Below are 288,358 nucleotides of genomic sequence, written 5' to 3'. Positions count from 1 at the left end.
CACAGCACCTCAGGTTATGCAGAATGTCTCTGCTCAGGGGTTATTTTCATTTCTTTAGGCTGCCAATATCCTGTAATATTCCAACAACAAAAGAACTATTTGTTCTTGGGCACCGTTTCCCAAACAAGGAGCCTGTCAAGTACATTTGCATGGTTTAATTTCAATGGCTCTTTGTTTGTTTAAGCCCTGATCTCCTCCAGGTTTTGAAAAGTCACTTTTTCCCTGTGTTTGGTAAAGGCTGATTTGTTCCATCCCTCAAAATAACCTGATGAAGCTTAAAATGAACCTTCCTTTTCAATCCAGAGCAAACAAACAAAGTTTGTGTCCTTCTGTACTCAGCTGCCTGCTGCGTTCTTGGAAGCAGGTTTGTTGGTTAGCTTGCACTCTTGGACTGGCTTTCTCTCTTCCTCCAGCAAACGGTGAGTGCAGGCACAGTATTTTCAGGGCTGGCACAAACAGGCTTCCTGGCAGTGCTTCTTGGTGGTAGGTGAAGGGGGAAAAACACACATGAATTTATGGAACCTCTTTCCTGCCATTTTGTGTCTGCTGTTTGGATTATCCTGGGTTTAATAGTCTGAGTTGCAGCTGAACATGAGCCAGCAGTGTGCCCAGGCAATTGAGGCATCCAACAGCATCTTGGCTTGTATCAGAAATAGCGTGGACAGCAGGACTAGTGCAATGATTGTCCCCTTGTACTCAGCAATGATGAGGCTGCACCTGGAATCCTGTGTTCCGTTCCCAGCTACTTAGTAGAAGACAGACATTGAGGTGCTGGAGGGGGTCCAGAGAAGGGCAATGAAGGTGATGAAGGGCCTGGAACACAAATGTGATGGGGAACAGCTGAGGAACCTGGGGTGGTTTAGCCTGGAGAAAAGGAGGCTCAGGTGGGACCTTATTACTCCCTACAACTACCTCAAAGGAGGTTGTAGCGAGGTGGGTGTCAGTCTCTTCTCCCAAGTAACAAGTGGTGGAACAATTGGAAATGGCCTCAAGCTGCACCAGGGAAGGTTTCAACCAGATACAAGGGAACATTTCTTCACCAGAAGGTTTGCCAGGCATTGGAACAGGCTGCCCAGGGAAGTGGTGGAGTCACTGTCTCTGGAGGTATTTAAAAGACACGCAGATGTAGTGCTTAGGAACATGGTTTAGTGGTAGACTTGGAAGCACTGAGTTAATAGTTGGACTCACTGATCTTAAAGGTCCTTTCCAATCTAAATGATTCTATGATTTTCCCATCACTGATGTGCTAATAATAGCTCTGTCTTACACTGATTCTCTAGTGTCTAATAAGGAATTCTGGTTCAACCCTAGTATCAGTCTGAAAATAAAAACAGATGCTTTCTGCTTGCTGGCCTATTTCCTTCTGGGACCTTAATATGTCTCAGAGTATTCACGTCTGGTACAAATCAGCCAGTGGACATTATAATATTTAGGGAGCCATAGGCAAAGAGACAGTCGCATACATGGTGTGGATCACAGAAACCTCATTTTCTCAGGTATGATCTCTAGAAACCATGTTCATTTGCTTGGCTGCAGATCCATCCAGGCCTCCAAGAGTTCTGTTAATCAAGACTTTGTCTTCCCCATTACATTTGGTGACATCTTCTGCTCTCTTAGCTATAAACTACAGTAGCTTATCAGTCACTGCTCTTTTCTACCACAGCTCTGGTTAGAAAGGGCTGTGGTTAAACCATCTTGCTTCTGTCTGTCTGGATCTAGATGTTCCAACCCATTGTCTTCAAAAGAAAAGAGAGAATCCCTGGCTCCCTTTTCCTTTGGTCTGTGTTTCTAATTCATTCTTAAACCAGCAGCAAATCCCACCCTCCTCAGCCCACTGGGCCCCAGAGGAGCAGAACACTCTTAATTAATTCTAATGAACGTCAGCCAGCCAGCTCCCCTCTCTCTGCACTGGGACAGGGGTTACTTTTATCTCCATCATTTTCCTCCCTTGATCTGATTTCCCCCCAGCTAAATTAAATCTCCATCCTCTGTTTCATTGATTTTTTTTCTTTTCTTGCTCTTTTTAACTGAAATAAGTTTACATAAATGTAAAAGTAACAAGGTAGGGGCTCAGAACAGACACGTCAGCTGTCTAATGTGGCCCAGGCTGTTGTAAATCAATAGTAGCATAGTTTAATTTGTATTTTCATAACTCATTCGCTCCCCCCTCCCCTCCTAACCCTGAGTGCTGAGTTTTATTTAATGTCACAAGGTCCTGGGAGACTTGGATAGAGCGGCCTGGCCCATTGGACCATTCATTTGATGCAAGAGCCATGAAAGGCTCAGATTTATGTCACAGAAGCAGTACTTCTTCCATTAGCTATTTATGGATTTATGCATCTTTGCATTTCTCAACTGTAAATAAAATAAATAACAGGCACTGAAAGCCTGGCAGCATGACAGGGACCTTTACAGGATGCAGAACAAGGACAAAATTAAAAGCAGAGAGAGTATATAAATCTGTGACAGGGCTTCTGACACTTGCGTGGGTAATTGCTGCACTCTGTGCTTTACAGTCCTCATTACATGTGTGTGGGGTCAGAGAGAGTATACATCCTCCAGAGAGGATGAGGTTCTTGCTGTAACGTTAGACCAGACTTTCATAGGAAAACCTTGGAGAGACTTGGCCTTGTGTAGGCAAATGTGATGGCTGCCACCAGCAAACTGGCTTAATTATTTGTAAGAAAGCTTTGGGGGTTAGGGATGATGAAAGGCAATATTCAAATTCATTTGGATGAAAGCAGAATTCAACAAGCTCCTTGGATTGTGGACAAAATTCAGTCAGAGATGGCCAAGGAAAACCTCACTGACTTGTGAGACCCCTTGAAGGGCACAGCAAAACTACTCGGCTCGACTTGGTCCTATTTGCATGCAGCGCCGGCACTGGGTTGGAAACTACAATGGAGGGGCAGTGATTTGCACTACTTTGCCTTTCATCATCTGACTGCTCCTGGCTTGCTGGCTGTGCCTGAGCTCCCAGATTTACTAGGATAATAAGGTTCCCATCAAAAAGCAACTTTAAGCATGTGCTTAACTTTCACCACATTCAGCCTAACTCCATGGTCTTCTTGCAACTTAAGGGTGCATTCTATTGCCTTGCTGAATTTAGGCTTGAAGTTAGAACAGATGTGTACACACAAACAAATATGTATGTGTGCATATATACCGACATATAAAATGCATATAATACTTGCTGTCATTGTAGCAACAGAATGTCTGTGTGCTGCTGATGCCTTGGTAACAGCGTCTGTATATGTCTACATATGTGTATAAGGGCTGCCATGGGGTTGGGTGTAGCATATACTTAAATAAAGCTGTAAAAAGCATAGCAATAGGAAAACCTAATGAGACATCTATCTGCCAAATCATTATCCCTTTTACACATGTCCTTACAACCCCTGCCTCCAGTTCTGCTCTTTGTTATAAGTAAGGGTGAAAAGTCTCTGGAGCATCCTTTTTTTTTCCTGTGTTTCTCCCCAAAGCCCAACATGTACTAGACAAAGGATGGATAAAATTTGGAGAAAAATAACAGTATTACAACACATTGACATGTGGACAGGAGTGAAACCCGTTTTCTTTGGTGAATCCTTTACCCCTGAAGAGTGAGTGCAACAGATCGTCAGTAATAACGCACCAGGGAGAAGGAAAGCAGCATGAAGTCAAATGTATCTACCTTGGTCTAGTCCAAATGGCAAGAAATAGCTGTTACTCCACAGCAACCTTAACAATTAGACATAGTTCTGAATCCCTGATTTTCTCATCTAATAGTTAACACCAAAAAGCACCTATGCCATCATTGATATCTAAACTGTTGCAGTAAAATTAGTGAATTTGTTGGGTACCTTCTGAACAGAAATAAGTTGGCATGCTCATGTTCATAGCCAGAATTTGAGGCATGCATTGCTATACTGGCCCCTTTCTAAAAGCCACCTTGAATAATTAGATTTAGGTGTAGCCATAAACTATCTTGAAATTAAGTAGTTTTCCAGATTTCAGGATAAAAATCCCAAATCTCAGACAATAAATCATTATAAAGAAGCACTATAGGACAACTGTGTGAAGATCATGAGAACACTGTTCATATAAAAATAAATCAAAGCTATTATTTCCATCCTATGTAGTCATGCCCATGAACTCGGGAATCCTTGAAATTCCCCTCCTGCATTTTCCTGCATTCGCACTGATTTTATTAAACTGGAAGTCTAAATCCTGACCTGACTGCTATTGCATCTCAGTCAGTAAGAAATCATATTTAGCAGGGATGGAATTAATACCTGAAGGGGCACAATAAACCACGAGGAGTGAAAGACAAAAAATATCAGGGAAGAAAAGAATAGCAACAGAAAAAAACCCAAGGAGCAGAGCTGCATTAGCCTGTGTTTGATTGCAAATACGACTCTGATGTCAGCGCTCTGCATATTGTTGTTCCAAGCTTTCACGCAATCAAAATGTGGGAAGTGTCCCTTTGGAACAGTGATGAACTCCTCTGCAAGGCTGTCTTCAGCCTTGCTGCATATGAAATGCTTTTTTTTCATGTTTCAGAAAGCCTGATTAATAGTGCCTGTCTCCACATCCCTGCTGGTACCAGTGACAGTGTTTTACAGGCGGACTCATTTGCTGGCAAATTTGGCTGACAAGCACTGCACTTGCTCCATATGGGCCGATAAGCACCCAGTCCCTGATCACCGTTTTATTTACCAGTCCAGTTATTGTAAAACACCAGCTTTCCATAGAGAACCATGTGTGATACCAACTCCTGGAAGCTTTATCTAGCAGCTTATACCAGTAATGCACAGGGCTGGAGTTTAACCAAAGCCTGCTAACAAAGGGCTCTGTAATGTAATCCATTGAGCTTTGCAAGACCTCGCTCTAATGTGATTGCATATGTAAAAGGAATCTAATTTTAAAAGTAAAGAACAGTTATACGAGTGTGAGGAAATTCTTATGAGAATGGCTGGTTTCTGTAGACTCCTTCAGCTCTTATGGAAAAATTCTGTAGGAATCCATAGGAAAAAAATAATAAACGCCTCTGAAGAAGTTTGCGGTGAGGAGGTTAATAGAAAAATCATATCTCTGGTGTGGAATTCATTTTCTTCCAGTCACCTCAGTATAGCATTCTGTAGGGCAGCTAAAAGGGGAAAAAAATCTATCAAAAAGTCATATTTTCTAATCTAGTTGACTGCGGTTCTGGCGCACAAAGAAACGAAGACTCTCTCATCCCATGAATCTAGCAACTGTGAAAAGCAGATAGGAAATAATTTGTCAATAGATTTGAAGATATCAAATGGATGCGAGAGGTCAGGACAGGCACAAGCCTCTGCACGGAGCCATAGCTCATCTAACATTTTCTTTAGCAGTTCAGGGAAAGCAAATAGTTTTCCATGAACCTTTTCAGTGGAGGGCAATAAAGAAACAGGCTCTCAGCAGCTGCTGCCTTTAATTGCTCTTCAGGTGATCTCAACACTAGCACCTTCTGCTGTTGCAAGGACCACAAACCAAAGGAAGATTTCCAGTAAAGTTGCAAGGAAAAAAACAGTTCCACCAGTTAAGAAGGCTGTTCAGCAGGTTTTCTGTTGAAAACAGGGTGTACTTACCCAAAGTTTGCATTTGTAAGGTAAACCTAGGCAGCCCAATAGCTAAAGTAAGTCAGTGTGAGCACCTAATTCCTTTGGCCTCTTGCACATCTGCTCTAGGATCATTCATCCAACAACCAAGGCAGTGCCGGAAGCTGGTTCAATCAAAGCTGTGATTTAAGCTACTATACAAAATTCTACACTTCAATGATTTCATCTGCTCTGAAAAGAAAGTCCTGAGCACCAGTAAATTCAACAGGCATTAGCTTTCCCTGGCAGTAAAATGTTGTGGGTTTATTTATAGCCTATTAGTGCTCATGAAAAGAACAATAATCTAAAACAGAGTCAGGGACCGTGCTGCCAGTTAGAAAGTGTGCCACTATGACGTTCCAGCTTGCTCCTGAACCAAAACCCCTTGCCTTTTTCTGCTCTTTACCTGTCCATTCTCATGCACTTTACAACCTCACATATCCAGCTGGGCTAAAGGGTCCAAGCTCAGGAAATTATAGATTGCTGTTGAGCAATTTAAACCCAAACACAGGGACTACAGAAGTACTGAGAAGATCCAGGGGGTGATCGTTCTTTCTCAGAAATATTCTGGTAGAAGAATATTCTAAATAAATAGAAATAGAAGTATTCTGCTGCAACAGGCAGCACCAGCCTTCTTTTAGGACAGGATGAAAGAAGAGTGAGTCATTCTTAATTATTAATTGAATAACTGAATACAGGCTCACCAGAAACCCCAAGCCTGGGTGAAATGATGCCCAGATAGTGCTGTCTGCTATGGAGGAGCTTCCCTCCTCTCTGTTCCCACCTCCAGGAGAGCAGAAATTAGCCTGACTGCCAGCAGCTGCTGTCCATCCACATTAGGCAGTGAAAAGTCAAGGGAGGGAGAAGTTCACTTTTGCTCTGGAAGAGATGCTGCTGCCTATTTAGAGTCAGTGTCTCTGGGTGGCTGTTTCCTCTCCTGCAGCAGAGGCTGGATGCAGTTTGTGAACCATGCTAGGCTTGGCCATGTACCAGATGACTTTCCTAGGGGTGGCAGATGACTCTAGACTCAGCTGAAACTTGCTGGTGGGCTTCAGGAGGAGAGGAGCAGCAGGGAAGAGCTGGGCAGCTTATACATCTGCTTGATTAAGGTTCAGGTAATTGCTATGCATATCTTTACTCCTGATTTTCTAGTGATACTTAAAGTTTTAAATAATACTAATGATGGTAATATTCAAGACTTTCCTATTTCTAATATCCATCTCGCCTGTCTTGGATTGGAATTGCCACCCTTGGCTGGCCCAAGCCTGTGTTACAGCAGTCAGTTAGACCAGCAGCAGACAAAAGAGCAAGAAAATGAGTCCCCCTTCCCTGTGGACTAGAGTAAAGCTAAATGCTTGGAGTCTGTGTGCTTTTGGCTTAGAAAGAGGACGGAGCAGCAGAGGCAGGAGGAGACATCATATCCTACTTTTATTGAGCTACAGCCCAAAGGCTCATCTGTGTGCCAGAAGACATCTATACCTCATCCCAAGGCCTCCAGAGTCTTGTTCTTCACTTCAAACTAACCCCTTCCCTCTCCCACTAGTGGGAATAAGCCTGGTTAAGTTCTCTTCTGTACACATTTGATAGAAAGCATGGATTTGAATTGTCCTGGAGCTCAGAGTTGTCTGGCACCTTTAATTGTGATCTAGGCCCTATAGGAGATGTTGAGCTTGTGGAGAAATAATCTAAAATGAGCAGCTGGGACCCAAATTCTGGTGACTGGTGTGTTATCTGTGTGGTCCACAGGAGAGAATGGTTTGACTGCCCCCATTTAAGCAGCAGTGAGCAACAGAGCATGAGGAAAGGAAATACAAGGTCTTAAATGAATCCAATTACTCATGCCATTAATTTAGATTTACTTGAGTAGCTGGAGCATGCTAAATAAACAACAATTGATTAGTTAAATCATGTTCATTTGAAATTTAACCATGAGTGGGTGAATATTTATCTTGCAGTCTAATTGTAAAGGTTTGCCAATGTGTTTCAGTTGATTTTAAAAGGTCACTCAAGAGTTTTTCATCTTGGATTTGCAACTATTCCCAAGACCAGTTCTGTCTGCAAGCTTTTTCCCTGGGTGATAGCGCTGTAATGATGACAGTTGTAGGTGGCACTTTCTTGCATGTTACAATCAAACTAGACACACACATAAGAGTATGTGTGGAATTAACCCCAAGGTTTGCTTTTAGCTCTCACAGAAGGAACTGACTCTAATTTTTACATTTAAGAGTATTGCAAGTATATTATTACATCCAACTATAATGCTTTGCACTATATTTGAAACTTCTATCAGTTACAGCAGCTGTAGCACAGAGAGAGAGCAGAATCTTCATGGCTTTGCAATGAAACCAAGCCAAGAAAGAACCGATGTAGTTCTGCTGAATAGTAGTTCAGTACCAGCTGAAGAATAGTAACTTGTTTCTCATTGACTACATGACATCCATTAGGCTGTGGGGGAAAAAAAAGGGGTGTTTTTATTTAGCAACAATGAAAATTCCCCTTCTTCCCATGTCCTTTGATAAAATCAGTGTATTTCCTGTAACAAACACATCTGGCGGTAGGGTCCTTTCTCTCCCTCCAACATACATAAAAAAAAAAGGATGCAACTTTATTCAACACTTCACCCTGACCTGTTCTACCTCAACCTTTTTCCTATGTAAAATACAGCAAGGATTATCTCCCCTCTCAATTGCTCCTAAGTACTCAATTCCTGACAAAGAAAAGAGTGAGAAATCAATCCTTTTGGAACTTACAATGTTAATCTGAACCCAGGTAAAATGATTATAAAGTAATGTGCTTTTTAACCACATTACTAGCAGCCAACATTTCCTGTCTGTTAATAAGTTTCTGAGATTGCTGCATGGATGGAAATGGAATTTAAAAACTAATGTATTATTTCCTCCAGTGGGAACAGAGTTAGGAAGTAGGTACATGTAAAAACAGAACATTCTCTTATGGCTGGGGGGGGTTTACACAATACTCTCTCTCACAGGTACATCTTGACTTTCATCAGGTGTTCATGTACCTTTGTGTTTTACTCTCTCCCTGTATTCAGTTCCAGTATGATTTCTGTATGCTGGTTTTATGATGGAAATGCTTTGACAATATTGAGATAAAGCCCAGTTTTCCCAACCGTGGAATATGTGTGTAAAGAGGTCAGGATATTAAAATAAGCTCTGCCTTGTGAAACACGGCAGCGTTCTGCCCATGGCTTATAGAAAAGTAACAAAGGTTTAGATGGCAAAACTGGGCTGTTTCTTTGCAGATTTTATTTGCTCCTTTCATTTGATGGTCTTCACTGTTTATTTATTCAGTTGTTTTTATCTTTGATGTTTTCCGTGTCCCTGGGTACCTAAGTCAGTCTTCCTCAAAGAATGCCCTTGGAAATGCAATATTAGCTTCTCCAATGCATTCTTTAAAGCAGATTAAGTGCTCTCAAGCTGGCAAAACAATCAGATCTGGCAAGTTTGGAATATTTCAGTTGTGTCAAGTTGTATTTCAAGTAGACAGCTGTATGTGCAGTCTTCTAATTAAAATGAGCAGATATTATCAACTTATTAAATTAGCTTCCTTTCTGGTAATTTTAGTTTTTAAAATAAAACTTTTTCTGCTAAGAAACAAGATCTGAAACCAACATAAGTGCTAAACTGATCTTGATACTGCCAATGCAACAAAGTTTTGTGAATGATGAGGGTGACATTGGTGTAGGGAAAAGGGAAGTTGATAATCCTTATACTAAGTCTAGTAGTAGAGGATAAGGACTATTTGGTGAGGAAGGGGGTCACAATGATTCTGAATGTTTTACTTGCTGCAGATCAGTGTTTACTGTAAGAGTTTTTCCTGATACTCCCAGCATCCCTCTTCCATTGTTGTGTGAGTCTTATGATTCCTGCTCTTATTCTAAATAGGGCAAGTAGATTTAGAAATAGATGTATCTTATTAATGTATATCACATATTAATAATTTATATGCCAAAAAGGAGGGAAAGTTCATTTAAATAGTCACTTTATTAAAAGACATTTTCAAATTCCTTAGCTCACTTTTGGTACCTTCTAGCATTGGCAGCAGTGGCCATTTGGTAGGTAAGGTGTGGGTTCAGGTTTTTAGGCTTGGTCTTAACTTCATCACCATGTGTCCCCCTCAGACAGGGATGTCAGGAACGTAGCTTCCTTGCAAGGTGTGATGCTACAAGCTGCCAGTACTGAGCCTGTGGTCATGCTTGCCCCTGCCAGGGACAGCAGCAGTAACACATGCTCCAGACCAGTCCATGTGATTCTCCTCTGCTTCATCCCAGCACTAAGGGCTGTGCTGAAAGCCACTTTGCTGCTCTCTTCAGCTGCACAGGGACAAGTGCCCGCCCTGGAGTACTACTCCCAAGGGAGAAGAGGACTTTTTCTCTGCTCTTATTCCATAGTGCCCTGAGCTTTTTAACAGAGGGATTGTCTAATATTGAAAAAGTAAATACAAAGAAACAAATCCCAGGGACTCTGGGGTGAAGTTTAACTGCATGAGTTTTCACTTACAAAAGCCTAAAATAAGGCTGAACTTTGAATGCTCTTTAATTGGATTAATTCTTCTCAGTTTTGTTTGCTTGCATCTGTGGGAATTTGTGTGCACAGCTTAAAGCATCTTTTTTTCTTATTTCTTTCTTCCCCTCATCTGGAAAATCACTTCCTGATGCTTTGAAGGCTCCCCAGGACTGGAGGCTCAAGGTTTACCCAATACTGCTCTGGCCAACCAAGATATTGGAGACGACTGGTTCTGCAGTCATTTGCTGTATGTTTCCATTGCCAAAACTTACACTGCAAGGGAGAGAGAGTGGACAAAATAGGGGTCCTCAATCCTGAGTATTTTTTGAATCACGAATTTCTGTGAAAGCAAAATCTAATAGATAGCATCTGCTGTACCTGGCAGCAGTAGTCTAGAACAGATTCAAGTTCTTACAAGCTTATTGCATATGACTCAAAGCCACCCTTCTGAAGATGCAGAGGCTGTAGGGTTTGTGGGAAAAAGGACTGGAACCAAACATACCAGTTCTGGGCAAGTAGTGTGACAAGGACAGATCCATCATGTCAATGGTCTTCATTTTTTTTTGCTTCCCACTGCCTGGAGACAGTAAATAAGGAGCAAAATGACACAGGAATAGCTACGGCAAAGCATCTGCTGAAGGAGAAAGGAATGTAACAGGAAGAATTACTCAGATGGTCAAAGGTCCTCAGAAAAATACTGCATTCAATTCTGAGAATGGAGGTGCCTCAGTTGAGACCAGGCAGGGGGCCATAGTGTAATGGGCAAGAGCAATCTCACCCTGGCAGCACAGCCAGCACCATTGCATAGTGCTCACTGCAGTCATGTTCCTGCGCTAAACTGTCAGCAAGGGGCAACAGCACAGGCTGCGCCCTGACTTGGTAGGTTTCTGACTACACTGATCCTTGTGATAGCAGCTAAAACCAATGTAGTTTATACTGCTGATAATTTTGCCCCATTTTTGCTGTGAGGACAACCCACTGAGATTACTATAGCAGCTTAATTCTGAGTGGCCCCTAACAAAGCTTTCCACTATGTCAGAAGAGCTGTTGTGCTGTGCTAAGAGAGGAGTGATTTTTAATTCCGCTTGCTGTTACACTTGTAATGCACATAAGAAATAATTAAACGTTTTCTTTTTCCCCTTTCTGTGAGTGCATCCATTCAGTCTTGGAGTGGGTGCAGATTCAGAGGAATGTGTCTCCTTCCAGTTATGGGTCTGGGATAAAGACCGCATTGCTCCTGGCTCAACAGGATGAGGCAGTAACGTTACTGTTGAATACCAAAGCAAAAAAGAGAATTTTAGCCCTTAAATTATTGTGTTCAGCTCCCTCCCCAGCAGCTCTGCCTCCACAGAAGTGGTAAAAAAATTGGAGAGGAGCATTCTGTTGGCAGATGAGGCAAGAAATTCAATACAGATGACATTTGCTTTGCAAAGCAATAAAATAAGCTCAATCTGTTTAACTGTTAGGTACTTTAAGATAGGTTTTAGCACAGAACATTTTCAGAACCCCATAGCAATGTTAAACAATCAGCCCCTAGGACAGATGTGTGGTGGAGGTAAGGAAATGGAGGCAGAGAAGTTGAGAGAGATACCTGTAAGTTAAGCTGTGGCAGAATTGTAATTAGGACTTTGGGGGGTTAGCCCAGGAGCCGGCTATGTCTAATCCTGCCTTGCTGGGTGAGGAAACCAGCATGGCAAAGACTAATCAGCATTTCAGCAGCAAGCTGGGCATCTTGGACTTGTGTTCTCCAATACAAGACGAGTGAGACCTCAGGCTGGTGCTCCTGAGTAAGCCATAATGGCTCACACCTACCCAACTGATGTGGCGTCTGGCATCGTGTTCTCCTGTCTCAGCAGTACTGTGTTAATGACTAATGTTCACAGCCCTAACAAAGACATTCCTGCACATGACACCGATGTTCCTGTCTTTGCTGCTTGTTCTTTCAAGACAAAAGCACCAGAAATCTGTTTTCAAAAGGCAGCTCTTTCCTTACTTCAGCACCATGTGCCAATGTTTAACATGTCAGGGCAAGTCATCTCCACAAAAATGCACATCTGCTTTGTGCTGAGATAACATGAGATCCCCAACTCACGCCTGTGTCAGGAAATAATTCAACTCTTTGTAACTGGATTCAAAGGGCAACACTGACTGTGTAGGTCAATGAGGTCCAACGAAAAGCTACCACGAAACCAGCCAGAGCAATTAGCATGTGAGCATCCAATAAGTTGCTGCAAAATGGCCTAAAATACAAAGCAGACTAAAGCTTTGGCATATGTTATTTCTGATACAAACAAAATCTTCCAATTAATATTGGAATATGCAAAATGCCTATCACAGCTTCAAGGATATTCAGAAACAACAGCTGGTCTTTTCATGAATGCTTGTGGTTGAGACCTAGCACAGGTTAAAAGTTCTTTGTTTCCATTATACTATATGTTTATGTATATATACACAGCATGGATGTTTGGTGAGGGTGGGCACATCTATTAGCATTCACTTCCTAGAAGGGGTCCCTGCCTGTATGTATCTGCTTGATGGAAAGGTCTTGTTCATTAGCTCAGGATGTTCATATTATGTATATTCTATTAAGCACATATTGAATATGCATCTCATTTTCATTTCAATTAGGATCTGAGGGCTGATTTCATTCATGACTATTGATTCCTTCCAGGTCATTTGCATTTTATTCTGTTCATTAGTATTTATATGCTCTGTGCTGAGTAATTTAAATATCCCTCTCCTGATTGCCCTCAAGTGATGAATTATATACCCTCCTCTAAAAACCAACACAAGCCCTGCATTAACCCTCTGATTTTTCTCTGTGTATTTATGGGGCTTTGTGTACTTGGGCTTTAGTGCCTTCTGTTGGGTTAGGAGCAAGTGATGCATTGCACAGTGAAGACGATTTACTGCATGACAAGCTATCGTACTGCCTGTGGTTTTCCAATAGAAAGACACATTTTGCCCCCAGCTCTGGTGGCTCATATCTCCCTGCCCTGTCAGCATGCAGGGTCTCCAGGAGCGGTTGACAACATGACAGCTGAATCACAGATACCAGCCCTCCTCAGAAACAGTTTTGTCTCTAACTCGGGAATGAGAACAACCAACCCTTCACTTCCAAACCCTCTCCCTCCCCAAGGACACCCTTTTGCCTGACATTTCATAGTGTCATAGGATTAATGAAGTGTTCTCCTCCTGTTTCTCTATGAAGGCTGTGTCCTTTTAGATGAGATACTGTGGGTTAAGGGTTTTTTAAGAGAGAGGTTTTAGTTCAGTGGTTTTCATTCACAGATGTGTGTGGCTGAATTTGCCTGGTCCCTGAACCCCACAGGGATGAGCGAGGAACTGGAGATTCTTCCTGACAAATGGAAGGCTCCCCAGTGCCTTTTGATGATTTAACAAGTACTGCTTGAGATCAAATTTGCACAATCCTTAGCTTGGAAATGAGCAGACAGGAAACTTCAAAAGAGCTGAAATTGCAATTTAAATTGCAAACAAATTGTGTTCTCATTGGAGGAGTTATGCAATAATTGCTTACTTAAATGTAGGTCTACATCTGAAAAAGCTTTTGGGGGCTTTAAGAAGGTCTTCACATTCATTCTGACAGGAGCATATGCTCTTATGTTATTTTGATCTACCTTAACAGAGCTGGAAGGACACAAAAGTGCAATAAAGATAAAATTCAAACTGAATGTTTCTAAGTGTAGAATAAAGTTGTTTGCTTGATAAGGTTTGGATACAAACAGATAAAAAACTCAGGGGAAAAAAGCCAAAGGAAATTATGTTTTCTGTTAACAAATTATCTCCTATGTCCACAGTTCAGGCTTTCATCCACCCATCAGACAAGGCAATGGCATCACAGCTCATGTGCAGTTTCTTTTCAGAATGGAAAGAATAAAACCTTGGCTATCAGGTCTGCTGTTGCTTTGCTTCACTCGCTTGGGGAGCCCTGTGCTGTGATATTAAGGTGTAACAGAAGGCAGAGAATCCCAAGGCACTTCTCCAACACGTACATATTAAGGACAAGTTTAAGCTGGACAGATGTTATCTAGAGATCATATTTTTGGCGCTCTCATCACCAAGTTAACTGAGTAATAAGTAGTGTCCTGGCTACTCCTAGGGGGGATGAACATGGAAGGAAAGAACTCACAGTATGAGTGCAGTTTAAGTGCTGAGGATTCCTTTATAGACCACAGTTGTGGGGGCAATAACAGCTCTTCAGCCCATCGGACAAAGAGTAAAGAGAGAAGAGTAACAAAGCTTTCAAAAACTGTGCTAGGCATCCTTAAACAGAATAGGGAAGATGAGATGTTGGCCAAACTTTTAGTTTCTTATGGCAAAAGGTGCATAAAAATATATATGTATTTGCATTTCTCCCAGTAAAATTATCCCAAGGAAAACCAGTAACACCTGTAGTAAAATATGTTAAGGTTGATGTTCAAAGCAAGCCATTTCACAGTTTTCTGTCCCTAACTAGGTGGAGTTTTGGCTATTTATTTTTATTTAGAAAGCCTCACCTGTCTTATGATTTGGACCTATGACTGACAGACGCTTTTCCTCACCAGGCTGCTGAGTGATTACAGAGCCTTCTAAGCTAAGCTTTGTTTAGCTCTTTTCCTTAAAAAGACTGTTTAAAATCCATCCTGTATCTCATTGGAAAGGCAGCACAATCTGCACCACTGGCCCTGCCCTGCAGTTATTTGCAGCTATTGACTTTACCTTATCTGTACTTCAAAAGACTGATTTGAATACATGGGAAAGCTGAAGTATCCTGGCTGTAAAGGCAGGCAGAAAAGTGAAGCTTTTGTCTTTAACCAGCAGATGACAATGTGGACTCAGCTGACAGAGCGAGACAGACCTGTAAAACTGTTATCTCTTAAAGGGAAATTTGCTAAAGGTTATTTTCAGGACCAAAGACCTGATCCCATGGGTGATTGTGGACAGGCAGGTTTTGCCCTGATTGGGATTCCTGGTGTAAATCAGAATTGGATCCCAGCCTCTATCTGTATCTCAAGACAGAACCCCATCCCAAACACCTGGCTATAAGGATGTCTGTAAATTACCAATGACATTATCAGGGCTGCTTAACTAATTCCCCTACTGCAACAGAAGCAGAATGTATGTGATGTACAACACGCAGTCTCACCCTTGTCTCATTGCCTGCTGCTTGCTTACCTCAAATTAAGACACTTTCACATCAGTGCACCGAGATGCCCAAAACCCTGTCGTGAGCTCAGAGAACTTCTAATATGGGAAAAGGAGGGAGCAAGGGTTTGATAAGATGCCCCTGGAATTTGCTTTCGCTGCATCAAGCCAAAGAGTTAGTTTCTAGAATTCTTGTTGCCGGTTGTCAGACACATCCGGCTCAGAAACTCAAGCCAGTTTCCAGGGCATGTTAGTGAAGAAATCCATCATCTTGTTTGGATTATCAGGGCCTTGTAAGCCAGGGCAGACTGTCTTAATTACAAACTCCTCTCATAAAAGTCGCCTATTCCCAAAGCCATGGGAGGGCAGGGTTTATTTCCACGTAAGTCATCAACTTTGCCTGTACAGAGCTGCAGCTGAGAAGCTCCCCTCTTTTCTGCCAGCTTCTGCGATGTGCCCAATGAGTCTCTGGGAAGATAAGTTTCCCTATATCATTGCTGTAGAAAAAAAGCCTATTTAGCTTAATGAACACCAGAGACTACTCTTGATAGAAGTCAATTATGTTGTACATACCCCTTAAAAAAAAAAAAAGGTTTGTGCTTCTTTTGTATGTTAACTGCGTATTCCCTAATTTAGCTTGGAATAAATGCTATTAAGCAGCCTGTAATGCAGCAAGGCAGATAAAAGGGCTCTGGTCCTTCCCTCTCTGCGACAGCCACTGCAGATGGCAGAGAGGTGCACCCTCCCCAAAACCCACACTGCTCAGTTCTTTCACTCCTTGAGTCTAAGCTACCACCACCATCTGCAAAGGTGAAACTGTGGGCTGCACGATGGAGATAAGACCCAGAACTGAAGCACTCGCAGATGACAGTCGCTGTAGAGCAGCACCAAGGATTCTTTAATTAAGTCTTCCCTTCCCCTTATTAAAATTCAGGAAAGATTACCAAGGAATTTGTACTGTATCTGGAAAACAAATCATAACAATTACAGCAGCCTGCCCCAGGCTGGCTAGATTGTAGCTTATTATTCCACAAAGGCTTGATAAATGTGTAAATTTATATAGAAGGCTTCTGCATGCCATCATTGCTGTGCAAAGACTCCCTGCTTTCCATATCCAGTTTTAGAAGGAAGACCAGCTGGCTAGAGTCCCTTGAATTATTTGCTGTTGTTGCTGAATTTTTAAAATACATATAAATTATGTCTCCCATCTACAGTTTATCTACAAGCTGTCAAATCCGGACTCATTCATGCTCTTTTTGATGCCTACTGAAAAGCCGCCTAGCAGCTCAGTTCCCCCCTGGCCCCACATCCATTTGAACATCACAAACCCCCCAAAACAATGGCTTTTGGATTTTAAACATGCATTTTTAAATGCCAGAGGCCTCTCTTTAAGGAAAGAAGCATACTTTAAAGCGTAATTGTTTTATACCTACGATTGCCTTATAGGCATAAACCAGGGTGATTTGTATATGTGCACATCTGTAATGTCAGCCTGTGCTCCACCCCCTAAGTGATTAAATGGAGGGTCAAGGAGGGGGGGCTGGGTGAATCAACAATTATATGCATTTACACTTTAAAGGGGAGCTTTGAACAAACAACATCGGGGCTAGATTTGTTCCTCTTCATCACATCCTTTGCGTCTATGATTCCATGGTGAAGTCTGGAGTGATGGCATGAATTATTGACGAGGCTTATGGATTATAATGCCAGGAGGGACTGCCGAGATCATCTAAGCCAACTCCTCTGTGTAAAAACAGAGCAGAAAATGTCTCTGAATTAACATCTGGATGAAGATCAGAGCTTTGGAAAACATGTCCACTCTTAATTAAAATATATCCATCACTGGATAACCTACTAACAACCCTGGAGAAATTTTGCAGGTGGCCACACTGTGTAACAACCTTCTCTTAGTCACAGGACAGACAGAACCAACTTCATCTCTTAGCTACTGGATTTTATTCTCCTCTAGCAACAGAACACTCACTTCCGAGTTTTTCTTCCACCTGCAGCTATTGGAGATGATGATGTGTTGCTCTTTAGGCTCATCAGAAATACACTAAATGGATTAGATGTTTTTTGTTTATAAACCATTATCAGATTGTTCAATCTTCACATCTTTTCTATCTCTAATTTTTCAGTGTCCTTGAAGCAGGAATATCATACTGGGACATGGCACCCACTTGAGCCAACGTCTATGACTGATACAGCCTTTCTAATTTTACTATTCTCCTGATTTTATACCCAAGACTTCAGGCTACAGGGTTGCATAGGGAGCCCCTTCACTAGGCTCCCGCACATATGACTATTTTTACAAGTTGAGAGTCATTTATCTGAAGGTGGTTCCATGTGCAAGATACCTTATGTTCGCTCTAAAAAGAGGAAAATGTAGATATTTGAAAGATAGTGCTTACACATTCTATTTCCCAATTAAAGCAAAATAATGTGAGGTCAGCTCTCCAATCGATATGTTACCAGGCACCTCCAGCTACTGCTCAGAGGTTTCACTGGAGATGTCTTCATGGATATAGGGATCTCAATTCTGCGTTTCAGCAGTCCTTCCTATTCTAGGCAAACTTGTACCTCCTAATTCTCTTTTCTTTCTCATGAGGCTGTGGTTTTGCCAAGACCTCAGCGTGTTTTGTCACTGCCAGATAGGCCACCAAGATCTTTCCTGGGGCTATCACGTATGAGACGCTCTGATGATGGTGTCAAACTACAAAGATTAGAATTAAATGCTAAAAATTCTTACTCTAGTGTTTTCCAGGAAAACGGGGAGATTACTTAAGTGCATGATTTGTTGCATCAGTGGTAGACGGCAGTTTTTTTAGCCATGATGTGTAAATACTGTGTAAAAAAAATGGGGTTTCAAATCCCAGTAAGACTAAGGATGTTTTTGTGGAAGTTACTAAACGTAATGTAGGAGACATTTGGTTTTGGCACAGCAGTCAGTTGCTATAGTCAGTCCTCTGCTCTGGTTTTGGTGACCTTTTCTTGCATGATACTAAGCACTCAAATGCACACAAACCCATTTGCAAAAAACATAGTAGGGACTTCCACAGTGCCTGAGAGCTCAAAGCACTATGTGAGCACTTCGCAAGTGTTTTAAATTCTGGTCATTTAACTTCAGTGATACCTTGAAGACAGGACCCCAGAGTCTCAACCCACCATGCTGGCAGACAAGCTTAGCTAAATCAGAAAATTCAAGCTACAGCACTCCACAATCTGCAGGTAGAGGGGTGGGCTGTAATGTGATGTGACCAAGGCACTTGCAGAGAAAAAGGGAGAGCCCTTCAAACTTCCCACAGGAGAGAAAAGGACATAAGGACTTCTCATTTTGCAGTGGTTTTATTTCCTTTTTGATTTTAAACTACATTTGTCATTGCATGTCTGCGTAAGGAGATACTCAGCAACCTACTCCAGATCTAGTCCTTATTGTTCCTTTTATTCAAAACCTCTCCGCCTGGGTTTGTCCTATGAATCAAAGTCACCAGTTGATCATGAAATTAATAAATTAATAAATAAGGTGACATTAATAAATAAGGTGACACGTTTGCTCTCCACTGCGGATGAGATTTCCCATTTCATGCTTCGGTTGCCTGAAGTAAGAATGCAAGAGAGAAGTATTTTTTCTTGTGGTGGTAAGGAAAGCTGATGAGAGATCACCTTAAAATCCCTCATAAGGGATGAACAAGCAAAAGAGGGCTTTTTTTCCCTTCCCTTAAGCAAGATAAAGGCAAATAAATAAATAAACCAGAAGGGGGAACACTTTGTATTGATTTTCCTGGTTCTGCATTAAGGCATCATTCTCCTGGGGGCTGCGGGGAGAGACAAGCTCAGATGAAGGGATGAACAGATGCCACCGGCGTGTGGGCTGGCTACCAACATGAAGTGCGGATGCGGTGACGCTCGCCTTGCTGCCCACCTACGCCTGTCAGGGCTTCTGTTTGGCAGTCCTGCCCAGTCAGGTTTCTTCAGTGAGCACTCACAATCCTGTCCCTAAATATGTGTTAATTTAGGAAGAAGGGAGGCCTCCTGTACTGAAATAAGGAGGAAAAAAACCTTGTTGCCAGTTTGGAGGGGTTTTGCGTACTCTTGCAAAATGTGGAGGGTTAGAAGCACATTGTGAATTTCAGTGGGGTAAAGTGGCCTCCGGTTCCTGAGCTAAAACTGTTCTGCAAAGTTGTGGAGTGCCATTAAAAGGCTGATGCACTTCAATGGTTGGAGAATGAAATTCTAGCCCAGGCACACATTCATGTGTATACAGACACATGCATGACCCAGCCATGCATTCCTTAGTAAAATTATCTCATTGATAAAGATGTACTAAATGAAATTAGTATCTCAATCAATCAGTATCTCATCAAAGTAACCTAGGCTTCTTTCTTTAAAGAAAAGGGAGGCAAAAACACGTTCTTTGCAGGGATGAAAGCATCTGAGAATATACAAGCGATCACTACTGTCGTGGTTCAAACCCAAGACAATTACTATCCCTTAGAAAATGGCTTAGTCGTATTTTTGACTGAATACATTCAGCATTCTTCAGCAGCTCATAGATTAGAGTTTCTCCTTTGACTTGGTGGATTTGGGATGTCTGTCCTATTAGTGGAAGGAGGGAAATGCTGCATTATTCTGTAAAGTGTTTTTAAGTCAATGGGAGCTTCAGAAATTATCTCTTTAACCTGCAGGGCAAAAGGAAAATTGAATATGGTCAGTGTTTCTTTGTTCAGAGTACCAGATTGTTCACTGGCATACAAATCTGTATCAGATATCTATAGATATATATATATGTGTATAATTAAGAAATAGTGTTTTCCTTCCAAGAACAAATGGAAGCAGTGGTGGGAGATCATAGGGACCAGAAAAGCCGTCTCTAAAGGAATAGATACACATTTCCTTTGAAAAATGAGAAGGGAGAGAGATGTGTGGCCACATGAAGGATTTTGGTCTAGAAAAGAAAAGGTGCTGCTGAGAGGCTGACTCTCTAGAGACTATTTCTGCCTCCCTCTGTACAAAACAACAGTTACTTCTGGCACACAAAAAAGCAAATTTATTCATCAGAAATGAATGCTTGTTAAATGTTAATTTGTTGATTAGAATGTGCACTGAGTGTGAGGGTTCTGGTAAGCTATTTCTGAGACACTTTGACACAGAGGATATGGATAAGGTATCAGTAAAGTCACTGAAAATCAGTGATTTTGAGAAAATATTTGGAAGATCACTGTGACCTGAATCGTGCTAAGAATAAGGAAATGACGTTACTACAAATGAATTAGCCAACCAGTGGAATAATGTATCCCGAAAGTACTGTGAAATAACGGTAAATGAAGATGTAAAATCTATGATACCTTTCTAGAAGAGATTGGAATATTTCCCCAAGATTTTGTTGCTCTGTTCTCCCAGACCAAAGAGACTGTATGAAAGGTCTAACAAAATGTTGGAAAAGCTTTCATTTGTACTAGTTCTTCTTTGATGAAAAGTAAAAAAGTACTTCAGCTCCGCATTTTGGCCTCTGCTTAAAATGCTTTTACCTTTCTAATTTTAGCGTGGTTCATTATAGGCATCATTAGCAAAAATGACAAGGGTTAACTTACTTTTCCCATTCTCGGCCTAACCTTTATATCAGGAAGAGCATGGATTTCTAGTCTCTCCTTCACCAGCAGCTGCATCCTACAGCACAAGGTTCATTATCACTCACTGCGGTGACGAATTCGTGAGCTGAACAGAAATTTCTCAGCTGTTGAAGAATGTATTAAATGCTCCCAATATACATTTTAGCAAGTTAATGAGTATATATATGCATGTGTGTATAAAAAAATGTTAACCTATAAATATATCTTTCTCCTCTCTGTAAGTCTTTATGCCACAGTAAGTTAACCACCTAAGCCCTGGCTTATATTACTTCATAGAGTTTGGGGTCTCTTTTCCTGTTTATGCCAAAGGAATTACCCTGGGCTGGGTGAAATTGGGGGATATTGTGTGTATAGTTCATGTGAGCCTCTCGGAGGCTGAATGTAAAAGACAAAACTGAAGTTAACAACAAGCTGCAACATAAAAAGAGACCAGGGTGAGCCATGGAAAATCCCTGAGCTAGACTTGGCCTCCTTTTTATGTAGCCCACTGTTCATAAACCAGATTTCAGCTACCTGGCTTGGGGTGGGATCCTAGTGAAAATAAGACAGACTGTACTTTAGATGTAAAGCTCCTTCCTCAGACTTAACCCTGCCTTAGAGCTTCATGTGTCTCACAGACACCTGAAGTCAGCTCTCTCCTCTCTAATAACAGATGAAGTAGAACAGAATTCTTAGGTTTGGTTTTTTTTTCCTTTCCCTGGGTTTTATTGAAGCCTCAGGGTTTTTTCTTCACAAAGTGGAGCATAAACCAATGAGCCTTTTCCCTGTAATTGTCACCAATAGCTGTACACTGCAATTGACAGAGCAGAAAGCAGACGCTGTCTTTCCTGTAGTTTGATCCCATCCCCTGCATGCTGCTGCCTGCAGGAGATTCAGAGGGCAGCAAGGCTGCGAAAACTGTGTGGGATGAAACCCTAAACAGGAAAGAATCTGTTGTGAAAAAAAGCCTTTTGTCAGCTGAAAATTGCACTTGTAAAAAACCCAGAAACCCCAAAGCTTGTGGTTAAAGAGTAACATCTTTAGCTCTAATTTATACTGGCAGCACAATAGAGCTATTGCTCACCTTCTGTCTCCTCTTGCCCCATCACAGCAAGGGTGTTATTAAGTGATAAATCAATTTCTACAAGGCAAACTGGAGATTAAGTCCCTATACAACATTCATTTGCAATTGAAAGCAAATAGAAATACCCTGGGACAGGGGCTCAGTGACCCCTTTTCAAGGGCTAAGCTTGAATAAACACCCCACATGGCATCACAAGCAGTGTTACAAGTCCAGAATGAATGCTGTTTCTCAGAATCTGGTCCATTGATGGACTCTTTAAATTAATGAAGCCTTTAAATAACTTGGCTTTAAATGGTCACTGCGGGCAAAAATGTCATTCTTTGGATATGATATTAGATCTCAGCTGTTGGAAAGCAATGCTCAAATAGCCAGGCCAGCTTAGACCAGGACCTGTCTCATCTCAGATCCTGTGGCAGGTGAGGGGCAGAGTCTGATAACTCAGAAGATGATGCAGGGAAGCCTGGGAAGGAGTCAATCCAGAAGAGATCCATGGACTCCTTCTCCAGGTATAGCACAATGTCTGCCATGTGAGATCTCCCTTTAGGCTTTTGCTGCAGTGATTTCATACTCTCCTGCATTCAGGTAAAGCTGAAGTGGAAAACTCACTACAGCTATTTAGAATCATATATCATAGACTCACTATTGACAGTGCTGTTAATTAAAACTTAAAGGAAACAAGCCCCCACCCCAGCTGCTGCTCACCAGTTTAACTAGTGGGGCTGAACACTGAAGGGAGGTGGGAAGAAGAAATGGGGAATAAAAGGCTCCTTGCATTCAGCTTAGCAAGAGACTTTTGGAGGGGCCTCCATAACAACTCACTTTGTGGGGGAGGATTCAGGCGCTCAGGCAGCAAGCAGAGATGGGAGCACCTGTGAGCCATGGGATGGCAAGATGCATGCTTAATGGAAACGCAATTACTCAAGATCAAGGTGAGCTTTCAGGCTTTCTGCTTTCTTCTCCCTGCCAGTACCCCTCCAGCAGTGCTGGAGGAGGTGGCAACACCTATCATCTTTTCCCTTGGAGTGAAGCCAGCTGCTCAAAAGATGTGATTAGCCTTCTCTTTTGGCTCCTCTTTGCTTTGAGGAAGGATTTTGTTAGCATTTTTCTCCGTACCAGTTGTGCTTTCCTCTGGTTATGTGACCTCTGTAGCATCTCCCCTACTTAGAAATGAATGATGAACATCTTCAGCCTTTGCAGGAGTTCAGAGATGACCTCTGGGTCAGCTTTAGCTCCAGGTTTAATCTCGGCATCTTTCATTAAACCAGGTGAGTTTTTCTTTCTTTTGTTTTTTTTTTGTTTGTTTGCAAGGAAGCCTATAACTGATCTTTCTTTGGTTTTGGAAGCTGTGCAATAGTGAGAGAGCAGGGAAAAAAAAGCTCTCAAAGTTTAGGAGAATGAAACTGTTTAGTTGCAAAGGGATTAGAGGTTTAGAGGCAAAGTCATTTAGGAAGGCATCAGAGAGGACATCCTCGCTTTTCACCTCTCCCTGGGTATGCTGCTTGCAAAAGTACCAGTCATTTTGTGATCCCGGTCATTGCACACTGCAATGGGTTAGACGGGGGTCCCATGAGCTTTTCATCGGGGCCATGTGAAGGGGTGGCAATCCCCGTGTGTTGGAGGCTGAGTGGAAACTTCTACATCTGGTGCAGAGGATGTGAGTTGATGGCCTCTGGAAACCGCGGGTGCTCAGCTCCCTGCAGGCTCTTCCCTGTCATTAACAGGCTCTGTGTGCTTGAGTGGTGTCATTAACAATGTGGCAGCAACACGCAGTGAGTAATTCAGTGCCATTGCTGCAAATGGCACAGCTTCAGATTGTTACTATAGATTGCCGTTGCGTTACTCCTCTCCGAGCCACAGTTTCGTTTGAGTTCAACCAGATTCCACCCAATATTCAAACACAAGTAGATACTCAGCTGCAGTGGAAAGGGGTTGGCTGGTGGTAAGTCAAGGCTTTCAAAGGTTTTCATGGTTTTTCAACCATTCCCTCCATCCCTGAGGTGTTAGTTTATCACTATCTACCAGCAGGGAAGACACGACTTAGTAAGGAATGGGGGAAGGAAAAGGGAGCAAACCTCTAAACCACAGATGAGCAATATGCAATGCACTGTGTCCCCAGAAAACTGTTTTTAGTGATTCTTCCTCCCTTAAAGCTGAGTATATTGTGATTTGAAATGGAAAACAAAGCCATACCCCCAAGTTCTGTGGTTGGTGCATTTGATCTCTTTTCAGTACATGTCACACAGACTAACTATAGATTAAAATAGTTCTTATTGGTCCTCAGCATTTCAAGCACTTCAACCTTGAGAAAAATATTTTTCTTTTCTCCAAATACTTGTTGTTTGTATGTTTCACTGTTGGTGCAAATGCCAGGTTACTGCAAACCAGCCGATAAACCTCCTGGATAGATTGGCACAAAGGGGACAGTGAGAGACTGGGACGCGATAGCATGCTGGGAGCCAGCTGAGGTTGGGTCCTACAAGAGGAGCTGGGAGATGGGGCTGCTGCTGCCCTAGAAGCCCATAGCCCCTGGCAGAAGAAGCAGTAGCAACCCTGCTGCTTACCCAGGAATGGCAACACAGCAAAACTGAGGGCCACCTTCAGGCCATCTTCCGCAATAGTTAGACTGCGCTCAAGATGTGTCCAACTTAGACACCACAGCTTCTTCACTGTGAGAACAGGGGTGGGTGGTCTCAGAAAGTAGGTGACCTGAAACCACCAAATTCTTGCTTCTGGGTTCAGGGCATGGTTATTCACACCTCCAATTCAGCAGCAAAACCAAGGTGAGAAGTTGTACCACGGTTGCTGGTCTCACACTGCCATCTACCACCCCCACCACTGGGCCACCAGGGCAGAGTGGTGATGCGCCTCCTAAACTGCATTCACCTTCAAACCGTGCTTCACATAGCCACCAACCCAGGCACCTTACAACAGCAACGTCTAAGCCTTGGAAAGGCTGGCAATGTTGTGGCACAAATTGTCTAGGGAGTACCTTGTAGGACAAAGCACCAGCATCACCTCTGCTCATAGCAAGTCCTTTATCAGAGATCCGGTCTTCCCCATTCATGTAATTCTGTGATGTGTTAACCAACAAGTAGAGGACTGTAAATAAAAAGCACAAAAAGAGGTGGAGATATGGAGAACAAAGGCATCTGAAGACGCTGCTGCTGCTGGAAATAGTAATGTGATAGCATTCTAGAATGCACGAGTTTGAAGTTTTATATCTTTGTGTTAAGAAATTCATTGCACAAAAGGCAACAAAGAGACTCAAAGCAGTTTTGTCCCCGTTCTCTTCATGATAGGAATCTGTTTCTTTTTGCAAATAAACCATGCTCTTCCCAGCTCATCCCTCCCTGGATGGGGGGAACAAGCAGAGAAAATTTCGTCATGTTTACGCTGCCTATTTGGTTTCTGCTCGTTGCTCGAAGCTCTTTTGTGACCTCTCTCAGAATATTTTCTTCCGCTTGTTTAGGGAGAAACTTTCTTCCAGGCAGGAATGGAGGGATACAGCACATTACAGCAAATTTCTTCTTGTTCAATAAAAATAATCCAAGGTCTCCTATTTGGATTGCCAACTGTTTACCTACAGAATGATGCTGTTATCTCCTCTGTGAAAGGAAAGCCAATACCTTGCACATAATATTGTTTTTCTGTGGTCTGTCTATCCTCTGCATTCTAATTTCCACTGTTAACTTCCAGACACTTCTAATGTTTCATAAAAGGCAATGATCCATCTCAAATTCCTTGGGACATGTCTCATTTTCTGAAAGATGTGTGTTGTTTACTGCTGACTGAGGGAAGGAAATATAATCTTCCTTGCTGCTGGCCTTTATATCCCAGAGTTTATGTCTTTTTAAATCCTGATGGAGAAAATAGGAAAGGTGCTGACCCCCATTTTATGGAATTTCTATCCAATCAGTTTTTCTGTCACTGATTTCTTAGGGTTGATCTTACATCCTGCAAATGATGGTCTCAAATTAAGGGCAATATTTCTGTAATTGTAGCTTTCAAAATGATGCTTGTGGTCCTGGCTGTGTTTAGTGACTGTGTTTATCTAGTTTGGCATCTTGGTCTCAGCCCTGCAGAAGGGCTCAGAGAGTCTTTTATCTGTTCTTCTGTTGTACTGCCACAGGTCTGCTTGGCTAATTTAATGTAAGGTACCACTTCTCCCTCTGCATCTTCCCTTGCTCCTTTCCTGGGCAACGTTTCAGATTCCTGGTTATTATTCAAGGAATGCACTTGAGCTTCTGGGCAACTTTTCCCTGATAAGGTTTTGCATGGATATAAAAGCATCCCTTTTCCCTGGGACAGATCTTGACCTTCCCTGAAGGAGGTGGAAGTAGAGTTTACAGATAATATATTCCCTGCATTTTGGTGGAAATGTCCTGATATCACCTCACTCGTCCCAGTGGAGCCTGCACAGCCTTTTCCACTTATTCTCAGGGAATACATGCTGGATCTGCCCAGCAGTGGAGAAAACAACATCCTATAAAACCCTGCCAATATTCCAGGGAATGCTGATGCCAGAAGGGCCTGAGCTCTCCTGTTTCATTCAGTGCAGTAATCAGAGCAGTACAAAGGGGCAGGAAGGACTCCCTTTCCCATAGCAGGCACACAGTAGGACTTCTCTGGGAATTATTGATGGAAATATTGCAATCAAGTTGTCTGATAGAACAGGGCAACTAAATGTCAGGAGCGTTCAGACAGGCGAGGAAAGTCTCAGGAGGTCCCTGAATCACAGATGATGCATATCCACGTGGAATTCCCAGCATGGCGTGCCCTCCACAGCCCTTGACCTTGATGAAATCACATGGCTTGCACTGGCACAAGCATGCATATAGAAATACAGAAAGCCAATACCAGCTTTGCTGTTCTGTGCCATTACACCTCGCAAAAAACAACTCTTTACACCTGCAGTAATGCTCAGGCATCAGTCAAATAAGTACCAGCTTTATGGAGGATTTTATGTATTGATTTGTAAATAGACAAACCAATTTTGCCTGACTCCCTTAAGACATTATTGATATTTTCTGCTGTAAAATCTTCCTTTCTTTTGTGTGTATTTATCAAGGACAAGGCAAATAAATGACAAGACTCATGTTTTGTAAGAGTAGCTCTGGAATGAACTGTCAAGGATTTTGTTTCCTTATTCATTTGATTGAGTTAATACTTAAACTGATATTATATAGCAGTGAGTAGAATTCTGTCACCCATTCTTTATTAGTTTGGTTAAATTTGGGATTGATCCAAAGCTTTGGTAGTTACTCAGCCTCCCAAAAGAGTCTCTTGGATTTACAGGTTCTTACTTATTCATACAGAACCTGTGACCCAGCATAAGAAAACAGATATAAGAGTTTGGATCTTTAATGACCACAGGTTGACAACCCTTTGGTGTGGGGAGGCACATTACAGTGCAGGAGACCTGAGGTCTAATGATCCAGCTCTCAGCACCTTTGTGTGATTCCTCTATAAACAGGGAACAAAGTTAACCAAATGCAATAGTGCTGATTATGGAGGGTGCTCATTTGCTCAACCCCCTCCAAAACCTCATGACCTATGTATATTAAATCCTAGCCCTCTGTGATCCTGGCACAAAAGATATTCCAACTGAGAATCTCCCAAGTTTTTGCTAATGAACCATTGCCAGAATTTACAATCTCCAAAGTATGAGTGCGATTCAAAAAAAAAAGCATTGTATTTTAGTTCATTTTAATGCACCTTCTTCTTAAGCCCTAACACTGAATTCAAGCTTTTCTGTGCAATCCTGCTGGCTAAAAACATGCTCCTTCCTCTTACCAGTAGCTGAGATTTCTATCTAATCGTGCATCTGCAGGAGTTTCAGTGCTAAGAAAAACATGAAATATCATAACAGCCAGAGAGTTTCACTCTTTTTGGCAGTGAAGAAACAAATTATATTTCTATCAATTTTCTCCAAGATGAGGGTTTTGCTTTATGATTCCAGGGTATTTTGATTTATAAAAAAAATGGGAAAGGTCTTTATTGAAAGGCCTTTAGTGAAAGAGATTCTTACAGGTTATTCCCAACTGATTTGAGATCATACACAATTCAAGTTAATAGAAATCATCCCATCGAATAAGCAGGACAGCACCAAGCCCTGTGCGGGCAGCATCCCCCCTGCAGAGGTCTGGGTAGGATCACAGACTGTTTGATTGGTTCCCCATCACCTGAAACAGCAAAGTGACTTCTTTTATCTTGCTCTTGCCTCTTGTGAGCCAGAATTAAATGCAGTTACAAGAAACTTCAGCAGCCAAACTCCTCAAATCAGAGAGAACACCAGAGTTTGCAAGATTCAGGTGCTCCTTGCTGCCAACAGCTCACAGACAATAAAAGAAGGCATAATATTTTATCTGCCTTTGGACAATTAACTAAGGATTTCAAGGGGATGGAGAAGTTAAAACCTGAATGTTGATATTCAGCATGGCATGGTCTGTGCTTTCCTGTTTCATTATCAGCTGCTTTCTGGTGGGGACAAAATGCCTTTTCATCTCTTGAAGATCTCTGTGCCTTTGCACACCACCGCTTTAGTTAGCAAGGTGTTAAGGACTGATATGTTTATGTCGGTAGGGGTGACAGGTTCAGTATTCATTATCTCCTATTTATGGAGCAGTCGACCTGGGCTGCTGGAATGAGATCACCCATTACACCTCTGTTGGGTGACAGTGAAGTACCTGTGCCTAAAATCAGGCTGGATCCATCTCCTTGTCCTGGCCTGATTGTGTGAGCTGTTTTTTACTGAAATCAGAAGCAAATAGAGACCACAGAAAATCAAATTCATTTTCGGGAGAGATTCGCAAGCTGAAAAACTTTACATTAGACATTTTTCATCCAGAAAGGACAGCACTCGAGGCCACCCTGAGCCACCTTTCCATATCAAACATGCTGTTGGTTTTATCTTTCCCGAGCTTGAAGGGTCTTTTAGATCATTAAAACTGAGGTGAAAGCAATCTGAAGGAGGGGAAGGTGTGGTGGAGCCAAACTCCTTTCCGCAAGGCAGCCGCATCAGAGCACTACATAATTGACACTTGGAAGTGATTTCTTCAGAATCCCCAGAGCAGCTTAAAAAATAATGATGACCTTCAGTCCTTCTGCTCCATTACCCTCCACACGCTTTTTCTTTCACATGGATACATGCCATAACACGGACAAATAGCAGGCAGAGTTAGTCTGCAGAAGAAGTGCAGTTTAAGCCCAGTGTTAAGCCATTTGCACATGAGCAGACTACGAGGTACAGAGGAATCGCAGATGAGGAGGAAGTTAGTTATCCTGCAACATTCATCAGCATTGCCAGCACTGCTGTTTGACTCAGAAATAATTTGTGGGGTCACTGCTCTTGGCTGCCAGTTTGGAGCTCATCAGGTGGAGGTAAAGGTGCTGTGTGCAAAGCAGTACACAATGCATCAGCTGGATTTCGCTCCCTCTGATGATGGTCACAGAGAGGTGGAAGCAGATTTGGGGTCCTGCTGATTGCTGGGATGTGCTTCCAGGGGAAAATGGAGACTAAGATGGATAGCTGCTGTTAGCAATGTCTGCTTTGTTTTCAAAGACTGCTCTTTGCTGTTGATGTTTTTGGTCACCTGTCTCCTAAGTTCAGAACAGCCACCAAAGTCATTACATTCAACAGGAAGTGTGTTTGGGCCATGGCAAGATGGGGCTGTTTAGGAACTGGCAAATGAAAAAGAAATCTCTGTATGCTGTTTACCAGCCCTCAGCACCTCCCATTCCCTCCCTCTCCTTCCTCCCCACATTGCCCTTTTTCACACAGTGTTGTGAATTGTCATTGATGGATGGTATCCAAACCCAGGTCCTCTCCCCACCATGGGATGTGAATGTCAGGTAGATCATGACTGCTGCACAGAAAGTGGCCTCAATTTTAAAATGTTTGACCAAAGCAATTTGTCATCCATGACTGAAAAGAGAAGAAAAATGATGGTTTATTACTGTGTTTTTGACTTCATGCTTTAGTGGTTCCCCATGCTGGCTTAGTCACTATCCTGCCCTGGAGGTTATTGCCAGCTTTCGGGAGCGCGGGGCTGATAGTACAACCACCCTCTACACAGTCCTTCATCAGGCTCTCCATTTTCTTCATACAGGACATTTCATCAGCTGTCATGAAAGGAAAAAATGCTCTCACCAAATGTAGAGGGTCTTCTCTGCAGCCAGAGGCTTTCCTAGCACCAGCCTGAGATGGGGATGGGTGCTAACAGGGTGCCAGGAGCTCTGTGCAACAGGGTGAATGTCCATGTTCTAGTGCTGTATGGGGAGACTCGTTGTCTTATATTCAAAATCAGGTGGTGGAGAAAGAGAGGACCTAAAAATTGGTAGAAAGAAGAATGGAAGAATGGGGAGGGAATGGTGCCTGGAGACAGCAGAAAGGAGTAATGAGGGATTAATGCCTGGAAATAGCAAGGGAGGGAGAACAGTGGCATGATGATGGTGGAGAATGAGGGGACTGTGCCCAGAGCCAGGCGGGAAGCAAATGGACTGTTCAGAGTACACTTGCTCTTTTTGGCTCGTAACACAATAGATAATCTTTTTTTAATTGGCTTTTATTCTTCTTCTCATCGTTTGCCCATACCTTCAGCCCTGCTTTTAATCCTCAGAAAGGTAACATTTGGGAATAGTTTGCCAGCCAGAATACTGGGGGTGAGAAATTTAACAGGTTTCAGGATGGAGCTTGCTAAATTCATCAAAGATATTAAGCAGAGGATGTGCCTATGAGATTTGGTACCCTTGGAGTCCCCTCTGGGCCTGTTTCCTAGGTTCCTATCACAAAGCACTCTGCAAATGTTTAGCCTGTAAGCCTCAACAACTGGCAAGCCAATATTATCGCTTCTATTTTTTATCTAGGGAACATTAGACACGGAAAAGAGTTGGTCAAAAATATTGTTGCCAATGAATTTATTTGTAACTAAATTACTAACTGCTTAAAGAGAAGTACATGATTCAGTGCTCAGGGTCATAGCCTCCCTTGTGCTCGCTTAGACCCGTTTATGCCTTACAAATGACACCCTCTTAGGATACCAGCTGGTCCCTTGGCTTCCTCAATGCTTAATGTGACCTGTGTTCCCACCGCTGCCTTGCACATTCCCAGTCAGATGGCGTTGGGCATTTTAATACCTTTGACGGCTAGAGAGGTATAGGAATGCATCACGTGTTATTCTTGATAGTTAATGGAAAACTAATGAGACAACAGCTGCCGAACGCCACCACTTCTCCTTTCTATGTCTGTAACAGCAGCACGTCAGCGGCAGAGCTGGCAGCTATGGCAGTATGTGTTAGGATATAAAGCAAGTACCTGGCTTTGGAGCAGAGCAGACCTTCATCAGAAAGGCTCTGCTCTGCAGCCATATCATTTCATACAAGTGGATTTATCCAGCTGCCTTGCAGGGCTTGTGCAGCACCTATCAAGGACAGCGTGAGCGAAAGCAGAGAGGGAGAAACCCGCAGAGCTCACAGCTACTTTTACACTAGTCAGGAGAAGCAAGTGTTTTGTATGGCCACAATAACAAACAGTGATTAAGGAGAACCAGAAAAAACACCCGAATTTTCCCCCTTCCTGCTTGTTCTATGATTTTTTTCTTTGTGGTTGTCATTCCTATCACCCAATGGGGAAAATACAGTCTGGAGCTCCATAAACGTCCAAAGCTCTTCACCTCCCAGGATAGTTACAGCATGTTTTTTAGGATGGACACAGACCTTCATTTCCACCTCGTAGAGTAAAAAATGCTTGTTCAATAAATTTTACTGCTGTAGCAGTAACTGTGATAGTAACTAAACTGGTACAGGAGCTGACAGAATGGCTGGATTGGTGTTCTGTCAGGAGGAGAACGTATTGCCATATAGGAAACTCTTTTAGATGTTCATGAGCAATCAGCCATTAGATATTTTTTAAGGACAATAAATTAGCAGCATTGAAATATTTGTTGCTCAGAGCACCTGACCTGAATCCTATTAAGTAGATGTATTTCAGCTTCCCAAATCTCATTTCTTTCCTTTTGAAAGTGGCACTGGGCATTTCCAGAACCAGATTTGCCCAGGTAGCTGGGGCTGGACAATCTGCCTACTTGCCAGGGCTGTTTGTTCAGGTTTACTGCTAAAAACAGTGAATAGATGGTGGAGGATTATTTCTGCCAAATTTAACAGGCAGCTGAACTCAGAAAGCTTGAAGATAAAGTTCCATGTATTTGTTGCAAATATTGGTTCAGTCTCATGGCTGCTGCTCGTCCTCTGTGGCACCAAAGCAGAGAAGAATTACATTGTCTGCATTGCACAGAATTCCATTCTGGGTGAAAACTGGAAACTTTTGGAGGTGAAAAATCAGGAGATGAAATTTCACTGCAGCACAGACTTCTCAGAATCAGATTTTGGCAAGTTCTGAGAAAAGAAAACGACTCCTTGCCTGTAGCTATTTATGCAGGTATGTCTCTTCAGTCATCTTCTGCAACCTCATCATTATTTAGTTCTTCAGTTAAAATAATGCATGACCATTTTGCATCGATCCACTGGCATGTCCAGGGTAAGTCATAAGCAGCATGTTCAATTTCCATCATTGAATTCTCAAGCACAATTTATGTCTTGATCTTATGTAGGCAGCCCTGTAAAGCCTCCATTAATGAAAATTGGCTACTTGCCCTCAGATTAAGCAAAAGGGTAACAATTTATTTAACACCCTCTCAATCTGTCTGCTCAAAGGCCTTTTCTTTTTGTATTTACTGTAGATAGAAGGCTCTGGGATAATCAAACAAACTGTTGGTACTTATCCAAATGGAACGAAATCTTAGAAACTTTCTTTTCTTGCGAGCAAAATCCTGGCCACACTGAACCGAAAGGCAAATTCCTGTCACTTAAATGGGGCCTTGGTCATTCAGTCCTCATGTTCCCAAGAATTACTCCTGGCCTTCCTTTTTCACATGGTAAACTGTTCCTTGTTCAAGACACAGAGGAGCCCACGTCCAAGTGTTTGGGGTGAGCATGGGCAAGAGTGAGTGAGGTGGGCTGTGCTGAGCCAGCTCTTTTGTGTCCAGATACCCTGCGTTGTGCCTGAGCAAGCAATAAGGTTTGTTGTTTGAGAGGGGCTTTTCTTCGGAAACTCCTGAGCCTGAACACAGTTATTTGCAGGCTGTAAACTCTCAGGGCTGGCAAAAAAAAAGAGCAGGTCTGCAGAACACTACTGGTGGTTGGCATCCTGCCCCTTCTAATGATGCTCTAGTGCATCGTTATCTGCATAGGGCAGCAGAAACAAACTCAGAGCAGCCTGTGGAAAAGCACCTTCCTTTATCATGTAAATTCTAGTCCTTGTCACCAAATTAAGTGAAACAACCTATAATAACGATCTAATAAATAGTGGTACCCTATCTTCATAGTGCTTCATGAGCAGTAATTATTGATTCATTAAAATAATGTGCATCTCTTGTTTTTCCACACAGTGCAGCTTGCGAAAGCAGCATCTACCTTGAATATTAATGGATGAATCATTTAAACAGTTTACAGCTTCAGTTCAGAGAAACAATTAAGTGCAATCCATATCTTGTTAAAGTAAATGGAATACTTGGATGGGTGAAGACAACATTTTGAGTCATGACTAGGATAAAATCAGGGAATATGGGAATAAGATGGGGGGGTGGGGAGGAAGGGGAAGGAAAGGGAAGAGGGAAGGGAAAGGGAAAGGGAAAGGGAAGGAAAGGAAAGGAAAGGAAGTGTTTTGGGAGCTTTCTGAGTCAATCTATGTCCTCAGCATCCAAATCTGTTGGGTGCATAGAAAGGTGTGTATATCACAGAGGATAAGTCTTTTCCTGAAGCTGTGTAAAGGCAGAAAAAGTCAGCTGGTGGTTTTCCCACAGTGAAGTATTTGCCCATCTGTCTGGACACAATCTTCTTTCTTATCCAAACAAGGTTGTGGAGTGTCTTCCACTAAAAATGTAGCTGCCTTTAGTAGCTGTCTTTAGAGCTGGGTAAAGAATGAACATTTATGGACACACAGAGAGATTTGGCCAAGAAGTCCTTTTTCAGAGACAATAAAACTTAAGAAGATTTAACATGTTACCTTTTCATTGTCCATGGCATTCAGCTGTGTGCAACATTGCAGAGTTCCTTTGAGCAAAAGCCTCTAGTATGGTTATTAAACACCATTCCTTAATTTGATACAGTTTTTATGTATAGGTCTTCAGTCTTCTCTGTAAATGGTCCCCACCTGTTACGATGAACACTGGGACACCTGTGTCCTCATCCATAGGCTGCATTGTGCCACTCCCTAACAACAGTCTCAATGCACCCACATGAGGAGATGAGAACCAATACAAAGAAAGATTCTGCTTTAGTGGCTAATGGGATGTGTGGTTTTGTGACTGTAAGCAGTTTGTAAAAGGCAGAGATCATGAGTTGTAAGTATTAGTAAATCTTAAGTAAATAATGTTATTTAGTAAGTTTTTTACTTAGTAAATCTTTATTTTACTTAGGAATCATTTTATAGGCAAGAAATATTCACCAATGTGAGCAGTTTGATCAAACTCGGAGCATAATATTCACATTTCATGTGACCATTTCTAAGAGAAGCATAAGGCAAAACACAGAAATCCCTTGATTCAGGTGCTACTGGATCAAGATTTCTCCATGGGGTCCAAGATTTCCTGAACACGTGGAAGATCAGGCTTGTGCACTTTAGTGAGTGCACTGGATTTGTTGTGACATGAACATGTCTGAAATGCCCATGTGCTCTGGACAGATATTGGACAAACAGAGATTTCAGCTGTCTCCAGCCCACACTAATGCCAAAACCCAGCATTTTCAGTTGAAAAAAACATACCCATAAATTGAATTTTCACCAGCTTTTAGGGATTACATAAAAGAAAACAACCTCTTTTCTCTCCCATCCTGAGGGATGCCACTCAACCTCTCTGGAGAATACACATGGCTAATCAGCTTGATGAAGACCAATGAAATCATCTGCTCTGAGAAGCAATTACAAACTGCTCTCAGGTGTTGTCCCCAGCCTTCTTCAATTAAGGAGGGAGGAAACCAGTTCACACCACAGTGCTTTTAAAGGCCAGTAAGGCCACCTGTAATCACTTGAGAGCTGTGATCCATGAAGCATTAGCAGAGGAGGAAAGTGCTGAAGCCAGGAGTTGGGAGGGCTGCTGTGGTTCAGCTCTGGTGAGTTGTTCCCACTTATTTTACAGAGCTTTATCTAACAAGTGGTGCTAAGTCAGTACCTTTTTCTCTTCTTGATATCAGTTGGGGAACTACTTATTGCCTTTCTGGATCTGTGCCTTGTATCTGTACTGAGTAAAGAGGTAAAAGAGTGAAAGGGCTGTTCTTAGGTTGGGGTAGTGCCTGTTAAGAGTCTAATCTTTATATGCTGTTGCTGCTGGAGGACCCTGCCCTACAGCAGTGCATCTCACTGTGATGTGCCTGTGCTCCCGAGTGCCACAGTCTATGAGCAGAGTATTAGCAGCAGCTGAAATGAGAAGTGGTTTTTTTGTATTCTGGCTGGTGTAAGCTACAACTGCTCCAGCAGAGGCAGATGGCTGCTGCGCCCTTCCCAGCTGTGTCTGACTACAAACATTCTTCAACTGAAACAGCAGTAAAAACTTCATGGTGTTAAGGGATGAAATTGGTTTAGCATCTCATGCTCAGCCCTAGGGACTTGGATGCAGTGTGCAAGGTAGGCTGTGGGGGATGCTTACATATGGGTGACTTGAACTTTGAACTGGAAGACCCTTGGGTGTCAAAAGGGGGAAAGAAAAGCACAGCTCTGACTCCAGTTTAATGTAAGGGGATGCAGCAGTAGCATGGAAAATAGGGTGGGTAAAAGCCCCTGCCCTCTTCTGAAGCTGCAAATAGGGGCTTGCATAACTTATTTTTCCTGCCCACACCTCAAAAGGGATGGGGGAAGTGGGATATGGATGGGAGTGATGCCAGTGTTCTAACAGCGCCAGCTTAGGAGCTTTATCCTTATTTTCAAGCTATTTTATTTCTTAAGCCTATTTTGTTGTGTTTTGATATTTCCCTTGGAAAGCACCCTTCCTCCTGCCGAGAACTAAATCAGTGTTTAATGTGTGCTCTAATGAAATTACTCACTTACTCTGGATATTTCTCCTCTGTAACCCATTGGTCACAGCTAGAGTGAAAAACATGTTTCCCTCAACTTCTGTTGTCACTAGTAATAAACCATAGAAGTTGTCTGAACAGATCCAATAATGACCTGCTGTGAAACTTAAGACCCTGGAAGGGACTATTGATTTGAGTGTGCTGCCTGCAAGTGTTAACAAGCCTAGGACTAATGCAGTGATGTTCTTGGCCTTACCCTGTGCTGCTGTGTGCAATTTACTCCTTGAAAATCGGAATATCCATTCTCTGACCTGGTGTCAGGGCCAGGTTTTTCCTATTTCTCCATGTACCATGATGCTCTAAAGAGCTGGGATCAGATCTCATGTCCATAGTGAATGCCTGGGGCTACAAGGTATGCAGAAATTCCCTTTTCCACTTGCTTCTGGTTTTCCCTGCTTTTCCTAGCACCAAAGCCTGCAGGCCTGCTGAACTTCACCTGTTTTCTTCCGTGAGAGGAAGCTCACAGCTCTTATAACTTGTCAGGAATAATTAAGAAAAATGAGAATGTGAATCTGAGCAAAAGGGATAAATCAGTGTAATGGAAAGTACTTAATTTGAGGGAAAAACAAAAACCTTTGCCAAGGTTATTTATATGCTGTGTATCTTAAGCATCAATATCTTTTTTTCTCTTAAGAGGTCACACATGCTTCCCTGAGGACAGAGACAGGAAGACATCACCCTCTTGGGACTGGTCAGTAGCTATTGTGCTGGCTGTTTGCTTTCCCAATAGCTCTGTTTCCCAGTAGCTCCTACATATGGGATTGGCACATAACAGTGCTGAATAATTGGATGTGTTACACGTCAGGAAAGTGACCCCACTATCCATGCTGAATCGTAAAGTCCAGGGGAAGAAGGGTGCAACACAGGCTTACCCTTTCCAACCCAACCTCTGTGTCTGGTCACAGGAGGCCATCCTGGGTGATATTTTAGGGTTTGGACCGATAGCCTGGTTTAACCCAGCCCTCATTTTGGACACCTGCAACTAGTACCTCTTCTATGGGAAAAGGCTGAGAGAATTGGGGTTGTTCAGCCTGGAGAAGAGAAGACTGAGGAGACCTTATTGCAGCCCTTCAGTTCTTAAAAGGGGCCCATAAGAAACATGGGAGAGGATATTTTAGCTGCTCCTGTTGTGATAGGATTGATGCTTAAATCCACTATAGCTGTTCATGCCTTAGCCCTGTCTCCATCCTTTTCCTAGATCTGTCTTGCTGCACATTTTGTTGTTGTTCTTCCTTTAACAATTGCCCGCACAGCTAAGTTTGCAATGTTTTGGTTTGCTGCTAAGTTGCAGAAAGATAAAACAAAAGCACTCTAGTGAGCCACTGAGAAACCCGGCTGTGAGCAAGGGTCTGCTCTGTGTTTGCAGTGTATCTATCAGTCATGCTTGGCAGACCGAGCAAATCGGTCTCTGGCCCGTATAAGCATGAATGATGCAAAAGGAGGATTAGATGCAGTAAAATACCCTGATTGTTTCTCCTGCTGCCTTGTTTACTCCCTTTTATTGGTATTAATAAGTGTCCTGTGGAGAGGACAGAGGTGTTGATACTGCTCTGTAGAAGTCCATAAACAGGTTTGGAAAGAATAAATGAAATTTATCCTAAATGCCAATTTATCATACCTTTGGTTAAAGGCACATATTTATGATGCGGTGGTACTGTGAGTATGCATTGGTTATGCTATCCAGATGTAGGGAGAGATTTAGGGTGTGATTTGATGTTGCATCTAACTAGGATCCTGCCACTGAAAAGTGCAGCCATCATCCTTCCCTACCAGCTCTCAGCTTCACCCTCTCCTGCTTCCCTTTCACCCTCTCAAGGCAAATTAGGTCAAGAAACTGATCTCCTGGAAGACGTTTTTCATCTTTCTTTCCCATCCTGTTAGATCAGCTCAGTGAACTGACTCGCCCCGGCTCAGCAGCTGAACGCCCCGCAATGCTGAAGAGCCCTTGCACAAGTAATTCTGTCATTCCCCTGCCTGTTGCCGTGAGAGGTGTGCTGAGAAGGTTGCTCCTCAGTAAGCACCAGCCAAGGCAAGGAGCAAGGTGGCTTCTATGGAGTTAATGGGAGCAGGGTGGTGAGACTGGGCTAAGGTGTAGCTTGAAGGGAAGCACAGACCTGCACCATGCTCCCAGCTGTTAACACTTGCCTTCACCCTAGGAATATGATATCCCAAGTATGGGATTTATTCATATACAGTTCTTTGATAGCATTGATGCATCTCCTCGGGAGCCTCATTCTGCAGTGGGGGAGCCCACAAAGGCGCTAGAATAGCATGGATTCAGAACCTCCCCATGCTGTCATGAGTGGAAGCTGACAGTGCGATGGAAAGGGAAAAGCAGGACAGGGTGGTTGCAAAACTATCCCTGGCCACAAGAGGGTGGCCTAAGGTGGTGCTGACTCTGGTCTCATATTTTGAGGTTAAAAAGCAATGTTTATGTGTGTTAATTCCAGCCAGAAGCTCAAGTGCTGGAATACAAGAAAAAACTGATTTAGCTGTTATTTTCCTGCTGTGATTTGCAGCTCAAAGGGGTTTTAGATAGTTTATAGGGACAAGTTCTGCATAAGCTTTCAAACTTTCTGGGTGCTTATCAGCGTGGTTTTAACTCCAGCAGGAATGAAGGATGCCCAAAATCCTAAACAATTGGTGAATTGTTCATAATCTCCAGCTGAGCAACAGTGCCTAAGAAGCTCCATTTGAGCTGCAGGAAGTGGGATGTTTTACTACTTCTACATCTGGGAGGGAGGGAAATGTAATAGCCTAGTTTAATACAATGGAGAGAAACAAGGGGAGAAGTAAACTCCCCCAAACACTTCTGTTTTCTCCCCACCTTTATTTGGTTACTAGCTTTGTAACCTTAGTTTTCAGACCTATGAGAGATTATTTTCATGTGAGTTTTTTCACGCTTCTCATAGCTGGTACAGGCATAACTGCAATTAGAGAGGATTCGTTTTTGCATTGAACCAACAACTGAAAGAAACCCTGTTGATGGGTGCTCTCACCAAGGTAACTGTTGTCAATCACATCATTACCATGGGCTCTGTTACTTGTTCCACAGCATGGAGCTGCAGAGAACATCCTATTGTCCTAAGGTTTTTTGTAAAGGAATCATGAAGCCGAAACAGGGGGTGTGTTGCATTTTGTGTTGAACTCATACTTTTTAGTTTATATTTATCCTAGATTCCTTATGAGGAACAGCTATTCCATAAATTTCCATTATAGCTGATGGAAAAAGCAGGCAGCCTGTAGTTAAATGAAGGTGGGGTGTGTTTTCAGGGAAGGGGGATATTGGTACCTGAAACCTCTTGTTTCAAAAAGGCTACTACAACAGACAGTTAATATGAGAGCTCTGTCTAAGGATGCCTCGGGTGGGAGGCAATAGTCCTGGGGAGAAGCATGAATCAGGTGGCCTCTGTGCACTGAGCCCTAAGTAAAAAGAGATTTACCTTTTCCCTGGTGCTTATGAAGCAAGATGTGCAGAGACAGCTGCCTTTCTGCACCAAAGGGTAGCAGTTCAAACGCGAGCTGTGATCTCAGATCCTCCGTGGAGCGCTAGAGTCAGAACCCACAATGCTTCTGAGAGCTCGTAGTAGCACTTAACTGTTTCATGAAGCACCTAAAGCAGATGTTCAGGCCCAGGAACACAGACTTTCTGCAGGGGGTTAATTTACCTTTTTACTGCTTTGTTTTTTCCTTTGCTGGAAAGGTGTTTCAATTTGCAAAGTGGAGAAGCCTTCACACGCTTTTGAAGAGGACAGTCTCACAGTGTGGGTTTTGAGAAACTGCTCCCCAAATAGCATCCTCCTCCCTGGGATTTCCATGCCTGTGTGGAGATTAGTGGAGTACTGATGAAAAGAAGCTGGGTAGCCATTGTACCAATGAATCTGGCTAAGACTGCTAAAGCAGAATGGGTTCTGTTTTTAATTTCTCCCTTCAGTGCTTAATGATTACTAATAGAGAGGTATTCCCATAGAGCTTGGACTCTGAGCATCTTCCCTTCAGCTTTCTATTTGAGTTGAGCTTTGTGTTAATTGAGCTACAATGCCAGTCAAGCTTTGAATGCTAAACACTCATTAGTATGGGTAATGGTATTGAGGAAGATGCCTCCATCTTCATTGGCTGATGGCCTTCTCCTCTGGGAAACAGAGAGAGGGATGTTACTGAGCTTGCATCCCCATCTTACCAGTCTTATCTTGTGTTTTGGAGTGGAATGGCTGAGCGATGTAATTTGGGGGGATGCTGCATTGTCCCAGCATCACAGTAAGGGAAAGCTACTAGTGGGTTGGCTTTTCTTTAGGGAGGAAGGATGTTTGCTTTAACCAAGTGTCATGGCTGGATCCCCTGGCCTGCAGGAAGGAACTGCAGCCATGTGCAAGGAAAGGAGGAGCAGGAAGGTCAGTCAGAAAGGCAGTAGCAGAACAGTTTGGATTTGTACTGCAGCAACCATGTGAAGAGGGCTTATTCTTAATGCTCCCTTTATGCTGGCTGTAGGACCAGACCTCATGGTAGCGCTGCGCAAGCAAAGCAGGGAGGTCAGAGCAGAGGGGTGAGCAGGCAGCTTTCCTCCTACATATGGGTGCAAAACTCTTCCTTTGCAGTGACAATTATGTATGGGTGAGTGGACTCTTGAGGCCCTTGGAATGAAGCTTCAGGTCCATTCTTGTAGGCTTAATGTATCGTAGAATCTGTAGCAGATTGCATTTTTAGAAGGCAAGTGAGACTATGACATAAGAAGAAAGAAATCCTGGCAAAGTGAGTGTTATGTGCCCCAAAACTGCTGAAATGAAACACCTTTTCCATTTTGCTTTTTTGTCCAAGTGTCCATCACTGTTGCTGTTCTCATATTAAATATATGTTCACACCCTACATTTCTATTTTAAAGAAACAAATCAAACCCAGTGTAAATGTGGTGATCGCGCTGAAGTTGACTCATCTCCTTGTGCTTGCATGAACTGTGAATTCATGCTGGAAGAAGTAGAGTTATTACTCAGATGATCATTAAATACCTCTCTGCTGCAAATGCTGGGGTTTAGGCATTTTTTAAAGCCAGTATTGCCATTATTGCATTAATTTTAATAAAAATTTTACATAATTGGCTTTTTTTTGTCCCATCAATGAAGCTGTAACAGCAAGAAAAATCATGAGAAAGCAAAACATGCCAGTGCCCAGCTGTCTGTACTTCTCCAGTGCAAAAGGTCCTGCCTCTTGTAAGTAAAACTTTTGCTTGTCTGTAAGTGAGCCTGCTACAGGATTACAATAATGGACTCTTTCAAGGGAAAACAATAAATATGGTATCGGCTGACAGATGCTGCCCTTCCTGGCTGCAGTGTTATATCCATTATTTAATAAGGTAGACGTGATGTTCAGGAGAGCTGGAGCAATGAGGTGTAACTGTATCTACACCGCAGAGGAAACTCCAAAGAGAATATCTGAGGAGGAAGGAGGGGAAACTTTTCCTTTAGGCTCCTGTGTCTTATGACTGCAGCTTTTGGCTTGCAGAAAGGACCCCGAAGGATTCCTATTGGAGGAACCCTGAAAGGCACAAAGCTGTTAACAAGTTTTCCCACCACTTTTGCAGCAAATGTGTTGTTAAGTCAGGTCCAGCTCAGCTATTCCTAATACTATGGATTAGAAGGGGGGCACAGGGATAAATGCATTGTTACTAATCGATAGTGTTAAAATAACCATGGAGCGGCTCTATGCTGGAGGCCTGGGCTAAGAAGATAGATCAGCAAGTGTGGCTTGCTCAAACATTCTCTTCTGAAGCTGCTAGCAGAAGGTACAATAGGGTGTTCTTAGGACTGGGTGGAAAGTCTTGGAGAAAATGAATTTTTGACCCCAGTATGCATATGAATTGTGTTCTGAAATTAGCTTTAATAGTCAATGAGTGGTATAGTGACTATTAGGGCAACAAGCAGGGGTTTTGGCCAAAAAGGTGTGTTTTTCAGCTGTGCTATTTTCAGCTAGATGAAACCTGGGAGTTTTCTAGGTTCTGGGAAAGAGATCAAAGTCTCATCTCTAGGAATTGGTCTGATAACAGCAGTCTGCTCCAAATAGTCTTCCAAAGTAGCTGCTAATAAATACCATGAACAGGTGTGAACTAGCTCTTAGATCTGAAAGACAAAGATGCTCAGATATGAGATCAAACATAACAGGTAGTCCATATGTCTAGACTGGAACAGAAAAATATATGCCAAATCCCTTGGGTCATGCAGGTCAGATCTATTTCAGAAGCAGCTTTTGTGCCTGTCTACTGGGATATAAGGTTGGTGTGGCTCCCTGCCAACAGAAAACAATCCACAACCACCCTTGGCTTGGCTATCACAAGACAACATACTCCAGGCATGCTGACTTCCTTTGATCTGGCCTTAGGTGTTCAACTGCAAGCAATTAGTCTGCCTAAATCTAATTTCTTGGGTATTATAGTTCTAAGGAAAGGGTCAGGGCCTGATTCTTGAGGGGGCAAGGGGTTAACATGTTTAATAAAAATATCCTGGCACTATAAAAAGATGCTTCCTTATCTCTGGATGCGACATATTCTATTACCCTGGAAATGACTGATTGGCCCTAATGAAGCTCCATGGGGAGAACATATAGCAATATGGCTGGCTCTGGTTACCTTAGCAACTCTCTCCTTGAGAATTCAGAGGCTAAATTTATATAAAATCGGAGATCTAAAAACATCTGACAATATTCCAACAGAGAAAAATGTTACCCACTGAAATTAACCTTGATTAAGAAGGATGATGTTGTTGTAATTGATTTGGTGTGTGCCTCTAACAGGAGGGCTTTGAATGCTTATTGTTGTTGGGAGTCAGGGAAAGCAACAGGCAGCTCCAAAGGGGTCCAAAGAAGCATCTGGTGAAAATCAGTGGGAGGCTTGTGGAGTAAGGAAAGCCATTGAGAAATGGGGGAGAAACTTCCTTCATGTAACTTGGAGCTGTCCAGCTGAGCACAGCGGTAGCTCTTGCAAGCATACAGCCACATTACTATGCTTTTATCCTACTTAAAGTATTATTCTTTAGGTTAGAGACTCTTCAACCATCAGGCTAGGTCTACTGCTTAGCTTACTTGGGTTTTCACCTAGACTAGGAGAACTGAAGTCTGTCGGTAATGAATACAAATAATGGACTGGGTACTCTGGTAATACAAGTAGTCATATGTATGCTGACTTATCTATTACATAGTAATGTACTTCCCTGGATGTCAGTGCAGATAAAATCTCTTACAGTTGCTGAGCACCGTCAGCCACAACAATGCTGCGTAAGTTTGAGAGAAATTTCAGAGAACAGTACTTTAAAGTGTTCAATCTCCAGCTTTTAAACACTTGGAGCTAGTCAAACACTTTCAAACGTGTATACAGTGATGCTGCTTGATGTCATCACTTTTAAAGATGGACTGACTCAGTTTTTGAGGACTGAAATGGAGACATGGCTGTGGACTCAATAGGGGAAGGTCAGGTGGCAGGAGAAACTCTGAGCTCCTGTAGACGAAGCTCAAAGAGCTGCTGCTGGCTGGGATCAGGGACTGAACTGCGCCGGACTGTGGAAAGCTGTGGTTAATTTTACTTGTGGGATTTGTTGCTGAGGAAGGTCAGCAGGCCAAATACTCCAGTTGGGTTTTAAACAGGGCTGGATAATTTCGTGATGTCTAACAACATTTGCAGCTCTGCGAGGCAAGCTAACAAGGTTAATCAAATCTCATGCTTCGGGGAACTGCCTGGCTATGCAGGCCTGCTTCTGTGTAAATACTGCAAGATGGTGCATTATGGGTGTTTGACCAAAAATATCAGGAGGCTGCATCAGTGAGCCAGTTTTGTCCTAAGCTAGAATGATCAAGGGTTTGATCTGAGATGGAGAAATGGAATAACCCTCATTACTTCTCAGTTTATCGCTCCCTGAAATGCAGCTGCATTGGCCTATATTATATGAAATCAGAGCACATGTGCAGCCACAGAACCTTGAGGAATTAGCAGTTACACTCTGCTGATTTGTGACGAGTGAGGATCTTGGTGGTTGTAGTCCCTGTTGTACTTAATGCTAATACTATTAGGACAGTGCTTTCCCACCTTGGTGTGTCTTGCCTTCTATTGGGTCATAAATGGTTTAGGAAGCGGTGTCAAAAGATGACAGGTTTTCACAGGTGAAGCAGGATACGGCTGCACAAAGAGTCTGCCCCTTTCCTCCTTCCTCAGTGAAACCAGTATAACTTCATTTAAATGCTTTCCCTGGGAGGCCCAAGTAACCTTGGCCCAAGGAGGCTGAGCTCAGCACAGGCAGTGGGGGCTCTGAGGATGCCACAGAGCTGGGGGCCTTCTGAGTTTACTGCAAAGTAGAGTAGATCCTGTGCTGTGTTAATGTGGAGCATCATTTTGACGAGCACCTGACTTATTTCTGATCTAGTGAAGTAATGGAGGGAAGATCTCAGCCTTTTGTTCCTATTCCACTTGGCTCCTTGGTGTGATGCTTCTAATGGCATTTGCTTTAAGCTCTTGGAGCTTGGCCACTGAACAGCTTCACTTTTGGTCTCCCTGTTTGTACAGAGTTTACACTTCCTTGAAAGGAATCTGGTAGGAAAATATTCCTGGCTTGAATATGGCATTAATCCAGGCTGAACCAGGTGGGCTCAGGCTATGTTTGGTTCTTCAGCTATACCCGAAATCCATGGGAGATGGGGGAGAGCAGAGCTGGAAGGCAGCACTCATTTCTACATACTCATTTAACTGTGTCTTTCTTTTGCCCTTGTTTGTTAATGTCTCTTTAGCTATAACTGAGCATAGGCTGAAGTGTGTGTTAGTGATGGGTGGAGAAAAGCTCAGGGTTTTCTTCAGCTTTTCAACACTCTGGCCGAAATATTCGAAGACATGAAAATCTTGAGCAATCTTCTGGACTTCTCTAAACCATCATGTCAGTAAAATACACATTAAGTTGAAGTATGTTCAAAGTAGGAAATAAAAGGAATTAAGAAAACAAGTGATGAATAGGGAAGGCCAAGCATCTCTGAATGAAGACAAAAGATTGTAAGTTTTGGGCTGCAGATGTTTTCAGTATATCACATTAACTAGTTCTTCTCATTCAGTTATCATTTAAATGTAACATAACAGGTGTAATGTGTCTTCCATCCATGGAAACGTGATTTCAGGTTCATTTTTTAACAAATAATTACATGATGACCAGGCAACACTATATTTTACAGCTTTAATTATGAAGGGAGATGACCAAGAATTCCCCTCTGCATGTTTTGGGGGGTTTCTAGAAATAGTACCTGAGGCTGACTTCTGGCTAATGCAAGCATAGAAATGCAATAATCACTGTAAAATTAAACTTCTGTATGCTTATATATATGTACATATGTTTGTGTATAATGTATAATTGCACGATTGGACTACCTGGTCCACTCAAATCAATACTCTCTCTGGTGCTGGTTCTTAAGTGGTTCTTCCCCAAGAGTCATGCTTCATAAGTGTCTCACTAGGGTATTGTCTGGTAGCCAAGGGTTTTTAATGCTGTTGTGACACTTCAAGATACCCCTGAGAAATCATTCTCTTGAATGCTATAAATGACAAAGGTCTCCGAGATATTGAGGAGGTGGGGGGGGGACCTCTAAATATGAGGTTAGCTGCTGGTTAACCCACTTGATAGGGAAACTTGTTGTTGATCGCACTGACATAGGAAGGTGATGGTGTCTATGTGTGACATCTTATGGCACTGCAGTAGATAATAGTCTTCTGTCAGCACTTCAGCTCAGAGCCAGCAGTCTGTCACAGTTTAGAGCGAAGTTTTCTGGTTGTCTTTGAGTGAAACACCATATCATCAGGCATGGCCTGCCTGGCCATTATTGAATGTAAGGAAAAGTAAGGTGTACTAAATGTTATGTGTGGTACTAATGTTATGGTTGTTTTCCTTTTATGTAAGTTATAAGTTACTTCCTATGGTAAGGAAGGAAGTTGGTCCCTACTGAAATTGCCTCTTGTAAAGGTCTGAGGAGTATTAGCCAGACTGTAACAGGAGCTAATGTAATATATACTTGGGGGTAATGTATACTTTGAAATGATGGATGGTTAGAAAAGAAAAATCTTGTGTGGAAAGGCAGCCAAGGACTGAATCCTGCGTCCCTATGATATACTTCCTTTGCCCTGCCCTATTATGTCCAAGTGGTGGAAGTAGCGAGGGGGGTCATAAATCCCATAAAACCTAACAGTCAGATAACCACTAGCTCTGTTTTCTGCTTAATAAAAACTGGTTACAAGGTATTGATAACCCCCATCTGGTCTTTTGGAACTCCTGATATTTTTAATCACACTTGACAGTGAGATCCCAGCTGTATGGCTCCGTAAGGAGACAAACCTTATCAGACAATCCAGGAACTCATCAAGATCTTTCAAAACCTGCTTTGCAAACCAAGATGTTTGGGTTTGATACTGGCCACATACATGGTGTTTGTCTGTCACCTTCCAGCGCACACTTGTCACTCAGTAAAGGGTGTAAAGGAGCAACCTGAGCATAATGAAGAACCCTGGATAAAAGGAAATTGAAAATGAAAGTCCCTGGCCTTTGGAATTAAAGGATGAAGCAATCACTGGTTAGCTCACACTCCCTAGGGAAGTCCTCCAGCCTCTTGCAGCCTGCGCTGTAAAGAAGCTTACAGTAAAATATGCATTTAATTTTATTTTGTTGAGAGGAAAAAGGGCAAATGAAATGACCAGAGGAGAGGAGGGTGGAGAATGGAGCAGTTGGCACTTTCCATAATGTTTCATTTGTCAAGCCAGTTAGTCTTGCTGCAGAAATAATCTCGGGTTCTCTGGCCTGTTTTCCTCCAGACACCTGCTGCCTTTCTGTAGAGACTTATCTCCTTGGCCCATTCATCCTTGCTGGGAAGGAGAGAAGATGCCTTAGGGAGTGTAGCTGGACTCTCAGCAAACCCTGCCCCTCTTTTGATTTTGGTTAGAGGTACTTGCTTCTTCTGTAGGAAACTGACATTCCTTTTTTAATAGAGCTCTTGGTCACCATCTAAGAAATAACCTATCCACAAGTGCTTTGAATTGACATGTTCTCTGAGAAGTCCAAATACTGGATGTATCTCCATCAGAAACTGGCAGATTTGACATGCTCTTGCTTTCTTAAACTACCATGTGCTTCTTTTATGCAATGGGGCTTGTGAAATAATTGAGCTAAAACTCTTCCTTTCTCATCACTAATGGCATTTCCCTACACACACACGTGGTGTCCTCAAGGTTTGCTCATGGTGAGTACACTACCGTTAGGTATTCACAGGTAGCAGGACCCATATGTCCAGCTGAAGCTATAGGCATTCCCTACCTGAAACTTAATGCAGCTCAATACTCGGCAGTGCTGAGCTGCTGTGCTGCTGGGAGAGGTTAGATGTTGCTTGCACAAAAGCTGACAATTAGCAATTTTTGGTAGGGATGTGAAGTATACACTTGTACCTGTGCTCAGCTCCCTGCAGGGGCCGGTTTACAGCCCAATTAAACAATTACATATCATTAAACTGAATCTTCAGATTCCTCTGGGCTCTCTAAATTGCTATTTACATAATTCTACAACTAAAAATAATGAAGATAAAGCAATCAGGTGGCTGTGGAATATCCTTTTCAAGTATATGAAAAATTAATTGACTTCACTTTTATTCCCAAGTGTGCAAACACTGTCTTATTGATAGTCACAAATGTAATTTAGGGGGTATTTTACCCTCCTGGCATTTTGAAGAGGGACTAGGCTGTACTTTGTTGGAGAGGTATCATATTGGATAAAGTATTATTATTCTACAAAGGTCCATCACCCTGTTGTGTGTTCATTAGGGCAATATGAGGTTGCTGAAAGATGCAACTTGCTAGCACCAGGAGGAGGTAAAGCTGGGCTAAACTTCCCAGGTCTAAGGCCTGGTAAAAGGGATTTTTGCCTTTCCTTTTACTTTCCGCTTTATCTACAAGCTCACACTGCTATTTGGATCAGGAAAATCCCTTTGTGTTCTCATGGATACTTTCTACAGCTTCATTTCAGGGTTGCTTTTTTTTGACCCCAACTTGGATGGTGTTCCCCCTTGTCCCCAAACTTTGGACTAGGAAAACCCCACTGAGCTTGCCATGCTTTCACTCGTTCACTTCACTAAAATGGAAATACAAGGCTGGAAATGAAATGATCAAATTTATCTTAAAGGCCACATTTTATTTCAACTGGAGCTCTGAAGTGCTCAGTGCTTTGGAAAATACATTCTTCAGCTGACAATTTGATGGCTTATCCCATATAGGACATGCTTAAATGCTTTATGAAACAGAGAATAGCTTAAGCATCTCATTAAATGCCTCACTGAATACAGAGCTAAATAATGATTACTTTTCATGACTCAGTTTCTCTATCCACCCAGAAGGAAGAATAAGAGTTTTGAGCCCTCTCTACAACATAACCAAGAGATGCAGTGTTATCATGCAAGCGAACTATGGCACAGATAAAACACTATAATCAGCATTAGATTTGCCTCTCTGTGGAACGCTCAGTTAACTGTCCATATTTCTTCAGTGTAACACCAGTGCAACAACAAAACAGGAGTGCCTGTGTTCCAGCTGGCCAAAAATTGCTCTCAACTAAAAAAGGAATGTTTATTTAAATACTTATGTTCCAAAGCCCCAGGCATGGTTCATCAAGTCTTATAAAGATGAAGCCAAATCAGTTCTAAATAACAGGGTTGAAGGTGGGCACCTCAGCTGTGAGAACTTTGCAATGTATTCCTAGGAAGGAAAAATGCTGATTAGAATATCAATGTGGAGAGGACAAATCTCACTTCCTGCTCTTCCTTGGTTTGCCTGTTCAGTACCTCAGCAATGCCATAATGCCATAATTTGGTCTTTGGACCAAAGCTTTAATTCTTCCAAACTCAGAGTTGTTCTTGGAGCCCCTGTGCTGCTGATTCTGGCTGGTTTATTCTGCTCCACAGCAAGCAGAAATGATCCACCACAGGGATCAAATCCAGAAGCCCCAGTTTCAAGGCAGAAATAAGCCTCTTCTCCTGATGGAGAGCTAGGGAAGGACTGACATGCATTGTTGTGATCTCTCCTCGTTGCCCTGATTTCTGCCATAAACTACATCCTTGATACTACAGATACATTTCAGAGTTGATTGCAGCCCTGGTCTTTCTGAAGGCTTTTTGTTCCTTTAGTCTGTATGCGAACTGATTTCTCACAGCACCCAAACTCACCAGGGCAGAAGAGACCAAGGACTAAAGACCCTGTTTAAGTTTGTGTTCTTGAAGCTGATATCCAGTTTTGGATATGCAGAGAAGGCATGTGGTAGAGGACTTGAAGGAAAACCACTACAGGACTAGATCTGACTCTTTAATTTCCAACTCTGCTTCAACTGAGGGGAAACAAAGAGGCAGAGATGTTATCTCGAAGGAAAGTGGGAGTTCTGGAGATTTGGGAGCCTCTGGAGATTTGGCACTGCACAGCATCTGTTCAGTCTTCAAAGTGACACCAAGTGTATGTGCCTCTGGGACACTGAGTATCCACAAGCTGCAAGCGATGCAGCTATCTCTGTGCATCCATCAAGCGCCCACACCTTGATGCTGGTGGAAGTGGATAACTGCAGGGCAGGAGTGTTGGGTGCACCCAGCTCTGCTGACAGACAGATGTCTCTCTAAGAGGAGGACATCTCAGTGACGCTTTGCTACCCTGAGCTCACTTGTGTTGCTCCTCAACAAGTGACAAACTGCTGCCATTAGCAGCACGCTATTAATCCAAAGTGGCCTTGCCCTGTTACAGCCTGTGATTTATAGGGTATCCCACTCTAATTATCAGCATTAGGTAAAGAATTCAGAGTTGTTCTGGGGAACAACATCACTGCAGATCCTCTTTGAGACTCCTCAGCTCTGGAGAAGCAAGACTCAAGGTTGCCTTTGGCATCTTTCCCTAAGCCTTTTATTGTATCATTTGGGTATATCTTATTAAGGATCCAGCTTCCCCCAGAGCTTGCCATGACCATTGTGGGCTGGTAATGGCATCAAGAGGCTTTTCAAACTTGAGCAGTATGATATTACTTTAAGCATCATTATGCTTGGCTATGATCTTAAGTAGGGGGAGGGGACACAAGCTGGAGTGAGATCTATGGTTTCAATAATGTGATTTCTTTCCTGATTTTTGCACCCTGTCAGGAAGGTTTTCTTGGCTTTCAAGGTTAAGTTCAGTTGGCACCATGTAGCTTTTGTAAGCATAGCATAACTAAAGAAGCAGTGCCTGTTGCCATTTGGTAGGGTTGAGAAGCCCTCAAGAATGGAGATGAAATGAGAAAAGGACCAATATTGCCTTGCAAAATGGGAAACAACACTTTTTAACTGGTGTGATACTTTTTGGCCTCAATTCCAGATGGATTAGAGCCCCTGAAACATTATATTCCTCGTTTTTTTAGCTTGTGGAGAATTTAACCTGCCTGTGGAAATTAACATGTGCTCAGTCTCAGATGTGATTCCCTGTGCTGGGATTCCCAGAGCAGATCTGCGTCTGCCACTACCCCAGCTGCCTGCTCTCCAGAGCAGCTCCAGCTCCCCTGTGACTTGCTTTCTGGCCTGACTAGGAGGGTGAATTGGCACCACAAGTAATAGAGTTGTCTGGAGGAAGAATGGCAAACCCTTGTAATCGCTGTTGAAACCCTGTATGCCTGCTGAAATGCTGCCTGTGTCTGCATCTGAGCTCTATTGAGACCCTGTTTGAGGGCTTTCAACATTTCTCCCAGAATCTGTCAAAGTCTAGGCTTTCAGCACAAAAATGCCATCTTTAGTTATGGAAAACATTGTAGTAATGATTCAAAAATGGCTTTAATAAGCTTTTCTGCTAAAAAAAAAAATCCATACCCCAAAAGAGGTCCATTAAGAACCCTCAAAGAACTGACGCAACTTTGAAATCTCCAGATTCTGTTCCAAAATCCTCTTCTTGGTTTTTCCTACAGTGGATTTCTCTGAAGCTGTTTATACATGCTGGGGAGGATGTTACTCTCTAGCTGTGAACATCAGCATCCTGCAGCTCCTGCCTTGCACATCACATGGAGCCTGGTTGAGCTGCCACTGGGCAGCCAACACTCAGCAAAGATGAGGCCAGGTTGTCTGGCAGGCCATATAATACAGGTTGTGTGAGTGACATGAATCATGTCAGTGGAAGATACCTGCTAATATGGCTAAACTTTGCTCCTGTGCTAGAACATTGTCTTGCAGAGTCCCTGGCTCTTGTTTAAAAGGCCAGGGTAAATCTCACATCCTGCTTTCTTGGATAAAATAGAATCCTAAACCAACAAGAGCCTGTACTCAATGAGTGACCTGCCTGACCCAGGATGTCTGCTGTAGAGGCCATGGGCTTTTTTGGTGGGGTTTTCCCACAATAGGAGAACTTCAAATCAAAGCCCCTGCTCATAGAGATACAGAGCTGAAATTTCTCCCAACTGTTCAAGGAAGGAAGCTGGGTTGTAAGAGGAAAAGTGTGCCTTTGAGTCATGTTTCTTCTACTTCCTATAGCTATTTTTGAAGTTTACAGAAAGAAAAGAGAAAGAAAAAGTAAAACTTTAGGGTTGGTTTGTTTTTTTTTTTTTTTTTAAATCCAGCATAGCTAACTTCACCAGGAGCGTTGCCATTCATTTCAGTGGGAGCCCTTATCACAGTGTTTCATTTCTTCAGTTTGCCTCTAGCACTGCAAAGCCAACTGTGGTGTGTTTTGGCTTCACTGGAAGGTGTTGAACCCCACATCCTCTCTCGCTGTTGTTCCTCTCCCCAGGAGCTGAACAGTGACTTTCCACCTAGTTATAATCTTAGTCAGCTATAAGCTGACTTCATAGTTTATCAGTGAACAGGGCATGTTCCCTGCAGTTTCTGGACTGCGTCAGCTTGTATATTCCCTATCTTGTATAACCACATATGTTCATGTAGTGACAAAATGTCACTGTCTAAATGCAAAATATGCTCTGCATGGATGTAAAGGACCTCAAGATACAATGTGCTATAGTCATGCCTGTGGTGGTGTGGTTGTTTTGCTGTAGTAATCCAAAATCTGTGGGAGTGTTACTAGTACAGGAAACCTGCAGTGGGATGTATGAGGTCTGTGTTTGAAGAAAAGAAAACTTGTAGTTGTAAATGTCAAGCTTGTTGTTCTTTCGTGCCAAATGCTTCTTTATCTTCCAAAACCAACCCCTGTCTGCTCCGCATTGGACCTTCTCTGGGATTAGGTTAGCAGAGTGGAAATCTGCGTCATTTTCATCCTGAGAATTGAGATGCTCAGTGAGATCCAGCTCATGGGGTTATATGATACATGAAAAATGCCATACCCTTAAATTCAGAGAAGGAAAGGATATTTTGAACCCTCATGGCTGAGAAAGAAAGCTCATAATAAAGAACTAGAAATAAAAAAAGAACTGGAAAAAACCCAGTTCCTGGTTTCTGAAATTCAGGCCCACATAAACCCCTTTCTGTGCATATCACAAACTACTCCCCCGAGCAGTGTTTGCTGGAGGGAAAGCATCTTCCTCCCATACTGGGATCAGCACCCACCTCCCACATCTCACCTCGCCTGCAATGGGAGTGGAGTCATCGCTGCCTGAAACCACTTGGAAATACAGGATAGATAAGAGCTGTTGTACCCAGGCAGCACCCTGGTCCCATCTGTTCAGGGGTGGTAGAGCCACCTTTGTTTGCTTGACTGTGGGTAATTTCTCTCCCCCTCCATAACTTGCTGACTGCTGAGGACATGCAGAGAAACCCACAGGAGCCAGCTCATCCCCATGTATCACCCGATGCTTATTTTTACCCAGTTGTAATATTTCTTACCTGTCCCATGCAGCAGATTCAAGGAAGTCGTGCAGGGGCCAGGCCTGCAATTCCATTTGTCATGTCAGACAATGTAGAAAATTGCATTGCAACACAGCAAACTACTAAATCACACGTAATTGCTCTGATAAGGGTTTAGGGAAGGTGACAACAACGAGGGATTTCTTTCATTTCCCAAGGTTAAACATCTTGGAGGTATTTGATTGCCTTCTCTTCACGTGCAAATAGGTGTTTTCTTCCCAGCTCTCTTCTGTGTAAAACAACTCACAGAAAAAGGTTTTAAAAGAAGTTTGCTTGTTTTCCTGCATGTAACTAAAGGAGGCTTGACAGTCTCATGATGTGCATGACACCGAGGCCAGCTCCTGTTGTGCTGGTCTTGCAGGAAGAGATGATCCTGCAAAGCAGGTCCCACCTCACTGCAGAAGGCAGATGCAGAACAGTGGCTGTCCTGTGCTACACTGCAGCACAATGAAACACAGAGGAGGAAGGTGAGGCACTGGAATGGGTTGCCCAGGGAGGTTGTGAATGCTCCATCCCTGGTGGTGTTCAAGGCAGGTTGGACGAAGCCTTGGGTGAGATGGTTTAGTGTGAGGTGTCCCTGCCCGTGGCAGGGAGTTGGAACTAGGTGATCTTAAGGTCCTTTCCAACCCAACTATTCTATGATTCTGTTCTATTCTATGATTCTAGGAAAGAAGCCTTGGGTAGATGTCAGGCCTGGGTTCAGGTTGGTCCCAAACCCTTGCTCCTAGGAGAAGTACCCTCATCCCTAAGGCTGGCTGCCTCCCGTTTTGGTTCACTGATTTCAAAGCCAATGTTTTCAGTCATTGAAATCCATTTGTTTCCTCATGTGTGGAAAGCTACAAGTGTTTTGTCTGTGCAGGACTGTAAGAAAAGGCTATTGAAGCTGTTGGCTGCCCCCCCAACCATCCTCCAAAATAGCTTTTTTATTGCTGTGCAATATTTAAACTTCAACTAAAAACAACAAATTAAGAGCACTGGAAGGATCTCATTGCTTGAGCTTTAACGAGCATTTCTTGGTTTTCCTGTGGCACTCTGGCTTCTAGCAGCCAAAAATAGGGCTGGCACATCAGAAGTGTGCAAGTAACTTGTCTTAAGGCTCACTTCCATTTCCCTCAGGCAATGGGTGCGGGGTGATGGCAGCCACCCATTTCCACGGGCTGCTGCAGTGATTTTTCTCCCCGTGGACGCTTCAAATGTTGTGCAACTTCCTCTGAGCAAGTGTGAGCAGTTGCACTGAAACAGGTCACGGCACTTGGATGCTCCGTGCGCTGGTGGCTGGCTGGGCTCTAGGATAACACACTCCAGTGCACCAGGGGTGTCTCCGAGCATAGGAAAGCGGGGCACCAAAGCCAGACAGGGTCTCCCAGCCTTTGGAAATGCTGTTGCCAAAGGTCAGAGCTGGAGGGAAGCTGGAAATCCCACCCCACCCAGGCTGCTTTCCTTCATTGTCTCCGGCTTTATGTCCAGCTGTGGGGCTTATCTCAGAGGAAGGGTGGAGGTTTTCTAAAGAGCCGATTCATTTCTGACTTTCTCACCATTGGGAAGAAGTGACCAAGTGGCCTCCTCGCAGCTCCAGCTGCTCCAGGTACTTCCTAATTGCCTGTGAGAAAGTCCTCAGGAGGCTGACCTGGGGGATTAGTGAGCAGGGCTTCCAGGCAGGAAGGGGGATCTGGCTCCTGTTTCTCCCAGAGAGGCACAGCCCAGAAGTCATTTTTCTGATGTATATATCTCAGATATTGATATATGTATAACTTATAATTATAAAATATATATATTATATAATTGTCTCGTAAGACCTCACTTGGAGCATTGTGTGCAGTTCTGGTGTCCTCAACATAAAAAGGACATGGAACTGTTGGAACAAGTCCAGAGAAGGGCCACGAGGATGATCAGGGGACTGGAGCACCTCCTGTATGAAGACAGGCTGAGAAAGTTGATGCTGTTCAGCCTGGAGAAGAGAAGGCTGCGTGGAGACCTCAGAGCAGCCTTCCAGTATCTGAAGGGGGCCTATAGGGATGCTGTGGAGGGACTCTTCATTAGGGACTGTAGTGACAGGACAAGGGGTAACGGGTTAAAACTTAAACAGGGGAAGTTTAGATTGGATATAAGGAGGAAATTCTTTCCTGTTAGGGTGGTGAGGCACTGGAATGGGTTGCCCAGGGAGGTTGTGAATGCTCCATCCCTGGCAGTGTTCAAGACCAGGTTGGACAGAGCCTTGGGTGACATGGTTTAGTGTGAGGTGTCCCTGCCCATGGCAGGAGCGTTGGAACTTGATGATCTTAAAGTCCTTTCCAACCCTAAATATTCTATGATTCTGTATAATTTGATATATATAATATGTAATAAAATTATATATAATCACATATATATGAAAAATAAAGTGAAAGAAAACAAGTGGCTTAAGAAAATAAAAAGTCTGCAAGAAAGAGATAGGAAGGGAGAACATTAAGAAAAAAAGCTATTGTAAATCATGTCACTGGCCGTAATTCACAGTTCAGCTGCAATGTCCTTATTTGAGTTGTTACATTATTCTGCTTTATGTTCTGGTATTTTCAGTTCTTTGTACTGTGCTCTTTGGGCCCTCCTGAATAATAGGTGTCTGTGATAAAATAATTTCCAGTGGTTATTTATCTGACCCTCTGCATTGTCATAGCTTTTCTATGGGTAGGGATTATTTCTCAATCTTCTTTTACTCTGGGCTTCAAAGATAGGAACTGTCGATTTTCCAAGGCTTTGCTTGCTAAGTGTTAGTATGAAGTCCTGCTTCACCCCTGGAGGCTGGGCACAGCAGGTTACTTCAGTATGGGATATTTCATGAATAGTTTACAAAAAGTAGGTGGTGAAGGATTGTTTCCCACTTAAACTAAGAATTCCACTAAATAAATGAAAGCAGTCTTAAAAGTAATCTTAGGTTTGCAAGACTGAAAGCAGTCTTCCAAGTCATTGAGTCAGACATGGTATTTCCTAAAGCCTTTCATCCATTTATCAAATTTCATTAAATATATAGAGAAGGGTGTTTTTTTGTTTGATCAGTGGCTTCTCTGTGTGATATATGCTCATTTTTTAATTTCTTTTCACTACCTGAGTTTCTTTTAGGAGATCTTTAGTAAGAAAGAATTTGGTCCAAGACCTGGCAGTTGTTTTCCCTTTTGCCAGTCAGCATCATGCTAGTATTTCACTATGTGTATGTTCAGTGGGGTAGAGAGGTGCAAAACAGGAGAGATACCTTTTCTTCCTGGAGCTTTTGAGAAAAGCAGGCCAAATTTATACTAATAATGGTGGTGTTTAAAATCCTATGCAATTTGTAAATGTGCATTTCCATGGTAACACGTAGGTAGTGAAGTAATCCTCAATTCATCATCTTCCATGAAATTCCAGCAAATATTCCTAAACATTCATCCTTTTCTAATCCCAGAGCTGTTGCCATGGAAATGATCAGATAAGATACAGGCCTGTAGGCAGATGGGTCTATAAAGGATGCTAAATCTTGGCCCATTGAAATCTACAGAATTATTTAGTATTTCTTATTTAAAAGCAACATAGCTGGCAGTGATTTTTCTCTTTTGATTGTTTCAAGATTAATTAAATTAACTCCCCAAAAGGCTTCTTTTTAAGTGACCCTTGTGAACTAAAAGTGGTTTTGGGCACAGTGTCACTCAGGTCTCTCATCTTCTCTAAGCTGAGCTGTTGTGCAGCGGAAGGGGCTTTAACTGATCCTGCTTGCTGCTCCAGTGCTCCTGATCCTCTCTGCACACGTGTATAACTCAAATTCCCACTGGCATTGCTTGCAGCATGGGTTTTAGGCCTGCTTTTCAGATATCTTATTCTGCAAAGGAGCTTATTTTTATTTTTCACCATTTATCAGAGCAAAGGACAGGATCCAGGAGATTACATCCAACACCCAGAGGTTCGTTGCTTTCCAGTGCATTACATTTTCAATTCCAAAAGCCGTGCAGGATGAGAGGTTTACATGTGCAGAAGCACTTTTTCAAGCTGGGCCATCTAGATGACTGTTAAAATAGGATTTGGTTTCCAAGTCTTTAAGTTGAATGTTCTTAAGTCACAAAGGTGTGTTGAAAGCTCTATTTCTTCTGTTTTCACTGAGAAATTTCTATGCAAGAGGAGCCATTCATTTTTGTTTTGCCTTCTGAAATCGAATGGGAGAGTATTTCAAAGACACAAACCACTCTTAGGCACCAATTTTGCTGCCTTTCAATAAGGGCTGGCGATCCAATTCCCATAGACACCTTAGGCATTTTTCTGCAATGTTTCTTTATCTCTGTGCACACAAATACCCATAAATTAATCTGAGCAGAGAGCACCTGAATGCGAAGTTGTTCTTTTATTGTATTGGCTTTTAAACAAGTGTCTGGTAAGAGGCACCCATTTAGACAATTGCTATGGAAATAACAGCGGTTAAAGAGCCCACTCAAACAGCCTGTTTGTTATCAGGTTTTGGTGGAGGTTATCACCTTGTGTAAGATTGTGAACTTAAATTGTACGAGGCCACCTGGTGTAATGCATGAGCTGCTGAAGAGGTTGTGTTTCATCTCCTGTGCAATGTCCACCAGGGTAGCTGTGGTGGATTTCCTCCTTAAGGAAGGTCAAATGGACATTCTCAGTCCTGAAGGACTAATGAGAAGTGGAGATAGACACCCACTTTCTCTCTGTATATACACCTTATAAACTTCATGCCAACAGGGATGGTTTAACTTGAGGACAGGCAGAAAAGAGGAGAGTTCTGCAACTAAAAAGCAGGCGGAGGAGGAAGGACTCTGACAGAAGCTGTTCAGCACGTGAAACTCCAGGGAGAAGGGCAGAAAATATTACCAGCATCCATCAGTGTCTGCACAGTCTGTTCCTGCACCCCCTCTGCGGACTTTGCTCTCTGCTCTTCCCAGCATGGTGGCACTTTTGTTCTCATTATAGGGTGGAAATGACAGAAATTGTACCCTCAGAGCCAATGCCTTGTGCCTACCAGAGCTGCTGGCAGGGGCAGCCCAGGACATGAGGCCTCAAAAAAGCCTCTGCAAATCAAAAGCTTCACTATTTGTATTCTTGCGGAGTGGTATTTTGAAGATTCCCCATAGATGACCTAGTAATGCCGATTAAAAAAAACTATGCAGCTCTTTACAGAGCTTAAAAAAATCAATATCAGCAGCTCTGCCTGGGTTTTAGTCATTCACTGGCACTGTTTATTGCCTAATAATACTGCATGGATTGCAGCTCCTGTGCCAAGCACACCACAGCCTGGGAGGGAAAAGGGGAGGGGGGGAATAAATGTAGTAAAATCTCACATGAGAATGGCATGTGTGACAGCCAAGTGGCCTCCACAAGCAAATCTGGTCAGTCCAACCTCCCCTCACAAGGAGGTTAATGGCAATTATACTCTGTGTTTATTACATGGTGCCCTAAATTGAAGGGACACATGGCTCCCACTTATACTTTTCCAGCTTTAGCTTATGGATGGGGAAGGAGGGTCAGGAACAGCTGAGTCACAAAAGCTCGTGACCATTGGCAGGAATTGGGCCCAGGTGTCCTGGGCTCTGGCCTGAAGCTGTAGTTCAATATATGATATTTATCTAGAGACAACCAAGAGAGTTTGAGATGGGGAGTGTTGATGAAGATGGAGGGCAGGGAAAGGGCAGGGGGTGATGAACATGGTGGGAAGAAAGGAGGGAGAAAAGAAAGAGGCAGCAGAGTAGTATGCAATTGGAAGGAAAGTTTCTCGTGTCTTTAGATTAGAGGTCAGAGGAAGAAAGGAGCTTGGATTAGCAGGGGAAAAGATACAGACTAGAATACAGAAGGAAAGATTGAGATGCTTCTTAGCAATGGTGCTATAGAGCAGACGCAGCATAGATTTCCTACTGCTGTATCCAAAGGAGAGCTCCAGTCCCTGTACCTTCGTAACTGCTCCTGGAGCTCACTAAGATGTGAGTGGGACACCATCAGAGACTCCCAAGTTACTGCAGGAATGCTGAATCCCCTGTGGAAAAGGGAGACAGTTTGGTTAAAGACTCAGACAACAACTGAGTCTCTGCCATTATACTCTAAGTAGCAAACTGCTGTGATTTCAGCAAGACTGAAGTTCCCAAAAATATCCCCTTGGCTAGGCCTGGCCATAATTGCGTTGATTTGTACATGTGCAAAAAAAATAAATAGATGAAAAGACAAGTATGAAACAGGTGCCCTCATGCAAATGAAAGGATGGGGAAGCAGTGAAATTTGTCTGGCTCCTTTCCCTTCCTTTCCCTTCAAAGATACTTACCTGCTTGCAGCAGTCCTCTCCAAATGCCACTTGGTGATCTGCTAGGACTTTCAAAGTAGCTGGAGCTGCTGCAGACTGAAATGTGCCTTTGTCCCTGCAGTGCCTGACCCCTTTCTTTCCCAGGGCTTGGAGAAAAAGGCAACGTTTCTTATTCTCACCTTTCTCTTCTTGCAGACACTGAATTTTATCATCAGCTTTCAGAAAAGCTTGTGGTTTTGTCTCTAATTGTTGCTAGTGATAATCTGTTGCTTTCTGTCTCCTTCTCTGTATGTTTTGGGGAGAGCTGCTGCTTCCTTAAAGCCTCTGACACAAAGAGATGAAGGTGTCATTACATCATGTTGAATTAGGGGCTGGGAGAAGCATTGAACCACAAATGCCATCACTGCCCATGGATGGACAGGTACCTGTCCCCCACCTGCCACCAAGACATGGTTCTTCCACCATACGCTCAGTGTCAAGCTTCATTCTGAAGCGAGGATGTTCAGTCAGATGAAGTTAATAACCAGGGCTGATAACTCCCCCAAAACCACAAGGACTTGCTGGAGGGTCCTGATTTTCCTTCTCTTTAACCCAAGAGACAGAGGAGAGGGCGCGAGTGCAGCCGTTCCCGAGGGAAATAGAGGAGCTCATTATTACAAATTCGGTTCCTTCCTACCGGGAAGACATTGAAACAATTGTGATTTTTGCCATTCTTCTTTTGTCAGAGCTTGGCACTATTGAGAGTGCTGAAGAAATGCCTGGAAATACAGTCAGGGTAACAAACAGCTGTCTCGAAGGTGTCCCTTGGCTGGGGGTTATGGCAGCTTCACCACTCAAACTTCTTCCTACAATGAGTCCTTATTCTGACACAGAAGCACCTGCACTGGGAGGGAGAAGTCTCCTTCTCTCATCTGGCAGCTAACTCTGAAAGAGAGCAGCTGAGAGAAGCTCCCAATATCTACTGCCCATCCATTAGAAACCCATTGCTCTGCAAGATCCTTGTGTCATGCTCCACACCAGCCGTGTACAGACCAGAGATCTTCCTTGGGTATTACTGGGTGAACTTCAGATAATGAAGATGCTTGAAAAGATGCTGTAAACAGTTTACAGGAATAAAAGAAAGGAACTGAGCTCTTCAAATAAAATAGCCACTGAAGGGAATAAAATTGTTCATTAATTTATTTCAGGTTGAACCCTTATACAAGTTTGTGCACTTATATTGCCTCACAGGATCTTTTCAAGCATCATCAGTTCTCATCTAACAGGAAGCACATTTCTACCAGTGCTGGAAAGCCTGTCCCAGCTGCACCAAAGCATTCACGGACCACAGCTGATCTTACATTGCAGTCTCCATCCACATCCAGTACTTCTGCTGCTCCTCAGCTCCTGATCATTTTCTGTTTCTGCTGCTGTTGTGTTCAGACCTCTTCTCTAAAGGTAGCAGAGCATCCGTGGACAGCTTGTACTGGTCAGAGCTGAATTGCTCTGGAAGAAGGTCTGAAGGACCAGTCTGGCTCCACTCAGGTGCTGCAGATAACTGGCAGCAGTGAGGGTATGAGCTTCCCAACCTAAAGGAGGCTCACCCGAAAGTGTCCTCTCTGCCTACTCACCATGAGCATCCTGCAGATGCATTTGCTTCCTGCTGATGAGTAAAAACTACTGACAGCAGTTCTCAGGTTCTCCAAGCACAACCTTCCTTCTCCCTGAGAAAGTCACCTCCTAGTTCTTACAATACTTTCCAGGAGTTCAACATCCTGACGCATCCCTTCTAGCAAAGAAAAATGCTTAATATACAAAACCCCTACACCAGCATTTTGAGAATATTTTCCAATACAATAAATAAAAATAGAAGGAAATATCCAATATCTGATAAAATGGGCCCAGCCTGTCAGTGTTTCTGCCCTAAAACAATCAGTCATACCTGGAAGCTAAGCTCCCATGAAAGGCAATTGCATCTTTGTGTTGGTAATGCTTTTTGTCATTGCAGTATGTCTTTAAGGTACCTCTGGCCCACGTATGGCTGGTTTAACATAATCTCTTCTGATAGCAAGTAGGAATTTTAGCTGTAGTCAGAAAGGTTTGACAGTGTTGCTTTCATCTTTGTATCATCCATGTTAAAGATATAAGCAGAATAATATCATGAACAATACATCAGCTGGGTTATATTGTCACAAGGAATTCAAAGAAGACACTATCACTTTCTGATGACACTGTCATTAAATCCAGCTACCCTGCAGCATGATTAGTGCAAACACAGACAAAGGCAACACCGAAGATAACAAAATGAACTAGCAATATCTACTCTTTGAGTAATTCTGAGTCATCACTGATTATCAGGGAAGGAAACAAGGAAGACCAAATTGATTTATGCTCCAGATGCAACATACTCTGCCAAAATCAGGCTAGTATAACGTTGCTGTCCTCTGAAATGTCTGCAGTGGCTGTACATCAAGGAAGACTGGATTAGAGTGTTTTGAGAAATTGGTGCTTGCCAAAAGGCAGCAAGATAGAAACTGGGAAAGGCACTATTTTGATTTGTGGTGTGATGTTTTATAAGTTCCCTTGGAAACAGTTTGGTGTTTGACATCTGATGCTCTCTAAATACGTCACTGTGTTTGTGGCATTTTGAGAGAAAACCTGTAATCATCATGATCTCTTTAATGCACCACAATGAGATCTGACTGTAGCAATAAATCATAACTCATCCTATTCTATTTTCATTGATTTAGGTGGAATAAGGGCTTTGCCCAAAGGAATAAAACCACACAAATAGTTTGTCAGCTTCCAATCACCTCTTTCTCTATTCATTGCTACTTTTCTTTTTCCTTTCATGACTGGTCATGGAAGGTAATTGAGTAATTCTGGTGCAGGATTCATGTTCTTCGTCTTACACGTGAGAAAACTATTTGTGTTTTATTTGAAAGGAGATTAGCAGGAGTTACTTCTTACCAAATATGTAGACAATGTGATACTGTCTTTGTCTCCTGATTGACAGAGAATAAGGTATAATTTTTGACTTTCAGAAACAAGTATTTCCAGCTGTGTCAAAATCTACTTGCTGGGAGGCTCAGTGTGCATGTTGTGCTCCAGGGAGAGAGACCATGAAATGACATAGCTTCTCCCCTCACCCAGCCTTACCTGGGTGTCTAAGTTTGTCCCTGCCGTCCATGTCACAGCTCTGTACTTGCAGACATTTCGGAGAGCTGTTGGGGAAATACCAGGGTGCAATAACAGAATTTTGCTTCCAAACTCATTTTCCCAGCAACGGGGAGTGATGCAGCTGAGCTGAAAGTGATGGGTGCCACAATGGACTAACTTTAATTTCCTACACAGTTTCTTTTTCCCATTGAATGGACTTGATATTTCAGCACAGGAAGGCGGATTATTGGAAAATGGGCTCCAGCAACCAATGAGGGTGCTGAATGATTAGATTTCTGTTCAAGGAGAGATATTCTTTAGGTAATCGAGTCTTGCTCCTAGTTAGGTGCTGTGATACAAACTTGTCACCTGAGGAGAGGTTTAAGTAATGTTTCAACTAAAGAAATGCTAGTGGTGCAATGACCCCCAATTTTATAGGAATAATAGCTAAATCCTGCCTAGACTTAAAAATAAAGAAAACCAGACCCACAGGGCACAGAAAAGAAAATCTCATTTCTGTTTTAATTGAGAAGCAGCAAGGAGAAAACATCTTGTCCCATGGCTGTCAGTGGGATCTCAATACCTGAATTAGAAAGACTTCAAACTGGCATAAAGAAGCAACAACAGCAGCAGTTCTGTGCAACTCCTGGATGGGAAAGGGGAGAGGAGGTATTTGGTACTTCCCTCACGCCCATTTCCTTCTGCCTGCCGCAATCCCTGTTCTCTTCTGGTCAAGATAAAAACCATTTAGTTCAAATGAAAATGAAGCTTTAAGGGGTGAGCATAGCATCTCTGTTTATCAGTTATCATCCAAGATCTGCACAATGGGAAAGTCTCCATCAAGGTGAAATCTGCCTTATGGAGCCTATGACTCATCAGGGGCTAAACTGACATGAGGAGTACCTTAAAAGCATTTAGCTCATGTGTTAAGCAGCAGGCAAGAGGTTAAGAGGAACATTTTTAAAGCAGAGCAGATTTAGTGATGGAACTTCTGTTGACATTAAATCCCAGACATTGCTTTGAAAATTTACCACCTAAGTGCTACCTTAAATCTGTAATGCAATAATGGTATTAAACAAGGCAGGGACATTAAAGCACTGGCTTATATCTTGGATTGCCATAATGCTATTAAATAGGACGATAGCGAATCTAATGCTTGGTCTTGATTAATTATGTGAGAGGGATATGCTGGACTGACCAGCACTGTCATAGGCAAATCACTTACTGAAAAGGTTATGCTCTTTTCTTCTCCTTCCTAATTACCTCTTAAATGCTCCATCAGCTCCATCTGAATGGAACAAGGGTACATGCTTAGGTCACCTGCAAGTGAGTATTCCCCTAGGGCAACCCACAGGCTTTCCTCTCCTGCTGGCCATGCCAGGAAAGAAGGACCAATATTCCTTATACCCAGAGGCGCTGCAAAGTAAAAGGAATTCCCTTTCCCATGAACAATGCTTTATATTCTTACATGGCATCTGTTTCTAAGGTGAGGAGCAGACATCCACTCTGTTTTTGTTATGGCTTTTGCTAGTGGCTCTCCATCAGTAAATCCTTTTGGTGTATAATGGAGAGATGAAAGGACAATGTTTACTCGTCAAAGGTCATAAATCAAGGGTCAGAGGTCAATATTCGATGGCAAAGGGCTGAAGGTAAAGGTTTAGGGTGGTCAGCTTGCTGAGGTCACTGGGATCAGAATCCTGTCCTGGTTTTCCTGCAGCTCTTTCCTCTTTCTTTGTTATGTGTCCCCAAATCAGGAGGTATTGCTGAGATGGTGAGGGCGTCTAGAAAAGGAGGAATAGCATCAGAAAATGAGGGTTTGAGTAGTTCTTGACAGACAGGGGCACCCAAACCCCACAGGCACACTGGTGTGGTCATTGCCACTCTGGATGAGAGGTTGAAGGCAGAGTACTTCTCTTCTTCCAGCTCTGGGCTGGGACCCTACATAGATTGGACACAGTCCTGAGGATGCCATCCCAGCAATGTTCACATCTACTTGCTGGGACTGAGCCTATTTCCCTGTTGATTCACTGTATTTAAAACTAAGGCAGCATTTGTTCCTGGGGTTGAAAGAAGGCTGCGAAACAGAGGAGCAGCAAGATTTTATCTTAAGGGACTGCTTCCCTGATGTTAGAGGCAGGTGTTCAGTCTGTGTTCCTCAAAGCAAGAGCTAAGCTGCCCAAAGTATTGGGCATAGACTTGCTTGCTGTCCTCTTCAGATCAAACACTTTGACTCTTTGATGTGCTTATGCAGTGTCTCCAGTACATGGCTGAGTATTTTCCACCATTATTAGGGAATAGCTACTGGTATTTGGAAGGACAGATCCCCTTTGTGGTCTTTTGAAGAGACCTAATGTTCAGTTGACTTAACTTCATGCTTCCTAAGCAAAGAAAATATATATAATGCTTGAATAACACAGCGCAAGAAAAGTTCAGAGATCTGCAGTTGCATGAGGAAAGAACAGAGGCAGAGTGAGAAGAATTTTACTCATGCATTTAAATATCTGAGTCAGCCTAAATAAATTGGTCTTCCTGGAAGACGGCTGGGATCCAGGATCACAAGCATCTTCGGATGCCCAAGAGCAAACGTTTTTCATCTCCCCATTAGTGCTGCTCTGTTGGCTTAGTCTCTGTCTTGGCCTGAAAAGGAGCTCTCCCTGGAGATGCAGTGATATATGCACTAATACATGCACTGTCTGTCTTTGCAGTAATGACAGCTCATATCTGACACTTCACAAAGGTACCACAGCGTTTTATCAGGAGAACAATGATACTCTCATTAGAGGCAGAACTAGAGGTGATGTTCACGGTGAAGCTGCTGAATGCTTTTCCTAATAAGATATCCTCCAGATCAGATTTATAGGGGAAAAAAATGTGGGTTTTACTTATTCAAGGTTCATCTATATGAAGAGACTGAATGAAGATTGGTTAGGCAAACTGAACTCGGGGCTTATCTTACACATGCAGCACTTGACTATACAATCTTAATATCCTCTTAATGCTGCTTTTTATAAGACAATTTCACGGATGAAGAATGAGGAGCATGAAGAGTTGTGTTCATAGAAGAACAAAGAATAAGTCAGTACCAGGTAGGAAAAAAAGGAGACAGGCAGAGGTAAAGTTTCTTAGTGAGAGACGTCTCAGGTTAAGCTTGATATGGCTCAGCTGCAAAAGATCTGCCCCGCTGTATTTCCATCTGGGAAGAGAGAATAAACTTCTATAAAAAATGAGGTGTAAACGTATTGAGGTTCATCTGTTAAACACGGTACCAAGTTGAGGTCAGACTATGGAGAAATGCCCTTAGATCCTTAAAAAAACCCGCACAAATCCTGCTTTTAATAGGCAGATTAATTTTGAGAAGTAATAGAAAGACACAGGCACAACATTTTAAGAGAAGAGATGGAGTTTGGTTTTCCTGAAAGCAGTATCTCCTCAGGTCCTTTCTTTATCCATTAAGAATAACAATCAATGAGGCTGAGATTACTTGTGGTTTGTAGCTCTTGAATACCAGACAGCAAGGAAAGATTGACTTTGCTGCAGGATGATAGTTCTGAGACTTGGTTAGATGTCAGTGAATTAATGATTTTATTCTAAATTAAATGAACCATTACATGTTCAATATTGTGCACTTAGAAAGCCATAAAACCCTGAAATAAAATTAACAATAAAAAAGAGAAATTATCTAATGAATATGGGAACATAACAGGGGTGCACCGCTTCCCTGTCCTTGCTGGTTTGTTTCATAAGTAATTGCTTTCTTTTTCCTTCTACCATGCTTAGTTATCTTAGGCTCTGATGACAGTGTGATTGCCACGTTACAGCCTTCAGCAAATCCATGCAGGGTCCCATGTAAGAATTCAGATGATGATAGCCAGCTGAATTTCCTGCTGCTTTCATTATAATCAACTAAACAGAAACTACTGGGGGGTGTGGGCTCCTGCTGGGCTGTAACGTAGATACAGTCTCTGTGCAAGGTATCTTCTGCTGGTGAGATGCTTTGGATCAACCTGATGTCAAGACCTTTCTTTGCAGCTAGAGATCAAATGCAGCAGTTGAGCTCAAGATTAGTGTTGGCTTTCTACAGACTTCTGGATGGAAAATGGTATTTTAACTTACTCCTATTAGCAGCGGACTAACCACAAAAAAAGACTTGCCAGTGGCCAATGTACTAATCTGTGGCTTGGTGCTAAAACTTTCTGTGTCTCCGTGTGTGATTCTAGGGGCGTGTCATTTAATTTCTCTGTACCTCAGGTCTCCATCACTAAGGAACAGTTTATGTTCCTTTTGGTTCTCTGATAGAAATGCTGTTCGGTTTTAGGCTGACATCCTAAAGATTAAGGACCTTAAGAATTGCATGTGTCCAAAGGCAACATTAAATTCCCATGTTCTCTCTACGCTTTTCACAAGCTCAAATCTGTCATTCTGATTGTCTCTTTTTGTCTTTTTTTGCAGACACTTCCAACAATGGAAAATTTCACAAGAGGTACACCCACAAGAGAGCTAGAAGGAAGAAGAATGCTCTAAATACATCTTTTGCCAGTGAAAAAAAAAAAGAGGAGGATGAAGTAAGCATATCTTAAACTGTATTACAAGTTTTCTTCTTGATCCTACTGAAAAAATCTTATTCATTTCAATGGAATTACCAAAGTGTAACAACTTCAAGGAGAGTTTGGCTTATGTGGGATCAGAGCAGGAGGCTCAGGAGTAGAGGCTGGCAGGATGCCAGAGGTGTTTCATTCCTTTACGGCTCCTTTTTCTGGGAAGGAGGCTGAAAGGGGAAAAACCCAACAGCTTATGTACTGAAAACATTTCATCAAACAGATCGCTCGTGCAAGCCACAGTCAGAACGTCTATTCCTGGCTCCTACGGTGAAATACATAGAGCTCTGACCTAACGGATACTCTCTGTGCTGGAAAACTGGGGCATCAGTATGTGTGGTACAAATTAAGTCTAGTAGAGACAAGAAGTGACATTTCAAGGAAGGAGATTTCTATTTGAGTACCAGGGGGGTTACTGAGCTGCTTGATGACACACAAAGCATTGAACCAGTGCTGCTTTCCAGCCTCCAGTGCAAACCACAGTCTGAGCTGTTGAGCCAGTTCTGCTCAAGAGTGACTGCAATAAAGTCCTGATCTCTGTACCATATATCAACCAGCAGATTAAATATTCACCACTAGTACTTAATCTATAGCTAGAAGTTATCACAGCTTGGTTGCACATCTCGTTGAGTAAACCTCTCAGGTGGTTTTGTCCAAAATTCCCACTGACATAATCCAGATACAGGCTGGATGTGAGGTTATCTGAATCGCCATGAGGATGAAAGATTACAACAACCCAGAGGATTAAATCTAAACCTGTGGTGCTTATGGTGCTGCCTCCATGGAAAGATTTATGAAGGTTTGGCAATTCCAGCCTGCCAGTGAAAATAGATGCTTTAGCAGTACAGTAACTAAAACTAATGTTGTATTTCTGCTGGCTGCTGCCCATGCATTTCCTGATGTATTTAGTTCCTAGGTTCAGGGCTAGAAGACCTTACTCATCACACCCCTTAATACTGCAATCCTACTGCAAAGCCTGGCACCTGGCTTGATGAATAGTTACTGGTATTAATCATTGGAGAGAACCAGTTTCTTCTTTGTACATTTGTCTGAAAAATTGCTCTTTTTGTGAAAGCTTTTAATGGATTTCTCAAGTCTTTCTCAACTATGACACATAATGCCTGAAATTCAATGGCAGCAACAAATGAAAGGGACAAAAAAAGAGATGGAAGCATAATTATCATGTATCAGAATACAGTGCTTTGGTAACTGAAATTCACAGGTGATGTAGCAAGTTTATCATTGCCAGGCACTGGGGTTGACAGTTCCCTTCCTCACAGCCACCCATACTGCTCTTCCTTCTCCAAATTTAATTGCTTGGCAGTTATTGGTTAGGAGAAAAGCAGTAATCACTAGAGATTAATTGCATCTCTCTGAAAGACCCATCCCTGGAACTGACAGCAAGAATGGCTTCAGTGCTTCTGTCCATAGCCTCATTTAGCAGTGAAAATACAGCAAGGGTTTTTTGGACAATGTCAGTGGGAGGTTGCCAGCTCTGCTCTTGGGCTTGGACGGCTACTGGAGCACCATGAGCACTCTGCTATTTCCATTACAATGGGGCACAAATCATCTGATTTTCACAGGAAATAATGAGAAACCATCTCTGGGCCTGCAAGAGCTGCTATATTGCATATAGCCCCTGTGGAGAAGCAGATCTTATCTTGCTGGAAGCAATAGATGAGGAAAATGATGCAGAGCATTGACTGGGGTGGGATTCCTGCCTTTTCTAGAGAAGGTTGGGGTGGGATTTTACTGAACTTGCCTTAGATTTTCTCCCTTTTGGCTTTTACACACCATGGACTCCACCAAAACCAATGCACCCTCATGATCACAAGTCAGATCCACCCTTCTGTTCAAAACCTGCTTTGGTCCAAACTAAGATATCAGGCTCTCTCTGACCTCTCTCTGAATGACGGGCTGTAACCACAAGCTCAGTTTGGCAGGAGCAAAGCACTGAGTGTTTCCCAGCCACCTTTTAAAATACTATAAAGGACAACACTATTTTCTTTGTCATACAGACTTCCTTCCAGATCACAATTCCCAGGTTATTTCTAATTCCATCTTAAAGGCGCAGACCATATGTCTTTGCTGTATTTCCATCCCCTCTCGATACAACATACAGTTTAATTTCACACCTTACAAGCTCTTCTGTCTTGCTGTATGTGGATCAGCATACAGCATATTGTCAGCTATAATTAAGCAATTAGTATTACAAGAGATGATGTAGGAAAATCATATATCTGGTCTTGAAATCTCCAAGCAACTGGGGAAGAACTTTACCAGCGACATGTACCAGGTTCACATTAAGGGAGTTACAGAAGCACAGCCACTACATTGGTGCAGTACCATAGTTTAGAAGCTGAAATTCTCATTCTGGGGTATGTGCCATAATTTTTAATAAAAACAATTCTAAAATAGAGCTGCTGCCAAGCAAAGCCTTGCTAGGGCTGCCAGAAGGCTTTCTGAGGTGCTAGCCCAGCAGAAAACCAGGCAGGGTTTAAATGTGGCTGGTAAGGAAGTTTCTTTAGATACCTGCTGGATTTACACAGGAATTCCAGCAGACTGGGGTGCTTTTTCACTGAATTGGCAAATTTCTAATGGTGGAAAGTAGTCTGTTTGAGAATTTCCAGCCTGCATTCCTGTGTTTCACATAGCAGCTGAGAACAGCTCTTCCAGATGGTTTGAGGTAGGAAAGGAAAAGCACATTTGCTGTATGACACTGGAAAGTTCACAGAGCCAGAGGATAGGGATGAACCTGGTTTGGGGACAGGACTCAGCAGTGACACATGGAAATCGTGGCTTTTTCCCACAGTGCTTTCTGGCTTCTGTTCTAATAGCATCTCACTGTCACTCCTGAGACGAGTAAAAATTTCCCATGGGAGACTCTTGTACTAGAAGATATCCAGACAATTAAAACGGGCTACTACAGCGCAGGAAATACGTAAGCATTTGAAATAAAATGCAACAAGCGCATTGTAAAATGCTTAAATCCTGCAGCTTTTGTTCATGCCAAGCCCTCAAGTAATGGCAACTGGATACTGAACGGCCCAAAGTCTTGCCAAAAAATCTTTTGTCTGGTACACTTGCTGCTTGTATTAAACACAAAGTCTCTTCTGGACAAGGTCAAGCAGAGTTGGTGACAACAAAACCTGGCATCAGTTTCTGAGATATTAGTGGCCTCGCTGATTGCCCTGTGTGCTGGCTCTTTTATCTGACTTGCTAGAGCACCACTGAAGCTGTGTTGTGAAATGACTGATGGAGTCCGAAACACTTATGTGATAAGCTACTGGGCCCCTCTTGTGTCTTGATAGTTTATGTTACATGACATGATTTTTCTTTCTGCCCTGCATCTTGAAAAGGAAGATCGATGTTGTGGAGAATTGCGAATTGGCTCACACCGCAGAGCAGATTTCATTACCTGCATACCAGTCCTTGAGGTATGTAGTAATTCTCTGCTTTACATTACTGGAATTTTTCATCTTTTCTAGGAACTAGGTATTGATCCCTGGAAAATGAGTAACACTTGAAATAAAATACAGACAACTGCTATCCCAGTTGTCCCACTAAAGAATGAAATACTTCATTAACATCTCATAAGAGCACTGGGAACATGAATGGAGGCCAACGTTCCTCCTTTGTCACTGGTGTGCAATATCCAAAGAGGAATGACTTAGAATTCCCAGGATTAGTTACACACTGATTCATCTAGTGTAACTAAGCCAGCTGTAAGTTGGAATGGTCTTTTCTACCACCTCAAGATGTTTTTTCTACTTTTAAATTGTTTTATTGCATTCCAGCCTAAATCAGTTACTTGCAGTTTAATCTTAAATGAAGTAAAGGAAATTCAAACCATCACAGAAGCCATAATTAGCTTGATAAAACTAGGTCACGCTGTAAATTAAACCAACAGAACTTCATACATCCATATGCCCTTAAACTTCTTGACTGTGAAGAGCTTACATCAAATTGGTAGATGCAATCTTCCTCAAAACTTCAGCTTTGAGGTTTTGCCTGGGGAAAAAAGCCCTTCAGTCTAGCAGAGGTAGCAAATCTGACTGACATCTGAACATTGTCGAAATGCTGAGTCTCTACCTATGACTGCATAGTTTTCTTACATGTATTTAAGAAATGATGGGAAGACAAAACAGCGATATGCTGTGTTCCTGATGATTTCCATGCAGCAAAGGTACCACTGAAGAGTAAGCCCCTAGGAATTATCCAAATCACAGCTTGCATGTTAAATGGTGGCTACATGGAAACACACATCAAATTAGCATGATTCAGGGAAGTGCAATTCACTGGCAGTGAGGAACCCAAGACCATATATCTCCCATACTACTTTAGGTGCAAAATAAAGTGTAAATCAAGCTCAAGAGGTAACCGTTCAGTACAGAAATGGGATCTAACTAAGATGAAGTCTCTCATGATTGTGAGAGGTTGGAGAGACTGTCCTAATTCCTCTTTATCCACCTACACAGGGTGTAAATGATGCTTGGATCACATCTCTCCTCCTGAACGAGAGAATGCTCCCCTTGGAAAGCCTGTCTCAGCCCAGTAAGACAGAAGATGGATCTAGGTATAGATTTGGCTTCTTCATGCCCAAAACAATCTCATTCTGCATTTTGTGCCAAGTTTCTTATTGATTATTTCGTCGAGCTAGAGACTGATGACACCTAAAACATCAATGGTGTTATGTAAATATCTATCCTATAGACTCAGGGTTATCCACCTAAGGCTTCTGAGGTTTCCAGTTTACTTCTGAGGGGTCCATGAAGAGTAACTCTGACTAATGCTCCTTGTCAGTTAGCTTAAATTCCTCAGCTGAAAAATGCTTAGGGGGGCTGCAAATCCAAAAAGGTTGAAAAGCAAGGCAGTCAATAGACAGATAATGTCAGTCAGTCAGATACTGTTAGTGTCTGACAGAAGAAATATCAATAGCTGGCATGATTGATGGGGAATAAAGGAAATACCACCCACAAGTGAAAAGTATACAAACAGGATTTGAAAGCTCCGTGTTGGATTCATTTTGGGGCTTCTTATTTTCCCCCTTTTTAAGCTGATTTGATTTCACTCCTCAGTGTAATCCTCTGGTCCAGGCATTCTTTATAATACATATATAAATAAATACAAAGTGGCCCTTAGAGCAGCACCATCAAAAAGGGTCACTGTGCCCACCTGAATGGAGCTTCTGTGTGCCGCTATGGGGGGAAATGGAGATAGATCTTCCTATATTGAGCAACCTTTGTATAATCAACGGTGTGTTGCTTAATGCCTTATAAGCATGCAAGGAAAAAATAAAGGAGAAAAGGCTTTTTTCTTTTTTTAACTGGAGCACAGGAGGAAATGATGGGTAATTCAGTTGTTTTGGGTTTTTTCATAAAAAAAAGTCCTTTTGTACATGTTCATCTCCTGGTGTTTTTGATTCTGAAGTGTTAAGCCACTTGAAATAATAGATAACACAGAGGTTTTGGCTGAAATCTAGGTCTTTGAGTTCTGCCAGGCTATAAATAAACATGGATTGATTTACATATTTATTAAATTCATTCTTACTAGGTTGCAAGCATTTCAGGTTTTTCACATGCTGTGGTCAAAATGCCAGCAAGGTCATTCTAAGAAATACAAAAATTCACAAAATCATTTCCCAGTGCTGGAAATGCATCAGTTTAGGAGCAAAGAAACAGAGAAGAGAGAAGGCAACACCTGGGGTCTGTTGTGGGTAAAGGTGGGGAGGACCTGAAGGAACTTCGTGGATGTGTTATATCATTAATAGGCAAGATATTGATGGATACCTCTCAGTTGCCATCATTGGAACGATGTGACTTACGTTTGCTTGTGGAATAGCAGATCAGATTATACTGAAGGGCATGCCTGCTGCCTCAAGGAAGCATAAAGAAACTTATGGTGGAGAAGAAAGAAAAGTATGAGTCCAAACATACACCACTGTTGGTTAAGATGTGTCCCTTCCAGGCACCTTTGAGAAAACAAACCCATCTGAATCATGAGCTCAGTTCTTGCTGGCAGCTACATATCCATTGCACAAAACTGAGCATTTCATCAGGGGGTTTTAAGCAGGGACTCAAGGTCCTATTTCCAAAGAGAGTGAAGTATATAAAGGTACCTTGTGGCTTTTTTTTTCAAAGCCCTGTGCTCTCCTCATGTGGAATGAAGTGTTCTTGTTCAAAAAATCCAACTAGAGACTACTTGCATCTTTAGCTGCCTTCCATCCAATCAGGATTTTTAAGGGCTGTAAAGACAGCTCCATTGCAGCTAGAGCTTCATCTCACGTTTGAGCAGGTCTTCAGCATTAATCACACTGTCTCCTCAGCGCCTGCTGTCTGTCTCAAGCTGGAGCAAACTGGCTGGCTGCGTGAAGACGCTTGGGTATCATGAGAGGAGAAAAAGACTGGTTTATCCTTGGCAGCACAGCTGTGAGCAGATTGTGCCACACGGCGCGACAAACTCAAGTGCTCACTGGCATGTACAACAAGGACAATATAAACAGTGCCAACACGAGTTATGTTTGGAACGAGTGATGCAACTTTTTGTTGCTACTTTTCTTTCACACCTTCAAGCCTTTTGACCAAGCTGCGCCACAAAAATGTGAGAAGCGTGTCATTCACTGGAGGGGTGAGGAAATACTGCTATTCTGAGCAGCAAAGAACAAAGTCAGTCCCCGAGCCAATATGTAGATCACTGAAGAGTTTACATATTGTCATCAAGTATGGATGCCAGAATCTGATGTCTTTGGTGGCACATCAGCAACATGAAGCTGTCTCAGAATGGAAATTATTTGTCACGCTCTATAAGACTGACACTTGACATCTGGTTTGACAGGTTATGAGGCATCATGAAAACAGCCTTATAAATGAAGAAATACAGTTCATCCATCAGAGCCTACAAATAAGCCTGCTGTAATCTGGAGGTGCTGGGATTCTCAGGAACAACTGAAGGCTCTGCCACTGCAGCAAAGATGAGTTTGGCCTGTTGGGATAAAGTTAATTATCTTCCTAGTAGTTGGTGCAGTGCTGTGTTTGGGCTTTAGTCTGAGAATAATGTTCATAACACATTGATGTTTTAGTTGTTGCTCAGTAGTGCTTATCCTGAGTCAAGGACTTCTCAGTATCTCATCTTCTGCCAGTGAAAAGGAGCACAAGAAGCTAAGAGGGAGCACAGCCAAGACAGCTGATCCAGACAGACTAGCCAATGGGATATTCTATATCATAGAACGTCATGCTCTGTATATAAACTGGGGAAGTTGGCTGGATGGTGCCAATCACTGCTCAGGGACAAGCTGGCATCAGTCAGCAGGTGCTGAGCAACTGTATTGTGCATCACTGTTGGGGTTTTTTGTGTTTTACCTTTTTTCGCCTGATTTTCCTCCCCATTCCTCTGGGAGGGTGGTGGGAATGAGCGAGCAGCTGTGTGGTCCTTAGTTGCCACTGGGGTTAAACCACGACAGCTAGTCCTCCTCCAAGGCCATTTGGCATACTGTCACCCCAACCCCCACATCAAGAAATAGGGTTTCTTATGTCTTCTTAACTAACAACTCTGAGAAGACCCTTAAGCCAAAGGACCAACGGGCATGAGGAAATGGAAGAGTAGGCAGAAATTGACTGAAATGTGCTGTGATTAAAATCCCAAACACAATGGTAATGTGTTACTACAGTGGGACATAATCAGTCATTTATTAGCATAATGTTCACTGCAGGGCACTTTTAAATACTGACCCGTGTAGAAGCAAATGCCCTTCCTGTAGCAGTCCTGGTGTGACTCAGTTTCTGAGGGATGTAGGGACTGAGACATAGTTTAATATCTGGTGCTACTGAGGAATGCAGTAACATGCAAAGGAGCGAAGCACTCTACGACACAGAAAGATAAGATACTCTGCTTAGCAATAAGGTCATGACAGCAAGCACCAGTACACCCTAATCGAATTATCTTTTTTCTTTGAAAGCATAAAGCGCTCATGCTAGTCTCCTGTTTCAGTGCACAGCTGGTTTCACATCACTGCAGTATACAGAAAAGTCTCCATCCTCAAGGTCACTGCTGATTTTGTGCCCAGCGACGTTCAGGATAGTTTTGATGGGTCAAAGACCTCAGATTTTTTGCCTCAAATCAATTGCCCTGCTAAGAACTTGCACAAATGGCTGCATGGGATGAGAGCAGAGGTATGTCTAACCCTGTATCCCCTTCTCATCACAGCCACATCAAAAGATAGGCTGGACACCACCTGATCTCCATCTGAAGCAGAGCTGAACTCAAATACATTTGCTTTTCACTTGTGCATCAGCAGACTCAGTTTCTGGAAAAATGACAGGGGACATGTATTAAAAGCTGGGGGCTTTCCAGTAATAACTCTAATAAACCAATCACACCCATTGAAACCAACCAGGCATGCCATTTATTTGGTGTTCTGATAAATTATAGCTCTGGGGTGCATCAGGGGGCCAGATTTTTAAAGCTATTCAGCTGTTTAACTCTCATTGATTTCAGTGTAATTGATTTCAGTGGGAGTTAGGTGCCTGTATTGCTTCGTGCTTTGGGCCAGTCCCTTCTCTAGTAACTGTACCAATTAGGCAGGAGAGCTATTTATCAGGAGCCCCATTAAATAAAATCAGTGGTGCCCAATTACATCTAAATTACCAGTTCAGCCACGCTGATGGCTGAACGGGAGGGGTGGCTGTTGCTGTAACACTGGCACCACCATTGACAGGGTGAATTTCTTCCATTGTACCCCACTTATAGCAACACTGATCCAGGAAAAACATCCTGCTTCCTCCATTGACCCCAATTTTTTTTACCCTCCCACGAGGTCATTCTGACATTGCAACAGCCTAATGGTGTAATGGATACTAGGAAGAAAAGCAGGCTGAATCCAAACCTAAATAAGTGGGGCTTACATAATTAGAGGGTGAAAGAGAAACTAGAAACACAGACATGGTCTTTTCAAGGTTTCCAAGGCAGCAAGTGGCTGCTTCTCACACAGCGTGTACCATAATCGTGTTTTCAGCTCTACAGCATCAGTTTCCCTACTGTTGAGGAGGAAAAAGATCTACCTTCTTTTGAAATGGGAGTGCTTTTGAAATAATAAGAGAGAGGGCCTGGGACATTGAGCTCCACATGAGTAGGTGTGGTGACATCTTCATTTATTTGATATAATCTTCTGATATTTGGTTCCATTTGCAGGTGAGCCATTTGTAATGTTAGGTACAAAGGATTCTGGTGGCATGATCTCTAACTTTTGCCCTGCATCTAATACTGAAGATCATTCAACCATGATGAAACCAGCTGGAGGAAATTCCTCTCTTGCAAGATATGAAGGCCAATGACGGTATGAAAGATGTGGGGTTGCTTTGTCATTTATTTCTCCATTTTCCATATGTTTCTCTGACTGGTGCAGGGAAAGGCCCATTCATTAATACAGCAATTCATGTGAACTGCAGGCAGCTGAAGGAAAAAAGGAAGGCAAGAAAAAAACCCAGCCAGCAAGGCAATGCAATGAGCAGGACAGCCTTAAGGGAACTCTGGGAATGCTGCTGAAAACAACATGAGGATGGTAGGTCTGGATGGCTAAGCCTCCCCTAGCACCACACTTTGGGCAACAGTCTTGGGAGAAAGGGGTTCTAGAAGGGGAAAAGAAGATCCTTTTGACAAAAGCACAGAGCATTTCCGCAGAGCTGTCAGAGCACCAGCAGGTGAAGTGGGTGAGGAAGCTGACCCTAGGAAGTATAGGAATATTTCCCTGGACAGATGGATCTTTCTATATAGGTCAAACCCTTGTTTTCTGCCAGCCTCTTTTCTCACTCCTAGGATGACACCAGCTGCACCACACAGTACTGCTGGTTCCTCATTCTTGAAAGGAATCTTTTCCAGGTGCTAAATCCAATCAGAACAATGTAGCTCAGGTGTTGACAGGAACTTAGAGCTAATGTGTTGGAAGAACAAAATGCACAGACAGCATCCTTATACTCTACACCACCAGCAGGCAGACGTCTTGGCTTGTCTGTACCACCAGGCTTCCCAGGGTATCCCTCCCAGTTCAAGCAAGCTTCATGTCTTACTAGGAGTGCCTGAAAAAGGTAAGTGCTGACTAAACCCACTTCCTTTTGAGATCAGCCTTTAATGAAAGCTCCTTGTTACCCACAACCTTGCTTTAGTATGAATGAGCCAGCTAACACACTGATGGTATGCGAGCACATCATTGTATTGCAATTCAGTATATCATGCTTACTACTGTTAGGGGGAAGATATGAATAACTCATTTAGCTAGATTTCATTTTCTTACTCTCTGGAAGGTCTGCAAATTAATTCCTCAGTGGGCTTTCGTTCCAGTACTTAACTTGATCTTTTCAGCTGTACCAGTGATGATTTCTCAGTCTCTGCCCTCTTGTGCAAGAAAATAGCTCCATAATACCCTACCTTCTCTTATCTATCCTCGGAAGAGCTCTCACATAGCCATGCCAGACAGGTCAGAAAACAATTTCATGTATTTAGGTGGAGTTTTTAATACTACAGTGGTTGGTTTGTATCAGAAAATATTCCTTATTCTTCACAGGACCAAGAGCAAGCACCACCACTATGGACTTTCCCTCAGCAGGCATCCAAATTCTTGCCTCGCTTCAGTTAAGGCCAGAGAAAATAAATGTGACTCATTTCTGTTAAAAGAAAGAGAGAAAATAAAAACCCCCTATTATTTTGTTTTCCTCCACCATCCCCAATCTTTTTCCTCCACTATCCTGATCTTTTTCTTCTCTGTTCTTTACCCAGCTAAATTGTGCATTCAGTGCTGAGCCCAACTAACCTTATTTATAACGTGCCGTTCTTCATAGGTGTGGGAAGGAGGGCATGGAAACTAACGAAGTAATTACTCCCGGCCTCTTACTTGCAGAATCTGGCACATAGCAAAAGCTTCAATGGTATTTTTTTCTTGTGATGGCGAGAAAAGAAAGAAGTAAAAACCAAATAAAAAGTGATGCTGCTTGGCCAAAGCTCAGTGACTGAGGAACTTGGCTCCATGCATCCATACCTCAGGGTGAAAGCTGGCTTTCTCCTTCATGATTAGCTAATGTTTTCACACCTTAGGTTGTAAAAATTTTAAAGTGGAGTATTAGGGCTTCTGGTTTCTCACTGTGAATGGCACATAAAGGCACCTTCTTGCCACGGTAACAAGCAAAAGACAGTTTTGTAGCTAGAAAAGATACAAAAGAAAAGCTACAGAAATAGTAAAGGTAGATAGGAAATGGTTTGCTCTTCAGGGAATGTTATCGTTATACTGTGTTGGAGGAATGGGAAAAAAAGACAAAGTTATCAATACAGCCTGTTCTCACTGAAGTAAAATGTGTCAGGGTCTGGTGTTTCTGTAGATATGGGAATAGAGGCAAAATGAGGCTGGGATTGCCAGTGTGCTGAGTCCTGCCACCAAGGCCGTCTCAACCAGGAATCTCCTGGTCTTCTTTCTTCAGATACTTTTTAATATACTGTCTTTTACAGCTGTAAAACCTCCCATCTATTACCTTCCTGAATTTCTCCATTTATCAAGCAGTTGCTTCTACCAGATCTTCCTTAAGACAACACTTTCTTGAGCCATAAATATCCCTGTTTAGTTCTTCCTGAGATCAAATTCCTATTGCACTTCACGAGCACTTGGCCCCAAACAAGAATAACGCCATGTCCAGGAGAACTCTAAGCAAGTCTTCAGCCCAGGTTAATGCTTTTATTTTTGCTATTAAGTATGAATCATCTCCAGTGCCGCCAACAGAGGAGTGAGTGTCCTAGCCAAGAGTTTTAATACTTCCCAGAGGCCTTTTGCAGTTGATCCAGGCTGGCTAATAAGCCTATAGCTTGTGCACAAGCCTTTAAACATCTGCTCTAAGTGCACCATTTTAGCCCTTTGAGTCTGGCCTTACATATGCTATTTTTGGCTTGTGCTAGTGACTGACATGTTCTCCTGCTGACTGTGTTATTTCACATCCTGGAAACACTGCAGGCTGTGAGCTACAGGACTCTTGGTTTGGGAAAAACACACGTTTCTTCCGTAAATCCGTGTAGTCCAACTGTGTTCTAGTAAGAGTCACCTGGCAATGACAAGAAGGGCAAGAAAAGACATCGGTACTGAAAAACATTAATACCTAATAAATAAAACAGTGCATTAACAGAGATAATTTGATCAGCTGGAATCTCAAATATTGGTGTGGAAGAGGAGTATTTATAGATATGGGTTGCTCCAGCCCTGTTTAAAAATACTGGCAGAATTTAGAGGGAGAACTTGGATTACTGCGTAGGGTGGAAGTGGCCAACCTAACATTTGCAGTTCTCTTGGAAATCTTTGGGATTTCAAGCAGCTTGGGGCAAAGTATACTTCACACACAGTGCCTGCCATGTGTTCAGCCCTCTCCACTCAGGAGGCCAACTGCCAGGATTCATGTAGCATGTGTGAGTATGTGTTTGGATAAAGCATTAATGGAAGGGGAACTTATGCAAACTTCCCTCTGCTGAGGTCACCTGAAAAACTTCCGCATGCAGCTTTAACGCTGTAGCTGGTTTATAACTCGAGCCCAGACAGTGCCACTGTAGAGTTTTTAAGCTTTGTGACTGTCCTTTCATTTCCAGAAAGGGAGTATTTCCCCTCACTTTATTAGCTCAAAACTTACGCATCAACAACTACAAATACCTACTGTGTCTATTTCAGGTTCCCATGTAGGTAACTCCAAACTAGAGCGTACAACACCTGCAGCAATAGCGCATAGGTTGTGCCTCAGTATTTAATACCAAACAGTTCCCATTCCCTCAGACACATGCAGCAATAAAGTGCTCAGAGTATTGGAAGGACAGTTGAGTTTGACACAGGTTTCATTGATTCAGCGGATAATAATCCTTCCTCTGGCAATGCGAATAGTCTTGGCAGTGCCCAAAATCTCTCTGAGAGTGCTGAGGAGGTGCCAGCTGCTGACATGGTGGGAGATTGAATTCACCCTGGGGAAGGGGGGAGGCTCATTTCTGGTTGTGGCTGCAAAACAATAAGGGGTGAAAGGAGAAGGGCAGGAACATCCATCCAGTTATGTAGGTTTTCCTGAGATGACCCCTATGCGTGTAGTGTATGGGTATATTCATCCTGATTTCTCTGAATTTAGCATTTTTTTGTTTGCTGTATTTTTACTGTTTGTTTCTTGCTGAGCTGCTGAAAGTTCCTGAGATCATTCTGTGTATTTGTATGTCTGCCTCTAACCTGCCCCCAAACTGTGAAACCTGTGGGTCAAATTCTGCCGGCTTTCAGCTGAGCCAAATTTCAGCTGAAGGAAAGGGTTTAATCTTTATTAGACCATTAGGCAATGTGCTCAGAAAAGAGACACCAATAGGTTGTGCCAGAGTTTAAACCTCTCAAAATACAACAGAATCCCACCACTGAGCACATCACTGTAGAAAGCCAAGCTTCTCTTCATTGTGTTTTGACTTCATTTAAAAATGCAAATGATTGCACCCCGTTCATCCAGCCTGGCAGGGAAGATGAGTTTGAGGAGGTACAGCAGGCAGCACACAGCAGTGCTTTCGATATATCTTGCTATGCTTCAGCAGAAGAGTTCAGAATGAAGCCTGAGCGTTTAATGTATCAATGAACATTGATACTGCTTTTCACTGGTAGTACAGAAGAAGCTATAAACAATTCTGTAAACTCAGAGGAGAGTCCTTGCACAATTATGTTTGAAGACACTGTCTCCAAAATGATTAACGAACAGCAGTAATGGGTCTGTATTTGAACATGATGCTGCTGGAGTTAATATCCAGACCCTTCCCCGTTTGGAAAAGCCATTTTCTAGGTGTTTGAAAATGGGCTGGTTAATCATCAAAATGGGAATCATTGAAGCGAGAGGTGCTTCAGAGATGGGCAAATGAAAGAAAAAAAGGCTGTTACGTTTCCTGAAGGTGACAGATCTGACAACATTCTGTTTCTTCTGGAAGACAGAGATGCTTCATCTGGGTTGACATCAGGGAGTATGGTCAGGATGTGGGATTGTGCAGACTTTATTTTATTGATACTGCATACAGGCAAAAAGTGGTTTTGTTTTGTTTTAATTATATATTTTTAATGGTTACGTTTTGCAAGATACTATCTGTGCAGAATAGGAAACATTGCATGAGGAACAGCGGCTCGTGTCTTTAAATATTAACTGGAGTTCTTGCACTGACAGTATGAGCAAAGGTGATCTTTACCTCTCATTATACCCGCTTGGATTTTCCACAGTTGATTTGGCTTTCTGCCTGTGAGAGGATTGTGCCAACACTTTTTCCTCTCAACCTTTCATACTAAAACTACAAGAACCAAATTTATGTCAAGGAGCACTGACTGGCTGGAGAGCTGATGCAAGTTAACGCTTGTGTAATGCTGCGAAGATGCTGAACGCTTCAGAAATGCTGCTTGTTCTGAATGGTGATCAGAACAGGTTGGAGATACACAAACAGCATGCCTGTACTGCTCAGGGAGTAGGGAAGGTCTATTTGGATTACACATGAGACAGCAGGCAGCGCTGAAGGTATGGTGAATTGAAGAGAAGGCTTAAGGGCAGCATGGTTAGGCATTTGGGAGAGCAGAATTGCTGTCATCTTCCCCTCCAGATTTGAATGCATTTATCACAGCTACGAGGCTAACAGGTTTGGGGGATAAATATGCATTGTTACTTATCCCTAGAGCACTGGAGCTTTCCTCCAGGACTGGGTTGCACAGCATTGCTGTAATGGAATGTGACTTACAGTGAGAACAGTGACACTGCCAATTCTGGCATGGAAGGGTGCCTAAAGGAGCAGAGAAGCTTAAGCTGTACCCATGCAGTGAGGCCAGCTCAGGAAACCATAACCCACTCTTGTTTGCTGACGTGCTACAGCACATTAACATGGCTTTGCTGTCACTGGATCCACATTAGTATCTCCGTAAGGAGATATATGCCTTTTAAATTCCTTTCAGGACCTGCTTTGGTACCCATGCTACAGGTTTTCTCTGTTGGTGTAGGCGCTTAGCTTTAGTTTAGTGATAACAATAGGGTTTCTGTCCTGTACATCATTGCATGGCTTGTACTTGTCATGGTCTATACGTACCACCTGCAGACAGGTTTGGATAGTTGGCATGTTAGTGAATCCTGTTCTAAAAGCAAAGGTTCAGAGATTGCAGGTAAAATCTCTTAACCAGAAAATTCTCACTACATTAAATCTAAATTAAATCCTTCTTGGTCCTTCCTAAGAGCTAAGCAGCCCCTACTGAAGCTTTTCCTTTTGAGCTTAACACTTACAATGTTTTACACATCCTTTACCCAGGGAATATCTACTCAGGTCTGAGCATACTCTTGCAGTTTCTTTTAAAGCTAACAAACCTATCCCTAAAGTGTTGCTGTTGCTTCAGGATTCCACCTTAATTACTATAACTTTATTCATACTCCTGCCTCATATATTATTGACCTGCCTTCTAGATTGATGGCTTCTTTCCAGATGCAGCAGGTTTTGGGGATGTAGGAGAGTGGAGATCACCTGTGAGGGAGGGAGAGAAGAAAAGAGAAAGAACAAGAAATAGTCAAACAAGTTAGCAAATTTCTCCATTTAGTCTGTCAGCCTCCAGATTTGAAAGAAGGGGGTAAAAAAGAAGACAAAATGGGACTAGAACTGAAGGATTTGGGGGCTCCAGGGAACGATCCAGCTGAAGTAATTTCAGCAAGAGAATGTCTCTGAAAAATAGCAGTTCAGATGCACTGAGACAATGCAATTGAGCTGACCGGCTCACAGTGAAGGCTGGAAAAAGTGAAGGGAGCAATTTTTATGCCCTAACTTTCATGCTCACATTTTTTTAGAACAAAATGCCTCACTGCAAGTATGCCAGGTTCAGGGGTATGTTTTTAAGCTGAAAAGATTTGTCTCTTCATGCTGAGACAGGAATTTTTACTGAAAAATAGAGCTAGAAGTGTATTTTTTGAAAAGGGAGAAAAGTTTATAACGGTAAATAAGCCAAAGCTAAAGAAAACTATTTTTTAGAAATATCCATTTTTACTTGCTTTAAACTGATTTTCTCCAACACTCTTATTTTCTATTTCTGCCATGAAATCTAAAGTCAGGTTTTTACTGTGCCTCAGCCCTTCAGGCGGCACCGTTCTGACTCCTCAGCACTCCTAGGGCCTTTGCAGGAATTAAATGCATCTCAGAAAAGGACACATTTTGAGGGTGAAGGTTTAATTTGATTTTGGACTCTGTGGCTGTGAGTGGGTGAAAAAGCAAACAAGAACTTTCTCGTGCCTCAATATGGGTTCTGCTAATCGGAGCCCTAAGAGTAAATGAGTTTATTCGCTCGGTTACGGGTAGGAAATGAACTGAAGCAATCCTCCACCCACCAAACATCCAGCCAAAAGTAACTTAGCCAGCTAGGAAATAAGGGAAATGTGATGTCTTGCTGGTCCAGGCAGCCATATACAATTATATACTAGCAGGTAGGATGTCAGTGCCATGGAAGTTCAGAGCAGCAGGTACTCTATGGCACCACACTTCTGTTAGAAGACCTTAATGGTGAGCACAAGAGTGTTTCTGGGTTTAGGCAGAAGGGTTGGCCATGGGTTTCTGGTGTAGCATATTCAATTTATCATTATTTGAACATACACAGAATTGCAGTGAGCTACTTCAGCAACTCAGATATCCCACAGTCTTCCCCTTCTTCCGAGGAATCCTTCAGGGGTCCTTCCATATTGAACCTCCCCAGTGGTAAGACAGGATACCTTTCTGGATCACAGCAAAAGCTCCACATAGCCTCTATTCTGCAGTCCCAGGCATAGGTAATGCATACGCTGAGGCGCTCTTTCCTAAAGGAGGGAGGGACAGTTTTGACATCCCAGTCAGCTTCTTCATAAAACCCACCTCAAACAGGTTAATACTTTTTTGTTTGAGTACAGCTGGGTCAACTGGGTTGAGGTGGTCATCTCAGGCACATCCAGAGCAGGCTGTCCTGCTGCAGAGAATGCATGCTCTGTGCAGAGCACAGAGGCAGAGGTGTGACTCCCAAAGCAGTGCAGTCACATCGATGTTTGCTGTGCCCCAGCCCACCTTAGGAACCAGCACTTCCTTGGTGATCCCCACTGATGCACCAATGTCTGGTGCACACATTCCCTTAGAAAGTGAGCAGCACAGCTAGAAGCACTGTCCAAATTTCCTGATATCTTTTAGTCATCTTTGTCAGCTGAACTGTACTTCTGTCCTGGGAACACCCCAGTGATGCACAGCTTCAGCTGATGAGCTCGGATTAGAAGGACTTTATATAAGGGCTGTTTGATTAAGTGGCTATTATCAGCTAAAAATTTGGTGCTTCCCATTAAGTGCTCTCAAATGCGTGTCCTCATTTTACTTATTCTGTGCTTGCATTATGCTTTGGAAGAGGCAGCCTGGCCTTTTTGTCTCAGCCAGGCCTTTCTGCCAACACTAATATGATGCTCTGTCTTGTCAAGCGCTAGTGTAAGAGATGCAGTGCCCTGATGGAGCCTTTCCTTCAAGGTGGTTCTCTAAAATCACATCGCCTTGTATTTTACCACACAAATCAGCCCAGCCCCTGTGAACTTTCTGCTCCTGACCAGATCCTTCAGTGCCCTCCCCCAAGGCAGCTCTCTCCTTCCAGCCTGCATCACTCACAAAAGACTAAAACAATAAAACTCTCACCTTTTGTCTTTGTTTCTATTGCTGTGCCAGTGCAGTTTGATTTGCTGTCTTTTGCAGCATCTGTGCTCAGGCTTCAGTGATTTCCCATAATAGCCCAATATACTTTTCATGATCCATGTTCAATTTATACACACACCCCAGTTTAATCCTTCTGTCCAGATCAGTTATTTCATACTTTGGTACATCAAATTGCATTCACCATCTGTTGGCCCAGTTGCCCTACATAAGCCAAACCCTCTGAAGGTATAATTGCAATATTGTTCAGTATTTGCTCACTCCCTCTCCTCCCAATATACATAATGAGAGCAAAATCGAAGAAATAATTTAAATATGATTTAAATTCCCTTCAGGTTTTTTACACTGTGCTGATCAAAATAGTAGCTAGGGTCTTCAAAAGAAGAAGCCATCCATCTCGGATGAGCCTCGATGCCCTCAGATAGCTATCTGCGAAAACGAAGGAATTTTTGTAGGACTGGAGCATGGTGTACCAGCATTCACTAAGCTGACGGCAAATGCTATCAGCACATCAGCATGCTGTTAAATCATTGCACAGAAGAATTCCAATCTGGTTAAGCAGGATCCAATTTTATACTGCCACTTCCATGAAATAAATGTACCCAAAACATTATTTTCTTCTTGTCTTATCTGTTCTGATCTCTATTCCAGCCAAAGCTCGCTGTTTGAAGACCTTGCACTATACATTCCACTGGGGCAGTTTTGCAAGCATCTGCAAAGAAAGCTTATAAGCACCAGCTCTCTTCCCCAGGGATAACTATTCCTTCAGCTTTGATTTACTTTTCCTACAGTCAGGAGGCCACCCACAGATCTCCAGTTCTTCCAGACCTGCTTCATTTCTGCCTCAGCATTAATAGCAAGGGAGGCAGGGGGAATAAGTCTCTGCTAAGACTCATAGGTTAGTCCAGCTCTGGGTTTGCATTTACCTTTAGGACTTACAGAGGTGAGGAAATTGCTGCAGAGCCGCAGGGAAGTACCTCTGACAAACATCAGAGGCACACGCTCCAATGCAATACATGTCACCAGTGTGTGCCTCCTGAAGGAGCGACTTCAGTGGAGATAAATAAGACATGTAGTTTCTTGTCAGGCTGCTGCATTTCCCACTGCTTGTTTTAACAATTACATTCGGTGACTTTTTTGTTAAACAACTGAAAAGTTTCTTGTAACAGAGGAAGAAAACTTGCACAAAGAAATAAAACATACTCAGACTAAATTTTCTCCCTTGCGCTTTTTGAGGTGTGTGCAATGAACGTGTTTTCAGCACAGCAGCCAATAACAAGAACTGTGGCTTCGGCACCTCTTTGCCACACTCGCCTTTTCAACAGCTGTACAACCAAAACCAGGCAGGACTGAAGCCATCCAAGCCGTGGCTTTGATTTTTGTGCTAGAAGAGAGGGCATAACTTTCCCCCTCTGAAGTCAGTGGAAACACTGCCAGAGATACAACAGGAATCATTAGAGTCCTATAATAATAAGATTCTGCAAATCTTATTTTTAAAGCAATTAATAAAGGAAGTGATTGCCCTTTAGCGAGCAACGTCCCAGTGTGAATTGTTATCAATGCTGCTTCTGAGTGCTTCTTTGCCCCAGTACCTGTGCCAATTAGAGGCTTTTTCTATAGAAAGGTTACACAAATACAATTTTATTTCTTATTATTAATTATTTTCAGGCAGGGCCAAGCTTTAAGGTCATGTCTGGACTTACAGTATTGTATATATTGTATACAGTATTGTACATACTATTCTTCTAAGGAAGAAGCTGCCTTTAAGACTGACCTGGTAAATCAATACTCAAGGAGCACAGATGCTAAATGCTTCAGCACTTCTCTTTGCTTTCAAGACCACTCCACTATTCATGACTACAACTTCAATGCTTTTTTAAACAGTGATGCTTCCGAACTCACGATCAACCTGCTGTAAACAGATAAGATCAATCTGAAATCCTATTTGTTTGCTCAACTGAGGCACCTTTGAAACTGAAATAAAATGCAGAAGAAAAAATCGAACTGCCTTTGAAGACCAAATAGAGAAGGATACAACTGAGAAATAGATGCTGCAACAGACATTAACCTGCTCTCTATAAACATCTATGTTTAATTCTGATTCAACAAGATGTAACATGGTATCACAGTAACTGAGATTATTGAAATTGCCTGCTATAGATTTGTCTGTTTTGGTGCAAGGTACGTGTTCAAAATGGGGAAGATTGGGAAAGGAGAAAGGGTGGGGAGGGGGGATAAATGCCTTTGTTCCATACGATGTGCAAGTCAATAAAAATGCATCTAGCTGTACCTGAATATTTCTCTCATGAAGGATAGAAACACAATCCCCTTGAAACAGCTACAACAGTTTTGTTGGTGGTATTTATTCCAGGCAGAGCACCACAAATCTCCTCCAGTACTGTTGTTATACTGATGCTGGAATCGGTGCCCGGGCAGAGCAGGCTCCTCATGGCAGCGGCAGGATGGCTCAAGACCTCCAAGGAGGATACTGCTGCTTCGTAAATCAAGTATGTTGATGAACTCAAAGACTTGCAGGAATAAGTGTTCAGCATTGCCGCTGCTACTGAGTTTGAGGGTTATTTTTTTAAGGCAACATCTAGGTTATGGACATGAAGATATGGCACTCCAGACTCTCAGCCATCCGAACACAGCCAACAATGAATACTCATTTCTCACCAGGGTGAGTGAATTGATTTCATTTCTCACACTACACTAGTCACTTAACCAAGCCGCAATCCAATGTTTAATGTGTTAGTCACACTGGCTTGTGGAGACCTGTGGTCTGTAGTCTATCATATGGTGACCTTTATGACTGGCACAGTCTTAATCATGACAGAAAAGGCTGACATAGAGTTATTCACATCATTATTTCTAGTACTAAGCCATGGGATAGTTGAAGGAGCAGTAAGGTATGAGTCGAGTGGCATTTACTGTCCCCTGCAGACAAAGGTAGTGATTTGTTGTACAGTTTAAATTTATTGTTCTTAAGGACAAGGACAAAGCGTTGGCTGGATAGGCAGCTGAGAGGAGGCAAATGCTGCTTCAGGTGAAGGAGTGCCCAGAATAGAGGTATCAAGGCTGAAATTCCTCACATTAACTGCTCATACAGCTTTTCCCAGCATCCTCATTCCCCTCCAAAAGCACTGAGGAGAGAATTTGTACCGCAAAATGAGGGATGAGCCAGTGACAACCTCAAGTCTTGTAAAAGCTTCATATTTGTTAAGCTCAGCATGGAAGATGCTCGAATACTCTAGCAGCATACAGACATAAAAAATGACCAGGAGACTCCAGCCCACAGGGAGTTTGCAATATAAGATGCTGCCTTATGAGCAGGACGGTCTCTGCTCCCATGAGAAGCTCTAATAGCACAGACAGTATTTTTCATCGAGACCAATCTCACCTCTCAATGCCCTCCCCCTGTAGAGAAATAAATGAGAGAGATCAATATTTCTTCATTCTAATTTTGCCATTGCTAGCTTTCCTTGTAATTTTTTAACTCTTTCCACCTTCCAATCTGTCCTTCCTTTCTATAAACGTTTTCATCTGTTCAAAGCATTTTCTAGTTATTACATGAGCTCTATCAACATCCCCCAGAAGAATAAGAAGCTGTGATTTATGGTGGGATCCTCCCCACTGTGAACGTTTAACCTGAACCTTACATGCTACTCGCACTCCCAGGCTGACCCTCAGGTTGAAATTAATAGCTTGTATCTGTTTAATATTTCTTTCCAGTGCACTGACAAATCGTTTCATCTGTGTTTAAATGGATCAGTGGTTTCCATCTTCGGTGTTTCCTCATTCCTGTTTTGTTTTTTATGAATCCTTTGCTGTTTGCAGGTCGTTTAAAAGTCCTTTGTTCACTGATTTTATTTCATAATATTCTTATGAAGCTGGAGGTAAAGGACATGTGCCATATTAACAGATCTATGTTGTCTTGCTCCAATTAAAAGAGTAGATCGCATCTATACATTTAATGAGTTACATTATGGATGTGACAGTGTCATCATTGGCAGCTAACCAAAACATGCCAGTTGGGCACAGATTTCCTAAACACATGTATCAGTATTATTTATCATGCAAGCCATTAATTTAAAAACTGATGCATCTGTTACAATCATTGGTGCTCAAGATGGAGAAGATCCATAGGGAGGCTTTCAGCTTTCCATTTAGTGCTAAAGCGGAACTGAACTCTATCAGATGTATCATTATTGTCATTATTATTTAATATCCCCCTCTGCCTCCCCTGCGCACTAGCCACTTAACAGAAAACATGAGTAAAGACCTCATCTCGTATTGCTTGCTAGCTGAGTGATGGACTAGACATCACATACCACAAAGAGAATGGCCAGGATCCCCTTGGCATGGCTATATAGGTGCTCAGAGGAGGCAGGCCAGCTCAGTGGGGGACACAGAAGGATTTTGGGGTTGTTTTTTCTTTTGAAGCATAAATAGTACAGTTGTGAGTTGTTAAGAATGGCAGGATAGTGAATGAATTCAAGTATATCTGAGCACTGATACTTTATTAGCACGGACACCAAAGCATGCTAGAAAGAGCTATAATGTAATGTATTGCAGATGCTAAATAACAGAATGGTGACGGACTGACCAAACTGCTGCTGTAAATTTCCTCTTTCAGACTGGGTTCAGATGCTCTGCAAACATTGGGCAGTATCTAAGTCTTGCCCAGCGATTTTCACATTCATCCCCCAGTGAGTTTTCCTCAGGAAAGCATATTTTGAACTTGTTCAGATCTTAATGAGTCACTTGTGAACTATCAAATATTTCTTACTCTATTCGGAGCATTTGAGATTCCTCAAATGACACCATCAGCTGGGGTGACTGCAAACATCATAAATAATCTCCTCAGTTTAATGAGTTACCATATGAGGAAAGCTCGCCTACCAGTCAAGCCTTACTTTGCTGCACACCAGCTGAGACTTTTGATATACTGTGAGGGCTACCTGTATTAAAACTAATCAGAGGTTATCGAGGAAACCCAAAGAGATCCAACCCACCACAATTTAATCTCCCCTCCAATAAAATGCACTCATAAATCAGGACAAGCTTATAAGTGCGGCCCTCTAACGCTTCTATTAGGAAACCTAAAACCACAAAAGCTCAGTAGGACATGAAAAACGTGGTAATGTCGGCAGTATTACACTAATTCAGAACACACAAGGAGCTGTAAGAGACATTCTGCTCTTACAGCTGGCTAATTAGACAAGATAGAGAAAGCAATTTGACAAAAATGGTGATGTCTCAGTTTCCATTTTGAACCTTAAAATGGACATATTTTTACATTTGTACTGAGCTTCCCAGATAAACAGAGAGATAAAAAAAGATAAAAGGTATTAAAATCTTCATCAGAGTTTTTACTTACTGAAAGAAGAATTCTGACAGAAAGTCAAGGAAGCAAAATGCAGTGCTTTTAGTAAAAGGTTACATAAAAAGCTGAGTTTCACAGAAATATGAGTATTTATTACGGGGAAAGCATCTCCCATGTAAAAAAAAAAAACAACAGTAGGAAAATATGTTAGAAATACTTTGATCAGATCTGGTAACGAGCAAACAACAGCATTAGTGCATTCAACTTGATCAAGAAAAGGCATGCTGATACAGCTGAATGACTGCAGTGAAAATCAGCCTCCTGAATTATCATTACTGTATCATGTTGTCCAGGTGGTAAATGAATATTCACTAAGAGGAGAGCAGAGACTCAGACTTTGTATTCAGGAGGGTGTTATCTCTAGAACTTTGGTCTACAGTGGATCAGTTCAGCGCTGCTGCAATCTGTGTAAGTCCACAAAGCTGAATATTATCAAAGCCAAGTTTTTTTAAAGACCTTGATTCTCACCTCCTTTGCATATGTACAATATCAATGCTCTGTTCCAGAATTGCATTTCCATTTAGTGCTAAGAGAGGGACGAATCAAGATCCTTCTCCTTGTCAAAAGATTAATAATATATGTCCACATGGAGGAAGTTATGCAAGAAAGTTTTGAATAAGTACACTGGTTGTCTTAAGGAGTTGTGCTCCATTTTGCTTCAGTGTGATGTGCGCAGACTATTAATAATAGTAAATGCTTGTATTTAGGACAAAATTCAAGGAAGTAATTTGCAACAAAATCTGCATTCAAACCCATCTCTCAGTTTCTTTATACTGGTCATAAATCACTGACAGGACATTTATGATTGATTTACAAGGAAGTTTTATCTTACAATATATATACAAAAATAACAGTCGCCTTCTGAACAACTGTCCTTCATCCTAATTATGCAGCCAAGCATATCCTTGGTAATTGATAGTTAGGAAGTTTTCAGAAAAGAGACTTTGAAAGTTAGAAAGGAAGCCAAGGTTGATACTGGATGATATTTACAGGTTGTTATCGTTATTCACAGAGCCCCCAGTCACATCAGTAGAAGAAATTACATTGCAGGATCATATGAGAGCTAGAGTAGGCAATCGGACATAGTCCCCATCCTTGTGGTGGCAATATTGGTTATGGTGCCTTTATAGCACCAAATCCCACTAAACTCCAGGTATTACCTCTGAAAACAATGTCTCAGGGTCACTTCTTTCTTTGGGTTAGGTGCTGTCTATAACTTTCTTATCTAAGTGCATATGGTTTCCTCATGGTGGAAATTAGATTTTAGTGGGGGATTGAATCCCATCTCTTGATGTTCTACCATACATATAAGAAGCTGGGACTGGTTTCTTAATCTACAGGAGAGATATATTTAAATGCACAGTGAGAAATTAGTTATCTTTTAAACCATTTGAACTCTCCATCCCATTTTCTGCTGTGAGATAACAATTAACATCCAAACCTCCACTGCTTCACCCTCAACATTAGCAGAGTGTCATTGCTGGATTGTGGACAACTTTTCATACTACAGAAATGTAGGAGATAGAAACTGTGGCTCTTTCTCAATGAAAAATAACTACTGAGGGCTCACCTGCAGGTCCACCTAAACAGCAAACATTCATGAAGAGCTTTCAGGATATTTCCTGTAACCCAATTATTTTCTTTTTAAAATAGCAATGAAAAGTGGAGCAGGGATAGAACGTTAAGAACCTGTCAGGCTTTTCCTTTCCTCGTTGCTGCTCTGCATTTTGCTCCATTTCCTCCATGCTCATTAAACGCTCTAGAATTAGCATCAGATGAGGCTGTGTTTGAGAAGCCTCAAGATAACAAGCTCACAAAGCTCCTTTAATAACACCTTCCTCTCCCACATCCTGCCTTTTCTGTGAGGGGTTCATAGGAGAGTTGCTCTGTTACAGCAACTAAAAATGTGGGCTCTGTTAGCTTTACAGTAAGTGAACTGGGCATTATTTACCCTGATGGCCTTGCTCGTTCCAAGGTGAAGTAAAGCAACACTTTGCTGCCTTATGAGGTGCTATCAAATGTCTTGTTTATATTCGCTGACCTTCCATTGCGTTGCCCTGTTCTCATACTGGAGGTCAGTCAGAGAGCAAGTGCATTCTCTATCTTCCACTGACTTATTTAAGTTCCAGTGAGGTCAACGATTCCGCTCTCCCCTGCATTCCTCCATCCTGCATTTTTATCATTACTTCAGAGATACTAGACTCCTTCATACCAAACACTGTAAGGATCCTTTGTAAGGGGAAGTTCCTGCCTCTAAGACCTTAATCATGCAAAAGATGCATCAAGACACAGATGCTTTTTGGCTGCAGCTTGCCTACAGATCTATGGGAAATCTGCAGCAAGGTCTTCAGCCAGTCTGTTGTAGTGACTTTAGTAAAGGTTCCCCTCACACTTGATTTAAGTGTTTATACCAGATGATCATTGCCTTAAGTATCAATTAGTATACTCGGGCATTATTTGTTACAAAAGGCTGTTATAGACAGGGTAGTTTCACGTGGTTTCACAGACCTAGAGCAATTTAGGGATCCTGTTAATTCTAAAAGCTGAACCAATAAAACACAGTAAGGGCTAATCAGTGTTCTCCAGAAGAAAATTATTTAAATCCAACTCCTTTCTTGGAGTTTCTAGTTGCTTCCTATAGCCTCTGTGCAGACCTTTTGAGGATCAAAGGCTGCCAAGAATGCTGAAAGTTACTACAGGCTTTTACAGTCCAGAGTACAAAACAGAAGAAAACCATGTATTTTTGCCAAAATACTGTATACTCAGATTGCTGTTGTTTCTCAAAGGCACATTGTGGCTTATTAATATGAACCCCAAAGATATCTATTCAACTCACGGATATGTGTCCAGTCCAAAAGATCATGACTAACCTTATGGTACCTGAAGGCATTGGTGACAAAAGGGTGTTCTTTTACACCAAGGTTGCTCAACTGAAATTACATAAGTATATAAGGTAACACCCAACAGTACTGTTAGCTGCTGTGAAGCAGAAGCTATTGAATTGAACTGCATCATGCGCCAGTTGAAGGGGCAAGAGAATTCAGTTCTGGCTAAAAAAAAAAAGAGGCAATACAAACAGGCTGTTTTGTGGGAGCTGTTTGTGTTTTGAGAAGCTATTGCACCACATCACACTACCGTCAATGCAGTTCCCCTTCTGTCTGTACTGGTCCCACTTTGTCTTTGCAGATTGTCTTGATTCTCTTACTGACAGCATAGGCCACTATTGTAATTGTCACCTGATCAGTATTTAACTTCAAACTGTTCAACCCTTACCTTAGCTTGGCAGAAGTAACATCCTCCACAGTGGCATATGGCAGGTCTTTCTTCTGCAACTGCAGTGCGTATTATAGAGACTTTAGTACTGCAAATTCACCACAAAATCACACAAGAAAATCACTTCCACTGGGAAGATCCAACTAATCCAGCAAAGCCTAAAGCCAGGTTTTTACCAGCTTGGAGAAGTTAATAGAATCTATTCTGCAAAGAGGTACACCTGTAATTTCAATAAACTCAGGAACTAGTATCATGAGACAGATACATGCTGCACACAATGTCCAGAGAAAAAAAATATGACTGCATTGAATAAAGCAAGCATGAATGGTAGAGTGAAAGTGCTCACGCAGAAGTGCAAGATCCACAGAGAATATAGCCTGGACAGCAAATAGAAGGCTCCCTGCCTGGGATGTCTGTGCACTCATGGACAGATTTCAAGATGCCATTGGGTACCTCTGTAAACTGTTTCTTTATTAAGGAGACAGTTTGATTTACAGGCATTGGGTCTGTCAAGTTATTATCTAGCAAGAAGCATCAGGGCAAAACTATGCAGTGTCTGGCTGGAATTCCACTTGCTTACACAGTGCTTATAACCCCCTTGATCAAAAGTACTTCACAAACTGCCATATAAAAGCTCTGCTGCATTTTGCTCTTAAAGGAGGTTACGAGGTTGAAGCACATAGAAGGAACTAAACTGTGTGCAGCTAACACAAAAAAAGAACAAAAGTAAGGGGTCAAAATTAAATCCCAGAAATGAACTTTGGGCTTGACTCACCACAACTAATGCTCAGAGTTGGTCCATGTGTCACTAGCAATAGCAACTGTGAGAGCTTGGTGTGACTTCCTACACAAAAGATGTCACCATCAATCCTTGTACTACCCCACCACCTGGAAGACAGATTCTTATTGACTACAGAGAACATTGCCTTCTGCTGCATCATCAGCCACAGATGAGTCTGGCCAAGAATACTTTCCAGAGTGTGACAGTGACAGGAAAGCAGAACATTTGTAATAAGTTGTTCCTACCACGGCTACCTTAATTGTTTCAGAAATGCACATTGGTTTGTAAAATACAAACAGATAACATTCCCTTTTCTATTTTTTATTGACTAAATAGAATTATAGTCTAGATTTAGACCTTCAAGGTCTCATCCTTACAATAAAGAAATTAAATATGTTCACTGTATATTGACTTACAGTTTGGACAAACATCACTTTATGAGACGCTGATTAACAGTCAGGAAAGTGATAGTCTATTGTCCAGCAATTTGCTTTTCATTTTCTCATTCTGCAAATTAACTTTCCTACTGGATGAGGTGTGAGGCTGATGTCAATATTTGCAGGTACTCCACAATTATACTGTGTTTGCTAAATCACATTGCTTTAATTCAAAAGTCATCCTGAATTCCATTTAGACCATGATCCTGCTGGGTGCTTAGTTCTCCTGTAAGAGTGTCTCGTGCCTTCATGTCTTGTGGACTCAATGGCATTAGAGATTACCCAGCTGCCTTCAGATAGGAGTCTCGTTTATTTGGGAGAACCATAATTAGAAGTTAGGAACCAGGTTTATGAAATGTAGATTGAGGACATTTGAGACTCTCCTCTCTTTTTCAGCTGTTTTCATAGTGTTAGATTTCAAGGTGAACTTGCACCTCTTGTTACACTAATGTGTCTTAATTTTCTCCAATTTTTAGCTTCAGTGAGGTGTTCTCCAGCCTTTCATCATCTGGGGGAAGGAACAGCTATCTAATCAGCTTGTCTGAAGGAAATGCCTTTTTAATGAGTCCAAGTCTCCAGCAGGACTCAAAATAGCAAGGCAGTAAAATCAGGAGTGTTTATAGAAAGAAATTGCATTAAAATTGTTAACATCATGGTATCTTGGAAATGACAGCTGCTGATACATCCACAAGCTGTTCCAGTCTCAGCCCTCCTTACTTCTGCATACCCTGGTTCATGTACACTCTTACGCCCTCATTCTACACCGGTAGGTGGTTAAACCCCTTTCCTGTCGCCTCCCTCCTGTACCAACTGATCCATAGGGTTTTGCACAAGAGAGTCACCAAACAGAATTTCAAAGCCATCCTGAGGAAAACCCTCTTGGCTACAGTCCTGGGATTTCTTACTTATTTATGTTTTCTTCCTTGCTCTTTGAACATATCTGAAGTTATTCCTCATTTTCTTAATACATAAGCCTTCCCTCAGACTAATGCAACAGCCAGGGGTGTGTTGGTGCCGAGGGGACAAGATTTATGCTACGTGCAAATCTATTTTGGCAGCACATGAGCTTTTCTTTCATCCAAGTGGCTTAAAGCAAATGAAAGCTGGCCTCAACATGGCCGCATTGTCCTGGAAAGAAACCCAAACGGGTGTAGTCTGATAGTGGTATCACAGAAAGCTGTGCCTGATTTTTAACTTCATGAACACAGCAGAATGCAAAGCTCAGGAATATTATTTTCCAGCACCTAATGTAACACCAGGACATCCATACAGCCACATGAAAGCAGCTACTCTGCCAGACCAAGGGGCAGAACAAGTGTCAACCCAGCACACTGAAGCAAGCATGCCCCCAAGCTGGCTCCTGAGATGATGTTCCTCAGTCATTCTTGCAATTATACCAAATTAAGTGTGATTTGTAGCTAGGCTGGCACCCAGGGCCACAGGGCAGGAGAGAAACCCTAACACTTCATTCATAACCACCTGCCATAAAACCATAGCCATGGGGAAGGGTGAGGACACAGACATTTGGGTGAGTGTCAAACTCTAATAGCTGCTCCTAACCTACAGCAGTGTAGAGGAGAGCAGTGAACTACACAATCACCCTGTAGAAAATATCCAGAGCAGTGAGAAGATAATAGTTACATTTGCAGCACTGCTTTTGTTGTTTTTAATATACACCACAGGACCAATATGTCTCCTGTGAGAACATCATCTTCTCTTAGCACATGTCCTTGTTTTTCTCTGCTGCATCCTTAGTAAGAGCAGGTACCACTGCTCCAGTGAAGTTGTGCTGGATGAGGCAGGCATTAGCTCCCTAGACTGTAAAATACGTCCGGAGGGTTTGGGAATCTGATTCCAATGGCAATTACAGAGATGCCTAATGACATAGATCAGCTGCTTGCTTTAGCACATTTCACGGAAAAGGTTTCCACCAGCTCTGCTTAAGGAAAATCACCCTCTGCTGTCCCTCCTCCTGTAGCCAACACTGATGATGGTTAAGCTTAGATCTTCTTTTGAAGTTTATACTTTTGCCCCTTGATACATAAGAGATCAGTCAAGTGCTTCACTAAGGTCCTCATCCTTCATAGCTCTCCCTTAGTTCTGTGCTAGCCATGAGCCCTATCTACCATAGGCACTGATTCTAGATGTGGATGAAGAAAGTTATTCCTGTATCAAAACACCTGACTATATAGCTGATTCTCAACCAGATTAGCCACGAACAGAATTAAAAAATGAATTCAAGCAGAAAAATGTTTTGGGATGGAGACAGATGGATAAAACTCCAGCTGCTGAGGTGGCCCAAAGGTTAATGTTGACACAAGCCCACAGGTACTAAGCAAGGAGATGTCCAGCAGACAAGATATTGAGGAAACTGTCTCAGAGGAGCTGACTTGTTAAAGATTATTGTGTCCAACCTTATCGATGGCAGCACATTGCCTCCCAGCTATGAATGCTCAAGTGCTTATAAAACTCTGAGAAGGCATCTGCAAGAAATTTAACACAAGTTTCTGTGGGGGAAAAAGCAATGCTTAGAAGGGGTGGAATTAACTGAGAATTGCATTGGCAGAACTACGGAGCCCTGAGGAAAAGGGACTGTTCTAACTGCGAAGTCTCTTTTCATTCTGGACTAATGATAATCCATGAACATCAGTATCCCACACATTAGTAGTTAAAGCTGGGTCAATTTAGACCAGAAAAACTGTTTGGGTATAACAGTAACTAAGTCTGAACAGGTCACTTGCCCATCCCTGAAGCACTCTACTGAGATCTCTCAGGGATGCAGTATGCTGAGAGGTGGCAGAAAGCAAACTCAGGTCTACCGACATACTTGAGTGGAGATGCACAACCCTCCTTCTTTCTTTCAGCAGAGCAATCCAGGAGAAATTTTACTAAAGGCAGTTAAGGTCAAGTATGTAACATAAAGTAGTGGAAAATACCCAGGCGTTCTGGACAGACACGTGACTGATAATTGTATTCTGCTGCAATAAACCAACCAGCCAGATGTTTCAGATAATTAGTATTAGAGTCAAATTTTTCTAGCAGCTGTTTTCCTTGTGACAGACAAGCATTATATCTGCTTCCTCAGCCTTGACAAACTCTTCCAACAGGATGTCTAAAACATGATCAAGATGCATGATGGTATTCAAATATATTATATATATATTCAAGCATCAACTGGAATACTGCTAACTGGAATAGCATGTGCTATTGGGTCTCCAGATACATACTTGGTGATTTGCATGAGTTTTCAGAGCTTTGCTGCCTTTAGTACCTAATCTAGAGCAGGCAAAAGCTGCCTATATATTTATATATAAAATATACATATATTTAAGGGAATTTTAAGACTACTCCTGCCATAATTCTACATACTCAGGTATTTTGAGAGACACACTCTTTTCTCCTAGTGAAAATTCTCTTAGATTATTCATCCTGTTTATAACGTGCTACAGCATCCACCTGGAGCAAAGCATCTGTCTAGCCACGCTAATTGAATTAGCCTGTGAATTTATTCATCTAGGGGTAGAGATCTTTCTAGCTTTCTACCTTCAGAACTTGTATAGCAGAGGTCCCTAAATAAACATGTTAGGAAGGAGATGAGCACTTTCATAGTCCAAAAGAGATTTCAAGAAAATGAGCTTTTTTAGGGTTTCTTTAGGTGGAAGAACCAGTTTTTCCTGGATGGGAAACAAACACCTCAGGAACTGGCAGAACCCTGTAGGGATGAGCCAGTTTTTCACGACCTCATGCAAAAACTTTGGCATTTGAGGCCTCAGAGTGCTTCTTGAGAGGCACACAATGTCTGGGATACCGATACATATCTCATTAAAAACAAGACCATTCAGCTACAAACACCAGACTGTTCGCCTAAGTGTCTCATGATGCTGCCTTGGGCCATTAGTGTTGGAGACTGTGGCCCTGGGGTAGATGGGACTATTGATATCTGTTGATATGGCCCAGACCTGCTAGAAAAGCCAAAGTTCAGCATGGGAGGTAGCTGTTGGCAGCTGATGAACAAAGGGCAACAGCTGAGTGTGCCAGGTCTCTGATGTTTCTTTCCCTCAATGGTCTGCAGTTCTGCTGGGGCAGACCTTAGTAAAGACCCATCAACCTGCGTGGAGACTCTGCTTGAGATTAATTTCCAGCTTATTTATAAAAGGTACTCATATAAAAAAGGCCAAAATAAAAAGCCCCCAAATAATGACAGTATCTGGGGAGAAGAAACTCAAAGAGAGTGCTGGGAGAAAAAAAAAAGGTCATTTAAAATGTCAGTTCTCTTGACTTGCTGATGTTAGTGGTGATGACTGGCTCATGCCTTGAGTGTGCTGAGATTTCACTTCAAAGGTACCTTGCAAGGTGCTCAGGAGTTTCAAAACCGCCTTGGAAAATTAAATTCAGGATCCAAATATTGAGGTATTTTTGAGGAATGTAACCTGCGTTTCCACAGAAAACTGTTCTTGAAGGCCACTGGTGTCCCCATACCAAATGGATCAAGTGCTTAAACTTCCACTTCACTAGACGTTTAATAACACAAGGAAGTAAGACAGCAGCCCCCAGTGCAGATAGTGAAATGAGCTGGAAAAGTGCTCTTGAAGAGCAAAGCGGATCAGGTTTTGCTGTTAGGGCCGTAAGGAACGTGATCTGTAATAGTAGAAGTGATGTTTAGTGCTTTTTAACAGAAGATATCTCTTGAAATTAGAACTCGAGGTGGGGTGACAACAGCAGGCACCATCAGAAAGACACGTGGCTGAGGACACGAAGCAAGGGCCTGAGAGCAAAAGGTCGCCTGTGTGGCAGTGGTTACCCAGGGTACTACTACTGTTAATTCCCTTTGAACGTGTGATTCCTACACAGCTGCCTCTCACCCTTTCAGAGGAGCGTTTGTGGGAGGGTGACTTCAAGAGATACTGAGTTGCTAGAGTGGGACCAGAGAAGGGCAGCAGAGCTGGTGATGGGTCTGGAGAACAAGTCTGATGAGGAGCAGCTGAGGGAATTGGGTGTTTAGTCTGGAGAAGGACCTTATCCCTCTCTACAACTACTTGAAAGGAGGATGGAGTCAGGAGGTGGCTGGTCTCTTCTCTTAAGCAGCAAGTGATAGGACAAGAGGAAACAGCCTCAAGCTGTGCTAGGAGAGGAGTAGATTGGATATTAGGAACAATTTCTTTGCTGCAACGGTGGGTAGGTATCAGAAGAGGTTGTGAGGGGCAGTGGTGGAATCACCGCCCATGGAAGTGTTAAAAACCCCTGTAAATAAGACCCTTAGTGACATGGTTTAGCGGTGGATTTGGCAGTGTTCAAGTAAAGGCTGGACCTGATGATCTTAAAGGTCTTTTCCAGCCTGGCTGATTCTGTGACGCTCGGGCTGGGGGACACCCGGGGGGGCGATGCGGGCCCTCTACCTGCGTTCAGAACTTCCAGCCCCGTGCGGGTCCCTCCGAGCGGCTGCGGGAGGGATGCGGCGGCAGAACCGCGGCCGCCCCGCCCGCCGCAGCGGAGCCTCCGCCGGCGCCAGCCCCGCTCTTTCCTCCGCCCCTCGGCAGCGGGGGCGCGGATCCGGCCTGCGCGGGGCCGGTGGAGAGACGGAGCGCAGCGGGGCGAGGGGAGGAGACGAGAGGAGGAGGCGGAGTGGGAGGAGGTGGCGAGCTGGCCATGGCAGCAGCCCGCGGGCGGAAAGGCAGCCGCCGCGGGCTGCCGCTGTGATTGGCACCCCGGGCAGCAGCAGCAGCAGGAGGAGGAGGAGGAGGAAGGCGCGGAGCAGCCCCGGGGCCGCCATCCCGCGGTGGCGGCGGTGGTGCCCGGGAGGATGCCGGGGAAGCAGGGCTCGGCGGGCGGCGGTGGCGGTGAGCTCCCGGGGGCCGGCACGGCGAAGCAGCGGAGGCGGCGGAGGAAGGTCTCCTGCTTCTCCAGCATCCAGCTCTTCCTGGTGTCCGAGTGCGCCCTGATGCTAGCCCAGGGCACGGTGGGAGCCTACCTGGTGAGTGGGTACCGGCCGTGGGGGGGGGGCCGCGCCGCGGGGTCCGCCGGCACTAGCGGAGGGGAAGTTCCCTCGCAGCCGGGGCAGCGCGGCGGGCAGCACCCCCCGGGCGGGATTTACAACAGTTTCAGGGCTTAAATGACTCAGCAGTGCTGGGGGGTCAGCCCCGGGCCCCCTCCCTCCCCCGTTTGCAGCTGGTCGGTCCCCCGGTCCCCAAGCCGCGGTGCCGGCGGTTGCTTGAGGAGTGGCTTGTCACCGCCTTTGGCTTCGGAGCTGGTCGGTAACTCGGGTCGGATGCCAGCGTTTCTGGTTTGTACTGAATAAAACCCCAGGAAATCCAGCGGGGTATTCACTTCGTGCATCCCGCGTTACTACTTTTCCCTGTCCTCCTCAAGCGATGCAGAGGTGTTATGCACAGCAGCCCTGTAAGTCTTGGTGTTAGGTACAGAACAGCCAAAATAAGACTTTGCGCTGAATCTGCAGAGTGAGATCTGGTGTCAGGGGCAGAACTGTAGTAGAAGAGTTGGAAAGATCTCCAGACGGCAACGCTTGTGCCTTTGAGTGTGCACTAGGAGAGGCAGCTTGTGAAAATGTTCTTCTCTCAGCAGATGTAAGTGTATAGTTGATTTAAATTTCTCAAAATAGCTTGCTGGATTTGAGAATTATAGTTTCCATGGAAAAGAAATGTATTCATAATCTCCGAGGCTTTTTGAGGCCATACACGTAACATATTATACTGTAAGATCTCCGCATTTGGTACTCGTATTCAGTATTTAGCACTGCTCCTCTCTCACATGCTCAAACTACTTATGCAAATTTGTACTGAACGCGATCTATAATTTTTCAAGGTATGTGGCTAATCTAACCGTGGTTAATATTCCCCCTTAATATGAAATGGAAATTAGCAGTCATCTCCATATAATAAAGCAAGCAAGTTTAGTTTGGAACATGTTTGTAATTCCAAAGCAAACTGCATCACATCTGTTGAGATATATTCAGCAGTTCTGTACCCTATGTGAGGAAAGGTGGGCATCGATTCGTATGAGCCAGACAGGGACATGCTGCTTCTATGTAACACCTTAGTAAGTAAATGTATTGTTTCCGATGAGCTACTGGCAAAATGAACTGTCAGCATGAATGAGTGTGGGATAATCCTTCATCACAGTAATGGCCAAGGAAGAGCCCACGGAGGTGATGTCACCAGTGGGCACCAGTATGCTGGAAATGTATGGATGTGCTGGAGGACTGTATGTTGGCACACTGCGCTACTGTGTCTGAGCGTAGGATCAGCACTGGTAGTCCCTACTATGGGATTTTCCTCCCAACTCCTTTCCGTTGTTCTCTCCTCACCAGTTTAGCATTTCTTTTCCTGCTTTTCCCAACTCTTGTGCTGTGTTTTGTGCTGGAGTAGCTGGTTCACTCCTTCTCACTCCTTTGGAGTTTCTCATGCACCCCAGTTCCAGCAGCTGGAAAACACAGCTGCTTTGGGAATCCTGGAGTTGTACCTGCCTCCTCCAAGAGGTTACCCTGATTGAGGTGCTGCTGTCTCTACCCTCTATCCTTCTTCAGGGCTATGTCCTGACCAGTATGTCATCATGGCCCCATGGATCCACAACCAGTAACAGACAACTGGTCAGTGGGAACGAAGCTCAAACCAATCCCCGGCATGCATGAGCACTGGCCCAGCTGCACCGGGCAAATGTTCCTCTGTTCCCTGCATAATTTATTTGCTGTCATTGCAAATACCATGCAGCCCTTCATACAATGAACAGATGCAAATGTGGAATTATCTTTGGAGGGTAAATCTGTGCTTAGAACGGGTATGGACGAGCGCTGTGCTTACAGGTGTCACTGGGGAGCCAGGGCAGGAGGAGGAAAGGTGCGCAGTGGGAAGCACAGAGGACCCTAATTGGTTCTGGAGTGTCCCGTGGGGACAAGTGCTGCTCTCAGGTGCTGTCTTGGGGTGAAATCAGTGGAGGCACTGCAGAGTTGCCCAGGTGTAGCTGCAAGTGGATATTCATTTACTCAGGCTCCTGGGACGAGCAGGGGCTGTTGTGTTCGCGTGGTGTGCCTGGCTGCTCCCCGATGGACAAATTAGCCCGTGAGACAAAGCCGAGAGCAAGTGGGAAGAGAGACAAATAGGGAGATGTTGCGGAGGACAGGCACAGCGCGTAGTGCTGGGCAGTTGAATAAAGTACTAATTTTAGCCTGTCGGCAGTGAGCAAGTGCTGTATTCGTACTTCTGCTTTGCGTGGCCACATGTGTGACTTTCCCTCGTTACTTGGAGCTCAGGAAGAGAAACCTTTTTTTACCTTATACGGCAGCAAGTTGGTTTCCTCTGTTTTTGTCTGCCTTGTTCTGCACAGGGAGACCATGAGGGCAAAAACTCAGCTTGTTAAGGAAACAAGGCAGGGGCTTGGCTTCTTAGGAGCGATTGCAGAGCTCATTTTTGATTGGGCTCGGCTTTCATGTCAGTACACCTCGAAGGGGATATTGTTATTCCTTTTTAGAGATGTAAAAACTCCTTTTTTTTTTCCCGTGTTCACCATACAATAAACTAGCAGCACCCACTTGAATGTATGTACAAAGCATACATTCATTCATTATGTGGTTTTGAAGCAACGATCATTCACTTTTATTTGTTCATAAAACACGGTGCTTGCCAACAGGCCTTTATAAATAATAAATGCTGATAAAAATCTATAAAGTCCTATTCTTTTCCCACAGAACTCAGCAGCAAAAATACCCCAGGATGCCAGCAGTAGATGTCTATGGCTAATTAGGCCGGTGTCTCTGAGGTTCTGAATGTGAAGTTTTAGGGAGTATTTGATCAATGTCACATTCCAAAATATTTGTCAATTACTGCGCTTGCTGTTTGCAAAGTGCCTGTGTTCCAAAATGACTCGGTGCCATATCCTGCATAGTTTATGCAAATGCAAGCCCGCGCTGCTGCCTTAATTTCTGGGGCTGCTGAATACACCCTATTATTTGCATATTCTTGTAAGGTTTTGTGTATGCGTTTATTTGGCTCCATCTAATTACTCCGGCATGCTTTTGGAAACTTGAATTTCCCAGCAACTGCAGTGGCAGAGGGGAGAATGCTGCTTGTAGTCTGCAGGCATTCCTGCTGCAGAAGTTACTCAGGGCTTTCGCAGCAACTTTTTAAAGCCCAGATGATTTCCACCCCCAGTTGCTCTCCTGCAGCGTAGGCTCCGTGGGTTAAAGAGCCAAGCGTTACTGGTGCAGTTGGCACCAGGAGGGAGAGGCTGGAAAACGGAGGTTCCAGCTGGAGCCTTGTGCCTTTCAGGCAAATGCAGCAGTGTGATCAGTCATGCCGGCCGTGCAGCGATGAGGGTTTCGATAAGGCTGATTCACATACCTTGGCAACACTTCCCTCCCTGTCCCCCCACCTCCACCCCTGAATTCCTACGTGCATTATATTTGGGAGTATTTTAACCGGTCGTAATGTTCCAAGAGCTCCTGATGGTTTATCACCGAGGCATTTCATCACACTGCCAGTCAAAGCCTTTGCTTAGCCAGTGGTGAAATCATTGTTTCAGCAGAAGGAGAGGAGCTCTCGGTTTGACAGCCACAGTTTTTGGAGCAGGAGTGCAATTTAATTCTCTCTCCCGAGCCTTTTAGCCTCGACTCGCTCCGGTTCAACCTGACCTAGTTGCAAGCATCCAACATCTGCCAAAGTCATGGCTTCTTTAGATAAAGGGCATGCATATGGGAAGCGCGTTGTGAAGCAGTTATCTGGGGTGCTCTGGATAGCTGTTTTTACAGAGCTTTACTGAGATGTCTCTGTTTGCTGCAGCTTTGAATGCAGCTATTCATGTGTTTTATCAAGTGATAGAGGATGACTGGCCTGAGCAGGAGATGGAAAGGAAAATAATTGGTCCCTCCCAGGGAGGGTGCATTGGTGTTTGCGTGGGAAATGAATGCCAAATTGTTTCTTGTTTTGCTGAATGAAAACTCTTGAGCCACACTTAACTTCCCGGCTAGAGCTTTGCCTGTGCAGCAGTGTTTAGAATGCAGCTTGCAAAAGCCCTCAACCTATCTGCAGTAAACATAGTACTGTGTGAGTCCAGGTGAGACTATGTGTGAGCGTGTGATCTCTGAGACAAGCTCCTTCTATTCAGTTTTATTGCTACTGGGTTTGGGATATTAATGAAATTCCATATTCAGGGAAAAAGTTAGTATCAAAGATAAATGCAGAAGTTAATCATCAAAGGGCTCCTGCTGGAACAAACAGAAATAGGGGTCCTGTGAGGTAGGCACCAGGGAACTGGGGGATTAAGAGCAGAATCTGGCTCCTGGAGTTTTAAGTTGCTTTAGTGCATGAGTTCTTCCTAACCTGTGTTCAATGTGGCACATACGACACTGTTCTCTTGTCGCAGAAAGCAGTTGTAGAGACCTGGTCAAACCCTCCTTGAGGTCACTGGAGAGGTTCACCTGGAGGATGTCATTAAAGACAATGTTAATATAGGCATACTGCAACGCCTCAAAGCTTTCTGTTGTGCTTGGAGCTGCGTGATAGCATTTGCCCTGAGTATTTGCAATCTGAGTAGACTGGATGGGAGAAGTTTGTAGGTGGGGAAACTGAGGCAAAGATGAAGAACTTGATTCTGTTCCTGAAGCTATTGATAAAGCTGTTGCATGGTTAACAGCAGCAGAGCCCAAATGGTTTGGGTATGGGCAGAGTAGAGACTGGCAGAGCAAGGAATTCCGGTTTCAGATGCTTCAGTCCATGACTTAACTGCAAGAGCAGTTTTTCCCATTGAATGTAGTATTGTTTTTATTAAGGTATTTATTTTCCTAGAATAAGGATCAGCTTTAAAATACTCATTTTTTTTCCCTTCCTTCTTCAGCGATGCTGAGTAATAAATTAGCTGTAATGCTCATAATTTATCTGTCACTTGGGTATTTAAGGGGATGAAAAAACAGAGTGAAAATAAATGTTTTAGTAGGGATGAAGATTGCCAAGCATTGGCTGGGTATTGCTTACTGTTACTTTTCCCTTAATATATCTTTGCTGGCAATGTTATTTCTGGAAAGTTTTTTCTGGTATGCCTTTCGCATTAGAGAATATTGTCTGCTTTGCAGCTGAGTTGTGCTGAAAGTTATTCTAAACTAGCTCTTTTGACTACATTCATATTTCTTCTCTAAGAAGTCTTTTGATGCTTTTCTGGTCTCTGACTGCAGTGTGGAGGAGAAACCAGATCCAGGTCCATGTTCTGATGCCTCCAGACTCCTGTGGGGCTTGGGTTAGAGTGTGGCATTGACATAAAAAACTTGATATCCATTAGTAGAAACAAATCCTGATCCGGGTGTAGGTTGGAGTTTTGAGTACCGCAAAGGCTTGTAAGTAACTGGCATTTATACTTTGGTGCAAAGTTGCCTTTTATCTACTACAAATAGATGAAATGGTGTAGAGATAAGTGCAAGTTTATCTCTGACATTATGTGCTATGTGGCATTTGCAGAGTAAGTCCAAACTTACGATCTGATGCCTTCAGTGTTAAATGCATTTAAAGGCAAAATGATGTGTACGAGTGTGGACTAATTGATGTTAGTGTTTAATATCTTTATTATCTTCTAGCAGAAAGTTTGGCAGTCCTTCCTTTCCTTTGTAATGGCCAAGTGATATTTGTAAGTCCTGAAAGAAAGAGCAGCCTGTTATAAATGTTATGATCCATCATAAAACCAATGTCTCATTTCTTTTTGGCCAGCCTTTGCTTCCAAAATCCCTTTAGCATTTACTGTGTGCCTTTGTGACAACTAGCTCTCGGAGTTTTAATGGCCTGCAGTATTAGTGCAGCTGAGGTTTAAGGGGATCTTGAGTTAGATCAGAGAATACGTTGCTCTGAAGGTCCATGTTGTTCTTGTGACACTTTATGCAGTGTGATTCTTTAAAGCTTAATGTAGACCCTGTCCCAGAGAGGGCTCAGTTAAACTGTGATCCCTCCCCTTCTCTGCAAGGGAGAGCAGATACTCCCTGTTTCCCAGAAAGCGGTGTCTCAGATTGCGTATGCTTTCTTTTCCCATACTTTAGGATATTGTAGAGGACCAAAAGCCAGCTTCTGTTCTGCTACAGCACTGTAAATTTATTGCTTCAAAAGAGTTATTCTGCAATTTATCAAGAAGAATTTTTCCTCTGTGTATAATAATCCTTACTTGTACTCTCCTTCATCTCTAGTTATTCCTTCACGGTAGCAAGATTAAACAATGGTATACTATATAGTGGGTAAGGTTGCAGCTTGGATGCATTAGTGTAGTTTTGTCTTCTGATCAACACCAGATGAAGCTGCAAAGTGAGTATTTTAAGCATCATCCAAGGAAGTTTAAATAAACACGTGATAACATTTGTGTAGTGACTCCTTTAAGTGCTCCAGTGAAGTTCAGAAGATGTAATTTTTTTTCTATTGCATAGAAAAATGGGCCACTGATTTTGATTTACAAGGTTTCATTATAACTGCAGCAAAACCAGGACTAGAACCCCAAGAGCCCTGTCTCCAGGTCACCTTGGAGCAACCACTGGACTCTTTGTCTCTTTGTAGATACATACTGCAATGCAAATAGCCTGCTCCACTCAGTAGAGATTTCACAGTGCCACGCTTTATACACTATCAATACAATCAATAGCAATAGCAAGCTGTTCAGGGACTTCCAGGAGTGTCTGGCACTTCTTCCCGTTGGTGGTGGGAGGGCTCTGCCCTGTTATGGGAAGCATGCTGTAATGTTTAGAGAGATGGTCCCTGCATCCAGGATGTTTCAGTTTCGGTGGATGGATCAAAGCGTGGAGGAAAGGAACTGTTCCTTTTCTCCAATTTTAAGTGGGGATGCAGTTGTAATCACATAGAGATGACAGGATCTGTCCCTCCTCACTCAGCCAACCTAGGGAAGACCTCAGAACTCAAATCAGGTTTCTTCAGCTCTCCAGTTAGCAACTTTCTTTTCCAGCCTTATTCTGAATGTGATGTGCTTCTGCATTTTGATGCCTAAATAATCCTTACTGAAGCAAGGGCGGAAGCCCCCTCCTCCTCCTGCTCTTTCATTGAAGTTGAGGATGTTTTACTGATGCTCGTATTGCACAGTGCCTTAACATGATCAATAATCTTAGATGACTGCTTGCAGCATAGACGCAAAATCTTTATTTCAGGTTTGCTTAAATATTTATCTTAATTATTATTTGTTTTCTACAGTTCAAGAAGAAGAAAAGCAATTTGCTTTAGTTTGGTTTTCATTTTTCCTCTCCCTTCATAGCATCCTTTCTCCTCACCAAGCAGCCAGCTGATTTTCCTATGTCTTTTTTATCATCTCTATCATCTTGGTGTCTGCAGCTATCGCACGGATGATTTCTGCATGTTTGCAGGCCCAGTGACTTTTAGGTAAGTGCCTGTGAACGCAAGTGTGGGAGCACAGAAGCTGGCTTTCCATGCTACATAATGATCTGGTTCCCGGGCAAGGATTGCTGGAATTGTCTTATTTTTAATGTTTAAATGGCCTTTTAAAACACTTTCCATGCTGTTCACCTGTATAATTCATAATGCCTTAGTTTACAGAAGGTGGAAAAAAGACTTAAAATTCAGTTTTATGGTGATCCCTAAAATGACAGTGAAGTTTTTGAAGGAACCTGAGTAATTCAGTTGTATTCAGGTCTTTGTGACTCACCCAGTACTATGATTTCTGAAGCAACTATGGCAGATTTGCTTTCAAGTGTTTTTTGGTGCTTTGATGTCTGCATCTGAATCCAACGTTTTCTTTAGGTTGTTTTTTTCCTTAATAAAAAAGCAACTAGGAACTACCACAAAGAAACTGAAAGCAAGGTTGGCTGTTTGGGAAGGGGGTGGATGTGGAATACAGAACCCTTTCAGAAGTATTTCGCTTCTAATCGTTAACAATGTATAGTGGTGTATTCCCCATTCTCCTTCCTAGAAAATGTAGGGTTTGGGCTGAATTGAAATCAACATTTGGTTTGGGCCAATATATAAGAAGCAGCTTTAAAGTACATGTTGTGTATGTGTGTTTTAAAGTGATATGTAGCATTTTAATGCCTGAAAAATCACATAAACCAAAGCGGAATTGCTTTGCGGTCGAGGTGCCAGGCAGTGGGGCTCTCCTGTTCTAAAAAGATGAATTATTCTATGAATTGATGTAAGGTGAAATGTAAGTACTTTTACTGGAGTCTGCATGGAACCTATACTAGATAGATCTTTACATGCTCTTGGCTGTCAGGGAGCACCTACATTCAAACACAAGATGGTCAGAAGGTGGCAGGGACGGGTATCTTTGCCACATCAGGACACACTTCTTAAGCCTTCTATGGTTTCAGATTTGTCTCAGCCCTTTAATTGTCCAAATCAGTAACAGAGAGTGAAAAAACACCATAACTTCATGGAATTGCAACCTATGGTGTTAAACAATGGATGCTATTTGCTCTCTTCAACAGGAAGAGCTGCTAAAAGGTTATTTTCGGGTTCTTGTTCTTTATTCCTGAAAATAAGGATGTGAAATAGCTGCTACCTCTTTCCACTTCTCTCCTCAGCTTTGTGCAAACATAGTTTGGCACATCATTAGCAGTAGACTGGAGTTACTTGGGAGTGTTATAGTGCTGGGGTATTGGCCAAACCACAGACTTTGGCTTGAAGGGAATCTCTGAAACGCTGCAGGAGGGCCAGTGAGTACCTGGCTTGGTACAGTAGCAGGACAAGTTCTCTGCACCTCTGAATAGTAGCAGACCTGTATGTAGACATCCACGTCAATACTGAGAAGTGTCAAGGGAGAAGAGGAACAGCATTTGAAGTTTCCCAAAGAGAAGCTCAAAATAGTGACTAAAAGAAAATGATTTTGAAAAACATGAAGGAGAAATGCCCCCAGTGATGTCCTGCTGCTTGTTGTGCCATGCTAACGACTTTCATCTGCTGGAAACATGCTTGCTTCTCATCCTGACAGGGTTTCAGTGTTGCATGATGTATTGAGACACCAACTTAGTAAGGGCTGATTCTTTCTTTCCCTGTAACTGGGAAACAACAGAAAAATAACAATATGTAACTAGGTCTTTGTTTCTGAAGAGCAAAAACTAGAGCTTAGATTTCCAGTTTTTCAGTCCTGTGGCTTGCTTCTCATTGTTACTGAGATGCAGGAAGAGCTGTAATTGTCATGGTTTAGTAAAGCTATTTTCTGCAAGTTGTTCTTCAAGCTTTAACTTTTGTCTTTTAAAGAGAACCCACCTTGCCTGGTGAGGTATTGTGGTGGGTTAACCTTGGACTGCAGCCAGACACCCACTAGCTGCTCTAACTCCCCTCCTCAACAGGATGGGGGCAGAAAATGAGGTGAAAAAGCTCGTGGGTTGAGATAAAGAGTAGCAATTACTGTCAGGGGCCTTGACCTAGGGGAAATTAATTTTTATTGCCAATTAAAATAGGTTTGCATGTTTAAAACAAAGGCAAAAATGAAAACGCCACCTTCCCCCCATCCCACTTCTTCCCAGGCTCCATCAGGTGTTTGCTGAGCTCTGCTGGGAGAGCGCCCACCTTCGCCCATGAACTGAAGTAAGCTGTTAATCACGCTTGAGCACTGACATGCTCTTTGCAGAAGTGTTAGCTGGAATGGGGTAGATGGTTTTCCTGGTGCTTGGATCCTGCCTGCACTTGGTGGGCAGTCACTGTTTATGGTGTGCCACTGGGCAGCAAGCAGGTTCAGCCCAAGGAGAAACATATCTCTTTGCAGCTAAACCATGGTGATAATCTTTGTGTCCTGCAGGCATTGTCTGTAAAATGTGATTATTATGGGAATTAACCTTCCCTGTAGCCAATGGCAAGTGCTGAGGCTTCTGTGATGGGCAGAGAAAGCGTTGGGCGGATAGGCTCTTTATGGCAAATAGTGGGCAGCATTTTTAGGGCTTACGAGCAAAAGAAAACTGTGGGTTTTGGTTTTGTCTTGTTCACCGTACAGGGCCGAGAGCGGTTAATTACAATGGGCCTTTCAGGCTCTGCATGAGATGTACACTTTGTTTCCTGCTGCCTGTGGCTAGTTATAATGCAGGTCCTTATGTCTGAAGTCAGCACAGCTGCTGGCTGAGGGGCAGGAGCTGTAGCTGAAGGGATGCCTTGTCTAGGGGTGCTTGTTTGTGAAGGGTGGTGATGTTAGTTTTGTAACATCAGCTGGTTTGGGTGATCCTATAGTCGGTGTCATCTGAGGTGCTCAGTGCAATGAATGCCCACTGAGCTCAGCTGTGTGCCTGCAGGAACCTGCTGCATCTCCTGCTCTGTAGCATAGGTCCAGAGAGGGGTGCTTCAGCTCCCAAGTTTGTATGTCTCTATTTGGTGGTACCAAAATCCACATGGCTGTCTTGAGCCCTTGGGTCACAGTGCTATGATGGTAGTCTAGGCTGGGTTTTGGTTTCTCTTTCTTCTTGTGATATAATCTGTGATATTTAATACAATTAAAAAAAATTGTATATCAAAGGATCTGGCTTGGGGTTTCTGAAAAGCTGTCCCATAGGCTTTGGGATTCAAACATACCAACTTTAAAGAACTTGAGAGCAAAGGCTGAAAAGGGGAGATTTCAGATATTCCACAGAGCTAGATAAACTGTTTGCTTCCAAGAGTTTATTTGCTCAACTGAGGCTACTTATGCATTGAGAGATCTCTTTGTGAGTGAATGGATTCCAAAACCAGCTTGGGAGTCATCTGAAGTTAAGCCACACGAGCAAACCATGTGCTAGAGGCACAGCTTTGTGGGTTTGCTGTGTCATTTAGTACAACTGTGCAAGCTTTCTCAAAAGCTGGCCCTGTACAGAAGTCCAGTGTTTTCTGTGTATTGCTCTTAATCTCAGTGCTGGCTCTTACCACAAAGGCATAAGTTTCAAATTTCTTCTCGCTGAGCCTTATTTGAGGCTTTATCGTGTAGCCTCTAGTAGCTGAGATGACATTTATCCATTTGAATCATTCAGCTTAATTCAGTGCTGTACAAGCTTTTTGCCAGGATTTTTATTTTGCCTTTTTATTTAAATAGATCCCTAATGAATTACTGTAGTTGTACATAATGACTCTCGGGAAATACTGGATGCAACCTCTCGAATCAGTTCTGTGCTGGTTTCAAATGGCGAACTCTTGAAGTATAGCTCTGAACAGTGCCCAGGGTCCCTTGTCGCTCTCTTGAGTTTTCAAGATGTTCCTGCATTGATAAGCTGCATCTTTGGTATTCTGTGGGCAGGAATCCAGTGAGCAATTGGTTAGCAGGGTAGCAACTCGGAGGTGAATTTGGAAGTTCTCTCTGCTTTCACTGCACTGCTAAGACCAGAGGGTTTCTGGCAGGAGAAACTGGCTTGTCTTCATGCAGGACACAAGGTTTTCATTTCTTCAGGGTCAGGTCTTGAAACCAGTTAGGGACTCTACATAGCTGGGATTTAGAGTCAAGGGAGAGTGGGAGAGACTCCCTCCCACAGATGGAGGTGTAGAAAGGCAGAATTTAACTTCTTGGAGAGCTCCTTTTACGCATGGAGAAAGTCCTTCAAGTGCGACTGCAGCAAATCGTCATTATATGACTGTATTGAGTTGGATTTCTTTCCTGTGGAAGCTATAGCGAGTCTGGGAATCAATGTAAGGTTGTGTGGTCTCGTGTCTGGAAGCTTTTTCCAAGCTCTCCTGTAATGTCCCAGCTCAATATTTCTGTGTCCCTATCTTCAAAATGCCTTGCTCTGAGATGGCATCGCTGTTTGGGTTGGGGTGGCTGGCCAGAACTAACAAAAATGTTCTGCAAATTGCCTGTGGCAATTCAAGTGGTGAATTCTGGTTTCACCAACAGTGCCTTTTAGCATGATTGGAGGGTGTCTGGTTACTCCAGTGTTAAATTTGGTTACTCCAACATCAAATTTGACCAAAACATGCTGGATTTCTGTTAGGCATCTCACTGAGGCTTCTAGGTATGGGGTCTTTAAGAGATGCACAAAACTCTGCTGCACTGGAAATGCAATCGTAACTAAAATGACCTTTTCTTTCTCCTTTATTTGCCCCCTATGGTGTGTAGTGTATAGATTCAGACACTTTCAATTTGATTCTCAGCATCCTGATTATGCTCAGAACTCTTGGTAACCAGACAGCGTCACAAAAAATTAAGTTCATGGAGTGTTTCCAGGAGCCCGTGTCACTGTGTATTTCCCTGCCCGCTCCTTTGCCTCCGCTGCTCACACACGTGAGATTAAACAACAGAGCAACAGCAACTTGTTTCCTCTGAGCCACTGCTGGCTGCATGGTGGTGCTGGCATCTTGGCAGGCAAGAGGAGCATTCCTGCCACACATGAGTAATGGTTTCAAGGAAGGCTCTTACCTCGCAGCTGTATCTGATGTCCAGAGCTGTCATAGGATCATAGAATGGTTTGGGTTGGAAGGGACCTTAAAATCATCCAGTTCCAAACCCCTGACACATGCAGAGACCAGGTTGCAACCACTAGAGCAGGTTGCTCCAAGGCCTGTCCAACCTGGCCTTGAACACTGCCAGAGATGGGGCAGCCACAGCTTCTCTGGGCAACCTGTGCCAATGTCTCACCACCCTCGAAGTAAAGAATTTCTTCCTTATATCTAACCTAAATCTCCCCTGTTTTGTCATGCCCAAACTGACTCCCTTCATCAGTCAAGACTGCCAATGTTCCACCCAGAGGAATGTGGTTTTTTTCACATTTGGACAATATGGTATGTGGCAGACTTGGGAGAGGACATTTGCCCATAGGGTAATGCTTGTTGCTGAGGGGGGCAGCTACTATTTATATTGTCTGGTGATGATGCAAACCAGGGATGTTTGGGCTCATTTCCTGGCTTTGTTGTTGACTTTCCCAGGCCGCCTTTGAGCTTTTCTTCTCCATCAACAAATGTGCTAGCTATGGTACTGCCCGGATTCATGAGCACCTTGTGAGCTGGGGTAATAGGCATTCAGCTGCTACAATGATGGTAACATGAATGAAAGAGACACCCTGGCTTGGACCCTGAACCAGGTTTCTATCAGCTACCATAATATGTTGAACTAAATGAATTGATGGGCTGGTAATTCTGTGTTATCCTACCTGTGGCTGATGCAGGAAGCTTCTCCCTTCACCCTGGGCTATGATACAGAGTACTAGCTCAATGGTCCCCTTGCTTCTTTCACAGCATCCTGAAACCACAGGGTTAAAACATCTAGCCCTTTGCTTTCTGAGCCTTCACAGGAAAAGACTACTTGGGGCTGCTTTACTTGCTCTTTAGTAGTGCTGGGTTTTAAAAGAGCCTGAGGGTGTTACTTTTCAAAGATGCTTTCTGAGAGATACTTGCTGTCAAAAGTAACTTACTCCAAGTGTCTCATTGGAAACAGCACTGTTGTTCTTCCAAAGCCACTGAAGTGGTTTTGAAAAACCTCCTTCCCTGTTACAGACTGCAGTGGACTGCTTCAGAGGTGCCTAGCCTCATTTAAAGCAGGCCAAATTTAGAGTCTAAATGTTATGTTCCTTGGTAATAAACTGTATTGTAATTAGTACCTTGGGGAGACAGGAGCAGGGAGAAGATGAATATAAAGAGAATGAACTTCATGTAGGAGCTGTCTGCAAAGGATGAGTGAAGAACTGTGGAAGGAGATGAAAACACAGGATTTGAAATGACTGTGAAGGATGTGTGCGATGGGAAGAAAATGGGCATGGAGCTGTGAGGAGAACTTGGGTTAAAAAAGTCAAAAGGTCTAGCATAGCACAGAGTGAAACTTAAGTGAAGGACAATCCTTCCACCAGTCAAACCCTCTGAGCTTATGTAATCTGCAGACAGACTGATGCAGGTGCCAGTTTGCCAGCTTTCCCCATGCAAACTGAGAGGATTTATCCCTGTTCTTCATCACAGGTCCACTAGTGTCATCTCCCGGTTTGAGAAACCCATGCTCAGGGGCTGCATGGGTCACTTTGCTGAGACATGAAGGGCTTTGCCTATCTTGGTTTCGTGCATATAGCTTTCATTTTCCTGTGCTTGCTACGTATTTGAAGATAGGCTGAGAAAGATGGGGTTGTTCAGCATGGAGAAGAGAAGGCTGCGTGGAGACCTCATAGCAACCTTAAAGTATCTGAAGGGGGCCTATAAGGATACTGGGGAGGGACTCTTCATTAGGGACTGTAGTGATAGGACAAGGGGTAACAGGTTCAAACTTAAACAGGGGAAGTTTAGATTGGGTATAAGGAAGACGTTCTTTACTGTGAGGGTGCTGAGGCACTGGAATGGGTTGCCTAGGGAAGTTGTGAATGCTCCATCCCTGTCAGTGTTCAAGGCCAGGCTGGACAAAGCCTTGGGTGTCATGGCTTAGTGTGAGGTGTCCCTGCCCGTGGCAGGGGGGTTGGAACTTGATGATATTAAGGTCCTTTCCAACCCTAACTATTCTATGATTCTGTCTCCCAGTGAAGCTCAGCATAGCTTTGATTCCTGATGGTGGTGGGAATACTGCAGCCATGTGTGCAGCTCTTATCCCGTCTGGTTTGTCATGCACCTGCAAAATCAGGGTCAAGAGAAAGTAGAGGTTGGGAAAGTACAAGGGGATAGCACTCATGCTCGCTGCACTAACTGATTGGTTAATGAATGTCTCAGTGTTGAGTGTTGAATTTTGAATGCAAAACCATTCCCATTCTGCAATGACTGAATTCTGGATTCCTCCCAGAATTTGGTGTATCCGTGCTGTAGGAGCAGTGGTCCTCCATGGGAACCTCTCTTGTATTGTGCTTTTGCTCACGTCAGACTCTAGTAGATAAGCAGAAGAAGGGATGACATTTATTTCCTTGCATGCGCTCATTGAATGATTGCAGGTTATGGTGATTCTGCAGTGAGGGGACCCTGTCAGCTGCTTTTGGTGCCTGTCTCTGACATGGGTTATTGTTAATCCTGCAGACACAGGGGTGAAATTCAGCCATCTGTGTGTACAGCCTCAGCAGATGCATTTGTTCATTGGCTTTCTGATAGCTCATTTTATTGTGAATCCCAAGAAGCAGAGCTCCCATCATCTGGTGAGACATCTTGTTGCCTGTATCTCCATTTTATTACAGGGGACACGTTGAGACAAGTGAAGTTATGACAAGTCTGCAAGTTTGAGTTATATCTCCCATTTAATTTTGAGCTGTAAGAGGTTTTTTATTCCCTAGATGTTATTTTGTGTGTGTTATTTTAAAAGACACTTGTAAATCACCCTCTCTTCAGGAGGAAAGGGGCTTGCTACCTTTGAGAAGTGGCAAAATGAGGTGATCTGATGGTGCAGGATAGAAAGTTGCATGGATTGTGTTGTACTCGGGACTGCCACACTTAAGCATCAAAATGTCACAAGTCTGCTCTTTACAACTTCCACCCCCCGTTCTTCACATGGGAGATTTAATAACCAGGTTCTCAGATGGGAATAGATTTACAGTCACCTTCAAGCCCCGACTTGTCTGTTTACACCACAAACCCACTGCGCTCACCTCCCAACATGCCCCATTCTCCAATGGGAAGTTTGGCAGCAGCCAGCAGACAGCACCCATTTGTCCCCTTGGTTCTGCACAGAGACAACGTGCAAGGAGAAATGAGTCTCTTGTGAGCAGCTTTGTAGGAGGGTGTTACTTAGCAAATAAGCAGGATGACATGGACAGCTCTTGTGTGGGCTGCAGGGTGTGAGATGGGGATAAGCAAGCAGCTCCTATGGCTCTGGGACAAGCTCAAGGTGTTGCTAGTTGGGTGCTGGAAGGACCCTAATTCTACTTGCAGATGCTTATAGCAGTTTGGTATTTCTTTTATGCATTGTTACATAGTGCTATGGTTGGTAGTACAATGTGCCCATTTTGTTGGTTCCCTTTTAAATGGCTTCCTTCCTCCCAGGACTTACTAAATTAAAGCATTTCATGTACTGGTTGGTGAGAAATGCCTCTAACTTCTCCCTAAGCTGAGTTTCCATTTGCTGTAGGCAGGCGTCCTTGCTGCTGGGTAGGGAGCGGAGCAGGAGAGATATCAGCAGAGGCAGAGCAGATGAGAAGAAAAGTAGTAGGACTTGTCAGAAAACCTCCTCTCTCAGTATAGAGCCTTTATATAATCACCGTTGTCCTCCAACCGTGAAAACGGAATTCAGCTTCCATCAAAGCTTTTATTAGTGCTGTTTCGGAGTGTCCTGCCTGTGTCACTTCTGCCCTGGCTCATGCCTGACAGCTGGGAATGCTTCTGCAACCAGCTCCGCCGGCTGCTCTTGATCTCCGCTGTGGCATAACTCAGATGCAACCCTTAGCCCTGAATTTAGCTCTTGATCATAAATTAAGATAATGTGAAGTCCTTTGCATGACAGGCTCTCTTGTCAGGCTTGCATTATGGCTTCTGCTGTGGTAAGCCCTGTTTATAGTGGAAAACCTTCTTTGCAGGCAAGTAAGTGTTGTGTTAGGAAGTATTTGATTAGCTGAACAAGCAAAGTTGCATTGATGTGGGAAGGTGGAGAAATGAGGGTGTTGCAGTGTGACAGCTTAGGATCTGTCAGAGAATCACAGAATCATACAAGGGACCTTAAAACTCATCCAGTTCCAACCCCCTGCCACGGATAGGGACAACTTCCACTCGATGAGGTTGCTTCAAGCCCCATCCAACCTGGTCTTGAACGCTTCCAGGAATGGGGACTGTTCTCTCCAGTGTTTTGATAGTAAATAGGGCGGAGCTTTTTCCTGTTAAGTATCTTCAAGAGACATGAGTTTTATCTCCACTTCTGCACTGGAAGTGAATCCAGGGCCGTGGTGCCCTGTTTGCAGTCATGCAAGACTTGTTTGCAGAGTTCCCTGCATTTCATGTATGAATCTTGTTGCTTGTCCTGTATATGGCCAAGAGTGCCTTTGCTGCTGCAGGAGCCTACATTTGAGTTATATACAGTTTAAGTTCCTCTTCAGCTGGCTTTGTGCACCTACTTGCCAGCCACAGGAGAAAAAAAGAGATCCATCTCTGAACGTGTCAAAGATGTTCTGGCTGCTTTCCCTTAGCTGTTTACTTTGACAGAGCTGAGTGGCCGCCCCTGCTGCCGCGCACTTATTCCACGTGGGATTCTTCATCCTCCAGGTTTGAAATGTGCCAGCAGCGCTGTTCTGTGCTACAGTTTTTAGGGCACGCCAGAAATGCAGTTCCACTGTTGAGGTTTGTGCTTCTCTGCGTGCTTATGATGCATTACTTTTCTGCCAGTGCAAATGATACAATATTTAAATCTAAATAAGGATTCAAATAACCACTCGTTTTGTTGCGCTGCTAAAGAGCGGCGTAGGCTACAAATGGGCTCTGGCACTGGATGTATTTATGTAGATACCTTGTCAGAGACTTGAAATATCACCTGCCTTCACGCAGTGAGGTGAATCTTGATCAGCAGAGTTGGAGGCAGAAAGCTTGTGGGGACACTCAGTCTGCAGTTGTGATAAGATCATCATAGGCTGGTTAACAAAGTGCAGATCTCAGCTGTGGTGCATATCCGTTTCAGAGCAACAGAAAAAGCATCCAGGTTCTGCTCAGAAGTCTGGGGGGCCTGGTGCTCTGTACCTGCTCTATTTTGAGCTGTCAGTGACTCACACTAACTTTCTGTGATGGATGTGAGGGGGTAGTTGCAAGTAACACACCCCTGATCTTTTTGTTCACGTTTACAAATGGGGCTGTGCTCTTTCACTTCCTCAGGGGAAGCAGGGAAAGGGGGTCAGTCCCTTCTGTCCCGTGCAGGATCCTTAGGAAGCAAATAGGAAAGATAACGCAGGCCAGTCATATTGTTGTTTGCAATGAGTGCTGAGATTAGAGGTTAGGTTTTCATGTTGCGTATTTGATCAGTGTGGATCGCGGTTTCACGGGGTAGGTGGAAAATACAATCGTTTAACATCGAGAGGCATGTAACTTCTTTCTCTTTGAAGCTATGTTGAAACAGGCTTTGCACTGGTGCATCAACTCCTGACCAAACAGGATATCTCCTGTGGGTGCTGACTGCTCTCTGCTCTGCTGGTGATGTGCAACAGCACATAGCATCACTGGGAGCGTTTGTGGCTACCCAGCAAAGGGATGTCCAGGCACACTTGCTTTGTGCTCTGCATTGGCCATGGACAAATGGCACAGGATGCTGTAACTGCTGACATGTGGGGAGGAGGCGCGCAGTGGTTTACAAGAGATAGCAGAAAAGTCTTCTGCATGGTGCCAGAGACGAGAAGTTGCCAGAGGTATGTGTTTTGCCTCAACCAGGAGCATGGAGCGCTGTTTCTCTTGCTGCACGGTATATTACCCTTTCTACTCAGGCCCTTAAAAATCCTGACCTTGAGTGTGTGCCTCATTTGAAGCATGTCAGTAATCTCAGAGCTGGTCATTAGAATATAGAATGAATTTTTCACACTAGCAAGGCATAGATCTGAGCTGCAAACTCCTCATGGCACCAGTACAGTAACTTGCAGATTTTTGAGCTCTGGCCTAGAAACAGCATAGGCTCATGCAGCAACAGCCAAGCTAATAACACCCTACTTCTCAGCAGTGGTTCAGCTGCGGCATCTATTATCCCTGTCATGTGAATGCAAATTTCTATGCAGAGATGATTTCCAGACCTTGAGCAGTGCCAGCTTGGGTGCATTCGTATCGCCACCCTTTTTTGCTTTCCCTTATGTTCGCGTGCCCAAAGCCAGCACGGGTGTCAGCATCTGCGGTGAGAACATCTTTCAAGTTTCCACTGACTTTATTGTACCAAGTATGGTGTTGAAACAAATGATCGGCCGCCTGAGAAGGGAGGTCCTGATGCTCTCGCTATTTCAGTAGGGTGGGGAGCAACAAGGAATGCTGATGCCTGGGGCTGGCCAAAGGGTATTAAGTTTGTTCTCCTCCCCTTCCAGTCTTTTGATGGGGAAGGAGTGGGCTGAATGCCAAGGGAATTGTCTGCATTTTAAGAAATTGGGCTCCACCGCAAGCGATTGTCTTAACACTGGAATTGCGGAGCAAAAAAACATCAGAGCGGAGGATCAGCGTTGTGCCCTTGGGCTTGAAGCTGGAGCCTGGTAGCTGGTGCGGTCAGCTGGGAGGGTGGGTGGCAAGGGGGACTGAGCCAAATGGTACCAGCTCTACAGGGAGGAGAGCTTGCCTCCAACTACGGGATGGGCTTTTTCCCATCCTCTGTGGCTGCTGGAGGAGAGGACAAGGTGACACCTGAAGAAGCGGGTGCAGGAGGCCTTTGGAAGCAGCAGCTTTGTTTATGGGACGATCACTTTGGCTCTTTGAGGAATCTTGTGTTTCCCGGCTCTGTAATGGAGACTGTGGGAGATGGTTTGCGTTTGTTTTCCTTTGGGAACATAGTTGCCAGGCAATTATTTTACACCCTGTAGCACTGCAGGCATGTCTCTTCAAGTCCAATCTCTTACCACATAACTGAGAAAATGTTTTTTACATTAAAAAGAAGCCTTTTAAAAAGGCCCTTCAGGCATAATGTCAATGTGTTTTCTATATATAACCCTGTATTATTAATACAATGAACTTATCTGTGGACTCTGTGGGTGAATATGACTTGATCATTGGAGATACGAGCAATATGATACTCATTTTCAATGCACTGAGTGTCTGACTCCATAATGGTGCCCCCAGCCTTCAGTTCATTTCTTAGTGATAAAGTGGGACAATAGTGTGAAGCAGGTTTGTGGATTGCACTTTTGCTGAGCATTAGTATAACATAAACAGCCTATAGAGAGAACAAATGTACCTTGGCTCAGAAATGTCAAGATCAGTAGATTTGGGACAGGCAGGAATGATGAATGTGAGCGTGTGTTATTGAAATAAGTTCAGAATGGCATGGCAAAAGCTACCTTGGATTTCTTTTTTTTGGTTATGTGGGTCATTTGTCACTGTGTGCATTATGTGAGATCATTTTCCTTTTTCAATCATTGAAGAGTGTTTTAGGGTAGACTTGAGAGGCCCCTTTAGCCCAGATCCTTTTCAGGTTAGTCTTCAAAATCAACTGAGATAAACACATGTGTGCAGACTTCTGTGGCTCTGTAAGAAGAGGAGATAGTGCAAGCATGGTTTAGGTTTTCATTACTCCTTGATATTGTATGTTAGGCAGTGTGTTCACAGAAAGCCTGCTTTCTGCATGAGCAAGATGTGCAGGTGCCCAACTTGATGTAGTTTATGGTGGTCCAAGTGACTGATCTGCTGTAGATTTAGTCTAGGGGACCATGAACTTGTACAGTAACATCAGCCACACAGTCCAGTTATCTCTCTAATGCCCTAGCTAATCTTAGTAGAGCTGCTCTTTAAAACTGGGTGGGAGGTGTCTGGAGTGGGTCAAATGGGAGTCCCACTGGAGACGGGATGCGGTTAGAGACAGAAAACCAGTTCCTATCAAGGTGGGTGGTGGAGGCTTTGAGACATGTAAAAGGCAACGAGACTGTGTACAGTGATGGAGCTAAAGTACTTTGCTGGGCAGAGCCTCAGTGACCTGCTAAGGACTGATCTGCAGGACAAACACAAGGACGTAAGAGTCGCAGGCAAGGTACAGCTGCCCTTAGCATAGGCACATACCCATATGAAGCTTCAGTAGTTTCAGTGCTGTTCCCAGCATTGTTGGCACTGGCATTGCCACAATTACACCGCTGTCTCTGCCTCTGTCCTCTCATGCCTTCTCTGAACTTGTCTGCTGCAGTGGGTGGTTTCACACCACTAACTTTTGGGGTCATGCGTCTCATGTATCTTGTCTGCGTGCATTTTACTGGATGTTGTAATAGCTTCCTGATAACTGGTTTCATTTAGGTTTGAAGCTTTTTTTAACTGAATATCCTCTTAATCTATTCTTTCCAGCCCTGGCAAAACAGCTGTGTAAATTGACACGAGCCAGGAAATAGCAGCTTCATAGCTAATAAGGTGGCCTCCTGGTGTTTCCTGCTGTGTTTTAGCAGGAGGTTGTCCATCTCAAGCCACTGTGCGGCTGCACCACTCCATTCCCTGTGTCCCTGCTTTTAAACCAACATCCACATGGGCGGCACTCCTGAACAATCAACCTGGTCTCGGCACACAGGGACTCTATAATCTTTGCAGCCTTTTCACATGATGTCAGTATTTTACAGAGGCCTGTCATGTCTTTTGCAACAGTTTACATAACTCTTGATAAATAGAGTTAGTGTCTGGGAGGAGTGATGGCTTATCTGCTGGGGAGCAGGCTTGTGAAAGGAAATACAGACAGCACAGTGCTCTTTTATCTAACAGCTACGAGGGCATCAGGAGCATCCTACCTGCAAACTGCAAGTATGTTGTCAGGTTACACCTTCTATGCAGAAAGCCCCATAAAGCTAGGGTATAGAGGAGGGTGGGAGAATGATTCTGTCCATGGGCAGAGGGTTGCTTGGAATCAATGCAGGTAGCATCTCTGCTGTGCTAATGCAGATGTTGTAGTCGGCCTGTGTATTTAAGGTTACAGCCAATGTCAAAGGAAGAATTTGGGCTGTGCTGTCTTGGCTGCAGCCACTGTGGACGTAACGCAGTTGTGTTCCTGGTGCTCGCTGGCTAAAAATCTGCATGTTGCAGTTTATTTCCCAAACCTATTTTGGGATATTTCATGTTGTTTTGTTTTTTCCCCATGACTGTCAGTATTTTGGAGGCTACTCTGCCGATTCTGGTCTCTGCACTTCGTACTTGGATACTGTTTTCCTCTGGATGCTCAAAGCTGATGTGATGGTTTTGTTTCTTCACCTTTCACCCCTGATCCACATACCCTGCTTAATAAAGGCAGAGCTGGTATCACTGCGTGGCAGTGCTACAGTCAGAAGGAGCATGCAGGGAAACGCAGTGTGGTCTGGCCAGAGGAATAAGAAGAACTCCTGCCAGCTTTCATCTGGAGGGTTGGAGTTTGATTTGCAGTGTTGTCTTCCTTTTGTTTCAGTCTCTTCACCAAAGCAGGAAACTGTTAGGGGATGCTGAGACTCTGTTTCCCTATTGTGAGTGATTTAGCTTTTGTAAAAAGGAAGAGAACAACTGAAGTTCCACAGAAATAAGAGCAGAATGAGAATTGCACTTCTGGTTTTAGTTCCCAGGTTTGCCACCAACTTACTGTCTCTGTCACTGTGAACTGCACTTAGAAATGATGCAGTTCTTTATATCTGAAATGCAGCTGTCAAAATCTGATGCTTGTAAGGTGTGATGCCCAAGTGTTTCTAAACACCATCCTGCTTCTTGCCACATGTGTGTGTGTGTGTGTGTGTGTACATATACATATATATATGGTAAGGCTTAGAATTTAACAGCCAGTTTGAAATGTGGGAGAGACTTCCAAAGCTAGTTAATACCAGTTGGCCTTGGCCTTGGGAAATCACTTCTGTTGGCTTTCATTCTTCCAGCCTAAATTACTCCATCACAAATTAATTTTGTTGACTGTACCTGTCTCGTTAATATTTGGCTCTCAATGTCTCAGTTTACACAGCTGTAATGAGTAATTATGAGTTTCCTATCTAGGTACAGTTCGGAAATGAGTACCACAGACATGATTTTGCATGCTTAGAGTGTTTTACTCTTCTTGGAGAGATTCCCCAAAATTCTGCTAAAACCTATGTTTGTGGGACCTCAGCTACAGCTGAGTTCCTTTAGGGACATGCTGGCGGTGGCAGCATGAAGTGGGGCTCCCATGGCAGGGGTTTTGCATGGATTAGTTTGTTGGTGTTTGCTGTGTGGCGTTGAAGTCTGGAGTCCTACCAGTGTGACTACACCAGCCTCAATAGATCACCTCCTGCAATAAAACCAGTCGTGTGTAGTGGGTGATAAATGTGGCTTTGTTGCATGAGTGCCTGGCAAGGCTGTCTGGGGCAATAGAATGTTGTCCCTATTCCTCCACCTGGGTTTGCCTCGCTTCAAAAATACCAACATAGGGGTTTCTAGCAGTTTCTGTCCCATCTGCTCAGCTCCATTGCCCTGGCTCCCATAGGGAGGGTTTCATAGGGTTGGGAACAGCAATGTCATTGTTAGATGTATGCTAAAGCAGCGCTCACCCAGCACTGCAGCCAAGGTCTCTGTAGTGGGGACAGGCTGTGCTCTGCCCCTGCACAAGAGGACATTGTTTCCCCTGGTGAATCACAGAGCTGTTTCATCCCAACGGGTACCTGTGGCCCACGTTCAGATGAAGTGGTGATCTCCATTTCCTCTGACCTCATCTTCACTTGGCTTTGGTGTGGGGAAAAAGTTACTGCTATTGAATTGCCTTCAGTCATAGGGTTTGATTTTTAGGTTTGGTGTTTTTTTTCCTTGCCTTGCTCATTTCTTGGCTCTTTAGTGGGGGAGGATTGCGGTGGTAGTATAAAATAAGAACTCACTGTATGAGATAAAGGCTGAATTTTCAGAAATCATTAAAACAGTCCAGTTTTGGAGGTCTGACTTGGACACTTCTCAGGGTCACACGTGGGAGTTTTTGCTTATGCAAAGCAGCAGAAGTGGGTTGTTTCCAGTTTTCCATTGTGTTGCCGATGGGGCTGTCTTTGTCCAGCAGTGCCCTGGTGTACCCTAACAGGGGCTAACTGCCCCCGGAAAAGAGCTGCTGTCAGAATACTTTAAAGTCGGTCAGACTGGCTCCTGCTTCGTGAGGTTTATCAGCAAAGATTTTCAGTGCCTCCAGAGGGAGGCTATTTTTGTTCTACCCAGGGGCTACCTTCTGCTCTGAGGTCTTTATCACTTCTTTTTTTTTTTGATAGAGAAACCTGCCTGTTTTAGGATAACCTTAAATATCTTCATCTTTCGCAGTGTGAAAAACAAGAGTCTTTTATCCAAGGTAAAAGTTTTTGGCATTTCTGTGGCATGTTCAAGATTTCTTTTGTGGGGGGGTTTCTTCCCCTTTTGTTCCTTCCCCTGTATAAGGGGGACACTGCTATAGACATAAGGACATGCTGAGTTTTCTCCCTTGAGCAGGGATGGCAGCAAGTGAGGTACGTAATGTTTCATCTTCATACTCTAATCAGTGCTATGACTGTTGCAGGCAATCCACGTTGTGTTTCATTGTGCTGTGTAACCAAGACTGGAAGAGCTCTCAGGAGATGACTTGGTTCATTTTCCTGCCCTAGAGCAAGATCAGTCATACCTATGTCTTTCCTGACAGATGCTGGTCTATGCTCTTTCAAAGACCTCTGTAACCTCTCAGGGCAGCATGTTCCAGTGCTTCACAATCCTTACCAGTAAAAGTCTGACTTCTCCCCACCTTGTATTCAACCTGAATCATCTCTGCTGCAGTTTAAACCTGCCACTTCTTGTCTTCTCCCTTTAAAATGCAAAGAAAGGTCATTCCTTTTTGCAGCAATAGTAAATATTTGAAGACTATTCATGTGCTCCTTTCAGTGTTAAATAACTGTTTTTTGTTAAATCTTCCCTTCTTCCTGGTGAATTTAAATCTTCTATGTAAACCTTAATTGGCCTCTCTTCTCAAAAATACCATGTGATGATGCCAGTCATTAACTAATCCCCAAACAGTTTAAACCCTTTGATCAGCATTTTATTTATATACTTCAATAGAAGCCTCCTGTGCTGGCCAAATTGCCTATTTCTGCATTACTGTCTCTGACTTAAAGACCTTGTGTGTGTGTGTGTGTGTGAGCCAGGTACCTGCAAGGTTTTCTGTTGCTTGCTAACTGCAGTTCATTCTAAGGGAACAAGAGAAAAGTTGGGTGCCCAGCATGATGCGAGGCTCGGTGTGGTTTGTGCCATGTGTTGGTTTTGTGGGACAGAATTTGCAACGTGAAGGCTGTGTTTGAATAGAAAGGAAGTGCAAAGAGAGGCTGACCAGTCGTGGGTTCGTGGGTGTCTGCAGGCATCCCAAATATACATTGATGTGTGCAGGAATTTGGAAGTGAACATGTGCTCAGACAGGTGGTAGGCCGTGAAATGTCACTTGGTATTAGGACCTTCTGATGTGGCTGTATTTGAATAGTCAGATCATGCTTGGAGGTCAGCTACTGCTGTAGTGTGATTTGGTTGTCCTTGATGTGTATGCTTTTGGCTCCAAGGAAAAGTCAAGGAAACTTATGATTTAGCAGGACATATGGGAAGGACAGAAAGCAGGTTGTGTTCCCTTTCAGTAATTTTCTCTGGATTTCTCTGTTGTAGGTGAGTGTTTTAACCACCTTGGAGCGGCGATTCAACCTTCAGAGTGCTGATGTGGGCGTCATTGCCAGCAGCTTCGAGATCGGCAACTTGGCCCTCATCCTCTTCGTGAGCTACTTCGGAGCCCGAGGACATCGGCCACGCTTGATAGGATGTGGAGGGATTGTCATGGCCTTGGGTGCCCTCCTCTCCGCGTTGCCTGAATTTCTGACCCACCAGTATGAATATGAATCGGGAGAAATACGCTGGGGGGCTGAAGGGAGGGATGTGTGTGCTGCCAACGGGTCCACCAGTGATGAGGGACCAGACCCGGACCTTATCTGCAGGAATAGGACTGCTACCAACATGATGTACTTGCTGCTTATTGGAGCACAGGTCCTCCTGGGCATTGGTGCTACCCCTGTCCAGCCCCTGGGAGTTTCCTACATTGATGACCATGTGAGGCGGAAAGATTCCTCCCTGTACATAGGTAAGTCTCTCTGGACTTCTTGCTGAAGGCTTTCTTTATGGGCTGGCATCTTGCTCTTGTTTTCTGTTTGATACCAGTGCAAGGGATACCTTGAGGCCTCTTCTCCATGTTCTAAGTTTGTGAAGGTAACGGCATGAGTCTCTACATGAAGCTGTTGTAAGCAGCAGAGAAACACAGTGATACTTGCTTGTATTGTAGCAATGGTAAAAATTGACAGCCATGATGATTATTACTGGATTATTAGAAAGATGCTCACTCCTATTGTGTTTGCCCAGATTGCTTTAAATTCTATTGTTGGTGGCTTATGGTTGAGTTTTAGCTGAAGAATTTCCAAGTGGCATATGTGAGGATGATTCTTTCCCCCCAACGTAACCTAGTTCCCTCCTGTTCAAAGCATTTGTCTCTGAGTAATCACTGCAGTATAAGGATACTGAGAAGAGACATGTCTTGTCACTATGACCATCACATTTTATCAAGGAAGTGCCTGTGATGGAGTAGGTGCTGTGACCCAGCCTGTGGCAGAACCCCACATAATGTGATCCCTGTAACGGAATGGGATGCGGAAGCTGGTGAGGTCTATTTTGAGATACAGTGAGCCTGAAGTAGAACTCATGATTCTGGTGATCACGTTGCAAAGTCCTTCCAGATGGTTAAGAGATGAAATTTAGCTTCAGTTACTCAATGAAACATCCCTGTTACTGAGTGAAGTGCTTTTAGGCTTCAGCAGTAGTACCCTCTCCAGCAGGTTTGAAGAGGATGTTGTGGTGAAGTTGTCCTTCAAAAAAAGCTTACCAGTTTGGTTCATTCTTCTTTCTGGAGGACTTGTCTCCATATAGGTGGCTCCCATGCAATAGATCAGTAAAGCGTGTGCTGCCATTAATGTGATCCTTCTGTGCTTGTTAGTAACCCAACTATGTTTCTAGTAACCAGAACTTGTCCCATCATCCCTGTCTTGATGTGGCTTTCAACTGAACGGATGATCCTATTGCTGGTTTTTCTTTATTCCAAAGATATTTTTATCAGGTTCCCAAGCCTAACTGAACACAGTTGGGGTATGACTATAGACAGCAAAAACGGACAGTCCCTCTGACTTTCTGAATGATGTTTGATGTCTTGGGGTAGCATAGAGGCCTGTTGGAAAGACAACTATATAACAACCTGTGGCATTCCTGGATCTATTATTACTTTGCTTAAAGAGATTCTTCTGCATATTCAAAGTGTGTCCATGTTTCCTGTAACTGACCATAAAATCGTAGTATTTCAGTGTTTAGCTTTCTCCCTGGATCATTATTCACCTTCACTTGGTTCTGTAAGCGCTTGTGAAGGTTCCACTGAATGAAGCAGGATGATAAATAAAATACAAGATACTGTACAACCCAAAGGTGAATGATGAGACTAAATTCACTGGAGTAACTTTGCCAACACCATAAATGATGAGCTGGAATTAAGAGTGATTCTAAGATTATCTGTTATAAATAGAGAAGCAGCAACTTCTTTCAGTCTGTTCCTGGGCAGTTTTTAAGCAATGCTTCATGTCTGAGAAGAGGATTGACGAGGATGCATGAGAGGAGGATTAGGAAGAGTGATTCTTTTTGCTCCTGAGATACATTCATCTTGTATGCTAAAATAACTTCTTTAAAGTTGGCAGTTCAACTGTAGCTGGGAAAGTGCTGCCAGAAAATGATTTCTGATTACTATATGCTTCATTATTTCTCCTTCAGACATATGCTTCTACCCATGTTCCTTTTACATGCAGAGTTAAAAAAAACCACCAAGCAATTATGGGGTGTTTGCTTTACTGGCTTTAGCTATGAAAATCATAATTTCTACATATGAATTCTGGGTTGCAGAAGAGTGCATGTGTAGCCGTACTCAACCAACCATCTCTACCAACAATGAAGTTCAATATCTGCCTTGTCCCAGCCTACCTGCACAAGTAGGTTTACAGATGTGGGCTGATTAATTCCTACATCAAACAGCAGTCAATTTGCCTAGTAAAAAATAAAAGGTAACAGGCAAAAAAACTAGAGGGGGAAAAAAAATCTATCCTGTGAATGAATCTAAATGGAAAAGAAGGTGGTGGAAATTACATATCTCCTCAGGTTTATGAGTACTTGAGAGGGAGGTGAGATTCCTCAGTTTAAAATATTGTTTGAGAATTACTTGTTCAGATTTGTCTTTAAGTGATTATTTTGGTTGATGTCATGAATGCAATTTTCCGTGGCCTTAGCAGAAAGCTGGCTGAGCAGCTTACCCACTTCATTCTTCTCTGTTTTGCAGAGGAAATAACTGCAGCGTGTATACTGTCACCGAGCTATATTTATATCAGTTTGCTTTCTCATAATAGCATGCTCACTCGGTAGGGGCTACACTGTGTAACCGGATAACATGTTTCTGGTGAAGTTCCCTCAGTTTAAATTGGGATCAAATCTGGCACAGGTTATTCTCTCAGAATAGGAACTAATTAGTAACAGTGGTAATAGTCTGGCTGAACTTTCTGTCATGGTGGGCTGTGGCCAGGATATGATCAGACTGACCAGTCGATGATGTCTGTAGTATATTGCTAACGTTGAGTATGTTACGTGGTGCATTCGGGCCGTATTGTAGCTGGAGGGCAAAAAGCAGTCCCTTACCTGACAGCCAAGTACTAGTAATTGTTCACCTGCTGCAATAAAAACCCTCTTGTGTCTCAAGGTAGAGAATTAGATACAAATAACTCTCTGCACTGAGACTTTTTTCCTTGCTTCCAAGTTTTACAAGAATTAAGTGGAGTAACTTATGCAGAGAAATTATAATATAGGAAAACTCCTCTAGTTTAAAACAAAACAGAACCAACAAAAAAAAACAACCCCAAATACACCTCCCCAAACCTTCTTTCAGTATTAGTACTGGTACATATGTGCAGAAGAGTGCAGATGTGATACCATATGGAATTTAAAGAGAAACTTTGATTTTAATTGCTAGTGCAAGTAATAGCATCTGTGGAATACAATATATTTCTGGCCATGAAATCCATCAACTCTGGGTTGTTGTGGTTTCTCTGCCATGACTGGCACACAGGAGATGGTGGGTAGTGCTCCTCTGTTGTGCATCCCTTGAAGGCAGAGGTTGCTCAGGCTTGTGCTCTACCAAGAAGGTGGGTATTCGTGGAGTTTCATAATTAGAAAGACAGGATGAGATATTACAGGAAGATATCTCTGTGGCATGGGCTGCTAACATGTAGCTTCATGTTTCTTGAACTAATTGCAGATTTTTTTGATGCCTGCAATGTGTTGCTACCAAACTCAGAATCTGTTGCTGTAGTAACCAGCCCTAGGAAAAAAGGCTGTGTTGTGGTAACCGAGGGCAAATCAAATCAAAGAGGTGCATGCATGGAAGTACGCACCAAAGGATGTTCAAAGGAAAGCACATAAGTGCTCTAACGGAGTTAGATAGCAGGACCATGCCTGCTCATGCTAATGATGGGAAATAGGTTCTTCTCCCGTTTTGGCATCCAAGTTTCTGCTCAACAGAAAAGTCGTAACGTTGGCAATAACAGCCAACAGATTAAAGCAATTTTCTTAGGTATTTGAAGTTGGGAAAACTTCTGTTTTGGTGCTGGTTTGTTTGCTTCTCTGTTTTGGTCAGCACATGTATTTAAGATCTGAACTCCCATCTACAGGTTTCCAAACAAGCAGGTTAATTTTATCTATGTATTTATTGGCATTTGGCATAAGTAACTCCTTTGAGTAGATGAATTCCTCTTTCTTGCAGACCATGCAGGGCTCTATTGCTATAGCTTCACTAATGCCAAAGGATTCCCTCAATTTGTGCCATCCTTTAAAGGAGGAAAAGCACGTTGAAGACTACTTACTACACAGTCCCTTTCTCTACCTGCTAATGACTCACTTGACATTTCCCTCTTTAGTTCATTTTTGCTAGGTCTTGCTGAGTTCTGCTGAAATCAATGAAGACTTTGTCATTAGGAGGAGAATCAGAGGCATCGCGAAGTTGATGGGGGGGGGAGGAACCTGATCTGGCAGTGCTGGTATGGATTTGCTGCCTCTCAAATGAGCAAGAGCAAGTGTTTTCTGGAGAACCCACATTGCTCTCACCAGTGGTTTCCGTGTTCAGTTAGAGCAAGTGCAGTGATGTTATTAGCAGTCTCCATACGTGCCTTCAGGGCTTCCTGCAGCATTTAACATTAACTGCTAAAAGTTTTTGCATCTTGTTTAGGCATGGTTGCCTATAGAGCAGAACGAATAGCTTCTGGGAGCCAGAACTTGATCTGGGACAATTAAGGGCTGCATTATGTAGGGGAAGTTGCTATTATTCTGTCTCCTGTTGATGGAGGTAATTGATATTGATGGTGGAGGGAGCCCTGCCAGATTGTGTGGCTCATTCAGAAGAACGCTGTGTTGATCCTTAACACATCGGAGACTCTCTCTTCAGTTTGCTGAAGTTGTCTCAGTGTTTTAGGCACATGCACCGCGTGTTCATGACCCACGACTTCAGACTCCTCATGGCTTGCAGAAACTGCTGTAATGTGAAGGATGACTTTAAAGAAATCCTAGAACGAGCAAGTCGAGTCAAGGAGTAAGTGATGAGCGCTCCCGAGTTATTGATGGTGCAAAGGTGTTCCTGAGCATAGTGTGCTCAGGGGCATAGAGCTGTTCTTGGCCTGCTTCATGGCAGGATGGAAGAACAGTGAAATACAAAACTCAGCACTGCTGGATGTGCCTGTTTAGCTGCTTCTATCTCATCTCCTGGGCTTCTGCCTGGCCTTTTCTGTGTGTATTTTGTTTTATGATATGGCTATTCCAGCTGTTAGCATAAGAGAACTCTGCAGGGTGGTGAGTTCTTTCCCCATCTGCCCAGATGGGACTAACTCAGTAATGGGGATGGGACACTGTATTGTCACTCCTGACTTTGACCTGTGCATCAGTGTGGGGCCATATTGCATGGAATGTGTGGAAACACTTTCTGTTTGGCTACGGTAGTCAGAGAAATGCTCACTGTCACTTGTGGTGCTCTCTTGCTGGCTTCAAGCACCAGCTCAAGATTTGCTGCAGAGGAAGACAAACATGCCCTAGTTGGAATCTTGCTGTCTCTAGGGATAAATTTGTCCATTTGAAAAATCACTTATGGTAGCTTACGTCAGTCAAAATGACAGCAGCCATTGTGCTTTGGAGAAGCAGTAACATTTTCTTGACTGACACGAATTAAATCTGAGCGTTGGTATCTATGGCAGTGACTTAATAGCAAGTTATCAGCATAAGATGCTGAAGTCATCAGAGTTTGAGTCAATGTTTTGTATGTGGTAATACAAAGAAGTAGTACTTGGATTTCTATTAGGAAGCTCATGTTGGTAAGCTAAGCAGTTGCTGTGAGTTTTGAAACCATTCATCTTCTTTGTATCTGATACTGATGAACCCTGGTATACGTAATAAATACTAAAATTACATCCTTTAAAGGGAAATGGGGTTTCTGATTTTCTAAACAAAAGCAAAAAGTGTGTTTAATGCCATTAAAGAACAAGCCACAGAAATCAGACAGTTGAAAACCCCATCATCGAACCGGTATTCTTAAATGTAACTTACTGTACTTTTTATATTTGAAGCTTTCAGAATCCTGTTTCCTGGGACACACACCGCACAATTCCGAGAAATGTGAATAGTTTGGAGCTCATAATGCAAATCTGCAGATGCGTGGCTCTCAGGCTGGAAATATATTCTCTTCTTTACATAGTTTGGTATCTACAACATGATAGGTTCAGTGTAAAGTTAGTGAGGAGGTTGGGTATCCACAGAAATGGGTTGAGGTGAGCATTGTTTCTGCCCTTCCCAATTCTATGAGATATTTTTCTTCATTCTGGGATTTTCTTTTTTAATATCCACCCTATCAAGAAATTCACTTCCGTTTCCAGTAGCTGCTTGCTGGTTATGTCTCTAATTGCTGAAAAGCCTGAATGCATTTTGCTCCTTCTTGCCCTTTCCAAATTGCTCCAATTGCTTGAAGTGTATGTTTGAACCTACATTGCTTAATGATAACAAGTGGAATAAATACATGTTTATAGTATACAGGTCATATCACTGCCCTCTTGAGGCCCTCGTTGATGTGTATTGATTAGGAGGTCTTTAAGGACCCACTTGAGAGGTCTGTAGCTCTGCTGCTTATCCATTTCACTCCTTGCGGCCTTTCCCACTTGTGTGCTCATTTGTGGGCTGCAAACAACATAAGTACTTCCCTCACATTAGCTCTTCTTGCTGGAACATGCTGAGCTCACCCACCTAAGGCTCTGCCAACCTTGTGCTTTCCTTAACCCTTTTCCTTTTCAAGCCTGCTTCTACTAGGTCCTTTCTAGTGGACTTTAGCTGACTTCCTATCTGTTGTATTTCCTTTGTGTGCCTGCTCAGTACCCCCGAGCTGCTTGGGGAGTTTGTCCACCTCTGTGTGGGCACAGGCACTTGTGAGGCGTGAGCACTTGTTCCAGAGAATTGCTTTTCTCCTTGCTGGTATTTGCAGTTTTATAGGTACATAACATTTTTAGCGTAAAGACTTGACGGAATTTTGTGATCATTTTGTTCGGTAGATGCATCCTCCTATGGGCGATTTAGAGAGCCTTTCCTTTCTGCCACAGTCTCCAAGGGATTAAGAAAGACACAGTATTAACGCTGAACTAAAAGGAGTGCTGTTGCCAGCGTGAGTGCTGTGATGCCTGTTCATTACTGAAAGGTGTCTTTGCATCACATTCACGGGGTTGACTTCCCTGTGGACTATCTGTGATCAGATTAAATCGTGTGGCTTCATGTGGATATACTGGTAATAACTATGTTGGCCTAAGCCACTGATCCATTGGTAACCTGCAGCCCTTTATAATTATTCCCCTTTGGGAATAGATCTGTGTTCTCATTTTCTCTGTGTCACTGGGGTTGGCTTGGTTACACATGTCCCCTTCTACGGTGGTAGTGGTAATACCCTGGAAAATTAAATGGAAACCTAAACAAGTGTCTAGGGTGTATTAGAGCAGTAACAATCAGTTAATGGGAATATCCTTCCCCACTGCAGGCAGGAAGGCTGAGTTGTGAAAGGCAGCAGCTGAATGGATATATTTGTTCAATTAAATGTATATATGCACAAAGTTGTAACTGCTATGGGCTCCACTATTTTACAACAATTGCTCCAGTTACCTTAACCTTCTGCTAAAAGCTTTTTTTGTTATGAGCTGAGTAAATAAAGCTTGGGTCCAACACAAATGGCTTTGTGTGAGAGCATATTGAGGGTGGGAGCTGTTTCCATGTTACTCTGTGTTCTCTGTGTACTCTGCAGCTGATTTTTTTGGCTTAATTGGGATTTGTTGACTCGGTTGTCTTGTAAAAATCACTGCTTTTTGCGAGCATTTTGGTTTCTTTCTGTAGTATTTCTGTATTTAAAACAGTTGTCAGCTGGGAGAGCCTGGTGAGGTACATTGTTCCTGGGGCACTCTCTTCGAAGCAGAGCCCTGCTCGTTTAAATGGCAACTATGCAGAAAACAGGACACATTAGTCCTAAGGTTCATAAAATGGATTAATTAGACTGGGAGGTGTTGATTTGCCCATGTCAAGAGCTGAAGGTTTTATTGTACCTCCTAGATGGTGCAAGTCGGAGCGAGCTGGTGTGTGCTATCAGGTTTTGGCCTTCTGGGGATTTAACTGAGACTTCCCAACTCATTGCACATAAGGAACCTCCAGATGTTTTGGTCCAGTTTATAGGCTGGCATTGAGGACACTCGGAGGTGTGTTTGGCACATGCCTTCCCATGGAGGAACAAGGCAAAGGATATGCCCTTTCGCCAGCACAAATCATGGCACTGGCCTCAAAGCAGTGGTAGAAGTGTTGCCCGATACTGATGCTTGTGTTGTCCTCTTCTCCTTTGGTATGGAGGACAATTCAGGACTTGTCAGAAATGATTATCCCACTCCTCCTCAACCAAGGGAGCAAGAGACAGCTTTCATGAATTTTGCTGTTCCTACTGTAACTTTGCAACAAAGGGCATTGACCTGAAATAGTGCTGAAAGATAATCACTGCCTTAAAGCTGCAAATGGTTACTGCTTTATTGTGTATCCTGACACGCACATCCTGTCAATAGGATTCAGACCCCTGTTGCTGCAGCTCTTGGTGATGTCTGCCACGTTGTGAGCTGCAGGGAAGGCTGCCACACCCCTCCCCATCTGTGTATATGAGTGTATAGGAGAGCACAAAACTCTCTCACAAAAGCTCACTCTTTTACAACTGCCTTTTCTGTTTCTGGTGAGGTGCTCAACCAACTCTTTTTGCCCTTTGGAGAGGTTGTTTGCTGCAGCTTTGAGCTGGGTGCTAGGCCTACCAATGCTCGCACCCTTTGGGTACCAGATAGGTGCTATCTGAGTAACCCCCTAAAAGTGTTTGTCTTTGCCAAGTCCCAGGTAGTGCCATGGCACAAACATATGGTTCTGTTGACACACTGGGCCAGGCAGTGCTCAGCTGCCAAAGTTGACGTTGTGTTTTTATCATGATGGCTTTGCCATGCGTTGGTGGCTCTGTTCAGGTCACTCCTCAGCATAGCACCCATAAGAGCAGCGCTTCTTTGTGGGTGTGGGGAACTGGGCAGGAAGAGCTTTATCCAAAGGCTGTGAGGGACATCAAGGAAGGATGGCAGAGCAAGCTCTGGATGAGGCTTTCCTCCAGGCTATGTGTGTAACTGTCATGAGATGTCCAATAGGTGCCCGACCAATGTGACAGATTCAGTGTATTGACCTGAGTCATTAAAGATTAATGATGTTAACACCAGGGGAACAGCTTCGACATGAATAAAGGTGTGAGATGGTCCAGGAGTACCTGTTTGAGGCCTGAGGCAGAGCTGCTGTGGAGACATCAGTGCAGTCTCCATACCTACAAGTGTCTGATTACACCCATGGACCAGCCTGGAGGAAAAAGTGTGGCTGCACATGATGGGTACCTTGCAAAACAAACCTGAAGTTGCTTCTTGGTCACCTTATAAGCCATTAGAAGTGGTGTGAGAGCCCTTCCTTGTGTGGAGTGTGGGCTCAGGGGCAAGGCAGTGTATGCAGGGGCTCAGCGACAACCTGAAACTTCTCATCTGACAGACATGTCACAAGGGGCCTGGTGCTGGCATTTAACCTATTGAAGATCTACCTACTGATTTTGGAGCCCTGTTTGCTCTGCTGGCAGGGCTTCTGCTGTGCTCATGGCGAGGTGTTTCCCCATTAACCTGTCACTTTACTACTGTCAGTCGGCTGCATCTTCCAAACTAGCTCTGCTGCCACAAGGAGTACAGGACCTTACGTGAGCTTTAGAATGCAACTGGCCATGAGCTGCATGTCAGAAGCTCTGCCTGAAAAAGGCACAGCGCAAAAATGATGTTCCTGTTTCATGTGTAGGGTTTGGTTCGTCCTGGGGGTGAACTTGAGGCTTTTTGACCTGTTTCTTTCATGTGGGCAGTATGGACGCCATGTGCAGGGCTGTGGTCTCTGAGAAGGGATGAGCTTTTTGCACTGAGGGTGGGTCCCATCCAGGTGCAGGCAATGCGGTTCTGACAGCCACACACATCCAAAGAATGGTTGGGGAGCATTGCATGACTCCAGAGCATTGCAGAACATGCAGGCTGGTATGGAGAAAGGAAGGCTGGAAATGCCCACACTGCTAGCTTAAGGCTGCAGGAAGCCTGTGCTTGGTTGGTCCAGAGTCACTCAGCCAGGAGCTTTCCCCATGGCTTTGGACAAATCCTTCTGACTTTGCCTTCTCTAAGCTGGGGGCTTGGTCCTTAAATTGCTCCTTCAAACTTTCCTGTTTTGAAAGCACTTGGGAGAGTCTTTTTTTCAGCTTTCTTTTTGCCAAGCTACAGCAGTTTCATTAACTGTGCTGCTAATGAGGTATTTGGTTCCTCCTTAGGAGGAGGCTTGCTCTTACTAAGCCCTCTTTTGATTGCAATAATAGGGATTTTGTCTGGAGGAGGCTATCCAAATTTGGTCCTTTATTAACCAATTAAAATGTGAGGATTTAAATAGTTTCTTGCATGGATGTGAACAACGTGTCACGTTGTTCTTTTGACTTAATACCTCAGAGCACTTCATTGCAGCTAAACAAGACTTCATTACAAGGTGAAGGATCTGGCTAAAGGCAGCAGATCAAAGCCGTAGTGTGGAAATTCAGGAGTTCAAACAGGTAGCAGAGCAAGATGCACTGTGCACCAATTCTTTGTTTGTTGTCCCCCAGCCCTTGCCTCGTGTTTTCCCTGTGGTTTTCTGTACCTCCTATCCTCAGTGTTGGCCAAACCATCCCTGCTGTGTTTGTACGAGACTGTGATTCTGCTTATTAAAGTTGGAAAGAAGTAATACTAAAGGGAAAAAAATAGACAACTGGGACAGCTTTGTTGTGTTAGTCATTGCTGCTGAGACCAATTACCCTTGTGATGAAAGACCACCTGTATGTTGTTAGCCATCAGCTAACAACATAAGGATGTCCTAATTCAATCAGACTGATCATCAAAAGAATAATACTTGTTAGAGAAAGCTTTTCCCCTGCAGAGTCATAAACTGTGCACTGGGGGGACTGAAAGAGGTAGTGGCATACAAGGCCATGCTGCTAGGGTGTCTTGAGCATTGATTAGTGCTTGGCTGTCCTCAGCTCTGTGTTGTCCTTTAGTTTTCTGTTCATTTTGGACACTTGCTGGTTTTGCTGTCTAGGAGGGGGGTGTGTGCGTATGTGTGTGTGTGTTCAATATTCTCTCTATTTTACATAAAAGCTCACATTTTGCTTTATGTCAATGTGTATCATTATTTATGTCCCCTGTACAAGCATGTCCCCTGTACAAGCATGCTGTTCAGGTACCGGTGGTAGACAAGCACTCTGTGTTATAGCCTGTGCAAGCAGCAGCATCACAGGAAATTAACTATTTGCAGTGGTTCTGTGTAAGCTATGAGGAGTTTCCCACAGGTGCCAGAGGGTGAGAGGTTTGTAGGGAGAGATAACACCTTCTCTTTGATCAGTTGAGACAGCTGGAAAACACATATGTTCATGCCTGGTGGACCTTGTTCCGGCTCATGGCTACTCGTACTTAAGGATTTACTTTTTATTTCCCAGCTGTCCTCTGATCTGGTAAAATACACTTCTTGTCGCTCTAAACCTTGTTTCCCTTCCTGTGTTGGTGAGAATTACATATCAAAGGGAAACCCTATCTCTCCTGTAGTTGCATACCACACCTCATTAGGTGCTTAGCATCCTGTAGGTACTTGATTTATAAGTAGTAGCAAAACTCAAGTTAAGCATGGGTTAAACAAACACACTTACTCCAGCAATCTCTCCAGGGTTATAAAACAATTCAGCAGAAGGGTGAGAATAGGCCCCAGGAATCCTGTCTCCAGCTCTGCAATTTCTCTGAGACCTAAACCATTCCATTGCATTCCTGCAAAGCAGTGTATCTTCCATGGGTGCAGACATACCTTCCTTTTCAGTGCCAGAGGGGTTAATGGCCCTGGCTTCTTGTCTGTTAGCACTAGCCTGCTCCACCTCTGCCAACTATGTTTGTCTCCACAAGTTGGATGATTAAACTGAGACCAGCACTCTTTGTGCAGTGGACAGTGAAGTGCAAGAAGCAGGTTGAGGACAGTCAGACTCCACGCTGCTCCATAATCATCTTCCTGAAGCCACCAGCACAGGGGACATGTGCCCTGGGATTGTCCAGTTACTTTTGAAGTTTGCCTATACTTATGGCCAGAAATGTCAGTGAATTCTGAAGTTCTGTGTGGCTTTTCTCATCTCCTAGTTAAGTTGTGCATTTTTCTTCCTAAGCCTGTTACTTTCTTGCCTGGATGCTTAGGATTTTGGCTTTAAGGTGATGAAGGTGGTGAAGCAGACATAAAACTCATCTGGAATGAAGATAACTTATGAATATCTTACATTATTCATAAGATTGTAGAATCATAGAATCATAGAATAGTTCGGGTTGGAAAGGACTTTAAGATCATCAGGTTCCAACCCCCCTGCCATGGGCAGGGACACCTCACACTAAACCATGTCACCCAAGGCCTCGTCCAGCCTGGTCTTGAACACTGCCAGGGATGGAGCATTCACAGCTTCCCTGGGCAACCCATTCCAGTGCCTCACCACCCTAACAGGAAAGAATTTCCTCCTTATATCCAATCTAAACTTCCCCTGTTTAAGTTTGAACCTGTTACCCCTTGTCCTGTCACTACAGTCCCTAATGAAGAGCCCATCCCCAGCATCCCTATAGGCCCCCTTCAGATACTGGAAGGCTGCTATGAGGTCTCCACACAGCCTTCTCTTCTCCAGGCTGAACAGCCCCAACTTTCTCAGCCCGTCTTCATATGGGAGGTGCTCCAGTCCCCTGATCATCCCAGTGGCCCTTCTCTGGACTTGTTCCAACAGTTCCATGTCCTTTTTGTGTAAGATACCTTAAGAATAATAAGATATCTTATAAGATATCTTAAGAAGTGGCATCTGCCTGTCAAAAATCTTGCTGCTGCCAGAGGCAACATTTGTGCCATGACCCTGGTCTTGCCAAATCCCACCACTGGTAGGAATGCTCTGGTCATTCCTTGGACTGATGAGAAGGTGCCCTGGGATGGGGGGCATAAGGCAGTGGTTGGAGCAGCTGGCAAAGATTATGGCAGGCCCTTCCATTAGGTGAAAAATGTGGTCTTAAATGGGTTTTGGTGATGCATGAAAGACCTGTTGAAGTGAAAATTTCAGCTGAGCAGCAGAAGTGGGAATGAAGCTGTGCTGCTCTCCAGCGTTACTGTATAAAATGCTCCCATGTGTCGCTCCTTGAGTTCCTCTCACATTCTGCACCCCCCCAAAGCCGTAGTAAATTGGTGACTAGAGCAGATCGAGCTAAAGCTTTCTGAGTAAATTAGTGTCTCTGTCCTGTGGCATTCCGAGTCTGAGTAAACAGATGAGACTGACTCCATGCCTTAAAATCAGCAAGTTTGGGCTTTATTAGCCCTAGAGGGGCAGTAAATTCTAGAGCAGAGCCAGAGGAGTGGAGGGAGGAAGCGGCAAGGAGGTGTAGCACTGGATAAGGATATGCTTGAGAAAGTCCTTGCTGCTTACTGCAGCCCAGGAAAGCAATTTGAAATTGAATCTACAGTGCACGAGGGAGCTGTTGGAGGTGACTTAAGAAGGGGTAAGGATTTGGGAAATCTGCATGAGCGAAGGCTGCATTCAGCAAAGGCAAGAATAAGGGAAGGCTGAGGTACAGAGGTGAGCAGCAGTATGCTAAGACTGGGGGGGCAAGTATGGAAGCAACTGGAGTTAAGATGGGAGCTAAGCAGGTATAGGAGAAACATGGTAAGGGCCATCTCCATGAAGTCTACAGAAGTTCAGATGCTTTAATTGATAACCATGGGAATTAGGTGACTGGATGGAATCTGGGGTTAAATATTGCCTTTCTGGATCACAATTGTTGGGCAATTCTGCTTGTCTTCTCCTGGGCTGTGGGACGCACGTGGTCTCCATGTTCTTGGAAAGCAAGCTTGTGTTGTGGATAAACCATGTGTTTTGATGGCGGGTGTGGGTGGTGTCAGGAGGGGAAGTGAGTGTGCCAGGAGCCTTGTTCCCAAAGAGATCCTAGTGTTTACTGAAGATGATAATTACTGCCTCCAGCCCATCATTATCTGTCTTTTGCCCATAGCACAGTGATCAAAGGTGCTGATAACACTTGCATAGAGTAAAATGCTGGTAAGGCTGGTAATGCATAGAGTAAAATGCTGGAATTTCAAGAGTACTATTATTTGGTTTAGGTTTTGGCTGGTATTTTTTGGAGGGATTTTTTGAGATTGGAGGTGGCAAAGGAAGGAAATGCTTTTGGTTTTGTTTTTCAGTGCCCCACATGGCTGTTTCATTAACTGGAAAGCCTCCAACTGTGAATTGGATGATGTTATACAGCTACAGAGCAAAACCAATTCCCAGCCGTGTGGCCAGGAGTCCTTGCACCTCTAATCATGAGCCATATCCCCTATCTGGGGTTAGGGAGAAAAAGAAAAGCTGCATTTGGCCCCTTTTGCTGACCCAAGGCAAGCATTGCTGCTTTCCATGCTGGGGATGTTGAGCTTTTCAAACAAAATGCAAGCCTTGAGCAAATTAGCTGTCAGCAGCTCGTCAAAATGTACCTCTGAGTTGAGGTTTGGGGAATGACAGGTACAGCAAACCCACAAGTTTGGGGTTTTTAACAGTTTGTAGTGTGCTTATCCACCACAACATTGGTAGTAGGATGGCTATACTTCCACCTCTTCACTGCTTTTATGAGTGGGGTTTTCTACCACAATATGAAAGAACGCATTGCAAAATCAGACTTCTGCAGCAGTGATTTGCGCTGTGTGTTATCCAGGTACTTCCCAAGCATTGAATCTTTGATTCCTGCCAAGAAGCATTTCTTCACATTTTCTACTGGGTTTCTCCCCCATCTCCGTTTAGATTTAAGGTCTTGCTTCAGCGTAAGCTTTGAGTGCAGAAATGGGATTTGATGTTTAGGAGTGGACCTTTCTTATTTCATATCCCAGAAGCTGCACATCTAGTCCTGCTCCTCACATCTCTCAATGCTGGATCCAGCTGCTGCACAGTGGTGTCCACACTAGTGCTGTCACAAGTTAAAGTTCAGCAGATGATTCATTGTTTTTCCTGCCAGCTTCTCTCTGGAGCTCTGCTAGGTAGCATAGAACTGCTGTCTGCTTGCCGAGGGTGATTTTGAGGATTGAATGGGCTGGTGAAAGTTGCTCAGTGGGCAGGCAGAGCTCCCTTTTGCACCTTCTGGTCTTTGTAACCTCTGGCCCCCTGTGGGAATGAGTGGAAAAGGAGCAAAAGGTCCAGTTTTGACCGTTGTGGTTTATTTCCTCCAACCCAGGTTAAAGGCTTCCTGGTTGCAACCTGCCTATGTAGCACAGAGTGGCTTCAATTGCCTGAAGGGTCTTCTGCTTTGCTGGTCCTTTGCTTGACCTTTGCTGGTCAGAAACATGTGATTTGGTAGAGACCATGGGTAATGACTGTTGATGCCCTAGCATGCAAATCAGTATCCTTTTTCAGCCAGTTGTGTTCATAACTGTTGTGTTATGGTTGATGAAAAGGGAGATTCGAAGGTAACAGTTAACCTGTCATCATTCAATAGCCCCTGTGTGCAGCAGCAGGCTGTGCCACCTCCCTGCTGGAGAAGGAGTTCAAATCTAACCTCAAGTGTCAACATGAAGGCAGACACAGTGTGGTTGTGTCTGCCTTCCCTCTTGAAAGAGACTTTGTCCTCTATCAGATGCATAGGAAACAGCTTAGTGTTTTGGTTTAGCACCAAGTTTGTGCTTCTTGTGTCTACTTCTGCTCTTCCTTAATGAGGCTTTTGAGGTTTGATTACAGTTACTACCTAACTTCAAGTCCCTTGTGTCCTTGGCTTCACAGTAGTTGATGGAGAAACCAGCTGCTCTGCAGTAGCTGAGCTGAGGGATTTAGGGCTTATCTTTGGAGATGCTGCTCTCCAGGAACAGCTCCTGCATCTAAGGATGCTGTCTTCTACTCAAGTCTCTGGCTTTGATGGTGAAGGTGGGTGGTTAGTGTATCCCCTTTACACACACACTTCAAACACAGATTGTGCAGGATTACCGCTGGATAAAAGCCAAATCCCAGGCAGTAGAGACTGTTTAATCACACTCCTCTGTCTCTACTGGATTAACGTAATTAATGTAAGCCCTTTTGGATGGACGACCTGTTATTTGTCTGGCTCAGCTCTTCATTTGTGCAGCGCTGCGCATACACCCAGGATGCTCTGAAAATGCTGATGAAGGTCTCATCTCACTTGCATACAACTGGTGGCCAAGTAAATCTCCATTTACAGACAACTAGTTTACTGCTCCCTTCACGGAGAGTTGTAGACTATTTAAAAAGAAGGAAGTGTAATAATTAAAAAAGTTAAGAATGCCCAAGGTTAAACCAGAATTATCGTTTCCTAGGTTACTTCAAGGGAAATGAAAATGGGAATTTTTTATTTTCAATGTCATCTCTCTCTCGAGGAAAAAAAAAAAGTTATTAATAAACTGAAGGTTCATCAGTGCCTTATGGTCCTGTCCCATTTCAAGGGTGATGTAGAGCTTAATGTGCAGTGGAGCTATTAATGATAGTGTCCTTGCGCACCCAGCCTGAGCACATGGGGCAGGGGCTGTGCCTTTGCCTGCTGCCCTCTTGGCATCTGGAATTGTGGCAAGGAGAGAAAAGGTGTTTCCTGGACCTGTGACATCCCAAGGGCCCCAAATCCCATTGGCTGAGTTCCTCCCTTATGTTTCTCTGCATTTCTTATGCAGCTGGATGTGATGTAACCCTCAACAGGATACGATACACTGGCTCCCTTTTCTTTCCACTGTTTCAGGGTTTTCTAGCAGCAAATTGGAGAGAGTTTATTGGAGAAAGAAAGAAAAAACCAAACAAAATACAACCCAAACAAACCAACAGTGAAAGAACCCTTGCAAAAAACAAATGTAACAAGTCAAACGCTTCACTTGAATATTAATTTCTGAAGAGCGGGATGCATTTCACAGGCCTTTTGTTTAGCAGAAGCACTGTCGGTATTCCATTTTTTAAATGAAAACCATCTTCCACTCTCTTTTTTCTATGTTTTAACTGTAACCTTTTATACTCAACAAAATCACAGTCATCATAAATTCATAAGGAGCAAAATCAACTTTCATCAGTTCTGGTGGATTGTTTTCTAGATCTTGGCTGCACCCATCTGTGCAGAAGGCAGTGGCTTTCTGGAGCATTCTCTGAAAAACAAATGCTTGTGCCCAAGCTTGAAAATTAGCATGAACGTGACATTTAATATTTGGCTGGCAGCTAAAAAGCCTGTTATTTTTAGTGAGGTTAAAAGGAACCTCAGTTGGGCAGCTCTGGCTCCAAGGGTCACAGCTTGCCCACATCTTTAAAGCAAAGCTGCTGCAGGCAATGGTCTCACTGGCTGTGGGAACTGGCAGCATTCCGACTGGGAGCTCTGCAGTGGGCATCATGTCCTGGGCTGCCCTTCTCCCGTCCTGCTTCCTCCATGTGTCCTTCAGAGAAGCAAGAAGCCCTTTCCAGGGAGTGCACAGGGTGAAAGGACTCACTGAAAACATGAGCTGATCATTTAACAGGCAATACATAGTTGTATGTTGTCTCTGATTTGTATTCAGCACTTATCACCCAGTCTGTGCTTGAAAGCCTTATTATGGCCAATATAAAGGCATTTTCCTATAATTTTTCTCCCTGAAGCCACATGGTGTTAGGGCTTTTGGATGCTATGCAAGTCCCAAATGCCCTGTGAGGGAGCACAGGGTGAGGGGTGAAGAAGAAAAGCCAGGAGCATCAGTATACCTGGACCAGAAACTCTGTGTGTATAGGATGGGGTGTCTGGTTTTCATCTGCAAGAAGGCCAGTATTTAAGGTTTCATGTGGAGCATCATTTGCAGCCGAATAAATATCTTGTCATGTCACGTTTTACACAGCAGAAAGGCTTCTGACTTTCCAGCCCTTGATATCTGTAACTCGCTTGAAAGAATTGCTGACGTCTGCCCAAATGCTAGTATCTTCTCAGCCATATGAACCTTAATATCACAGCTTAAGCTTTACTCTTTGAGCTGTGCTGCACAGCTAAAAGCAAGCTGTTTTTTCAGCACTGAGGAAGATCCTGGCCTTTAACCTACTGGCTTTTTATTTATTTTCCTTCTGTGCTTGTAGTTGAATTGCAAAGTCAACTTAATTCCAGGGCCTCTAAATGGCATGTGATTTCTACACGCTGATGGCAAATCTCCTTTGGGCTGTTCATATCACTGACACTGGTGACCTAAACTAGGGTAGGTCAGGTCAGCAGAAAGCAGGGCACTGGTGTTCGCTTGCTACCCTTTTTTTTACCCATAGTAAACAGGCAGGTCACAGCACAGCTCTGTTCCCTACCCTTCCTCTTCATTTTTACACTCTGTTGGCTCAGTCTGCTTTCCTTTAAAACTCTCTGCTGCCAAACTCTCTCCTTTTCCACCCCAAGTGGGTTTGCATTCAGCCTCAGAGCCCTTCGGAAGCTTTATCATTTCCTTCCTGGACAGGTGCTCCTGTCTAAAGGTCTGGATCTGTTTCTACCTATTAGGGCCAAGCCTCAGGTAAAGTGCAGGTGCAGCCTCAGCCCAGGTGGTAACTTTGCCTGCTGCCCTGATGGGGCTGATGCTGGGACCAGCTATGTGGTCTGGATCTGTCATAATGAGCATCAGTCCCTTCTTCAGAGGATTATTAAACTTTCTGCTTGAGGGCTCACACCAGCTTCTGAGTGCTGTAACCATTGTAGTGAGAACTGGGGGGGGAGTCTGTGATGGTCAGCCTCTTTTTATTTTCACCCCTGCATATCTCCAGCAGAGTTGAAGCTGTTGGAACCCAAACATTGACACTGGGAATAGAATAGAAATGGTGACTGAGAGAAGATGGAGCTGCAATTTACTCTCATTTCCCCCATTTTTGACTCCTTTAAGGGAATAGTTTGAATTTTGCAGGTTTTTTTTCTAATGATTAAGTACCTTTTTACCTAGTAATTCACCTCATTAAGATCCTAAGTGCTTTTAAGACTTCTTGGAAGTCTTCTGAGAACATGCTCACCTGTTGTGAATGTCACTGATGGAAGGGCTTTGGCTGTGATTTCTCAGTATTCAATATCCTGTGGTAGAGCAGGAGTTTGGGATTTGGTGTTAAGCAGTATGGACCGGCTCACCCATGCCCTGGAGGAGAGGGCACAAATGATCTGTGGGGTTTGGTCCCGGTGCCTGAGGTGTAATTTCCCCGGAGTCATGCAAGGAATTGCTGCTGCTGTTCCCTCCCATCCCACCCACTTTGTTCAGTGTCAAAAGTAAGACCTCAGAAAATGAAATTAATTTCATCTCGGTGCAGCTATTAATGTTACACACTGCGGGAAAGCTCTTTAAGGAGGCTGATGACCTTCATCCATGTGGAATAAGTGCTGAATAATGGAGAGCTTTCATGTTTCCACAGAAAGAAAGTGGCTTTCTAAATCAACTGGAGATGTTGCAGATGTGGATGAAAGAAAAAGCAAATTGCATTAGGAAACAGTGGCCAGAGTGTGTGTGGAAACAGAGCAGCAGCTTCTACCTCTGGCAGGTGTTGCTGTTTGCAGAGACCTCAGATGAGTATATGAAACTGCCATGACCCATCTCGCCTGCTGTTTCTGATGGCTCCTGGAGACCTTTGTAAGCAAGTGTGGTCCCTTCCCAGTGTGTTCAGCCTTTCCTCCTCCCCAACCTGGAGACCTGCTTGGTTTCTGCATTGCTAACCTCTGCCCCAGGTTTCTCTCTCTCTTTCCTTGAACTGATTCACATTACATGCCTCTCTGATGGCCTCTGGCAATGTTTGATGTGCTTCAGCCATTCATTTATGGAAAGAAAAGCATCTTGAGCAATTTATATGTAGCCCGGCTTGTCTCCCCACCTTTTCACGCTTCCTGGGAGCAAAGTTCAGTGGTCTCTTTCTTCACCCTCCCCCCCCCACTTAACAGTCCAGAGCTCACCTTTAACAAAGCTATTCCAGAGTCCCACTCATGAAAAGGTCCCTTCCTCTCATCCCATCTGTTTTGCAGGGGTTTCTGTGAGCTCTGCCGCCCTGTTGATGAATGGGTGCTCAAAACCTGAGCTGCTCAGGAAGAGTTTGCCAGATTCATTTCCTGCCTGATGCATCATCAGCTAAAATAGCAGAAGGATCAGTATCATACAGGGAGGTGTGAGCCAGCAGGAACCTGTCACTTGAGATCCTAGGTTGAACTGGTAGTTTTAGAGTGACCACATAGAGCAACCAAAAGCCTGAGAAACTGAGCAACCAAACTGAGAAAGGATGGGAATTGAACCTGCCACCCATCCCTTTTGAAGCCAGGTTTCTGACTAGGAGACAAGTTTGATTTTGGGTCAGTGTCCTCCTTGGTTATCCTGGGCTGCATCAAAAGGAGCGTGACCAGCAGGTCAAAGGAGGTGATCCTGCCCCTTTACTCTGCTCTTGTGAGACCTCACCTGGAGCACTGTGTGCAGTTCTGGTGTCCTCAGCATAAAAAGGACATGGAACTGTTGGAACAAGTCCAGAGGAGGCCACGAGGATGATCAGGGGACTGGAGCACTTCCCATATGAAGACAGGTGGAGAAAGTTGAGGCTGTTCAGCCTGGAGAAGAGAAGGCTGCGTGGAGACCTCATAGCAGCCTTCCAGTATTTGAAGGGGGCCTATAGGGATGCTGGGGATGGGCTCTTCATTAGGGACTGTAGTGATAGGACAAGGGGTAATGGGTTAAAACTTAAACAGGGGAAGTTTAGATTGGATATAAGGAGGAAATTCTTTCCTGTGAGGGTGGTGAGGCACTGGAATGGGTTGCCCAAGGAAGCTGTGAATGCTCCATCCCTGGCAGTGTTCAAGACCAGGTTGGACGAGGCCTTGGGTGATATGGTTTAGTGTGAGGTGTCCCTGCCCTGGGTTGGATGATCTTAAAGTCCTTCTATGATTCTAAGATTCTACACTCCATGGCACCAGTTGGTGCTAAGCCTCTTTTTCTATGTGCAGTTGCTTTTCTTTTTGTAGCTGTATTTTGGATGGCGGTGCTTGGCTTTTAATCTGGTAAAAACCGTAAAAGCCAACAACCCAAATGCAGTTGTGTTGCTTCTGTGTGCCTTTTTGTAGTATTTGCATGCTTCTGGCAGCGCGACAGGAGAACAAAGAGTTTCATTAGTGTGTGGGTATTTGAAAGAGGTCTGAGAGAATACAACAGTCCTCCTTGAGAAGAGCGGAGTGAAGGTACAACCCAGGTTCTCATCACATGAGAAGGTGCTGATGTTTGGGCTTTGGACAACAGAAGCTATTAAAATTTTGGCTTCCTGACAAAGTAGCAAGAGCTGCTATACTTGATGAGTAAGGAGTATACATCTCGCTGCTTCAGAGGGACACTTGTCAGTGTGTTGTCTTGCCTGGCACTAGGGATCTGCTGTTCCCAGCATGGAGGGCTGCTGAGCATGTGGGCCTCATACACACAGAACGGAGCAGGGATGTTGGAGGTCTGGGGAAGATCACAGTGTCCCAGGTCTGTCCTGGATGGGCAGACATATTTTGCACCACTAAGAAGGTAAACAGGAGCTGTTCCTTTGACTCTGCTCCTTTCCAGCAGCAGCCAAGCTGACTTTGGCTCGCTTCACACAGGTCACTGAACTTCTTTTTGCATCTGTTTCCACAATGTGCAAAAAGGAAAGGCAATAAATATTTATTACTCAGTAGCCTGGGTGCTGGTTTTCTTCCTCTTAATATTCTTTCACTGCTCCTTTAGCAACTTATGAGGCTTTGGTGTGTTCCCAGCATAGGGAAGAATTAAGATGGGTTTGCAGGAGGTTTTGAAGGGGCCCACTACCATCCCAGAGATGTTCAACAAACCTTTCAAATGGTGGTCTCCTGGAAGCCTTGCTTCTGCCTTTCTGCTTGCTTGTAATTACCAGCGGGCAACAGCAAGCTCTCCTCTAGCACATCAGATGCTCATCTGCCATTTATCATTGCATCGCTGTGCAAAGCACCAGGAAGATGCTTCCAAGATGTGAGTGCTGCACATCCAGCTGTGGCCCCTGTGCCATTCACGATGGGTTACCCTGATCCTGCTCCTAAAAATGCCTGCTCTTGGAGAAGTTTAAGGAGGGGAGAGAAAACCATTATGTTACTTAGATAATGAGTCTTATTAATTTCATGGTGCACTAGTAGCATCAGCATTCTCAGGAGGGAAAACCAAGAGAAGTGAGACTTCTTATGCAGTATTGACCTTTATTTTTTCCTGGAGTTGAAACACAGTTTCTTTACATCATACAGAAAAATAGAAAGTGAAATTCAAAAGATTACAGTTGAGAGGAAAATGCAGAAAGCCATGTCACTACTTTTGATCTATATATACCACTGTGATTTATTAGTTTGGATCCAGAGCTCTGCTCTTGGGTTGAAGGCTTCATTCTCCTTTCCCACTTTAAAGAGAAAAGACAGTTCCTTTTGCTAAGAATCCATAGGAGCTGCTGTACACCAATGTTTTGTGGAAGAGCAATCTTGGATTCATGGCCCATCTTGTATTTTCTCTCTGGACAGCATCAACATCAGAGAAGCAATAAGATTGTGATTTTTTTTCTCCTTGAAATTAGGCGAACTTTGCACCCATCCTCCTATGGTGCTGCTGAATTGCCCTTCCTTTCACATACACATTCATGCCATTTGTACTGGCAATAGTTCAGGGATTTCTATGCCCCATTAAACTTGGGAACAGCTGTGGCCAGGGTCACTCTTAGCCTGCACCCAGTCTCACACAGTAACTGAAAACAAATGTTGAAGTATGGAAGAAGCAACACAAGGTGAGGGCGATCCTCTCCTGGGTATTTGCAACCAGCTTCTGAGGGTTTAGCGGTTTGGTTTGGAGGCTGCATCTGGACCAGTGCTGTGTTTAGTGAGCTTATACTTCCCAAATTTATCTGACCTGACTTTAAGCTGATTTAAAGCAGCATCGTGCAGCCCTGAGTTCCTCAAATCGAATTGTTCTTTTCAAATTGCTTTTACATCTTCTGCCTGGATACCCACAAGCCCTGAGAGAGGAGCAGTTTTGAGGGGTTTTTTGTTTGCCTCTTCCGTGTAATCCAGTCATCTCTTGTCTTTATCTTAGATTCCCAATCCAGTGACTCTCTCTTTCCATATTTCCATTCCATGTTTCTAATTTCCTTGTCTCGTCTTGCCTCTTTTTCACAGTCCTTTTCTATTGTTTGTAATACTGGGTGGCCAGACATCACGTTTAATATAAGATACAGGTTTGCTCCAGAGTTAGACAGTGACATCATGGTGTTTTCTTCCCAATTTCCTTCATGGTTTTGCAGAACATGCTGAGAGGGTTTTTGGTATCAGGATAGAACTGGTGTAATTTACAGCCTGAGCATTGTCTAGCTTTATAATAATTCAGCACTGAGATATTAAAGCCTTATACTCGTCCATTGATCTTGATAGTCCTGCAATCGTCAGGATCAATGGTGTCATGGGGTAGAGCTGGTTGAATTGATTCCAGGGATGCTTCTCCTTTCTTGTTGGACTCATCTTCTATGAGATGACTCATTTCTTACTGAGACTGTGATAAATACTTAAGAGTTGCTAAATAGGAATGTGATTTGTTCTGAAAGTCTGCAGCCAAATAGCTGAGAGCAGGATTTGTGAGCAGTTGGACTGGGATGGGAATCCTTTGGCTTTTTGAACAAAGGAAGGGAAATAGGGGAAAATAACACTGTAAGAACAGGTGCTCATCAGTGTGGAGGTGTTATCTCCAAAGGTATTAAAGCATTGTAAAGTACGAGGTTGGTTGTTATTTTGAAATCAATGCACTGAAAAGACCGAGCCTCACAGCTTATCCTTACACCTGTGTTCCTGCTGCAGTAAATATTTTTGGTAAAAATCAATGGAGGAAGCCTACTCAGCACTGTAAATCCTGTGTAATTATTGAGCAGAGAATTATAGTTGTCATGTATTGATTCCCACTGCTTTGTTAGAGCTTCTTCCTTTCTGCAGAGCTGAATTGCAGCCACAGTGTTGGCATTAAAGAACTGGAGAAAGAACAGAGCTTGCTGCTGTTAATCAATAGATGGGAATGGGGATGCAGGTAAAAACACATGTGTGTACATAGATTGCCACAAAGGATCTGACTCGCATAAGCAAAACTGCTTAAGGACTGAAATATCCTCTTCTGACCTCAGAAAGCTCAGCTGCTGCAGAATTTTGTGTGAGCTAATCTTAAACTATTGCTTCAGGGACAGCCCTAGAGATGAATGCTTGTGCAGTTCTCACTCTCTCCTACCTCCCCCATTGAAAACTGTAGCAGTTATTTGTCCTCAAAGTCATACTATGATGCTTCTATGGGATGTTAATCTGCTGCTTCACTTCACCATAGAGGTGGCTGCAGTGCAGAAGTGGGTAAAACATTTCCTGGACTGTGTTTCCAGAGGAATGACGGGACCTGAATGCGAATATCCCCTGTGTGGTTCGGTTTGTTTTAGAGCCAAAGGATTATGTGTCATCTTGGGATGGGTTGTTAACATCACAGAATCCCAGCGTTTCCAGCGATCCATCCTGAGGAGCTACACAGGATTACTGTGCTTTAAAGCAAGCAACTGCAGCTGCTCAGAGGAGCATTTTTCCTTCGTCTGCCTTATATGCCAGAGCAATTTGTCCCCTAAACTGAAATACTGAATAGGGATTTGGGACAGAGTAGCAAAGTCATCCTTATGTTCCTTATGTTCAGATTCTGAGGAAAGGCAGGTGGTGTTTGCTCAGAGAACATGCTCTCCTCAAATCCAGGTAGCACCTTGGTTTAACACTGTTCTGTCTGAATACTTTGATAACAGGGGTGGAGTTTCAAATGGATGGAGCAGGATGGTCAGGGATAAGGAAGGTCCATGGCTGGGGATTTGTGTGGGATTGGCCACTCTTAAGAGTCAAAAGTCAGTATTTCAAGGTTTAAAAAAACAAGGGAGAATGGGAGAATCTTCAAAAGAAACTATGTCAAAATCTTGCTTGCTTGGGCTGTTCCAAGGTAGTTGCTGCAAGGGTTTTTCTGGGGTTATTTCTTAAATATATGAAGAAAAGTGACTACTCCATTCACAGCACAGCAAGTAATACTGGTGTATCTTTTGCCACAGGGATGGAGGGGGTGTCATGCTGTGCTGTTCCTCACACCTGCATCAGCCTTTGCATTGATGTAAATGTCACCATCTCCTATTCCTACAGCACTCGGGCAGAGCTGGTAGCTGGGGCCTGGGGAGGAGAGCTTTGCCTCCCTGAGCCACCCTACAGGGTTAGTGCCACCTCTTGTTCTGATTGCATTGACATGTTGTGTGTTGTGACTGATGAGACAGGGACCTTGAAGTCCTCCTGGTCACTGGGATCCCAAATGGGTGCTGAAGTGGCTATGGCAGGATGCAGCAGCACCAGGGATGCTCCAACTTTATCCTGCTGCAATGCAGAGCCAGCAGGGAGTTGGGGTGGGGAAAGGAGTGGTGCCAGAGGTTTTATTATGTGCCACAGCTGAAAAAGACCGAAGTTATCACTGACCTTAGGATTTTTACCTATTCTGAAGCTTTTAGGCAACTGCTGCCTCTGTGGCACTTGAAGCAGAACTGGTTTGTAGCTAAGAAGATACACAACTATTTCAGGCAAACTTTCCTCATAGAGCCTGCCAGTGCTGGGTGGGCTGCAGGCTGTACTGATAGACTAAATGCAGAACAGGCTCCGGACTGTGTTTAACTGAAAGCCGACTCCTGCCTCCAGTGTCTGATCCCAGAGTGTAGGATGAAGTGGTTATTGATGCAGCTTCGGTCTGTGTAGAGTGGCTGGGGAAGGGAAGCCCTCATGCTGTCAATGAAAGGATGACAGCAAACTTCCTAGGGTTCATTTCTGATTCATGTGTGGTTTCCTGAACTGGCTGACAAGAAGATGCTGTTTCATGGCACTGTCTGCAGCTCTTAATTTTTCCATTTGTTTTCTAATGTAAATCTTGTATGTGAATTTTAAAATGAATAAATAAATAGTTTAGTTTCTTATTTATTCCTGAGGAATTGGAAGCATTGGAATTGTACAGGACTCGGTATTGCTGTGTTGAATACTGCTAAGTGCTTTTGGGAGAACAGGAAGGAGAAGCTTTCCTATGACTGCAGGAAGTGGATTTTACCTTGTGTACAGAAAAGCACAGATAACTTCCTTCCTCTGATTGTGCCAAGATGAAACTGTATCACTTGTCTGCTGGTTTTTGTTTTGTCAGTGTGTTTGGGTGTAAGCTGTCTGCAATAGAGAAAGCCAGGTCAAGGATTAAAATCCCATACTAATCCACTGTCTATTTAATTTCAGCTAAACCCTCCTGTCTTTCTGCCTTTTCATCTCTGCAGGGTCAGTAGGGAGGCTGCTGCTTTACTGTTATGCGTTGAGGGAACTGCCTTGTTCTTTGTTTAACTTGGTAAAATACCCTGTATTTCTCTGACAATCTGGCTGCAGCATCTCCCCGTATCCGTTGCTGCTGCTGAGCTCCTTCCATAGGGTCACTCCAGGTGACTGGAGTGCTATTGCATAGGTAAATCAAAGCAACATTTGGTGGGTATTTTGGCTTCACATTTGGATCCCTTTCTGCCCACACTCCTCAGCCCTGAGGCTGGCTTGCATACCTACTATGGTCTCACCTGTGGTAAGACTGTCACTTATTCCTTTTATTTGTTTGTCTGTGATTCTATTTGCTTCTTCCTCAGATGTTATTTAGAGCTTCTATTCCAGTTTTTGAAAGCACAGCCCTTGCATAAGGTCACACAGTTTCTGTGTTTGGTCCAGAGCAGTGGGATTTGACATCTAAAAATCATTTATGCCCTGTTGCCCCATTCAGTTATTCATTCACCTTTTGCTGACTAGTGGAAAATGCAGGGTTTAGTGGTGTCCAAATCTGAAAACCTCCAGTGTTCTTTGATCAGAGGAAAGAAATAAAACGAGATGGTTTTGTTGTTACAGTATGCAAAGCAGGCTACTTGTATTTCAATGGACTTTAAGGGATCTTGCAAGAATTATCTTTTTTTGGGGGTATGAAAGTGAAGAAATTCAGCTCTTTGCTTTGAGAGCAGAGCAAATGGAAATAACTTTGCTACCAGCTCTCCATCCCAGACTACTCTGAGGCTATATCCAAGCTGCTCAGCAAGAAAAGTTGAAACGTGCTGTCGTGCATGTACTACCTTGCTGGAAAATGTAAGGAAAAGTCTGTTAATAACACATTTTGCACTCGTTTGCTAAGCACTCCCTCCCACACAGACAGAACTAGCTGAAACAATAGGATCAAGTGAGCAGGAACAGGTTGGCAGGGAACAAGTAGCTTCTCCATGGGCAGCAAGAAACAGAGGGAGTTAAAATTAAATAGCCAAGCTAATGTGTTTGAAGGACAGAAATGCTGCACTGCAATACAGGGGGAGGCAAGGAATCAGGGAATGCAGGCTCTCCCTCTGCCTTTTAGCTGCTTGCTAGGTCTTGGGCTTCTGTAGCTATGGGGATAAGGAGAAATTTTGCTTCAGGTCTGTTAATACTTGAATTTGGCAGGGTTGTTCTTTTACAACTGCATAAGGATACAGTACAACCGCAGAGCAGGTCTTCCTCCCTGCAGCCCTGCCGCATCAGGCACATACCCAGCAAGGGTAACAGAACAAATCCAAGACTTTCTTGCTTACACAGTGAACAGCAAAGCTTTCTCCCCGGACTGCATCAGCTTTTACAGTAACCCCAGGGAGGCTTTCTTCATGCAGGGACCATGAAGCACATGCTGCTTTCTCTTACTCTGCGGTTCTCATCCCTGCAGCAAGTAAACTGAGTCACAGAGATAGTACGGGCTAGGTTTGTGAGACTGCTCTCTGCATGTTAGCTGTTTAAAAGTGGCTGTTGCCTGAGCAACAGCTGAGATTTATGAAAATCTAGCTCTTCCTTCCATGTGTTTCTGACAGCAATTCCATGTTTGTTATTTTGCATCTTAACTCTGAAGTGTCATTGTCATCAATTTAATGTATCTAATCCGTTTATGCTTCAGCAGGAAAGCATATAAGGACTAGATTCTTAATATAGATCAAATAAGAATTAATTTACTCTTCCCTGTCCCCACAATTAAAAGCTTTGGCCTAACTCAACACTTTCTGTAATTGAAAAGCAAGTGTGTTTTGTTTTTTTTTCCTGTGTTAAAAATGCTCAGCTTTTGGCTTTTCACCTGTGATTTCTCTGCAGCTTCCTACCATAGATCAGCTACCTGCAGCTCCCTACCAGTGCCCTTGTGAGCTATAATGCAAAGTCATGCTGGATAATCACACACCAGCTTAGGAAACACAGCTTGGCCCAGGATCAAACCTGTTTCACAGTTCAGTATACTCTGTACAAAAGGTTTTTGGCTCATATAAATTAGCCTGTGTTGCTCCTGATGCGCTGTTCATTTTGGGGTTTTATCCTTCCAGATATTAATGACTTCTGGACATGGCCCCTTTTAAAGGTCTTAAAAAATAAAGAAATATTCTTGTTTGCTCATGTTTGTGCTTTTTAAGAACTAATCCATTTTTCTAGCAGATGTGATGTTTATTTGGATTTATAAGAGCAAGATGATAAAATGTCCAGCCCAATACTCAAGTGCCCTTGACAAATGCATTCAAACCAAATTCATTTCAAATGAAATCAAGTGACCAGCTCTGCTGTGTACAGCAAAAGCTGAATGAGCTCCCTGGCACTGAGGAAGAAGCAACCGCTGTGCTCTGTCATGAAGAGCACTGCTGGATGAGAATCAAACCTCCCATCCCAGCTATAACTGGTCTATCAATGGATTTGACCTTTTGGATTTAAGGATTGAGCTGTTTACAGGGAGCATTGGAGTGGTGCTTGTTCAGTATCTCCTGCAAGAAAGATCCTGCGACCTATCTCTTGCTGTAGTCATCAAGCAGCTTCTTACCTATTGCCATCAGATCAAGCAGAATTTAGCTCTCTCACGTGGAGATAAGTATCGGGTATGGTGAGAAGTTTTGGTATTGAGCAGAAACCCTCTGCATGAAGTTATACACACCTTGCTCCTGCAGACACCCGAATATCTAACCAGACTTGCAAGTCATATAATACTTTGGAGGAAGGGATCTCTGTTACACTTTTGGGATGCTCCTCTCAATCTGGTGGTGCCTTACTTAGGTAGTCACTGACGAAGCATTAAAAATCCTTCGAGTTTCTGTGAGCAATGAAGCTAACAAAGCTCATTTTCCCTTGGATAAGGGACTGAGATTCATTGTCTTTATCTACACAGTTAACGCATCCAGCTGAGTATTTTCCTGTTGGGATGCATTTATAAGGTTCTCTCTAATGTGTAATCCTTGATGTCTGGGAAAACACAGGTTTCCCGTTGCAGTTTTTCTCTTGGAGTGAAAAGCTGAGCCTTTCTGCTTCTTCTGTGAAAGCTGCAGGAACTTACTTGTACTCAGACCTCCACCTCTGTGTTCTGCTGGTTAAAAATCTGAGTTGAGGTCAATGGGAGTTTGAGCACTGCACAGAATTTGAGGCAGAATTCCTGTGCCTTAGCAGCTTTCTTGCTTCATGTCCTTGAGCAAGGTGTCTGAGCCTGGTGAAACACCCGTGCCTCCAATTTAGCTAGATTTGTGTGCACACAACAGCATGTTTGTGTCTGTGGATGTCTCCAACCTGGCTTTTCGCTCAAGCAGAAATATGGGTTTATTCTGTTCACCTGAAAAATACTGGCTTGAACTTCTTCTATGTATTTTAGCTTTCTCACCTATGGAATGGAAATGATAACATTCATTTGCTTACCTTACAAATTATGTTGAGAAAATTAATTGATGTTTGTACAGAGTTTAGGAACCTTATGCAAATATTAAGGTTAGAGTTAATAGGCCCTGTGGAATAACAGAACTGTCAAATAAAAGAAGCCAGAAGTTGATCTGCCTGCATGCTTTACATCAGGCTGGGTTTCCAAGCTTGCATCGTGTGTACTGCTCCGGAGATGGGATTTGCAGGGCTTCCTGCATCCCTGCTCAAAGGTGTGCACTCCTCTGCTTTAAAATACACTTTAGAACCTAGTTCTCATATCTGGTGCCCAGCTCGTCGGCTTGAAAACAGCTGAGATTTAGGCATTTTAAGGTGCTTCAGAAGTGTTTTGAAACTCCTCCATTGCAAAACTGTTTTCAGTTTTCCTAAATGAAATCTCAGACAGTACCTTTTTTAGGGATTTTATTTCTAAGTATAGGCTCGAGGGGGTGAGTTTCTATTTCGGAATTCAAATCTGCTTGAAAAACCGTGGCTTTTTTGAGAAGACTTCTCCCATCTCTTTAGTTCTGGTGATCTGGGTATGCCAGCCTTGAACCACTGACAGCATGTATCTTTTTCTGCATGATCTTTCTCAAATCAAAGTTGTATTTATCAGCTTCCGTGCCTTTATCTTGGTGTTATCCTTTCCTTGTGGAAGTTGTTCAACCTATAGGAAAGAGCAAGTCAAGCAAACACCATCTCTTCTGAAGATTAGTTTCTTGCCTTGTTACAAACTTTTATGAACTAATGTGAAGTTGCGTTTCAAGTCCCTGAAATGAGGCAGAGGACACTTGTGCCATATCTCTTCCACTTGCAAGCATGCAAGGGGGGTATTTTTTTTCCTGGTTTTCTGTCTTTCTCGCTACTCTTGGCCTATTAAAATAGAAATTACTTCCACCCACCATGTTCTGGAAAGAGCTGTTTGCTGTTCTAACCATAAGGCTCTCATTAGAGTCAATGGGAGGTATATGACTAACTCTTGGTGTGCGCCACTTTAGGGAAAAAATGTAATTACTAACATGGCTTTTGTGTGAAATATTTTTGGTGTAAAAAGAGGACTCGGTTTTCTCCTTGATCTGTAACGTTTTTATGGGGGAGTTTGCATGTTTCAGTATGCTCAGTATATCCTGGAAGGAATATACCCAGATCTCCTCTTAAAATAGTGATGGAGTTCAGCCAAAGAATGACAGCTTTGGAGCCTCCTATTCAGTATGTTCAAAACAGAGCTCCCTCTGGGCAGTACCTGGCTCCTGAGGTGGCTGGGTTTTGGTTGCTTCCATGTCCTGCTTGAGCTTCTTCTGCTTTTCATTTGCTCCTCCCCTTGGGGTTGTGTTTAATATTACGGTGACATACTTGCTCTCCAGCTGCTGGGACAGAGGGTCATCTTTTTTCTCTGCTGCCAAGTGAGTTGGAGCATTGTGGTTTCTTTTGCCTCTGGATGATTTTGTGTGCCTGCTAAATTCACATTTTGAACCCTGAAGTTCCCATGGAGCAGCTTGTTTTCCCACCTACTCAAGACTGGCTGAAAACATCCAGGCCCAAGCTATTGCCTTGCACATAATCATAACCTCACCATGCAGCTGAATTGGAATAGCTTCAGGGAGGCAATGGCTGTGCTGTACACACATGGCACTTATGCATGGCGAGAAAGTGCGTGATACTCATACTGAAAATTGATATTACAGATGTTTCTGGGTGATTGTGTTGCAGTGATGCACCTCAAGATAAAGGGGGTTGAGCTGCCTACAATTTTGCATGAATGTTTGGGGCTTCTTTCTAATTCAGTGAAGAGGATGATGTGGTAGTACTAAGGCCTAAAAAGAGATCAAGGGGATAGTGATCTTTGAGCTTGTGCCATGAGAGGGTTTGGTACTCCATAAGAGACTGACCTGCTAAAGGGCATAGTGGCTACAGCAGAGATAGATGCTTGGAATTTCATCCGAGAGGTACTGGTTAGCTCATTCCCCACTTGGCAACGTCTCTGGGAAGAAACCCTTCCCTCATCCGCAAGGTGCAAGTGCTGGTTGTGGTTTTATGTGATTTTGCAAGTTTTTGTCTCTTTATGACCCAGGCAGTCTGATGATATGTGACAGTATCTGCAGATGCTGGGATTTCAGCATTGTTGGCTCTTGCCGTTCTCTTAGAGAAGTTGCTGGCTGGATGGCTTTTTAAACCTCTCTGTCGTGCATCAATATCTGGCACTATGGAGGGAAGAAATAAGCCTTTCTGTGAATGTGAAGTGAGCTGAACTAAAGCCAAAGATCTTCAGAGGTTTTAATCACCAAACCATTCAAAACCTGCCACTTTCGAGAGAGATATTTTGACACCACTTGAAGGTTTTAACATCTGCTCTTTGTACAGAGCTGAGGCACTTGGTAGAATCTGTTTAATTTGTCATTGGATATTTTTCTTTGTGTTCCTATAACAATAATATCGTTTGCAGAATGGGAACTCTGTCAGCAGAGACAGCTAGGTTTTTGTGGTGCAAAAATTAGTTGTTATTGAATCCTCAGCAACCAAGTATGAGCTCATGTTTGCGGAGGAGGGTTGGAGAAGAATTGTTTGGATTGCAGTCCAGTTGAGACACTACTCCAAGACTCTGGATGAATTATTTCAATTATGCTTTCCCCATTTATAAAACTTTACAGAGCGTTGTGGGTTTTGAGTGATGTATTTCAAAGAGGTAAAAGCAATGGTTGCTAGAATGGAAATATCTGTTAGACCACAGAGAGCTACCAGTTGCTCATCATGGGCTGTGTCTGGACATTTCCTGTTTTCTAGTGAAGGTTTTATTTGTGGTGGTGAAATGCTCTCATTTGGGATAATGTCAACTGCTTTAACGGTCATGGTAATCATGAGTATTCAGTTTATCCGTGTGTTTTCTACTTGCAGTCAAGGCAAAATGAACATTCAAGTGCTGTGACACGTGGCACTTTCTTGAAACCAAAGATGCGTTGCTTGCTGTGGTTTGAAAGAGCTGTAAAAGGGGGGGGGAAGGTCCATGAAGTTCTCTTTGAGGTACATGAGGTGCCTTTCTTATTTTCATCTGCCCAGAAGTCCTAGTGCCAAATGAGTTAGTGGCACAGCCCACCAACTGCAGTGGGCATGCCTTATGCTAAAGAGGTGTAACAGTCATGCCTATTGGTTTTAATTCTGTCTTCATAGCGCTGGCACAGAGAATGAGTTTGGAGCAGAATTCCAGCATCCTGCCTGGGTTTCATTAGCTACTCAGTGAAGCTGTGTCACTGTTAAGACGCTGTAGCTCTCCCCAGACAGTGTGTTGTATAAATGGTTTTTCCCCTCCATGGCTTTTTACAACTCTACCTCGATACCAGGTGTGGGAGTCTGCCATCTGGATGGGATCTTTTCTGTTGTGCTGCCTCCCCATAGCGTTACAGTGATCTGAAAGCTGCTTTTTATGTCTGCTATGGAAAGCGTGTGGGAAAGGATGCTGGTCAAATGGGAAATGACATTCTCCAAAGTTTTACAGGGCCAAGCTGTGTCTGACTCCCCAGTCTGCTTTCTAGGAGGAAACTAAAGTCATTGCTTCTTCAGCTGTCTGGTTTTTGCATGCAGTCTGCTTGCTTGCATGCTCTGTCTGCTTGAGAATGGCTTAGTCTTGATTTTGCTTTAATCTTTTCAGTTGAGTGAGGGCTGGGCTTGAAAAGAAGCTTGTAGCTTTCTTTCCCAGCTGTTGCACAGCAAAACCAGCCACTCCTTGCTTCATTTCCAGGCATCACTCCTATACTCAAGCATGTGGAGAGATTGCAAGTTTAACTCTGGCAGTAGTTCTGGTTGACATGACAAGACTTACGCACTACTGTGTTTCCTGTCGTAACAAGCCTTGTGCAAAGCAAGCTTGCTTTTCCCAGGGATTTAGTGATAAAATAGACTGGGGAAGCAGGATAGGTGTTTGTACTTGTGAAAGAAGCAGCTGATAATCAGTATTTTATACCCCAAACTGACATGAGCCTCCCTGAAAATACAGGGTCAGTCAGAATATAAAAGTAAGTTCTCTGATTAAAAAAAACTGAGGAAGATCTACATTGGATTTTGTGTGTATAGCCAAAAATATTTCAGCTCTGCAAACAACCACGCTCCAGAACAGCAAAGCTGATGATGTGTTTCTTGCTTTTTCCAACTGCATTCTCATCTGGACGCCTCCAGACAGCTCTGGAGGCGAGACAAGTAACATGCAAAGGGCTGAATGCCTTCTGTGAAGATGGAGGTGTGATGACTTCCCATTATGTGGCAGCAATTTCCAAATGTTATCCCCACTGTTAAGGACAAAACAACTGCTTAGGGTATTTTTTGGTATCAGACATTCATTTGGCTTCCCTGGATGCTACAGTGGTATTGACATGGGTTTGCAATCCAGTGTTGCTCTGGATGCTTTGTCTGGGCTGCTCCTCTGATGTGTTTGTTTCTTTTCCCTATGCCTTGTCTTTTCTTCTTTATCTCCTGAATTGGTTTTATCATCCATCTAAAGATTTTTGGATAAAAAGCTCTTAACTGTAGTCTCAGGGTACATAGAGAGCTTTATACAGGCTAGCCCAGAGGCAGAACAGAGGCCGAGAGCTTTGGACAGGCTGTTTCACCCTGTTTGTTTGCAGACACCATCAGTGCACTTATTTCCAGAGATAATTGTTATCAAGTTCTATCAAGCCTGGTCCCCATCACAAGTTTTTAGACTGTTCCCTGTTTCCTGCCACTCACGGACACTAATCAGGTTTAGAGAATGGGCTGGTGATTAGATTTAATTCAGAGATGGTCAGGAAGGCTCCCGTTAGGATGGGCACATGGGCATCTTGATGAATTTCTGTGGAAACCAAAACCAGGATGTGCAAAGTCAGGCAGGTATCGAAGCCTCCAGCAGGATAAGGAAGGCTTGAAGCATCTAGGGCAGTACACTGAGCTGTGCTCAAATATCGCCTGCCCTTTCACATCTGATGCCCATAGAGTGAAATGGTGCCCATGAAAGCCAGGCTGCATCTGTTTGCATCTTTAGATGTCATCAGAAGAGTGTGCAAACGTGTCAGCGAATGTGGTAACTTCTCAAATACCGTTCAGAAGCATCCACTTGCAGGAAGTGAATGTGATTACTGGAGAAGAGCCACACAGCCCTTTCCCTCCCCCTGGTCCTGGAAAACACCTCTTGAAGTGCTTACTGGGGGCTGGCAAGGCATGGTCTGTGGATGGATGTGTGAAGATACGAGGCATCCACCATTACCGTAAGCTGTCAGCTCTTAAAGTTGGCGCTTCTTAACTGAAGAGGAGAAACAGATCCCCAAGGCTGGAGAAGTGCCTTGTTGACACAGTGGCTATGGCAGAGAGCTGTGAGGGTGGGAGGGATAACTCACCAGTGATGGGCAAAACACAGAGGTGAAGGAGCTCTTTGCTATCACACAGAGCTGTTTACAGCTGTAGACTTTCAGTTATAAGTGAAAGAAAGTCTCGTTCCCCTGGGCCTGCAGGTAGTCTTGCTGTTTAACTGACCTTTCCTTTGTCTTGGCAGGCTGGGGCCTTAAGAAGCTTTTAATTTTGATTAGGCACAGAGGTGAACAAAGCACAGCTCCCAAGTGTATCCTAGGCAGAGATGTGACCATACAGGTTAGGTCTGGCACAGGAGCTCAAACGCCGTGGAATTGCAGAGCAGTCCCTACAAGGATCCTATTAGCATTGCCTAATAGACCTGCAGTCTCAGTCCATAGTTGCAAACTTGATTCACTTGTTTAAATGCTAAACCTGATGCAGGGCAGGTCCAGCATCATCTTCAGCAGTCCACACCTTCCCCTAGGTCCTGCTAGGTTAAGGTGAAGGGGTGAGCTCTTATTGTGAGAGTTACTGCTTGTAGTTAATCTTTGTCAGAGCAATAAAGGAGGCTATTTGCCCACCTTTATGTTTTGTTGGTGTTACATCCTGTGTTGGAGATGGATAACTGATATTGGCTAGGTTGAGATTCTTCAAGTGAGTATTTCCCATGTTTATGAAGAATCCTCAAATCCGAGCTGGTCAGGCCAGCAGGTCAGATGGGTCCACGTCCTGTGTGCTGGCTGTATATTTAATCTGCAGTTAGTATAACCATTGGTTGTTATGCACCAAAATGTGTGGTGACAAAGTGGCTTCAGACTCTCAGTGGTCAGGCACACGGGTAGGATGTTACTGCGTGGTTCTAGGCTCACTGCAAGTCACAGTTTGGTGACCTGTCAGTCATGTGTGTACACAGAAATGGGTCATGTGAAGCAAAGTATTTGGGGCAATATAAAATGCTTCTTACTCTGTTTTTGAGGTTAAAAACCAAACCGAAACAAACAAAAAAAAACAAAATGCAACTGTTTAAGGTAAGTTTTTATCTCCAGTGGGACACTCTGCAAAGCACAATAGACTTTATCTTCTGGGCAGAGATCAGCCGTAACGTATGAGCACTTAAATATAACTTTGGTTTTAGAAACATGCTTAGAAATATGCTCAACTGGTGTTACCTTTCTGGGCCATAAACCAGCTATCATCAGGCTTTAGAGGCCATCATATTTTCCAGCTGAGTCAGTGTGCATAGAGTTTATTAATAAATCAGAAGGAGCAGAGTCACTGTGAGTGCCCCTTGGCAAAATGTCTCCATGGTGTCTCAGGTTTCCAAGCCCCCAGACTGGGAGATGATACAGGCTTCCCTTTGGGAAGATGTGCTACTGAGAGCTGTCTGTTAATAACAGGATGTCCTCTTCTCCCTTTTGCTTTTCAGACACAGATCAGTGAAAATGTTTTCCTCAAAGCATTGCTTAGCCTTGGCTTTGAAAGTATAGTGAAGGCACAAGGACCCATCATCACTAGCAAAAGTTGCTCTCCCATCTTGTGCTAGCTTTTAAACAGTGGTGTATTGGAGCTCTGCAAGGAGATGGGTGATTGAGAGCCAGTTCTACTTTAAGGAAAGAGGGCAGAGGTAAAGGAATCACCAGTTCAGACATAAGAGTTACCATAAGGGTTAGTGTGTGTCATTCTGATCAGGCTATTGTTTCTGGTTTCTTTATATGGCTGTCTTCTTCACAGGGCTACAAATCCTGTATAGTTTTTGAAGTGATATCCGGCTTCAAGTATAAAAATGCCAATTGGTCAAAATGTGTCAAAAACCAATATTCTGTGAGAAATAATATGTAAATAATTTGTAAAAATATGCCCTGTCTCTGGTTCTCAAGGAATTCCAAGAAATAAGGTGAATTCTGTTACTTTGCAGGCAAGTATGTAGTGCTGTTACTCTTCAAGACAGCTTATTTCAAAAGTATCTTGTTACTGAAATCATCTTTGGGGATGCATTTTGAGATTCAGATGGCATCTCCAGATATATATGGAGAGTTTCTGTGTTTCTGAAGAGATCTATAAAGGCATCCTCTGTAAACCAAGAATGCCGTTTTTGTTCACTGATGCTGTAGAAGGGGAGAGAACAGAAGAAAATTCATGCCCTGGACTTCAAACAGAAAGGCAAGTTAGTTTCTTCAGCTGAGGATAAGCATTTACTTCTGTGTCCTGACAGACACAGAGCTGCCCAACATCTGATAAAAAGCCTTTTTAATTGGTTAGGTGTGTTGTACATGTTTAAAACCCTATTACAGGGCTCTCCTGATGTATTGCATTTGAAAGCCCTGTTCACATGTGTTTGCCTAAGGTTGATTTTAGCTTATATGTCTATCCAAATCCCTATTTTCTCTCTTTCTCTCGTCTCCAAGCTGGTAATAAGATTTCTCATTATCTTCTTGCTTATGACCCCTTCAAGGCTGCTGACAAAGGGGCCTCAGCTGCTCTCTTGATATTATCTGGGCAGATATCAGTTGAATTTGAAAGGGTGGATTAAATAAGTGCTGCTCTAATGTTGCCAGGCCTAACTTCATTATTGTGATCCTGCAAAGGAGGAGAGAGGAAAGGGGGAAGAAATGAGCTCTCTGAAGAAAACCGAGTGCCAGAACAGTGGAGTGTTGTGCATGCATATATTTCTATACATAAATAGGTGTATGTAGGCATTATGGTACTTAAATTTGTAAAACCTTCTCTTCTTTCTTTCAGTACATAAATTATTTATAGATCCAAGTAATATACAATACATTCTGCTTTGCAAGAAAATATTGAAATTGAAAAGAGAAGTGACTATTGTTCACATATACTTTTTTCCACACACTGTGCTTCCTGGAGTTTGTAGTGGATCTTTCTCTGTGCAGGTGTTTGAGCCTAAGCTTATCAGGAGGGTATCTGGGAGCCTTTTTTAGGGGCAAGAGAAATAAGTGTCTGTTTTTGATTTCTGCTTCCTGCAAATCAAAGTTCCTTTGGCCTCTTCTGTCTGTTGCATGGGGATATCATGCTTTTGATGTGGGGAGTTTGGATGTCCCAGTGAGTAAGATTGAGACACAGGGAAAGAGAATTGTCTTCGTAATCATCTCAGGGGGTAACTATATACAAGTTCCTTTGCCTTGGTTTCCTTATTTGTCCGGTCTGGTTTAGACCACAGTCTTCAGTGGTAGGGATGCTGCTGCTTTTGAGTATATCAATTTTCTAAGGCAGTGAGGCCCTCCACTCTCCTGGGTCCTCTAAACATTAACAAAACAAAATGCTCAATGTTGAGTGCTTTGAAAATCTCAGATGAAAGGCAAAGTATTAGTAGGAAGAATTAGCGTTGTCTTCCCCTATGTATTGATCCATGGGGGAAGTGGTCCCCTTGGAGGCTGGAGAATGGAGACAGCCTTGTGGATGTACTGATTTGTTCTGCATGATGATTTCTCTTGGAGTAATTGCACTGTCAGGGTGTTTATCAGCTAATGAAAACCTACTTCAATAATACCAAAACCCAAGGATAAGTGAGCCTTGGTTTTCTATTCCCCACCCCCCCACACCCCGAGCATCCGTTATTCATGTGCCAGTTCTGTTCCACCACTCTGCAGGTTGTGGAGGATAAGAAAACCTCATCCACCAGCCTAATGAAACCACATGTAGAAATGGGTTCCTAGATAAGGAGAATCTCGTTTACGCAAGAGCAGACGGGTTGGAAGGAGAAACCACAGAGGGAATTGAAACTAATTTGAATGAAGCAGTAGTTGTACAAACTTTGAATTAGCTCTTTGTGCTGTGCTAGGCTCTGCTATGCAGCCCAGGGTGCTCTCCTGCTACCCCAGCCCAGCTTTGAGGGCATTGTGAGTCAACCCTGGAGAAGAGCTCCAGGACTGATGATGAAGGGGAGTGTTGGAAAGGCCCTGCTAGAGGACCAGTGTTCCCTGCTATTTCGGGGAGATGTGTGCTCAGAAGAGGTTTCAGAAACCAACCGTCTGGCCCTTTGTGACTTGGAGGTATTGCAGCTTGCAGCTGGAGGAGGAAAGGACCCGGGGGTGAACACGGGGAGGGCAGAAACTGCGTGCAAGTGGGACAAGTGAGACTTGGGCACTCAGGAGATTCAGATGCTTTTTGCAGTACTTGAGCTCAGCCTGACACTGAGCCATGATCTGAGTCCCTACACCACACTGTATATGAACTGCGTGTTTCCTAAGCGATGTTAAGCTGCAGATTATGATAGTGCTCCAGATCCAAGTGGCTAATTCCATTATCTAATAAAGAGGGTGTTCTGGATCCCTCCAGAAATGTACAGGGCAGCTTGAACAACAAAGAGAAAAGCAAAGCAAGATGATACTTTGGAGGTTATGTGTTGTCTGCTGGCTGGGTTTCACTGGGGAAAGGCAAGGGGGGAGAGTGGTTTGTATGAATCCATAAAGCCACACCAGGCAAAGAAATATCATGGATCTGTTTGGAGAGACTAACAAGCAAGGAAAAAAGCAAGTTCCAAACACTAAATCAAGGATTGCCTTTTGGAGTGTTTATTTCCTTTCCAAGTATTCTTTTCATTTGAAATTTCTGAGGAGAACATTGTGTCAGACTGGAAAAGATGGTATTGCTCACTTTGAAGGCATCATGGGGGAAAATACAGGGGAATTCAAAACTCTTTCCAAACAGTAGCTGGAATAGAAGGGACTTGAAAATGACCCTTCCGGTTTGCACCATAAGAAACTAAGTGTTCTGATGTGGAAATGGCTCAAAGTAATTGTTACCTTGGGGTCTGCTAATACCACTTTCTGACCAAGGTTCAAAGCTGCATGAAGAGGAGAGGTTATCAGGAATCCTGTTTTGTGCCTGTGTATCACACCATTAATGTTAAGAAATGGGTGTAAGGGGAGCGAGTTTACATTTAAAATGGTAGAGTCTTGAGTTAGAAGAAAAACTTATTGTGCTATGAGGAAAAGTTTTATTTGCTTTAGGAGAGCGTTTATTTCCATGTAGAACTAATTTGGAGGTGATACAACACAGGGTGAATGCATAGTGGGATGTCAGCCCATTTCCTCCTTTCCTGGGGGAAAATATACTGTGAAACATCACTGCTAAGGCACCAGTAAATCCATGCAAACTGGGAAGGGAGCTATGTCATCTTCTCTGGAGTTCTTTGCTCGCCTCCTGTCTCCATAAGTGTTCAGATATTTGCTGACACTGGAAAACAGACTGATAAATAACCATGTTTTCAGAGATGTGATTTTATTTTCTGTATTCATGTGCAGGGCTAAGGGAAACACTGTTGTATTTGGTACTTTATTTTGCTTATAGAAGCAAATAAGCTATACAAATGCAATTACTGTTACATGCACAACTGCACCCATATTGAGGCATGTGGCTGGGTGAGCAGGACACCATTTTAACCACCGCAGGCAAGTAAAAGCATCAAACTTCCCAGCATAGGCAAACCCTTAAATTGGATTGTCTGATCCATGAAATGCTGGTGCTCTGTCTAAAATTTCCCTTGAAAGCCTTAAAGCCCTGTACAAGTTTCGTCAGGGTCTTACAGTGTGATGGTGGTGGATTAGTCTTTAAACCATAGTTAAGATTTCCTGACTTTTCAGGGAATCTAAGTGCTTTTCCAACACTGATGCGGTCCTGTCAGTAACTGAACCTTCAGAGCATGAATATTCCTTTTCTCATGGAAATGGGATGCTTAAGCCAAAATGCAGGCTTCTGAATTCCTTGTCCTTAGTTGGGCGGCTTACGCCTGAGAGTACTCTCCCTTCTTCCCTTGAGCTTCCTCCTTCTTTATGCTGCCGACTTGCATTTTCCTGCCCTGTGATATTTGTGTGACTAAACAGAGGGACAGAGTGTCTAATTGAGATATTTAGAGACATTTTATTAGGCCGAGGACTGTTTGATCACTGCATGGTGTCAGGCAGGACTGCTTATGCCATGTGGTGTAGCTGTGAAATGCCATCAGAGCCACCTCACCGGGCTTTGTCCTGGCTGGGGACAGGCTGTGACAACAGGGGATCAGCAGCAAGTACAGGCTGGTACCTGGTCACCACACCTTACCTATGCTGACCAAGCTGTGTGGCTGCTCTGCTAATCTAATGAGGATTCCCAACATGGTACAAGTAATTTTTACAGATGAGCTTCATCGTCTTTATAGACCCATTGTATTACTGGAACAGCTCTGACGGCCAATAAATACACCCAGTTCTGCGTGTTTTGAGCAATTGATATTTTACTAGCACCTCTGGGGTGCAGCTCTAGGCTTTGATTTTCCTCTTTAAGGTATTTCTACATGTACTCAGTCAAGAAGATGCTGTGGAAAAGCAACTTCTTTTTATTTGCTTTGACCTTACTCAGCAGTTGGGGTTTTTCGTTACTTTGACTTTTGGCATGATGAAGCGCTATTGTCAAAGCAATAGGGAAAGGGAGGATTTGTGTGTACAGATCTCTATTTCAAGATAGTACTAAATCCAAAGGGCCAAATCGGGTTGTGCCACTCATAATGCATAGTTTTCCAGGCTCTGGTGGTGAAATTTATGAGAAGGAAAGGCGCTGAGATGGCCAGCACTGCAACTGAACAAATACAGACCACAAAACTTGCAGTACGTGGTGTCACAGAGAACTCATTTCAGCACACAAAGTCAGGCAAATACTTAGGATTAGGACCTGACTCAGCTTCATCTCCCTTGTAATCCTCCAAATCTTCAAGTTTTTAGGCCTCTCATTTAGCTCTAAGCAGCCTGTCTATGGGGTTGATGTAGGTCACTGCACAGCACTGGACTTTAAAGCTCTGCATGAGGGTCAGGACACATCCCTGCTGTACACAGAGGCGATGGGGTCTAGTAGCATGTGGCTTCAGTGTAGCTGAGGTCAGGCAGCATCTTCATCAATGGATGGTGTGGACTGGAAATACCACTATGCCAATGCTGGAGATCTGTTCAGGAAGTGGAAACTACTACAGCAGATTTGGAGCTCGAGACACGAATGGGGAAAAGCCGTCCAGGGTGGCTGCGGGCTTCTTCGCTGCTGTTGGCCACCATCTGCTAATACAACACCTGACAGATGATTAATCCCTGACGTTCATCTTTCTCGTCATCTGTGCCCATCACCATCTATTTATATCATTTCTGGTGCTGTAATCTTATAGCTGTAATTTTATAGATTGCAAGTGGGGGTGTTAGTGCATGAATGTGGAAGTTTTGCCTGGGATTTTTGTGTACAGGAACCTGTTTTAATGTGCTGCTCTTTGTCTTTCCTGGGAAAGGGGGTGAAGTTTTGGGAATACTTGTGCTAGTGAATTGGAAGGTGGGAATGATGTTTACTGTGTGCATGAGAAAAAATGGTGTATTCCCCACTGACTCCCTGGAAGTCCCTTTAAATGCCAAACTTACTTTTTGAATCAGTAGTATTCTTTAATAATACACATGGCCCAGGGTCACAGTTGCTAAAGGCTCAAACAGGGGTTTTCCCATGACCTCCAAAAAATTCAATATCAAGTTCATCAGAGACATCTGCCTTTAACTGCCAGTGCTTAGGCAGTTATTTTAGGCAGCCTGGATCATCCCATGCATGTCTGCACAGATATATGCAAGCAAAAACCTTTCCCATCCATAGGAACCAGGCACCCGCCTTCTCACTAAGGCAATTGACAGAGGCTATAGAGCACTAGAATCAGTGGGGCATGTTTCCAAATGGTGTGTTTGTGTCTAAACTGCAAGATAAACACTTTATCTATAAATGGCTGAGAGCCTTCCTTCCCTTCTCTCACTTGTGGCCACTGCAGCAACTGGGACTTGTGCACCATTACATTGCACCAGTGCAGGAGGACCAGAGAGCAAATATTAATCCACAAGACCCTGAACAGAAACAGGTTCTCCACTGATAGTGGAGCTGCTCAAAGGTCAGTGCTGTTAGCCACAAAGGAAGGCGAAACTTTGCTTCGTAACCATCTGGCACTTCATCAGTCCCTGCTCACGCTCTCTGCAGGCTTGTCTGCAGCCTTTCTGTCTCTCCGTCTCACCTCACTTCACCACTCATTGCGGTTGCTTCATTCTGTTCCTGGCACGGGCTGCTGAGCAACACAGTCCCAATCTCATGGACAGACCCCAAACCACTTTGAGAGTGTCATTTAGGTGCTGCCTCCAAAAGCCAGTTTTAATTGGGTCTTCACATCTGAGAGTGGAAGTCACCACAGTGTCTTCACACTGTTTCTGGAAGGCAGCATCTGCACTGGGCAGTGCCGGTGGGACTCCTAAATGTGAAGGATTTCCCTAAATGCAGGTGTCTTGCTAGAGAAGCCAGAGCTATGGTATTGGTGGTGTCAAGCTGAGGGCTGAGTAGTTGGCATCTGATAGATGTTCCTGCATGTGATGCTGTGGAGAAGCATAAACTTGTGTTTTTTTCAGTGCTCTGCAAACAGTCGTTGGGTGATTTTTCCATGATGACTGTTCTTGGTGTGCACTGTTTCCAGGAGATGAGAGCCTTCTAATTTGTGATCCCTGCAAATAAATTGGTGATCCCTGCAAATAAACCACCGTTTTCTGTTTTGCCAAAGAGCAGAGCATTAGCAGAAGTGGCCAGGTGTTACCATAACATGATATTGTAAAAAGGTGGGGACTGGATCTTGTGCACAGGCTGGTTTTTTTATTTTTACTTATAAAAGGGATGCTGTGAAGGTTATACTTGCAGGTTGTACCCTCCCATCTCTATTTGCAAAGCAATCCAGTTAATGTCTCTTGGCAAGCTTGAAAAGGGAGCCAAAGCAACAGATGTCTGTGAGGTGCTGCTCCAACATGCCCTTGAGCAAACCCATCAAAAAGAACTGCAAGGAGTCATCTTACATTTGTAAATGCCTTTTTAGCAGGGTACTCAGGAGAGAGGAGGAAACATGGGGGTTATAATCCCTGATGACCTTTACCCAAGCATAAATTTGTAAATGCTTCTTTTCTCATGTTTTTCTGGGTTATAAAACCATCAACATTTTCCCCCTTTCCAGCTATTAGTGATGCTTCTTCCCTTCCCCTGCCATATCTTCTCAGTGCATGTAAGCAGTTGGTCTGCTTGGCTTGGTGATCACTGCTTGGCTGGTCTTGCTTGGCTTTGCTAGACAAAGATATTTGTCTGAGCAAAGTATTCCAGTTGTGAAATACTGTTTTATTTATTTCTATTTTTCTTCCCTTTTCTTGTCCTATAAAGATAACATGGGGGGGGGGGGGGGGGGGGGGGGAATTTACCAATTTATCGATAAATTAGGCTTTTGATGCCCCTGTTGTTTTCCTTGAATTGATTCTTGGAATAAGGTACTGAGTGATTGCCTCCAAAGCTGCTTCCTGCACTATCTGTTTGTTCTGATGCTCTGCTAGCTACCAAGTCACACCAGAGTGGGTACCCTGGGGAGCCTGGGGCTCTCGGGTACAGTTGTCAGAGTTTAAAATGAAAATAAACACATACACCATCTTGAAATTGATTTTTTGTTTTCAGCTTTTAAAAATAATGATTTATTTTCATTATTCTTTCCATTATTCTTTGTTTCTATGGCTCTTGGTGCAGGTTTTTACTCCAGCTGAGGCTGCAGCAGCCAAAATACCATGTGAAGAGTCTGTTATTCTCATAGAGTGAAGTATACTGCAGCGATGCCCACAAACTTGAGCAGGGATGAGAGCCTCATTTACTGCATTACCCCCTTTTCATGTGGTTTGCTCCCACTTTTGGCTTTACAAAGGGAAAAAGAAATCTGCTCTTGGGTTTACAGAAAAGGGAGATTCTGCCTCATTTTTGAAGCCAGAGCTGCTGAGTCTGTTGCAGCAATTGGGTGTCCAGGGTTATTTTCCCTTCTGGTGAGAGCTCCTGAAGTGCTGTTGATGTACTTCTAGTTTGAAAAGACTTTGTGACCTACAAAGGGACCCTTTAAGTGTGATCCCTGTTACTGCTGCTGGCAGATGAATTTAGCCAGTTCTCTTGACAGCAGAAAGCAGTCTTTATGTGAACAAAACATGGGACCCTGAGGTTGCCTATTATAATGCTGAGAGGAAGGGAAAGGTATTGCCCCTGCATAAATGGGAGAAGGAAAAGAAATTCTTTTTGGCAAGCTATTGAAGTGTGATGTAAAGCAGGGTATTTACTGGGCAAAGAGCAACTGGTTAACGAAAAGACTTATTAGCAGGTTGCAAAGTTGTAGACAACAGGGGCTAAGTGAAGTTTCCTGCCTAAGCAGAGGTCTCATGCAGTCACCCGAGGTTTCCTCAAATCCTGGCTTGACCAGGCAGCCAGCATCAGGGATGCACATTTTCTCTGTATCTTTATAGTGTTGCCAGGCTGGTGTCGCCTGCTCTGCGAATGGTGAGATGCTGATACAAGCTGGATAACACTAATGCTTTGCATTAATTTGGCCTCTTGGAGAAATCAATCCATCACGCTAATTGGGTGCAGTGCGTTGGTGCCAGGTGGCTGTCTTTGAGTCCAGAAAGTTGGATCACATGTGGTCTGCACTGACTTCTAATAAAGAAAAGGAATCAGTGCTGGACTGTGTTTTGTTTTTCCACTTGCAGAAGTTTAAGAGGACATGCTGATCCATTGCACCTCTGACGTGCATCCTTTGGAAGTCATATCTCAACCTTATGGTTGTTTGAGTTTTGGGATGGAGATCGAGGCTGTCTTTTATCATCCATATCTCCAAAGAAAAGTTAAATTTGTGCCAGCTGATTAACTGATTAACCGCTCTGATTTCTTTGTCCATTGAACAGCTGGAACAGGCATCTATCCATATCTTTGTGTATCAGCTTTGTCCTCCTGTTGTGGAAGAAGCACTTGGGACAGAAAGAGGGACTTTGGGTTTGGGGAAGTGCAATAGTAGAGGTGAGTAGCCAGTCCTGCTGGGCTGAGACCTCCCAGTGAATTGTGTTGTGCTCCCACCATGGCAGTAGGGAGGGGTTGGACTGAGATTTTTGACAGTCACCCTTTCCCTCTCAAATTCCCTGATAATTCTTTTATCTCTTGATCAGGTTTTTATTGGAGAAAAAGAATATTGGAATTATTTTTCACCTTTTTATAGAAAAGCTGCTTCTTCATAAAATAAGATTTGAGGAAAATTTTAGCCAGTTTGAAGCTGTGTGTTTTCAATCCAGTGTGCTGTCGATCATGGTGTCAGACAACAGTTTGACCATGGCTGAGAGCAAAAAGAAGCTGATCCACCATCTTGAGCTGGTGGTAGCAGGGGAGTTGGCTGGATCTAACTGTTCCTGAAACCTGTTCACTGTTTTATAGAGATGCTGCCTATTGAGGAATGGCTTCCATACCTTCCCCTGTGCAATGCAATCAAGAAAAGCCTACCTATACAAGTGTGGGACATCTGTGAATGTATTGTAAATGTCACTTGGAGGAATCCTATTTCTTCTGAATGTCAGACCCCTAAGCCAGCATTCCTTGGTGTGTGGAAAGCAGTCAGGCAATTACAAGGAGCTTGATGTATCTGAAAGATGAATCACCCTTCATGTTATTTGGCCATCAGCATTTTAAACCTGATGGAAGGGTGCTGGAGCTGATTGCTGGGTAACAGCAGTCTGCGAGTAAATAAAAGCTAGGAATGTAATTTGTCTCTGCAAAGTAAAACATTTGATTAGAGGCGAATAACAAAGAAAAGAGCTTCTAACCACAGCGGCTGCAGTCAGAATTCACTTCGAAGTTTCATGCTAATATGCCTAAATTACTGGATCGGGAATCCTTGGACTGGGATCCGTGTTCTTCTGCTACTGCTTCTTGTTTGCGACCCGATACAAGCTTCAGCACCAAAAGGAGGTGCTGAGGAGCTCTTCTTGCCTGTGCTGTTATATTTCTGTGGCTGTACAAGGACCTTTCCATGATGGAAAATTCAGGGACCAAATGTTGAGCTAATATAAAACAGAGAAAACACTTGGATCATATCAGTTGAGTATCTACGTGTGCAAATTCATATACTGACCAGGACTGGGATTTTGAATGCCAGTGATTTGGTGTGATGTTAACTCCTTATTGTATTGCTATTGTCCCATCTCATGGAAGGTTAATTGAAACCCTGCTCTCTCCTGTCTGCACACACATACTGTGCTTGTCTACACACTACTATACTATGTCTACACCCATACTTGACACTATAAGGCATCTCTTATTTTGGCCAGTTGCTTTCTGAATCCATCTAAACTTTTGGCTCTCATCACGTGGCAGTGAGTTCCACGCTTAAAAATTAATTGGGGGGCAGGGGAAGGTATTTTCTTCCATTTGCTCAAGGTCTTTGGAAATACAGTAATACAGTAAATTTTAGAATAAGCCAAATGCTTTCCCGGGAACTATCTGCAAGAAGCAGCTGACTCATCTCTGGTTGACTACTTGGTGCTTGGTTTTCCTGGTCTGAGTTGTTTTAAGTACCCTAAAATACATTGCCAGGTATATACCTAGCATTGCTTTTCATGGGAAGGACAATTTGGGTTGACACAATGATCTGGGTAAGGGGGGGTGACAGGCTGTGTGATCACAGGTGGGGCAGGGATCATCTTCAAGGCATATCAGACATTTCAGCTGATGAAAACTCTTGACAGTTGTCTTTGCTATTCTCTCCTTCTGAATAACTACTGATTGGGGAATAAGCATGAGAAGAGAGCAGACTTCCAGGTCTTAGATTCAATTCAACAGATTCACTGAGAGAGTACTTCTGCTAATTGAGGGCACTGTATTTCTAAGGCACTGCAGCTTCTATAAAGGCAGTTCTCCTGGAAAGAGAACGACCCACTTGAAAACTATCAAGTCTGTTATCGTATAGCTGCCTATTGCACTGTATTTACATTCCAGGATCCTTGACCTGGGTAGATCAAGATGAGCATCTTCTGCACGTAGCTATTTTTAACTCCATTTTTTTCTCCGATCTTTAATCTTTTTAACAAAAGTACATTGAGTGGAACTGGAGTAATGAGTCTGGAAATATTTATTAGTGCCTTGTCCTCTCAGGGTTGAATGCAAGATGATTTCCAACAGTATGTGTGCTGATGGCCCATCCAGCCTTAAGTGGCTCATGTGCTAAGGTGTCCCTTGGGAAGCCTTGGGCTGCAGACTGATAGATTGCGATTGACAAAGTGTACTTGTTCGAGCTTTCCCATGGGAGCTGAGGAAGGGAATTACTCAATTCAATAGTTAATGTACAGAAGGAAATGTATGTTAATTTAAAACTATCATTTTGAAGTACTTAGTTTAATGCTCATGAGTTCCGGATTGTCTGTCCTGAAGAGCATCCTTCTCCATTTAGACAGCTGGGGTGGTGGGGAGAGCTCCCCATGTGCTGCTCCTGATGTTGCTGCAGATGGTCCTTGAGTGACCATCCCCGGGCAAACTCAAACTTTGCATCTCTTAAGTTTTTTTTGGCATTGATACTGAGCTTTCAGACCCCAGTTAAAGCCAGCATGGGAGTGGTACATTGGGCTGTGGTAGGAGACCTTCCTATGCATTTTTACACCCATTAATATCCATAGGATGACAATAATCACTTGTGATTATGGATGATCTGGACCTTAGGTGAAGTATTAAATCTTCCATCTTTTGAGGTTTTCTGAGGCACTTACAGCCTTCAGCTTGTCTCTTCCCCCCATATTATATATGCTGAGAAAAGTTTGTTGAGGGGTACATTCTTGCTCCAGTTACAAATTTGTTGTTCATTTACAGTTCATTACACCAGATACTTAACACAATGGCTGAAGTTAATTGTTGAATCCCAGTGCTGTATAATTGCAAAAGCTTCAGCCAAGTTATTTCAGGGTGCAACTGAGCTAAGAATTACAGCATGGCTCGTGAATCGCTTCAGGTGTTTCATAATTCATTTTAATACATGAGTGAGTGCATATGCGTCTTAAGTGGATTTAGCAAGTGTCTTTGCTACCTTTTCATAAGGCTATTTCTAGGGATGCCATTATAGATTCAATGTTACAGTTTGCTAAACTATCCCAAACAAACCACCAAAACCAAACAAACAGAAAATGAACAAAACCACCCAAACCAAACCCCAAACAAACAAAACCCCCAAATAAAACCCAACAAGTAAAGCAATATAGTGTTGCAAGGTTGACTGTCAGGCTATTTGAATGCTCAGTAAATTAATTGAACTTCTGCATTTCGTACGCAAGGAAACACTGGAACTTTCAGCTCACCCGTTTAGAAGATGTGATGTGATGTGAAGTTTGCATCTTTTCCTAAATTCTTGGTTTTGTCTCTGGGGAGATAAAATAATCAAAATAAACATGTCTCCTCTTCTCAGCACTACAAACCCATCAGCTCAGTTATATTGAAAGTTATTTGTGTTACCATTAACGTTTCACAGTCCAAGTCAGCTCTTGAAACAGAAGATCAAGAGTGATGAAGCTCACTGTATGTGTTCCAGAGTGAGATACCAGTCGCTGCCATTCTGTCTGCAAGGACTTTATGGGTCTCTGGTGTGTAAAATGATTCTTGTATGGTATCACAAACAGAGTCATCTTCAGGGAGGAATCAAAGTATATCATTTCTGAGGTATTTTTTTTTCTGACAGTTTTACACTTTGACATTTCTCTATCCCAGCTTGTTTTCCTACTCACTGATCCAAGATATCATAATGGTCTGGTTCAAAGGCTGCAACTAGCCTCAATTTTTGTGCTCTGTTGAGCCTTCATTTCAGTTTAGTTTACTGAATTGTCATGTATCTACCTATGAGAGTCGGAGAGGGGTGGAAAGACACCACTAGAATTCTGATGACTGAGAAACCACAGGGCAGGAGGCAAGATTTCATGCTGCTGCTATTGCATTAGTCATGAGAAAATTAAACGCAGTAGTTTTGCTTTGCCATCCCTTTAATTTTTCTGGCTTTCTTTTTGTATTTAGGGTTAGATATAGAATGAGTTGCTCTGAAGCCATTGCTAAGATGCCATGAATGTGATAAATCTTCCTTTTCCATGCAAAAGCTTTGCATAGTTTTGGAGCTGTCAGTTTTGTTGAGTTCTAGGGTCATCCACTGAACTTGGAGGTGTGGGTACAGCTCTGCCTGACCTATGTGTCACACTGGAAGAAGTGTGAAGCTCAGAGTGATAACTTCTCCAGGGCAGAACTGGCACTGCAATCAGTGGTCTGAATGTACGACCAGAGTATCTTTTTGTTATAGTCTTCTTGTTGCTTACTAATAGATTTCCTCAAAAAATGAATTCTAGGTTCAAAAAGGGGCTTGAAGTAGTAGAGACATTGAAAAATGATGCCTGTCAGCTGCAATTTTTCCTCTGGAATTTGGCAGCATGAGATGCTGTTGTATTTTTAATCCCTTCACAAAGAAATTAATGCTTTTTAAACCACATCCTAGGAGACCATAGTCACAGAGCCCTACAAGCGTGTGGGTGTAGAGTGGGACCACCCTAAATGCTCAGGGCTGCAGCATGGTCCCTTGGAAAGAGCAAAAGTGAAAACAGAGTGGCTTAGAGAGACATTGGCCTTTGTAATGTGCTTCCATTACACCATGTAAAGGATGTTAGATAAATGCAAAACTTTCTCCTAGATCTGTACGTAGCCGCCCTTGTTCAGCAAATGTCTTGACTATTAAATGTACTATAGTTCTTTCCAATTAAATGCAGGGACTGTGTCCGAAGAATATGATGCTCCGTTGTGTTCAAATAGTTGAGCTCAGAGAACCTGTTGAAGCTCTGCAATTGCAGCCAGCTGCAAAGTTTGCATTTAGACCAGTTACACTCTTAGAAAGTGGGCTAAGGAAAGCTCAGAGCATGCATTTGATGCAGTGGGGTGAGTGTGATTCGACAGTAAACCTCTATAGTTTTTTGTTCTGTTGAAGCACAATTCATTTCCAAGTGCTGGAGTGCAACACAGCGAATGGAGGTCTCTGCAGAGCCCTTGCAGGTGGGAGATGGGTGAGCTCTGAGAGGGAGCTCCCTACTTCCCACAGGTAGATAGGGTCAGCCCACTGTTAGAAGACATGTAGGCAGCAAGCAAGTAACCCTTGCAATGGTGGCAGGGAGATTTCTCACCTCCTGGGCTCTGCTTTGCTGCTGGCAGGGAAATGTGCTTTCAAAGCACAAGTTACAGAAGAGGAGTAATAAAACAGGATGCGAATTAAAGAAGAAACAAACTTTAGTTTTCTTTGTGATTATGGCTCTGTTATTCAGAGAGGCAGGCAGCAAACGCTTGTCACTGTATCCTTTAATCAGTTCACCGCTTTCAGTGCCTTTGCCACAGATTTACACAGTGCCAGAGCTACTTGCCCAAACACTGGCCTGTCGCTATAAGTAAAGAAAATAACAAAATACAGAAACCTTCTTGCTGCTTTCTACACTCCACCAGAGGTCAATGCCTCATGGTCACTTCTGTTTTGGTGGTGGATCTGATGAGATGCAATAGGTGTTTCTGCCTACACATACAACATGCTTGCCTGCTCTGGTTTTTTCACCTCAAAATACAGAGGGCCTCAGTTACACCCGTATCCCAGGAACAAGCAATTCTTTCCTCCAGCTACCTCAAATTCCCTCTGATGATTTCAGTTATATAGGATAGAGGAACTGCTAAATTTCTCCACCCACAGTTGTGTCAAGATGATCGCTCTGCCTTTTTCCAGCATAATGCTGTGAGCAGCCTTGTTTGCCGATGTCTTCCTCAAGCCTTCATCATTTGTTGTTGCTGAATAAACAACCTTCCAGCTCTTGGACAAAGTTGTAGCATCAAATGCTAGAAACTGATCTGGTAACCAGTCAGCCAGGACGTTATATAGCAGGAAAGCTGCCCATCATATGTCAGCTGTGCCAGCACTTTTCCTTCCAGTGCTGTACGATTAATGTGTGGACAAACTTCTTCATCTCTTGAAGTCTTTAAATCAAGACTGAGCGCCTTTCTGAGAGATCCTGTTTAAGCACAAATGGTTGTGGCCTTGGTAAATGGGGTAATTGGATGAAAGCGTAGATAAAGTTATTGACTTCACAAAGCAAACTAAGATTAGCTGATACGAGGTTCTGTCCAGCCGTTAAATGCTGGGAAGTGCAATTCTGCAATGTGAGGACAGTCCATTTACCCGCAGTTTTTTGGGACTGGATGTGTCTCACATCGCTTACAGGCAGTTCTGCCCTGTAAAATGTTAAAGTTGGCCAGTTGTACCAAGTGAACTTTTTCTAAGCTGCCTCCTAGAGCCCATGTAGGAGATAGAAATATTGCAAATGTATCTCTTGTCTACCCAGAGTACAAACCTCAAGTCCTGGTTACCCAGCGACTGTATCATTCTGTACAGAGTTTATCATCGTGTATAGCTTGAAGGAGTCTGTTGAGAAAAATTGAGGCTTTTTCAGGTGTTGCTGCTATGACATTTGCACCAACCTGTCAACAATTTGTGTGGCATTATAAATATAGCCAGCCAGGATGTAGAAGCGGAAGAAATGCTTATATTTCTTTTTCCTCCCTATTGTGCCAAAGGCTAAGTCAAAACGCCTGTGAAAAGAGCCTTTAGGCCGTGTTCTGAAAGATACCTAATTCTGGTTACATTGACTCGTGTTTTATGGAATTGCATCACTCTTCCAGTCAGGGCTGTGGAGCCCACCAAAAGAAAGGCAATATCTTTTGGGCAGTCCAAAACTAAAGCATCTTTTCCTTTCGCAAATCTGTAATGCCCAGTGCTCCTGTCAGACGGTGCTGCTTACTGCAGCGGCTTAAAAATAGATGGATACATTCAGTGCTTTTCCCTCATTATGCCCAAATCAAGGGAAAAACCAAACTCTTAATTTTTAGCGGCTGCTGTCAGAGTCCTGTGGCAACCTGCCAGTGTTGTGGGTTGTTGGTTATTATGGACAAATGTGAAACTGGAGAAATTCCATTAACTTCTGCATTTTGCATAAGTTGTCCCTTTTTTGGTCCTGAGGTTTTGTTGCCATCATTTTAGCAGAGACCAGTCTAGCTCTTGAACATGCATGAATCTGAAAGGTCTTAACAGAGAAGTCTGACTTTAGAGATCTGGAAATTAGAGCCCTACAAGGCAGATTTCCTTGCACAGAGATGCACTGTAGGCCAGTGGCAGGGCTGTGAACCGCAGCTCCATTGCTAGGCCCACGCTGTGTCCACTGGATCACATTGCATCCCCCTTCTCCCTGCCCAGCAGTGCAGTTTGGACTTTACTGGTCTCTGTGGAGTAACAACTTTGATGCTAGGCATTAACAATGAGTTTTGTAAGCAGGTGTCTTGGGTTCAGCAATAGCAGTCATTTTTCTCTTTCTTAGTAGCGGGTGCAGTGCTGTGGTTTTGACTCTCAGCCTGAGAACAGTGCTGATAACACCGATGTTTTTAGTTGTTGCTCAGTAATGTTTACACTGACCAAAGACTTCGTGAGCCTCATGCTCTGCCAAGGAGGAGGGCAAGCCGGGAGGAAGCAGAGACAGGACCCCTGACCCAAACTAGCCAAAGAGGTATTCCATACCACAGCACGTCATGCCTAGGATGTAGAACTGTGGGCAGTTACCCGGAAGGGCTAGATCACTGTTCGGTCAGGCTGGGTATCAGTCGGCGGGTTGTGAGGTGTTGTATTCTCTTCCCTTGTTATTTCCCTTACCATTATTTTTATTGGTGGTAGCAGTAGTGGTTTGTGTTATACCTTAGTTACTGGACTGCTCTTATCTCAATCTGTGGGAGTTATATTCTTTCGATTCTCCTCCCCATCCCTTCCGGAGAGGGGGGAGAAAGGGAAGGAAGTGAGCGAGCTGCTGCATGGTTCTGGGTTGCTGGCTGGACTTAAACCACGACAGCAGAGCGATAGAAGGCATCAGGAATTTGGAGAATCATTTAATTTAATCCTCCTCATCCCAGTATGATTTGGTTGAGGTACTAATGCAGCAGGACAGACCCGTGTAAACAGTCACCAAGTTCCCTCTGTTTTCTGTAAGTGCTCAGTCTGCATTAGTGACTGCCCTGTAGACCTCCTGTCAGATGAGCCAGCTTTGTACATGGTTTTAAACACTATACGTGTGTATTGTAAATGCTAGCTGTGTATTTTGGTGGTGTAACAGCTGAAGACCATTAAGGTGTGACAACACTGGTCTCCTACACTTCGGAGGAAACTCAGTTTGGTCGACCTACATTTATCTCAGCCTCTACGTGAACCTGCTCCGTAATCTCTCACTTCTGTTGTTGCGAATCTGAAACACTGAATTAGGAAACAGAGGCTTGCCAAAATTGTTAAATAAGCGGAGCCCGTGATATTTGGAGCCTGCCACTGTGTTTTCTTGCTCACGTGGTCCTGGAATGTGTCTCCTGGTAGGGGGAAGGGAGCATTTGTGAATGTAGTTCTTGGAATGAGTCATTATGGTAAATACTAATTTTTTCTTAATTTGTGAGCTAGGATTAGATGTTAGTGAAATAATAACTTAGGCAAAAATCACTATAGAGCTGCTGGTACTAGCCAAGAGGCCTGATGCACGTGTGACATGCGAGCAAGGTAAAAAGCATCCTTTTAGGGAAGGCTATTTTTAGAAGTTACAAATTCTACCTCTTCAATGTACTGTCCTATTTTTAACCAGGAGTGCTTCTGAGCTCTCAGCCGTGCTCCCAGCCGTGTCTACAGGAGCCTTCTGCACAGCATCACTTTGTTAAGAGCTTGTTGCCTATTATGGAACATGAACTCTGTGGTAACTGCACTGGGTTAACCAGTGACAAAATGGGTTATATTAGTTTCATCTTTCTTTCAGCATCCCTTAGTAGCACTTTCAGAGGAGGTGGCTAACCTGTGAGCAGTGAGCAAATTTGGATTAGCAGATAGTTAAACAGACAGGCAGGTTTGCCTGAAGCTGTGAGATGTTTGGAGAGTAATAGAAAGGATCAGATGCAACACAGCCCTCCCCTGCTTATTCTCCACCCTCAAGAGCTTTCAGCCCCAGCAACACCCCTGACACTTCTGCTTCTTAGAACCAGGAAAGAGCATCCCTTAGACTATAAGGGAAGCATGGGATAGGATATCCCACAGCCACAAGTGTTATTATCACAACAAGTGATCCAAGTTCCTTGGCTGTTGGCAAGGGAAAGAAGGCAGTGTGAAAGAGTGGCAAAACCCATTGAATCTGTATAAAGATTTGTGAAGAAAAGGGGGGCTTTTGTACATAATAGCTCTTCGTATATACAAATGTTGTAGCACAAGGATGCACATTTTTTCAGGTAGACAGATGTTGCCTATTGAGAATTGGGTCAGAAAAGGTTGCATCTGTAATGAGTGTGTGATAGTAATTGCCCTGAATGGCCCTGTGTGAAAACCTTGCTGATTCCCCTGCAACTCGCTATCTACTAGATGCTATTTAATCCCACTTGTAGGCTTTTGAAAGTTTGGCTAACAAAGTCTTTGCAGGTGTCACGTAATTAGCATCTCTGTAGAGCTGGGATGTGAATAGACATGATAAACAGAGAGCAGGGAGGGGTGTGGTACACAGGCAGGTGAACAGTGCATGTAGGAGTTGTGTGTGAGGACATGGAGAAGAATGAAAGGAATTTGGCTAAAAGTGAGAGGGGAGGGTGTAAGATAATGATCCTCTAAGGGGAGGAGAGGATGGTTCAAACAGAACCTGAACAATGGCCTGAAAAAGCTGCGGTCACAAATTGCATTACCTGCCTGGGCACCTCTGCTTAAGGGTTTTCTGCAGATGGTTCTTCTCATTTTAAGTCTTATCTGATTCATCCTTGCCATCTTTCCTGGAAGTGTATCTCAGTATGTTCACACTCTTAACCCAGGGCTTGGTCATCTTGAGCAGCTTGTTGGACTGCAAGTGTCTGATCCCCATCAAGTCTGCTCCTTGCCTGGGGTTTTCATCCAAATCCTCTTAAATGTCCAGGTAATGACAGTTTGGCCCTGGGTAATGAACAGCAGAGTGTGGCTGGGAAAGGGATCGATGAAGAGGGGACCAGGATGGTGGCATTCAAGGGAACTTTTATCATTCTTCTTTGTAGTTTTTGTCATGAACATTGGGTTCAAGTACACTTCCTTTTCCTCACTTGACTGGTGGTAATACCTCTATCTTAAGGTAGTTCATCACCAAATCTTCACCTTGGTTTAACAGTGAAACTGAGGCACACAGAGCTGAAGCAACTTGTCACCAGTAAGCAATGGGCAGAGGACAGTAGAAACCTCTTCTGAACTGATGCTGTAAGCTGGCTTGCTCTGCCTCACTCTGTCACTACGTGAGGGAAAGTAATGCCTACATGGAAAACGGATGCTTCACTTAGCTATGCGACCAGGAGCATAAGCAAACATATAAGCCATGCTTCGGAGCATTCACATCTCCCAGCCTCACAGGTGGAGGTCCCCACTCCCTCCAGACGGGGAGCTTGAAAGCAGCAGCACAAAGGTTCCCAAAGTTACTTAATAGATTTCATGAAGTGCTGTTATGCCCCATAAAGGAACTTGTGTTGAGCTGGAGCATTGTTTGTATTGAAGCTGATTGCTGGTATTGCTGTTCTGGCACTTTGTGCCTGACCAGGGCTCAGGATGAGGGCAGGGAGAGCTGGCAAATGTTGGTATTCCCGCTTGAGAGCTGTGCACTTGTCTGTGTTGTCCCATCTCCTGCCTTTTTAAATCTCATATTCTACATTGCCTTTTACTGTGGTATACAAGCACGCAACAAATGACAAATATCCAATTGCAGTAGGTGTTTTGGCTGAGCAGGAGATGGCCAAACGAGGTCTAGTGGTTGAAAGCTGAAGCTGGGCATGTTGAAATAGGAAGTAAGTGGTGCATTTTTCTATACTGAGGCTAATTAACCATTGAAACAATTTACTGAACACATCACTGTCATAGGAAATCTTTCAGTCCAGGCCTAGATGTTCATTTAAAAGTGCCATAGCTCGAACAGGTGCACTGGGGTGATGTGGAAACATGAGGTTCTCGGTGTTTGTGCAGGCTGTCTGGTGTATGTTCGCAGTGATCTCTTTGGCTTTACATGAATCTCCCAAAGGTGCTATGAACTTTGTCTTTTTTTAATATCTGTACTCTTTTTTTAATGAGCAAGAGGTAATGGTGTAGGAAAGGGGATTTTGGGGGGAGGAATGGGGAAGAAGGCAGTAGACACAGCTTTTAACTTCACATGTGCAACAACTGCCCCATCAGTGATCCTCTGATCACTGGACTCTGTTTTGCTTTTCCTGATGTGGTTGGTGCTGCTCGTTCATCATAGATGGGCTGGATGTCTCCAGCCCTCTCTCTTGAGTTTGCAGAGATAAATTGTATCCACACTGTTCTGGAGAAGAGGGTGAGAGGGAGGGTAATCACCCCAACGTGGATGGATTTCTCAGATCTCATTTAGCTTTTAGGTCCTCCCTGTGAAACTGTCCTTAAGAGAAATGCTCTGATGATAACATGGGTGTGAAAATCTTTCAGATGGCATATTAGGACCTTTTGACCTTTTTTTCTTTAAGCATAGAGTCTTTTTGAGGGTGATAATACCAAAGTGGTACGCTTTTTTTTCTCCATTCACTTCTGCTTTCTGTTGCTGCACGGCCTGGGAATACGATATGCTACACTGCAATGACAGAGGCTGTTCTTGCAGTGTTCCCATCACATTCAGAAATAGGAAGAACAAGATGTACCATGAAAAAGATTATTTTTGTGAGACTCCACTCCAGCTTTGCAATTCCAAGTGCTTCAAAGATACGTCTGATCTTTGCTATGTTTACATACATCAAACAAGCTTTGAGGCTCTGCCCATCGCTGGCTGTGCAGTCTGTTTCCCACCTTCTTGTTCCAAAGGTGTTTTGCTCCTGACTCCCACTAGGAAGTTTGGGTTGGCGGTCCCTGCTAAAGTTGGGATGAAGGTTACCTTGAGACATCCTCATCTGGAGGGACAGTCTCAATGTCTGGCACTTCTGTCAGAGATAGAAGGCGGGCTGTGAAGCCTGTGGAAAGAGGTGGGCATTGCCAGAGGATGGTTTGTGTCTCAGGTGGGCTGAACTGTCTCTGAGCATGTTTCTCAGTCCTTGGAGGGTGGAGTATCTGTAAATTAGATGCATCACTTTTGTGTCTAAATAGCAGGGATGCATCTGAGCTGGAGAGAGAGAACAGATATTTGGCCAGTTCATGGGTCAGTTGCAGCTGTGAACTCAGTGCAGACAAGTTTCCCTCGGCAGCAAAGAATATCAAAGTGCTTTATTTTCAAAAGCTTCAAGAAAGAGGTTACTGTATGTTGGTATCATCAGTCAGGAGCTGTGGCTGCTGTCCTTTGCACGGGACCACCGTGTTAGCGATGCACTGGAGTGATACGTATCAGCGGGAGATCAGGACTCAATGTGATGGGGAAAATGGCCTCTTCTATTTGATTGTTAATTATCTGCCTTTAATATAGTCCAGGCACTTGAAGCTTTATTTTTAGAGACTGATTCCTTTTTGTAATTTGATATAATGGCTGAAATAGCTATTCTTTAATGACCTAATTCTCATCAGGACTGACACTGCAGCCGAAAGATATGTTCTTATTATCCTCCTTTGTGTGTCTGTATTCCTTTCTCTTAAAGTCTGGAATGGACAGAGATGAGCTTGGTCTGAAAACTAGGGCATTCCAAGGAGCTGGAGCCACAGTTGTGCTGGGTTCTTACTGCTGTGCCAGGCCAACGCAAGAGCCTTGACTCGGTCTTAGCAGCTCTGGTGCATGGTCAGCATCATCAGAGATTTCCCTTCAGCATTCCCCTCCAAGCAACGCATGTGTTATTACTGCACAGTTGAATTGTGCTAATATTCTCCTTAATGAGTCTCATGACCCAAAGGTGAAGCCTAAAAAGAGCTCTGTGAACCCAAATGTTTTCTGCCTTTGTCTGTTGACCTAATCCATAAGCAGGAACCTGGCCTCCTTGGTTACAAAACATTGCAAATAATGATGCCAGGAGCTAAGCTTTATCAGCCACCTCTTCTTACAAAAGATTTGTTGTATAATGGTGTGGCGGGTGTGATTTTGTTGTGAAGGGTCTGGTTCTGCTCATTGATTTAAATGTTTTCCAAGAGCATTATGAACCTGGATATTGGGTCAAATTTCTGGCTTGCAAACCTCACAGTTCAGTAACTCACAGGCTCTTGTTAATAGAAGCCCTCAGGAGAAGAGATGTGCCAGGGCGCAGTGAAATGCATGCTCTGCTCACAAAGGTGGTGGCAGCTGCATCGAGTGATTAATATTTTGTACATCCTGACACTGAAATGCAGGGTTTGGCTGGAGAACCCGGGTATTGTTGTGTCACAACTATATTTTATTACATTTTAAGCTAGAGCAACTGAAACAGCGCAGTTGCTTCCATATGATAAATAATGGAGATAAAACCTGATTGAATAACAGCCCTCCAAAAGGGGAGAAGCTGCTGGGAGCTTTCAGCCTTCTCATCTTATGGTTTGCTTTGTCTTGGCTTTTTTATTTCCTTAAGGGAGTTTATAGTATACAGGAAAATGTTCCCTGGGAGCTGAATTATGTAACTTTCATCAGTGTTAACGTGTGATGAAATGAGCACTGAGCCATTCAATTAACACTGCTCCATTACTTACACTGATATACACAGGCATATTAATAGCATCTGCATTGATATCGGTTGATTATAAAAACACTGCCATTGTCAGTGGTAGAAATTGCTGGGTGGGTGTTGCAGAAGGGTCGACATGAGGTGGAATAAAATCCTGGTGATGCTGGTGCTCAGCTAGCAGCATTCCCTTACCAACAGGGGGTCTGCTTCACGTTTGCAGTTCTGCCGATGGAATAAACCTCCAGTGAGTGCTTCCTAAGTTGCTGAGAATATGGCTCAGCAGCTACCAAGCTCTTCCTTTTTTTCCCCTTTTTTCTTTTTTAAAGAGGAGAGGTCAAAGCCATGATCTCTTCAATCCAAGGGTCCATCTGAAAGGCTGCATGCTGCAGCTTCAGAGGGAGCACAGGGAGAGTTTGACATTTGTATTAGGGAAAGCAAGGGTAAATGAAAGGGAACCTCAGACTAACTTTTCCTCTTCAAATTTCCATGTGTTTGAGATCTGTGATAAATATACATGGGATTACTTGTCCCTGATACTTGGCTCTCTACAACACACAGGGGCTTAAGGACAGCTTGAGTTAAGTAACACTTTCAGATTCTTATATTTAGCATTAAATTCTAATACAAATTTTGTCACATCTTCAAGTTCCTTCTTTCTGAGAAGAAGGAACAAATTGTCCTTCTGCGGTTTAAGTACAAAATCCTTATACCAGAGACATCTGAAACCCCATCACAAAGGTCTTAGGTGGCCATAAAATACAGCCCACAAAGTCATATGCTCCCAAAGGCTGTGCTGGCTGAAATGCACTCTTGGCAGATGTAGCAGCTCTTAAATGGCTTTAAAACAAAACCCAACACAACATCAGCAGTGCTAGGAGATGAACAAAAAGGTAGGCTCTCTCCAAACCTCCAGTTGCATGTGTCGTGTTTGCATAACTCCCACCAGCAGTTTGTGTTAGCAGATTTATGGAGCTGGTTTAGATTTATGGCAGAGAAACAGAATATGAAGGCCCTGGGGGACAGAGTCGGTTCCTGCCCCAGCACAAAGTCCTGCCTTTATCAGCAAGCTCTGAGCCAGGTGCTTGGCTGCACCAGAGTGGTTTGAGCTTATTTGCTGTAAGCTGCCTTTTATGACTCCTTTAAACAAGGGCCAGTTCCTAGCAGGGATTGCAGTGCTTCTCTTGCAACCTCACCTGCCCGTGAGCCTTGGAGTCTTACAGGAAAAGTCTGGGGTTTTGGGTTGGGGTTTTGGTATTTTGTTTTTTTTTTTGGCTGGGTTTTTTATGTGTGTGGTGGTCTTTTTGGTTTATTTAGTTTTGTTTCCTTTTATTTTCTTTTGAAAGTATTAAAATAAAAGGAAAAGGGAGAGGTTTGTAAAAGGGAGAGGTGAGTTAGTGTAATGGCTTTCATCCTATTTGATCTATTATAGAGGTGATGTTTGCTTATCTCTGGTAATGATTTGACTGGTCCCAAGTCAGCGTTAACACCTGTAAGTTATTTATGTTGCTATTCATCATCTCAGTTTCACAGGTAATGTGGTTTAATCCATGCGGTACCCAGATGCTCAGCACAGTGTTATCAGTGCAGCACGAGCTGCCCATAGCATAAAAGAGAGACCCCTTGCTGGGAAACCAGCCCCCAACAGTTCAGAAACCTTCCCGGTTTGCACTGACTTTACCTCTGTGTTTGATGGTTGGGTTTAAAAGAGACAGTTTAAGTACTTCGGGCTTTAGAGAGGGTTGCATGGTCTACCTGATGTCTTGTTCAATCTGGGCCCTGCGCTGTTGGAGATGGAACATCACCAACTGATCAGATCCCTTTGTACTTCATTGGGTTAGTGCATACAGCTTTGTCAGCTTTCCAAATCTGACCCCAGGTTCTCCATGCAAAGTGTCTAGCTCAGGATTAGATATTAAGAAGAATAATCATTTTCAGCACATATGGCTGTGGCTCAGTGTTTTTTGTTGAACACGTTATTTTATCATGTTCAAATAGCAACATAATTCTTAGTGTTATCACATACTCCCTTGCAATGCCTTGCAATATGGCAAGACGTGATTGTATAGTCTGAGAGAGACTTTTGTCATCACTAAGTGTGTTTAACTTTGAGATCTGAAAGATTTTGTTTTGTGTGTGCTTGCTGCAGGTCAGGGTAAACCATCTTCTCCAGAATCTTCATCTGTGATAGGCATGCATGTGCTATAGATGCAGGAGCTGATGAAGAGGTTTCTTGTTCTGAGTCTTTCCTCTCCTTTCTCAGCGCTGAGGGAACCCCATTCACCTCCTTCCACAGTTGCTTTACTTATAGTTCGCATTTCAACCTAAAAAGCACTTGTTTTGCAGACGTTCCTGCACGGCAGGATCAGCTCTTTTGAGTGCTGCTCTTTGAACACAAACTTGTCTTGTTTAGTATTAGATTTGCCTGACATAACCTAGTTCTGACTATGTTAGGTGCGTTTTTGCTGTGTAAGAACAGGAAAAGATGGATTTGTTTAGTTTCTTTTTCCTGGTAAAATAATGACCTGTAAACTGATGTGTGCATCTGGACATTGTCTCCGCAATACTGTGTTTTCTCCTCCAGAACCACCTTGGCGTCATGCCCATGTAATTAAGTCAAAACGAGCAAGCAACACGTGCTTTGGCTGTGCCATGTGGCTCCCTATTGTATGTGTTACAATGGAGCTCCTCAGAACATTCGGGTTAATTAACATCTTTTAGGGACCTGAATAACAGATAATGGTGCACAGGGCTTTAAAGTGTTGGGCTGTAATCAGTTTATTAGATGAAGACAACACAGCAGGGCTGTATTATTCTTGCCTGTAACCCTGGAAATTCAATTGCATAGCATTTATTTGAAATTAACCAAATGCAATCTGTTTAAAAATGTACCAGGACCCCGTTTTGTTCAGGTCTATACTTCACTTGTTTGTTTGTTTGCACTGTTTCTGGAGGGGAGAGACAGGCACGTTCTGCCCCTTCTAGTGCCTTGCAGCACTCATCACTATTGCTTTCTGAAATCCCCCCTTAGCTTAATTAACATTACAGACTGTACCCAAGCAGCGTTAATTAATCAGTTGCAAATAGCAGTTGTGAAGACGGCAGTGGTGACTACTGTTAGCAATGTGCAGTCAGCTGCTGCTGCCCACACGACAGGGATGGCACAAAGGCGCTGTGAGTAAGCAGTAGGCTTTTTGCTCATTTCTTTGCGTTTTAATGTCAGAGGTGGAAGTCCTGCTTTATTCTGTGGTTACACATCTCTGGCTCCACAGGGCAGAAGCCAGCGGTGGAAAGGACGGGCCCTGGCAGTTTGACACTCTTGCATGTTGATGAGTGAATCTCCTTTTCTTCCCTCTCTGCTGCCTTGCAGCACTCTCTGCACAAGCTAGAGAGCTGTCATGTGCCTGCTATCCCACATCTCTAAGGCATTTCACAAGCAGATGGAGATACCTGAGCGCTGACCTCCACCACATGTCATTTTACGACAGAGGCTGCTCTGTGATGTGTCAGGTAGCTGAACTGCTTTTAAACTCGCCTGATGCATGCAAGAACCTCACGAGCTGTGAGTCAGGTTTTACTTTTACCATTTGTTTTGCTCTGGAGATCAGTTTTGTGACCCTTTGCAGGCTGCAAGTGCAGGGATACAAGTGCTGGCAGGCTGGAAGCCAGCTGGAGCAACTGGCTGTAGTCATAGCATCACAGCCCTCTCTGTGGTGGCAGTATCCCAAACTCGTGCCCTCATCAACCCATTGCTGAGATGACTTGCAAAACCTGTGAAGTGCCTGGTAGTACCCAACCTGTCCTCATTTACAGGGTATCAAGTGACAGCACAGGAACATGACTCTTTATACTCCTAAAAATAAGAAGGAAAAATGTTTTCCCTGCAGTGCTTTGAAGGGCTTTAGTAGTTGGCAGTCCATTTTTTAATGGGCCAGAGTGGATGCCCCCTCTTTATCACTGCTTGGCAGGCTGACAGCCTGGCTGCCTGATGCCTTAGACAGTAAACTCAAAGCTTCTGCTCAAAATCCTGGTGCTTGCTGGCTTTATCAGAATGCAGCAGCTTCCATTCTTGAAGGGCTTTAGTGTGCTGAGTGGAAGTGAAATGCCTTGGTCATGACAGTGGGATGAAACAGGAGCTTTCATGCAGGAGAAAGGAGAGAGCACGGCTGGAGGGTAAGGAAGTCTGTGATGGGTGAAGATGGATCCTCAGCTTGGCAGCTGTTTTCCTGTCCTTTAAAGAGAAACAAAAGGGAGATGCAGCACAAAAAGGACAGTAACGTGGTACCCAGCACAGCACGTGTGATATGAAATGTTTGGTGGTGGTGTGCTGGGGAGAGCCCAGAAAGCTTGGCTTGCGTTGTCTCCTCTGCCATTTGCCGTCAGTGGGAGGTGAGGCAGGTATAGTGGGCTCAGTTTCTTCTGTCTTCAGAGGGAAGAAAGGAATATTTTGCCTTCTTTTTTTTTTTTTGCAAAATGCCTCGAAATCAGGGACTGTGGAATGTGCAGTCGCTGAAATGAGTGTTACTACTGAGCTGAGGCCACAGAGATGTGACCTTGTCTGGCCTTTACTGTGTCAGCTGTGTTTATTCCTCTAGCTGGTATTTAGGAGATGCTGACCCTTGATCCCAGCAGACTTGAGTTGCTCATCTGATCCCTCCCTAACTCAAAATGAGCCAGGTGACCAAAGAGGTCTTTGCTCATCGGGTTCCTCTTGACTTGAAGGATGTCAGAGGCCTTTACACCAATGGCTCAGGCAGCTGGCCTGCCCTTCCTGCTCACAGAAGAAGTAATGAGAAGCAAAAAGGAGTCACAGCTGCACATGAAAGAGAATAGTTGTCTGTGGTTCAAGTCTTACAGTAGTAGCATTTTTTTATTGCTAGTGGGTGGACATGGTGATGTTGACATGGAGAGCTACCCTCCAAACTGTCCTTAAATAGGCAGGGAAGTTTCAGTAAAACTTGTATGCTGTAAATATGTCTCCAGGTAGCTGGAAGCAGAATGTGGAACTCTCTGCTCTCTTCTTTATTTGTGTCAGCTCTACTTTTTCTTACAATGACAGGTAAAGGGAATTTGCATTCCCTCTGCCCACAGAGATTACACAGGGCCAATAGGCAGCACAGAGTCACTTCCCTGAAATGACAGCAGATACATTAACTTCTTTTTCCCTCTGCCTCTGGATTATTCACGAGCCAGGCAGTATGCTACCTAAATACCAAAGTGAGTAATGAGGATTAAGTGTTACCTCTAATTCCGTTGTTATGAGTATTGCAGAACTTCCTGCTCAGGCTTAACTGTTATTTTGGTGCAAAAAAAAGGCAAGTCTTGGGAGTTGAGCTGCTGTTGGTGTGTGACATCACAGTGCTGTGATTTGGGTCTGGCATGACACATTCTGGAGAGCTAAGCTCACTCAAGCTTCTTATGTAGATGTGTCTGAGAAAGTCTGCATGGAGAGAGAAGCCCTCGTTAGTGAAAAGGGGAGATTTTTCAGGATGAAACAAAGGTGATTTTTCTGGATGCTGCTGCTACTTTTCTTTTATTCCAGTTTGCTTCCTGAGCTATAAAATTCACATCTTGAGCCAGCGTGTGAGTTTGGGGGAACTTTGGGAACCTGTGGTTTCAATACAGGAATAAGCACATGTGAAATATGGGATCGGACAAGCAGTGGTGCAGGCTCTCCTGGCAAGGGAAGAAACTGAAATGTGATCTTCTGGAGGCACGTGAGGGAGGAATACCATAATGCCTGGCCTAGGAACGGCAACGCTGCGTCTTCTTCCTTTGGCAAATTCTGCAGCACGGGTTTGGTGTTAGATATTTTTGCTCATGGCAATGAAACAAAACAATAGAAATAAAGGGTCCACACTGGGTATTTACTGTGGAAGTGCTGGGTCAGGAACATCAGGAGTTTTGGAAGTGGAGTTGCTCAGTCTGAAGCGTTTTTCAGATCTCACTCACCATGACAAAAGTTGTGAGAATAGTGGAACGAGAGCAAGCTTCCTTATGCAAGGGGATGGGCTTTCAGTGCCTGTCTCCAGGGACAGAAGAGAAGATCCACAGGTATTGTGTCTGTCATATGCAGGATGTCTCTCCTCAAACTCCTTTTCCCCATTTCAAACCCATTAAAACCTTTCTCTATCTCCAACACTCATGTGCAAGCCCAGAATTATTTCAAATGCCCATACTAAAGCACTATAAAGGCTTGTCTCCTCTGTGCACCAAGAAGTGACCTGTTTTCCTCCATGTTACCTTTTCTTGCTGCGGCAGGACCACAAGCGCTTTCCTCTGCTGACCATGGTGGAGAGAAAGGGCATAGAGCAGTGGCTGGTGGGCCAGGGCTTTGTTCACTGCCTGCCTTCACTAACTGGGGTTGTTGCAGCACGCTTCTTATCAAGCCACGTGCAGAAAGCAGGATCAGTGCTAGTGAGCGGTCAAAAGGCAGGATTAAACCCACCTTCTGCAGCAGCGCGTGTATAGTGCTGTCACCTCAGGATGAATGAAGGGCCCTTTATAAACAGTATCATAGATCTGTCTGTCCCCAGAAGGGTTTTGTACTTTCAGACTGTATCAGTCAGCACCTTTTATTTGTATTACAGCACTTGCTGTTGAAAGGAACAGTATTTTTCACATACAGCATCAAGTACACTTTTTTTTCCTACCTTCCTTTTCTCCACTTGTTCACTAGTTCAGTATTAACAATGAGCATAAATGCTCAGTTTTGCATAGTAAAATTGTACATGTGGACATGTGAGAATTATCCCCTTGTAAAAGCCCGGAAGAGCAGTTCTACACTGACTTTGGTGATAAAATGGATGTGACCCAGTAGAGCTTTGCCATGATTTTGCTGAGCAACGGTTCACTTTCTTGTAGTAATGACCTAGATGGACTCTAATCTGTTTGGACTCTGAAAATTGCATATTACCAAACAGTACTTTGTGACACACACTTTGGTTATCGTTCCAGATGACTGCTAACCCCTGTTAGTATTATGTGGTTGATGGTCATTCAGCAGGAGGGAAAACTTTTCTCTTTCCTAAGTGGTAAGCTATAATAATTTGCCTAAAGGCTTCAATTAATGCACTGGAGTTTATTACAGTCTGTGATTTTAGTGCCCAGGTAATTTCCTTTAGACACATGCCCTGCCACAGTCTTGTGCATCATCTTGCCAAAAGGCAGTGACAAAATGATTAAAGCTTTCTGTTTGAGGACGTTCCCAAAGGTCACTGATCTTTCAGATCAGAAACCCTGCTGGTCATCCCTGCATCTTTCATTAGGGAAAATAAGACACATCAGGTTTGCACACTAGAACTTGCAGAGTGATTGCTGGGTTGTGTCTGCTGGATGCTTCTCACTCTAGCAGTTGTCTATAAGGTGGATTCATTCAAATGGAGGTGTTTGCAGAATGCGTCAAATTTATCCTAACATTCAACAGGAGATTGTCAACATTATGCCATTTGATGGGGGCAAAAGATTCATTTACTATAATGTGCTAATGAGATGAAATAAACTGTAGGTAGCTTTTTTTCCCCTCTATCAATGCAAAATGTTTCAATAATTTCAGTGAAGCATTTTGGAAATGTTTCTTTTGGCAAAGCAAAAAATAATCGCGTGGTCTGATGATTTGTCTTGACTTTGGACTGCAGGAAGTATTTCCACAGGGATGGGAAAATCTTTTCATTTTACTGAACTGCTTTGCCAAACTTACAGAGAGAAACTTAAACCCCTGTAAGTTTCTTTCCGTCTCCTGGCTATGCGGTACGCACCGATGAACCACTGTGATGTCTGTAGGTGTTTATCTGCATGGAGTGCTAACCTGAGCAAATAATGGATTTGACTGTGTAAAGGAAAAAAATGATTAAAGGAATTAACTTTCAATGTGTTCACAGTTGCAGCGTCACTGGGAAAGGGAGCACAAACAGGGTGATGTAAAGAACCAAGTTCCCTTCTCCTCCCCATGGTTCAGGTTATGCTGGCAGTGGTGGAGGATGGTGCTTTCTGGCAGGCATGCATCCTTTGCAAAGCAAAAATGACCACAATAAATATCAAGTGCTTTCTATGTGTCCACTCTGGCTCCTTTTAAACGTATTGCTGGCTTTAATAATAAAAACCTTCTGGGAGATGATAAAAGAAGAGAGTGAAAGCGAAGGCAGGATGTTCTCCCGAGGTGGCCATTTCATCGGTGATGCTTTACCATAAAACTAAGTTTGTAATTTTCATACATCCCATCTCCCACGGGATGCAGATTTGGTGGCATATGGCAGAGCATCACATTAATTCTTTTATCAAGATCTTGTGGATAACTTTATTGAGGTTTGCCCAAGGGGAAGCTGCAAACCAGCCCCAGCAGCCTGCAGAGAGTCTGGGAGCATGCTGTGAGAAGCTTTGCTGGAGAGATCCTGATGGCTTTGCAGGAATGCAAGAGGTGTCAGGGAGCTTGATACAGCCTGGACAATACATATTCATGACAAAGCGTACAAAGAAATCCTAAATCAGGATGAGTGGATGTTTTGCTGGGGTTTAGCTCCTGTTCAGGACATCAGCAATGTTGTCAGTTGTGTTTTCTATAAAATCTGTGGAGAACTGAAATTCATGTTTAGTATAATTGTGATTATTGGCTTTAGGACCGCTGCTCTGTGAAGGTGCCATGTGTCTGTGTCCTTTATGCCTGTGCTGTGTGCCAAGCCCTTGACTTGTTTCTGTGGTTGACGACTGAAGATAAAATTAAGACTTGATGATTATTAAAAGGAGAAGGACATAGAGTTCAGTAGGTGACTGCACACACTATGAGAAGGGATCCATCAGAGTAGACTGTAAAGTATCTAATGTGGAATCTGGGTATTTCTTGGTAGCAGTGCTGGAGAAAGGAGATGTAGGCTTAGGTTCCTGGTTACCTAAAACCCTGGAAATGTCCTTGGTCACGTTCCTTAGCCTCTTATTGCCTCAATCCTCTGTCTTAACTGGTTTAGTGAAGAAAATACCTGAATTGTATGATGTGCAGTGACACGAACCTCTTACTCCCCTTCAGCAAGAGAGTGTGAGTCTCCCTTGTGCAAGGCCTGATACCCCTGTGTCAGGAAACATCATTTCTTTTTTTGGGAACTAGGAGATGGTAAAAATTAGAGAGTGAAAATTAGAGGATGGAGGAAATGAGAGGTTTTCTTTGGACTGAAAGACCTGTTTTCCTGCCAAGGCAAGCTTGCTACGTCCTACCAACCCATAGATGAACTTCTGCTGTGCCTTGAGATCTCTCTGTGATGCCACATAATAAGCATCTATGATACCTATAAATGCAGACAACATTTGAGGCCAGACTGTTGCTACTTGACCTTTGGAGCTCGCACAGAGCTGTTGCTGATATCCATGACCACATATTCATGACAGTCGTAAGATTTTAGTATGTTTAAGACCCCTATTCTCTGTCAGATATCAATGAGACTATGAAGCCAGTGTTTGCTAGGGAGGAGGCAGTCAAAAGGCACCCATATACCTGCAGTAAACCCAATGCTTTCAAGCCTATCTTGTAGCCCAAAGCCAGCCAGAGCACATGAAGAAAGTGGGAGCCTGATACTTGTTGTGTGAAAAAGACCCCGGGTTTTTACAAGAAGTTTTTATTTCCCCTTTTGTTATTGTTATCATCGGGTTTGTGCAGAACCTGCAGAAAGCTGCTCAATCCCAGCTGACGTGGGAACAGTGGGGACAAGGCTGGTGCAGTCTGAGTATTCACAAAGTACCATTGTACAAAATCTCTATGCTTTCAGACACTTCAAATGTCTGCCTTCATTACTTACAGTATTTCCCTGTTCTCCTTTCAAGCCTGCCTCTCCCCAGAGCCAGATGGGTAACATAACCAGAAAGGGTGGTACTTGCAGTGGGTTTCAACAGCACGTTAATAACTAATCAAGGCTGGAATCATAGCAGGTGGTTAAAAAGGGCCTGTTGGTCATCGTTGTGAGCTCTGGCAGAAAGCCTGCCCTGGAAAATGTAATTACAGTCCAAAAGAATATGATAAACACTGCCAAAAATAATAAAAGGAGATCATCATCCAAAGCCACACCAGCTGAAACATGTGGCAGTTCCTGCGGGCCAGCCAAGCGAGATCCTGCAGGATCCGGGGCTGGAGACGGCAGCTCTGCTTCCTGCGTGGTGTCGAGTTTTCATGGAATTGGGTCTCCATTCCTCTGCATGGAGGAGAATGTGGCAAATTGTGAAATTTACCACAAGAGAATATTTTGTGAACAAAATGTCTGAGAGATCAGTGCTTTTATTACCTCTTCGGGTTTTTTATATGGCTAATATATCGTGCACTATGAAAAGTCATCCCATGAAAGTGACAAAGTTTTTCCAAACCCCAAAATAATCACGTGTTCCAGTTTGACATTCCGAGAAAGAGAATTTTCAACATCTTGTCCTTCTTTTCCCCCTTCCCAAAATTAAGTATAAGCAGCCATAGGCTCATAAAGCCTCCTGACTTCATCTGCTGCATGTTTCCAGCGGCACACTGGTCTGTCAAAAGCTTTCTGACCAATTTCACTTAGCAGGACTTTGTAATAAAGATACACCGTATGGAATGGCAATATAAGAAGCAGGTGGTTTGGAAATTACAGTTTCCAGCCTCCTGTCATGTGCTCTGTAGGATTCCTCCCTGTAGCAGTTCTTTCAGCTGTATTGTTTTTAAAGTATGAGTACCTTAATGTGGATCACTTAACAGGACTGGGCTTGGAAATGTTAGCACTGGCAGCTTGGCTGGCAGGACTTGCAGCATATGGGTGGTAACAAGCTCTATAAACCTCTTAATCCAGCTGAGGTCCAGCCAGAATAGTTTGGTTGTCTGAATCTTGTTTCATTTTCTGAGCGGTCTTAAGGGGTTAACTTCTTCCAGGAGGTGATGGCTGGAAGCAGAGTCAGGGAAATGAGAGAGTCCCCATGAATCCCTTAATAGAGCCACGTTGGAGATGGGCAGGAGCCAGTGAGTGACAGTACCAGAGGTGACTTTTAGGAATACTACTCTGTCATTCGCAGTTACTTGGTTCTGTGCAATCCCCTTTTTGTCTAACCAGCATGAAGGAATATTTACAAAGAAAAGCAGCTTGAAGGAAAAGGTTTGGGAATGGAGAGGCTTGTATTAATTTAAAAAACAAGGTTAATTTCATTTGTTTTAAACCAACCAACAAGAACCAAACCAACCTGAACCTCCAGCCTCTTGAAAACATGAACCCTGACTAAAAGTAGCCAATCCAGAGGAGGACATCTCTGAACAAAGTGGGAATTGGGCACTTGCCACTAAGCCATTACTCCCAGGAGAGTGACCTTGCAGAGCCACAGCAGCTCCTGAAAGGTGGTTGAGCACCGGGGAAGAGGATGAGTACAGGGACAGTTTTAGAGGTCCTGTTTCAGTCACAACAGGGTATCTTGCACCTGTGTTCATCCTACCTGTCCCACTAAGATTGATTCCCCCAAGTGAGAGCTGCCTCCAGCTAAATACCTTTAACTGGGCCATTCTGATATGTTTGAATGTAAATAGGATATTTGGGTGCTTCTAATTCACTTCCCAACCTAAAAGGCAGTCCCAGGTCTACTGTGGGGTAGAATTGCTGTCTTCTTACAGAGCCTACATCCTTCCCTCTCCTGGAGGGCTAGAAAAGGGCTTTGTTTTCATCTTTCCTCTGTGGTTGTGGATACGTAATTAAGGGAGACAAGCCCATAATGATAGCAGCAGCTGTTCTCTCCCCTGGGGAGAAAAAGACTCTTCAGGGACAGGGTCCTCCTTAGCACCAAGCAAAATACTCTTATGAAAGCAGCACTAGAGGGGCTGGCAGCTCCCCATGGCTTACAACTTCATGAGGAACCTCCACATGGCCTGTAAATTTGGGAAGTGGAGGGAAGGCTGCGCGCTAGGGATGACATGGTGAATATCACTCTATCAGGAGCATAGTCCTCTGGATCCAGCCTCCAGGGTTTGTGCTTCTAACGCAACTGATTGCTAGAAATTATATTGGAAGTAATCGTAGATTGGGGGATTATCCTGCATGCAGGCAGCCTTCCCCTCCCCCAGAACAGACTAGCATCTGGCATCTCTCAGACTTCACCCCTTGGGGTGAGTGGGGCAGGACATTTAGAGGGGTTTGTGTGGGCCTGCTCTGAGATGTTTTGTCGGAGCATAGTGCTGTGCCACCCATACAAAGTATGTATTAAGACTTCCCAAATCTCTCTTGACCAGAAGTTTGCACAGAGCCCATTGGGAAGTTAAGGTTGCCATGGAGCAGAGTACGTCTGGAGCCACAACCCCACATTGCCCACAGCGATCCCACAGATGGGACCTCAGCACACTCCTGCCACTGTCCCAGCAAAGCAGGTGGAGCTGTGATCTGTACATGGCCAAGGGCTCAGCATCCCTTTAGAGTGAGTAGACCTCAAAGGGAGGACATGGATGGAAAGAGGTGCAAGGATCCTGTCATCAAGCAGTGGCTGCTCACTAGTAGAAGTCTGTCAGCTCCTAGGCTAGCACCCTAAATGTCTGGCCATGTTCTGTGAGAAGCAAAAGGTGGATTTGATCCAAGGCCAGTGCAAGTGTTCCCATAAACCTCAGTGAGATTTGGGTCAGTGCAAAGAATGGCTATTGTCAAGAGCAAATACTTTTCTCCAATGGTGTTTGCAATAGGAGGAAGTGGAGCAACAGAAGTTTTGTTTTTAATTTCCTTTTCTTCCTGAGGCTCAGCCGTTATTAGACCAGATTAAATCTATTCCACAGAAGAAAGTGCAGCACTTTCCTAAATGTTTGGTACAGATAACTGTTATCAGCACGAGGTTCCCAGCAACTTGCCTGGCATCATCAGTGATTCCCAGGCCTCTTCTTGCTTCAGGAATTTAGGATGGGCTTCCCCACTACTAGTGGGTCAGTGCACTCCACCATGCAGCATAGTTTCTACCTGAGCAGCAGCTAGGCAAAGGGAGATTGAAGAGACATCACAAAAGATGTGGAAACTGCTCTTGCACAGTGAGTGTTTTGCTGACTTTTGGGAGGTCAAGGGATTGCTCAGACAGTTCTTGGGGAGCTGTTGCTTTTCAGCCATTCTCTTCCTCCTGCTTTCCTTTGCAGAGGAGCCAAAACCATTTATTATGTTTCTGTTTAATTGTCCTGAGATTTTCCTCCAGACTTTCTGAAATTTAAAAAAAAAAAAGCCCAAAACATAAAAAAAATAAAATTAGAACAGGTAATATTTTCTGGGAGCCATTGGCTGAGCTGGGAGCCCTGGAGCAGGGTGATAGGAGCTGCAAGGCAATGGGAGATTTTCCTTTGCACAGAAATGCCTGAACAGCAGAAACTTTCCACCTATGTTCCAGAGACTGATTCTGTGGCAGATGCTGTGTTTGGGATGGAGAGCTATGTGTGTATATAGCGGCTCCATCAGCTGGGAGGAGAGGGGATTTGAGGAGCTGCAGGCTGTTGGTGTATCCAGCACCATACCAGGCTGAATGAGTGGAAAATACCTTCTCTGGCTGATGCTCAGAGGGAAGGCCTTGACACCCAGGTGCTGTCAGCACAAGGAGGAAATGGCAAACACGAAGTTAGAGGCATTAAAAGGACTGGAAATGCAGCCGTCTTCTGCTGCGGCCAGGTGTGAGGTGGGAAGGAGGGGTGGGACTTTTGCAGGGAAGAGCCTTTCAAACAGTGTGGAGAAGATCCAGCAGGGAGGAAGCACAGCCAAACGTTTCTTCCCGACTGCATCATTGCTTAGAAAAGCAGCAAGCTGTCTGTATTGACATAAAATGTCAGCTCGAAACGGAGCTTGCTGTTTTCTCATGTAAGGTATGTGGGATGGGAAAGGGATACCCCCAAGTCTGAGGTTAAAATGAGAGGGAGGCAGTCCTGGCAGCTTTATCCCCAAACGAATGTGTTACGTCTGTGCTGAACGCGGTGCAGAGCCTCAGAAATAAATAAACAGAAAAGGAAGGTGGTGTCGCACCAGCCTCCAAACTGATGCCAAAATTCCCATTTTTCAGGCTCTGAGATTTGCCCTGAATGTGTGAATATCTCATTGTGCTCTCAGTCGTATGATCAGTTGAGGTTTTTTTTTCCCCTAGTGTATTTTAACATATAAGGAGGATGAGGGGTGCTGGCTGGTAGAGAATCAAGTGATGGAGATGAAAATGGGCAGGAGGCTCAAAAGAGGCTCTTGTATATTGCTGGTTGTTCTCACAGGTAGGGTGGATAGCTTGTCAGAGCAGGGGAATAGGGATAGGATGGATTTTGTGCTGTTGTCTAATGCATCATGGATTTTTTTGGGTTGGAAGAGACCTTAAAGATCATCCAGTTCCAGCCCCCTGCCACAGGCAGGGACACCTTCCACTAAACTCCTGTGTAGGATTAAAACCACCTGATGTTAAATGAGAAATCAGCATATTCAGGGGAGAATCTCAGTCCTGTGGAGAGGGAAAAGTGCCCTGGAAGTGCATTTCCATACTAACCTACTGTTGGCCCAATTCCTGGGAAATAATGCAGGGAAAACTGGCTGCCTTTAGCTGAAGCAGCACCACAGACTTGGTAAAACAGGTGTTTGTGTTTAGGGGCTGGGAGGAGATGAGCACAGCTTGAAGGCATGCGACTTAAACCCTTTAAAGAGTGTACTTGGCATTTGAGCATATCTCTTCTTCCAGAATCTCTTTGGTGGCTGATTCCCAAGGTAATTAGCATGGAAAAATAGGCTTGAAAGGTGGAAATGGCTAGTTCAAGGCGACAGCTATGGCTGGTATGTTTTCACCTTACACTGAAGGTGTGGAACCAGTGTCTTGTAGGCTCATGTGTCAGGGTGCATATAGCCTGCCCTGGCTTTGCACCATGTGGTTGAGTACGTTCTTACAGCTGCTTCATACACTGCGTTGACTTCCTCTGATATGATAACCAACAAATTTCAGTGGTACACCAGACTAGACAAAAACTCCTTTTGTTTCTTTGCTTGTTTGCTGTTTGCAGAAAGTGGTGAAAAACTGAGCTATTAAGCTCTTTTTCAGGAGTTTGCCTAACATAGCCTGAGTCTCTAATCTTTTGCAATGTGTGCCCAAGCTACCTGTAAATCCTTCGGAGCAAGAGAAGTATCTTTAATGAGCATTAAGCAATATGTATACCTTCAAGGATGCTGCCTTACATAAATAAAGCATTACCATCTGCAATTTGACAGGGGGCAATGGAGACACATTGTACAATGTGGGGAGATCTATTAAATTACGAGGTGGTGCATGCATTTTTGTAAGCGGTGTCTGACCAGGATGCTTGCATGGTCTGATGCGATTCTGCAGGTTGTTTATATGTAGAGTGTATGTAAATATTAGGAGACAGGGCATCAGAGTGATTGCAGCTTAAGTAGGAAAACACTGCTACAACAATGCCATTGCCTTCATAATCCTCCATGAGTGTTCACTGCTTTTGTTAAATATGCAGAGACTGATGGAGATTGCGAGTGGATTAGTGTCTCGAATGACTGGTGCCAGGGATTGATTAGCATAAGCAAATTTCTCCTCTGGCTTCTCATCAGGAAGGAGAGAAATAGAGCAAGCAGTCCCTCCACTGCCTGGAAGGGTACTGGGATGCTGAGGAGGAAAAATCACGAGTGGGGTATAGTTAGCTCCCGGTGTCATTACTCTGGGACCAAAGTAATCCCAAGACTTGTAGTGGGAGCATCCCCTCCTTGCAGAGCTCACAGACTGTGGCTACTTGAATTTTTGTTTTGCTTGCAAATGCAATTTTGAGGGTTGTGGAGCCTTTGCCACTGTGTGATTTATTTCCCTGCAATCTTCTTGATGCTGTTTCAGCAGCTGGGCAAAGCAGGGACCTAAAGGCTGATACCAGTAGGGCTCTGGGCTGGGGTTGGTTGGTTTGGGTTTGGTTTTGCTTGGGTTTCTTTATTTCTGTGCTTATCAGAATGAGGGCACAAGCCAGTGAATGGGTGGGGATTTGAGCCATCAGATGTACACTTAGTAGTTATGGAAAATTTGGAGCTGGATGCTGTGCTCGTGGTCCTAATGCGAAAGTCCAATCACTTCTTATGCTGCTCTGCAAACATTATGTGTGCGCATCAGGATCCCCTAGGACTGTCAGTTGTTGATATAACATTGATCCTTTCAAATGTAGCCTTGATCATGCTGGGCACAGGGATTTGCTGATAAAACAAACTTAAGGCTTGGTTATAATTGAAAATGCAGGATAGCTCACCGGGCAAAATACCCACTTATAGGAATCAGAGTTCAGCTCAAAGTCAGCAGACATTTCCATGGATAAATCCTGAATTCTGATGGAAATCAATATTTAAAGGGACACCGGGAGCCTGGGGAGAAACCTCCATGTAAGGTAGCTTCAAATCCTAGCAACCTCTTTAGGGATTAACATCTGAATGCTAAATATAAGCCAGAACAAAGAACTGTGCTGTGAAGAAGTAGCAGGCAAAAGGAAGGGCATCACCTCTCTCTGCAGACCTGGAAGAATCACATTAGGAGTTTGCTGTATCTGTAGTAAATGAACCCCCCCCCCAACCAGCCTTAGATAAAATCATTAAATCTTATTAAACGCAGGTGTAAATAAGTCATTCTGCAGCATTTTCATACTGTGGTGAGTAGTTTGCATTTTAAAAAGTGAATTTTCATGAAGCAGGAGCTGATTTTACAGGCTGCAGAAGGGGATTTGGTAAATTGATGGAAAGGTTTGACAGGAGAAGAGGGGAAGAGGCTGACAAGAGATGGCCAAAGCTGTCTGACTGAAAACTAGGTAATAATTTATTTCACTGGCTAAAGGCAGGGCAGGCAAGCGCTGAAGCCCTCTATGGAGCTCCATCACAAGTAGTCTTATGAAAGCTGGAGAAGTCAGATTCAATCTAACACTTCTGTTTTGCAGGCTTGCTGCTTCCTGGAGCTGTTTCACGGGCCAAAAGCAGCTACAGGTCCAGCAGTGAGAAATAGGATGTCTCAGGACAGCACTGTCAGGTCTTTTTGCAGGTGTGGTGTTGCACACAAATGCAGGCAATGAGCTGTTACTGTGGAATCAATGAGGAGAGCTCAGAACCCAAATTCAGATGTTTGGTCTAATGTGTTTTGTGTCCCTCATTACTAAAGCACTGTGTCACATTCATTCATCTTGCACCATTGCACAGGGAGGGACTGGCCTTTATTAAAAGGTGGAAAAATGATGAGATGCAGTGAGTGGTCCGCAGGGGAAAGTCATGGCTAAGCAAGGAATTCGTTTTATCACTAACTCAGGAGTGCAGGACATCCTTCCCAGTCTCTGGCATCACTTGATCAACTCCAAATAGATGTCCCCATCCAAGCGGGTCTACTGTTTTTGAGCTCCTGGAGGCAAAACTAATAAATACTGTGTGTGCTATTGTATAGATGGGAGAAACTCCCCACTCTTTTCCCTCCTCCCTACCTCATCTGATACTAATACAGGGCTGGAACCACTTTGATCTCCATCAGAACAAAGACTAAACATTAAAGTGAATTATCCTGAAGTTGCTCCTCATTAATAGACAGCTGCAGGCACTTGGGTACATCTGTCGGGATTGTTTGAGCATTCCCTTCGCTTCAGTGGTTGCATCGAGGAAGCACAACAAATCAAAACATGCTGTTGGTCCGACACCACCTATTCAGGTTTCCTACAGTTGCAAATAGGCAGGAGCCATAAGGAGCAGGAGGTGGTGATGGGCAGCTGGTTGTGTAGACAAGGAGTCGAGCAGCAGGAAAAATAACATCTTCCCATGGTAAATGAGGGAAGCTGTTTCCAGGAAAGCTGGGAAGCAGAGGCCGGGGGCTGAGAGCTGTTGCTGGGCTCTGTGGGAATGCAGGCATCCCTGCGCCAGTGTGGGAATGGGGCAGCTCACGGCCACGCAGTCTGCCGGGGAGGATGGGCAGTGAAGGATGACTCCAGCGGGTTTTGCTGCAGGAAGAAGCCATCTGGCTCAGACACAGCCTCCCCCTACCCTTACTGTGCGTTTTGGAGGCTACGTCAACTGACAGAAATCAGAGAAAACCCACTGAAGCGACAGGCTCTGCCCGTCAGGTACGAGGGCAGACGCTTTTAACTCAAGCCTTTGAAGGGCAGTACCTTTAGTGCAGGAGGCTACAGCATCTCCAGTCTGTACCAGCGCATCTTTGATTCCTGTAGGCTGAGCTGGGGCGGTGTCTCTTTAAGGGCAGGATGCGGAGCACACGAATTACAGTATTCCAGTAATCCCTTCGCGTTGGCCTGCCCCGTCCTCCACACAGTGGGAAATGTGGGACAAGCAGGGTTTTGAGATTATCTCATGCTTTGCAAAGCCAGTTCCCTTTGTGCTTTTAGAAAGAGCTCACTCCTGCAGCAGGCAGGGGGCTGGGGATGGCATTCCCAAGCAGGATGCTCTCCCATGCCCACAGCAGCACCCCCTGGTCTATGGCAGTGCTTATGTGTGCTCTGATCTCCTCCACATACCCCATGCATATGTTTTGGGACAGTCACTGAACCACCTGGTAACTGTGGTCCTTGACAGAGAACACGTTTCACTTCCCTTTCCATTCCTACATGGGGATGTAGTTGCTGGATGCAATGGCAGCACTAGCTTTGCAGCGAAAGGAGTTTCCCATGTCTCCCAAACAGATCAGCTTTTTGCCCACCAAAGCTGTCCCTTGGCGGTACAAGGGGAGATATGCTTTCCTGAAAAGGAAATGAGCTTCTTAGGAGCTCAGTGCATAACTTCCTACGCTCTTAATTTCATGGAATTGCCAAGATACGAGCAGCCTGGCTCAAGGGGGCCAAAAGCCCAGCAGATATCAGTGACATCTCCATGACTAAATAAAACAGGAGGGGTTTGCGTATGGTAGGGATATGCTGTATAATTCACTGCGGAGGGGGTTGCGTATGGTAGGGATATGCTGTATAATTCACTGCTGATGGTCCATATTCAACTGCCTCACAGCTAAAAGCAGTGAAGGTGCTTTGGGCATCCGGGCCATGGCTTTGTGGGTGAGTTTGGAAGTGTCGCTGCTTTGCCAGTTTCAAGGAATGTCGTAGTGGTTATTTAACTCTCTGGTGCTCAAGCATATCTCATTCAACTGCATGTTCATGGCAGAGCAGGCTGGAGCAACCCAGCCTTTCCTAGAAGGGTGACCCTAGTAAATACTAAGCAGTGTTTTGCAGAAGTGTCTGGATGACTCAAGCAAACTTTAAATGTGATTGCAAGTCCCTGAAGGCACTTCTCATAGTGCTTCCCAGGGCTTTATTGGCAGAGGGTTGCTTAGCACAGGGGCTTTGTATCTATCTGAACTTCTCCAAAGTGCATCACGAGCAAAACTCCTTCCTCTCAGCATCAAATAAATCCTCACTTTGGGAATGGTTGGAGCATGACTTCTCTTGCTGATGCTGGCTCTTGGGACTGGCAGCAGGGCTGTTTTGACAGGGAGGTTTTGGGAAGAAGTAAGCAGGCAGGGGCCATGGGGGCTGTAATTCAGCTTCATACCCAGCTCCATCCTGCATCTGGAAACACTGGCGAGACACTGACATTTCTTGGTGTAGCCTCCCATCCCTTTTTCTCTCCCCTAGCTCTCCAAAGTGAGTGCTTCTCAATCACATCTCAGTCTGCCACTTTGTAAGGTCAGGAAGGTTGGTAACCCTTGGGCTCAGGGTCTGCTTGCACTGGTGACCGGAGCTCAGGAAGGTGTGCCCAAGGCAGGCTTTAAGCCAGCTACCACAAATAGGAATAGCAGCTCAGTCCTGGCAGGATGCTGTGCAGAGCTGGGAGTTGGATCTGCAGTGCAAGGTGGGTACTGAACCAAGATGCTCACCGAATCACCTATCTCCAAAACCTGGGCTTTAAGCTGAACGTTAGACACATGGCACCCAAAGCACAGAGCAAAGGTATGAAGGATGCCATGCTGGTAAGTGGAAGTGGCACCGACTCTTGGCTGGAAGATTTGATGTTTGGACCATATCAATATCAAGGCAGACAAGGACAGAAGGCTTCAACATCTCTGGGGATAAACTCTTGGTTTAGCACCTTCTCCTGTGTTCCTGGGCCAGTTCCTTTGAAGCCAAAGAGCTTGGTTCAGGTGTGTTCCTGAAGCAGTCCTTAACTTGTATCTAAACATTGTGAGGTTTAAGTCAGAAATATCCTGCTGAGAGACAGATTGCATAGTCTCTCTCTATATATATACATATATATATAAAAATGTCAAGTCCTGTAATGCTTCATACTGGGACTTAGGAGGAATGTGGGATAGGACAAGATGACAGCCTAACATAACTTTTTAATCTTCTCATTTCTCCACATTATAGGATACTTCTGACATTCCTACCTCTATTCACTAAATCCCTTTACAAAGTGCATTACTTTCTCTATAAAGCAAAACAAAACTCAGCCCTGACCATTTTGCTTCAGGGTTTCATACAAAGAAACTTTATATGAACCATGTAGGCAGAAGAGAGCAGACATGGGAAAACAGTGTATCAGAAGGGGATTGGTAAGCAGAAATGGTGTGATGGGAAATGTGTGTGGCTTCGTTAAGAGGAATGGCTCCTGCTGTGAGAGCCCTGTGTGCTGTCCTGCCGTGGGAGATGCTGCTTTTCCTCCTCCTGTCTCACCTTCCCAGCTCCCCTTCACCTGGCACTTGTTAGCAGCTCTCCAAAATACATCTTGTGGTCTCAGCCCCTAGTGGGATGAGACTTTGAAGCAAAGTAACTGGGTAGCTGACTGTGCTTTTTCTTTTCAGCCCATGACTGTGCATTGAACCTGCTCTTACTCCTCAGCGAAATGTACCTGAGATGCCTCCTTGCTCACCTTAGTGAGGCTGGCAAGCCCTCCTGCATCTCCCTCGATGTCTTATTTCCAGCCAGGAGGGTTTCTGCTGGCAGATATTGTCCCCAGCTAATTCGTAACAGGGTTCAAGTTGATGCTTTGCCTGTATCGTGCTGTGAGCAACACAAGTTTGCTTGTGTTTTGGGATCCTGTTGCTGCTGGAAAGCAGCTTGGATCACCAAGGGACATCTCTTTATTACTGAAATACTGACATCCTTTATCCCTCTCTTTGTAACTTGGTTCTTGTGCACTTCGCATGACTGACTGAGCACCTCTGCCACGGTTTCTCCACAGATGTAGTGGTACTTGCTGCAGCTTTGCTAGAATGGAAAACTGCATTATCAGTCCTGGGCCTTACTAGCGATAAAATCCCATCCCGAAATGTCAGATCTAATACTCCCCTCTGTCCCAATCTTTTCCTCAGTCCCTGAAAAATGTCTGTTAGGACAAAGTAGGATTTGGAAAATTGCTCCATTTGAGAAGATGGGCAGGAAAATATTTCTCCATCCAGCCTGGCTTGCTTCTGTTTTTTCCCTGCCTTTTGGGGAGACAGGGAGACTGGTGAAGGGAATAGAGCAGGAAAGCTGAAAGTAAATAGACCTGTTCAAAATTAAATGTAACTGTGCTTTAAAAGGGATCAAACTGAAATGAAGTATTTGTGAGTTATTGAACAAAATGTTTGGATTGTCCCAAAGCAGGATCATTCTGGTTTTTAATTCACATCTCTTGAGCATGCCTAAGAATTGCCATAATTTGGTAAGGGTTAATTCTAAGATTACAAATAAGAAAATGCCAGTTGCACAAAGGAGAAACCTTATTCATCTTAGTTACTACTGGTCTGTGTAGGGCTAATGACAATGGGGATATGCCCAGCTCCTCCTTGAAGCATTGGATGCAGGACCAAGCATAGACCCCCTGGAAGAGGCACAGCAGCCCTGCAGAGCAAGAAGTGTTTCTCTCCAGGGCTATATCCCCGAGGAGGATGTTTATTAATGTGCTGCTCTGAGCCATATAAATAAACTTTAAGCTGAGAATGAAAGGGAAGAGGCTGCAGTATCCTATTCTAATAGTGGAAGTTTTGCAAGAGACTGATGGAGCTGAGATTAGACCTTTGATCTCCTTGCTCTTGGTATTAGTGCCCTCTGGCTCCATCAAATCTAGGCTGATCTAAAAGTTAGAGGGAAACATGTGCAAAGACCTAGCAAGTGGTGTTAAAGCTATCAAGTTTAGCACATCCTTATCCTTAGCAGCAACACCAGGACCAGGAAAAGGGGTTTTGCTAAACCTTTTCTACTAAGCATCGGCTTTGTGGTTGTATGACTTAAATGGATGATGTGGAAAGTGTTTTCCTGATAGCAGGGTGACTAACAATGGTGCAGAATTTCCCAAAAGAGAAAGGATGTCTTAAGCTAATACTAACCGAAGCCCTCAATCCCACATAAATGTTTAACCACAGGCACTATCCCGATTGCCTAATAGCCTAATTCAGTGTACTCTGTTGATCCTTGAGCATGGTCTAGTTGTGTACAGGCGCTCAACTATCCAGTCTTGGGTTTCTCCAAAACCTGTTTGATTTGTGAGATAAAGTGTAAGATACTATTATCTAATGGTAGGATTTTGTTGGAGCCTCAAAAAGAGATGATAAAAAGGGTATGTGATGAGCCAGTTGTTTTGTTGATTTTAAGACAAACGATAGGAAAAGTAAAACCACAATTTACCTGAGGGTTTCTTAAGCCGGAGGTGGATAATGATTTCCTATTACATTCTAAGATCTTAGATATCCGTGTCCCTGTTCAGTGGATGCTCTATCCCACATTGCCCTCTAGCGAGAACACTGCAGGGCAGATAAAGCTTGCAGCCATCAGTATATGAAATGTGGTGTTTTGATAACTGAGGACACGGTTTGCTCCTGAAGTGGTGGTTTGCCATGCGGTGCAGACAGTGAGGAGGGGCAGCATTCATCTGTCGCTGATGCAAGTACCTGCACTGGCCACAGCTTTCTTGGTGTTTGCTTTTTGTTAGAGCTAACTGCATCTGCCAGCATCTCCATGCTGCTGCTGCATCACCAGCCAAAGGTCCCTGTCCTCTTCTGCTTTGGAAAAAGGGGAAAATATTCCCTGGAGTCTTTTTAATGCAGGATGATCTTTCCCTGTGTTTTTTGCCTTATCCTTTGCTCCATGAAGCACACTTCAGTTCTGTGGTTTAGCCTGTATATACATGATCTGGCAACCTGCCTGTGGCGTAGAAATCATCACAGGACAAGCTTCTGTCCCTCTTCCACACAACATTGATACATCCAAAGCATGGGCTCTGTTTGCCACTGCCCCAGGGACTATTCCAGCCAATACAAGGCCCACTGTGTCCTTACATGCTTGACCAGAATTACATAGAAACTCATAATTAATGTTCAGTTACTAAAGATTACCGTGGTCTTTGATTGTCAGCTTGTTCATCAGGGTAATAGCCATGGCCATCTCTGCTAGATGCTGTCTGTTTAAACTTCCGGACTAAAAACTTTGCTCTGATTTCCTGCGTGCAAACAGCCAGAGGGCACAGCCTGGTTGCACATATGGCAGATACATGGGTGAGGACAGCACCCTGCCATCAGTGAGATCCTCCTGGGGCTGTAGGACCCAAGTACCAGGATTGATAGTGTCTGGGGAGCTGGGATGGGCTGCACACCCCCAGCCTGCTCCACATGGCTCTTGTGGGATGAATGTCAAACACTGATGCCATCTAGTGACAAAAAAGATGCAATATGGGTATTGTATGAAATGCTGCTGGAAATGTTATAGACCCAAGCGGGGTAAGCTTTGGGGCTGGGAAGGAGGGAGGTGGTGCTGGGGAGATAAATCCCTTTCCTTGGTTCCTCAACCTGTCTCTTCCCTCTTTTCACATCCCACAACATGGGACTGGTGTCTCCGAGAGGCTTCACGTATTCCCGCAGCAAGGCATGGGCTTCTCAAGCAGCTCTGTTGATTGAGGAGCACAGATTCCCCAACTTACTGCTGGATCATGGAGCAAAACCACAGTGTCCTGGGATAAGGTGACTGCAGGAGGGGAGGTGGCTTGCTTCACTGCTGACCTGGACCTCATGGCAGAGACCCTGGGGACTAATTCAAGCTGGCAGCATGGGCTATGATGCAGTGCCATTGCTGCAGCTTTGAGTTTATCAGGCACAGGGCACTGTCTGACAGCAGCGACCTCTTACTGCAGCTGATACAACCTGACACTATTTTCCTTCCACCACCTTTGCTTCTCCCTCTTGTTTCTGTAGGTGATGGCTGTGAAGACTTTAATGTGCTGGGTTTCTGTATGAGTGGCTGGCTGGAGACACCGTTGCTTTGTAGCTAGTTATTAATCCAGCCAAGTCACGGTGCCACAAACTTAGAGGAATTAGTTTGCACTCTGCATTTGAAAAATGAAGGTGAAGTTATTTATCACCATACCACCTTATCCCACTTGGCTAAACTGTCCCCAGAGGGAAAGGTTTGCCTTGCACAGGGCTCGTGGTCTCCTGGGAATATTTCACATGTCTGATCATTTATCCAACTCCTGAGAAATGCACAGAGATAGAACTTGGAAATTAAGTTTCCAGTTAAGGAACCTGAGGGCTGAGATGGCTGTGATGGAGTGCATTATGAATGCACTGAGATGCCAGGCAGCATCCTCTGGGGAGATTTGGATGTGGGCTGTACCCTGCTGTCAAAGCAGAGCAAGCAAAGCATCCAGATGTGAATAAGCTCCTTCAGAAGCCATTTCTGAAGTGCAGTGACACCAAGAGTTATGCCAGCACAGGCTGCTACATCACTGTGAAGGTCCTGAAGAGCTGTGCCCCCTGAGCGGGTTCAGCAGTTCTCTGCTCCAGAGCAAACAAACAGGCGCTTGCTCTGCTCCACGCTGCTCAGACTTGCCCCTGCTCCCTTCAGAAAGCCATTTACAAGTGTCCTTGGGGACTTCTTGTCGGTTTTCCATCCCAAATGTGAAGGTACCAACTATGTTCCTATTGTCTAATTTACAAATGTTTTGTGTTATCTTTGTTGCTGCTTTTTCTGGATTATCCTTGTGTCCTCCTGCCTTTCTGCCCTGGATAATTGAGAGCTGGCAGTGTGCCTGTAGCATTCTTGTTTCAGGGCCAAAATGGGAGTGAGAATAAATGCTTCTAAATATTGTATGGAAGCAAATAAGTCATTTACTCATAGTAGCTGTTTGCCTGGTGTTACACTGACAATTTCACATGGGTTTTGCAGGAGGAGTGAGCAGTTGTGAGAGGATGGAAGAGCCATGCCTCTTGGGGAGTGTTTGCCGCGTGGGTACTGTGGGGAGGAGGGCTTCATGGCTATGAAAGAGTGCTTTTACCTCTGTAAAGGGACTTTATCCGTCAGTCTGTGACAATGCAGCATTTCATAGATTGGCTGGCCCTGAATTCTGAAAATAACCCTGTCTACCAGGAATTTAGCTGGAGGTGGCAAAGGTAAAGACTTTCCCGTGGGAGCTGCTTTACCTTGTGCTTTCCAAGCAGCCAAAACATGGTATATATGCACAGTGTCTTCCCAGCTCAATAGAGTTTCAGCATTATCACAGCTCCATCTGCTCTTTTTCCTGAAGAGATATGGAAAAGCAAAAAAAGTACTTAGGGTGCTCTTTTGCCTGAAGCATTTGACACACATATTTGACATCAGCAGGGCAATAGCATCTTGCAGGAGACAAGCAGAACAACTTGCACTGAATAACCTGAGCCCAGTACTAATTTTCTCTTTTCTCTCTCCTTGTAGGGATCCTGTTTACGATGCTGGTATTTGGACCAGCCTGTGGATTTATCTTGGGCTCCTTCTGTACCAAAATCTATGTGGATGCTGTCTTCATTGACACAAGTAAGGAGAACTGAGTTTGGTTTAAAATCAGATACGATAATGTATCAACAGGACAAAAATGCTGATGCTTATAAGCAGGAAGCTATTTTTCTGTCTTTAGTGCCTCTTGCATGTATGGGTGACACTTCTAGAGGGGTTTTATGACTGGGATTCAAAGGATTTCAACTTGATCCCATAGATAAGAGATTCATAGTAGGCAAAATTTGTTCCTTTCCATGGGCTTTTCTTCTGCAAGATTGGTTTCATCCCAGCTCTTAGAGGACACCTTACAAGAACACTGTGGCAGGGCACACTGGCTAGCCATGCACATAGTCTTGCCAAGGGAGCTTTGTCCAAAGCACGGGATGAAGTGTGGAGAGCTTCCATCCCCAGGATGTGGGAAGTCCATCCAGGCCCTCTGATGGAGGCACATCAGTAAGACCCGTGCCTGGCACCTTCTCCGAATGACCCAGTTAGGGGGGGACAGGTTCAGTTCCCCAGCATTATTGCTGTTCCCTAAAGCAGTGCTCATTGTTGCTCACCTTGGCTCTGCACTTGGGTTCAAGCAAGTTGTTTTCAAATTGTCTTTTTGTCCATTAAGAAAAAACCCTGCAAATTCTTTCATTGCTACCTGCACTACGAGCTCTTTGCCATCAGAGGGCAATGTGTGACAGGCTGTTCTCTGCTGCTCTCCGAGCCCTCTGGCTGTAGACTGCGATCCTCATGCTTTATTCTTTTCCCTCAGTTGTTCAGACGCTTTTTTCTACATTTCTCAGCTCCATTTGATCCCACAGGCTCTTATCCTGCCACAGGGGTGTTGTACCCCTTTGAGGGTGCATTCCACTTCTATGATGTTACAAATACATCTTCGCAGGATGTGTTCTGATGGAGTTGGACCTTGCAGCACTTGGAATAGAATTACACACATCGGGAAGAGAGCTAGTGCCTTATTTTGGTCTTCATGCACATGGAAGCTGAAGAATTCTAAATAATATGGAACAAGCAGGAAAGAAGTATCTTACTTGATGGCTGAGACTTTAGGCACAGTCAAACCCCACGTGGTCCCTTTTCAGTCCTTGGCTTTAGCAAAGATATGCTAAAGGCTCACTTGGTCCTGTGGGCAGAGGAGCTCATATTTACTTCAAGATAGGAATGTGCAGAAGAAGATATTTGTTCTGCCAGCAGGTGTAGCTGTGGAACTCTTCACCGTAGGGTATAAGAAGTCTACAAATGGGTTCAAAAACAGTTGGAGTAGTTTATAGAGGAAAAAATGAACATGACACCAGATCTAGCTCAGAAAGCCCCTGAGCCACAGATCACAAGAATAATATCAGGTATATGTTGACTTTATTCTCATGGATTTTCTGGGCATCTGCAGCTGGCGACCATCAGAGGCAATGCACTGACCTAGCTCAAAAGTTAACTTGATATGATCTGGCCATTCTTAACGTAAGGCACTGTTCCATATTTACAGCTCAAAAAGCCTCAGACGAATACAGAGCCACAGAGGAGGAGGGGGAAGCATTTTCTCTCAGAAGCCTGGAGAGTCTCTGTATCAGCATCTTACACGGAGGGATATAGTGCTTTCCAGCTGCAAATCCAGCTGGATTTGGCTGTGGTCCATCGCTGTCATTCAAAGGCTGGGGCACAGTTGGCCTCTGCCTATTTTTGTATGGGGAACAGTTTCCACATTGCAGCTGGTTCTGCTTTGCACGTCGGGATGGCATGAGGAGACCAAGCTCCAGAGGGTCCAACCCCATTTCAGGCCGCAGGTGCGGGGTGCCAGGGCACATTGCTATATAGCCCTCCATACAGGACCTGTTTAAGGAAGGCGGCTTTGGTTTATGTGGCTCTTCACATGGCTGTGTTCCCAAGAAGGTGAAAAAATGCACTTCAGGCAGGAGGAAAGAACAGCAGAAGAATCCAGTCCCTCCAAAGCACTATTTTTCACACTTTATATATATTTGAGAGCTGCGTGTTATTTTCCCTAAGGAGAAAAGAGTTTCCTCCCGTCTCTGCCTGAGAGACAACTTGATTGCTTCACTTGAGACAGATTTTTCAGAGTGGCGGTAACCAGACAGGCATCATGAATGGACGAGCTTGTTATTCCAGCCACGCGGACCTGGGTCTCCCATGGGATTCAGCTCCGGCCCTAGGCACCCTTCGCCAGAGCAGCTGTGGCAGCGAGGCAGCTCTTAGGAACATAGTTTCTTTCTCCTGCTGTTTATTTTTATACCCCCAGACTGAATCCAGAGCCTTCTTTTTCCTTATCTCCACTGAGTGATGGCCTACAGGATACTCTGGCTTTTAATTTTGCTGCTCTTCATTTTCTGATGATTTCTCTATCTTTCTGAGTTTGTTTGGTACAGTGGGTGGGTTTCTTTTCCAGTATTTAGGACTGTTTCACCCTCCACACAGTCACAGGTGCCCACAAAGCCCAAATGCCAACCTCTCCTTTGGTGTGAATTCAAAGCAGGGAGAGTATTGACCTCCTGGGGAAAAAGGGGTGAGCTGGGACGGAATGCAGTGTCCTTGTCTATGCTGCTGCATGTGGGTCTTTGTGCCAGCAGGTATGTCGGCTGTGTGTGCACAGTTGACACACTGTGACAGCAATGTCCAAACCATTGGTGCCAGCAGGGACACTTAATGATGTATGGCAGCTTCCTAGAGCTGGCAGAGACAGACATTGGAGAGAAGCTTTGATTATAGGGTGTTGCAGAAGATTGTACCACCTAGATAGGCAAGGTGATAGGTTGCTTGTCCCAAGGACCTTGTGGATGTGGAGGTCATTATGCACTGGTAGCTCGCAGGGAATGGGTACGGGATGCACCTACCCTGTGACTGGGACCCCCTTGCCAGCCAGCAAAGCCCCCAACAACCATCTTCCAGCCTACAGCATCATTAACACTGTCATATTGCCTTTCCCAAGGCCAAGCCTGACGTGTGTGTGGGTGTGTTTGCCCTTGCAGGTAAGCTGGACATAACCCCAGACGACCCTCGGTGGATCGGAGCATGGTGGGGAGGCTTCCTGCTGTGTGGTGCCTTACTCTTCTTCTCATCCCTGCCCATGTTCGGGTTCCCGCAGTCCTTGCCCCCACGGCCGGAGCACGCCGGGGAGAGCGAGCAGGCCATGCTTCCCGAGAGGGAATACGAGAGACCCAAGCCAAGCAATGGGGTCCTGCGGCACCCGCTGGATGGGGAGAGCAGCACAACCTGCTTCCAGCAGCTGCGAGGTGAGACCTTGGCTCTTGCTGTGTTTTCCATGAGAGTCAGCAACAGGATGGGTTTATAATTGGTCTTTGATTTGGGTTATCTACCTCTACCCTCCCCCCCAAAAATCCCCCCTAAAGCTTAGTACCCTGAAATCTCAGTCTGTAGCTTCTAATTATCTCTGGCATTGTCTTTATTTCAGAGAGACTTTGTTCCACTTGAAAGATTTGGGGTTTTTTAAACTACAAAGCTTCAGAAAAGCACGGTAGTCCTGTAGAGTTGATAAAAAAATGAAGGGGAACACAGTTGCTGGAGCAATTTGTGAACTTCTCTCCAGCCTACTCTCCTGCTTCCCTCTGCCTCCTGAAATGGAGAGAGAGCCAACAAGGACAGTTAAAAGAGATTGGAAGCTTCCAGCATCTGAGCTGCAGCTTATTCCAGTCCCACATACAAAGCAAGGAGTGCTGGCTACCACCACAGCTCTCAAACTGCAATGGGAAGAGGTAGATACCAGCCCAGAATAGCATCAAAGTGGCATGGCTTGTAGAAACCCCCATGATGTTTCCTGCAGAGATGGAAGTGGACCTGGTTCTACTTAAGATGAGCTAAGGATAAGCATTCTGTGAGAGAATGAGGGCAGATATCCCTTCTGTAGGCTGCAATGGAAATTCCTACATCTGAGAGGGTGGTTCTGTAGCACTGGTGGGTGCTTCCCACTCTCTGTCACTGTGGCAGAGGGAAGTTTCATTACTGCCTATCTCATTTAGATAAACGAGGACAAAAATCACTCCCTGTGCAGTTGCCTTAATTGGGAGTCATATGAGGTAGAAGGAAAAAGAGACTTTGGGGGAAAAAGAACGTGTTCTTAAATATAAAAGTGCCTTGAACAGTTGATGCGCTAGTTCATTAAGGGAAGGTCAAAGATGTGAAATCTTGACTTGATGGGAAGTTTCAAAAGAAAGGTCAAGGGATACATTGTTTGAAATACTGTCTTTAGAATTAATTTCTTCATCCTTTCATCCTAGTTTTTCTCAAGTTCAAGGAATGCGTTTTTCCCATGGTACCTCTGGATAATTGTGTGTCTTTTGTCATGGACTCATCAGAGCATCTGCTTCTGGCCCCATGTGTTTGGAACGGGCACTGGAAGTTTTTGTGGATATTCATACAGAAAAATGAAAGACTGTAGCATGTCTGTGCTGCATGGAGGGCAGTTCTGCCCGAGGATGGTGCTGAGCAAGCTGAGTTCCTTGCTCACAGAAAGGCTGTGGAGGGGTTCCTAGAGCATCTGTTGTTCACTCAAGTAGAGAAATTAAACTGCTTCACAGTATTGATTACATCAGGAAGTACCACAGTCTTCCATGTTAGCCTTCTCATTGCAGGTAACCCCATTTCAGATCAGTCAGTATTCCAGAAGTCTCTTTGTAGATGGACTTTGAAATGCAATTTATATCACATCAAATAACACAGGGAATGACCTTTTTAGTTATGCCTTTGAGACTGTCACAGATGACAGGGTGTTGGTAGCTGACGTCTCCTTTCAAGTCCCTTGCCACTGTTGTCACAGTTGGAATGTGGTCAAGAGTTGTGTTTGCTGCAGTGCCTGCCTGGAGATGTTCAGACATGTGCTGCAAGGGAAGGCAGATGCGCTCACTCGTTCCTGATGAGTCGTGTTTAAGGTGATGGGTTGTGTCTTGCCACGTGTATACATGATACATTGACCCATTGAGGAACCTGGTCTAGTGGAAGGTATCCCTGCCCATGGCAGGGGAGTTGGAAATGGATGAGCTTTAAGGTCCTTTCCAACCCAAACCATCCTGTGAGTCTGTGTTTATTTTGCCAGCAGCTGCAATGTGTTTATATATATGTGCTTCCTATTGTGGTGGGACATTGTAGCCTTACTCTGTTTGTTGATTGCACAAGGTTTCCTTTGGGGAAAGCTATGAACTGTTTGCACTTTTCCCCTAGGATAAAAAGAACTGGTAATTATTTACAGAGGTTAAATATATATATATATATATGTGCCTGCATAGTCATGTCTTCATTCATATTATGGGCTTTGGCGTTTGCAGGTTTTGTGAAGCTGAACAGTGGAAGGATGTACCTGTACATGAGGTTGGAGGTGGAAATGCTCTTTGGGGTTTGTGTGGCCATACCTCTGACTCCTTTGTAGGCAGTGTTGTCTCTGCAGCTCGGTCCTAGGCTGGTGTAAGGCCGTGTCTGCATGGAGGTGTGGATTGTCCACCTCCTACGCACAGTGTGAGGGGGAAAGGTTGTTTTTCTGGACTGATAGTTCAAACACACTTTATGTCAACAGTGCATCCCTAGAGGCTGACCTGGGTCTCCCTTTTGGCTGTTGAAGAGGTTTGATTGCTTTTTCTTTTGTTTTTTTCAAGCCTTGCAGCGACTGGTGCAAGCTAGTGGACATGGCAGGAGAGGGAGCAGGGTTGTGTTAGTGGGAGACATGCTGTCAGCTAGCGACATGGCATGGCTGGCATGTGGGAGGATGCTCGAGACACTACAGGATCTGCTGAGAGACAATGAAATGAAGGGCTGGGTGAGATTCCTTGGCTTTCTCTAGCCTTAGCATGCAGAAAAGCTAGAAATAGTATAAAAGCAATCTCCTGAAAGAGTCAAAGTCTTTTACATCTCTTTCAAGGTCTAAACAGGAGGGAGGGCCCAGCTTTTGGGAAGCCAGGGCATCTTCTCCTGACGGGTATTTTCATGGTGGGAAAAGAGGCATCACAAAGGGGAGCTTCAAACTTGAAATGAAATCCATGTCTTTGAGTGGCACAAGGTGAGGAGGCAATTAAAGGCAGCAAAGGCAGCATGTAACTGCCACAGCAGCTCTGCACAGGCAGGAAAGCTTTGGGATTGTCGTGGGAAGTGCTTACCATTGCTGAATGGGCATATGAACACTTTACCTGATTTGTATTTCAGTTAATTTGGGAGCACAGGGAAGTGAAGGATTAATAGCAGGGAGAGGACGGATAAATGCTGCCATTGCTCTTTGCTCTCACCTGGCAGCCTGGCAGGGTTGTTCCAGCCCTGCATCTCTGTATGTTCTGTGAAAGCACATCAGGCATGGACTGCAGCAGCCTTGCTGTCCTGGGGGCACAGCTCTGGTCTGCCTTGGGGACCTCGCTGCTGTTTGGGGCAAGAGACGATGCTTGGCTGTGTCAGGGCACCTGTGCCCTCTGCTTGTGTCTGTCCTGCCTTTGCCCTCTCACTCACTGTTAACACGCTGCCTCTAATCCACCACCTGCTCCAGGACGTGCTTGGAAATATTTTGTTCAAATCTTTCTTTTTCTCCCATACAGAAATGTCACTTCTGCTGAATTGAGTGGTCAATTCCATTGAAATTTGGTTTCAAAATGCTTCCTTGCCTTTATCTTTATCATCCCTGGAACACTCTGCTCTAAATGCATTTTGTTTTGCAATGATTTAAACCAGGAATTCATTACATTCTGCCTGCCTGTCTAGCAAGAGAGATTAAAAACCTGAAAGGATTCAAATTGATATGGAATCCTTCAGGTTCGGAGAGAGAAGCTCATTCAGAAGAAATTAAAAGAAAATTCAGTGTGGAACTAAATGAATTTCAAAACTGCAGATTCCCTAGATTTGGAAACATTTTGGGTTTTGTCCAGCTTCATTTCCAAGAGCGTAAGAGTTGCGATGTACAGCTGACAGCTGTCCTGTCTTCTGTTCAGTTCCTTCCTACTCTGGGTACCAATCTGCTTAATACCTAGCAAGGGAGTTGCTCTGAATCATGGATTTCTCTCCCCAGAAGTTCTCTCTGGGAGCAGACACGTAGCACAAAGCTCCCAGCTGTGCAGGGGGGTCCTGGGCCATGGAGAGCCCATAGTCCTTGGTGGAAGTTCATAGGATTGAGCAGGGTTAATGGCTAACATGAATACTTTCAAACTCATGACTAATGAGTGATAGTGACAACCTTTTGGAGAGGGCTCCTTCTGTGCTTTCATTCATGGCCGGAGAGGTGAGTCTTTGAGATCTAGAAGGGTACCAAGACCTTAATGCCTCTTTGGATTTGGGTCTTGGCTCCCTACCAGCGTCTAAAAGGCTTGCTAAGAGCTCCAAATCATAGGTAAGGGGATGGTAGGTGATCATAAAAGGCCCCACACCGGATCCTAACAGTCTCAGATTTTTTTGGCTTGGATTTCACAAAGGTGCAGGCTTTGTTGGCAGGTTCTTCTTGGTCATTTCAAGCATCCCTGTTACGAGAAGCTTTGATTAATTTAGAGAGGTCTTCAACCTGCACACTTCAGGGCAGAAGCTGAGCTGATGTCATTCAGAGTGTGTCTGTCTCCAGAAAGATACTGTGCCTTGCCATGACCTCCATGATGAGGGAGATTTATGGCCCCCTCTGAAGTTGAACAAAGGTGGTTGCTGGTGGCAAGATAATAGACTAGAAGGGCCTGCTTTCCATACCTGAGAATGTTAGTCTTGTATCGTGGTTTACGCTGAACCCAGGACATGTTGCTTCAGGCTTGTATCTGTCAAGAAGCCTCTTTGACATAGATGTCATCCTTTTCTTTCACATCCTTTGTGATACTAATTTTGTCAAGGCCATGTGGTCTTTGGCATATTCAACTCACCTTCAGCCTTACTTCACATTCTCTTTTATAGAAGCAGCCTCTTTTCAGGAGGTATTTTTGTCTTGCTGCTTGCACTATTTTCTTCATCCCTTATTCCTCAAGCCAGGAGGAGATATTTGCTTTTTGTTTTCTATTCAGATCTGAGACTTGCTACTTACGTTGCTATTAGAAAGTAATATTTTGGCTCAATACTACATTTCGGCTTTCCCTCACCATGCTGTCCTAGGTGGACTGGGCTGTAAACCCCCCTGTAATTTATTACTTTGCTTTCTGTATTCCTCATCTTTACTGCAAATTGAAAACATGTCTCTGTAGGGTGCTGCAACTGGAAAAAGGGGCCTTGGTGATTGTAATGTTCCAAACAATTCATTTCAAGCACCAACGTGATGATTATAGTTTGTTGTTTCTGGAGAGTAGTTAAACCTCATGTAATGAGGTTGCCAATTATCCCCGGTACTCCCTGATGTTTAGTGACAAATCAAAGCTACTTGGTTTACATAAGTGTGTTTGCTTGTCAAGCCTGTGGCCGGTCACCCATAGCTGGCCCCACAGCAGGAAACAGGGAGGATGCTTGATGCTTGGGGTGTTAAAAGGTGGGAAGTTGAGGGGTGTTGGAGAGCTTTCGGACATCTTCTTGGGTCCCCTCCAACCTGTGGATGATCCTGTGACCAGTGCTGCACATGAATGGTCTGAAGAGTTGGGTTTAAGTACTTTAGCGGTGAAAAGAGGCTGAGATTTCTCATTCTTCTCAGCGTATCTTGCCATCACAATGTGAATTGCTTTTCTGCCATCATTTCTGTGGCATATTGGGTGCAGTGGGTAAGGATGTTAAATGAGCTGGTCCTTCTGAGTGTGGGAGAGTGAGTCTTTCTGTGCATGTCTGCTACAGCTTATGGGTTCTCCAAGCAGATTTCTGAGACTCTTTTGAATCCAAAAGACCTTTCCCTTTTCCCATTCAGCAAACAGGCTTCGACCTCAGGTTTATATCTGCGAAGTGCTGCTGCAGTGTTCCATTAACCTTTGGGCCAGCAAGGTGCAGGATAACATTTATCATGACTTTTTCAGGGGTGGAGCACCGTGCTTGACTGTGCATTCTCCAGGGCTTTACTGTCCCCCATTAGACGTTTTCCATTCCCCCTTCATACCCAGCACCATATGCCAAGCAGCTGAAAGCACATCGCTCTGGTCTATTGAGAGATTTTTAAACTTCACTGATGACTTTTACTCTTGTTCCCAGAGGTATTTTACCCCAAGAACTGAGACAGATAAGGCAACAGCAGGTGTCAAATGATTCATCCTAACGAGTGGCAGTAGCAAGATGAAAGGATATTAATTTCTATGGGGAGCCTCCTGCCGTTCCACTTAGAAAATTAAAGAGATTGAGCTGGCCCTGGCTGAGATGATGATGGAGGGTGCCAAGTATTGCCTATGTTGCCTTTGCACTCTTTGCACTGGGTTTTATTTTATGCCCTCTAGCTGGGACAGAGCCCTGTTGCAGTAGATGGTGCTCAGACATGCAGTGGAGGACAGGATCTATCCCAGAAAACTCACTCCCAGATACACAGGGGGGAGAAGCAATGATAAAGTGATGGGACTCATGCCGAACACTGCCAGGTAAGGCAGTCACGAGGCCTCCTCTCTTGTCTGAGATGGTGCAATAGCTCTCCAAAATGTTCTCTGTCCATCCCCAAGGGCAAAGGATGGATTTTAACCTGGGTGATGAACGATGGTTGGGTATCAGCCTTGCCAGCTTCAGAAATAAATGTCCATGATCTTTAACTCCCTCCTGCAAAAGACAGGCTGTCCTTGTTATTGTTTGGTGGATAAAGTTAGAGGTAGACCTTTGTGTCTTTGCATTTGAATTGGCACAAAGCTACATCTCGAGGAATCCATCAATCTTGCACAAACTGTACTCCGGAGGCACAACAGGCATTAATACTTTAAATATGGCTTTTCACACTCAGTGCTGCCAAGTCCACCTTTGTATTTTCCCTCCTGGAAATTCTGGAGGTGGCCACCAAAGAACTGAAGGAGGCAGCAGGTGACTTCTGAGATCATCCACGTCTGAATCCCCCCACCTCCATTCCTCCCTCCCAGTATTTTCTTTTCTTTTCCTTTTTCTTTTTTTCCCCTGCTCTACTAAAAAGTCCTGTGCCTCCTGCACCTTCATTATGTTCAGCAAATCCTCAGGAAGCAAGGATTTTATACAGCGGGAAAATACCTTTGTGATGTAAAGAGAACAGAACCTGTGGAGTGGCCCCTTCCCAAAAGGTTATATCAAACCTAATTATAACCCTTTTTCCCCCCTTCTCCTCAAGAACCAAGGGGACCCAAGCAAAGCCTTGACAGAGAGCTGTGCATTCATTTGCTGAAGCCAGTGTAATTGGGTTTTGCACCACAAAAAAAGCCTTAAGGGAAAACAGGAGCCAAAACCAGAGAAATTTGTCATCTACCAGACCTTGGTACACCACAGGGGATGTGGGGGATGGATTTCAGAATGCAAATAGGGGTCCATTGAGGCTTCACTACACTTCAGCGAGGTAATTTTGAAACTTAATGATTTTCACATTTAATTCAGGGCGAAATTAGTCATCAGGTATTGAGACAAAGCAAGGCTCTCTTCTGTAGTGGGATGCTCTCCTCTTCAAGCTGTGTTATCTCAGCAATAATTAAAATGTTCGCTGAAGTAGAAAATGTGCTATCTGATTCATTAGCCAGATTTCCTTTTGTAAGGTAACTCATGTTTGATTATCGGAAATAGAGACAGGCTTGGAGAAGAGGACTCCGGACACTAATGATAATGGGAGGGAGGAGCCAGTGGGTCATGAAACTAAAGCAAGTGCGTGTGCATCTCAGTGAATAGCTCAGTGTGTCCTCTTCTGCCCTTGCAGCCACCAAGGCTGGTAGGGTCTGCATGGAAGATGTTGTTTGGCTGGTGAAGCTCTGGGTTATGGGAACACACAGGCTAACATGCATGTCCCAGACATGAGGTCCTTTATACCCATGGGTGACCCCAGGCTAAGCAGGAGAATTTCAGATTTCACCCCAGTGTGCTGAAAGAAGGTGTCCTTCAGCACACAAGCCAGGATTGTCTGGGAATATGAAAATGAAGCAAATCTGGATGGCAGGAGAAGGAAAGGCCAAGAGTGAGCTGCGTTAGCTTGTGTCTGAAAGCTGGTGCAGTGCTGAGCACAGTACTCATGACAACCTATCGGCTGGTTCAGCATTGTTCATGGGGAGCAGGTAGGGAAAGGAGAAGGCAAAAGAACACGAGGCTTTGATTGACTTCCCTATGAGCGGAACAAAAGCAATATTGGAAAACAGTCATCCTTCAAAATTTCAGCATCATCTGTAGGATGCAAACATAATGAGAGGTGATTTTGCACCCTTCTGGTATCATCTTTAGGTAGCGCTGTTCTGGTGCTTCACTCTGTTCTGATGTTGCCACATTTCAACCAGCTGGTCTGTGCAGAACAGCAAATTATCTCTGATTTGAAATCAGTTTGTCCTGCAGGAGAGCAGCAAGGTACCTCCAGCACCTCGAGCACAGCCTGTGCCAAAACACCTCTCGATTTTTCCTCTCTTCCAGTGATCCCCAAAGTAACTAAGCACTTGCTCTCCAATCCTGTCTTCACCTGCATCATCCTGGCAGCCTGCATGGAGATCGCGGTGGTGGCTGGCTTCGCCGCCTTCCTGGGAAAGTACCTGGAGCAGCAGTTCAACCTCACCACCTCATCTGCCAACCAGCTCCTGGGTGAGTCCCAACAGGAACCACCACATCTCTTCTGTTCAAAGGCATTTAAGTGTTCAGTATGGCTGGTAACCACAACCAGTCTCACTGCTTAGGCTGCCCTAAAAGTGACTTACCTAAGCAGGATCTTCATTCATCTTCTCCTGCTGATCATTCCCAATTCACACTGAGCTCCAATAGCTTCTGGTTTTGGCTTGGTTTTCCAAAAGAAACAATCCCCTGCAGTTTCCCCCAGTGACACAAGAACTCTCTGGTGAATTTTAATAGGATTTGACAGAAGGCCAGAGCTCTCAAAGATGTTCTATCTTCCATCTTTTCTGAGAATTAAAGGCTTTGCAAAGGAAAGCAGCTTCACCACTGACCCACTGTGAGAAGGAAAACCACCACACTGTGTGGTGGAAGATGCCCTAGCCAGTCAGTATGTGAGTAGAGCTGGATGCTCAGCAAGGATGGGTCACCGTGAGCCAGAGCACATCCTGCTTCTGATCTAGCAGTGAGAAGGGAGACTTTAATACATCCACAGTCCTCACAACTTATTTAATTTGAACAAAATTGAGACCAGATTTCCCACATGGTGTTTATGGGACTCCAGAAATGCCAGGGTTTGGATGCACTTCTAAGCTTAGCCCAGGCAGGTAAGGCCAGGCAGCAGAGGGAGAGAAGTGAACCCAGACAAGCTCAGTGTGATAATGCCTTCCTGGGCCTGGAAAGTGAGTCACTTCTGGCAGCGATTTTCCATTTCACAGTATGAGAAGATTCTTTAAGGGAGAATTCATATATTCAGTTGTGACTTTTGCCTGGTCTCTGAAGATCAGACTGCTGTGAAGTACACCCAGCAGGGCTCATGCAAAGCCTCTGGACAACATGCAAAATCCTTGGCTTTGTCTCCTAACTGTTGCAGGAAACATTGGAAGTGATGCTGCTTAGGTTAGGGTGGGCCAATCTCAGCAATGTCAGCATCTCACTCATATGGATGAGAACTGGAAGAAGATCTCAGTTTCGCCGTGCAAGGCAGCATAGCCATTTGCATCCATTACTCTCTTTTTAGGCAACCCCAGGTTGGTGCTATTCCAGCAGTTGGTCATTGCAAGGTTTCTCTGCAGTAAAGCACAGATCTCTTTGCTGAAAAGTAAAAAGCCTCTTTCCTCTTGCAGGGATGACAGCAATCCCGTGTGCCTGTCTGGGCATATTCCTGGGTGGCCTCTTGGTGAAGAAGCTCAGCCTGTCCGCTCTGGGAGCCATCAGGATGGCCATGCTGGTGAACCTGGTGTCCACAGCTTGCTACGTGTCTTTCCTCTTCCTGGGGTGCGACACAGGACCTGTGGCAGGGGTTACTGTTCCCTATGGAAACAAGTGAGTCCGCAGAGAACTTCAGGGTCTCACACAGCCTTGCCAATATAAATGGTTTGTTACTGTCCTCAACAGGCAGCCTTCAGGCACTGCTGGCCCTTAGTACCAATACAGAGCCATATAGAAGGTAATGTCACATAGGGCTCTTAGTCTGGGATATTTTCATGCCACTCCTCACTGTGAGAGCTGAGTACCTGCAGCTCACAATGAAGCTTTACTAAAATCAGTCAAACTGAATTAAAAGGTGCCAGACCCGATTCTGCGCCCATGGCCAGCTACATAGCATTGGGTGCACTGCACCATCTGGTTTCTCCTGGCAGTGAGGGACGTGCACTGCTTCATACATTTATTTAAGTGCCTGAGGAGAATTTGCAGAACCAGGTTTTGGATGCCTGGAAATTCAGATATGGTGAAGAGGGAGTACATGTGGCTCCAGGCTTTATTTAATGGGAGAAATGAGGAGGCACAGGGTGCCCTGTAGCATTCACAGGACTTGGAGAGAGTTATTCTGTGTTTTCTTTTCTGGTGCTCCTTAGTATGCAGCAATGATGTTTTAGAAGGTGACAGCTTCGTGCTCTCAGCTCCTTACTGTTGTAAAAAAATAGAGAGCAATCTCCACAGCATCTCTTTGGGTTTCCTTGGGGCTCCTCGTTGGGGTAACAAGGCAGCCCAAGCCTCACATTCGATTTCCTGCTGCAGAAGGATAGTGGCCATGGCGTTTCTGTCCCCAGGGAGAAGCTTTAGCCTGGGTTTCTTAAAGCTGGGAACCAGATAGCCTGCACTCTGCCTTTCATAAGCTGTTTGCCTTAGCTACCCCTCTTCAAAGCCAGCTTTGTGTGGCAACGATTGGAAAAGCTGGATGATATCATCACACTGCCCTTTAATTTCTCCTTATGTTTCTCTTCCAGCTCAACTCCAACCTCATCTCTGGACCCGTATTCCCCCTGCAATAACAACTGTGAATGCCAAACTGATTCCTTCACTCCAGTGTGTGGGGCAGACGGGGTCACATACTTATCTGCCTGCTTTGCTGGCTGCAGCAGCACGGTGAGTGGGCTTTCCTTAGGACCTTCAGGAACAGCTCTATGGGTGCGAGTGAGTGAGGTTAGTGTGCATCTGGTAGAGCAACTCATTTACAGCCAGCAGTGCTTGCACCCAAAAACACTTGACTCATGCATCAGATGGGCCTGAGCCACTGTCATTGTTTGCTCTGTTGCATAAATGCCTGCTGACTCTCATGGAGCAGATTGGCATTTCCCAACCTCCTCCTCCTCTGGTCTTTCGCCTCACTGCAGAAGCAAGGAACATGGTAGGAAATCTATACAGTTGTCCATTGGTAGAACCCAGATCCTCCGCAACAGCCCAGGCTGTGGGACCAACATGTGTCCAAATCCTGGTTTTATTCATCCTTGTTTAAGCTTTCCTTCCGCTCCTCTTGCTTTTCTCTCTTTCCCTGCTTTACTCTGAGGCAGCAGCAAGAGCAGGTGTCCAGGGAGCAGATTCCAACCAAAAACATTCTGCATTTTTCAGTTCTCCATATTTGGGAGTTTATTTCGTTTAGAAAACTCTTAAAGACCAAATCATCTCTGTGTAAAGTTGAGGGGAATTTTTAGCAATATCTTAAAAGCCTGCTTTTCCAGATTTTGCTGCCAAAATACTAATGTCTTCAGATTACACTGAAAATGAGTGCCTGCTGCTCCCATGGGTGGGAATTGGTGGTGTTCTGCGATCCTTGCTCCCTGTCAGGTCAGCCTGGTCTCAGGCTGACCTGCATTTGTGACTGCAGGGAAATCAGTACTCACCTCCACGGCTTCATCCTTCCCCTTTGAGGCAACATCAAACCTCCCTTCCTCCCCAAAAGAGACAAACCTCCCACGAGTGCCAATGAGCAGAGGTGCAGGCTTGCTCTAGAAAGTGCAGCCTCAGAGCCCAGGTGCCCTGGAGCTCAACCTGCTTAAAACTCATGTCAATTCCCACTCCATCCTCAGAGATGTAGGCTGCAATTCAAAATACCACAGTTTCCAAGTGCTTTCAGCATCCCCACAAGGGACTCCATGAGTGTGTGACACATGCAAAGGTGTTACCTCCTGCCCTCTTCCTCCTCCTCCTCCCAACAAGAGACAAGTCAACACCTGGGACCACAACACGATGCTTTTAACAAGAAGTCAGGAATAGTGTCACACCAGTTCACCAAGCCCTTAACAAGAATACAGCCGATGTGGTCCATGGCTGGAGGGCAGGAACAACCTCCTTGCTGTGCAGTTCAGGGCAAAGCTTTGGCTTCTCTGGAGGGAGAATAGTAATGAAAATTCAGCTCTGCCCCTTCAGTCTGCAGCTGCCTGTCCCTCGTGCTCTGCAAGAACAAACCTCTGAGCAAAAACCTCACTCTCCCTCACCGTCTCTTACTTATTCTTCCTTATTTTGCCTTTCCCTCATCATGGGGTTCTTTCGATTGCTTGGTTTTGTAGGGTTTTTTTTGCAGTAAGGTTTTGAACACAAATTAGTGAAGCAATAGCATCCTCTGGAAAAGGTGTTATCAGGAATTATGGACCAGTTTGGCCATGCAACAGCCCTGAGGCAAAGCCAAATTGCCAAACCAGGTTTTAAACTCATAATCCAGGTAATGATCTGCCTAGAGGGTCTTGTGAATGTTTTATGCTCGTGATGAGCCAAGGGTCGCTTTTTACTGGGACATAAAATTCTCTGAATGCTTTATTTAACTTTACTGCATTGGACATTTCTGACTACCTCTCTCCACTTTTCCTCTGTGAACAATTTCTAAAAGCAATGTGTAGCTCAGTTAGCTTTTTCTTTCTCTTTTCTTCTCTCTTCCTGAGCTGGTTGCAGAGGTCTACCTGTCCAGAAAGCCTTAGGCATATCAGTTCTGATAGGCAGAGTTCTGGCACCCTCAGGAATTTATCTTTTAAGCCATTCCTGGGAGTGACCCTTGTCTATGAAGCATTTGACTGTGCATCTAGTTTGTTTGATGCCACTGCTTCCCTCACCCTTTTTGGCTGGAGACTCATGAATTCCAGCCTGGCATTACTATGCTGGCATCTCACAGCTTTGCTCTGAAGTACCAGCTTGTCAGAGCCAGGGTTTAAAAGAATAAGTAATTAAAACCATGGGTGATTTGCATGGATAATTACTCCAAACTCAGGATGCTGTTAAAGGTGCAAACTCTGCATCTTCAGATGCACATAATAAATCCGGGTGTGCAAGCAGCTGGGCAGTGGAAGGCTGTGATAACGCATATTTGAATGCAGTGGGATTGCAGACAAGAGAATCTATAGCAATTTGGCACACGTAGCAAGAAGTTGCCTCTCCACAGGACAAAGGTAGACTCCATCTTTGATGTTTCCTTGTTTGATGTCTGTGAGTTGTAAGAGTGTGTCAGTAATAAAAGATCAAAGATCTCCCAGGTAAGGATGAGGCACAGCGCTAAGCAAGCAGATGTAGTTGGTACAAACTGATCGCACTGCTTTCGGCCAGCACCTTGGTGCAGAATGGTTGAAAAAGCAGATTGAGGGATAAGTTTTCAGGCAGTGGAGGTGAGGACCTGCCTCAAAAATCACACCAATGGGAGAAGAATATGCCCCACCACTTCCAGAAACAGGTACCTTCTCTTCACTGATGAGAGGAAATAAGCAGCCAGTTATGCATGTTTGCCAGGATGGGAACTTTGTCCCAGGATCTTTCAGTGCAGGTGTGTACTTTCCTGGACTTAGATGGCTTTTAATCCACCTGGTTGTGTCCAGATTGTTTGCTAGCAAAGCACTGCAGTAAAAGCCAGGAGCTACACATTCCTGTTGTCTGTGTGCAGACACCACTGCAGTGGTGCTAATTGTCACCATCTCGGAGCCTTCAGGTGGCAGCTTCTAACTCACAGCAGAGGAATTTGTTAACTATTGCTTGGCAGCCAGAAAGGCACCTGCATATCTCCTCCAGCTCTCCTGCAGTTCTGCACTGCAGTCTCTCTTGCCCTCTATGCACTTCTTCAGAAGAAAATCATTTGACTCCTATGCAGTAGAAAGGGATTGGTGTCAGAAAGGCTGGAGTGGTATCCCCGCGGATGCTTATCTTTAGAGGCGGTGAACCAGAAAGTGTGCTTTTTGTATGGTCCTAAGGGGACCCAGCAGAAAAGCAAAGGAGTTTCTGCTTGAATGTAGTGGGGAGGAAGAGGAGGAGATTTAGCTGTTTTTCAACATATTTTATTTTATGGCGTTACTCCTCTTACAAACCCAGCGGGCTGATGAAGACAAGCCATGAATCATTTATGATCCTTTCATTCTGTATTCATTAAGGGATTTCTTGGTAGTATTGTGTGCCTTAATTGTGCTGACATCCCACACTCAGAAATTCAGGAGGGCAAGTGGAAAATAAGACCAAAAAAAGAGAATTCCCTAAATCTGTGACTGGCAAACAAAGCTTCTTTTCACATCCTGCACTTACTGGAGAGATGAAAGCAAAATGCAGTCATTTCACCCTCCTTCTGATCACAGATTGATAAAGTTTATCTTGCCTGACTTCAGCTTTTAGCTCAACACAAATCCCTCTGAACCAGATGTCATTTATTAGCACTTGAGTCCAGCAGTGTCTGTACCATCAATCTGTGATAGTTCAGCTCTTGGTGAGCCACAGCCACCCATCGTGAGTGGCTCCTTCCCAGGATTCAGGGTGCTGGAAGCAGGCACCAAATGCACAGCCAAGAACAAGGCTGCAGATTTACCTGCTTTTAATGTACTCCAGTTTAATTGCAACAGCCAAGAGGATGGAGGTAAATAAGAAAGTAATTAGAACCATCATTTGGGGACCTTCCTTGTCACAGGGACACAGATCGTTTCTTTATTCTCCTCCAAAGAGGTATAACGTGGTAATAATTTTGTTGCAGTGACATTTATGGGAGAGACTTGAAAGGAGCAGAAGAAAAGAAACAAGCCAAGGGACAGCTTTCTTTTGCTGGTAGCATGCATCAGAGCTGATGGGCTTCTGAAATTATCTCCAAACCCCCGTCAAACAAGCACTTAGGAGTTACTTAACTGACCATTAGAGGATTCAGAGTTGCTGTTGCCAACAGAGCAGGGCAGGGGCTGGGGACCGTGGCTCTCCCTCATGCTGAACCCCTGTACTCCTTTGCAGAACCTCAGTGGCTGTTCCTGCCTCACCTCGGTCCCTGCTGAAAATGCCACCGTTGTTCCTGGCAAATGCCCCAGTCCTGGCTGCGAAGAGGCCTTCCTGACATTCCTCTGTGTGATGTGTGTGTGCAGCATGATCGGGGCCATGGCGCAGACACCGTCAGTCATCATACTCATCAGGTAGGACCGCAACCGGAGGAACCCATGAGCCTGATGGGGCTGCTCTCGGGGTGGGAACAGGGCTGGAGGGACCACGGGATGCTGCTGGGAGCTGCAAGGAGCTGAGGATCCCGCACAGCTCCTGGAGTCTGCCTTTCAGGCTGCACTGACTGTCCCCACATTCAGGAGTTTGAGCTGAACCTCCACGCAAGCCATCAGGAAATCCTCCTTTAACTAAGCATTCCCTGGTGAAAACACCTTCAAAGTGCTGCCTGTATTTTCAAAAGGAGCTATGGGCATAGGCTTTCTCCTACTTTCCTGCCTTTACCTGCAGGTGGGAGTTGGGGAAAGCCTGAGCAGTCCTCCTGGATTTCAACCCCATTGTTTCAAGTGTTAATTAAATCATTTTCTCTCTAAGCCATTGTTTCACTTGGTGGCACCTGGGTTTGTCCATGGCATGGCCCCACCAGGCTGCAGTACAGACCTGCTAGAGAGAATACAGGAATTGCTTGGTACAACTTTGGTAAAATGGGAGTGCTGAAAAACTGGGCTTGCAAACAGAAGATCCCTGCAGGGATGCTGCACAGAAAGGTGGCAGGCTTGTTCTCACCAAGGCTGGGATTAGCATGGGAAGGGAAACACGGATGTGCAGTTTTCAGTGCAGGTAGTAAGGACATTACAACTGCATCAGGGAAGGGGTACCCCTTGTGATCAACACATAATGGCTTGATGAGATGCGTTTAGAGATGGTCTAGAGGTCATAGAAACCTTGGAAAAATGAAAGGCTCTGGCAAAATCTAGCTTTGGTCAATACCCTCCCTGGCCAGAGTTTAACTTCTCTCACCCTGGCCCAAGTCCAAGAACAGAAGGAACTTGTGAAAGTCTGAAGGACATCTCTGAGTTGATCCAATATGAATAGGTAGGCAAGGGTAGCTTACTCTAATAATTGACCTTGTGTTATTCCCAGACACATGGCACACTTCACCTTATGATATATGTATATATCTAACTCCCACGTTATCCAGCATTACTTGTCTGTCCAGACTGTCACTTACTTAGAATAATAACCAGAGGCATAAAGAGCAGATCCATTCTGCTGCCTGGAAAATTCCAATAAAATTAAATCAATAAGGTCTGTATTAGAAACACACTCTTGAGTGGATCTTGGACAGAACAGCTCTGTGAGGGCATGTCTCCCTGCAGGATACAAAATGAGATATTCCACCTCCTAGTTCGTTTCTCTCTTTGCATCTCCAGTAGCTGAAGGGAAATCAAATTTCTCATGATAAATATTGTGGCAAAAGTAATCTGAAGTTTGAAGAGTTCTTTGTTCAAGGGAGCTGCCAGCACCTGTAGGATCCTGCATGGAGACATTTTCATGTCAGCTTCAAATGAGATAAGCCAGTCACCAGCCAGAAAGAAGAATACAAGGGAATAAGAAAAGCAGAGGGAATATTAACAAAGCTCAGCTCACAGCTGTAGGGGATAAACAATTCACACATCCAAATTGCTCCACTGCCCTCAGAATCTCTGAGAGCTACTGAAATACACAGGGAAGAGCTCTTCACCATATATGACCTCATGATTTCTTGCAACTGCCATCTTGGATTGGTAAAAGAAAGCTTTGGCATATGAGCATGTCCCCAGTGTCAGCGGCAGTGACAAGTGGCATCAGCAGTTCCTATGTTTACTTTAAAAATGACTTTCAGTGTCTACAAATTAGGTGTCTCAGCAAGTCATTTATTCAGTGCTGTAGTCAGTGAGGAAAGGACATGTCGACAAGTGGCAACTTCTGCTCTGGCTTAAGGTATGGGGACTGACTTTGATCTTAAATACAAAGAGTGGATGAAAGGACACCACCACCGAGTAAAAATCCACTGTGAATATTTCACATGATAATCTATTTCTTTCCATAAGATAAACTTGAATACTCTTTTTTAAATCCATTTCCCACCCAACTGTAGAATCCTATTTGACCCAAGCCATTAACCACTGGAACATTTTTCCAAGGCTTTCTATTGAGCCTGGGCTTCTGCCTGAAAACTGTGCAGAAATTTCACCCAGAGGTCAGAGGCTTCATGCAGGAGTCATGGTATGGTGCGAGGTGGCTTGTGTAATGTGTGAGATGAGGGCAGGTAATAAGAATGGTCTTCTCTTAAAACCACGTGCTGTTTCTGGCTGGTTTATTGGTATTATCTGTATTCATACAGAAGACCACCACTGCCACTATGGATGCCACTAGCCGTGCTTCCTGAGGACCTCTGTAACCAGCTAATGGAAGAGGCAGCTCAGGCCTTTAGAGATCCCCCATGTGATGAATCTATTCATATGGGGATTGCTGTCCTGCTTTCCCATCCTTTATGTACTGTGGGAAATAAAATACTATTATAAGACTTAAGACCAAATTAATGATTTCTGAAATTCCAAAGGCTTTGCTGAGCCTACCCCAAGAGGATGACTTTAGCCAGTAACATCCTTGAGCTAAGCAAATTAGAAAGCCATGAATTATTTTTTAAAGCACCTTTGAAGGATAACACTAATGTGACAGAGTGGGTTCTGTTCATAGCAAAAGGCAGCACAACTGTTATCTTCCCAGCATAAAAAACATTTGCATGCTAAACTCACACCCATGAGAGCTAGTCTTGAGCATTTCCTCACTGGGAGGCTTGATTTAACAAGCTGATGGAACCTTTTGGTCCATCGTCCTCCCTTCCTTCTATTGTCCCCAGTGGTCTGAAAAGTTTCAGAGCAAAAAGCATCCTCTCCCTTCAGTTCTCAACATCCTGAGCCTTGAACGCATGATGGGGACCTTGTAAATAGTCATTTACTGGGGTGGGAGTTTCATTTTTCCCCAGCTGACAACAAGATTAGCTGCTGTTATTAATGACTTAGCTAAATGCCTGAACTTATCACTGATGCTGTTACTTTTTGGGGCTGTAGGCAGTTCAGGCGAAGGGAGAAGAAAAACCCCTTTAATGACTCTTTGAAGGGGTGGTGGTGGCATCCTGGCTGACAGCTCAGAATGGCCATGAGGTGCGTTAATCAAAGCGGAACACAAAGAATCAATTTCACTCTCTCCCTCCCTTCTCCCTACAGAACTGTGAGCCCCGAACTCAAGTCTTATGCTTTGGGGGTGCTTTTCCTGCTTCTCCGTTTGCTAGGTACGTGCAAACATTTCATGTCCTTCTCTCCCTTCCTTTCCTTTCTCACAGAAAGTGGTATTTTTTACATGTAAAGTGGATTTCTATGCCATGCAATGTTGTGGTTGACATGAGTGCTGTCTGACACAACGGGGTCTGAGGCCTTCCTATGAAGGATATGGCATCAGGGCTCCTGAAGGCACTTTTCCTGCCATTCGAATTGTGTTAATGGAAGCAAATGCAGTGTTGAATGAGAAATTACCGTTTCTGCCATGGTCCCACACAACCAGTTACTCTTCTATAGCTGTTATTAACATGTCAGCAGCTTGCAAAATTACTGCTGCATTGCATTTGCTGAAGTAGAGGGATATGTATTTTCATCCTCCTTTGAGGGACAGGACTGGTGTTACACGGTGTGTTTTGTCACATGGAATGTTTGCCCCTTCCTTCAGGTCTCTCAGCAAGGAAAACAGTAAAATGAGAAAGGCTGAGTCCTTGTATCCTCCTGTGGGTTAATATCCCATTAAAATGCATATGTCTGTTCCCATGGACCAGTATGTGCTTCTCATGTATGAATTTAAAGGAACACAACGATGTTTGCCTGCTGCTTCCTTCTGGGTGGAGTTTTTTCCCCTTTTGAAGAGATGGCTCCTGTTTTAAAGCTCCTATAGTTTAGCTTCTTAATCTCAATGATTCAGAGCAGAATCCTCTGATCCATCTCTGTGTGTTCATGTCATGCATGGAGTTTTTTGCATGTTGAAGGATGGGATTTACTTTTTTCCTGCAGGACACAGGCAGTACCTGCCCTGTATGGCCCTCCCCAGTCTCAAAGGAATGAGCTGGAGAGTCAAGTGCCATCTTTTAGGCTACAGCAAGACACTAGAAAGTATAGGACCAAAACTCTAGCAGTACCATACATTGTGAATAAGTGACCTCATTTATTTACTTCCTTTTTGTAACACCTTATTCCCATTAGCTGAAAGGGAAATGGTGGTCCCAGACCAGTTTACGATAAAACCAATTATATTTTCATTGCTTTTGGTGAAGTAGCTGCAGTCACAGATAACGTTCCATCAAGTAATCTTATTCAGAGCTCAGATAACTTGAAGGGAAGCTTCTGGGTTGACTTGGGTCATCTCTGGTTCAAGCCTTGTAAAGACAGCATTCTCTTTAGCTGCTGGTGCTGCTCTTGGGTTTTGGCCTGTCTTCAGTTCTCTCTGATTGAATGTGGAGTGTCAGCAGGCACGTGCGTGAGGAGGATGGCTGCAGGCTGTTGTTTCTAAGGGGGAAAGTACTTAAGGGGGTAGATTTTCTCTCTTTTTTCCTTTCAAAAGAGAGAACCCTCCTGAGATAGCAGCATCCTGAATTCCTCTAAACCCAGGCTCAGGCATGTACAAGTTGAATAGATATTTTGTTTTCTTCCAATAAAGAAGCCATAGTACGAATTTAAACTCAAATCTTTATATGTTGCTCTGTCACTAAGTAACTCCTGTGAAATAAGACAATGCATCCTGAAGAATAGCAGCTATGTAGATAGAACCCACAGAAAATGAAAAGAAAGGTACTTTTCAATATGAGCAAAGGTATCCAAATCTCGCCCTTAACAACCTGAGCTTCAAGAATAGATTCACTGATTTATTTTAAAAGCTTTTCAGTTCACCTTTAAGCTTTGACTTAAGAAGACAGTGATAATAGCTGCTTCTTGAACCAAAGGAGAGTATTAAATATAGGAGGTATGAGACCCGGAGGTGCAATTGCAGCTAATAGGTTTCAGTAAGACAGAAGCAGCTTTTTTATACAGCCCTACAGTTTCTGCACTGAAATATAAATATATATATATATACAGCAGAAATTTTTGCAACACTTTGCAGTAAGGGGTAAAACATGATTGAATCTCTTTAATATTCACTATAATAATATGAAACACGACTGAATTCTCCCAGTATCCTCCTGGATGTATTTTCTTATTGCACAGGAATTCTACTGTGAGAGGGCAGCATAATAGTGTCTTCATGTAAAAGTGTTTCTGCAGTTTCTCAGGGAATGCCACTGGAGCCAAAGTTTTGGAATAGAATTGTCAAAATGACAAAGAGTTTTAGATTAGTAAGACTTGAATCCTTTCTGGATGGTGTTCACCGTTCATCCTAACACAGCCTCTGCTTACCAGGGCACTTCTTTTTGGTTTTCCTACAAGCCCATATTGTTTGCCTCTCTTCTTCCAACGTGACAAAACTACAGTGTTTTGCTCTCAGAAGGACTTCCCAGTCTGCAGTGCAACCCCTCAGCTCCCTTGTCGCAGAGGGTCCAGGCACCAAGTCACTCCTGCGAGTCTCTTGTCCTTTTTGGTAAAAATGGCCTAAAACACTGTTTGCTGGAGGCTTTTCATACATTTTCCACATCCATGCCTGCATTCACACAGGAGTAGCTTTAGAGTTCAGTGAAAACAGGTCCTTCCTCAGGTCTTAATGAGGAGCAATTTCAAGGCCAAATTATCTTGCAAACCTGGAAAGCCAGCTGAAGCCAGCAGATGGGGATGATAGCTCTCTCTGAAGTTCACATCTCCAAAGCTTTGTATCAACATCTCTCTGCATGTTAACAAATAGGAGCTCATACCTCAAAATTATGATGAAAATGCCGTTTTCTCTTAGTCCACAAAGTGTGTGGCTGCTGCCTCCTCTGTCACTGCCACATCTGGATGTGATCCCTGAGGTGGCATCCAGCACGAGTGCATCACTGGGTACACAAACTGCATTCAGTAGCACAGGCTCTTTGCTTGTTCCTAGCGGGAGCCCAGCTGGATTTCTAAATACCTTGTTGAGCATGTGGTTGTCCACAGGTTTCAACAAATAAAACCCCTTCTTTTAACCAAGAAGCAGAACCAGCCCAGTCAGGAATTTCCAGCCGTTGAAGTAATGAACAGAGAACTGACACTGATGTTTTTCTCCAGAGCATATCCATATTTTGGATGTGATGACTGGAACTGGTGTTTCTGACAAAAAAAAATAAAATCATCTTGCTTTTGTATCATCTGGTTTTATTTACTACATTTGTGCTGTTAATGATTGGTTAAAATGAGTACCAAAAGCCCACATAGCCTTTCTTAACTCCCGCATCTATTAACATAAAGGCAGATCAAACAAAATCTGCAGAGTTTGTCACCAACAAAATAAGATCAAGAGATCTCAGTTCAGAAGGGAACAGTCAAGACAGCCAATTTATTTGTAGTCTTAGGATACATGTCATGAATGTCACTATTGTTCATGAAAAGCTGAAGGGAAGGTATCTTTTCTAAGCCTGGAAATCCAGGTTAATGATGAAACTGGATCCAAGATTAAACACTTTTCTGTCTAGAAACTGGAGTGCTTGTGGCTGTCTACACATTTATTTATAGAGTCTCAGGCATCACAGCACCTACAGATGCAGTGATATTGTCAAGGATATGTTGTGCCTACCTGCTGTTGGATTTCAGTAGATACGATGCTCTCTTTTGCTGCTGTGTTAACCCACAGAAGTGATTTTATCAATCAGGGCTCTTCCCAGGGTTTATCTGCTTCCAGCCTTCCCTGTAAATATAGCAGAAGAAAGAGAAATGGTTTACATTATGTAGAACATCCACATTTTCTTCCGAGTGCTGCACGCTTGGAGCATGTGTGCTGGCTGGGAACGTGGCTGTCCTAACCTCTGTCATGGTAATGAGAAACAGAGGCCTCTACAATGTCCCTGTGGGATGGGGAAAGTAGAGAAGAAAAACATTGCCTTTATTAGTTAAATGAGACTGGAGTGATTATTCTGCTCTAAGATTGCTGCTCTACTGCAAACTACGATTCAGAAACACTCACCAGTAGTTAGCTGAGGTGGCTGTGGGAGAATCCTGCTGTGATATTTCATTTGATGGTGCACTGAAATTTTCCTTTCTTTTCAGATTTAATCTTTGGCATCTATTAGAGGGCATTGTTTCTTTTCCTTAGGCCCAAAGAAAACCTTCTGCTGTGTTAGGGAAAGGTCCAAAACTAGATCTCAGTGCCCCAGCTGATTTCAGGCTCTGAACCGGAGTGCTGTGACATCCTTCAGGTGAAAACCCTGAAGTGCAGAATTACCAGCCTCTAAACAGAGAGCAAGCTGTAAGGCTGTCCTCCTCCTCCTCTTTCATTTACCCCTTCACTCAGTCTCATTAGGCAAATGAGAAGCTTAATAAAAGCCACTTAAACTTGAGTAAAATCCTTCCTGCATGTTGATATCAGCAGGAATCTCTTCCCTAGACATTGAGCCCAAGCTAAAAACTCATCCACAGACTTTGTTTAACTTGATTTAGAACTTCAGAAATTAGAATTACAGGCTGCAGCTGGGACCATTAACCTTGATAAAGTATCCTCTCTTTCCATTCACTGCAATCACGTCCTCTCTCTATCATAAGGATCATAAAAGCATGATTTGTCTCTCTTATTTTGACAGGTTTTATCCCACCTCCGCTCATCTTTGGGGCTGGAATTGACTCCACGTGTCTGTTTTGGAGCACGTTCTGTGGCGAGCAAGGAGCCTGCGCGCTGTACGACAACGTGGTCTATAGATACCTGTATGTTAGTATTGCTATAGCCCTGAAGTCTTTTGCATTCATCTTATATACCACCACCTGGCAGTGCTTGAGGAAAAACTATAAAAGATACATCAAGAACCATGAAGGTGGGCTCAGCACTAGTGAGTTCTTTGCCTCTACTCTCACCCTAGACAATCTGGGGCGGGACTCAGTGCCCCAAAAACAATCACATAGGACAAAATTTATCTATAACCTTGAAGACCATGAGTGGTGTGAAAATATGGAGTCTGTTTTATAGTGACTGTGGAGGGGTGAACTATATTAATAATACAAGGGTCCTTTTTAATAAAAACAAGAGGAGAGCACGAATGAAGAAACAACTGCAAAACAACGGCAACACAGGAAACTTTTGTCTTTTTCTCAAAGTCAGACCCAGCCAGGATTCTTGTGAACAGCATCTTTTAATGGGATCACTTGTGACATCCTGCGGGGTGATAGACAAAGCAGGGAGCTGCTGTGGCTGGATACCAGCCCCTTTGATGACAGTACAAGCTTCCAAGAAGAGCACCTGAAGAGGTTCATTGGAAAGCTCAGCGAATGGACAGGCTTGGGCACGAGGCATAGAGAAAGCAAGGTGGCAATGCGAGAATAGGTGTTGTGGTTGCAAGTGTGGTCCAGGGGTATGTGAAGCCCCACAGTGTGGGCTGAAGGGTTGGCTGGTCTGAGCTCTGTGATGGCAGAGGGAGCAGTGCTGGAGCCATTCCACGAGTCACACTCTGTCACCAGCCACGAGTCCACGATAAATACCTTGAAAGCTGCTGGAATCCTTCCCGGTGCCGAGCAGTGCTGTCAGAGGTATCCGAGTCCTTCCAGGCGAGGCTTATTCACAGATTGCAGCTTTGTGGTTGTCTGTGAATAGCTCTGCTTACATCTCTCAAACCCAGTAAAGTTCAAGACGTTTGCTCACACTTGCCAAACGTGCTGTCATTTTTAAAGGGGGTGAATTCCAAATACTCGGCTGTGCAGTCCTCTAATAAGATGGGGTTTTAAAAAGTTATTTTGCAATCTATGTTAACCCTTGAATCGCTGACGCTTTTCCATAGGGAGGATTTATTTATGCTACTTTGGGGAAGGATCCTGTTTTAATTCACCCAAACATGATGTGACTCAAGGGATTTGTTTAACCCTCTGCGTTTTTTATCCATACGCCTTCATTCTAATATGCTACCAAGCCAATGAAGACACATAATATGTTTTTAAAAACGAGAACAAATACACTGTGTCTCTATAAAAACAATTGTCAGTTGGAGAATTATAGATAATATGATGATTTACGTAATATAGGGTTTTTTTCATGTTCTATGTGACTCAGTGAATACACATATATATGTGGAGAGGCTGTTTATATTCTCTCCAGTTTTTAAAGATATATATATATCATTTGCAATCTAGAAATTGTGTGGTGGATGTTTTCTTTAAAGTGAGTGTGTGTGTGTGTGTGTGTGTGTGTGTGTGTACAAGATGAAAGGAATCCCAACCTTAATCCTGCAACCCTCACAACTGATTTTTTCACCTAAAAAATTCCACTGACTTCAGTGGAAGCCACGTGAAGAAGGTGGAATAATCTCCCCTCCTGGAGGCCACATTTTGCCATTAGCTGTTCACATAGGGTTCCTATGGAAGGCGGGGTTATGGGAGCAGAGGCTGGCCAGCATTGCACACCTCTGAAATTCTCATTGAGATTCTTAAGAGGCACCCATGCAGGAGGAGATTTGGCTTTGCTTTTGCAATGCAGTCTCACATAAGCCTGCAAAAATCAAGGGGAGGCTTTTATCTGATCTCAAGAAGCATGCGGTCAGGCTTATTTTGCATGCGTATTTTATTTTTCCAAAACATTCCTGCTGGGAAGCAATACAAATTCATTGCGTTTGATGAGTTTTCCCTAGGAACCAGACTCATTTCCAATGGACTAAATGTCAGAAGGGTTTTAAGGGTTAGCATCATCATCAAAAAGCTCCATTTTTGTTTGTATTTTAAAGCTGTTTTGAACCTACAGATGTTTGGAGCAGTAGCCTGGCATGGTGAACCGAATGCTGGGCATCACTTCCATGCATCTGGTGGAGGGGCTGATCTTCCCTAGGTTCTTGTCCATTGCTGGCAGTGGACATCCCAGAGTTGGCACAATTACAGAGGGTTGATAACTTCCTGCTCATGTTCAACACCTTTTTAGCAGACTTAGCTCTTACCTAGGCATTGAAACACAGGTGTGGGCTATCAAACTGCTTCCACTTGACTGACTTTATGTGTATGTTTGTAGTTTATGCACAGCATTGTATGTTCAGCAACAACAAGAGCAAAAAAAAGGGGTGCATCAAATAAACTCCACTGTGCCAAATACTTGACAAATATTGTAACTGCAGATATTTGAGTCTTGGTCTTCAGCCATGTTAAGAATCACTTGATTAATGAAGGAGTTTAAGTCAAGTTATTAAGCTATGCAGTGCCATTGTTATGTTGGGTGGTAAATGATGCTTTTTAGGCCATTAGATTAGTTTAGTATATCCTGTCTGCTAAAATAGAGATACTTCATCCATAAAACAATGAATTTACAAAAGGCACAGGGTGCATAACTGTCTCATAAAATATATATAATTGTCAAGTATAAGCCTTTGAAATTGTTATGTACAGTTCTTTTTGTTCTGGAAATTTATTACTCAGACTGCTGTCTTTTCAAATGTTAGCTCATAATTTTGTACTATACACACACATTCAGACTCAAACACAAATGTCAGAGAACAGAGCCTTTCTAAAAGCCTGATTGCTTGAAATTCTATAACCCCTTTCACAGTTTCAGGGTTTTTTTCCCCTCTGAAAGTCCAAGGTGAAGGAGAACAGCACGATGACATGATGCAAAACAAACTCCCAGTGCTCAAGAGCTGTGATTTGTCAGTATAGTCAAAAGTCCTCCTTGACTGGAGTTATAGAAAGAGGATTCCAGGGCACATAATGTTTTCATTTTTATTGATGTTTATTTCTTTCATTTAATCTTTTCTCTTAGCACACATGGGAGATGCAGTTGAATGGGGTTACTGATACTATTTTTACGCTGCAACTTAAAATTCCTGCGTGATTTTTGTTTTATTTCTTTTGATAATGCAACTCTTGAAGAGCTCTCTCTCCATCCCACTCTTTGTTTTTTTCTTTAAGGACATATCAGATGCCTGCATCACGAAGGGCTTTACTGTCAGTGCTTTGGTACAGATTCAAGAACACAGCTTTAGTTTAAAGAAAACAGACAGACCAAAACCTTCATCCATCCATCCCAGCAGGCTGCCTGCTTTTTCCTGATTTCAAGCCCACAAGCCATTGTCTGCAACACAGTTTTTGTTATAGAATAACAAAAATAAATCCTCAGACCCAATTTTGTTATAGAATAAGTCTCAGACATCCTCCAGCTTCCCAAATTGCAGAATGGGCCTTTGCCTGTCAGCACTTCGCTTCCATCCCGCAACTGCCTTAACCTTAACTTAAGGTCAAGGATGGAGTTAGAAAAATGCCCATTCCTGGGAACAGAAACAAGGGCATGATCTGAGCTATGGAGTCCACATCCAGTGTTGGGAATTTTTTTCTTCTCCCTATTCAGGGGCATTGAAATTCAGTTTTGTTGAGAGCTCAGTCTGTGCTGAAATGTTATTTTGACATTTCCAAGCTCTGTGTTCCCTGCATGGCTGTCTGCTAGGGAATGGCATAGTTGACAAAATAAACTACTTGACATTTAGCAGTCTCTATGGGATTGTCCAGTTGCCTTGCATGACTTCAGGTTGGGGTTTTCTTTGCCTCGCACAAATACCACCTTGGCGTAGCCCCAGTGGAATCAAAAGGGGACCCCAATCTAAAACTGGTGCAGATGACATTAGAATCAGTTTCTTTGCATCCTTGTTAACAAAGAGATGCATTTTCAGAACCTTCTTTTTATATACACTGAAATCATACCTTTTTCTGACTTTGCCCAGCACATCTTGGATGTATAGTGGGACAAAAAAGGCCATTGCTTGAATTATCTAGACAAAACTTCCATTCCTTAAGACAAAACTTCCATTCCTTAAGAATTCATCTAATAAGGGCCTCACAGTGCCATACCCCTGCAAGAGGCACTGAACTACTCAGTGCTGCTACTGTTAATCTCAGTTGTTCCTCAAGTTGCTAGGAAGGTGAAAAGGGAAAAATAGAGTGAAGGATTAGCTTCAATTAGCTGAGCTAATTATGCTTCAGAATTGAGCTGATGGTCAGCAGGCATTTGGAAAGTGATTGGAGTATTTCCAAATGGCTGAAATGTGTTGGCTTTTTGTTTTTTTTCCTTGGAAATAAAAATTAAGGGAATTGACGAAATTTGGATTCCCTCCTATCTCCATCAGAGTTTTATGTTCATCACATTGCTGTGGGAGGTGATGTACTTCAGGTTTACCTTTGTGTCTCAGTCAGGCACATATTTTTCCAGTAAATGAGGTCCTGGGAGACAGAAAAGCAACTCCTCATAACCAGCAGTTTCACTCCACAGCACACCCAAGACAACCTGGAGGCTACCAGCACTATGAAGCTTTAGCCCCCACGCCTGCCCCGGCTGTTGCTGCCACATGACTGTTTCTCACAGCTGGATGTGTTGGGATCAGTATTTTCTTAGACATGGACGATGCTGGTGTGATGTTTGTTTTATTCTTGGCAGGTGACATGAGGAATTGTCAGTACTAAAGACATACGAAAATGCTTCACTGGACTGACAAGGTAGCAGCTTTGTTCCTTCATTCACAAGGGTTTCCAGACTTATTCCCACTCTGCCATGCTCATCTATCTCCCTAATTTCACATGAGCTGTCTTTGCAGACAGAAGCATGTTTGTTGGTGTTCTCTCCGTAGATCTGATTAATGCCTGCAGAGGCTTTCTGTGCAGGGCAGAGCACCCCGAAATATAAGCAATAACACTAACCTGTTGCCATTTGCATTAGGAGTTTTTGCTTTTTTTACCTACATCTGTGTTCACCTGCTCCCATGCTGCTGCTGTGACTCACCTTTTTTGTTGGCAGCAATACCAGGAGACACGCAGCCCAGAGAGAACTGGTGTGAACACAGAGAGTGGTTTAAGATGGGCAATCGTGTGCTGGGAGCCTTTGGTATGAGACAGTCTCAGCTTCTGTTATCTGGTGGTTGAGGTTGATCCAAGGAGGAAAGGGGAAACCAGGACATTGTAGCTGAGACCCTGAAGGGATTAGCCACCCTTCCATCCTCCTGGATAGACCTACCTGCCCTACGTCCCTCAGACCCACGGTTTGTGAGCGTTACTTCCACACTGACCATCAGCTTCCTTTCTCCACATACAGTTCTTCCCCCCAGTGGCAAAGCACAGCTCAGCTCTACCAAGTCAACACAAGGTGTTCAGAGTTACTGGCATTTAAATTTGCTGCTGAAGGGGTGCCAGCAGGTCTCCCTTAGCATTACATATGCTCAAAATATTATAGTTTGTTCTGCTTTTAGACACTGAGTCTATTACTTCTAGGCTGCAAATGATGCTTTCTATCATTCCATTGACATTTCTAGCCAATCTGAGTCTTAATACAATTGCTTTGCTGAAAAATGGCCTTTCAGCAGTTGTTAGACATTAGGTACTTCTTTATTAACTAGTGATGGCAAGTAAAATCTTTGGCCATTGTGGGCTCCCTGAATCCAGTGGAGCAGAAGGAGGCTCTGTCTACTCAGAAGCAATACTGGTGTTTTCTTTGACAGAATATGAATATGGACTGCTTTTCTGTCAGCTTCTGTCTTGCCACAGCTGCTTGGCTATGAGCATCCCTCAGTCCCAAAAGGACACGGTGAATTCAGAAGAAGCCACATGGACAGTTGAATCCATTTAGATGGCTGCAAGAATGGGACTGTAGGATGCGTGCCGTGTATGTGCTGTTTCACTTGTCAGAACCTTGCTTCAGTCTCTATTTGTTTGATGAATGGCATGACTCCAGGGATGGGGTCTTCAGGGTACTAGGAATTTGTAAAATATCCCCCACTTTATTCAGATTAAGTGCAGCAGAGCCGACTGTCGCACCCTGGGAAGGAAAACATTAGCCATACCCTGACACTTTGTAGTGCTGGGCTTGTTCTGCATGAAGTTGGTGTCTGCAGATGGCAGAAAGCAATAAGAAACTTGTCAAGTCCAACTCAGCAAATAATTTACAGCGACTTCATAAGTGAATTTTCCTTCTTATTTCTTCCTTGTAATGGCTGAGAAAACCAAGGAAATGCCTCCAGTGGATTTGCAAGGTCATTCTTGCGCATCGTCTGTGGTCTGGAAGAGTTTGGAAAAGCTTCCTTATAATTCACACACCTTGGTTTGTTCTGGCTGGACATTGATATCATGGGGGATATTTCTGCTCCCCAAATTCCTTAGGCTGGAATTTTCTCATCTGTACAAATATTTAGTTCAAAACTGTGATTAAGAAATGAATAAGAGGGTCCTTGCTCAATGCCAGTGGGCGTAGCACCACTGGACGTACAGTGCTCCAGGACAGCCAAAGTGCTGGCTTCCAACTCGCAATCCTCTTTCCACAAATATCCTCTCATAGATGCTTGAAATTCGCTGCTTCTCCCAATGTTCGCACCAGTTAATGCATTCATTTGAGTAATTACTGAGAGCAAACACGAGAAGGGGATGAACCCAGACAAAACCAAATTGGTACTAAGGTGAAGCAGGTGGTGCGAATTTTATTTGCAGTGTTTGCACAGCTCTTAGATTGGAAGCAGAAACCTCTCGGGAATCAGAGTTGCATATGGCCTAACAGATCTTAGTTCTTCCCATTGAATTACCAGTTGATAGGACAGCAGAAGGCGTCTTCCCTGCCACGTATCTTAGCCCTTCAAAGCCCTTTCCTTTTGCAGTCTAGCGTCGCACAGATGTGCATTTGGCCCTCGGTGTAAACTGCATCTCTGTGCGATGTTTTTGGTGCCTCACAACTCTTAACTGTGTGAACTTGAAAGGAAGAAGTGACCCCAGTTCTTCACCCGCGATGCTTTCTGCCTGATGGGAGGATGAGGATCTCTCTTGAAGACTCACAGCTATTTTCCTAAGGTCTTACACGCACTGGGACCAAACCTGTGCTCTGTTGATTGTAGGTGGCCTATAAGCTGTGCTCAGAGGTCTGTAGCTTCTCTACAGCCCCCCATTGCCTTCAACTTGTTTTCAGTGCAAAGCATGGTAATGAGGCTACACATATCTGTCCCTGACAAATGCAAAGGGTTGCCAGTGGTCTGTGACCACCAAAGTTCATGAGTCTCCATGCTAGCACATGAAAGCAGCTCCCGATATCTGCTTTTGGGAGGGAGTCATCTCAGAGCAGGGTTCAGTGGAAAACAGCAGCGCTGGGAGCTCTTGGTTCACTTTGGTACCATGTCCGTAGGGAGAAGGGATGGGAATGGGAGCTGGGGAAGAGCTGTGACCTTTTAAAACCCATAGTGCCTACCACTGCAATGGAACGCTGTATTGTATTATATTATACGTGACTACCATGTAAATAAAGTACAATAAACGTGTTCATTAGGATTTTGATACAAGTTAAATGCAGTCTGCAGAAACTGTTTTTCCCTGCTGTATGTACTTATATCACATTCCAGGCATAGGGACATTTGGGGTCGTGTGAGCTAGAAATGCATAAATGGCATTAGAAGGGAAATGTTTGCAGTAAGACTGTTGTGAAATTCCTTTTGCCCTGTGTACATGAGACACAAGAACTATATGAAAACCAGCCAGAGTGGAGGGAGTGGGGGCAGCTCTTGGCTTGAAGTGGTTTGTGAGAAGAAGCAACAGTGCTGCCTAGCCAGTCCTTGGCCTTGCTTCCTTCATGATGGAGGGAAAGCAAAGTTCTGGTTTGGCTGATTCTTCTTTGCTTGTTTTATGGTGCAGAGGTGGATCAGCAGCATATGCCTTGCCTGTGTAACCTGGTTATTCTCACCCTTGAAATCCCTTAGCAGCAGCTACAGCTGAGCAAGCTTGAGAGCTCAGAATTCAAAGCAGATTGTGAAAGAGGTTCTGTTCTTAACTCAGTCAGCTGCCTCCTCTGTGCTCTGGCAAACTTTGAGGGGCTGGGTTTTTTTGGCTAATAAGAGTATTGGGGACTTACTTTGTTCCTCAAGTCATTCCCCTCCTCTATCCTAATAATCTGTAAAAACAGAACTAACACATTTCAGAGAGGCAGGTATGCCACGTGCCCTCCAAATTCTGATGCAACTCTTTAACTGGGTTGTTGTAAGAGTTTCTCAAGGCTTCAGCAGCTCAGGACTGCTCTGGCCAGTGTTTGAAGCAGGTTTGTGGTTGTAATCTTCCATCAGTGTGTGGAGGGTGCTTCCATACTGATTGTCTTGTTGGAGGAAGAAGACCACCCCATGCAGTTTGTCACTCCTATGTCTCAAAACTCCCCCACAGAACTCTGTGTAGGGCCCACAATATTGGAAGAGTATCTACCTGCCTCTGTAGCAGACCAGCCAGTGATATTTGTCCCATGTACCATTGCTGTTCTTCATAGCCGCCTGAGCAGGGCAGCATTTGTGGGTGGTGGTATGTGCAGAAGGTTCTTCTTGCATAGAACATCCCCACGGATGGTCTGTAGCAGTGTGTATGGGACCTGGATGAGCCCACATGCTTCTGCCTGTGCCTTGGGCTGTGGGTTCATCTTTTCCTACAGTGCCCAAGGGAAAGTGGTCCTAGGAAAGGTATTTGAAGTGTGCTGGTTTGACTGCTGGTCATTTTGCAAACGTTTGGCAGTGCTTCCAAAATAAACCAAAACCTGGTTTGGAAAAGGAAAAGTTTCACTGTACAATTGATATAAAAAAAAAAGGAAAAAAAAAAAGGAAAGAAAGAGAAGCCACATGCTCGATATATTTTGAGTACTGTGTTCTGTATTTTTGCAGCTTATATTTTCCAGATGAGCAGTTTAGAAATATGTGATGTGAAATACATACTGTAAGTTTGACTGTAAATGATATTAAAAGCACTATTTTCATTCTTCTCCTGTCTCACTGGATGATCTCTTTGATTCTCCCAGCTTGGCTGGTACTCTGTCTTCACAGAATTTCTTCAATTCCAGTAAAAGCAGAGTTAAGAGTTTGGGTTGGAATTTCAATGCTTGGAGCAACCTGATCTAGTTGAAGATTTCCCTGCTCATTGCAGGGGGGTTGGACTAGATAAGCTTTGAAGGTTCCTTCCAACCCAAACCAGCTATGATTCTGTGTTGAGGTTGGAAGCTTGCTGGAAACGACATGGGGCTGAATGTGTTCCTGTGCATATGCAGTGCCTTCAGAAGAGATGTCCTGGTGAAGAAGAGGTTGTGACAGAGATGGAAAGGCAGATTTTTGCTAAGTGCAAGAAGAGGTTTAATTAACGGTTGTAGAAAAGGAGAGGGGGAATGAGGACACCCTGATGGTTGCAGAATGGGGAAACTTGAACACCAGTAAGAGACTAACATGAGTATCTGCTCGGAGGGAGAATGAGTTGAGCAGTTAGGAAAAACGCTGGATGTCTCGTTGATGCCGAATGTGTCTGACGCTCTTTGTGTCAGTTCAGCTGTGGAGGGGGAAAATGAAAGAGCTTTTAGCTAAAATAGCAGCAGCTCAGTGAAGTGGCTGAGCCCTGCAAAGCACCCTGAGCCCCTGCAGCTGCTTCTGCTCTGAGAGCGGCAGAGGCTTCTCCCTTCATCTCCATCAAAGCACCCAGTGCTATGGGGTCAGGGCAGCAGAGCAGCACATCCGTGAGCATGTCATGATGCCCATCTCCACTTGTACTAGCTTCTGCGTTGGTCAGAATAGAAGTAACCATTTATGTGACCAATTATTTTTTAAATGTTTCGAATCTGTTGTATGAAAAGAATAATTTTCTCCCCACCCTCTACAAAATTATGCTTAATGAGGCAATTACGTTCAAACTGAGTTGAATATTCAGTTATTCCATGTTTGTTCCATTTTTTTTATGCTTCACTGTTCCACTTCCCCCTTCTGGAAGGCAGAGGGCAAAACAAGGATTAAAAGTTAGAAAAAAACCCTTCCATTTTACTGTGTACAGCTTGAATCCGGCCACTGTTGCTTTGAATTCACTTTCAAACAACAGAAGCTTTGAAGAATGGTTCAGAAGGAAGGAGTGAGGAAGGCTGGAAAAAAATGTTTTGCTAAATGTCAACAGTGAAGAATCTTCTATTTGTTTCATTTTATTACTTTCCCTTGGCCAAGCTACTGCTGGTGTTGGAGCTTGCGCAGAGTCACTATGAAGGCATCACTCCTCCATGCTCCACCGGCCATTCCTTGCAGGTCCCCCTCCATGTGTGTGCACACCAGCATACACCACACTCAGCTCTTCAGGCCTTCCCTTCAGCCCTCCTAGACCTTGCATTTTGCTGCTGCTTCCTCTGACAGAACCCAGTTAATTGGATATTTACAGAGCTGGACTCTGTTGTGGATGCAGGTTATTAACCTGGAAGGTATTACACCCAGTAAAGTTAATGTTTCAAGACTGGGAGGTTAATGTGTCAGTGCTCAGCCCTCCGTAATTAGCATCAGGGCCATGTGTGTGGCTGTGCTGTGAGCCCTGCTCTAATTAGAAAGGACTCACAGGTTGGTCACATCAACAGTATAAGTTTATCTGCCTCCTTTATCCCTCTCCTACTCATTTTCTCCTTGATGGCTCTGGGCTTTGGGTAAGTCTTGCTATGGTGCCGTTCCTAGGGAATGTGTGATCCTGCCAGTCTGCTTGTGGTATTCTGAGCCTGACCTTAGTCTAAGGCAGTATTTGGTGGTGATATCTGAGGAGCTCCAAACTGATAAGGTTGTTTATCTGGGAATGTGCTTAGCAAAAGTTCCTAGCTCTGCAACAAGTTTGCTCAGCTCTTGAAGCCTCAGGTGATCTTTATGGTGTCTCTGAACTGGCATGAAGTAGTTGTTAGGGATTGGAATGATTCATTTTAGTGTTATATTCTGGTGTTCTTGTGCTTGCAACCAGAGCACGCCCTAGATGTGCGCTTGCTGGAGTAAGGATCATGCAAAGAGCAACCTGGTGGTCAAGAGTGAGAATATTAGAAAAGAAAATGCATTGTTAGAGTTGTGAACTTTTGCACCACAAACCTTGTTTGAAGAGCCCTGCTCAGCCAGTTAGGGAAAACAGGTCTCATGTTGTTCATGGCAGGGTAACATTATTTGTCTCTTGTCTCCAGTTTCCCATCACTCCCGTGACAAATATGGGCCAGGCAAGAGCATAGGTTTGTGCCTTGACCAGGAACTGTCTTCAGAAAGCTGATTTCAGCTTATGTCCTGATTGACCCTAGCAGCCTTGAGTCACACCGTATCCTCACTGCAAATCCATAGAGGTCTCATTACCACAAGAAAGGGGCTGTTCTGCAAGAAGCTTACAAACAATACCTTCTGCTGTTGATCCCTCAGCTCTAGAGGGATGGATCCCGGCTCGGGTGGCTTGTACAAAGTAATGGGATCAGGCAGGTACTTTCAGCAAGCTGGAAGCCTGAAGACTTCTCTTTAAAATCTAGCTTTAAAACACCAGGTATGTTACTGTATCATGTTCCTGTGCCTTGGATATGAAGACATGTGTGCAATTTGCAGATACTTTGAGGCCTTCAACATGCTACCTAGCATTTTGTTATCATTGCACTGTTGGCCATCATGGCTTCCATAAGTGAGCTAAATTCCTCCCCATCCATTGCTCAAAAACGGCCTCATTGCTTTCTGTATGGCAAAGAACATTTTATGGCATGCAAGTATTAGGGAGACATACACATGGAGCTCAAGATGTACAGGTACCTGATGCGGGGCTGTTTTTGTCCAAGACAGGAGGAAAGTGCTCAGCACATTCACAGGTGATGCTGTTCTCTGTGAGCCATGCTGCAATAATACCTCTGTCCTTGATCTGAATGAGCCACAGCTGAGACAAAAGCTCTGTAGATTTTGATAGGAGAAGTGCTTGGGATCTGCACAAAAGATAACCAGATGAAGGCTGATAAATGTCTTGTCTTTTCAGCCTGCTTGGAAGAAGTGTTGCATGTTGGTTTTACAAGTCAACCTTCAGCAGCACAAGGTGGAACCTGTGTCCCCAGCAGGTGTCTACCTTATAATGTGGCAGATTTCAGCTCCTTCATGATGTGGCTATCGTCCTTCCACACAAACAGCTTTGAGTTGTGCTGGCATAGTGCAAAACTTAACTGCTAAATACATCTAGTCAGAATATTCCCCATGAGGAAAACTATTATTTCCTCAAAATTATGACTTTTTGTGGGAATATCTTTATTTCAGCAGCATTTCATTCAAATGGAATCCTATTAGAAATCATGAAATTATTTCTAATAAGTCACTGAGCTCACAGTGTCTTATTAGAATTGGATCATTTAGAGTATTCTTTGGGTAACTGTAGCTTGAATTGTATCAGCATATAAAATTTAATTAGAGTGTTTGGACTTTTATAAAAATGAAATGTTTTGATTGCCTTCAAGCAATCTTTTCTGCTTAACATTACACTTCTGTAATGTTCCCACTTCTGTGGCATCCTCAGAGTCAGTATTTTGCTCTATTTTGAAATATGAGTTCATAGAAACACTGGAATTTCTCACAGATGCTTCTTGCCACTCCAGACCCCCTGGTAAATGCTTCTAGTATGTGACCAGCCTGCTGGTTACTAGGACATAGGGGCAGACACTGCTGCTGTGAGGGAAACACAAGAGCACACAGTTCCCCAAGAGCAGGCCATGCTTTTGCCAGACAGCATGAGGATAAATCCTACTCCTAAGCAAGTAAAGCATTATCCATCACTCAGTTTCCTTTTTCCATTGATCCACTCTTTGAGAGAATAACTAACGTATTTAAAAATCAAAGCCAATGGTGCATTTTCCCTGTTAGCTTGAGACCAACATTCATTTTAAAATTGGCTTTGTGTCTGCTCTCGGGCAAATTTGAATCTCCCCACTGGTGCTCTCAGCAGGGGATGGGAAGATACTTCCAATAGCACAACGCTCGAGTTGGGCTCACCCTTGCACTGAGAGCACAGTGTTCAGGGGCAGAGCTTGCTCATGTCTCGCTGCCTTTGTGCACAGGCTGCAAAAGGCTACATAGCTATGGCCTATATCTTTCAGAATACAGATATCAAAGTCAGAGGATCCTTATTTTAGTGGTGAAAATCCGTTAAGGTGAAGGGCAGCTGTAGAAATCTGGTGGTTTCACTGGACTTGTTGATAGGGAAAAGCTGCTTGAGAGGAACAAGTGGAGATAAAGGGAGCTTGTTCCCCACCTGAGCTCCATGGGGCGCACTGACTGTCATTTATTAGTTCAGCACATGGACTTTGCTGGCTGCCACATGGCTTTTTGGCAGAGCCATTCCTCCACCTCTCAGGCGCTTTAGTCCATTAGTCGCCTCTCTGGCCCTAAATAGAAGGAATCTCAGCTTTTCATTAAAAGCCTTGAGCCTGGGATGATGATGCTGAGCAGAGGTCCCGTTTTTGCCTTTGGAGGATGGCCAGAAAGAATAAAACCAGTCTTATCAGAAAGTTAGGAAAATTTCTACTGAGAGGTGGGAGAGAAAATGGAATAAAGATTTTTATCTTATTCCCAGATGGACTCAGGATGGCAGTGAGGAGTGAACATGCCTCTAATGGCTGCAGGGTGGCCTGTGCAAAGTAAATAGGGGTCCTCAGGCTGCTTCCAGCAGGCAGGTGTAAAAATCTGGCAAATTCAGCAACCAGACATTCAGAAAGCTGGGAAATGCTCAGGCTGGAGTGGAGCTTTTCTCTTTTAAAGGTAATTTTGGGGATTAAACTTGTTAACATTTCAACCCTCGCTTCACATGCAAGAACAAAGGGAGCGCTCAATCTATGATATGATGCGATGATGATATTGTGGCAGCCCTTGGAGGACACTGAAAGCTACCTTTCCCCTTAGATTAATTAGGGATGCATTCACTTGAAATCCTGGAGCTCTCTTTCCTGCAAGCCTTGGGTGTATACAGAGCATATCTTCTCCATTCAGAACATGTACTAATTCCTCGCTGAAATCAGTGCTCATCCACTACTAACACCCACACAACTTTTAAATACCTCTGGAAAGGAGCAGAGCAACTTAAAAGATGCAGTTTTCCGGATGAAGCCAGAAGTCAGAACACAGCCCAGCCTTTGTTAGAATCACATTTGAACAAAACAGTGTTTGATTTTTATGGGTTTGTCTGATTTCTTCTCCCCCCACCACTATTGTGGAAACATGCTGCTGAACCACAAATGCTCATGGCAATGGGGAAGAGGGTGCTGAGCTGCAAACCGAAGCTTGCTCATCACAGGAATATTTTGCACAGCTGAAGATGAGGTTTGAGTGGACTCTCTTTGCCCTTGCAGCACATCTGATCTGTTTTCGCTGCGGGTCATAAAGCCTGGCGTGCCGAGGTTTTCAAGTGCTATTAGTTTATTGGCTTGTTAACAAAAAAAGGATTTTCTTTTACCCTTAAGGGTCTGATTTTCATTGAACCAGAGATGCCTTGGTGTAATTCTGATGGCAGAGGAGAAGCAGGTTAATAACATTTAGGATCTTTTCAGTAAATATTATTTGAACTGGTTGCTTTTTACCAGCTTTTCCCTGCTCTGCTGTTGCCATCATTGGAATTAGCCACTTGATTTTATTGTAGCTGTATTTTAATGTTGTCATCACTTGAGTTAAGGCTTTAGAAACAAGTAGAGCAGCAGCTGCCTTTTGGAGGCTTCATTCATAAGAAGGTGATGGTATCTGTATAATACATGTTTGTTTGGTTTTGCATCTGTAGCCCTATATAAAGCTGCAAATGGGAATGCAAGGGTGTATACAAAAGCCAGGAGAGATGAAACAAGTTAGGTATTAACTTAAGGTATTGTTAGAGCACAGCAGGGCCTCTGATAGCGGAAATGTGAGACAACAAAGTGGTACATCAGTTCATTAGTACATTTAGTTGTTAAACTGCTGCAATCAAAACTACTCTGCTGGCAGTGCTGCCTTCCACTGTGAATGGAGCAATTGTTAGAGATACCTGAAAAGGAGAGATGTGTTGTGTGGGTCAGGAAAAAAAGCTGCATGTTTCAGCAAAGGCAGGGAGAAAAATGTCCAGAGGAAAGTCTTTAGCAGTGTTTGTACCTTCCAGAAGGGCTGGAGTTTATAGGCAGCTCTTGATCCAGCTTTTGTGTGCTCACTTGGACTTTTCACAACACTACTTCTGCTGAAGACGTCTTTTGATGCTTAAAACGCAGTCTGGTCTGGCATCATTCACCTTTCATCTCTTCCAGTTTTCTAGTTAAGTGCAACGAAAGATGGAATGCACTGGGACGAAAAGTTTGGGGTTATTTTTGGGGAAAACAGTCTAAAAACTACTGCCTGCTTTCATTCATCACCTTTCTTATATGAGGGACAGAGCAAAGACCTTGTTGATTTCAGTAAGACATTTCTCTTAAAAGGTAACAACAACCTTTACAGCAGTCTGGGTTTTGATGGGACATCCTTTAGATCTAATGCACCGATATCTAACACCTTCCTTTCTTTAGAGAGTTGAAAATGAGTTTTTTGCCTTCTAGAAGCTCAGTATAACTAAAAAAACCATTGACTTCTCTGCTACAAGGTGTCTGCTTTTTCAAGATGAACTAAATGTGACAGATACTCCTCTAGTCCCAGGCAGTGCAGCATTAACCATGTCTGTGCATCGCCTATACTGCAGGATGCTCTCACGATGTCCAAATTGATGTGAAGGAACAGAGAGAGATGCTGTAGTTACACACACTGGAGAAACAGGTCAAAAAATAAAGGCTTTCAAGAGCAAGGTAAATTACTTCACTCTCCCTGACACACCACTAAGTCATCAATATTTTCTTCTCTATGACAACCCTGAGAGAAACAAGACAATTGTAGAGTAAGAGAGGTTATTTAAACAGGTATATCGAATGGCTTTTGAATGTAACTCTTGGTTATTGTAGATCTGCTGGGATTCTTTGGTAGCACTCTGTAGAGCAATAGCTTTAAAAAAGCAAATGAATAACAGCAACAACAACAGAAGCCCCACCATAAACAAACAAACATCCTCACACCACCACACTGGAATGCTGATCGGCTCCTCACCCTTCCAGCTCAGGTTGAACAGAGCTGCACATCACCATGCGGAAGCTGACAGGAGTGAGGTATGGGAACAGTCTGGGGTAGCCCTGTAAAGATGTATCCAAAAATCCTTAGAAATGTCTTCTAGACTTCTTCCAGGTCAGATTTAATTCCACCTTTAACAATTGCTATTGGCTGGGCACAAAGGTGTTGTGTCTCTAAGAGCTGTTTTCTCACTGGTGTTAGCTCAAACTGGTTTTGGCAAGCGGGTCCCATGAAGCTGCCGTATATCCCGTATGGGAAGTGCCTCTGCAAATGCAGACATCTCTGCCTGAGCTCATAGCAGTTCTATATTAAGTGTTAAAATCCCATTAAGACTAAGCCCAACCTAGCACTTCTGGAGGAGGCCATCCTCTCTGAAGGCAGGCTCTGCTGCTGCCTTCTGCCAGTTTGGCCATCTTGGTTGTACGTTCAGCAGCCTGGGATACCTTGAGGTCTCTTTGGTGACCTGGTCCCAGGCTTGAGCACCATGGACAAAATCATCACTGAGCTCACTAGCAGAGCAAGGTGAAAAGCTCCCCATGAAGATGCTCCTCAGCTTAATAAAGTGGAGAGCTCGGCCCAATAGGGGTCACATCCTTGACTCACCTCTGTGCATGAGGGCAGCAGTGAGCTACTCCGCAATGGCAGGCAAGTTCCTCTTTAGCTCAAACAGCTCTGCTTTCCTTTTTTATTGAAAGGGCCTCGGTTCAAACGCTGCCTCAAGCCTAGACAGGTGGCCATTTCACAGTTAGAGTAAATAATTTACATGACAAATTCAGACCTGTCTCTTGGTCCTGTATTATTCATGAAGGAGCGGGCTTGGTTTTTATGACAATGTTCCTTATTCAAACACGGCCCGTGATGCATCTCCATCCTCGAGTTCATTTCAGTTGCATCTGGCTGTTTGCCAGCCTTTTTGTGGCCGTTTTCTGTTTTGTAAAATGCATTACCTGGGTCATATTACTTCCATTCACTTCCTGAGGGAGCTGAAACTTTTATATACAGCAGAGAGCTTTCTGCATGCTGTATAAGCCCCTTTGTAGTGGAGCTTCAGTCAAATGCAGATTTCCCAGCATTTCCCTTCGCACAATTGTACTTGCAAACAAAAATATCGTTTGTATGAACGTTTGTGGCAAAGGTCAGAAATATCTCCAAGGAAAACACTAAAGCAGCATTATATAAATCTCACCAACAGTTCACTGTTGTTTGCTCATTTTGGCTTGCATGGGTCTTGCCCATGGGATTTATGAATGTGAGGGTTTGGCTCCCTGGTGACCTCTGGACCACCTGCTATCTCTGAGCATCTCTAAAGCCCATTCATTTTCTTGGAGGTGGTGAGGGCAAAGCTGCAGTTTCCAAGCTGCTTGCTGAATTTCTGAGGTGTGGAGCTTCTTGAGAAGATATACACCTTGTGACTCAAGCACCATGTGTGGAAAGGAAACCCAGGGTTCGCTTTTCAAATCTTTGCACACTTCCACTTGCTCTTGTTTCCTTAGGGGGAAACTATTCACCTGTAAAATGGGAAGAAGAAAAGTAATGCCTTCTTTCCCTTGTCATATCGGCTCACCCTGTAAATGCTACAAGCCACAGATCCAGCATCATCTTCATGCCCACTCATACAAATGAAGTTCATCCCAACAAGGATAAATAAATGTGCTCTCTCTATGTGATACCAGGCAATTGCAGGAACATTGAAATGTGAACCCATCCTTTTGCATGAATTTATATACTGCTGAAGTATCTTATATAGGGAGCAACCGACCCTGGTGCTCATGCAAATGATTAGCCCAAACACAGCTGATTTTCTGCCTCTGTGCTTGATTGAATAATTGACGGTGCTTAGTGTTTTCATTCATTTCTTGAAACACAACTGTGTATAAAAGTAATTTATATCTGCTTCATCCCCTGAAAATAAGACCATATGAATTAGTGAGAAGCTAAAGATCACAGAATCATAGAACAGTTTGGGTTGGAAGATGGTGTTATCTAATTCTCTTTCTGTAAATGCATGCTCACAGCCTTGAAAAAGTTAAAATCAAAGTGAGAAGTCTGACCGAGCATGTTGTTAATGCCCTCTATGTCTTAAAAAAACCCCATATGGATTGATTTGCTGCTAAGACCCCTTTGGATGAAAAGGGTCATGGGTTATTTACAAACAAGTGTTATTTCTCTAGCTGTCATTACTCACAACTATGAGGAGGGGGGAGAAAACCAAAAAAGAAGAAAAAGGTCTTTGGTGTCTTTCAGTTTGTTTCTGTATTTGAGGAGGCTCCTGTTTGTCAGATCTCTGCTTTTAATACAGACCTCCTTCAAAAGCCAGAGGATATACCAAGCCCTCTCAGGAGGTGAAAAGACTGCTGATCTAATTAGGAAAGGATTCGGAGCATTGCAGCTGACTCGGATGACTTCACTAGAAGTTGTGGGTACAGAGATGCTTTTGAAATTCAATGTGCACATCCTTTGCATGTGTCTGGTCCGCAGAGCTCCAAGGAAGCCCCAGGACTCTGCCAACAGTGGTGGCATCAGCACAGGATGAGTGGAATTTGATGTTTCTGAAGGGAGTTTTGGCTTTCATATGAGACCAAAGGAAATGCCTTGATCATTTGCAATCAGGAGCCATCCTCTGCCATTTCTGACAAGTGCCAGGTGCTAATTCTATAGTCCTGGCTTAAAACGTTCTACAGTGGCATCTTAATAATTTATCTCTCTGTACATGTTCTTCTTTGTGCTTTTGGACAGTGGAGCTACTTTGGTTACCATGGTGCCAATATTTTTTTTGGCCTGTGGAGCAATGCATCCATGAATTTGGGTGTGTGAGGTTTGTTGAGTAGTTTGGGTAGTTAGACAAAACATCCTGTTTAAATCCCAAATCCCAGCTGCAAAAATCAGATACGACATCCTATCTGTTTAGGTATTTTGCATATCTATACTTCCATGCAGCTTAGCTGAGTTCAGCAACACTCTTCTTTTGGGCTGTGAAGGGTAGAAAGGACAATGCAATCAGAACCAAAGGGCATCAGTGGAGCATCAGGTCTGGAGCAAAGCTGAGGGGCACTGATAGTGTTGGTTTGGGATCTTGGAGTTGAATAAATGTAGCAGGCAATTTTGCCTCAAACTTAGATGAATGAACAGAGCTGAAGTGCTCCAGGACTGGAGGAGAAAGGCATCCCAGGCACCCTCGGACTGGAGACCAGAGATGATAGCAGGAACAGCCAGAGGGTATGTGTTAGGGGTGAAGTACATCTGCAAGCTGTGGCAAATGGATGATTTTGCACAGAACTTCATATATTCCAGCCTGTGCTATTTCTGTTTCGATGTGCTAGTTCTATTTCTCCCTCCATAAACATCATCCAAGCAGCAAAGTCAGCAACTGCATGTGTTTGCCCAAGGCCAAATACAGCTCTGCTGTCATTACTAGCAGTAAGGACTACCTGTTTAATTCATACCCACTGTACATCCACAAAGCCATTGAAGTTTCAGGAGCCTTGAGTCCTTTCATTGCTCCTGTGGATTCAGCACAGGAAATCAAAATCCATCACTGTACACAAACATCTTGTACTTTCTGCTCATGCTCTGCTAACCAGATTAGGCTCCCCTGCTACCTTGTTCATTTTACACTCATTAAAGCTAAATTTAGAAATGAAGGCAACTCTTCTCCCCTCTGGGGAAAATAGGGAGACTCCTCATTGCAACAAGCCGTGAGGAGGTATAAACAGCATCTAAATTTTCTCTACTTTGAGCTGGAAACGTGCATGGCTCTGCTGAGACAGAGAAAGAAACTTGTGCCCACTTTCCTTCTACATAGGAGACGAAATCTGTGTGAATCACTGCTGAAAGCATGCAGGTTTTATTTGACCAAAATCACAGCCCTGAGGCAGTGGCAAGAGGTGATTGCACTGGTCAGGTCTAGTGGAGGTGTAGCTTGCTGCTGTGGTTGGACCTTGGGCTTATCTCCAGCACTACCCTGACAGGCAGTAGCTCCCAGATGTCAACTGAAGAGAGTAACTCAAAGAGGTTTCTTCCTCTCATTGACCTTTATAGTCAATTATGTCAGCTTTTTATGAGAAAATAATAGCGGTGTGAAATCTGCCTTCTGATTCGTATGAGCAGGAATTGGTGGGCAAGATGCCCGAAGAGAGCCGGGCTCTGTATCTGCCTCTCTGATACCAGATCAAACTGGGCATCCCATCAGCTGTGCCTTCGACAGCAATACAGTTGGAGTTAGGGGGAAGAGCTGAGGTATTCTGGGCAGTCAAATGCCATCATAATGGTGGGGAACCTCAGAAGGATCTCAGAAATCTGTATGAATAGGTAAATGTGAGCGTTGGTGTAATTGACCATAACAGATCTAGAGGGAAATAATCTGAGCCATCTCCACATGTGCTGAGCTTGGACTAGGCATAGTTGGATTTGCTCTTGGCAATTCTCCAATATCATCAGTTCTATGTGCAGTAGCAGCCAAAAAAAAGCTTGCACAAGACTGGACTCCACCAGGAAGAAGGAAGACCATGGAGAACCAGAGAGAGATATTTTGCCTCCATATGAGACCTTGGAATACCCCCGAGCTGGGGCAGGATACCCCTGGTTGAGGGTATGGACTCCAGGTGTTTAGCTTTGCCTTGCAGCCGTAGACAGCTGGTGCTGCTTTTACACAGCAAATCGGGGAAAGGAGGGGTTAATCTTGGCTTTCAGAGAGAGGGCAGCCAAGCCTGGAGACAATACCGTAGCTTACAGCACTCACAGAAGCTCTGACCAGGAGAAACAGGCTGTCATTAGTTATTAAACCCCAGAAGGCAGAAGAATCTTGTCAAAAAACAAGCTCTGTGTCTGCATCTGTAGGAGATCCCAGAGGCCTGGTGGGAAGTGCTGCATCTTTCCCAAAAGATTCAGGCTGAGCGCCAGCCGCTCCACCACTGTTGAGGTTTACGTGATGCGACTGAGCCGAGCAGAATTGCAAGCAATGTCTTTTAGGAGCAAAAATGACATGTTTGACCATCATGGGGGGTGGGGGGAACATAGCGAGGAGGTCTGTGAGCACTTGATTAATGAAGTATTCCCTGTAGAGAGATCTGCACACAGCTTTCTGCCAAGGACCTTGGCAATGCCAAGAATGAGGTGTGGGATCAGCACCTCTTCCAGAGCTCAGGCAATACAAATCTGGCAAACACAGCCAGCTTCACTGATAACTTCCAAGGGAAATTACACTTATCAGCACAACATGTTAGGCAGCAAAAGTTAGAGCAAAGAATGGTGTTGGGTGAATAGCGTCTCAAACCCAGGTTTTAATAATGAATTCCAGTTTGTTTCATGACTGGGGTGAGGAGGCCAGTCCAGACCCTCCCCTTCAGCTAGTTGCCAGTTAGGCTGGAGGTGCATGTTCCAACTGATGTGTAGCAGCAGATCCAAGTCAAAGGCAGCATCTGGGACCACCTGAGCCTCTTGCCTACCTTCCATGGATGCTGTGTACCTCCAGGCAGGTACAGCAGATCTGTGTGTGACTCCTTTCCCAGCACATCATGTTTTTGGCCATGTGCTCTCAATTCATGTTCAGGTCACCTTCAGCAAAGAGCTGAAAATGTCTTTAGCTTAGGAGCTGGATCACAACAGGATGGGCATCCCTGATTTTAGTGCTTGATGATTGGAGAAGTAGCAGCTTCCAGCCACCTGGTTTTGATCTGCTGCTGTAAGTTGCCTGGAGCCTTTCAACAGCCTGAAGTTTTCTCTTTGTGTGATGAACTTGTCCTGGTTCATTTACACTTGGTTGGCACTGGCCTCCAAGATGGGCTGTGAGCACCAATGCATTCCTTGGGGGGGGAGAGAAAATCTGCTTTGACTTCCAGGCAGAGATAGTGATTTTATTTCTAGAAAATAGAGCTATAAACTCAGCTTATGCCAAACAAACACTATGCAATGTCTGTATTAAGCTGCGGTCAGGGGAGTTATGTCAAAAGAGGATGATACTTGTCACTCACCTGTCTGAGTGATGGGAAATGCTCTTTTCTTCACATATTGAGTGCGTGATTTTCACTCTGCCTGCATCCTTGCATGACTTCTTGCTCAGATGAGTTCTGATCCCAAGCCTAGAGAGCTCAATAGAGAAACACTTCCTTTTCAGCTCAACACACAGATCTGTAGCAGAAAAGAACTATGAATAAAGTTCCCTAATGGGCAAATATAGGAATGTACTTGGGGTAGTTTGTGCCCTCAATAGGGCATGTATAGCAGGGAAGAATAAGGCAAAAAATCATGTCTTTAACTGTCCGTGTACCTAACAGGTGCCTTGATGGGCACATTAGAAACCTGATAGGTAAAACAGATGAGCAGAAGTAGCAGGCTGCTATATTACATAAAGAGCAGCCACAAATTGCAGGCACAGGAAAAGGAAAGACAGCTTAAAAAAAAATTGTAGCTTAAGTATCCGTTTCTGGACTGGTTCTTGTGATGCTTGCAAACAGATAGATCATTTGAGTCCAAAAGAGATGAACTATTTATTTAGCTTGAAGGTTGCCCCCAGCAATTGTGAATCGAAGGTTATCTAATGTCTTTGCCATGGGCTCTAAGGGTCTGGACAGTTAGCATATACAAGGGAATTACTCACAGATAAGCATCCAGTAATTTATACAGAGCATTCCAGATAGAAACCTCTTCCGTATCAATTTCTGCCTGCTCCATAAACTGCTCCCATTTATCAAGCCAGATAAATTCACAGGCGGGCAATGAGGGTGTGCTGAGATCTGTATGTACTTTGTCAGCTAAAATTCAGAGATCCCTTTGACATGATTGGAGTAAATCTTGCTCTCCTTTTCTTTGATTATGACCAGTCTATAATCTTCAAGGCTAAACACCATTCCCATGAATGAAGAGTAATACTGAGACATAGGGGGAAAAAATCATACGTACAGAGAATGCATTTCATCTCAGTTTGGAGGTAATGAGACAGTTTAGTGTGACATGTCATTTAAAACCAGCTTTTTCTTTCTAATAGATTCAGTATCCCTGAAGAAGTGACTGACAGAGCAGTGCATGACATATTTCTCCCAGGACAAAAAAAAAAAGGAGGTTGACACAATAGGGGAAGCAGCAGAGTCATGGTGATCTTCAGGAAGACAAAGGGACGAGTCCTTCTCCATCAGGTAAATAACACAGAGCTGCACAAATTAAGCTGAAAGTTTCAAACCCAGTTTCTGTTAGTGCTGAGGGTGCCCCATGTCCTTTAGCTGCAACGTGTCAGAGGTTCTCTGCCCAGCTCTGCTACAAGGGCAGCCCCAGCAATATGCCCTGAGCAGTAACATACCACAGGCTCTTTTCTTTCTTTCTTTCTTTCTCTGGGCTTTGTCTGTAACCTGCTCCCGTTTGACAGAAAATTCCTACTCCATGGCTGAGAAAATTCCTTCTTCCCTGGGCTGTGGCTGCTATGGGAATATCAGCTGAGGGAGTGTTTGAGGTATTCTTTGGCTGGGGAAAATCTACCGAGACCGGGAGTCTATTGAGGGCTGGGTGGTTCCCAGGAGCTTCATTCCATGTAGGCTGCCAGCAGCCCACCCCAAGCTATCCAAAAGGAATTCACAGCTGTCTGCTCAAACCAGACAGATGCTTCATTCCATTTGACTGTGAGGACTTCAGAATGCATTGCAAATGGAGACAGATCCTTTCTTGTATAACAAAGGTGTATCATCATGATCCCAGATGTGAGAGATGTTGCCACATACTTGGATGGAGTCCACACACAACTCTCGAGGGGGGGGGGAAGAAGAGTTAAAAAGAAGAGGCACATAATGAGTCCTGGCACGCGTGTACTCAAGGCCATCTGTTAATGTGATCCGCTGCCAATTTGTAGAGCTAGGAACCAGTCTCTGCAGGTCACGGATGCCAAGATGAGATGGGTTTAGAAAAGGCACTTGCAGAATGTGCTAATGGCCACTGTTTATCAGAAAAATCTTCCTCACAATGAATGCTACCGAAAGAGGAAAGTGCTGTTGGCTGGTACCTGGGACCACATCAATTGATAACAGGTACAGTGTTCCTGTCATTTCCTGATGCCTCTGCTATTGCAGTGGAAAACAGAAAGTTATGAACCTTGCAAGCACAGCAAGAAGTGAACTTCTAACCAGCTACTCTGTAAGTTATTTCACTATTTTTACTTCTGCTACATGACTAGATTCTCCTTCGCAGTGTGAGGCTGGAAAGGAATTGATGTACACCTGAGCTTCCTTAGGAGCAAGAACAACACAGCTTACAGGATGGATAAAGAGATGTTTTCATCTGTGGCAAGCACAAATCCACCCATTAGCCATGTCTGAATTGTCACTCCTCAGAGCTGGAGCCTTCCCTCCTCTGCTAATCTCCAAAGTACCAGACCTAACCTCAGGAGACAGCCAAATAAGGAGGAATGAACCACAGTTACAGCTACCAGTTACCTTAAAAAAACAGCACATTGTTGATAAGAAGGGCCCTAAGCAAATCAGATTCATTTCCTAATCAGTGCCTGGTAATGTCATCATCATTCATTTGCATAAGCAGGATGTTTTATGCATTGTTTTTCTTTGAGCAGGTACCTTCTCATTCACTTGTGCTTGCTGATGTGCTCTCTTAACCTGCCACAGGCTTCCCCAAAGCTAGGGTCTGTGAATGCTTCTCAGATGATAATGAGCGGTATTCACCCTCTCTGCATCCTGTTTCCAACAAAGACTTGAAAAATGCAACCTGGTTTTTTATTTTCATTTATTTCTTCCACCCCAGTTTTATCTCTTTTTCTTCTTGTTCAGGTTTCTGGCTGCATGGAGGGCAGGAGCTTTTTATCAAAAGACAAGGAGTCGTCTTCTCCTTAGGAAATGTTTATGTTCCTTCCACAACACCAAATTGAGAAAACAGATTACCTCTCAGAAAGCCATCTGTTTCAGCATCCTGTGAGCTCTCAGGTTGGTTCTCGTGTTTTATAAGACATTTGAATCCTCTTGTGATTTCTCCCTTTCACCTGTCTGCCTGTCATAAAAATTATTCTGAAGGCTCGCTGCCCCCATCCAGACATTTCAGAGCCTGAGTTTCAAGTGTCATGTTAGGGTTGCATTATAAAAGCAAACAAACAAAATCCCACCCCGACAAACAATCCCTTTCTTCGATGCTCTGGGATTGATAAGCGCACACTGATGGAAACTGCATGAGAAAATGAGAAGAGGGGGGAACTTCTGGAAACTGTTTTCAATGTTTTATAGTAAACCTACATTTTCAGTCCCTAAACCATTAGTTATGAGAGATATTGTTTTCCATAGGCAAATCTATAGCTTTCTAGTGGAAAACTGACATTTTGGGAAGATGGCCAACCTATTATATGGAAGAATATGCTTTGAGAACACAAAGGATTTTTCAGGGAAGGGATACAGCCTCCTCTGTATGCAAGCAAGACATGCCCCCAGCTCCCTTGTCTTGCTTGCATACACAAGCTTAATCTTGGAATAAGCTCTTACTGGGGATGTAGAGCTTCTCCTTACAGTCCACTTTGAGTCTTAGAAAGTTCATTAACTCCAATTACATTTTCTTCAATTTGCTCACCCCCCCTCTACTCATGTCAGAGCCACTTAGTCTCTCTTTCAAATCCAAGTGGACATAAGGTGGACTAATGCCAAAAAAGCACTCACTGTGTACCAAAAATAACCAGTAAATAGCTTTCTCAGCTTTTCCAAAATACATTTCTTATGTAAAAATACGGAGTGTTTAAGGACCATATGCTGAAAATACAGTTGTCACATAGAGATTACGATGAATATAAACACGTTGCTTATTTTTGGAGTCATTAGTTGATGCGAGGGACATGATAATGGGATACAAACTTTTCCCCTCTGGACTGTGGGTTACACTGTGATTCAGAGAATTAGTGACTAAAGTAATTACAGCCCCTATCTGTTTGTAGTGTAACTAAAATAGGATTAAGCTTGTCCATCCAACTCCAAATAGACCAGTGTCTCCATTACCAAAGCCACCAGCACAATCAGCACTAATGGACATCTCCTCCTGAAGATATATGGCATGTATGCATCAATTTTCTCTGCAGAAAAGTTATTTAATTGGTAAGTTTTCAACCTGGCACCTAATTGGGTCACTTTTCACTGCAAGAAAGGCTCAGAGTAATGTTCTGTAGTGCTGTGAGGAATAATGCAGCATGAATAAGGGAGAAATAGAGAGGTTTTCTGATCCAGGGGAGCTGGACACTGTTCCTACCCCTGGTTCACCACCCTGGGCAAACTCCATCATACTTCTGGGGCTGTCTTCCTTCATAGCCTTGCTTTCTTCACATCAGGCCAGGAGCTATTTGCAACAGAGACCCTGACGCCTTGCACATCCTTGCTTTCAAATATATGTTTGCAGTTCACCTTCCTCCTGTCTGATTCAGCAACAACAGCCTAACAGGGCCATTATTTTCATCTCTAATTGAATGATTTCTCTCTCTTCCTTCCCCATATTTTTTTAAATGATGTCAGTGAAATCAGCACTCAAAAAAAAGAGATAAATAGATGAGCTGAAGCATCCTGAGCCAAAGAGCCAATGCTGTTATTTTCAGCAGGGTCTCCCATGGCTCAAAGCTGCAGCAGGCAGGAGGTCCTGGAAAGTGCCCCACCAAATCCCAATGGTGTGTACAGGCTGCTAGTGGTTCAGTGGCTGTAATAACCACAAGTCAGACAATAGCATTTTACTTTGCCTGAGATTAAAAATCCATCATCATACCTCTGCAGCCCTCGCAGCCAGGGGGATGCCGGCACTTCGATTAAGCCACGCTGGGTGGTGCCCACATTATTATCTGTTTCACAGGCAGAGAAACTGAGATGCAGAGAGATTAATTGGCTTGCTCAGATGAGGTGAGACTAGGGAGCAACCCCAGAAGTGTAATTGCCTGCGCTAACTCTAATTGCCAGCACATATATTCACGTCTGGGAGAGGCATCTGGCAGAGCAGGGGATGTAGAGGCTTCCCCAGAACAAAGCAAGAAGCTGTGACTGTGGGTACCAGTGAGGTAGGAGACAAGGCTTCTCCTTCTGCATCATGCTATAAGCCTCAGAAGCCTTGTTCTGGGACTGCCTGATATCCCAAGCATTGTTTGAAGTATGGGAATAACAAAAAGCATCCATAAGCTGAGCAGCCAGTCCTCTGCCCCATCCCAAGCCCATGCTCTCCAGGCTGCAGCCATCATGGTATCACTTTTGCCCTTCTGGAGCAGTTTCAGAGCCGCATCAGAGTTAATCTTTTGACTTAAGTGTTTTGCCTCCTCCCAGGTAAAAGAGAGGAGGTTTTGTTATACTGGCAGGATCCCGCTGAGCTAAAAGTAGCATAAAACCCTCTCACCTTGTAAACACAACACAGCAGAAACCGGGTGTCTTTGGGAGAGAGCTGTCAGCCCCGCAGCACTGCCACTGCCCCCCAGGCCTTTGTGCAGGAGGGGGTTTAATGCTGCTTTGGCAGGATAAGGAGCTTTTGTCACTGTTGTTAAGCAAAGCCAATCATTGTGCTGCTGAGCATCTCTGCAGGCTACAAACACACCTCAGAACCAACACCATATCTAAGCTTACACTTTCACTTAAGGGAAGCTTTATTCGTCGTTGCTGAATTGAGGTAGGAAGAAAGGAGAGGTTTTCTCTTCCCGTTCAGTACCAGATAATGGAAGAGGCAAAAGTGAACATCAGTCCCTTGTCCACAGCAATAAGAAGTGATGGACGGTGGCTCCTCAGTATCCCAGCGGAGAGCTGAGGTCACTGGGAGTTTTGCAGAGGTTTGTCCCCATCTGAAATGCTGAGTTTCGCTGTGTGAAATGTATTTTGCGAGAGCCCTGCTGCTGTTGCTGCAGGGGCTGTGACAATGCAGGAGTGTTGGTTTTCATTGTACAGTGTTATAATGAATGAATCCATCGATAGCAATTAGGGCAGTTGTTTTATTGATTGACATCCCAGGGCAAATGCTACATTTATTGCCAAGAATAAAACATACTCCACTATATACCCCAATAACCACAGAGCTATAACTTGATACTATTAATGTAAGACAAGGTAAATCATGGCACTGCCTCCTCCCGTAGTGCAGCTCCATGCACAGCAATACAAAACCTCCAAGAAGATGACATTTGTCTGTCTGAGCACAGCAGCTGGAAGTGCTGTATGAAGTTTCTCAGGGACTTTCCCAGACACCAAAACATTTCATTATGTGATTTTCAGTACCAGGTTTTTCAGAGGAACTTGTTCTTCCCTTTCACCTTTGCAAACTATTTCCTCTCCTCCCTCTGCCAGCAGTCCCCCTTTCTTTCACTACTGTTGTACAGGATTTGATCCCCATTCCCTTCAGCTTCCCTTTCCATTGGTTTCACAGTTCCTGATTTTCAGTCATCCATTGGTTTCACAGTTCCTGATTTTCAGTCATCATATGGTCTTGACAATTCTCATTTCTACTTCTCCATTCTCCCAGCTGCCCCTCCATTCCCCTGTAGCTGCTTTGGCATAGCCTCTACTACATCCCCCTGACACCCGACATTCAGAGCATCCTATATTTTGGTTTTTTTTCCTGCACACTGCCTTTCTTCACTGTCCATTCTACTTAGCAAGATATATCCACTTGGCAGGAAAATGGAGTTCTTGATTTGGGTTTGTTAATTGGAATTAGCCATCCTTGACTTTAGCTCAGGTAAGCAAGCAGTTTTCAGCTCCAGGTTTCTCTGCAGTTTCTCTACCACTCTCTTATATCTTTTTGGTTTTTTTTCCTTCCCCTTTTGCTTCTTAACTTCTATTTAGTGAAACCTCTTTCCCTATCTGTCAACACCCTTCACTTCCCACAGAGCTTTTTCCCATAGATGATTCCTCGATCTGCTCTTCCACTGTCCTGCATCTTCCTTGCATCCCTTGTCCTGATTTATCTTTCTTCACAGACAACAGCTTTGTAGAGGGACACTCCTTGGAGGTTTGCACCATACTATGTCTGCAAGCTGCTCAAGAAGTGGTTGATGTATAGCTGGAGCCATCAGCAGCTTTTCTTAGCAGTGACAAGGTGAAGGCTTCTGAACACCACATTCCACAGGGTTACCTTTGCTGAGAGCATTTGCACTACTTCTCAGGGAATTAATTTAAGTCAGGTTTCAGCAGGGCTGTGGTGGAACCACAGGATGCATGCCAGCTGCTGCACTAATCGGCAGAGGAAGGCTCCTCTTGCCAAGCCGTAGAGCCTCCTGTCCAGGTTGGACTTCATCTAATTGCTATGACGGACAAAAGAAATGTGAGAGCATCAGCGTTTTGCTGTGCTGTATACCAGGGCGAGCCAGGGCTATGCACTGCTGTTTTACTCTTAGGCTACTCCTCACAAGCCAGAGAGTGGAAGACAAAACAACAAAGGGAAAATGCTGGGAATCTGATCAGAAGAGGAACAACAAAACAGGGTGCAGGTAGCCTCTGAGAAAATTCCAACAGCTCATTGTAAAAACACACATAGAATCATAGAATCATAGAATCGTTAGGGTTGGAAAGGACCTTAAGATCATCTAGTTCCAACCCCCCTGCCATGGGCAGGGACACCTTATGCCCTCCTCTTTCCCTGCAAGAGGGCACCTCTGGGAGCCACAGTTCCTTTATCATGTTGAAGCAGTAGTTTGTTCTTCTTAAATTAATATTTAAAGGACATGGTTTTTTTTTCTAATGTACTTCTAGAACCCAGTGACTCCAAGATTTAGTTGGTAATTTCTTGTGTTGTGGCCCCACAGTCATGCGCTTGAGATGGGGCTATATAGGATGTATATCAGGTCATTTGTGGTCCCACAGCAACTCACAGGTGAATTGGCAAGACTGTTCTTAAATAGTGTGCTAGCAAAGGATAGATGTAGCACACACCAGTGAAACTCAGTTCTCTCTGTTCATCTTCTGTCCTATTTGAGTACCCCAGGCTTGCCTTGTCCTGCCTATGTTTTGGTGTACTGTCTCAGGTCAGGTGTATCTCCTTACCTTCCCATTTCAGCAATAAAAACTCAGAATAAATGCCTGCAGCATCTAATCCTGTGTAATTCCTTTTACTGGTTCCTGCTCAAAGCCACGGGGGTGGGGAATAGCAAGTGCATTTCATAAACTCAGTGCCAGATTTGATGTGTTCCAGCACCAAGCCCCACCTTAGAGTTAATTTCAGTCTCCATCCAGGGCATACTTTCAAGTCCTTATTGAACAACTCCAGCTGTGATTTTGACTCCCCCTCTCCAACTCAGACTGACTTCTGAGCATTTGTTCAGTTATTCTAGATGAAAACACCAAGTTACTCATCCTACCCTTATGTCTAAACATCAATCAGGTTGTAAACAGGTATTCTGAGAGTATTCAAAAACTCAGTCGGAATAGAAATGGGGCATAACAGTAGGAAACCAGTCAAATACAAACTACTAGCACAAGAATGTAGCTAAGAGCACAGATATGAGCAATAAGGAAAGAGATTATAAGTAGTGCCGAGATGTTACATCTAAATGCAATGTCAGTGAGATCTGCTTTGATACTTCCTTCTGTTTGGGCATCTGAAACTCAAAAGAAAGATGTTGGAAAAATTGGAGATAGTTCTAGGAATAATTCAAGATCTTGAAAACATGCTTTATTCTGAGAGGCTTAAACCCTAATCTGTTCAGTTTATCCACCAGATTGCAAAGAGCTCATTCAGTCACCGTCTGCATCTTCCCATTTGGGTTAGAGATTGCTCACATTTACGGTTCTTTAATCTTAGCGCAGTGGGAACTGATCCTGGATGCAGTCAGACTAGCAATATGGTATACTTTAGCAATGCAGGTAAATAAGCCTTTCAACAGCTGACCTATGGATGTGACGAAGTCTCTGTCACTTGAGATCTTTAAATCAAGACTTAACATCTCTTTAGAGGGTGTGCTGTAACGCAGTCAGGACTTACAGGCGTGACTGCAATGTAGCTATTGCTGGAAGAGGTTCTGCAGTCTGGTTAACAAATGCTGTATAAATAAATTAGCACAGTCATTGCTTCGGGCCTTAAAAATCTATTAATACTTTCAATATCCGATTTCTGAAATAATCATGCTTTCCCTTTACAAACCACACGCCTGAGACTGTGGTCAGATTATGAGTTAATTATGCTTGAGAACAGCTCTCGATTGTACAACTGAGAAATCCGAGGCAGCAAAAACCTAATTGGCTTTTCCAAGGGCATCCAGCAAACCAGTGGCAAAGCCAGGCACTGAACTCAGGGGAGCTGGCGCTTCCTCGCTGCATCTCACACTTCGAGCTCCTAATAAAACTGATAGCATCGGGTAAGAAGTGAAAGCCTTTCAAATCTGAAGGGCAGATTTTGACTCAGCACTATCTGATTCTGTGCTGAGGGGAATATCTCCCAGTGACAGCCCATTGATGGTAATTGATGAGCCTGGATCCTGACACAGACGTGCCATATCTGATCACCCCAGCCCTGAACCCGTGTTCTGATGGACAGACTGCTATTTGGGTAGAGGAGAGAGTGTCATGTTCTGGCACCTTGCACCTCAATTTTAACAGTTGAATGGACCTGCCAGTGCATTCTGCTTCCTTTGGACCATATAATTCGTTGCATCTAAGACTGTTCAATTTATTTCCCAGACCCACTCAGTCATCAAAGGTTAAACAGCCCTTGGTTTATCTATTAAAGAAGGTAACAATTAGTTCCTCCCTGCTAACAGCAAGTGAGTTGGAATGGGACGAGGTAACCTTGTCTCTGGAACTTCTGCAAGAGAATGACACAAACATCCCAATGCCTTTGTAGAGCTCCACAATGAGAGAAAGGGATTTCTTCCCACAACACAAGCAGTTCAGTGAACATCTCAAGGGACTCAGCTAAACATCTGCTCTGCATAAAAGCTGGGTGGAAAAAGCTGCAAGTTTGGCAAGCATGCTGCAACCCAGGCAGGTTCCCAGGGGTTGCTTTGTGGAAGGACAGTGCTGGGAGCTCCACTAGTGCATGTCCCAGCTTGGCAAACCCAACGGAGGAGAAAATGTCATAGAATTGGCCTGTCAAAATGACGAAGCTCAAAAAGCTTCCACAAAGCCAGAGCAGTGCAGAAATTCAAGCTGTCAACAGGACACCTGAAGGAGCCTGCTAAAATCTGGGGAGGAAAAAACACTGTTCCCATCCCATAGCACTTCTTCTAGTCTAGACAGGCAAGTCCCTCCCATACGTTTGGTTTTTTGCTTGCTCATTTGTTTCCAGGCTGATTATTAAAGTCCTCTGGCCCCTATGGAGACTATTCCTCAGCTCCCCACAACCTCCCTGATGAGAAGGTGATTTTGCCGGCAGGCCCATACTCTTCCCCGATGCACTGCCATGCACCCACCTGAAACAACTGATCTTTGCCCTTGGTATTTCAAATAGATTTCCTATTAGTACCTTCTTGCTTAGTCATCATTTAGCCAACACAGGGAGCTCTGCCTCATCTGTCACCATAAATCACCCCCTCCAGACCTGAGTATTTTTCACTCTCCTCCTGTGAGTCCTCAGTTTATTAATATCTTCTGAGACGGGACTTTAACCATGTTCTAGTCTCCACTACAGCCTCTGGGGATGACTTCGAAATGATTTGGGGGAAAAAAAACAACAAACAAACCAACCAAACTTGTGGCTGTTACAAATGGCCCCGCTGACGGAATCCCTTAAGATTGTGAACACCTTTGAAACTAAACCCTCAGAGAGTTGCTCTTGAGGTAGGAAAGGGGAGCTTAAAGTGGCATTTCTGACCCAGAAGCTATGGTTTGATTCATTAGCATCCTAGAGCATATTCAGCTCCTCAGAAATTTTAAGTACTTCGAGCCTATGGAATCCTAAAACAAAAGGAAGAGCCAGTTGCTTTTGAAGATCGTGGCATCAGGCTCGCTGTGCCCCAGCCTTCTAGGATGGAGCTGTAATTAGACATGCGTTGATTTGAGATTAAACCCAGTTCTCCAGGAGATTAACCCAAAGCAACAAGCTCCTCAGGGAGTCTCTATCACTTGGTGATAGAATGGGGCACCACGGGGAAGGAGGACTTCAGTCACACACATAGGATTAAGGTAAGTGATGAAATGTCCCAGTCTGTGTTAGGTTGGATGATGCAAATTCCTCTTCTGGCTTTAAGCACTACTTCTCTGTGAATCTGTAAAATGGAGATAGCAACTGTCCCTTCCCCTATTCAAAGACTGCCAGGCAGTGGATGGTAATCAGAGCTTCTCTAGATACATGAGATAGGTAGATTGACTCTGCCCCATGAAAGTAGCCGCATCATTTTGTGCAAGACATGATAAATTGAATGAGAAGGCTCATGCAGCCCATCTGTTAACAGCTGGCCCCTGTAAAGGCTCCAGCAAACAAATGCTGCCAATGAAGTCGTGAGATGATCTCTTTTCACAGAAAAAGAACTCTCTTTCCCTTTTTCCCCTTTTTTATACCAAGGTCCATCGAAAAGCAAAGATACCGTCAGCTTTTTTGAAGTGGTTGTTTTTCACAAACACTAGCTCGCTCGCCTGTTGGCTCCTCAGCTTGTTCAGAATGGGGTTAAATTTAGGAGGTGAAAAACAAAACAGCAACCTGAAAGTGCTCTGAATACACACCAGGACGAATGAGGAGCATCAGATGGCAAAACAGACGACATCTAGTGTTGTCTCTCTCCTCCATCCTCTTTCTGAGCCAACCGATTCCCTCCAAATGACAAAAATACATGCTATTTTTGCCTTCCTGATTAGTTTGTTTCAGTAAATCCCACTTCACAGATAGACCCAGCTCTCTTTAATTAGCTTTGGCACATTGACAACGAGAGGGAAGAAAACACCACAGGACAGTGCCGTCCGGACACACATCGCCAAGCAGTGACAAAAATAAACCATTTTGCTACATAACAGCTAAGTGCTTCCTGACTGCCTGCTTTTATCCCTGTAAGCCTTCTACCTAGCTGGTGAAATTAGTCTGACCAAGCCAACACTTTACTGAACAAAATCTGTTTTTCATCTCTTAGTTACTAAGCCCAGCAAAATCGGTGGCCATTTGGAGTTGGTTTTTTCTTTGATATATTTTCTTCCCCTTCACAATCTCCCCCTGGTTCTCACACACTATAGTATACTCTATCTCCTGCCTGTTCAGGGCAATCTGGTCATTGCTAGGCAACATGTCATCATAAATATTTCATTGGCAAAGGAGCTTTCAGAACTGCAGCCAAAAGTCTTTATCTGGAGCCTCCTCCCCGGTCTGTTTTGCTCATGTACCCTCAGGGGTGCACATGGGCACACACCAGCTCTGGACATTACATGGTGAGGAGATGACCAGGGCTAAGGCAAGCCAGGAGCATCACTATGATCACTAAGGTGTGGGCTGCCCACACAGCATTGTGCCCAACTCAGCACATGGGAGTTGTTGCACCCTGCTCTGTGCAACATCCAAAGATTTGGATTAGGTATGGGCCCTCAGAAGCAGGTTTTGGCTATTTGATGACAATTTTGTGCATTTGTATGAACAGTAGGGAGAACTGGGGTGGGAGGACAGAGGGTGAGTGCTCATTGATGAGCTCTGGGTTCCTGAACTCACTGAGAGAGCATCCAGCATCTTGCAACAAAGCAAAATAGAACCCCAAACGAGACTGCAGTGCCATGGGTACACTCACCCTGAATTCCAGGGCTTCCAGAGCTTCTATCCCAAAATAGCCACATATCTCATAACTTTCACTCCCTATCTCCTTCTCGTCAGAGGACAGCCCCACCTAGAAGGCATCATCTGAGAAACACCAGCAACTGAAGCTCGTGCTGGGACATTGCATCATTTTGTCAGTACAGCCTTAACTGTGGAGAGAGCTCTCCCTTGTGCAGTTGTCTGTCACACTGTCAGTTTTTTCATGGTTACCTTATCTAAAATGAACCTGGCCTGCCCATCTTTCTGTGGCTGATTATTGCTGCTGTAAGAACTACAGAACCAGTGGAGCTTGGCATTAAAGTGGGACTGCTCTACCTGATGGGCTGCTTGTTTCTCAACTGTGCATGTTGAGAATGTCCCGAATCCCTGGTGACCCCCAATAGGATTGTTGTTGGCTGGTCTCTGCTCAGACACTGGCTGGACTATGGCAATGGATGGTTTTTGCTGTATGTAAAGCAACGTCTTGCTGCTCTAAAAAACAACCTATCTATTCATTTATACTGGCCAACTGGCCATAGCAGCCTATCCACCACTCCTTTAACTCAGGATTTGGAAAAAGGTGTTGTGGTCATGGCATCCTGAAAGCTCCCAACCCTGCTCCAGAGGAAAATGAGCATCTGCCTCCCCTGCTTCCAGAGGAAACCCAGCATGGTCACCCAGGACTTGCAGTAAAGCAGCCTCCCTGCAGGACCGAGCTGCACCTCCATGGCCCCAGCTTATCCAAGATTTGCTGGATGCATGGAAGAGCAATGGGAACTTGTCAGATTAACAGAGTACTCTTCTGTCTAGACTCTCTGTCAAGCCAAATGCAATCTTAAAGCAAATGACCTACTGCAACAGACGAATGTTTGTGCCTGGATGCTAACAGGAGCAAAGACAGGGAGAGAGGTGTTCTGAGCTTATCTATTTGCTTTCTTCTTACTCTAACAAGTGAACTTGCTGCTGTTTATGTAGATTTGATGGTGCAGGATTGTGTATGCTAGAAGAGCGAGCTCAGCACTTGATACGTGCTGCCTGCTGTGGGGGTGGGAAAACCATTACTAAGGGAGCAGTGTTGTACTTCTGATTGGGATGCTTTCATCACATCTGCCTGCGATCATCAATCAAGAGTTCTGTTTCTTTGCAAGCCAAGAAATAGGTGAGTTTGGAAGAACTCCTCTGGAGATACTGTTAGCTGAAAGGAGCAAGCAAGCAGGATATGAATATATTTCTAAGCATGTGGGAAGTATAATGATTTCTGATCAAAACCTCAGTGTTTTGTAGCACTGTGGATTTTTTGGTTTAAATGCTTCAAAGGAATTTTACTGCCAGATGAAAGTGCCCAATACTTAGGCATGTGGAAGGGGTCTGATGCAAAGCCACGTTTTCATTAAGTGAAAGATATGGAAATTCCATCCTAGTTTCAATCCTAAAATCTCAAGTGCAGGGGTAACCACTGGATGTCCTTAGCTAAATGGCACCAGCTGATCTCACTCTAGCTAAGATGACCCAGCTCATCAGTGAGAGTATTTCACCCTTGCCCACAGGAGATCAAGCTCTTGAAATGGCATCACAATGAGCATAAGGAGAGACAGATGCTGCAGACAAAGTGTCTCCAAGCGTGGGCTTCTGATATGGCCAGAAAGTGATAGTTGGACTGTCTGGGACTTGCACGGCACCAAGCAGACTGGCAGGGCTCTTGAAGGCTGCTGAGGAGGTGCACACAGAAACTACGATGCACATGTTGTTCGTCCTGCTAAGTTTCACCCCTGAATTTGATGGTGCTGTGTTAACAACTAAAACTGTAAGTAAGTCTGTCCTTCTCTTGTGTTGTTAAGCCTGATAGTCTTCTTCCTCAGGCCCCCAAGGCTGATCAGGAGCACACTGAGATGTGTCTGACATGCCACAGCTGGACATGGTGCTTCTTTGCAGCCTTTTGTCTGTATGGTTTTGGTGATGAGCAAAGGGTGGTTAAGCCTCATCACCATGCGCTTAAAATTAAAGAAAGGTGTGCTTCTGTGGTGCAAAGGTGCAAGAGACACTGAAGGAGCCCTGTGGATGAGAAATACTTATATATTAATTTGCAGGGAGCTCCATGCACATGCAGCTCAGGTGCCAAGAGTGCAGATGCTGCCTGACTCAGAGCTGGCTGATGCAGCTCTGAGGGACACTGAATTATGCTGTATAGACATGGCTACAATGACAACAGTAATTGCTCCCCCAGACAGCAGTGCTGGGGACCTGGTCACTGTGGTGCTGAGACAGGCTCCTCTCAGTCTGAATCCTGAATTCCCTGGAAAGGACAAGGCCATGAACGGAATGGGTTTTTAATAAGGATGTAAGAATGGCTGTACTGAGCTGAACCAAACGTCAGCTTTGCTCTGGTTTCTGTCTGTAACAGTGACCAGCAGCAGAAACTTTTTGAGTGGGAACAGAGGCAGTGTTTCCCTGTGTCCTTTCACCTTTAGGCAGTAGTAGTGTCCACACTTCTTTGGGCGATGTTTGTCTGTCTTTTTCATGGCTCTTGACTTTTTTTTTCTGGCCATGGGTATTTTTGGCCTCCATGCAATCCTGTGGCAGTGTGTTCCAGTTTAACCATCTGTGAAAATGCTTGTTTGCTCAAGTCTGCTGTTTGAGAATTTCATTTGATGATCCCTTGTTCTGCTGCAAGAACAGTGAATAATTGTTTTCTATTCACCTTCCTACTGGCACACTCTGCTACAGTTCCAGTTCTTCTCTGATTTTTCTTTGTAGCTATACTGCCATGTCAGATGGTTGATCCAGCCACACTTAATCTACCTAGGGCAGGTACCAGCAAGCAGTGACAGTGGAGGGATGCTGCTATGGGTCAGCAGACCATGAGTTTGTGTAACTTAGCTGTCTATTCCATCAGACCTCCATTATCACTGTTGTCCATGCTGGATACGTGAAACCTGGTATAGATATGCATCCCAAGATTACAGTCCATCTCCACCAGGCACAACACCAGTGCAAAGAGTCTCTCTTTTAGTGGTGGTGGCTGAGATGTGAATGTCCATCAGGGTGACATAAAGGTATGCTGAAGGTCCAGCTGATATTTGAAGATTCATACTGGATATTGACTGCTAACCATCATCTTGACATGGGAGTTGTATGCTTTGAAAACCCCTCATTTTCTGAAGCCCCTGACGATGCTGTGCTAACCTTTAGCTTGACTTTAAAATGAAGCCAGCCTAGAAGTCCTTTGCAAGCACACAGCCCATTATTGCCACCACTATTTTTCCCCCTTTACAATACCAAGATTAATTAAAGACACTGGTAGGATTTTTTTGCCCCAAGCATTCATATATATAGTGCAGGGCTGAATTCCTGCTTGCCTACTTTTGTATTACCAGAAACTCGACTGAAGTCAATACTTAACTTTGCAGAGCAGAATCAACCTCAAAATACCCACATCAATCTCTGTTTTCACCCCTGGAGTTAAATGCCTCCAGATAGTGAAGACAATTCAGGGTTGGACCCATCCTGTGTCTCAGCTGGAGAAGCCAGTCGTGAATCATCACAGCTTAATGAACGCTGTGCTGAGGATTATGCATGGATGCAGGAGGCAGCATCCAAATTCTCCACCAGAAATGAAGTGATTACTTTGATTTTTCATTTTGCTGAAAGATGCAGATGAAGGCAATGGGGCAGAGTTCAGAGGACTGGTTTTGTGTCAGGGTTTATCTTAAGGTCCTTTCCAACCTTAACTCTTCTATGATTTTGGTTACGTTACACCATTCGATTAGGGAAGGCAGTCTCACCTGCTGCAGTCTTTTTATAATGGCCAAATACTGGCTTACAATGAGGTCACTACCCACTAAAATGACTGTCTAAATTGTAGCCTTTAATTAAATCATTTCATGTATTTGGAGGACCAACAGGTTCCAGTGCAGTCTCTTCGAAGGGATTTTTTCCAAATATTGGACCATTAGACAAATGGTTTCATTTTATGCCAGCTGAGCACAACTCTCAGAAGAAACACAACAGAGCTTTTTGTTTCCCCTAATTACAGGCACTGGGAATGATGTGGTATCACTGAGCAAGGCATGGCATGTGATGCAGGCACCTCAGGACACAGGGTGTCGAAGAACAGCATTGTCTCTAGTCATGTAGTGTTCTCCCTCTGAGTAGGGGACAGAGCCATTCTGGATAGAAAAGTGATCACTGGTTCTGTGGTCCATCTTTATTCTGTCTGGTCTGGAGTCATTCCGATATTACCTCCAGTGGTTTTGTCCCTTCCAGTTGCAGGGTTACATCTGTTTCCATCAGTTATAATACTCCTTCATTGATTTCTCCCACTCTCCTCAGATTCATCTGGTTTCATCTCACCCTACCAGTGACCTTTCTTTCTTTGTTTAAAGAAAAATCCAAGCAGGGTAGTTCAGGAGCCTATGCTGGCAGAGAAGAGAAGGGATAAGAAGGGCATTAAAGCACTGGAATAACTGAGGAGAGGGTTTATTCCTATGATTTTTCTCCTAGGCCATCTTTGTCTTCACTACTTCCCAAGTTCTTCTTGGCTATGGTGGCCAAGTCTCTCATCATTGCCTCCGCAGACCAGCAACATTTACCAAGGGCTAGTTGCTCAGCTGGCTGACAAAAGCCAAAAGGTCTTTGATGTAAAACAACCTCCCTTCCATCCTGGAGGAGGGTTGGCATCCTTGCTGCTAAGGTGAAGTCAAACAACACTTGGAAGACAAGTGTTCCACCAGAAGAACATCCTTATTTGTTACAAGAAAGGAAAAACCTTTTTAACCACTTGGTGGAGCAGCAATGTCCAAGTGTTCCCTTTAATTCTCCTTAATCATGGTGTTGCTGATTAACATTTGAATAGAGCTTCTAATTAGAAGAGACACAACCTCACCCTGCTGAGGAGGTGAATTCTCAGCTCCTACCACTCATTCCTGCATGTGCTGCCCTGATTAGGGCTTGAATAGGACAATGATTAAAGAGGTCACTGCCACTTTGCAACCTCTCGATAGCATAGCTACATTCTAGGATTTATTTTCAGCTAAGACTTGAATAAATGTTTTGCAAATGTGAGCTTCTCCTGACAAACGGGAAGAGCTTTTAAACCCTTCTAAAGCACTTTTGCACCTTGTTCATTGTTTCATCTTGCAGGTCTCTGCCTGTGTAGAGCATGCCCTGTTTGACCATAATGTATTTCAATCAAGATTGTGGTTTAAGCATATGTATTTCACTTCTTCATCTATCTCATTATTCAAAGAGGAGCAGAAGCCTGGTGAAAAGCTGAGAAGTGTGCTATTGAAAAATCACTTCAGCCTCCTTGGGCAGCAGTGTTTTGTTTAAGTTCTTCCATCCATTATGTAATTTATTTCACTTATTAATTTGCAGTAAGCCTAACCAAAGTCAGGGCTCTGTTGTGCTAGGAACTATCCACATTGAAAGACAACTATACTCCTAATCTCCTAGGAGTTTTTAATCTCTGCTTGAGTCAATTATAACAATCCACTTAGAAAGACAGCTTTTCTATGCCTATCTCTGTTACAGAGCTGGGGAGCAAAATGACCACTATTGACCTAAGCCTTGCTGGAAATGGGTGTGCAGCCACGCATCTCCTGGTTACAGAACACAGGCAGATGAATTCCTGCAACAAAAGCTTAAGAATTTGCAGCCTGTTTTACTGCCTGTCTGCCAAAGCTTCTCTCCCCTCGTCTTAACACCACAGCCTCTTCTGCACCATGTTCTGCAACATGTGGTGATGGTGGCTTTGAAGAAGGGTGCCAGAAACTGCTTGGATGCAACTGAGGTCCAGGCTCATGTTACCCTCTGAGAAAGAGGCAACATCTTAAACCACTGCAGCAACATTCACATAAACCCGTCTTTCATGTACTTTTCTCACCCAGAGATGCTGACTTTGGACAGTGGGAGACCTCCTGCAGCACAGCACATGACTTTTTTCCTCTAGACATGAAGTTAAAGACAGATGGAAAGTGTTTTGTGGCCTGCAGCATGCGGAACAGATGCTTTGTAGGCCCTTTGCAATAAATTCCTTTCATTGTCCTCATTTTCCTAAAAAGAACTGCAAAATCATCATTCAGAACTAAAGGCATTTTCATAAATGGGGCCTTGATGATATTTTCTATCCAGGTACCCAAAATTAGGCTTTGTGATACAAATGGACCCATTATGAAGAGGCAGTGAGCTTTTGTAGCTTGAAATCATTACCAGACTATGTGGAACAGAGACAGAAGCAGGTGAAAAGGGAGAGGCAAACTTGCAGTGTATGATCAATGGATCCGATTCAGCTTTGGGGAAGAAACAGATTTTACATAGAGCTAGGGAAAGAAATAATTGTCTAAGGGATGCTTCACTTCAGAAGTGTCTTTTCTGTAGTGCCATAGGTACCTAAATAGGCAAAAAGACGACTAGCTAGCTTTCTTTTCTTTCTTTAAAAGCCCATTACAAAAGCAACTTTTGTAACAGGTGCTTAGGGGGGAATTGTGAGTGGTAGCACTTGAGAATGGATGCTCAGCTTTCACTGTGCTGTGCCCACTGTATGTGAAAGCTCTGCAAAATCATGGTCAGCTCCACATCACACCCTCTCCCTGTTCATAGGAAGAGGCCAGCAGTAGATACACCTCCAGTGTGTGTCTTAGGGTGAACTAACCCCTGAGCCTGCTCTGGAAAACTCATCTGTGGCTGCACATCCAGCACATCTCTCTTGGCTCTGCAATGTGGTCTGGTCTTAAAGGTGCCAGCATAGCTTGGACCCACCGGACAGCAAAGATCTCAATACTAAATAATGGTGGATTATCTCTTTCCAATCTATTTTATCTGGCATCCAGAGTGGTTTACTGAGTATCACTCCATTTCTGAAAGCAGGGAAGTGAATGTTGTCTGGATCTGAGAGCCTGTATCACCCAGATCAAGCTAAATTCAGAGTCACAGCCCTCTTTGGCGGAGAGATTCCTCTTCTGCGTGCCAGGGCCTGCCAGGCATACTCTGAGGCTCGTCAGAAAGGGAGATAGTGTTCTCTTAGCCTGGTCCATCACTTGGTGCCACAGGAGCTCCAGGTGACCTCAGATGTCTGAAGCTGTCAGAGTAAAATGGAAAATTGCTCAATTGACTTGGCATTTAACTTCCCACTGCAGCAGCACGGGAGGGGAAAGAAGAGAAGAGAAAGGCAGGGGAGGAAGCGCACAATTCATTGAAAGACCCTTTCTGAAGGCAGAAGCAAAATGAGGTGGCACCCTCCCACATGTACAGCTTATCTACAGAACCCGAGTTCACACACTCTAGTAATGATCATCGTATAAATGCAAAGACATTCTCTGCCATTTAGCAGCTGTTTCCTGGATTTCAAGATAGCTTCTTCCTTATGGGCTAGGGAGTGACAAGCTCCTGCACATGTACAGCAGAAAGACATGCAAAAAAGCTTCTCCTCTCTCTGCCTGTGCCCTGAGAGCTTCCCAGCCCTGCTAACTGGATTTACACCCAGTCTTCCAGTTCTTGGATTGCTCATGCTCCATGGCCAAGTCAAACAAGGAGTCCTAGAGACCACAACACACTGGAAACACACTAACTACTTCCAGATCTGCTCTTGGGAAGCATCAGCATCCCACCTGCCCAGAGTGCTTCAGATAACCTGCTATGGGTGGGTGAGTTTGCACCCTGATGTCTCTTGCAGAAGCAAGAGCCTGATGATTCCTGTGCTCAGTACATTACCTCTCTTGATACATGTGGCTTCAGGGGTCCTGGTGTCCCTGATCGAAATTCAGAACTCTCAGTGACTTTCTTCCCCTTCCATTAACTTCCTAATGTCCCAGCTCTTTGGGGGTTAGAGCTTGTCAGGACCAAGGGCTATTCTTGGACCACTCTGCTTATTACACCCAGCAACAGCAGCCTGCACTGATAGCTCCTGCTGTCACAAAGCGAGGAGGGGCAGGCAGGAATAACTTCCCAAGCCAAGGCAATGTGAGGAGAACTGTGGCTCTCCCTGTCTGGATGATCTAGCTCCAGACAGCAGCAGCTGAGGCACAGCAGCAAAGCAGCAGAGGACTTTAATGCCTCTGAAGGTGAAACCACCAGCAGTTAATAAATTGATGGAGCAGTGAAAATTTGTTTGCTTCCTACTAGAAATAAGCGTTTCAAGTGTGTGACAAGGTGGAAGACCTCTGCCTTACCCATTCTGCGCCCACTAAGCATGCAAGGATGCTTTTAGTGACAACCTCTCTTTAAGGAGGCAGTATTTCCAGCCCATGTTAACAGGGAACAAAATTACTGCCCACTGGCACCTGGAGGAGGTAAGATATAAATTGGTCAAGGGCACTCTTACTTTTAGAAGTCAAAAATAACATGGCATATCATGTTAAAGCCAAAGTTGAGCATTGAAGTGTAGTGACTCATACACAATATAAATTTAAGTGTCATAACAGAGCAGTAGTGGAGCAAATTGCTGCAAAATGCAGGGCCTGGTAGGTAGCAGCAGGGTATAGAAGATGAAGCTCACATAGTGATTTTAACAGGTTTTGAAATCTGCTGCCATAGCTTGTTGTTGATTGCTGTGATTTTATTTGGGTTTGTTAGAGTGTCAGATGTGTAAGCTCTCTGTGGAGGTGAGGGATGCATTCAGCTTATGCTCATTGTACAACTAAACCAACAATAACCTAATAAGTAATAACTAATAAAACCAAGCTTATGTGAAACCCTGAGCATGTTATGAACAGAGCAATCCTCCCAGGAGCAGAGGCAGCCAGAGGAAGGATGAAAGAAGAGGACATGCAAGAAACTAGTGTTGAAATAGCTGCTTTGCTGCCATTTCATTGCGCTCCTTCAGTATGTGTGTGTCACGGTCAACTTGGCAAATCACTTGGTACAAAACATTAAAACCACAACAAAATGCCTTAAAACATCTAGAACAGGATTATAGGTACCCCAGAGAGAGAAAGCAAATGAGCACACCTCGATACTAGAGAACATTTTGGATAAATCCTGGTCAGATTTATTTATATTTAACTGGTCAGAAATCCCTGTGTAAGGGCTTTTCTCTTGTCTCCAAGCTCTAGGTAACTTGGACGTGTAGGAGGAGGATATGTTTGTTTTGATGGAGGCATGCTCCAGGATGGAGAAGGGCATGAGAGTCCCAGCCTTGGAAAGTACAATTCCCAGGCTTTGGCATTTTGATATAGCCTGTTATGAAGAGAAGAGTGATTGGAAAAACCCTAATAGGTACTGCCTATCACTAAAGCTGGGTCTCACGGCAGCAGAAGATGGAGCTGTGGGTGATTCTACTGCACATAGGATTAGGCTTTTCTCTCCCACCTTACTCATGCCATTGCTTGAGTTCTGCATGAGTAAGAAGTAGCAGCTCTGGCTCTTGCTTCAGCCAGGATGGCTGAGGGGTCCAAGCTCTGCCCAGCCCCACTGCTTGCCTTCAGTGCTGGAAGGGAACGTTTTTATTCTCCACCGCTTTACCAGGCATGCTTTCAAACCTAATTAAGCTTAGCGTTATCATTGTTTTTATCACATTAAGATCCCACTTGGCTCTCAGCAGCACAGACCACAAAGTCAACACTGCATCTTTAAACAGAAACAACAGATTTTGGTTCAATTAAAAATTCATTAAAATGTAAATTAGTTTGTAGGGTTTTTTCCTTCTAATGCCTATTCAGTGTGGCACTCTAATGGCGCAAAGCATTAAGACGAGGTTAACTCGCAGCACAGAGACAAATTGTTCTCTATATGCTCACCTGCTTAAGTGATCTTGGGAAAGAATTTAACCCTTTTCCTTCATTCTCCAGGTTTCCCACTTTATTCCAACTGTTTGTTATGATCTTTGTTTGCCATGCTTTCCTAAGCCTAAAGTGAATAATTTACCTTATCCTGCAGCTTTGCTTTCCCTTCTCCTTTGCAGCTCTTGGAGAATTCTTTTTCCCAACAAGACCTATCCTGAAAGCCAACAGTTTCCTCCCAGACCCTGTTAGATGTGCCAGGATAAAATTCCTGGATGCGTATGGTGATCTAACCACACACTTATTAAATCATTAGCTGCTTTTAAGGCACTATGAAACCACGTGCGAGCATTATTCTTCTTATTTTCCTTATCATTGTAAACTCCGTCGCTATTGCAAGTTCATTAGGTGTCGTTAATTGCTAGCAACATATTCAGAACGTATGGTAAACGCAATTTAATTGAGAACTAATTAACTTGTTATAGTTATCTCATTACATGCCAATTAAACTTTTGAACATTCCTTTTCAGTAGATAAAGGAACAGTTAAAATCCCAGGGACCAAAGTCAGCGATGGTGTAAGGGAAGTTTTGCTGCCTTCATCTGTAGCCTTGTTGCTGACAAGGGGTTTGCTTTGCATCTTGCATTACTGTAAGATTAAGGGAAGCCAAGGGAGTTCAGGTTAATTTAGTGTGTCTCTGAAGAGGCTGGGAACGTGGAAAAAAAATACCACTGATGGTGGTTTTATGTTTCATGAGAGGATCTGAAGGACCAGGGCCAGGAATTTCTGCTCTGTGGCTGAATCAATTTACAGGTTTTGGTAAACCAGCCTCCAGCTTTTCCCACATCTGCAATTTATATGGGGGAATATTTACATGCTACGCCTGATCCAGAGTTGGTGCAAAGGCATCTTTTGATCGTGGGCTTTGGATCATCATCTCTGTGCTACATAATTTCAGGGGACTCTCTCCAAACAAATTCCAGCTGATCACACACAAGAGAGTTCAAGGCAGCGTGATTGACTGTACCTGCCCCCTACCAGCACTGTGATCAAGTCACATTTGCCTAGTTTATGTTTCTTGCCTTTCTCTGCATGAAAGTGTCAAGCAAACAAAGGAGAGGAGCAATGGAGGGAAAAAAGCAAAGCCATGTGAGTACAAAGTGCTTCCCAAAGACATAAAATAAGCAGCTGGAAAATATTGGGAACAATACTGTCTTTAATCTCTAAAACAACCAGGTTCAGTTTTCTTAGATGATACTAGTAACATCTATGGCTTAAAAATATATAACACAAAAATCAGCCTGTAGCTGAGGTGTCACTGGAATGTTGGCTTCAAACACAAACCAAAACCTTTGAAAGTGAGAAGAATTCAGGAGGCTTTTATTAAAGTCAGAGGTAACTACTCTGGCACTATTGAAGTGAAGGATAAAGTCCGTGAAGGGGTAGATGATTAAGTTCCATTTTCCTTGCTCACTAAAATAACTGTGTGAGAAACTTGGAAAATTCATGACTGGACAAGTGGGCAGGTTCTGTGGCCAGCTGCACAAGGCTTCAATCTGAGCAACCTTCCACGGGTGAAGGAGTCATTGCCACATTGGGTGTGAAAAGAAGTCCAAGAGTGCTGCTGCTCTGCCACTGGTACCTCAATGCAACACAGAGAGTGATCTGACATGAATCAAAATGGTTTGGGTGTATAGCAGAATTAGCATGAACCAATATCTTTTGTTAGGGTGGAGAATCATCCCCCAGTCCAGATGCTACTGCTGGTTCAGGGTGTTGATTCATCTACAGTGAGAGCAAACCACATTCCGCTAGAGCAAGGATGTATGAAAAAGTGTCAGGGAAATGAAGCTAGAACAGGGAGGCAGAGCAAGCTGCTTCAAAGTAATGCAAAAGAGTGCCTGTGAAGATGAACCTGAATTTAAACCGCAGGGGAGAAGAGTGTTAATGCAATACCCATCTCATGTGGGCTTTCCAATAAGGCTATAATATAGCAAAAGCAGCTGAAGAGGTTTTCTTACAGAGTTTTCCAATTCCATAAAGCCAAGAAGGCAAAACTCTTCCGGAGACCTTTCATGTTCTTAGCTTGTTGAATCCAAACGTTTACGTAGGTCTCCCATAACCTTTGTCTTTTAAATAGATAGCACTCCTCAAGTTGAAAGGGTGTGTGGGATGTAGCACCACATACCAGAAGCCTCAAGAACTCTTGGTGTTTCTACCCAGGATGTGCTAAGATGGCAGTACTTGCATGGTGAATGTGTTTTTATGATGTTTTTATGATGTGCTTTTATTACATGATTATAAGCTGCTAGAATGGAAATAGGAATGATAAAGCTTGATTGATTATTATATTCCCATATATAAATGGGTATTCGTTTTTTCCACACTAGGCATCTATGAATGACAGACAAGTTTAATTGGGAAGTAAGTCCAAGCATTGGAGTAATTAAATCCAGCTCCTCAAGTCAAGTCAATGCTGATGCTTCTGAGCCTTCTTCAAGTCACCAGACCCTCAGCTTTGCACAGCTGGGGAGGCAAGTGGAAGACTTTGTGCCATGTGTCCCCACAGATCTCCAGGAGCCTCAGGCCACACCAGGGTTACCTCCTCCTGAAACCCCAAAGCTGAAGCAGAAAGTAAATTCAGAAACAAAATGGGGTGGCCCAGGCTTTTGTTTATGATCTTGTTCCTAATGAGGTCTAATTTATACAACAGAGTCAAGCGTTGTAAAGTGAGGCTGTGCTCTCATTTAGAGCTCAATATTTTGTGATGGGAAAGGTCTGATGAATGCAAGTGAATACCCTACGCTCCCCTCTGCCCTCCCCACAGCACAGTGCAGCCCCCTGCTATGCTGCTGCAGGTCCCACTTGTGCCTGCACCATTCTGGTGAAATCCAGGGTTTGCTCTGGTTCAACTCAAAGAACCACTTTGATAACATCTCTTTATGGTAGCCACAGTAACGGGCTCTTCATCAGGGGCTGCAAGGACTCAGCACCTCGCAGAATCAGGCTTTTCAGTGAGTTCAGAGTTAATCTTTGTGCAGTTCCCTCAGGCAATACTGTACTTCATAAACATCCCCATCTGCCAGTGCAAGTATTCATCAGGCCGATGAGCGCTGCGACTGGTTTCAGCTGACACAGATTCTGCCTCTTTTTGTGCTATATTGGAGGTCTATTCTCTGCAATGCTCCTTTCATTGTTCACCTACCCTGGAGACAGCAGCTCGCTGTGAAACGTATCTCCTGAGCATCTCAGTGTGAACAGAGCCTTTTCTCTTACAGACCTGAGATGGCTGTCAGTATCCAAAATTCCACATAAAGGCCCTTGAATGAGGTGGATGGACAAGGAGGGAAGCACGGTTGAGGTGTGCACTGGGAGAGGAAAAACCCTGGCTCTCAAGAAAGCAAAACCAAGAATCCTCCTGTAATTTATTTATAGAGAGCAGCAAGGGAAATCTTTCTTGTTCCTCCAGATAAAATTTGTCCATTCCTTGACTCCAATAATTCAATAACCGCACCAGAAGTGGAAGTATTTCCTCATCCTCTGTAGATTTTGTGCCTTGTACTGTTGCTTGCTAAATATACGCCAGCATACCACTTACCGCAGCATGCAAGCTCCTGATCTTTGCATGGCTTCTTCCCCTCTAGGAGCACCATAAATAAATCACTAGGTCAGGAAGGCTGTTGCATGCCTGTGGTCTTTCTTCCCCGTGCTCTCCCTTTTTCTCTTTCCTTATTCCTCCTACACTTGTACACTTAAACCTGCCAGCAGTGTTACGTGCAGTCTCCCCCTTCTTGCTGTGTTAGGTGTGATCCAGCACCAGATCAATCATTCATATTCCTCACCACAGAGGACATTAATGGTCTAAGATCAGAGCAAAAATCACACCTAGGCACAAGCTGCACTGAAGTTTTCCTTCCCTAGGAACATGCTCACTGGACTAACAAATCAGATTTCCAGAGAGGTGGGGTTTCAGGTGTGTGGTGCTGCTTAACCAGGGTCATGTATTCAAAAACACTAATTTGGGATCCAGAAGGGGAGTATGGTGTTGAAAATACCCTGTCCCTTCTGTGATTGTTGTGCTCGCAGTGCCTTAAATGGGTTTTTTTTGGATCAAATGTAGGTGATTTTTCCCAGTGTTGGGCATCAAGAAGCAAGCTCTGGGCAAAGAAGTTGTGCTCTTGCTCCTGCAGGAGAAGTAACCTGAAGACCATGCTCTCCCTGCTGCTTCTGGCTAGAGTTCTTAGGGAGAAATCCCCCTGCCATACTTTATTCTTTCAAAATTCCCTTCATTCTAAAGCCTAAACCATCCACTCGCCACAAAAGACATAAAGGATGAGAACTATTAGAATGGAAGAGGAGGGAAAAAGCATTTATTATTGATGGAGGGCAAAACAACAGTGCCTGTAGACAGAAATAAAGTTCTTTTCCAGAACTGAAACAAGGTTTTGCATTAAAGGCCCTTTGCACAGCATTTTTTTTGGCTGTTAGCAAGGAGTGGAGGGAAGAAAAAGTTGCATTCTTTATGGTGCCTCTTAAGATTTTGCTATTTTTGTTAAATGGAACGTACTGCTGAACCTCCGTTTTCCTTGCAGGAAAGTTCTCATTTCCAAAGGACCATGTGTGCACACTATTTCCTTTTCTTTTCTTGGTTGTTTTAATTGCTGCTGGAATCTTCTTGTTTTGCAAAGATTTGCATCAAACTTTTCCAAAGGACTGTAAGCAGACCACAAGGCAAAGCAAGCCCGCCTTCTTGCAGGTTTACTCAGGTGTGCTCATAGAATCATAGGATAGTTAGGGTTGGAAAGGACCTTAAGATAACCAAGTTCTAACCCCCCTGCCATTGGCAGGGACACCTCTTCAAGGGGTTAGCAGCTCTGTCTTGGATGGCCCCCAAAGGAGCGTTATAAAGATTTCCTCTTCTTTATCTATTCTTGTTCACCACCTCTGATTTCTCACAGATGGAAACACTCTGAAGTTGCAAGCTAATACTGCAAGAGACCCCCTCCCATACTTTGTGGTGCCCATACGCAGCTTATTTCTTCATCCAACATATAGCATTGTTTATCCAAACTAGGTAGACTGACCTCCTTGACACAGTTGTGGAGAGTAATTGGGTTTCTGTCAAGTGTAGGACAAGATTAATCAAACCTGCCAACTTGAAACAGGACAAAACCAGAGTCAAACATGACCCGTGCTTTAAAGGCCATGAAATGCAGAAGGAAGTACTGCGATGAAGGTGTACTGCAGAAACAAACCTCAAAGACATGCCACATCTCAGCAGCTTTGAACTGAGATAAGAGACCGAATTCAAAACCGGGTGAGGTCTTAGTTTGGCATCTGAAGCCTGTATCTGTTTATCAGACACTTAAAGTCTATCATTACAAGTGAGAAATGCTTCTCAGTTTGGAATTATCTTGGAGGAGTGAGTTGTTAAGTTCAAATCATTGCTAGCTATATGCAGGAAATGTGCATGCTTCATACATACACTGAGCACATATGCCTGTTCTCAGTCAGTGAAAATGTGGCTTTGCTGAGTCAGTTATTTCTCTATGGGATAGGAAGAACAAGGGCAAAGTGTGTGGATTAGGGTAGAGGCAGGGAACAGGGCAGGTGTCTTGTGCTGTTTCTGATTCATGTCTATCAGCAAAGGGCTGCTTTGTTGCTCTGATGAATGTGTGAGAAAATTGCTGCAAGTGCAGGCTTGGAGGCAAGGCTGAGACAGCTTGGATCAGCCTGGACACTGGGACTGACCCTTGGGCACACGCTTCTGGCTGTGGAGTTTCGCACAGGTCAATGGAAATACAGCCTCATCTATGCTCTTCGAAGTTGAAGCATTTTTTAGCCCTTTCTTCTCCTGCCTACAGCCTTGGGCACTTCAGTGGTCTTCAGCATATCAGGGATGAGCAAAACATACCCAGGTTTGAGACTCATCCCCCAAAAAGGTCTCCCCCTTTATGTGTATATAGATACATATGTGCACACACAGCACTGCCACCCAGTGGCTTCCTAATCACAAAGGGGGGGGCTGGTGAGCAAACTTGGTTTAGGGTTTTTCCCCCAAAATACCATCAATAGGGTATAAAAACTTCATATAAGCACATGCTCAGCTCTGCCTTCCCAACCTGGACGTGCCCGCTTGGCACGCACACAGGGCCAGGCTGTAGAAGCTGTGCAGCTGGAAGCATCAATACGTTAACATCAGGTTGAGCTCACAGGCAGTTTGCGATTGTCACACACATCCCAGCTTTTCCCTTTTTCCTGCCTTTCCCCTTTTCTGCGGGTGCGTGGTTAATTGCAAGGGGGAGGATGGCAGACCTTATCTCTTGTGACTAGTGGTGGCAAAACTGAGGAACTGTTTTCATTACCAGGTGGAAGGCTTTTCACATGCAAATGATGGAGATCATTGTGAATGTGGCATTTTTATTAATCCAAACCAGCTTATCTGACCAAAGCGAAAGTAAGATCTTTCTTGTTTTATATCAAACATTTTGCTCTGACAATGGCGAGTTGTATTTGATGAAATGTTGCATGAATTACACCGTCTTTGCAAATTACTGCAGGAGAGAAAGAAATAGAAAGACCTAATGGATGGGGTTGGCTTGGGGATATTTGGGTGTGGGTTTCTTTCTTTTTCTCTCTTTCTGTTTAGGACACTTCTAAATGCCAGTCAAATGATGCCAGTTTACGTAAGTGCTTTAACTTCTCTTCTTCAACATCAAAGGAACTGATCTGGTTTTATAGATGTATTTTTGTCTCTCTATTGTGTGCACTTCCCCTTCAGACACTGGGAAAATAAGGTCACGCTCCCTACTGAGCCATCCTTTTCTATTGATTTTACTTTCTTAAAATCCTAATAGAGCTTGAAATTAATACAGTTTAATTTTCTTCTGTCTTCCTTGTGAGCCCCCATAGCTTTTTTGTTGGTGCTACACCACTCTGGGTATGAAGAGAATGATAGACTTGAAGTCTTCCTTCCTATGGCAAAAAATCCCTGAAAATAGAGAACCAGGAGGGTTTTGGCCCTTTTCCCAAGGAAGTAAAGGCTCTCCCTTCCAGCCTGAGGAGCAGGGAGGCTTCTTCACTCAGTTCAACAGGGGACAGATCACAGAATGTTGCAGACCCCTCTAATGTGGCTAAATCCAGATTCACCAATGTCTAAATGCCTGT

The 288,358-nt window shown here is 43.9% G+C and overlaps 1 protein-coding gene and 1 long non-coding RNA gene across 3 annotated transcripts; both read left to right on the top strand.

Annotated features, from left to right (window-relative positions):
* Positions 1–76,098: 76,098 nt before the first annotated feature.
* On the top strand, positions 76,099–240,772 carry SLCO3A1 (solute carrier organic anion transporter family member 3A1). Of its 2 annotated transcripts, XM_061446736.1 has the most exons (11): positions 76,099–76,983; positions 86,964–87,272; positions 125,507–125,972; positions 210,722–210,820; positions 213,769–214,032; positions 222,212–222,376; positions 223,528–223,726; positions 224,632–224,770; positions 228,863–229,038; positions 232,114–232,178; positions 236,610–240,772. In XM_061446736.1, the coding sequence occupies exons 2-11, from the start codon at positions 87,102–87,104 to the stop codon at positions 236,987–236,989; spliced, it is 2,124 nt and encodes a 707-aa protein (XP_061302720.1). In that variant the 5' UTR covers positions 76,099–76,983; positions 86,964–87,101; the 3' UTR covers positions 236,990–240,772. The 2 variants fall into 2 exon arrangements, with proteins under 2 accessions (XP_061302720.1, XP_061302722.1); XM_061446738.1 differs by lacking the exons at positions 76,099–76,983; positions 86,964–87,272 and adding an exon at positions 100,129–100,440.
* A 6,530-nt stretch (positions 240,773–247,302) lies between these two features.
* LOC133265854 (uncharacterized) lies at positions 247,303–266,255 on the top strand. The gene is made up of 3 exons (XR_009742156.1): positions 247,303–247,414; positions 261,620–261,772; positions 265,756–266,255. It is a non-coding gene; the product is annotated as an uncharacterized LOC133265854 (long non-coding RNA).
* The last annotated feature ends 22,103 nt before the right edge of the window (positions 266,256–288,358 follow it).

This window comes from Pezoporus flaviventris, unplaced genomic scaffold, assembly GCF_033815535.1.
Source record: "Pezoporus flaviventris isolate CSIRO_AGI_PZ_B2104156 unplaced genomic scaffold, CSIRO_AGI_Pfla_v1 ptg000006l, whole genome shotgun sequence".
NCBI classification, from domain to species: Eukaryota; Metazoa; Chordata; class Aves; order Psittaciformes; family Psittacidae; genus Pezoporus; species Pezoporus flaviventris.
Note: the sequence above shows the minus strand (reverse complement) of the source record. Positions and strands in the feature narration are given on the sequence as shown.

Coding starts and splice junctions, on each gene's coding strand:
- SLCO3A1 (XM_061446736.1), top strand. CDS start 87,102: ATGTTGATGAACTCAAAGACTTGCAGGAATAAGTGTTCAGCATTGCCG. Junction 224,771..228,862: donor TTGCTGGCTGCAGCAGCACG/GTGAGTGGGCTT, acceptor ACTCCTTTGCAG/AACCTCAGTGGCTGTTCCTG. Junction 229,039..232,113: donor TCAGTCATCATACTCATCAG/GTAGGACCGCAA, acceptor TTCTCCCTACAG/AACTGTGAGCCCCGAACTCA.